This window comes from Myotis myotis, unplaced genomic scaffold (genome assembly GCF_014108235.1).
Source record: "Myotis myotis isolate mMyoMyo1 unplaced genomic scaffold, mMyoMyo1.p scaffold_m19_p_5, whole genome shotgun sequence".
NCBI lineage: Eukaryota > Metazoa > Chordata > Mammalia > Chiroptera > Vespertilionidae > Myotis > Myotis myotis.
In genome coordinates, this window is record NW_023416357.1 from 74213745 (window position 1) to 74490601 (window position 276857).

General features: G+C 43.1%; 3 protein-coding genes across 7 annotated transcripts; 2 read left to right on the forward strand and 1 right to left on the reverse strand.

Moving 5' to 3' along the window:
* The first annotated feature begins 20313 nt into the window (after positions 1-20313).
* On the forward strand, positions 20314-153317 carry SNX24 (sorting nexin 24). 4 transcript variants are annotated; one of them, XM_036309112.1, is made up of 8 exons: positions 20381-20511; positions 24267-24411; positions 88984-89067; positions 102547-102651; positions 145608-145702; positions 147019-147051; positions 147585-147649; positions 151787-153317. In XM_036309112.1, the coding sequence occupies exons 2-8, from the start codon at positions 24373-24375 to the stop codon at positions 151852-151854; spliced, it is 489 nt and encodes a 162-aa protein (XP_036165005.1). In that variant the 5' UTR covers positions 20381-20511; positions 24267-24372; the 3' UTR covers positions 151855-153317. The 4 variants fall into 4 exon arrangements, with proteins under 4 accessions (XP_036165002.1, XP_036165006.1, XP_036165005.1 ...); XM_036309110.1 differs by lacking the exon at positions 24267-24411 and adding an exon at positions 86356-86503 and having other exon boundaries at positions 20387-20511; XM_036309109.1 differs by lacking the exon at positions 24267-24411 and having other exon boundaries at positions 20314-20511.
* Positions 153318-159713: 6396 nt separating this feature from the next.
* PPIC (peptidylprolyl isomerase C) lies at positions 159714-172070 on the reverse strand. 2 transcript variants are annotated; one of them, XM_036310381.1, is made up of 5 exons: positions 171852-172068; positions 166684-166797; positions 166117-166210; positions 163590-163774; positions 159714-160365 (listed from the first exon to the last, which is right to left on the reverse strand). In XM_036310381.1, exons 1-5 carry the CDS (start codon positions 171975-171977, stop codon positions 160237-160239), a joined length of 648 nt encoding a protein of 215 aa, XP_036166274.1. In that variant the 5' UTR covers positions 171978-172068; the 3' UTR covers positions 159714-160236. The 2 variants fall into 2 exon arrangements, with proteins under 2 accessions (XP_036166274.1, XP_036166275.1); XM_036310382.1 differs by lacking the exon at positions 166684-166797 and having other exon boundaries at positions 171852-172070.
* Positions 172071-212367: 40297 nt separating this feature from the next.
* Positions 212368-222890, forward strand: LOC118656525 (putative histone-lysine N-methyltransferase PRDM6). The gene is made up of 3 exons (XM_036309986.1): positions 212368-212947; positions 221924-222231; positions 222828-222890. Exons 1-3 carry the CDS (start codon positions 212368-212370, stop codon positions 222888-222890), a joined length of 951 nt encoding a protein of 316 aa, XP_036165879.1.
* Positions 222891-276857: the final 53967 nt, after the last annotated feature.

Genomic DNA, 276857 nt, shown 5'->3' on the forward strand with positions numbered 1-276857 from the left:
CCAGCCTGGGTGAGGGGCTGAGGGCCGTTTGCAGGCTGGCCACGCCCCCCAGCGGGGACCCTCACCCCATGAGGGTGTGGCCATCCTGGGTGAGGGGCTGATAGCTGTTTGCAGGCTGGCCACAGCCCCTTCAGGGTAGGGGTCCCCGCTGGGGTGCCTGGCTAGCCTGGCTGAGGGGCTGATGGCTGTTTGCCAGCTGGCCAACCCCCGCAGCAAGGACCCTCACCCTATGAGGGTGTGGCCATCCTTAGTGAGGGGCTGATGGCTGTTTGCAGGTTGGCCACATCCCCCAGCCACCCAAGCTCCCAGTGAAGGCTGGCTGGAAGCAGGTATCTGGGATTTATTTAGCTTTTATAATTGAAACTTTGTTGCCTTTTGCGGACGCCACAGCCGGCCAGAGCAGGCGGGAAGCCTGGTTTCCTCCATCGCTGGGGCAACCAAGCCTCCTGCTTGCTCCAGGTCCGTGGCTGCCGGCCGCCATCTTGGTTAGGTTAATATAGTCGCTCTGATTGGCTGGTGGGCGTGGCTTGGGTGTCGCAAAGTTATGGTCAATTAGCATCTTTGTCTTTTATTAGTGTAAATATATATATATATATATATATATATATATATACACATAAATATATTAATTGAGAGAGCTGAACGCTTTTATTAAATGAGTAAATGAAGCTTAAGTTTTCTTATGAAGTTATAACATTTATCTTTTGATTCAACTCTAGGAAATGGTCTTGTCTTGAGTAAAGGAGAGAATACTTGTCTTTGCTTATTTCTATCCATCCCTTTTATAAGTGCTCAATTTTAGAATTAAGAAGAAACGTGTTTATATATGCTTCTGATACAAGCCTATGGATTTTGCTCATCTGCTGTTATCTTCAAAATCCAAGACTGCATATATTTAATTTATTCCCTTGCCTTTCTTTGTTTTTGTTGTAAACTGAAAGTCGATCTTCTATGGTCATAATTGACAAAGAATGGTACCATGCTAAAATACCCCATGATTTGATTACTAACCAAGGATGGTACAGAGCAAATTTGAAGTAAAATGAAATTAGTCTTTGGCAACTTTCTCACCTATTCTGAATCTTGTTTAGATGGCTATTATCTAATCGTTAATACTGGCAAAAGTTTAACTTATGACTGATATTAGACTTATTTTCATTTTTTAAAAAGTATTCTAAAGGATGTCTCACTTCTCAAGCTCAACAACTAAATCTCTCCCAGAGGAGTAAGACAGTCTTTGTCTAACTGAGTCCTCTTTAGCAGCTTCCTAGGTACAATTAGTATGTTAGAGTACAGTATCCTCAGGATATGTTTGCTTTCACCACTTATTTTAGTTGAAATTTTAAGCATACTATAGGTATTAGTCATATTTATATTCTTTGAATCCAGAAGAGTACCTGACACATAATAGATTACTAATAAAGACTTGAACAGGAAAAAATAATCCCGGAAGATGCAAAATAAGGTTTGCTCTTTTAAGAAGAAGAAACTAAAGGAGAAAGAGTACAACCCTCTATTATTACTCCTATTGGAGATAACTTAGAAACTTTTGAGAAATAAGTAATTCGTGGTAATAGATATCAGATGCTATCTTGTTTACCCATTAATAGTGACCAAAATATAGGCTTACAGGGAATAGTTTCACTGCAATGATGTCCTAGCATGATATCCATAGTTATATTAACTTCCAAAAATATAGTTTAAATATAGGGTAATATATGTAGTTATTTACGTCAAAACCTTCCATTCTACAGTGGTATGTTCATTAAAACACTTAGTACCTTCAAATAAAATATTTTCAGTTTTGATCAAGCTGAAGAGAATAACAGACCCCCCCCCCCCCCCATTCCAGACTTCATTCCCCTTAACAGTCTTTGCTAAAAGGTAAGGAATCTGTTGGAAATTTCTAGTAAATTATATGAGCCTCTGATACCTACCACCATTTTAACAGGATTTATTTTCTGCTTGATGAGTGGGATCTGCCCATTCCCATCCATCCAGCTTCACATCTATTCATATTACTAAAAACACTTCCATTTCAAATAAATGGAACAACAAAGCATTATTAGTCCCGATAACATAATTTTCCAGTTGTATAGTTTTGAATTTGAATATTTCTTTTTTCCTTTAACCAGATGAAAGTTAAAGAAGGACTAAGGAAGCATAATACAGTGGAACAAGCTGAACTTGGGGTCAACATACATGTGTTCAGTTTTGCTTCCATCACTTAGGTATGTGACCTTGGGAATATCACTTAAAGCTCATCTACAAAACAAGAGTATAATACTCTGATTTCTAAAGTGCCTTCTACTTTAAAGTATTTTGTTTAAAATACCAAACTTCAATATAAACTATTAAAAAATCAAATTCTAATCAAAACAACCTTCCTATCTAATAAAAGAGAAACATGGTAATTAGGCGTACGTCCGCTACCCTTCCCATTGGCTAATCAGGGCGATATGCAAATTAACTGCCAGCCAAGATGGCGGCCGGCAGCCAGGCAGCTTGAAGCTAACCTGAGGCTTGCTTGCTTCAGTGACAGAGGAAATCAATGTTCCCCGCCTGCATTGCTGGCCTCTGAGCTTGCAGTTTGAAACACTGTTACAAATATAGAAGCTAAACAAAACCCCAGAAACCTGCTTTCAGCCAGCCGGGATCTCAGAGCTGGAGTTGATACAGTGTTTCGATTATAGAACCCAAACAAACAAGATACCTGCTTTCAGCAGCAGAGGCCTCAGAGCTGGAGCCAGAGCTAAAGCTGGCCCAGAATTTTAAAAAAAAGAAAAAAAGGAGCGGTTGGGAGCTTCAGTCACCCGCCAGCCTGAAAACAGCCCTCAGCCCCTCACCCAGACTGGCCAGGCACCCCAGTGGGGACCCCCACCCTGAAGGGTGTGTGACCAGCTGCAAACAGCCATCATCCCCTCACCCAGGTTGGCCAGGCACCCCAGTGGGGACCCCCACCCTGATCCAGGACACCCTTCAGGGCAAACCAGCCCGCCCCCAACCGTGCAGCAGGCCTCTCTATCCTATATAGTAAAAGGGTAATATGCCTCCCAGCACCGGGATTAGCGGAGCTGCGAGGCCTCCCGGCACCGGCACTGGGATCAGTGTGACAGGGGGCAGCGCTCAAACCCCCTGATCGCCCTGCGGCTCTGTGTGTGACGGGGCGGGGCCACAACCTCCCTATCCACCCTGCTCTGTTCGTGACGGGAAGGCGCCCCAACCCCCTGATCAGCCCTGTGGCTCTGTGTGTGACAGGGTGTGGCGCCCCAACCCCCTGATTGGCCCTGCTCTGTGTGTGACAGGGTGCGGTGCCCCAACCCCCCCCCCCCCCCTAATGGGCCCTGCTCTGTATGTGACGCGGTAGAGCCATAACCTCCCCATCGGCCCTGCCCTGAGTGTGAGAGTGGCGGCGCCCCAACCCCCTGATCGGCCCTGCTCTGTGGATGATAGAGGGCAGCGCCCCAACTCTCCTGTCGGCCCTACTCTGTGAGTGACAGGGGGGAGCTCCCCAACCCCCTGATGGGCCCTACTCTGTGAGTGACAGGGGGCAGCGCCCCAACCCCGATTGGCCCTGCTCTGTGCGTGACGGGGTAGCGCTGCAACCTCCCCATCGACCCTGCCTTGAGTGTGACAGGGGGCGGTGCCCCAACCCCCCAATTGGCCCTACCCTGAGCGTGACTGAGGGTGGCATCGCAACCTCCCGATCCGCCCTCCTTTGTGCATGACGGGGCAGCGCCCCAACTCCCCAATCGGCCCTGCTCTGAGCCCGACCAGGGGCTGCACCTAGGGATTGGGCCTGCCCTCTGCCACCCGGGAGCAGGCCTAAGCCAGCAGGTTGTTATCTCCCGAGGGGTCCCAGACTGCGAGAGGGCACAGGCTGGGCTGAGGGACCCCCCCCCTCCTCCCGAGTGCACAGATTTTTGTGCACTGGGCCTCTAGTTTATTAATAAAACAAGGCTGGAGCAAAATAAATATTTGATAGTATGATTTCTAAAACATGAAAGTAAGTTTCCGTGACTATATTTTTAATGAGCTATTTTCAACTATTTAGTTTGTTTTATACATATATATAGTTACACTAGCCTCAAAATACCCTTGTTTCATTGTTGCTGTTCTTTAAACTTACTGGTTTTATTATCAAGATCTAGTAAAATTTTACAAATCCCTTGTACAAATTGTTTCATAAGTGGTTTTTAAATATAAAATGAATAGCCCTCTTAAATCAGGTTTCTTTAAAGGAAGAAAATCAGTTGAGTAGAGAATAAAGATTATATTCCTTTAAAAAGTGCTTCTTGGGGTCGAAGACTTCCATTTTTCTGCCTTAAATAAAGAATGTGACTAGTTATAAAGCTAAATGGCTACTTCACTTTTTTTTGTGGCCCCTGCATGGGCAGTTGTGCAATTAAAATGAGTCAAGGAGACAGCAGAAATTCGGTAACAGTAACTACTGATAGGATAGGCAAACACTTTTGTCCTGCTGTAACAGAAGGGAGGTCACTGTAGTGAGGAGGAAAGATGAACCTGGGCAAAGGAAGTCCAGCCTCACTGGCTTGGAAATTGGGGAATTCGGGGGAAGGGCATTTCTAGATCTTATTCACCAGTCGGGAAATGTGTACGTTATGCTATCTCTCTGTGTGATGTTCTCTGTTTCAAGGTATTGAAAAAAAAAGACTTCCAGTCGAATTACGGTCCTTTTCCTTATCCAAACTCCACAATCATTCATTATCCTCACAGTAAAGGATATGGTTTCAAGTAATAAGGAATGTAGATGGTTGGCCAGACACAGAAATACTAACAAGAGAAGAATTAAGGAGCGGTATGAATAATTGCTAATTACTCTTTGTAATAAAGTCCAAGGTAATCTGTGGATAAGGTCCTTAGAGTTTAGACTCAGGGGTGGGCAAACTTTTTGACTCGAGGGCCACAATGGGTTCTTAAACTGGACCGGAGGGCCGGAACAAAAGCATGGATGGAGTGTTTGTGTGAACTAATATAAATTCAAAGTAAACATCATTACATAAAAGGGTACGGTCTTTTTTGTTTTTAGTTTTATTCATTTCAAACGGGCCAGATCCGGCCTGTGGGCTGTAGTTTGCCCACGGCTGGACCAGTAGAATATGTGAGCAACATGTAATTTTCTAGCGCCAAGTTTTATTTTTTTATTGAATTTAATGGGGTGACATTGGTTAACAAAATTATATAGGTTTCAGGTGTACAATTCTATAATACATCATTTGTATATTGTATTGTGTGCACCACCCCAAGTCAAGTCTCCTTACATCACCATTTGTCTCATCTTTACTCTCTTCTACTTCCCCCCACTCTAGCCAAATTTTAAAGAGTAAAAGAAATCAGTAAAATTGATTTTACTATTTAGCCTAGTAGCTCTAAAATATTTTAACATGTAATCCCATATTAAAAATTATTGCAATATTTTACATTCTGCTTTTCCTGTTGTCTTTGATATCCAGTGTGTATTTTACACTTTCATCACATCTCCACTCAAGAGTAGCCATCTTTTTTTTTATTGATTTCAGAGAGGAAGGGAGATAGAGAAAGAAATAGAAACATCAATGATGAGAGAGAATCATTGATGGGCTGCCTCCTGCACACCCCCCACTGGGGATTAAGCCCGCAACCTAGGCATTTACCCTTGACGGAATTAAACCCAGGACTTTTCACTCCACAGGCCAACACTCTATCCACTGAGCCAAACCAGCTAGGGCAAGTAGCCACCTTTTAAGTGATCAGTTGTAATACCTGGCCAGTGCCTGTGATACTGGGCAGCACAGGTGTAGGCAATGCCTGTGGAAATGGAAATGAAGAGTATTAGTTATTTACTATCTCAGATTCAGCAAAGATTTAGAAACTAAATAAAAAGGACTATTTGGTGTTGCTCTCAAGGGCAGGTACAATTTATTTGCAAGACTTCGTAGCATATTGCTTTGCAAGTAATGGGTGTTAGGTCGAAGAGAGCCCAGGATCAGATGCATGCAGACGTGTGATGAGATAATGGACTCTCCCTGGAATTTCAAACAGATCAGCGTGCCAGACACAGATACTGGCTTCTCCCTGGAATCCACACGACCCCCACACAGATACTGACTCCTTCCTGAATACCCTGCTGACCCCCTGTGGCAGAAACTTCCTCAGCTCATGTCCCCGTCCCTCACCCAACCGCAGTATAAAACAAAGCCCCCCCTCCCTGTGGGCGCGAATTCAGGGGTCTTGTCTTTGGGGTTCGTGGGTCGCCTGGGGACGCAGAATAAAACCTTTCCTTTTCTGATTCACCCGACTCTCTTTATTTCCTACGCCGCCTCCTGAGCCACCTAACCTAACAATGGTACTCGGTATCTACTAACAAAACTTTCCATAGTCAAGTCTCGCATTATCTTGATTTTAACTTATATTTTCTTTTAAATAATTTTTATTTATTAAAGTATTACAAAGAGTATTACATATGTCTCCTTTTTTCCCACCTTTGACATTCCCCCGGCCTCCCCTCCCCCCCTCCCCCAGTGTTTTGTGTCCATTGGTTATTCTTATATGCATGCATATAAGTCCTTCGGTTGATCTCTTAACCCCCCCCCCCCCACGCCCCACAAACCCTTCCCAGGCTTCCCACTGTAGTTTGACAGTCTGTTCAATGCTGCTCTGCCTCTGCATCTATTTTTGTTCATCAGTTTATATTGGTCTTTATTATCTTTCAACCTCACCGGGGCCGTCCCAACCTCACCAGGGCCGTTTTGACCTCACCAGGGCCGTCTCGATCTAACCAGAGCCATTGCAACCTCACCGGGGCTGTCCCGACCTCACCGGGGCTGTCCCGATCTAACCAGGGCCAGTGCAACCTCACCGGGGCCGTCCCGATCTAACCAGGGCCATTGCAACCTCACCGGGGCTGTCCCAACCTCTCCGGGCCCGTTTTGGCCTCACCAGGGCCGTCTCGACCTCACCGGGGCCGTCCTGACCTCACCAGTGCCATCTCGACCTCACGGGGGCCATTCCGACCTCACCGGGGCCGTCTCAACCTCACCGGGGCTGTCCCAACCTCACCGGGGCTGTTTCAACCTCACCGGGGCCATCCCGACCTCACCGGGGAGGTCCCAAACCTCCCCCGGGCCATCCCGCTCTAACCAGGGCCATTTCAATCTCACCGGGGCCGTCCCGACCTCTCCGGGGCAGTTTTGGCCTCACCGGGGCCATCCCGACCTCACCTCTGTCTTTTGTTGGGCGGCTCCTTGCTGGACAAAATCTCCAGGCATTCTTAGTGGCTGAATATCTGGTATGCTTGCTTGGATTTCGTTTTCTACTAAGTGCACAGACTGCTTGTCTGCTGTCTCCCAGCGTCCCATGTGAGACTGGAACTAGTGGACATGCTTGTGCATTTGCTGGTACAGCGATTCCATGTCGCCAGCCCATCCTGGTCCAGCTCCGGCTTCCTCCGAACCTGGTTCTGCTTCTTGAGTGTGTCTCTTTTGGATGCGAGGAGTTGAAATCTGCAGTTTGTTGGGTTGGGCTCTGTACTTGGTGCCTCTGCACATCCTACTCAGTCTCAATGCTCTTCTTTCTTTCCTTCTAGTTGTAGAGCTTCCACTGAGCCAGCTTTCCCATGGTTCCAAATGATAGCTTTTTGTCCTATAGTTGGTAGTTTCGATGTTGTTGTGGGAGGCAGCATGCACAGGTCTGTAACTTACGCCACCATCTTGGTTCTCCTGGGTCTGCTTCTTGAGTGTGTCTCTTATGGGTGCGAGGAGTTGAAGTCTGCAATTTGTTGGGTTATGCTTCAAAAGCACAGGTGGGTCTTTTTGTGCCACTGTCAAGGCTTGGATGGGGATGTAAATTGAGTAGGGTGGGGTCTCAGGGAGTCACCGGGGCGGAGCAAATAGCAATGGCTTTTCCGGGGCTCCTCGCCTCTCTGGGACTCCGGGACTTCGCGTCCCCTAGTGCCAGTGAGCAGCTGCATGACAGAGCCTCCCTCACTTTCCAACCGCTGCAAGACCGTGCCGCCTCTCCCCGTAGGGTCTGGGGCCTCAGAGACCCGACCGGACAAACCCAGTGAATTCAACAGTTTGTAACCCCTTCCGATTGAAAAAAACCACGCATCCAGTTGCAGCCCGCCTGGCGCGCGATTCTGTACCTCTGTTCTTGGCGCCTCTGTAGCTCCTACTCAGTCTCACTGCGCTTCTTTCTTTCCTTCCAGTTGTAGAACTTCCACTGTGCCAACTTCCCCATGGTTCTGAATGGTGGTTGTTTCTCTTATAGTTGGTAGTTTCAATGATGTTGTAGGAGGCAGCACGCACAGGTCTACACCCTACACTGCCATCTTGGTCTCCTTAACTTATATTTTCATTCCTAGATCTTTATTTCAAATGTTCTTACTATATATTTGTATATGTGTGGTGTATGTGTACATAAATGTGTGCACATGCATGACAGTAAGCCTGTCAACCAAAGTTAGTTTCTAAATTTCAGTGAAAAATGTTACTCAGGCTCTAGTCACTGAGACATACTTACATTTTCAGTTACATTGCTTAGGTATAATTATTTTGCCAAGACCAACTTGAGTTGATTCTGTTTCTGGAATCTATTCCCTTCGCATATCTACAGTTTCTCTCTCAGGGTCAAGAACTTGTGACCATGTTTCAGAACTATCTTAAGTCTCCTATGAAATAAATACACATTCTTTCAGACTCCCTACGCTGCCAGTCCTACAACCTGCTACTGAAATGATCTTCCCAAAGAAGTTGTATTACAATGCTGTGCACACAAATCTTAAGTAGATCCCTAGCCGAAACCGGTTTGGCTCAGTGGATAGAGTGTCGGCCTGCGGACTGGAAGGTCCCAGGTTTGATTCCGGTCAAGGGCATGTACCTGGGTTGCGGGCACATCCCCGGTGGGGGATGTGCAGGAGGCGGCTGATCGATGTTTCTCTCTCATCGATGTTTCTGACTCTATCTCTCTCCCTTCCTCTCTGTAAAAAATCAATAAAATATATATTAAAAAAAAAAAAAGTAGATCCCTAGAGACTACAAATAAAGTCCAAATTATCCAGAATCTTGTCTCAAACTACAGTTCCTAACTTGCTCTTACGTCCACATCCCGGCCCACCGCCTTCCAGCTCCCACCCGGCCCACCACCTTCCAGCTCCCGAGCTCTAGTTTGGTCTTACTGCCTTGACTAGTCTGCATGCTTCTTGGGGAATGACTATGTCCTTGTTATTTCTTGTAGAGCCTGGTGTGGTACAGCCAAGAGAATGTAATGGAATGATTAAGAATAGTTAGGCATTTAGACTTCCAGTTTGAACGCTGGCTCAAGAATCTACATTATTGACTTGGAGCATGTTATTTTTCTCTAAAATTTAGTTTTCTGTAAAATGGGAAGTAATAAGTAATAGTACCTGTTCAGGTGCTCTTTAAGGGGCTTAAGATAATTGATGTGGATTTCTCAGCAACAGCAAGTGCTTGATAAATACTAGCTATTATGCATTCAGTGTTTACCTGTATTTTTATTATTTCCCAGGCCTTAGGGCTTCTTCAAAACAATGGGTGTGTTCTTGACTAGGGTCTCAATGGGCTTACCAGAAGGGTTTCCTCTCAGAACAGATTGCCCTGAGATCTGCTCTTGGAGCCCTTGAGGTTTGAGGATCAGAGGTGGAGGGGAGGAATGCTTGTAGTCAAAATCCCCAACAATAGTTTAGAACTTACCCCACTATAAAGATACTCTAGTTAAATTAGTCTTGTCAAGAAATGAGCTATAGACCTGGGGAGAGAGGAAAGAAAGGTGAGATAGAAATGTGACAATTGCTTAGGGAAAGAAATTTATTTTCTTGAATATGCTGTAAACTAAGGGAAATGGTAATCAGTGAAGAAAAAACATGGAAAATGACAATGGCTGACGGAGTGGCATTCATCCAGCCAAGTGATGGTAAGGACCTGACTGCTGTGGAAGGAGAAAATCTAGGAAAATGGAAATAAAAATGGGTAAATGTTGCTCACTCATTCAGTAAATATTTGTTCAGTCCCTACTATGTGTCAGGCACTAAAGTAATGGATCAGGTATCAGGGAAGAATAAGAAAGATGTCTAGGATGATTTCTGGCTTTGGTGACTAAGGATACTGATGCTTTGATTAACTGACATAACATAGGAGGTACAGGTTTGGGGAAAGATGTTCTTTATGTTGTTTTTGAGGTACATTTGGACATCCAACATGAAAACAAGTCAGGACTAGGTGTTCTATCATCAACTTAGAAACATGAACTTATTCTGTTCCTTAAAACCATAATTGTTAATGAAGACATCCTCAGAGAACAAATGGAATGAGATCAACCTGTTGAGGACAAAACTCTGGGTAATGCTAATGGGTAAACTCTGGGTAAGGGGAGAATCGAGGTGAAGAAGTCAGGTAGATGTCTAAAGTCTCAGAAAGAAGTAGGGATGTTTTCTTGCTTTGAACAAAAGGAAAGGGAAGGATGAGTGCATTTGGAAATAAAGCCCGAATGCTGTTATTTTCTTGGTGAAATCGGAAATTAAGCCTTCATCAGGGAGGGATATCAGAAGGAAAGCAAAAGAAGATGGGAGGCCCAAGAACAATGGTGCATGGTAAGAAAGCAGTTGATGAGTAAGAGAACTGATCAGTACTGACTTTCAAATGAGTTTGAAAATCATGAATTTACAATAAGCCAACCAAAGAAAGTATTTTTTCAGCCATGAGAAAGCAGGACTAAAACAGATTGTTGGATTCATTTAAGATTAGGGATTGTTAGTGGGTGTGCGAGAAGGTCCGGGGGGGGGGAGAGGGATTTTGAAACAGTTAAAAAATCTAACGATGAAGACAAGAGAGGTGACAGGCGTACATTGGGGTATATAGGCATGTTTATGAGGGAATTGGAGGGAATAGAGAGTGGTCAAAGGAGGAAACCTGTTTCAGAAATGACATGAATTGTTAGTGTATTGGCACTTTTTAAAAATAACTTCAATATGGCAAACAGCTGTCTAGGGCTGTTCAGTACTGACACTACAGTTATTTCTTCGCATTCCTTAAATTTACTTTTTGATTTGCCAAAGTATCGAAAGCTTTGTCATATCAGTAAAATAAAGATTAACTTCAGTTTTCTGATTTTTAAATTAATATCTATTTCAGCAAATGAATACATACGCATACTTTGAAAACTAAACTAGCATTGGAAAGCTAAGTAACAAAATACAGTGGTTCTAGGCCTCACGTGTACCCAACTTCCCCAGTCCTTTTTCTCAAAGATAAACTCGTTACCCTTAGCTATTTTGCCATTTATAAACCTTCACATTTCTAAATATAAAAAAATGCATATATTGGCATTTTTTAAATCCATTTTAGACATCATCTACTTGTCTTTTTGTATGACGTTGAGCGTTGAGTTCTTTGCCATTTGTCTCTTTCACACACACACCCCTTCCAATGTAGTTGTTATAATTTTTAGTTAATTCAGTATTCAATATTTCCATTATCATACCTTTACAAATATCGTTCACCACTGAAAGTTGTGTTATTTAATCATGATTTTCTTCATTGTTTAAGAAAAATAAGCTTTATTTTTTAGAACTGTATGATGATCCTGACGCTTACCTTTGCTTCTCCCCTGAGTTGTGTCTCCTGTTCTCTCCATCCCATGTTTCCTTCTTTCTTGATCTATGCCCTCATTTTGGTGGATATACAGAGTCCTGAAAATGGTTACATGGAAACCATACTTTTGGGACTATTGTACCTTAGTCCTTGATAGGTAATTTAGCTGAGCATGTATTGAAAAACATTTTCTCTAGAATTTTGAAGACATTGCTCTATTGCCTTCTAGCTTCCAGTGTCACTGATGAGAATTCCAAAGCCATTCTGGTCTTTTTTATATGGCCTGTTCTTCCATCCTCACAGACTGTAGGAGCTTTTATCCGTGTTCTGAAGTCCCACAGAGATTTGCTGAAGGGTACACCTGCTTTCATCCTGGTGGGTGCTTCAGTCTAGAAACATGACATTCAGTTCTGGAAATCGAGTTAGTTCACTCATGATTTCCTCCCTCTGTATTCTCTGTCTTCTCTTTCTGGAAGTTCCCCCCTCCCCCGCCCCCCCCTTTTTTTTTAATTTGGATAGTGGATGTCCTGGACTGCTGCTCTTAGTTTTCTTTGCTGTTTTCCATCTCTGTCATTTGGTTCTATTTTCTGAGTGTACTTTGTTTTCTGATTGTTTCTATTTTTAAATAGCTTCTTATTTTATCTTTTTAAAAATTATATTCTTATTGATTTCAGAGAGGAAGGGAGGAGAGAGAGAAGAAACATCAATGATGAGAATCATTGATCACCTGCCACCTGTATGCCCCACACCGGGGATTGAGTCTGGAACCCAGGCATGTGCCCTGACCAGGAATCGAACTGTGACCTCCTGGTTCATAGATCAACTCTCAACCACTGAGCCACACTAGTCCGGCTTATTGTTTCTGTTTGTTTGTTTGTTTGTTTTAAATTCTCACCTGAGGATTTTTTTTCCATGGATTTTTAGGGAAAGTGGAGAGAGGGAGGGAAGAGGAGGAGAGAGATGTCAATATAAGAGAGACACATTGATTCTGTTGCCTCCTGCATGCGTCCTGACCGGGGCCATGGTTGGAACCTGCAATCCAGGTACATGCCCTTCACCAGGATATAGAACCGAGATCCTTCAGTGCCCGGGTCAACTCTCTAACCATTGAACAACACCAGCGAGGGCAGCGTCCTGTTGTTTTATAGATGCAGTGTCTTCCCCTCTCTCTCTCTGAGGATATTATTAATAGTTTACTTTTCAAAGTTTTTTCCTCCCTGTTTGTTTCCTCAAAAAATTTTTTCCACGTTGGTCTTTCTTCCATGTCAGATGCCTTCCTGAGATAGATGTTAATCTTTGGATGTGTCCTCATGATTAACAGTGGGAATTGAAAGCTGATTAGAAGCTCTGGGTGTAGACATGGGCCTGCCAGATTTGAGTGTCACTGAAGAGTGATCTCATTGGGCTGTTTGTAGGGAATTTCCAGGGTTGTTCTCTCTAGATTTTTCCTCTTGGGCTGGTCACATTTCCCAGAGAATACTTCTCCTGTTTCCTGCCTGGAAGGTACAGTTGTGGCTGCCAGCCTCTGCAAGGTTCCAGCATTGGTCATTGGATATGTATATGGTCACTTACCCCAGATTCCAACTATTTTCTGGTAAGTTTCCATGTCCTCGGCTGGGGCAGTTAACTTCCAATGCAAAGACTCTTTCCCCTTTCTCAGATATGTCCTCCAGAATTATACAGAGTGGGAGGAAGGGATTAAGGCAGGGGTGGGCAAACTTTTTGACTCAAGGGCCACAATGGGTTCTTAAACTGGACCAGAGGGCCGGAACAAAAGCATGGATGGAGTGTTTGTGTGAACTAATATAAATTCAAAGTAAACATCATTACATAAAAGGGTACGGTCTTTTTTTTCAATAGTTTTATTCATTTCAAACGGGCCGGATCCGGCCCGCGGGCCGTAGTTTGCCCACGGCTAGATTAAGGGATCTTCCTGATTCTTAGTTTTCACTGAGCCTTATTTTAGCTAACTACATCCCTTTCTAGAGGTACCTGCTGTTCCCTGTCTCTGAGTCTTCGGGGTGTTGAACTGTGTAAATCAGGTTGACGTTCAGCTTTCCACTGCTGGCTTAAATTTAGCTTTTTCTGGTTTGGTAAAAGTTACTTCTCATCCATCTGTTCTCTAGCTTACAAAAATATTGTTGCTGTTCTCTCCTGTTTTTCCTATGTCTATGGGTTAAAGAAAAAAAGGAAACGGGAAAAATTCCATATAGTTTTACTGGGGCTGGAAGAAGGAGTGAAATTAGTTATGTACGTTCAGTTTGCTATCTTAACACAGAAATCTTGTCAGGTTTTTAGACTGTAACCTGGTATTCATAGTACAGATACATCAACATATTTTTACTCATAATATAATTTGTTTCCAATTTTTTGTCATCATAAACAATGCAGTATACTTATACATACCTTTCCTGCCCTAAACATATGGAGCTACTTCTAGAAGTGAAATTTCTGGACTGAATGTGTGCCTGTGAAATTAATAGTTATTGTTAATTTGTCATTTAAAAAGGCTGCCCTAGTTTACCATCTTACCAGTAGTACTCATTTCCTCACTTCTTTGCCAACACTGGAATAATCTTTGAAATTCTTGCCTATCTAAAAGTTGAAAAAATGATACCTCATTATTTTAATTTGCATTTCTTTGACTACTGCTGGATTTAAGCAAATATCGCTGCTCGTGGTTATATGCTGGCTAGCCTCTGATGGTCCCAATTAATTATTGTCTCCTGAGTCTTAAGCCATTGTGTAATTCCCTCCCATATTGAATAGTGCTAACCTGTGTAACCAGAAATGATGAAGTATGTCTTCTGAGGGTAGGTGATAAAAAGTCTTACCACTTCTGCCCTGAGCTCTTTTGGATCTTGCTTTGGGGGAAGCCAGGCTTGATGTCTTCAGGACATTCTAGCTGCCCCATGGAGGGTCAAAGTGGCTAGGAATTAAGGCCTTCTGCTGACAATCAACATGAACTTGCCAGGCATGTGAGTGGACCACCTTGTGTGCATCCTGCAGCCCAGTAGAGTGTGGAGATGACTGCAGCCTTGGTGGGCATCTTCACTGTAACCTGAGATGCTCCCAGATTCCTGACCCACAGAAACTGTAAAGGATGATAAGTATTTATGCTGTAAGCAGCTAAGTTTGGGAGTAATGTGGTAATAGATAACTAATACATATTTTTTTGGTCCATTTAAATTCTTCTGTAAATTGTCTATTCACACTGTGTCCATTTCCTAGTGTGCCGTTAAATTTATGTAGTTCTTTCCAGATGAAATATACATTAATCCTTTGTTACACATATAGTAAATATTTTTCTTAGTTTATTGAAAGTTTTTAAACTTTGTGGTATTTGGTTGACAATAATTTTAAATTTTTATCTAGTCTAAAATATAATCTTTCCCTTAATGTCTTTGACATTTTGTATATTGTCTACCTTAGAGTTTTATAACTTTGGTTTTTTTTTTCATAGAGCTTTTTACTATATATGGAATTCATTTAAAAACCTATTTTATTTTCTCCCAATTGGGTAGTCAGTTATGCATACACTATTTAATATACCATTTATTTAAACTATTTTTAAGATTTATTTTTTTATTTTTTATTTATTTTTTTTTAAAATATTTTATTGATTTTTTACAGAGAGGAAGGGAGAGGGATAGAGCTCCTGCACACTCCCCACTGGGGATGTGCCCACAACCAAGGTACATGCCCTTGACCAGAATCGAACCTGGGACCCTTGAGTCCGCAGGCCGACGCTCTATCCGCTGAGCTAAGCCGGTCAGGGCTATTTTTAAGATTTATTAAAACTTTCCTATTTAAACATTTATTAAAACTATTTAAATACTATTTATTGAATAGCTTACCCCCCACTCCCCACCACAGGTTTGAAATATTATTGTTATTTCATACCATGTTTCCATATATCCAGAGATCTGGTTCTGGACTATTTGGTTCCCTTGATCATTGTTGAATTCTGCTCCAGGATCACACAAGGTTTAATTACTCTGGTTTTGTAGTATGTTTTGATGTCCTGTAGATTAACTTATTCTCTCATTCATTTTCTTTTTGTTCCAACTTGCCTTGGTTATTCATTTTTCAAATGAATATTAGAACCAGTTTGTCAGTTTTCTTAGCTTGTTAGAGCCTTGATTGTATTAACTTCGTAAGTCATTTTGATGAAAGCTTACATCTTTAAAGTATTGATTCTTCCCATTCAGAAACATGATATAACTACTTTCAGATCTTCTTTTATGTCCTTTAATAAAGTTTTCTTTAGTTTCTTTCATATTGTTCTTGCGCATTTACTGTTAAGTTTATTCTTAGACATTCTAAGTTTTTAATGCTGTTATTTATGAAATCTTTTGGTTTTCCATGTTATTTTTCTAATTGGTCAATGTTGGTGTGTAAGAAAGGTATTATATGTGAAATCTATTGATTATATATGTTGATTTTAATATCTGGGAACCTATGAAACTTATACTAATACATTTTGTGAAAGTTATTGACATTACGATGATGCTTCCTAGTATGATGTTAAATGGGATATTCTTTCAAATTTATCTTTATTGTTGAAAGTATTACAGATGTCCCTCTTTTTCTCCCATTGACCCGCTCCACCCTATACCCATCCCATATTTGCTGTGGTGTTACGGTAGTTAATCTTTATCAAATTAAAGAAGTGTCTTGCTAATTCTAGCCTATTAAGAATTAGTAAGAGGTTTATTGATTTATTAACTTTATAGTAACTGTTGGGATATTCATTTTATTTTCTAATTTTACAATATTGAGAAATACATCAACAGATTTCCTAATGTTTAACCTTCTTTATGTTGCCAGGATAAGTCTTATTTGGATATGATGTGTTGGTTTCATAATTGAATTTTGAGTATTACAATACATTCTAGGTAGATTATGGTCAAAATTTCTAACATAAGTTGATATTTAAAGCAGTTTATCATTAAATCAGCTGAAATATAATTCTACCCAATGTGAGGTAAATGTGGTATTTTTAGTGTAAGATTTGTATACCCAGATTCCAGCAGAATTTTATTATTTTGCTTATGTAAATTTTTTGCTTTTATTAACAAATACTAACTATTCAGTGTCTTAAATCTGTACTTGCCACATATTTTTATTAATGTGGTTGAACAGATAGACCCTCAAGAACACCCATGTATTGAGAGGGCTTGTATATATTTTCAGCAAGGCAAATTAATTAAATATAGCTATTAGAATATAGCAGATAGCTTTCATTTGGACCATCTGTCAGATCTTCATGGACCCACACATTTCTGCCTCTTTAACCCAGCTGGTCAGTAAGTAAACCACACCAGACAAAAACAGATGGGCCAGGCTACTAGCAGATTGCTTTGGAAGGATGGTGTAGAAAGCATCTTAAAAGATTGACCAGCAAGCTGTAGCCCAAGGATTTTATGATTACACTAGAGGCCCGGTGTACGAATTCATGCATGGGTGGAGTCCCTCAGGGTGGCCTGTGGAGATCGGGCCCCAGCTCATGCCCCCAGCCTCGCAGATCCAGCTTGTGCCCTCAGCCTTGCAGCCCCACAGCCCCACAGCCCCACCTGGCACCCTGCCTTGGTCTGGCACTGCCCCCTCACCTGCTCCACCATCCCTCCTACAGGGCAATCAATCAGGGCAGGGTCCCCCACCCAGCTCCCTCAGCACCAGCGGCTGAGCAGCAGCCCTGCCCCCCCACTGCCACCGCCGCTGGTCGCCATCTGCAGGGCAATCGGCAGGGTGATTGGCCCCGCTTGCACCTGCCTTGACCTGGCGCCACCTGCTCACCTGCTCCACCATCCCGCCGCGATCCCACTCTCATCGGGGCCCATTGGGACTGGCAGGGCCTCCACTGCCACCCGCTGCCAGCACCGCATCACCAATGCCTGCCATGATTAGTGCCGCCCCCTGGTGGTCAGTGCACATCATAGCAAGCAGTTGAACTCCTGATCAAAATCTCGGTCGAACTCCGACTGCCCGAGGGGACAGTTTGCATATTAGGCTTTTATTATCTACTAGAGGCTTGTTGCATGAAAAGATTCGTGCAATAGGCCTTCCCTTCCCCTAGCTGCTGGCACTGGTTTTCCTCCGGCACCCGGGACCCAGGCCTTCGCTCTGGCCGGAGGTGCCTTCAAGCCTCTCACAGCTCCGGCGGCCGGAGCTGCCTTCAGTCTTTGCTCCACCGCTTTGCGCCTATGTATGCAAATTAACCGCCATATTTGTTGGCGGTTAATTTGCATATCTCACTGATTAGCCAATGGGAGGTGTAGTGAAGGTATGGTCAATTTCAATCTTTGTCTATTATTAGATAGGACTAGAGGCCCCATGCACAAAATTCCTGCATGGGGGGGGGGGTTCCCCTCAGCCCGGCCTGCACCCCCTCACAATGCGGGACCCCTTGGGGGATGTCCAACTGCCTGCGGGATCGGGCCTAAACTGGCAGTTGGACATCCCGCTCACAATCCAGGACTGCTGGCTCCTAATCGCTCACCTGCCTGCCTGCCTCATCACCCCTAACCACTCCCCTACCTGCCTGATCACCCCTAACCACTCTGCCTGCCTGCCTGATCACCCCTAACCGCCTCTGCTCGGCCCCTGCTGTGGCAGCTTTATCCGGAAGGATGTCTGGAATGACGTCCGGAAGATCGTTTGGCTGTCCAGTCTAATTAGCATAGACCGGACATCCTTCTGGCTCTATAATAATAAAAGCGTAATATGTTAGTTAGACCAGATGTCCTTCCGGATGACCTTCAGGATGAAGCAGTGACAGTGGCAGCAGGAGCCAGGGTCCGAGGCAGCTGTGGTGGGGCAGTGGGGGACTGAGCTGAGCCCCTTGCATGAATTTCGTGCCTCGGGCCTCTAGTATAGGATAATAGTGGGTTACATTACTCACTGAGACTTTAATAATCTGTTTCAACCAATCTTGAAATTCTTTTTGGGCCTTCTGCCATCAGGAACCATTATTTTTAAAAATAAAAAAACAGAAACACTACTTCTTAGTCCTTATAAATCTTATTGCACATAACACTTCCTTGTGGAGTTGTCAGGAGTTTTCAATGAGACATGGTATGCAATGGCATAGTAAAATACCTGCTGCATTCCATTGGTTTTGTAGAGATGAGTATTTAAATTTATAATAATATAAGTGTAATGTGCTAATTAGACCAGACGTCCTTCCAGATGAAGCCGGGGCTGGGAGGGAAGGCCGGGTCCCGGGTGCCCGAGGGAAGCCAGTGTTGGCAGCTGGGGGAAGGAAGGCCTACAAATGAACAAATTTCGTGTATTGGGCCTCAGATGTTTATATAAAGCTTTCAAGAAAAATGTACCAGGCCCTAACCAGTTTGGCTCAGTGGATAGAGCATCGGCCTGTGGACTGAAGGGTCCCAGGTTCGATTCTGGTCAAGGGCATGTACCTTGATTGTGGGCACATCCCTAGTGGGGCAAGGGGTTGTGTGCAGGAGGCAGCTGATGGATGTTTCTCTCTCATCGATGTTTCTAACTCTATCCCTCTCCCTTCTTCTCTGTAAAAAATCAATAAAATATATTTTTTTAAAAAGAAGAATGTGCCAGGCAATATGGCAAGCAGGGAATAACGTGGTGTGTGTGTGTGTGTGTGTTTTAAGGGTACTTTCCCCAAAACTCAGTGGGTGAGGGAGATAAATAAATCACACAATACAGTGGGATAGTCACCAGAGGATAAGGGACCCTACAATCTGGGCTCCAGACTCAGACAGCATGGAGTCCATGGAGCTATTTGGTTGCAAGTGGGCCAGTAGAAGAAAAGAGGAGAGGAGGTCTGGTCCAGGGCACAGCTTTGCTGAGGCATGGAGTTCTGAGAGGCAGACACAAATTGCAAGCGAGTGGGTGAGTAGGTGGGTCTTCAGATGAAGCTAACGTAGAAGGCTTTGCAGGGTCCACGTCATGCAGGCTCTTAAATCAAAGGGCCCGACTGTTCTCTTTTCCAGGGCTTAGGGTCTCATCACAAACTTCAGAGCTTTCCTCGTTGAAAGTCCCCCTGGCTTCAAGCACAGAGTTAGGTGCAGCTGTTTGCCTGCAACACAAGAAGCTCCGCAGATGAGGTCACTTCTCTGACCCCCGAGTCACCTCCAAGTTTCTATTCTCTGTGCTCTAAGCTAAGGAAGAAACTCGGAGTTTACAAAGGTAACTGGTCACTTCATCTTTTAGATACTTTCAGGTTATTAGGTGAGGCAGCATTTTAGAATCGGAGCAAGAAGCCCAAGCGTTTTTTCTCGGTGACCAGAAGACCTTCGGGCTAACTCAGAACGAGAATCGTAGGGCAACAGACAAGTTTGGGTAAAAGTTGGAGGGTTCGCTGCTATTGCCAGCCGAGAGTTAAAATGAAAATTCAACCAACCAGCACAAAATGAAGAAGCTCCATGCTTTTCTATTCCTCGCGGTCTTGCAATCTGGTCAGGATGATGTTTCCCAAATGGCAAATCCAGCTCCCGCCGAAGGGCAGGGAGCGCCCGCGGCCCAACCCCCGCGCCCGCGCGGAGGTGCGCACACCCTGCTCTGCAGGCTCGCAGGTTTCAGGCCCCGCCTCCTCCGGGCCCAGCCGGTCTCCGCAGACCTTAGGCCTGGAACCCGGGCGCCCGCAGCCCCGCGCCCCCGCCCCGCCGCTCCCCGTCCCCCGGTGCGGCGCCAGCCCGGCCGGAGCGCGCGGGCGGCGGGATCGCGGCGGACCTGGGTCCACGCCGCGCAGCCTCGGGTCCGGCGGGCGCAGGGGAGAGAGGCGGGGCGGCGGGCCGGGGCGGAGCGGCGGCCGGGAGCCGGGAGCCGTCCCTGCTGTGTCCGCCGGCCGCCAGGCGCAGCCATGGAGGTCTACATCCCGTCCTTTCGCTACGAGGAGAGTGACCTGGAGCGGGCATACACGGTAGGCGCGGGCCCCGGGGTGCGGGCCGAGGCCGCTGAGTCCGGGAGGTGCCCCTCGGGCCGCCGCCGTCCCCGCGCGGGGGTCCCTGCGCTCTCTCCCCTCCCCCGGCCCAGAGGAAGGGCTGCGCCCTGGGGCGGTTGTCAAGGAAACGGGCGCCTCCTGCCCGCCGTCCCGGTGCCGCGGTTCCGTCCCTCGTACCTCCCTGCCCCGCTCCGGGTCTGGGAGCCAGAAGCCAGGGAGTGGGGTCCCCGGACACGGCGCTGCCATGCGCGCGCCGCCCGGCCTCGGGAGCCCGCTGGGCTGCGTCCCTCTGCGACCCACTGCTCCCTCTGCCCAGACACTGCTGGCTTCGCGGCGGGTGGATGTGGGCTTCCAAGTTCTGTAGGTTTCATTCGGATGGATATGCTAATTTTAAAAAACAACCATTTGTGGTTATTAGCCTAAGTGAACACATGCGATGCTTTTAGATGGTTTCCAAAGTTTTTTTCCCCCTCGTTCCTTGCCATGAAATGGCTAAATCGGATACTTAATGAGCACCTGTTCCATACCTCGGACTGGGAGCTTTAAGAAATGAGAACCAGGGCCCCTGCTCTCCGAAGGGGAGGAGTGGGCGGGAGGGCGGAGACCAGGGCCTGGGACCTTTGGTAACAAGTTTAGTAAGTAAAGCGTAGGTGGTTGGTTTCCCAATGAATTCAGACATCTTTTTCCAGACAGTCCTTGCTAGAGGGAGAAGTGCCTCTGGCCGGGTAGACCTGGAAGAATTTATTTCCAGTTGTTAAAGAACTGGAGGGCTTTGGAGGAGGTTTCAGAGGGCAGCCTGAAAGTTCAGATTGTTATGTTACTCACTACGAATTCACTCACTTGCTAAACACCTGTTAACACTGATTTAGCAGCCAAGTATTTTGACCTCTCCTCTTTCCACAAGTTACCGGTTTTGGTGACAGCCTATTGGGTACCTTGTATTTTCATAGGAAGAATTAAAATCATTCTCTCAAAGGGATTTTTAGAATTAGGAGTCCTGTAGTGATTGAAAAAAAAAAAAGTCCAGGGAGCATGTGAGTTTTTAGAATTAAGTAGACCATTGGTCCAAGTGTCCCAAAACAAGTTGGGCTCCATGGTGGTCATTATTTTTATAGATAATACTTTCCCATGAATTAACCTGTGGTTAAACATTCTGTAGCTTCCTTTAAAAGGGGTGGGAGTTGAACTTAAATTTGAACTGTTGGAAGCTTTTTCCTTAGGCCTGAAACCTTGTCTGTCTTTCATTTTTCCAGCTCTCTCACCTCTCCCACCAGCATCAGCAGTCAGGAGGGCCCCACTGCCTTTGGGGCATTCTTTAAGGATCTGAAGATAAGGCTGCTTTGGGGGCACGTTGGTCTTCAGATGAAGGTGGTCTCAGTAGTCTGAGCTACAAGTTAATCACCTCCCCAAATAAGCACTTCTGAGTAGATTAAAATTAAGGTTCATTGGTCACTATTGATTTTCTTCTGTTCGAGCATCTGTGTTTTCCTCCCAAATCTTCAAATACCTTTTTATTTCCTGAATTATTGCCAGGAACGTGCCGGACTCCAGGTTGCAAATTAAACTGATTTCAAAGGAGCCCCCCCCCTTTTTTTTTTTTGATAAACTTGTTAGTTTGAAGATTGCTTATGTGATGAGAGTTTGTGTGCTTTAAAAACAAAATCCTAACTTATTTAGCTTGGTAACCATATTGTTAAGTTACCACCTGCAAGTGATATTGTCCTTAGTGAGTTTGCGAAGCAGCTTTTAGATACTTTGTTCCCTGTGAGCAACTATTTTATACTTGTACAACAGCTTATTCATTCAGCAGATGTTAACTGAGGAGCTGCTAGCATGTCTCTTGTAGGTGCTGGGAATAGCCATGAGTAACAGTTCATCTTTTAAAAAACAGCAACCTAGAGTTTAAAAAGATTTCCATTTCCTAAACCAGAAGTTGGTGAAATAACATATCTGTTAGTGTACAAATAACTTTTTACATTCGTGATTATGTTTGTGTATTAATTTAAAGAAGTATACCGCGTTCTTACAAATTCAGCGATAGGAAGTTTAAAGGAGAAAAGGGTGGCTCTTCTCTCCTGCCTTCAGTTCTGTGCCTCCGAGGTAATAAGCAGGAGAGCTTTCTTAGTGAGTTTCTCCTTATGCTGTGACATGTGCTTCTTCTGCCTTTGGATGAATGGCAGGATTTTACTATGACTCCTCCTCCACCTTGTGGATCTCTCTCGGTGTCAGTAGGGATAGGTCTGTCTCCTCCTAAGTAGGCGCACAGGGACCCTCCGCAGATGGAATGCACCGTAGTGTGCTTATCCAGATCTCTGTGGATGGCGTTGCTGTTTGTTTCTGATTTTTGGCAGCTATGTCAGATGTTGAAATAAGACATCCTGTGCATGCTTTTTATGCCTCCTGCTAGGAATTCTGTAGAACATTAACTGCAAATGCTGCTGCTGGGCCTGTCTTTTCATAAATATTGCTCCATTGTTATTCAGAAACTTTATACAAAGTTATGCTCGATGTACAACATAATTTACATTTAAAGAGTGAATCTTTTACCCTTTTAACATTTAAACATTTACTGTGAGCCTGCACTGTGCCAGGTGGGGAATTGAAAGATTGGAGTATGTTGTTTCTGCCCTCAGGGCTTCCCAGCCCATTGGATGGGGAAGGTAGGGAAGGGTTAGGTAGGGAAGGTTTAGGTAGGAAGGGTTAAGGTTAGGTAAGGAAGGGTTAGATAGGGAAAGGTTAGGGTTAGGTAAGGAAGGGTTAGGTTTAGGTTGGGAAGGGTTAGGTAAGGAAGGGTTAGGGTTAGGTAAGGAAGGGTTAGGTAAGGAAGGGTTAGGTAGGGAAAGATTAGGGTTAGGTAGGGAAGGGTTAGGTAGGGAAGGGTTAGGTAGGGAAAGGTTAGGGTTAGGTAGGGAAGGGTTAGGTAGGGAAAGGTTAGGGTTAGGTAGGGAAGGGTTAGGTAGGGAAAGGTTAGGGTTAGGTAGGGAAGGGTTAGGTAGGGAAAGGTTAGGGTTAGGTAGGGAAGGGTTAGGTAGGGAAAGGTTAGGGTTAGGTAGGGAAGGGTTAGGTAGGGAAAGGTGAGGGTTAGGTAAGGAAGGGTTAGGTAGGGAAAGGTTAGGGTTAGGTAGGGAAGGGTTAGGTAGGGAAAGGTTAGGGTTAGGTAGGGAAGGGTTAGGTAGGGAAAGGTGAGGATTAGGTAAGGAAGGGTTAGGTAGGGAAAGGTTAGGGTTAGGTAGGGAAGGGTTAGGTAGGAAAGGTTAGGGTTAGGTAGGGAAGGGTTAGGTAGGGAAAGGTTAGGGTTAGGTAGGGAAGGGTTAGGTAGGGAAAGGTTAGGGTTAGGTAGGGAAGGGTTAGAGAGAAGGGTGGGGAAGGGAAGAGTTAGGGAGGAAGAGGGCAAATAGACTCTGCTTCATGGTATTGTGCTGAAGGGTGGGGATAGAGGTCGCTGAGGAATGCTGACTTGAAATCTGATTAGGTTTTTGCTGGGATTGTGAATTCTACAAAGAGGAAGTGCAGGGCAGATGCTCATCTCAGCAGAAAGGCATTTCAAACTCCCAGATTCTCCAAAAACAAAGGCAACTTCTAAATCATTTTAGTTTACAAAGAAACAAGAGAGGATATTGTAACAAAATACCGATGAAGTCAAATATTACTTCATGGGAAGGTTATTCTCTCCACACCAAGCTCCCCATCCCCCCACCCCCAGTTTATTTCTTTAATATCTGTTTCCCTGCTAGGCTCTGCGCGCCTCGAAACTAGGACAGTGTCTGTCCCCACTGCTGTGCCCCAGTGCAGGGCCCACCACACAGCAAGAATGACACCTGCCTGCGGAATAAATAGTGAATGATCGAGTCTTTGATAGAAGAACATCAGCAGAGCAGGGTAATCCCTGACAGAGGGGCGGGGAGGGACCAGCTCACTGGCCTTGAGGGCTACAGAGGAGGATGAACTTCACCCTCAGACAGTGGGAAGTTTCGGGAGAGTTTTAAGGAAGGAAGTAACATGATGAGCTTTGCATTTAGAAAGATGACCCTAAAGCATTAATCATTTAAGAGAAGTTGGCAAAACTTCAGAAAGAAGAGGATGAGGGCCTGAACTAAGGCAACTTGGGAAGGAAAGGGGGTGACTACAAGCATCCCCAGGGTCTGGTGACCCAATGTGAGACAGCAGGGTGACTCCCATGGGTGTGTGTGTAGGCGAGGGGAGGGGGGCCATATTTCATCTGGGACCTGCTGAGTTTTTCATGGTGGGTGAGGCCATTTGATTTTAGAGTTCAGGATGTGTAAGATCTGGGCTGGAAACAGGGCGCTAGGGGGTCACTCAGCATAAAAGATTAAAAAGCGAACAAGTGGATGTTCCCAGGAAGAGCAGGTGGAGTGAGGAAAGAGGGAGGACTGCAGGTAAAAACTGGAACTTGCATGAGCAAGGAATTATTCGTAGAGCATCTAGAGCAGCGGTTCTCAACATGTGGGTCGCGACCCCTTTGGGGGTCGAACGACCCTTTCACAGGGGTCGCCTAAATACATCCTGCATATCAGATATTTACATTACGATTCATAACAGTAGCAACATTACAGTTATGAAGTAGCAACGAAAATAATTTTATGGTTGGGGGTCACCACAACATGAGGAACTGTATTAAAGGGTCGCGGCATTAGGAAGGTTGAGGACCACTGATCTAGAGGGAGAAGTGTGAGGCAGGAAGAGAAGAAATGGCAGACACTTTACAAGAAGGAAGGAGCGCGATGTGGCTGAGCGGTCAGGGGAGGATGGAGGATAGAGAACTGCCCGTTGGATGTGAGGGTAAGCAGTCCTGGGCGCCGGAACAGGCTAGTGTTTTCCATTTTCAGACACTGTTAAAAACAACAAAACTGGAATTACTGCTTCGGTAACAACACAAAAGTTTGAATATATTAGATATTATTTTCCATAGCGGTAAAAATTAAGGCATTGAATTAAGTAGTTTTTCAGGTTTGTTTTAACTGTGTTGTGCTTAAGCGAATGTATCTTTCTTGGGATTGGACTCTTACTGATTACTTGATGTATCATGCTTTTTAATACATAAGGCAGTTTCAGGGATGCATGATATACACAGGGATCATTGTTTTCATATTTTATGGATTAAAATACAAAAATAGAACAATATTGTGAGCCCCCATTTACTCATTTCTCACCTTCAGTATTTCACAATTTTTATATTATTCACCACTCCTCATTTTTCCATTTTTAAAAAAATTCTGGAATATTTTAAAGCAAATCCAAAGTATAATTTCTCCTGTGACTATTTCACTATGGCTATCTGACAGGTGAAGGTTTCTTAAACATAACCAAAATGAAAATTTACCACAAAATTAGCAGTGCCTTTATCTTGCCACTGGTCCAAAGTCTGTGTGCCGGACACATCGAAAGGCTAAAACTCAAAATGTCAGAGTTGGAGTAAGGAAAAGTTTATTGATCAAGAAGACTCAAACCAAGAAGGGAGGAGACCTAATCCTAAGATCCAGTTTAAGAAGGTACAGACTTCAAGCTTCTTTTATGTCAAGGGAAGGGAAAGTGGGAGGGATTGTTTGTATAAAAACTCAAGCCCCAAGCAGAAGTCTTCTCATGATGAGCATGTCTAACCCAGGAGCTATTACCCGTAGGTCATGGGAACATTGCAGGCTTACACAAGAGGGAGTCACAGAGACCTTGCACTTCCCTGTTGCAATATAATCACAGTGCTAGCTGTTTTTGCTATTCTTAACATTACCACAATGCAGATATTGCCTTGGCATGAACAATGACCTGCAAGAAGTATTATTATTGCCATTTCCCATTTGTGAGAATGAGACTGGGAGGTTGAGGTAGGGGCCTGGCTACCTGAGAGTGGCCCTCCTCTCTCTGTTTGCTTTCATCCTCAGAGTAGCTTCCACCAGGTGAAAAAAAATGGTAACAAGCTGCAGATTAAAAGACAATTTTTTAAAAATATTATAACATCTAGAGGAAGAGAGGAAGGACATTTTCCCCCCAGAAGCTCTGAACAAATGCATCTCTCTTCCTCTCTCATGATCCCAGGTGGGTTTCTTAACTGACCTGCCGCCAGGGGAATCCTGGGTGCTGATTGGCTGAGGCTAGGGCTGACTGAACCAATCACCATGGCAAGGATAGGTTAACCAGAGAGTTAAAATAGTTAGAGGGCATCTGGAGCTGGGAAGGAGGTCAGTCATTCCTGCCACTGAACTCTATAGACACCACAGTGGGAGAAGGTCAGAAGGGCAGTGAGGGCACAATGTCCACACAGCACCTTTCAATCACCCATTGTAAGCGTCTGCGATGAAGGAGCCCTTTGTGTAGCAAACACAAAGCTGGCACACTGCCTCACCCATGGTAAGCACACAGCATAAGTGAACATTAAATACTTAATACATGCGGAGTGATTAAATCTAACATTTGTAAGCTATGTTGCTTAAGGACAACAAATACAGTTTGAAAATATTCTTGAACATTAACACACAGAATACTCCATTCCCTTAAAAATCGAAATAGGTACAAGGGGATTGGATTTTGTGCAAATATGGTGCTTAGAAATTTGGGGACAGAAGTAAATTTGTTTTCATTGAGCTAGAAATACATTTTAATCTTTTTTTCCCCAGTAGTTTTTACTTTGTGATTGATCCATTCTTTTAATATAAACTTTTAATATTGAAATAATTTTAGATTTGCAGAACAACTGCATGGCTGGTCATGAGAGTTCCTATATACCCTTCTCCCAGTTTCCCCATTGTTAACATGAAGCATTACCGTTGTAATGTCACAACAAGGAAACGAGCATGGTACATTACTATTCCCTGAGCTCCAGACTGTATTTGAATTTAACCAGTTTTTCCACTAATGCCCTTTTTCTGTCCCCGGATCTGATCCAGGATACCACATGGCATTGTTTCCTCTGCTTTGATGTGAGTTAGTAGTCCAAATCATAGCACACTGTCTCAAAAATGGGGCAAGCCAAATAAAATAGTGTTTACCTCAGATGCTTCCTGGGTAAGATTTGCCAGTTGGCAAAAGCCTATTTATGTGATTCCACCAGTTTATGACAGAAGCTGACACAGCCTCCAGGTGAAGGGCACAGGCTATGAACTCATGCTGTCTGCATTCAAATCTGGCTTTGAACATTTAGCCCAAAGTCTGACTTTGGGCAAGCTCCTTAATCTCCTATGTCTTATTTTCCTCGGCTGTAAAAGGGGAGAGAATACTAGTACCTACCTTATTGGGTGGTTTGAGGATTAAATGTGATTATTTTTGCAAAGCACAAGGAATGGTATCTGTGGCTATGTTCTGAGTCTTATTATTTTGAGTAGGGGCTGCCTTGAAGTTTAATTTTCTTAGAGCTCTTTAATGTGAATTAATAATGTAAACAGAAGTCCAGAATTACTTATTTTATGCTATTTAAAATAAACTCTTCCCAAATACTTTGAAGTACTTCAGAAGTAGCAGTCACCTATAACCAACTGATCTTATTACAACTTTCAAATTGTGTGTATCAACCTGTGTATTTGGGGTCAGTTTTTTTAAGCCTATTTACTACATTTTTTTCTTCAAAATCATAAAGGCTAATGCACATACGTACATGATTAGGAAATAGTATTATAGACGGCATAGAGATACATATTTCACCTCCTCTACTCTCTTCCATTCCCCACTGCATCCCTCTAAAGCAAAGGACCCCTCAGGCTCACACCTTGCATTTTTATTTGTTTTTTTTTATCTTTATTGTTGAAAGTATTACATATATCCCTTCCACCAACCCCCCTCATTGCCTCCCCCAACTAGGCCTTCACCGCCCTATTGGCTATGTCCATGGGCTATGCATATCCTATGTAATAAAAGCCTAATATGCTAAGTGTCCGACCGTTCGACCGTTCGACCAGTCACTATGATGTGCACTGGCCTGTGCACTCTCGCAATCCTGGATCCCTCGGGGGATGTCGGAGAGCCAGTTTTGGCCCCATCTCTGCAGGCCAGGCCAAGCCAAGGGATCCCATTCATGCACAAATTCGTGCACCAGACCTCCAGTATACATATAAGCACCTTGAAATTTTATGCTGGTTTTCCAGGTACTCATTCAGATTTCCATGGAACTTCCTGTTATTTTGCTTTCTATATGTCTTTTCTGTTTTAATTTTCAATTGTTGCCTTGTTCCTCCTCCCTTTTAAAAATAACTGTTTAGTATGGAAAAAATTCAATATATTTAGCAGTGGAGAGAATAATGACCCCTTTACTCAGCTTTAAAAATGATCCACTCAGATCAGTTTTGTTTCTTACTTTTTCCCGCCATTCCTTGCCCGTCCTTCCCCATTTCATTTTGAAGCAAATCTCAGACTTGTCTGAATATTTTCAGTTTGTATGTTCAGGTTCTCCTTTTAAAGTGCAATTACAATATCATTATCAGACATTTCAAAATAAGCAGTATTTCATAAATATCAATCCATTTTTACATTTCCTTCATTTTCCCATGCATGCTCCTTTTTAAATATGCAGTTTGTTTGAGTTGGGATTGAAACAAGGTTCATGAAATGAGATTATTTAATATGTCTCCTTAGTCTTTTTTAATTGATAGGTTCTTTTTCCATCTCTCTATTTTTTCTTTTATAAATATTTTGTTGTATAGATTGTGACATTTGTCCCCGTAGACTTTCCCACACTGGATTTTGCTGACTACTTCCTTATGTCATTATTAACACACTAGAGGCCCAGTGCCTGGATTCATGCACCGGTGGGGTCCCTCGGCCTGACCTGCACCCTCTTGCAATCAGGAACCCCTTGGGGGATGTCAGAGAACCGGTTTTCGGCCTGATCCCCACAGGCTAGTCCGAGGGACCCCACCAGTGCACGAATCCATGCACTGGGCCGGTTTTGGCCCAATCCCCGCAGGCCAGGCTGAGGGACCCCGCAGGTGCATGAATCTGTGCACCAAGCCTCTAGTATGCATATAAGATCTTTGGTTAATCTCTTCCCTCCCTTTCCCCTCCCCCTTCCCTCTGAGATTCATCAGTCTGTTCTGTGTTTCCATGCCTGTGCATTGAGCGTTTACCCCCTGGTGGTCAGTGCACGTCATAGCTACTGGTCAAACAGTTGGCCAGTCGCTTAGGCTTTTATATATATAGATTCTTCTGTTCCTTATATTGTGAAGAAGTAGAGGCTTGATCATTTTTCGATTTGATTTGTGATGCTAGGAGCCAGCCATCGAAGGATATTGCCAAGATCTATTAACTCATTAGTGGATGTTCAGTATTGAACATCCTATATGTTCATCCTATGTGTTCCTATATGTATTTTGTCCCAGCTCTGCCTGTTTTCAGGTGTGGCTTTGTTAAGTCGGGTGCTGTGTTCTTGACACAATATTAGTTGTGTCAACTTACTTGCTTTCTACTATAACAAGGTCTTCTCCATGCATCTTTTACCTTTCCTGCTCCAGATCTGGAATTTGCTTTTTCTCTAAAGATCCCTGGTTGCTTTTGGTGGAAAATGATATTTAGAGCTCATGATCTAGTCATAAGGTATATAATACACATTGACACTGGGCTTGTGGAGGTTCCTAGATCTTTTCAATGGTCCAAGCTAGGGATTTTTAACAGGTAAAATATGTAGTAAATTCAGGACAACAAGATTTTTTTCCTAGTCTCTTTTATCTTCAACTTGTCTTCTTTCTATGGTACTGAAAAATCTCAGTACTTTAGAGGCTGAGCTTGATAGGATTAAAACATCATATGATTAATTACTTCATCTCACATTATACACACCAGTGTGACCTAATTGTAATATCAGTACTACCATCAAGAACATGATTACTGAATACAGCTTAAAACATACTTTAAAAAGTTTTTTTGTTCTTTGACCTATCCCACGAGGAGTGTGCAGATGACTGTGTTTTAAAATTACTTGGATTGGTTCTTCTCTTGTAACACTAACTAGCTACCAGCTTTGTTTTATTTTGTATTCTTAGGAATTATTTTAAAAATTAATTTTGGTCTGTGTGGTTCAGTTGGTTGGGCGTCATCCATTCCCAGTTCCATTCCCAGTCAGGGCACATGCCGGGTTGCTGGCTCGACCCCAGGTAAGGGGCGGGCAGTAGGCAGCCAATTAGTATTATTCTCTCATATCAATGTTTCTCTCTTCTCCCTTCCTCTCTCTCCCCCTCTTTAAAAAAAGAAGAAGAAGAAGAAATCAATAAACTAGTCTTTAAAATTTTTAATTTTGTTTTATACTTGTGTAAAGTATATTCTATAACAGGTTTGTTTGCAGAAATCTACCTTCTGTTCATGTCCTTTTCACCCTATTTTCTTCCTTTTCCATTGAAGACCATTAAAAAAGTTATGGTTGCTTTTGGGTTGGAGGGGGCTTAGGTGCAGCCTTCTTTGATCATCTCAAACCTGGGTTCCTTTGATACCAGCTGCCTGCACTGTGCTGCTGAAGTTCATTCCCAGCGAGATCAAAGTCGTTTACCTGAGGTGTACTGGCGGGGAAGTCAGTGCCCTATCTGCCCCGGTCCCCTGGGTCTGTCTCCAAAAAAGATTGGTGATGACATCTCCAAAGCAACCAGTGTTTGGCGGGTCTGAGGATTACAGTGAAACTGACCCTTCAGAACATAGAGACCCAGAATGAGGCAGTGCCTTCTGCTTCTGCCGATCATCAAAGCCCTCAAAGAGCCGCCAAGAGACAGAAAGAAGCAAAAAATCATACAACAGGAAATGCTCTAACTCCTTCCCCATAAGAGGAGGTAAAGCCCTTGAATCATGTTGCTCTTCTCCTTGATATCATGTAACTTAAGAACTATGGTATAAAGTTAATACATCTTATGTTGCATGACAAAGAGAAAAGAGAGGGAAGAAAATGCATATAGTTGCCTTATATAGGTGAATAAGTATATGGATATATATACATACAAATATAAGAAAATAAGGGGGGAATACTCATGACAATTACAGCCTACATTTCTGTAACTGGTCATGTGGTTATAGTTGGTATTTATATGAATATTTCCTTTGCTTTCAGCAAGCACCTCAACTGGTTGTGGTTCTTTACTGGTGGGTGATCCAAACCTTCATTCCTGAAGGGTTTAAGATGTTAGTAGTTCTGCCTGAATTGGATTGTTTTAATTTTCCATTGACTTTAATCACTAGGAGATGTCCAAAGGAATCTCCTATATTTAGACACACTCTTCCTTACCTCCATTGTGCAGTCGTGTCCAACTCCCCCTTCGCAGTCAGGATCAGTCACCCTCCTCAGCCCAGGAACTCCCTTCTGTTAATTCAGAGCTGAAGCGGTCAGGTGGCAGTCTTAACTTCCAGTTCCAGGGAATCCTTATTGTATCTCCTGTTGGAACTAAGACTTCTAGGCCTGCAGAGTATAAAGTCATAGGGACAGGAAGGAAAAATTTTGCCAGCAGGTCCTAGAAGTAATAGTGTGTGGTGTCACTTCCATTTCCACCCCTTGATTCCCGGGAATCTGGCTGTCGGAGAAACAGCACCATACAGTGGACGCTGACTCAGAGCATATGCAGCCTCCCAGAGAACCTTGTCTCAGCCCTGCAAGGTGTCTCCACATAGCTGGCCCTGTACCCGAGTCTGCAAGAGGCCACTCCACTGTTCTGCCAAACCCACTGCTGCAGGATGGTGGGGAACATGGTAAGACCTGTGAATTCCCTGATCATGGGTGGACTCATTGCATCACTTCATTTGCTGTGAAGTGAGTTCCTTAATCAGAAGCAAAGCGGTGTGGAGTGCCACCGTGGTGGATAAGGTGTTCCGTAAGTCCATGGTAGTGTGGCAAAAGCATTGCGTGACCAAGCACAGCGAACCACCAGGTGCGCTGCTCAGAGATTCCCCACAGGGAGGACTGGCCTGCCCCGCTGTCCTTCACGAATGTCTCTGAAGGGGCAGACGTGCTGTAGCTGTCCACTTCTGGGGGGTGCCTGCGTCTGGTGTAGACCCATCTGTAAACCAGGCCCGAGTCTTTTTCCACCAACTGATAAAAGGGGATGATGCCCCATGAGGCCAGAGGTGCGGGCTGGCAGAGCGAAGGTGGTCAGCAGGCGTGGGAACTGTGGGCATCTGGGCCACTGCTTTAAGGAACTGACTTGTGCCCTCAGGGCCTGCTGAGGTCCAGTCTCTAGGAACCACTCGCATTTGATGATGGAGTGCTGCTGGGCACATCCGACTTTATAGTTTGATGAGTCCACTAACACCCAGTTCCTGATGGCCAGCTCAGGTCCAATGGTAACTTGGTGGCTCCTGGGTAAGCTTTAGGTCTCTATGAAGGCCCAATGGCAGGCCAAGAGCTGCTTCTCTGAGGAGAGTAGCCATCCACAGAGGATGGCAGGGCTTTGCTCTGGAATCCTAAGGACCTGCTGTGTGATTCACCGATAGGGCCTGCCAAAGGCTCCAAACAGCACCCTGTCTGCACTGCCTCTTCCAGCACCATCGATTGATCTGCTGGTCCCCGTGCCAGAGCAGCTTGCGCAGCAGCCTGGACCTGTTGCAGAGCCGTCTCTCGTTAGGGGCCCAGCGCAAAAGAAACGAGCAGCTTTTCTAGTCACTGGGTAAAGGGGCTGGAGTAACACACCCAGACTATGTTGCCTCCAAAATCCCAAGAGGGACACCCCATTATGGAGGGCAGTTTGCTGTACTTGGTCTGAAGTAAATACCTCACCGAAAAAATGCCTCATAGAAACACCCAGGAGGCTTCATCAAATATTCGTCTACTCCATGGTAATATTAACCATCACACATCCTTCTAAAAGTGAAATATACATTCTATCCATAAATAAACATTGTAGTGTTTTTCTCCTTTTTGTTTTAGTTCAGATGAACATAACATATAAAACAAGCTTTTGTATTTTATTTGATATTTACTTTAGACTGTGTTTGGTTCTTTCTGAAGTTGGAAGGTTTTTACTTTTGGCTGCACACCTATGGAAAAATTTGTGTCTCCATTAAAAACAATTATTGATTGATTGAATTTATTTTTTAAATTTATCTTTGTTGTTGAAAGCATTACAAATGTCCCCTTTTTTCCCATTGACTCCCCCCCAGGCCTTCACCACACTATTATTTGTTAGAAGAAGGAAAGGAGGGAGAGAGGAAGGGAGGGATGGAGGGAAGAAGAGAGGGGGAGAGAGAGAGAGAGAGAGAGAGAGAGAGAGAGAGAGAGAGAGAGAGAGAGAGAGAGAGAGAGAGAGAGAGAGAGAGAAAACGAACGAGAGAGTACCCATGAGAGAGATTCGTTGTTCCATTTATTGATACATTCATTGGCTGATTCTTGTTGTGCCCTGACCAGGGATCGCACCCACAACCTTGGCATATCGGGACAACATTCTAACAACTGAACTACCCAGCCTGGGTGATGTGTCTCCATTTTCAAAAAGTGATCATAGTTCAGGGAATAAAAGTTGATAGAAAAGTCTGTTTTCCTTGTTTATTATTAGTGAACAATTAGATCTCATTGTCAGTAAAAATGGATGGCTGCAGCTTCCAAACTATTGAGCCTGTGCTAATAAATGCAACAGTTGTTCATAATTTGGTGGTAAATGACCTTTAAGTGTAGATGTTTACAGAAGCTGTCCTTGGGGAACAATTTAACTTCCAAATGACACCCCTGAGTACTTGTTATCATTTAAATATGCTTCCTTTTGTCAATAATAGAATAACAAATACTGGTTAGATTTCTAATGTTGATTCAGATACCAGGAAACCTGCTGTATAAATTAGTGTACACTTGATTTATATTGACCAAAATTTTTTACATTGCTGTGTTACAGGTCAAGGTGACATGCATTTAAATGCATTCTAGACCAGAGGTCAGACTTGACTGACATGAATGCTTACGCTGGTTTTAATTAACTTTTAAATATTATCCTAAAATTCCTTCTCAAGCACCAGTTATTAGGAAGAGGATTGAAATGAATTTAGGACATTAGTGGAGACCTTATTTTAAAAATCGATACTCTTGATCTTTCCCATAAAAATTATTGGAGTAAATTATTGCTACACTTTATCTTATAATTTGTATGGAAATCAGATCTGTTTTATCCATGATAGACTCTGAATTCATATTCTGTGGGCTTTCCATTGATGGTTTTGCAGAAATAATCTGAGATAGCATTGAGAAAAGCAAAGTAACGCACAAAGTCTTACCTAGTACAGAAAATACTTTATCAAGCAAGTGCATTTTCTCAGTACTATGAACTTTTCCACTGATGATGCATGTGGAGGGAGGGTGGTTTGCAGGGTGAGGATGTGGATTAGATTTGCCGGCCATTCATTAGTAGCCCAGAGTGGTAGATGTTTTAGGGAAGCATTAGTCAACATCTGCTTTGCCTTTTGAGAGACTATCTTCCAAATGAATGCTGCTTCTTTTACATATTAATATTGTTGGATAAAAATCATTTGCTTTCAGTGTAGACATTTTCTCATTTGTGCCCCATGTAAGAAGGTCAAATTTGAAAGTTTAGAACTGAAATATACAAAGGTTTTGATTTTTCTCAACCATGAAGATCTTCATTGTCAATCAAAAAGTGTGCTTTGCCGGGGAAGGCTATAAGAGGGCAATGGGAATAAAACGGAACATATGTCATACTTTCAGCAATAAAGGTGTGTTGTTGTTTTTTTAAAGTGTGCCTTGGATTCCATATGAACTGTTATCCATGTAAACAAAGCTACCTTCCAGAGCGAAAAAGACACCACCTTGACCATCTTCCAACAGCAGATACCTAGGAAGTCCGTTTAGTTTCAGCCACACTGTGCTTCCTTAGCCTGTAGCTTTGTGCCTACGTTTCACGCACCCAAAATAGCATCGACCCCTTATTGCCCATGAGGGCAAAAGAAGTGGCAGTGTTGAAAATGCTAATAAGAGAAGGGGAAGTGGAGATGATAAAAATTGAAAGTGATGAGAGAATGACAAATGTTGCTTGTGTGTGTGAGATGAATCATTCAATAGTGGGAATGGAGCTGAAGGACAGAGGGGAGAGTCGTGCAGCCTTTCCTGTAAGTGGACATGGCACTTAAGAGGTGACTGACAAAAGGAAGATTTTGGGGTGTCAGCACCAACTTCGGGTGTCCGGTGCTAAGGGAGAATGGGAAAAAGACTAATTGTTGATGTGATGGTACTGCTGGTGGATGGAACACTGTCCAAACGAAGGGTTGGGCTTCCAGTGCAAACGACTAGCTGCTAAAGCTGTGGTGCTTGGACATGGCTGCATCCGGGAATCACCCAGAGATCTTTACAATCCACGATGCCTGAGTCCTGCCCTTAGAGAGCCTGGCGGTGCCAGGGTATGAATTGAGCATCAGAATTGTTAACAGCTCCCTGGGTGATTCTATTAAACAGTCCAAGTTGAGACCTGAACTAAAGATGTCCCCAACAAGCTCGTGGAGATCATTTGCCCCAACACATCTGTGGTTCTTGGGAGCGATAAAAAAATACCGATTTTCAGGCTCTATCCCCAGAGGTTCTGATGTAATTAGGGCTCAGGCTGTGGTATGGTTTAACAACTCTCCAGGTGATTTTGATTTGTACCTAATCCCCAAAACTGAGGGATGGGTGGCTTACCCTGTTTTGAAAAAGATGCCCTGCACAGTGGACATGTAGCATGAAGGTAGAAGCATCGGCTTTGATTTAAAGCTTTAGAGCAGCGGTGGGGAACGCCTGGCCCAAGAAATCCTTTGGTCTGGCCCTGCCAAGGCATTGGGGGTGAGTTAATTAAATGTTTGACCAAATGGAGCAGGCTAATTTTTAAGGTGGTAATTTTGTATGGCCCTCGGATGATGTTATAAATATCCAAATGGTCCTTGGCAGAAAAAAGGTTCCCCACCCTGCTTTAAAGGATCGGTGCACATTCTGATTCAGCAAAAGTGCACCTAAGACTGAGCGCCGAAACCATACTTGCGTCTATAGATCCACAAACATATGAACTTAAAAAAGGCTTTCTGCCCGCAGCCACTCTGAGGAACTTCTCAAAGTGTCGTAACCAAGCTTCGGAGCGAGGTGCGTGGTTCCACATTCTTGCAAGTCACTAGTTTCCTTGAACCTCATGTCCCTAAAGTGCCTACTTCCGCTTCTCACAAGGATCCAATGCAGGTCCCGAGCCCGTAGGAAGAACTCCCTCCGCGGGAAAGCTGTTGCTATTTTGAATACTTCTCATTAAGTTTTGCCAGTAGGGATTAATATGCTCTATATTTCACCTTCCTTTCATCCAGAATGAAAATTTTTCTTTTTTTCTCATCTTTGAACACTTCAGCATTTACTTCACTGCTTTAACTGAATTCTCTTTCCAAGCAGTGCTTTCCTTGCAGTGTTTTCCAATTAGAGAATGAAATCTAAATGCAAGAACACATGAGGAACGTTGGTTATGTGGTTAACTCAGCCGTCGTTGAGAACCGCGTTTTACTGGTCAGAGGGCTTGGATGAAATTCCCCTTGTTTGTTGTGCTTTGGATTCCCAGCTGTTGGCAGGCAGAACCATGACTTCGTTTCCTGCTTTCTGCAGATAAGAGAAGGTGTTCTGAGAAGCGGCCGGAAGAGTAACCTGCATTTGTAAATGTTTTAGTGTATGGCTCTGGCCTGGCACTGGGATGGGGCCAGTTCCCACGCAGACCTATTTTGGTGTGTTTTGCTGTGGGCAGAAGTAGGACTTTGCCTCCTGACTCATCGGAGCTCAGGGTTACCCAGGTTCAGAGGAGGCCAGCGTTAACAAACGTCAGTTTAACCCGGAGCGTTGTTTTTGAAGCTGCTGCCATGACCCTGGCATCTTCCTTTCAGTGAGTTCTGGGCCTAGAGGGTTCTTTGGAGCTCATCTTTCTGGGGCTCATCATCTAAGCCGCTGGCTGGGGAGGCTGGCAGGCTTTTTAATTGGAAGTTTAGCTCAGAATTTATGTGGGCGGGAGGGGCATGTTCTCATACTGAGTGCTCTGTGGGGCCTGATGAGGGGGCTGGCGGGGTGAACCAGGCAGGGGATGTGCGGTGTGAGGCACAGCTTTATCAGCTTCAGTATTTACTTACATTCATTGATTCAAGCAGTAGCTCTTGGTGACCTGCGGTGTACCAGGCACGTCCTGGGCCCTGGGGATGCATCACTTTCAGCAGTTTTCTTTCCAAGACCCTCAAGACATTCCAGATTTCTCTCTCATAGGGATTCTTCCTGTTTATGAACACAGCATACACCAGAGTCAGCTAGTTCTGTATGGCTTTGTGGAGAGCTAAACATATAAATACGGTTATGTTAGCAAGCTTTAATGTGAGTAAACGGTTAACCTCAGTTTCCTTATCTTTAAAATGGGCTGTCTGTCGTAGCTAACCCATAAGGCCATTGCCCGGATTAAGTGATATAATGCATGTGAAATGCACTGCCTTGGAAAAAGGTGACCAGAGCCCAGAGAGCCCACATGGTAAGACTTCATTTTTATGGGGGAAACGTGCCTAAGTCTTATGGCTTGCCCAGGCAAGAAAATAGGCACTTCTAAAGAAGTCTTCTTTTGATACTTTGCCATCGTTTGCTTGAGGCGTGTGCAGTCAGAGTGCACAGAGCAGAAGGCACCTGGCTGGAAGGTGCTCCAGACCTGGGCTCTCACCTGCACAGGCCTCCTCACGCCTCGGTCCCCTCCTTTGTAAGACGGGAGAATGCTAGCACCGAGAGTTGTGAGGCTGAAGACGGAATTGGAGATCATCAATGAAAAGCATCTCGTACTGCTTGGGGAATGTACTGAAAACACAGTTGCTGTTGTTTTCCGGGATCTGAAAAGCAGGAGGTTCATGGCAGGTTCTCTTGATAGCAAGCTGGGCATGAAAGCACTCCTTTCGCTTCTTCTTGTGTCATCTCTGCCTCCGACCTGGGCAGCCAGCTCTCCTGCTCAGAGCCACCTGCCCAGGGCCCGGAGCCTCCTGGGTGGACCCAGCAGGAGGTAGGGGCACGCGGTTCTGCTGCGGAGGGTGGGAGGGAGCCTGCTGTGGTTCTAGTGCTGTGAGAGGCCTTTTTGCTGTGCAGTTATTCTCCACTGGACAGACGCCAGCTGCCCCGGGGCCAGGGTCTCACCCATTGGGTCCCGAGGCCTCTGGCCTCGGTTCTGCCCGAGTGGTTTGGGGCGGGAGGGGCTCATGCTCGTGCCCAATGGGGATGTTCCTGGGTGTGCAAGGGATTGGAAAGGAACGTTTGAAACATGTACCCAGTTCGTTGGGGGTTAATTTAGGCAACCAAAGAGTCGTCCAGGATTGTTACTAATAGTGGAGAGGAACTTGAAACAGAAACTCGGCACAAAAGATGGTCCGTGTACAATGAGTTTTGGTAATTCAAGGAAGTGTTTTGTAATGTGTTAAGTCAAAATATAGGAAACACCTTTCGCCATAAAGAAATGGATATGGAAGTGCCCGAAACTGGCTTATTAAATAATACTGGTTAGACATGATTTAAAACTTTGTGCATGTGTTTTACTCTCAGATTATGTGACAGTTGGATTTCGTCACTCCTGTTTGACCTGTCCAGTGTTTGCTTCTGTTGGCGGCCCCAGGTCTGTGCAGGAGCCTTCGCTGTAGGAAGCACTGTGAGCTACGAACTGTCCTCCAGAATGTCTGTGGACCGTTTTGTACCTAAGCCTTTATAAACAGTTCTACTGATTTTCCTCAAGGGCTATACAGACTGGGCCCGCAGGAAGCCTATCCCGCTCCCCTTCTCATAGCTAGTTAGCTGTGTTTTCCTTTCCCAAACCAGTTCTAGTTTCACTTCCTCCCAGTAGCCAGCGATGAGATTTTCACTTTTGCCCAAGAGTTTTCTTCTTACTCCCTCATCTTCAAACCTGTAAGCCAGTGAGTGATGGTTCCCCGTGGCAGTGCTGGCTTCCACGTGGAAAGCTGGCTCCCACATGTGGCTGGAGGTCACCCTGTTCAGATGATGCTTGAGACTCAAGCTGATTCTGGCTTTTCCTGGACAGGAACGTCGGGGAGAAGGGACCATACAACAGAATGATGGCTGACCAGGGAGGATCATGAACAGCCAGCTGCACTGAGCCACATCTGCCTTGAGCAAAAGAATTCCTAGATAATAAGAGAACATCCATCCTCCTTAGGATCCGGGTGGGAAAATGGGGTGGGGTTGGTGCTGCTTCCCATAATTCCATTTCTTCTCCCTAGAACCTGGTTGGTGGTCAGTTCCATTGAAGCATGTGGGTAGGCAAGGCACTGGGTGGTTAGGGGGCCCACGGAGTTCTGGAGAAGGCAGAGGGGGGCGGAACACGGTGGAGAAAGAGCCTGTGGAGATGAGAACCTTTGAGGAGCCGGTTGGGGTTGGGGAGGGAATGGAAGTCAGACTGCAGTGAATTAGGGAGCTGGACAGAGTGAGGAAAATGAGCGTGGGCCCAGCCAGATGCCTTGGCTGGAAGAAGGGAGAGATCAGAGCGCAGCAGGGAGAGGGTCAGGAAAGGCTTTTCCTAAGTCAGAGCACGGTCAGTGTTTCAGGGTCCGGGAAAGGAGGCGGTGGTGTGAGCTGGGGGTCGTGCAGGGAGGGAGTGGAAGAGGACGAAGCCTCCAGGGAGGCCAGCTGCTGTTGTGGGCGTTGCTTTTCAGCCCCAGAGAGTCTGGGATTAGGGAGGAGCTTCAAGCAGCGTTGTCCCCTAGAAATAGGATGATGCAAGCCACATAGGGACCTAAACTTCTCTAGCAGCCATGTTTTAAAAAGTAAAAGAAACAGATGAAACGAATTATAACATATTAGCCCAACAAATCCAAAATACTATTTCACATGTCATCAATGTAAAAGCTATGAAGATATTTTATATTCTTTCCCATTGTAATTCTTTGGAATGTGGTGTGTTTTTTACACTCACAGGACGCCACCACTCGGACTAGCCGCATTTCAAACGCCCAACAGCACCATGTGGCCAGTGCTGCTGTCCTGGGCAAGGCAGACTAAGAGAGACGGAGGGTCCCACTGACAGCCAGCGCTGTGGTGGGGAAGGAATAGAGGTATCCATTTGGGCCCTAACCGGTTTGGCTCAGTGGATAGAGCATCGGCCTGCATACTGAAGGGTCCCAGGTTCGATTCCGGTCAAGGGCATGTACCTTGGTTGTGGGCACATCCCCAGTGCGGGGTGTGCAGGAGGCAGCTGATCGATATTTCTCTCTCATCGATGTTTCTAACTCTCTATCCTTCTCCCTTCCTCTCTGTAAAAAACCAATAAAACATATATATATATATTTAAAAAGTATCCATTTGGGGAGCTGAAATCTCAAGTTTTAGCTTCTGTGGCTACTGTTGAGAATGTAATCTCACTATTATTTGCCTGCACTGCCCACACGAATACTCTCATGTGCTTGGTGTGGGCTCAGAGGAAGGGTATTGTGCGTGGGGTCAGCCTGGCCTCGAGTGGAGCTGTGGAGCTAGGGAGCAGTATTCAAGGGCGCGAGTCACTCTCTGGCCTCAGTTTCGAGCTCTACCACTTGCCAGCTGTGAGCCACTGAGCAGGTTACTTTACCTGCCTGTGCCTCCGTTTACTGATCTCTAAAATGGGGGTAGTAACCACACTTGAGACTATAAATTTTAAAAGATATTGGAGTTCATGTTAAACATCATTATAGATTCTTCTAAAACCTTTCTAGGGACTAGCATTGTATGAAATGTTATTGGAAGTTGGAGTTTAAACAAAAAAATGGTCTCCTTCAATTCTGTGTTTTCCTGTGGGAAAATATGAAAACATAAAGTTTCACATTTACCAAATTAACGAACGTGGAGCAGTAATTAATGTATTAGTCTTAGGAGGTCCTCACCTTAGGGTAGGTGATGTACTCTTTAAAATATTTCACAAATGGGGAGCAAACCTGAATTTTGAAGCTCTGGTGATTCTGGGACGTGTGCCATAAGACAGCTTGCTTCTAATTACATCCCAAGTTAGAACAAATTTTTTATTAAGAATATCTGAATGGCCCTGGCCCTGTTTTGCTCAGTGGGTAGAGTGTTGACTTGCAGACTGAAGGATCCTGGGTTCAATTCCGGTCAAGGGTACATGCCCGGATTGCAGGCTCAACCCTCAGTGGAGGGCATGCAGGAGGTGGCTGATTAATGAGTCTTTCTCCTCATTGACTATTCTATCTCCCTCTCCCTCTCCCTCTCCCTCTCCCTCTCCCTCTCCCTCTCCCTCTCCCTCTCCCTCTCCCTCTCCCTCTCCCTCTCCCTCTCCCTCTCCCTCTCCCTCTCCCTCTCCCTCTCCCTCTCCCTCTCCCTCTCCCTCTCCCTCTCCCTCTCCCTCTCCCTCTCCCTCTCCCTCTCCCTCTGAAATCAATAAAAATATGTTTTTTTAAGAAAGGATATCTGAATGAAGAGGCCTTTAGGATGCAGCTGGGAACAGGGGGAGGGGAAACCAGGGCAGTAGAAACCTTGTAAAAGCTACTGCGCATGTGCCCTTTGTCTGTCAGTCAATGTCCCGTTTTTCAAATGAGCTTTTACAATAACTAGATGGCTGGGGCCCCTCCCTCAGTGAGGATGCAGGAACCTGCCTGCCTGCTTATGTCCAGCTCAGCCCTTCTGACTGAGCCCAAAGCCGGCTTTTGCCTACAAAAGTGGAAAATGTGCCTGATAAAAATGTTGAGTCTGCAGGGCCTCCTTTTATTTATCATATCAGAAAAGAACAATGTTTTGTTGTGTTGTGGTCAAAATAGAAGCCGACCTTGCTTGTTCACAAAAGCTCAAACCCTGGAGATAAGGGGGGCAAAATAATAGAGTACAATGGAAAGAGTAGAGTGTAATTATTTGTAGCTTGTCAAGTGAAGCCCTCTCAAGCCCCGAGTGATTCAAATCTGGGAACTCTGCACAATTCTATAAACGAACCACAACCAGCATCAGCGAGATCTCCGCTGGCCCGCAGACAGCGCTGAAATTGCATCAGTTTGTCATGCACTGAGCGCGCCGGCCTCACACAATATCATTTGGTTGCAAATGGGCCTGCCCCCGAAGCCCTGCGACACACTCCGTGGTATCTGACTCTTGGCCTGCGATTTGTCATGTCCCTGCAGCGATCAGTGCACAGTAATTTTAATAGATTCTGATGGTTTCCTTGTAGAAACACAGGATGCATCTGGTTTGGGCACAGGACACCGGGGAGGCGCCTCTGGCGAAGGCAACGGGAGTATGTGCAGAAAAACCGGAGATTCATCTTATTTCATTAAAAATGGGTTTTAGGTGCTAGCATTGTGTTTTCTGAATTAAAGAAAGAATAATTCCCTGCACAGTTTAATAGCCGTAAAACACATTGCTTGTTTTTTCTTTAAAGTGGTTACCTCTCTAGAAATGTATCGCTGGCAGCAGTCTCTTAGAAGTCACAGCTGTAATGTATGGAATCAGTCGAAGGTCATTGTTTAGTTTGCCCCTTGCACCTCAAAATGTGGGCCCTGGATGGGTAGCGGTGGTGGGAGCTTGTTAGAAAGTGAGATTCTCAGAGGCCCCCACTCGGTCCCCTCCCCGCCCCCCCTCCGCCCAAGCAGTCTGCGTTCTCACAAAACCCCCGAGGATGTACAGGGGCATTACAGCTGGAGAAGCTGAGAACCGAAGGCTTAGAGCACAGGCCCCAGAGCCAAAGGCATCTGTGTTTAAACTCCTTCTCTCTGACTCAGTAAGTTTGGCTCTGGGCAGTTCGGTCCATGTGCTAAACTTCAGATTCCTCCTCTATTGAGTGGGGATTATATAGCTACATCATAGGGCTATTTTGAGGTTTAAATACAATTATAGGTACATAGAGACACAAATATCTCTACCTAGACCTCTCTATGTACAGTGCCTGACATAGAGAAAGCACACAGTACTAGTAAATGAAGGGTGTATAGCGGTACCTTCATGGACTTTGCCGTAAGAGTCTTAAGACTTGTCTAATCCTGGAAGAATCACTGAAATAATTTCCACGGTGCAGGGACTGTGGGTTCTGTAGATGGACTGCAGCTGCCTGTGGCTGCCTTAGTGCCCCCCCCCCCCCCCACACACACACTGGTATCTTGTTAACCTTTGTCCCACAGCATTGTTCTTTCACAACTTAGAATACATGGCGGAGCCATGGACAGTGCTGGCTGCCCAAAGAGGGGTACAAAACGGACCCTCTGACTCCCGAAGGTTGGGCTGGCTGCCATCTCAGTGTGGACCAGACTCTGGTCCCAGCGCCCTGCCCTGGCGCCTGGCCTCCTGGCCCTGGCTCACCAGGGAAGAAGCTCCTGTCTTCGTCGCTAGATCCTGCTGGGGGTGCTCAGGGCTCTCCGTGTCCCCAAATCCTCCTGATCGTCACAGGCAGGGGACAGGCACTTTCCCCTAGTATGGACCTGGGGAAAAATACAGAGACAACAATGAACAGCCAGCTATAAAACAACTTACGTTTTTCTAGAAAACAGTATTATTCCCTCTCTTTCCCTCCCCCCCGCCCCCTACCATTAATCTCTCACTCTCTCTCTGTAAATGTGAAGTTTTCAGTTCATTGGCTTTTACAATTATGAATAAGAACACAAAACTTTAGTTAAGTCACCCAAATATGCAGTTTATTTCCGTATCTGGATCAGGTAAAGCAGTAGAGGTGGGAGGGTGTACAGGGAGAAGTGGGAGTGGGAGAGGAAGTGGGTGAGGCTGGGCGGAGTGTAGGACTGGATGGGGCAGCTGAGGCGGAGGAACGCAGGGAAAGGAGCAGGGAGTGGGAGACCTTCGAAGAGGAATCAACTTGGCTACTGAAATTTGTTCAGTGCCAGCTAACTAGCTCGTCAGTGTTCCAGAAATTAGGAGGTAACTGTCTTTCAGCATGGGTTCCCAGTCTTGAAGTTGCATGTAAAATCCTGCATGTATGTGTTTGTTTCCACAGAGGCCTTAAGGTTTGCAAATCTGTGACCCCAAGAAGAGTTGAGAATCCCTCTAAATCACATCTCCAAATGCCCTCCTGCCGAAGCTGAAACTGTTCAGTTGTATTTCTGTATATTTAAGGTTTTCCCTTTTCTTTAAGTTGCAAATGTTAGCATCTTTCTGTGTTTGTTATATATGGCTAGGATCTAGTTAAATCTCTGATGGGTCTTGAAATGAACAAATGGCCTATCTTTCTGAATATTGCCATTTTTTTTCTTTTCAAATTTCAAACTAATTTGATTAATTGGTTGCTTTAGTGATGGTTAGCTTCTGCCATAACTCTGTGGATTTCTATTAATGTTTGAGTATTACATTAAAGTGTTAATATATCCAATAAGCTTTCAAAACTGTCAGAAATGTATTACTCAAGATTGTCACATCATTGATTCCTACAGAACTTTGCCTGGCTGGATTGATATATATTTTCTGTGGTAATCTCACTGGGTCTGTAGAGGAAGCAGATTTAGTGTTAGAGTATTAATGAACACTATTTGATTTATTCAACTGAATATGCAAGTACCCATTTTAACTTAGGAAATTAGAATTTGAAAGTCTTGTATATGAACATTTTCTAACTTTCTTTGGGTTCCTATAGGAATAAGTTGGTCTGACATGAATTCTAAATTTTTTTCTACATATTGTTCTATTGAATTAGCTTTAGTTGTTTCTTTATCTGACAAAACATTATTTGGCTCAATAAAGTCTGTACTCAATAATTACAGCCCAACCTAAGATGACTCACCTTAAACTTCAGTAACAGAGAATGAGAAATAGGGAGTGTAAGGGGTGACAGGTGAAGGTTAAGAGAAAGTCTGGCTGGAAGAGTGAGGATGGGAGATTGAATGACAGGTACCAGGGAGTAGGGGGAGCTGTGTGGTTACCAAAGGTGAGGAGCATCGTTCTGCTGAGGGCTCTGTGTTCTAGTGGGAGGTGCTCGCCTCTCTGGATGGGTAGCCGAAGATGTCTACCTGGCTCCTTCGAAAAATGCATCCACGTCAGAAAGAAAAGTGCATTTGTACCAACAGTGCCTCTGACAGTTGTACACATATATTCTTAAGAATCCATTGGCCATCTCAGAGGCATGTTTTTGTGGGAAAAGACTTACATTTGAAATGAGATGGGCATAGGCAGTTTAGAAGTTAACAGGTCGAACGGTTGTTTTTAAAAAGCACCAGTGAAGGGCTGGCCTTGAGTAGGGGAGCGGCACCCTTCCTTTGTGAGGATCAACAGAAGAAGGGAGGTGGATTTGTAGGGCTGGATGGGGGCACGTCAGCAACCAGCCCTCTGTGCTGGAGGGCTCCCCCATTTTCTTGGGTGTTGCTTTCTTCCCACTTGTCTCCCGCCTCTTCTCCTCAAACTTATTCTCTGTGTTCCATCTGGAACAGACCCGCTTGCTCACAGCCTGGCCCCGGCCCTCCTGTGTCTGGGCCTTTCACCTCTGGGCTTGGTATGCCCCCCCCCCCCCCCCCCCCCCCCCCTTGTATCATCCTCTTTAGTGCATGCTTGGAGATTTGTGGTTTTCTCTTCAGTCCTTTATAATAATGCCTGGTTATCTGCGACAGTTTTTGGTCTACTAATGGTGCCCTTCCTGTTTTCTAATGTGGACATAGATTTGTTATTTCAAAATATACCTCCAATGTCATTTCTAGGAACTTAGGGCGGGAGGAAAAGGCTACAGCCGAAGCTCATCCCTCAACTTCACCCAGCATCCAGCACCCGGGGCCCTGACTTTCATGGATGAGTAGGAAGCTAAGGAATCGGTAGATTTTGCATGTAGACCGAGGTTTGGAGGATCTGGGTTTGTGAGAAGGAAGAGCAAACGCGCTGAAATGGAACTGGGTGTAGTGTGTGCTTGAGGACCGGGAGGACCAAGTGGTTGGTCTCAGGAGGGTCAGGAGTACAGATGGTCATAGGTTAGGGAGAGACCAAGGAGACCTACAGCTTCATGGTGATAGCTCAGACGTGCTTTTTTTGGAAAAGTCTTGCTACCCTTGCATCCTCTGCACATTTCTAAAGGTAACCTTTTATTGGGTGCAGGTTTATACTTCTTGAGTTTCTCTTTTGTATGTACACACACTCAGTTATCCCTGATATATCACCATCTCTTATTATATCCATTTCTTATTGTTCCTTTCATAAGAAGTAATATACTATTAATAATCTTCCATTCTTGATTATTTTTCCAGTCTATATATCCTGGAGAATATTCCTTATGAGTTCATAAGCATCCTCCTCATTTGTAACGGCTGCAAGGTACTTCTGTATCATTTTATCCAACTAGTCTCCAATGCTTGAGCATTTGGGTAGTTTTAGGTATTTTGCTCTTACAAAGAATGCTTCTGCAGGAAATTTTTAATGAACAACTGCTCTGGACAAGACATTGTCTTAGACTACTTGGTGATATGGTGAAGAATAAGGTGTATTTTCTGCCCTTCAAATGCTTAGAGCAGGGGGTCCTCAAACTACGGCCCGCGGGCCACATGCGGCCCGCCGAAAACATTTATCCGGCCTGCTGGGTGTTTTTGCTGCCGCTGCCTGTCCTGCTTAGCAGACGACTCGTCCCGGCCCGCAGTGCGCATGTGTGGAATGTCTGAGGGACAGTGAACTGGCCCCCTGTTTAAAAAGTTTGAGGACCTCTGGCTTAGAGTCTAGTGGAGGGAAATTTCCAGAAGTGGGCTCGAAGGGAAGTGGCCCATACCTAGTAGTTTAATTTAATCTAGATGTTTTCAGGAATTTTGAGTATCTAAATGCACATTCTCATAAAAGCAGGATGAGACAAGAAACCTTTTAGGTGAAGGTAAATGCTCTTCAATAAATCAATGTCTAGTATATTGAGCTACAAGTGCTAGGTTTCAAGAAATCACTTTAGTTTAACAGCACTTTTTTTAATTTTTTATTTTTTTAAATGCAAAACTTTTATTATTTTTTATTTTAATTATTATTTTTTTAATTAAATCTTTATTATTCAGATTATTACATTTGTTCCTCTTTTTTCCCCCCATAACTCCCCTCCTCCCAGTTCCCGCCCCACCCTCCGCCCTCACTCCCCACCCACTGTCCTCATTCATAGGTGCACGATTTTTGTCCAGTCTCTTCCCGCATCTCCCACACCCCTTTCCCCCCCAAGAATAGTCAGTCCATTCCCTTTCTATGTCCCTGATTCTATTATAATCACCAGTTCATTCTGTTCATCAGATTATTTATTCACTTGATTCTTAGATTCACTTGTTGATAGATGCATATTTGTTGTTCATAATTTGTATCTTTACCTTTTTCTTCCTCTTCCTCTTCTTAAAGGATACCTTTCAGCATTTCATATAATCCTGGTTTGGTGGTGATGAACTCCTTTAGCTTTTCCTTATCTGTGAAGCTCTTTATCTGACCTTCAATTCTGAATGATAGCTTTGCTGGATAAAGTAATCTTGGTTGTAGGTTCTTGGTATTCATCACTTTGACTATTTCTTGCCACTCCCTTCTGGCCTGCAAAGTTTCTGTTGAGAAAGCAGCTGACAGTCGTATGGGTATTCCCTTGTAGGTAACTGAGTTTCTTTCCCTTGCTGCTTTTAAGATTCTCTCTTTATCTTTTGCTCTTGGCATTTTAATTATGATGTGTCTTGGTGTGGTCCTCTTTGGATTCCTTTTGTTTGGGGTTCTACGAGCTTCTTGGACCTGTAAGTCCATTTCTTTCACCAGGTGGGGGAAGTTTTCTGTCATTATTTCTTCAAATAGGTTTTCAATATCTTGCTCTCTCTCATCTTCTGGCAGCCCTATAATTCTGATGTTGGTACGCTTGAAGCTGTCCCAGAGGCTCCTTACACTATCCTCGCATTTTTGGATTCTTTTTTCATTTTGCTTTTCCGGTTGGGTGTTTTTTGCTTCCTCGCATTTCAAATCATTGACTTGATTCTTGGGCTCCTCTGGTCTGCTGTCGGGAGTCTATGAAATTCGTTATTTCAGTCCGTGTATGCTTAATTTCTAGTTGGTTCCCCATCATAACATCGAGGGTCTCATTAGTTTTCTTGTAGATCTCATTAAGTTTATCGGCGGCTTCTAAACAGTTCTTGAGAGACCTTAAAAGTGTGGTTCTGAACTCTATATCTTCCATTGACAATTTTGTCCTGTTTCTTTGTCTCCGCATTTTGTTATGCTTTCTTGGTGCACCCCCTAGTGGTCTTTGTGCACAGTCTTGTAGTTAAGCCTTGATTGTTGTAGCTAATACCAGGGAGGGTTTGACCTCCAGGCCTAGTGGCTGTGAGAATCAGCTGTGTCTGCAGTGAGAGAACTTCTGTCCTCTAGGGAGGTGCTAATCTAGCCTTTGCCTGAGGCTATCCGGCAAATGCCTCTGTGCAGGGCTTGGGCGGGGCGGGTCGCACAGGATCAACAGGGTGGGCCGGAGAGAGCAGTTATGGCGGCTCTCAGTCCTGTCCCCAGGGGCTCTGCCTCTCTGAGTCCCAGCACCCGCTGCAAACCTCGGAGAGAAAGCTGCACTCGCTCTGACCGAAGCCAGACAGTCCCGCTTCTCCCGTTTGAGTCTGGGTCCCTAAAGACTCCTCCGTATCTGGAGCTCAGAGTCTGCGACTCCCTCCCGATTGAAAACGCCAACCGCGCCCTCCGCCGCCAGCCCGCTCCGCACACTCCGCACCTCAGAATTTGACTTCAGCACTGCGCCTCCTCTGAGTGTCCGCATGCGTTTCTCTTTCCTCCTAGTTGTAGGACTTCCACTCAGCCAGCGTTCCTGTGGTTCTGGGTGATGTCCGTTCCGTCTTTTAGTTTCACTTTTGAAGTAGTTGTTCAAGGCAGCAAACTCCAGCGTTAACCTATGCCGCCATCTTGGTTCTCTCAGTTTAACAGCACTTTTAAAAGGTAAAATATAGTTAGGGAGGTTTTTTTTTTTGGTTTTTTTTCTTACTAGTACTCTTCAGCCAAAATAGTGTGGTTTATTTATTTTATCTTTCTTTAACTTTATATCTAATTTTCATTCCTACATAAAAAAACTCACACAAATATGGTTTTGTTTTGGGGAACTGGTTACTTTGGTTTTTAGAGAATTTATTTGATTTTGAAATACTGTTTGTAGAGTCACATATTTAATGTGTAATACATCAAATTCCTTTTTAGTTCTATTTATTTACTGCATGGCATGACAGAATATTTAATGTAGAAGCCTATTCTGTGTATGTTGGCATTCATTGCAATTATGTGTATGTGTATCCATACGTGATGATTACTGTTTTGATTTTAGGTTGTGGTTACACCTAGACTGTATATATATTGACTCAGGGAATTTAGAAATTGAGCACATGAACTCTTTGGTTACAGTTTTCCAGCTGACTGTGAGCAGTATTTGGCCTCTCTCTTCTGAAGTCTCCTTCCTCATTATATAGGTTTGTCCTGCCCTTGTAACTGCCCCATTGCCTAGTCCCACTTGTCATTCATTCTGCAGGGGTCACCCCCCCCCCCCAAATACTATAGGTTTTAAATTTCAGAGAAAGTTTCAAATAAATACTATCTGAATGACAGTTTTGTAAATCTTGTTTAACTTGTTTCAAGGATAGCTTACATTTTATTTTAATTAGGCCAAAAGAAGAAACTTATGGAAAACTTAGAGATGATACAGTTCTTACTAATTGTGTAAGAAATGGTGATCTTTTGTTTCATCATGTTCCCCCCTAATTGCTTTCTCATAATTATTTTCATATTAGTATCTTGTTCTTATGGTGCTTAATTCTCTTTTTTTAAATATATATTTTATTGATTTTTTACAGAGAGGAAGGGAGAGGGATAGAGAGTTAGAAACATCGACGAGAGAGAAACATTGATCAGCTGCCTCCTGCACACTCCCCACTGGGGATGTGCCCGCAACCAAGGTACATGTCCTTGACCGGAATCAAACTCGGGACCCTTCAGTCCGCAGGCCGACGCTCTATCCACTGAGCCAAACCGGTCAGGCAATGGTGCTTAATTCTTAATGGTTTGTGTAATTGTGAATAACCCTTGCATGCTACTTTGATTTCCATACATACCATTTCAAAATAACATAAACCCTGTTTATTTTTCAGCTTTTAGAATCAATTTATGAGCAAGGAGTGAAAACTTCCTGGTGGTGTCAAAAAACAATATAAATATTAGGGACTTTCAACAATATAGAAGTGAAGGAGTAGCTGATGGATGGTAGAAGGTGAGAAAGGTTCGGGAGAAGTTTAAAAGTACAAAGCATTATTTCAAGTTACAAAAGTAACCAGTGGAAGAACTTAAAGTAAAATAACTCTCATAATCGGGGAAGGGTAAGCAGAGTGGGGAGTAAGAAGATCAGCGAAGTCCTCACCTTTCATGTGGGGATCATTAGATATTTTTTAAGGTTGACAAATCAAGACGTGGAAGAATATGCATATTAATCCAGTTCTGGAAGTAATGACCATAAGACCTGAGAGTAGAAACCTATGTAAGGGCTTGCATCTGGGTTGGAGCAGGAAAGTATTGCTTAGCTTATAATGACTTGGCTATGCATTCGATATGTTACTGGGTACACAAATTACTTAAAAGTTATAAGTATGTATTTGTAATAGAAAAGTTGTAAGACAGAAAAGTACAGAGGGAAAAAACCAGCCCAGGGAATAGGTTTAGCCATGAATTTACTCATAATTAACTTACCTGATTTTTATTAATTTCAGGCAAAGCACATCTAGTAAATTTTAACACGATGTCATCTCTAATGGAATATATTACAGCCAGGTTTAAAGGTCAAGTAATTTACTGGTGGTGAGTCCATTGCTGGTCAGATTGAGGAGCCAGCTGCCCTGAGATAATTCCCTCCATCTCTTACCCCACACCTTGAGCCAAGGATGTTGGCACCTTTGAATCCTGGTGACTTGACCCAGAGCCCCACTGGGGCTGTGTTGTTTGTGTTAAAGGCCCTCAGCTGGGGAAGACCACCTGTCACCCCTGTCAGAGGAGACCTCTGCAAAGTGTGTCCCAGCAGCACCACCAGCCCCTCCCTGGCCAGGGCCGTGTGCCCTGCTTCCGCGATTGTCCCTGGCACCCTCACCATGTCTCTCCAGCTAGCCGAAGAAAATCTCCCCTTCTTAGAGCCAGGATAGGACTGTTTTCAAAATCAACTTCCCTCGAAACAAAGGGCAAAACCAAACACAGGAGAAAATTAGGCTAGAAATAGGTGAGGTTATGAGGCAGAGTTGTTTCTCTGCCTTTTAACCTTAGGCTGGGGAGGGTGCAGGTCTTCAGCACATTTTCCTCCTCCTTACCCATGGCAGGCATGGCTAGTTGATCCCAGCACTCTCTTCTGTTGACTCAGCCTGGGAAAGCTCAGCAGCACATGGAGCCATCCTAGCCAAGCCCACTGGGCATGCGAGATGCATACCCTCCTCTTGACATAACTGCATTCTGTCAACAAGTTGACCTCACAGACAGAACTTCCCACACACCTGTTTGCAGCCTTCTGTCGGTTCCGCCTCACTGGGGCGATTTGGTTGCTGTTGGCTAAGGCTGGGTCTGCTCTCATACCGCGGTGGCCTCCAGGGCAGCCACCATTCCTGTCATCTCAGAAACCTCCCCTCCTGTCCCCAACCCTTCTGTTGCTCTTTTAAAGTTAGACCGCCTATAGTTTACCAGACTTCTCACTGATACTCCACTCGCTTGCCCATCTTCTTTCCACCTGCTTCATCTAGAGTTAATTTCTCGTCCCATGGCCAAATTCAACAACAGCATATATAGTAAGAAAGAAAAAAAAGTCTCACAAGTCTTGCCGTGTTTCTGTGACAGACTACAGCTTGTTTATAATAGGCCACAGCTTGTTTATAAAAGCAGCTAACTCCTCCCAGCTGCTATTTTCTTGGTTTTTATCATTAAAAAATATTATCACGTTATGTGACTGCCCTCAACCAAACATATTGACTTTAGCGAGATCTGAGGTTTAACTTCAACCACCAAAAATAAATGCTTATGGTTTTTGAAAACTGTGAAGTGAACGCGTAAGTACAGACTTCGGGGTTCTGTGTGTGTTGGCCTCACGGTGCTCAGTAACTTAAAATGGAAAAACAGGTACGTGGGCTTTCCCCTGGCGTATTTCTGTCATTAGATCAATATCGCATTGTAGAATATTGCACTTCACTGTCATTTAACGTGAGATGCACAGAGGGTTGTATTTCAGGGGCCTCTGCCTATGTTTGAATATCCCAGTCTTGTCTTCATTGCCTCATCAGTATGCCAGTAGGTGTCACTGTGTACATTAAATGGAAATCAAATATGTCACTAAGTGCATTTCCAAAATTAAGTAGCATTACAGGTGTTTGGTTTTTTTTTAAAGAGATCTCCCCAAAGTAAGCAAGAATATTTTTACTCCTTCCTTTTTGTATTTAAAAATACTATCTTCGTAGGCGGTTTTAAGAAAACATGACCGTATGTCACTCTCCTGTCAGAACTTTATTGCTAGAAACTCTCTTCTGCAGGAAAGGGTGAGGATTTCTTCCTTCCAAATAGTCAGCCGTGACGACCTGAGAGTGTATGTAAAAATCTCCTAACAAGATGCATGCGTAAGTCTGTGTGTGTGCAAGCACATACATATTTGCCACTAAAGCGTTTCCTTCAGTAAGTAATGTTATCTCCATATTCATTAAGCTACTCTTGAGGTTTCTAAATTTTTCTGTGACAGAAAAAAACTGTTGTTCACTGATCATGTTTCCAGTAATATTAGTGGGCCTTAATTGTTTAACTATCTGATCCTTTCTTTATGGGTTGACGCTTTTGCTCACCCCTTTTTAAAAAATGCAAGTATTTGGCTTTTTGTCTTCTATTATTTTGGGGGGCGGTGGGGTCGAGATGGTCACTTATTCAATTACAAGGAGCTGAGATGTTAAGGTTAGCAGTGTGCTAGAATGCTTTCTTCAGTTTAGTAATACAAATCCAAATTGTACAAATGTTCTGGAAAGCTGTGTGTGTGTGTGTGTGTGTGTGTGTGTGTGTGTGTGTGTGTGTGTGTGAAGATTCTGTTCTGTTATCTGAAATATTTGTGTGATTTTTCGGTTCAGAAGAAAGTTGATGTTACTCTCAGGCGGAGTGGCTTAGAGTAGCTCCATGGGGACACAGTGTACCTGTGCGCCCTACAGAGTCCGTGCTAAATCATCTTTGGCCTCACTTTTCCTGATTTACATGATAAAGTGGAGGTGTCTTCTATGTGATGGCAAGGGGGAAATTGGCTGCAGGATATAATGTGCAGTTAAAAACAGTGGCGCTTACTCGAATTTCCTTTCCATTTATAAGTTTTTAAATGAGTAATTAAAACCCCTGCAGGCAGTGTTGCAGTGCAGTGAGCCACGTGCCTGCATCTGAGGAACAGAGCCCTGGCCAGCTCACCAGGCTCCCAGCGTGTTTATGGGCCGAGCTCAGACTTTTAGTTCCCTGGCTTGGGAAAAGGGAGACAGTGTTGTTGTGAAGGTTAAATATGGGTTTAGCTGAATCAATCACATTTCGCTTCTTAAAAGAAAAAGTGAAATCAAAGTCAATATGGAAAAATGTAAACATCTCTTAAATCTTGATGATGGGTAGATGTGTCTGTTTATACTGTTTCCTACCCAGAGACTCTGATCTAGTTGGTCTGGTCAGAGGCCTGGACACTGATATTTTTAAACTGTTCTGCAGGTCACAAATGTGCACCCAGCATTGAGAACCATGGGTCTACAGGGCTTCTTGGAATTAAACAGGAAGCCAAATGTGATTGATGGGGCAGTTCTCGAATCAGAGTCCAAGAACTGGAGTCAGAGGGCCTTGTAAGGGTTCCCCATCCGTTGGTGAGTGTGGGACAGTGGCTAGAGGCTCACAATGTGTGACTATCAGTGGTGGGCTGTCCTGGCCATTTTTCAGAGCTGTTTTTAGGTGCCATTTCCCTTTGATTTGAAAACCCTTTGCTATTCATTCCCATCGCCATTTCACCACCTGCTGGCAGCCTCCAGGGTGAGACCCTGCCTTGCCTGAAAGAGGCCGCAGGCTCTGCTCTTGCACTGCTGTGGGTTTCCGCATCCCCTGGCTGGGCGTCCTGGTGACCTTGGAGCTGGAGTAGTAAACCCCTTGCTGGCAGGGTTCTGGTAACAGCTGTTCTAAGGGAGGCTTGCTGTGGGCCGTAGCAACAGTAGCCTGAATGAACTTACTTCTCTTGCTATCGTGAGGTCAATGGAAATTCAGTCTACGAACTAGAAACTATGTATAAATTTCAGTTCTGTACAACCATGTGGGAATGGGCATCCTGTGGTATTAGAAAGTGTAACTGGAGAAAGATAAAATCTTACCTGTCAAAGACCCAAGAGCCATCATTTTATCCCTTTACTCATGTAAGTATTGCTCCTTTTTGAGAGGAGAAGTGGCCTGCATATTTTAAAAGGACAAACTTTGCTAGTCTAAAGAGGTAGGTAATTCATATGACCTAGGTTTTGGATTCCTTGAAGTATAACTTGTTTTCTTCACATCTAGCAAGTATTTATTATGTTCCTGCTTTATGCCTTATACTAGGGGTGGTACTAAGGAGAATTTTAACCAAAAATTATAAAATGCAGTTTCTTTCCCATAGGAATTTTTAGGCTATTTGAAGAAATTGCAGTTCTGACAGTGAGAACTGCCATATGGTTGGAAACAAAATAAAGAGATAATAAGTGGTCTTAGCATTTGGGGAAGACCAGTCTGATCCAGAGGGGCTGTCATGCCGTAGATATTTAGGCATCCCAGCCCCACTACTGCCCCAGTCCCGGGCTTGTCGCTGCTTTGCTGTCTTTGTCCCACACTCTACTCCAGTGTGAGGTCTGGCCTCTCACCCTTTTGGCTTTGTCTCCTGCCATTGCCCACTGGACTTCACAGATATGTCTTCCAAGATCTGACCTTCCCTTCTCTCCCTGGGAGTGTCTTGTACACTTGTTCCTGTTGTACCTGACCTTGGCCTCTGGAGGTAACACAGTGCCCAGTTACCGCCTGCTCCCAGGACCCTCCGCCACATGTGTGGCTCGTTCGGAACCACTGCCTCGTCTTGCTTCTTACTGGGGGTGTCTGCATCCAGATCTCATAGGTACCTCAGTTTCAGATGTATCTTTGAATTCGGGCAACACCATCTACCCAGGTTCCCAATCTACACTAATAATAGACAATTATGTAAATTGACTTACCTTCATGACACCCCACAGCCAATCAGGAGTGAGTATGCAAATTAACCTGACAAAGATGGCGGGCCTGTTGGCAGTGCGCACATGTGCAAGTGCCGAGTGCCTGGGTCCCAGGGATGCCACTGGAGTGTCCAGTCCTGTTAGCCCGGCCTGGGGGTGGCTGAAGTTCTCAGTACTTTTTGTTTCTGCAGCCCTTGGACTGGAAGCGGAAGCCCAGAGCATGGGGAGCACTGGGAATGCTGGGAATCATAGTTCTGGTGACAGATGCGTTGCAGGATCTCCTAGACCAGTGATGGCGAACCTTTTGAGCTCGGCGTGCCAGCATTTTGAAAAACCCTAACTTAACTCTGGTGCTGTGTCACACATAGAAATTTTTTGATATTTGCAACCATAGTAAAACAAAGATTTATATTTTTGATATTTATTTTATATATTTAAATGCCATTTAACAAAGAAAAATCAACCAAAAAAATGAGTTCACGTGTCACCTCTGACACGCGTGTCATAGGTTCGCCATCACTGTCCTAGACACTAGAACAGCGGTTCTCAACCTGTGGGTTGTGACCCCTTTGGTGGTCGAACGACCCTTTCACAGGGGTCGCCTAAGACCATCCTGCATATCAGATATTTACATTACAATTCATAACAGTAGCAACATTACAGTTATGAAGTAGCAACGAAAATAATTTTATGGTTGGGTCACAACATGAGGAACTGTATTTAAAGGGCCAGAAGGTTGAGAACCACTGCATTGGAGCAAAGTGAGCCTGGAGCAAGTTACTGTTGAGGGTGGGGGATGGAGGGAGAGCAAAGGTGAGAGACATAAGTAAAGTCAGAGTGTTGAGGAAAAATTAAAGGGAAGATATCCTGCAACTTCTAGGAAATCTCCACCAATGGAGCAAAGAAAAAAACACAGACCTCTACTATTCTGTGAGCACAAAACCAAACTGGGTTGGGGGTCTCAGACAATTCGCTCATATGATTGCAAAGACAGACAGAAACTCCCGGGTTGGAGAGGGTCCCCTGAGGGCTCCCAGATTGGAGAGGGTGCAGGTCGGGCTGAGGGATCCCCGCCCCCCCACCCCCGTGCATGAATCTTCGTGCACCCGGCCCCTAGTATAAAACATAAGGATAATCATTGTCGCCTCCTCATCTGGGCATTTGACTATTTAGCAGAAACATCTGTTGTCCATGCCCCACTCTCCTCCACGTTCCCAGGTACTCATGGTGGCAGTGCCACCTCACTCTTCTGCAGTAGGATCTCCTTTTCTTCTGAGTATTTCTGCTGCCTCTTAGCAGACTATAGTCCGAAGGTCAGACTTGTAGGCATGGTTAAGAAAAGCCCTGTCTGCCTCTCTGACCTCCTCTCAACCCCTCCCCCCTCCCTTTATCTCCCCTTCCCCAGGACTCAGCTGAGTTTCAACACATATCAGTTCGTTAATGTTGCACTTTGCACTTACTGTCCCTTAGTCCTGGAGCAGGCTCACCCTCTGGGACCATGTCTGCCCTATAAACAGAGAACCCAGTACCAGCTCAGAAACTTGCTTCTCTGTGAATCATTGCCTACCTGCCCCAGATGGAGTTGCACTCACGTCTGTATCTTTCCTGTACTCTATACAGCATGCTTAAAGCCTATTTATGTCTCTTATGCCAACTTTGCATTGTGTTATAATGATCAGTGAGTGAGTCTGTCTCCCCAACTGGTCTGTGAGCTCCGACCTGCAGATGATGCTTTGTGCATCAGTTATCCTGTGTGTGAGGGACCTGCACAGCATCAGTTCATCTTTGTTGGATGAAAGAAAGGCCATGTTGAATGGAGTTTTAAAACCTGGGAGCTTTTGGCCATGTTTATAATGTTGAGTTTTGTTTCTTACTTATCCTTAAATTTTGGTTTACCATAGTGTATCTGCCCCATGCACCTTCAATTTAAAGCATAATTACTCGGAGAAGAGTGTGTTTCTTAATTTTTACACTTTAAAAAAAATGTTTTATTGATTTTAGAGAGAGAGGAAAGAAGAGGGAGAGAGAAGGAGAGAAACATTGATGTGAGAGGGAAATACTGATCAGCTGCCTCCTGCGTGCAGCCCGACAGGAGCCTGAACCAGCAACCCGGTTATGTGCTACAACCAGGAATCGAACTGGCAGCCCCTCAGTGCATGGGACCACGCTCCAAACAACTGAGCCACACAGGCCAGGACTACATTTTTACATTTTTGATAGCCTCCTGCTTCGCCTCATTTATGATGACGCTCCCTGTGTCGGACTACTGTTTCTAATTAAAACTCTCCATTCACTATGCAGAGATATTCCGGTTCTCTTCCTTTCCTAGGTATACAGTATGTCCCAGTAAGTACATTAAAAGATATATTTGTAGGATGCATATTACAGTTCAAAGCATAAGTGTATGAGTGTTGTGTGTAGTTGGTCCTACCAAGAGTGAATGGCACGGTAGGGAAAGGAGACCTTAGGTTTGTGTTTTGCAGCTCGTATGAATTCTTGGGTTATGTGGGTTAAGTTTAACATAGCTTCTCTTGCTATGTTAAATGAGAATGATAGGTTGTTGAAATAAAGGAATGCCTATGCTTTTTCTTAAAAAAAGAATAATATTTAGTTAATTTTTTTAAATATATATTTTTATTGATTTCAGAGAGGAAGGTAGAGGGAGAAAGAGATAGAAACATCAATGATGAGAGAGAATCATTGATTGGCTGCCTCCTGCACACCCGCTACTGGGGATCACTGACAACCTAAGCCTGTGCTCTGACTGGGAATCAAACCTGGGACCCTTCAGTCCACAGGCCGATGCTCTATCCACTGAGCCAAACCAGATATGGCAAATTTTTTTGAGGTAAATGTCCAAGTACCTCTTTTTTTTTTTTTTTAACAAATTTAGAATTATATGGTCCTAGGTTTTAAAAAATCATCGCATAGTTACAGCTTCTGTCCACATTTTTTAGTCTTTAGGCTATTAGCAGTTGACATCATCACAGATAAGTTGGCTTTATGTGTTTAATCCTGTTCAACATGTTGTTTAAAGTGATCTCTGTGACCCAACACAGCTAAGAAAGTCAAATGGCTCTCATTGCAATACATCTGAGAGTAATTTCTCTTTTGACTTTGACTTAACCTCCATGGAGTCTGCTTGGGGAAAAAAATGCCACTGCTTTAGGTCCAAGGCCCAAGTGGACGATGACAGCCTGTTGTTGTGGTCATGTTTGGAGTGGCCCGCAGGCTTTGACTCACACACACGTCACAGTCAGCTTGTGGGGGCCCTGCCGGGGTGCTGGCTCCAGCAGTCTTGTTAAGTAAGTGCGTAAGAATGTGGGTGTTTTAGAAAAGTTCTTCTAAGTCCTCAATGTCCTCAGTGGAAGTGTATGCTAGAGCATATTGTGTATTTATAATCCACAGTCCTCTGTGTAGATGCAAAACAGGGCTAACAGGCGTATCAGGGGTTGTTTTGTTATTGTTATTAGACAAGGATCCTGATTTCCTCCTAAGGCTGTCAGCAAGGGGTGGGGAGTGGAGAGTGGTGGGTGTGGGAGGGTTAGTTCCTAGTAGATGGTTTGTTCTGTCTGTACACACGAGAGGTGCCACCCCCATGAGAAGTGGCTATGTCTCTAGAGCAGTGGTTCTCAACCTTCCTAATGCCGCGACCCTTTAATACAGTTCCTTGTTTTGTGGTGACCCCCAATTTCATTGTTAACATAATTAAAATTGAACATAATTAAATCATAGTGATTAATCACAAAAACAATATGTAATTATATATGTGTTTTCCAATGGTCTTAGGCGACCCCTGTGAAAGGGTCATTCGACCCCCAAAGGGGTCGCGACCCACAGGTTGAGAACCGCTGCTCTAGAGCTTTACTGTGTGAATGAGGGGTGGCCTGTACAGGCCATTCATCAGGAGGGACTCCTGGTCTCTGCATCCTCCATAACAAGTGTCACAGCTTACCCCTGGGGACACCTGCTTGGAGATCTGCCTGAATTTCCTGCGCACCAGTTTAGCTACTAGTTTAACTTTCCAACTCAGGTATTACTCCATATGTGAGTTACATTTGTAATTTTGCTTTTTAGATTTAGGGACATTACTTAAGAAGTCAAGTTTTAAATGAGTTTTACCTGACCCTTTACTGCCTCCTTCTGAAACTCAGCCCCCTCAGTTGTATTCTAGTCCTTAGAGTTGTAGATATCTCAGAAGTAATCATTCAATCACAGTGTAATACCTACTCTTAAAGTGTAGCAAGGTCTCCATTAAGCACTGGAGACAGAATAACAGCTGTGTCAGGTGGAAGATAGGTATATAAAAACAAATACACGTAAAACCGTGAATCACAAGCAAAGAGAAAGAGCTCTAGGCCACGGAACCTGCATGGGGTGGGGGTGGGCTGCCTCTGCATTCTTAGGGGGACCACAAAACTTATTCAACCTGACATAGTTTTGAAAGTAAAGGTGGCGGCACTGATCCCTGCTCTGGGATAATGGGGACACCTGGGCTGTCTGGGCGCAGCGAGGGTGCATGGTCACTGTCTCCACTCGTCGCCTCGCACCGGCCACTTGGCTCGCTCTGGGTTCCATCAAACGTCCCTGTCTCTTGTCTGTCATTGTGCACCTTACAAGGTTAGAGTTAACAGCGTCACTGGAACCCCAGTGTTTTTCCTTGAACCTACCTGCCTGCGCGCACTGGCCCAAAGGAATGCATGAGCAGGAGTTTGTAGTTTAGGAAGAAAAAAGAAGTTTAATATTGAATCAGCCAATTCAGAGACTGAGAGATTATGCTTTAAAAAAAAACACACCCAACACCCCGATGGCCTGTAGGTTACAGGTTATGTAAGGCAAAATCACATGGGGTGGGGGGTCAGGGTAGTGCCGGGAGCTGATTGGTGGAGGTGAGGTAAGGTGATGAATTGAATCATTTCTTCAGATCTTGAGGACAGCTCTTATGTCTTCTCCAGCGTTCCTCTGCCTGGTTTCGTGGGAAAGTAGCCAGGGGTGGGTCCACCTTAGGGTTCAGGAACTGAAACATAACTTAGGTCAAGATGTTACCTTTCGCCTGCCAGAGGTCTGGACCTTGTGACCATTAGTTAGTCAAGCCCAGGTTACTGTCTTCTGCTGCCTCGGGGCTTGCTGGTTATTGGGGGAAAGGCTAGTTCTCTGAGGGGTATGTATATATAGAGAGATGATTTGTAGAGAGAGGTAGGATTGGAAACGAAATTTAATCCCAACTCTAAGGACCCTCGGTTTCAACAGTTGCTGTGTGCCTTATTAATTGTGAGTACAGCAGCCTGGGTCTGATTTGAGCCCATTTGGGCATGGGGCACCAGGTGTGTGAAACAAAAAGTATTTGGAAAATAACATGTGGCCTGTGGTTTAGAAGCACTGAGTTTACAAGTGCCCTGAGGCGTACGTTTTGGTCTGGGGAATTGAAAAAGATTTTATCCCAGTGATCTCAAGATGCAAAAAAAGAAGCTGAAGCATTTTGTATGGTGTGATTTGTGAAATGGCGAAACAGTATTTCTTGAAAAATCTAACATGTTTGAAGTAAGCACGCTTAACACCGTTCTGCTTTTCTGTTACTTGTTTTCATTATGCGCACTGGTGCTATAAGTCCATCAGAAACTACCCCAGGAAAGCCTTGTTCAACCTGCGTCACCACCCCAGGAGGCCTGCCCAGTGCTGGCGCATGCTTCGTCCTGTCCTTGGGGAGGCCAGGGATCAGGGTGCACTGTCACTGAGCCGGTGCTTGCAGGGCGGGGCTGGGGCCCTGGGGGAAGACTTGGCCTCTGTCTTCAGATCTGAGAGGAGGCCCACCTGTAGAGCAGGGAGCTGTGCTTGCTTGCACAGTGTTCCTGGGCCCAGGGGAGAGCAGTGATCTTTGCCTGAAGGAAAGAAACGGGACCTGCGAGAGGTGGGAAAGGAAGGCTTTGGCTAAGCGGGTCTGAAAACCCTCTTCTTGCTCAGACTCCATGTTTTCCTTGTTCACATGATGGGTTTTTCTTTCCCTTTTTCTACATTTTCTTTTTACAAATACACTCTCTGCCTCGAGTTTCTGCTGCCCACTAGCCTTTTAATATTTTAAACGGAAGGTCTACATAAGGTGATGGGAGATGTGAACACTGACCACGTTTATGAGCCATTTTCTTGGAGTTGGAGAGTATGCTTAGCACTTCCCATGCATGTGTGTTCTCATCTGCTCCCCAGAGCAGTTCTCCAAGGTCTGTGTGCTGCTAGTACCCCCGTCGCAGATGAAAGTGAAGTGCGCAGATGGTAAGTAACTTGGGGCCACACAGAGAGAGGAAGGGGCGGGATTCAAGCCCGGCGGCCAGCCTGTGCCCTGCTCAGGTACTGTGTTTGGATACAGGCCACCGATGCTGCAGGAGATGGTCTCGGTGCCTCCCCCTTAAATAACACGGATCCCCACGTGAGAGTCATTCCCCGCACTGACCTTCAATCATACACCACGTCCCCCGCTCCCCAAAAATCCTCCCAAAGCCTGAACTTGGCTTTACTCTTCTGATCTCTCTTTCTAAAGAAAATAGCTGGCTTAAGAGCCTTCAGCAAGAAACATAATTTTATTCTTTACTTTTATTTTTAGTTTTTGTTGTTGACACTATTACAGATGTGCCCCCCTCTACCCAGTCCCCACTACCCACCCACCTCCCCATCCCCGGCCTTCACCACATAATTTTAAACTTTTATGTCTTTATTTTAGTCAAGTAAAAAGGCTATTTAAAGAAAAATACAAAGTCTGGATAGGATGCAGATGTGGTCAGGTTGTGAACTGGTTTGGGAAAGAGCACTTCTGCCTCAAGAGAGGAATTAGGGGGGGAAAGTCAGACAACCCCCAGGGTGAAGTTTTAGCCCCCCCCCCCGCCCCCCCCCCCACACAAGGAGTCAGGGAGGGTAGCTCTCCCCCCCCCCCACACACACACAAGGAGTCAGGGAGGGTAGCTCTCCCCGCCCTCCCCCCCCCCCCCCCCACACACACACAAGGAGTCAGGGAGGGCTGGTAATACCATCCAGTTTGCTGCCTTTTTCTTTTCTTGTTTGTGGCAAAATATTAGGGGCCTGTCTGGCTTAATGATCCTGTAGCAGACATGTGCTGAAGTGTAACTTCACAGTCCTCTATCTGCATGGGCAGTGAAGATGGGAAGTGGTTAAAGTTGTTCTTTAAAAACCGAAGGGAACACTTTGTGTGCAGAGGGCCTTCATCTGGTATTTTAGTTCCTCAAATGAACTAAATTCTCCCGTTTATAAGTACATTTTGAGTGTATCTCAAGTTATAATTTTTAAAATTTCCTGACCATGTCACCAGAATCAAAGACGTGCCCACGTAAACTTCTTTACATAGTGTTACAGAAGTTTCCACTGAGCACTTATGGCTCAGTAAGTGGTCATTCTCTTTTTCTAAAGGACAGCACAATTAGATTTTAGTTAAGATTGAGATCTCAGTGTCTCCTGGTGTATTTGTCAGGACAGATTTGCCCGTAGTTTGCAAGTGTTCATGACCGAATCGGGTTAGTGATACATTGATACCAGCAGAAGTAGATTGTCCTCATCACCACATAGACAAAACAGCCAGGAGACGGGCCTGGTGCTGTGAGCGCGAGTGGCTTGATCTAATGAAGTTGTATTCCATTAAGCGCTGTGTACGGGGAGCAGAATGTCATCGCCCGAAGGTGGCTGCATTTCTGTGATACAACCTCATCTGTTCCGTCAACTAGTTTTGCTCTGATCAATAAGCAGTTTTCTGTGGCCTTTCACTGCTGTCAGATGTCATCGAGTGATGTAAATGCACATCAGAAACTAGAAACTTGACAGCTCACCCAGAGCGGGAAGGGAGAGGGGAGAGGGAAATCGCTGCGAGAGACCCCGCTGACAGCTGACATCTCCTCGGGGTACTGATTGGATGCTGGAGCAGCCAGCACCTTCGTATAAACAGGAGGGAAAATGATCCTGGTTTGTAGGCAATACAGAACAGATGCGTTAAAGTAATGTTAAGGGGAAAATTATTATTATTACAAACTACAGCATAGTGATTGTGTAGAATGCTTATGTAAAACATACCCCCAAATAATTAGTTGCTGTTAGTTTGTGACGAAGAAAAATTAAGGCAAATGAAAATAGGACATTTCTACCCATTTTCTCCATCACCCACTGCTAAAACTATGATTAGTTTGTGTCAGCCCAGAAAGAGATGTAGCCAAAAAGGCATTTGTAATAACAGTTTCCGTGCCATAGAATATTATGTAGCAATAGAAGGAGGACCAGGACAATAAGCACGAGGTAGAACAGTGTGTAACCCTCTGCCTTTTGTGGAGAAGGGGAGGGCATACCACTGTTCACATGTGCACAGAGCAAGGCCAGGAGGGTCTGTTAACAGTGAGCCCCCAACGAGGGTGTACGGGGTGTGACCTGTCACAGTGTTTTGGGTTTTGAGGAAGACTTCACTGTTTATCTTTTTGTAGCTTTTTTTTTTTTTTTTTTTACCATATGAATATATTACCTACTTGAAATACTGAATTATAAAAAGACATTTATTTCACATATGAAAGTGTCTTAAATACTCCCAAAGAGAGTAGCTACCGTATCAATAAAGGACACGCATTCTAAGAGCACTCTGATTCTTCATTCCCAAAGCCAGAAAACGGCATTCAGACAAGTGAGCATGACCAGTCATTAAACACATTAACATCAGGGTATGCCTAGGACATGAAAATAATCACACCTAGTATTTGTTGAGTGTTTACTGTATACTAGATACCATACTTGGTGCTTTATGTATATTAACTTAAATCTTCACACAGAGAGTATCACTATCTCTAAAAAATCCATTGCCCAGTGACTTGAAATAACTTACTGTAGGACACACAGACAGTAAATGGTAAAGCTGGAATTCGAACCCGGGCTTTTAGTCTCCAAAGATCAGTTCAGAGTCCGAGTCTCAGAGTGGAGAGAGCTGCGGCAGCACGGGCATGCAGACCTCGGGAACAGTTGCCCTGGCCTGTCCAGGCCCCAGGAGCGGAGTGCAGTGTTAAATCTCCAGGGTGTCTTTCGTTGTCCGGACCAAGCCAGGTGTCCCCGATAAGGGGACTTCAGCACCATCTACATTTCCTTTCCGGTCCTGTTTCAGGCTTAACCATGTGCTTGCAATTGGTTAATCTTTGTCTCTTCCCTGAGTCCCACGGGGAAGAAACCATGTCTCTTTTGCTGCCCACCGTGTGCCAGCTCAGAGCCCAGCCCACGAAGGAATTCAGTGAATGCGCTCGGAAGGAATGACTGACAGCGAGGGGCAGGCCCTGTAGTGAGGACAGGATTGCCGCACACTGGTGTGGTTATCTCTTGCAAGCTACCTAATGGACTGGTTCTTGCGGCTGCACGCTTTCCTCTAGTGAGGAATGCAGCACTGAGGCGAGAGTGCAGTGAGAGCTGTAAATTCGAGGCAGAAGGTAGCAGTTTATCCTATAAATAGTGAACCATCACTGTATTACTAGGAGTAGCAGGTGTAAAGGGAGAAGATTAGGGAGTTAAGAAAATCACCAGAGGTAAAGTTTACTTTGAGAAGGAGGAACTTAATTGAAAAAAGTCCAGTAGAACACAGTTGCGTTAGAATTTGAATCCTACCATTGTGATGTTCAGGGATCGAGGTGGCCTTCGCCTTATGCCTGGATGTCTTGAGACCTCTGCTCTCCTAGGCCAGTGGTTGGCAAACTGCGGCTCCTGACTTCTGCACATGGCCGCAAAGTTTCAATCGCACTGTACGTGCGCGCCTGCACATGGTATTTTGTGGAAGAGCCACATTCAAGGGGCCAAAGAGCCGCATGTGGCTCGCAAGCCACAGTTTGCCGACCACTGTCCTAGTCTAATGCTCTGGCTACAGCCCAGGCTGTTCCTCTGTTCATGACCCCCTTCATCCCCCCTCTCTACTCTTTTAAAAAAAATATATATGTTTATTGATTTTTAGAGAGAGAGAGGAAGGGAGAGAGATAGATATAAATATCTGAGAGAGAAACATCATCAATCACTGCCTCCTGCACGCCCCCTACTGGGGATTGAGTCCACAACCCAAGCATGTGCCCTGACCAGGAATCGAACCAGTGACCTCTTGGCTCATGGGTCGAAGCTCAACAACTGGGTCGCACCAGCCGGACTTTACTCTTTACATTTACTTTTGAAGTTCTTTTCCTCTTTTATTTCAGGCCCAAGGTGATGAGACTATGGCGAGGGATTCAGAATTAAGGACCATCCTCACTGTCCTCCAAGGTTTTGCTGGATGAGTGAATGAGTAGAAGGAATGTGGGGTGGGGGGTGGGGGGTGGCCCAATGGAGTCAGTGGTTCCATCTCGCCCTTGGATCAGATGGAAGTGGGGGCGGGAGAGAATGCTGCTGGTGGGAAACTGCGCCTTTTCCTGAGACTGGCTCCAGCGTCTTTCCTGTCCTCAGCACTTCCTACGACACGTGAATAAGCTACAGGTACTTACGCTCCTGCGCACCCTGTCACCTTCTCCCAGGCACAGGCCTTGGTTGGTATTTTCTTCTTCTGCCTCAGAATCATACATCCAGACTAATCATGACATGGTTTTGACTACAACCCAAACGGGGCCATTGCAACATTGTAATCCCAGTCATAAATCGATCACGGTCCACCCCCCGGTGGAGCCCTGTCCTCAGGTCCCTGGCGGTAGAGTTAGCCTAGGGACCTTAGACTTCTCCACCACAGTGTCCGTTATAGCACCACTCACAGTTCTGTTTCTCTTTCCAAGCTGTTTCCTCGGTGGTACCCCCTCAGCGGTGATGGCCCTGGATGCGTTACTTGTTCTCTTTTCCATTTGACTTACGTGGGCAGCTGGCTTCAGCCGTGGTCCGGCACTGATGGAGCCCGTGGATGCCTTCTGATTTTGCCTTTCTCCTTAGGCCAGCCTTTATGCTAGGCCCCTGCCTCTCCCCTCCATGCTCCCACACCCCTGCCCTACGCCTCAATTTGTTTTGTTTCCTCTGGGAACGCCTGCAGACTGCTGAGTTGCACTGCCTTCATTGCCCTACAGGGGGCTGCGCAGACAGTGGGTGAGATGGAGGGCCACTGGCCACTCTCTCTCCTCCCCTACACCAGTGCCCACACACCTGTCATAGTTTTCTGTGTCATCCCAACCAGCAGAGCAGCCTTCTGTTGGTCTTGGAAAGGAAAATATCCTTTCATGAGAGAGTTCTTAAAAGGTTCCTGGTAAGTTCATTTTTAAAATGCCAACTATCTACGCCCTAGGCCAGCCGTGGGCAAACTACGGCCCGTGGGCCGGATCCAGTCCGTTTGAAATGAATAAAACTAAAAAAAAAAAGACCATACCCTTTTATGTAATGATGTTTACTTTGAATTTATATTAGTTCACACAAACACTCCATCCATGCTTTTGTTCCGGCCCTCCGGTCCAGTTTAAGAACCCATTGTGGCCCTCGAGTCAAAAAGTTTGCCCACCCCTGCCCTAGGCAGTTTGGCTCAGTGGATAGAGCATCGCCCTGCAGACTGAAGGGTCCCAGGTTCGATTCCAGTCAAAGGCATATATGCCCAGGTTGCGGGCTCAGTCCCCGGTAGGGGCTTGCAGGAGGCAACTGATCAATGATCCTCTCTCATCATTGATGTTTCTATCTCCCTCTCTGAAATTATTTTAAAAATATATGTTAAAAAGCATCATTAAAAAAAATAAAATAAAATGCTATTTTCTTTTTAAACTTTTAAAGTCCTGGCTCTCTAATTGTTATATAACTGAGTTCATTTTTTAGTTGATATTTTATAGTTATATCAGTGAAACATTAGAAACAGAATTTTTGATGTGGAATAGAACTTTGCAGGAGACTTTAATAACTTCCTATCCTGTCTTCCCCATCTACTCTGAGCTCTTGAGAATCCATTATTTTGCTGCCAGAAAGATATTTCTGATCATCTGATCAGGTCGGCTCCTGCGTCCAGTCTTTGAGTGGCTTCTCACTGCTCACTGGGTAAAGGCAAGCCAATGCTTGGGGTGTCTTACGAGGCCCGAGTGTCTGGCCCCTGCTATTCTGGATCCTTCCCCCCCCTGAGCGCCGGGCTCAGTTCCTCAAGTGAATCTACTTCTTTTGTTAAGCGAACCTTCTCTGTTGGCCTAGGTCCCCGCCATCCCCCACTCCCCGTAGGCATCACCGCTCAGTGTCACCACCACCTCCTCAGCGACGTCCTATGTTGTGCTCTCTCAGGAGCCTTCCTTCTGAGCATGTATAAACCTGTCCATTGTGCTGTGAGTTCACCGTGTTCCCAGCCTCTAGCACATGTTTGCACATAGATGTGATCAGTACATTTTTTACTGAATAAACCCAGTAGCCTGAGCCAGAAATGAGAGTGAATGGTTTACCCCAGGTAACGTGGCTACTTAATATCTGAATTAAGACAAAACCCACCGCACTTTCCACTGTTTCTGGCTTTTGTTTCTTTGTCAGGGGCCTGTGTCCACACGTGTGACTTGTTCCTTCTGATTGCAGGAGCAAAAGGTGCTCCTGACTGTTTCCAGGGAGACCTGGGGCCCTGCCTTTCGTTCCCGGGTGTTCCGTGGAGTCGGTTCCTTCCGGTGCAGGCCCAGTGCCCCTCTTCAGGTTCTTCCCCGGGGCCTCTCTGTTCTCTTGGCGTTTTAGAGCGAGGAGTTGAATGTTCCCCCCACTTTTCTTAACTCTTTAGAGCGACTGTTTCAGATTTGTTTTTTAATTATTTGTGCTTATGCATTTTAGAAGCTTTTATTCTCAGTCTGTCTCGGTGCTTCCTGACAGAATGCTTTCTTTATCTTTGAATGGTAAACCTGGGGCTTTTATCTTTAACATTTTGCCTGTCATATGATTTGCTAGTTATTTCTATGGCTTAATGACAGCCCCACCCTTACGGACTCAGGTTCAAGAAAGAGGCTGTGTACTTAGCAGTGGCATGCAGTCTGTTTTCCCAACGTGTACTCTCTGACCAGAAACTGGCTGAAGTGTAGTCCTTCCTCGCAGGAGCTGCCTGGGAACTGTCAGCTCGGCCTTATCTGGTGGGAGGTTTGAGACGAGGGGCTCCTTATACTTGGACAGCAAACAGGATCCTTTTTCTCAGCTCTGGACTGCTCGGGAGATGTGTTCGATGGCCTTAATTTTGTTATTGGGATCCACAAAACGTCACTGGGACCCCTTCTTCCATTTTCTCTCAGAGTCTGCTCCCCTGGGGATAACATCTCTCCTAGCTCCTCGAATGCCCTAGGGAAAGGCCTCTGGTGGCTTTTGTAGCTTCTCCGTAGAAAAGACTCTTCTCATGTGACAGTGACCTGCCTGGGATGTGGCGTCCAGGCTGAGCACAGCGCACCTTTAGAAAGAAGGATGCGTCCGCGCACACCTAGTGTACAGATTTCAACCTCACCGTGGCATTAAGAAATCTCGTGCTGCTTGCTTGCTTGTTTCCATCCCCCCCCCCCCCCCCCCATTGGCTTCAGATTTTCACGAAGGAGATTTGAAGAAGCCTCCATAGTGTGGCGTTAACTTTAAGATGTTCACTGAGGTAACAGTGGTAGATGTTGCTCATTGTAAATCTTTAGGCCTTGATGTAAGGACACCGTCCAAAATCCATTAGCACAGAATTGATAAATTCAGAAGTTTTTCACATAGCCACTAAATTAGTATAAGATAGAAGGGATTGCTATAGCTCTATGGTGTCCAAGATAAATAATACATACTATTTTGAGAGGTGCTGACAAACCAACGAACAGCATTGAGAGCACTGAGGATTTTTCCGAAGAGTGAAAATGTCACAGGGACAAAAGCTCCTACGGCCTTGCTCAGTGATTAATTTTACAGAAAGTCGGCCTGCGGTCAGATCCTGGAGCACAGACCGCTTGCTGATTAGCTGTGAGGCTTTCGAAGTCCTTCACTTTTCTGACCCCCATCTTCTCATCTGTAAAGTGATGACAGTAAGCTGTTCCTGTCTCTCATGAATTATTAAATGATATCACAACACTGAGGTAACAGTGATTAGTGATGGTAGATGACTATTAAATGTTTCAGAAGCATTTTGGTTTGGGGATAAGGGCTCCATTCACAAATCTGTTGTTTGTCCAACACCCGTGTTAAGTGGCCACGTCATGAATGCTCCTCTGTTTGCCTGCAGATCGGAAGCCGAAGCATATAACTTGGATGCCTCCCAAAGAGGGTGCATCCCCCATTGACATGTACCGCTATTCCTTAGGACGTGTTGGAAAGATAATTAGGTTTTTTTCATTGAGATAGCGCTTTTGTATATTACTGTATATTAATTGTATTATTAATTAGGTTATTTATATCAATTATATTTTTTTTCTTTCCTACATTTTAATCCTTAAAAGCGTTGGATTAGAATTTGTATAATATCTTAATCTGTCTGTCCTGTGTGTGGGACTGAGCCTAGCAGAGATTAGGAATTTAATAAATATCTCAAAGCTTTTATGGAGCTGAAAAAGTACCATGTAGTTTCACATCCTCACATCTGTACAGATGGAGAGAAAAAGGAGACCCGGGGCAGTTACTGGTTTACCAAAGTCACGGAGTCCCGGAGACAGAGTAGAATGTGGCCTTTCTGCTCAGTTGTTTACAGCAGATAGCACTGCCTTTGAATAAAGTTTAAATGAGAGTTAAACTTTGAGTTTTAAGAGAGGATGCTTTATATATGTTTTAAATATGTCTCCCCATATACAGATTCAAGGGTGTGTGTGTCTAATCTGTAGAAAAAAAATGTATATAATACTCTTAGTGCAATCGCAACTTTTTGCCACTTATTAAGACTTCAGAGATACAAACCAGTAGCTCAGTAATTGCTTTCTTGAATCTGCCTTTAATAATTACATTTAGTAAAGCTGTATCGAAAATTAGAAAGGCAGAGACTAATGGAAAACTAGATTTTTCACTGAATTAGAAAGCAAGACAATCCATATATTGACAACACTTCAAGTTGAAACAGATCAGGAAAACTGTTTTGGACTGTTTGTGCAAAGAGGCAAACTTGGGCCTGATGGGCAGTGGCATCCGCATTTTATGGAAGCAGAGAAACTCTAAGAGATTTCATGTAAATCGGCATGTTGAGCCCAGAGAGTCCAGGTCTGATTTAGATACAAGTCATTTGAATCTCCGAAAGCCTGGAATTTCTCCATGGTGCTAACAAAGAAGTAAAGAACAAGGAATGGTGTTAATGAAGTGGGAATATCTTTGAATTTAAAAAAGTACAAAATCCATTGAGGGTCTTACCTTGCAACAGCAGCAAGGCTTCACTTAACTTGCTTCCGTGGTGTTTTGCGTAGTGTTTTGACTTCATGGCCAGAAAAATTAGTCATTTCGTTTTATTTTATTTCAGAAAGCATATTAAAGAGGTCCCAACACCAGATTAACTCAAGGTTGTTTAGATCTTAGGAAAATAATGAAAACAGATATAATGATGTTAGAAACAGAACAAAACAAAAAACTGCTCCCTCCTCTTTGCCTGTTAGGGGGATATGCATTTTTGCACAATAGCCAAGAGATGGGCCAAGGAGCCCCTCTGGCACCAGCTCCCCTCCTGGTGCCAGACTGAGCTACCCAGGTCACATGCATCAGCAAACCCTTCCCACATGATGTAGGCACAGGGTTATAACAACTTCAGAAAAGTGTGGGCCTGACTTTGTGTGTCACACTATCACAGATATCCTAGCTGAACCCTCTTAACAGTGTGAGGTCGGTCACACCCATCCTGCCTGAGAATGAGGGCAAGTGTTCGCCCAGCCTCTGGCAGTGGGGTGTTGTGTGTCCCTCCACAATAAGAGGACAAGGTAAATCATCACACACAGCCTGTTGCATTCCCTTTCAGGCCTAGGAAGCTTGAGAGGTTGAGCATATTGGAGAATAAAAGGAGCTGGTGGGATGCGAAGCCGTGAGAAGTGAGCAGGACAGTGTGTGGTCGGGTCTTTTTTGTAAACCACTGTCCGGCTCAGATTCACCCAGATAGAGCCTCTGATTTCCCAGCCAGAAACTGCACACAAGGTAGGAGAGGAGGGGACAGTAGGTAGGGCAGAGGGAGGATGGTCTGTATTGAGAGCAGAGTGTGCTGTTTGGTGAGAGAGAGCTAAGTGTGAGACAACTAACTGAACAGACTCAGATCCTGAAGACAATGATTCGGAACAGGAAGGTAAGCTTGGGTGGTTAGTGGTGACTGAATTCACATTTGTTTGCCCTGCTCGGTGTGTAAAGGGTGGCACAAAATATGTGCATGTGGCACAGCCTCCATCTTAGAGCAGAGTAGGAGAGAAATGTATGTGACAAAGCAATACGTAGTTACACAGAAGTAAAGTACTCAGGGTTAGAGAGCAACTGGTCAGCCCCCTCATGCTACACAATATGAACAGGCCTAGGGTTGATGAGTGACTTTTCTGTCTGTCTGTCTGCAATGAGGGCAAGTGTTCGCCCTAAGAGAGGGAACTAGAACCTAAATATCTCATTTGCAGCTTATCTTTTCTCATCATAGCATGTTTTCACTCAAAATTTTAGCAAATGACATGAGATACACATCTGTAATGCAGAAAAATTGGGGTGGGGGGCTGAAAAGTTAAAGGAACAGAGGTTATCCATAATTCCTCCAAAACATTTTGATGGGTTTTCTTTCTCCCAGTTTTTTTTTTTTTTGTATATATGTATATACACTGTTATGAACATACTAGTGGCCTGGTGTGCAGATTCGTGCACTGAAAGGAATTTAGAAGAAATATTTTAATATCGCTATTCGCCCTTTCTCTATAATAGAAATATCAACCAAATTCATGATCGACAATGACAGATCGAAACACACACGTGTGATTGGTGCCAGCTAGAGTTTTATATGTATTGTGCATGCACAAGTCAACTTAGTCTTTTATAGCCATAGAATAAACTTGCTTAATTAGACCTGCTTTCTGGTGTAGCTAAACTTTTTCCAGCCCAGTGAAGCGCCCCAATTTCTCGTTCAGGTAATTGTCAGCAACACAGCAGTAAATATCAACATGAAGCAGATTATTTTTGTAGATCATGCAGGGAGAACAAAGGGTAAAATATTTAACTGCATCAGTTTTTGACTATATTCTGTGCAGTGAGAAAACCTGAAGTCATTTTCAAGGTCCACCATTTCTTACTTCTTTTCAGTCAGGTCAAGTTTCTAAGCTTTCTAAATCCCAGTTTTCTGGCTAATGAAAAGAAAATAGGATTCCTATCGAGTCTCCTGTCTACCTACTCCAGGACTTCTGTGAGGATCCAATGAGATGGGGCACGGGAAAACGCTTCACACCTTTGGTTAAAGTGTAAAAAGGTTTCTACCTGGCTATAAAGCAAGTCGTGTTCCTGGGCTGAAGAAACTGCAAGGCTAGTCACTAGGGAGAGGAAGCCGGGCGTTGCTGCATGATGTCGTTACCCAGTGCCCACACGGACCATTTCCGGGTTGGGCTGGGCTGTGGGCCGCATTTTGCACCATGGGGTCTCGGCAGCGTTGACTGTGATTTGGTGGGGTATCGCTCCAGGGTGGTGGTTGGGCCTGTGTCCCACTTGGGGGAAGACGAGTGTTGCTTTGTGGGTACCCGGTCCATGGTGCCATTTCTCTGTAAATGGCCAGTGTACGTCACAGCAGCTCCTGCATTGAGCATCTGCCCTCTGGTGGTCAGTGCATGTCATAGTTACTGGTTGGACAGACACTTGCATATTAGCCTTTTATATATATAGACTAGGGGCCCGGTGCACGAAATTCGTGCACTGGGTGTGTGTGTGGGGGGGGATTGTCCCTCAGCCCAGCCTGCCCCCTCTCACATACTGGGAGCCCTCAGGCGTTGACCCCCATCACCCTCCAATCGCAGGATCGGCCCCTTGCCCAGGCCTGACACCTCTGCCAGAGGTGTCAGGTCTGGGCAGGGGACCTTCATTTCCCCCCATCACTGGTTCTGCCCCCAGCCCAGGCCTGATGCCTCTGGCCCAGGATTCAGGCCTGGGCAGGGACCCCCCTCTCCACCCCATCACCGGCTCCACCCTTGCCCAGGCCTGATGCCTCGGCCAGAGGCATCGACCCCCATCACTCTCCGATCGCCTGATCGGCCCCTTGCCCAGGCCTGATGCCTCCGCCAGAGGTGTCAGGCTTGGACAGGGGACCCCCATCTCCCCCCATCACTGGTTCTGACCCCCGCCCAGGCCTGATGCCTCTGGCCCAGGAATCATGCTTGGGCAGGGGACCCCCATCTCCCTCTGATCGCTTGCTCCACCTCCCCGCCCAAGCCTGACGCCTCTGACCCAGGCTTCAGGCCTGGGCAAGGGGACCATCATATTCCCCCAATCCCCGGCTCCACCCCCCACCCAGGCCTGATGCCTCTGGCCCAGGCATCAGGCCTGGGCAGGGGACCTCCAGCCCCCTCCGATTGCTGGCTCCGCCCCCCGCCAGGCCTGATGCCTCGGCCAGAGGAGTTGACCCTCATCACCCTCCGATCGCCGATCACCGGATCGGCCCCTTGCCCAGGCCTGAGGCCTCTGGCAGAGGTTTCAGGCCTGGGCAGGGGACCCCCAGCTCCCCGCGGTTGCAGGCTCTGCCCCTGCCCAGGCCTAACGCCTCTGGCTGAGGCATCCGGCCCGGGCAGCAGGGACCCGCAGCGGCAGCGGTGCCACGATCTCCCGCTCCGCCCCTGCCCAGGCCTAAGGCCTCTGGCCAAGGCATTAGGCCTGGGCAGGGGACCCCCAGCTCCTCGCGGTTGCAGGCTCCGCCCCTGCCCAGGCCTAACGCCTCTGGCCTAGGCGTCCGGCCCGGGCAGCGCGGACCCGCAGCGGCAGCGGCCCCGAGATTATGGGCTCCGCTTTAGGCCCAGGCAAGGGACCCCTAGCTCCCAGGACTGCCAGCTTCCACCGTGCCCAGCTCCCATCGCTGGCTCCACCCCTACTTCCTGCTATCACTGGCCAGGGCGGCAAAGGTGCCCGATTCTCTGTTCATGGCTGGGGGGCAGGGCAAAGGTGGCACCCAGGGCCGCCTTTGCCCTGCTCCCAGGTTCTGAGCCCCCCCTGGGTTTCCGATCACTGTCAGTGGCAGGGGGCTTCTTCCTGCTTTCCCTTTCGCCTCCCTGCATTGTGCCTACATATGCAAATTAACCGCCATCTTAGTTGGCAGTTAATTTGCATATCGCCCTGATTAGCCAATGAAAAGGGTAGCGGTCGTACGCCAATTACCGTGTTTCTCTTTCATTAGTGTAGATATTCATACAACATGAAACAGTATACTCTTTGTATAGTCTGCTCTTATTTTATAAAAATATTGACAAGATCAATATCAATCTATATTAATAAATCTTCTGAAATATGATATGAATAGGCTATCCTTTATTAACCATTCTACTATTAGATTGTTTACAATTTTTATGATTATAAATATACTTTTTCATTTATAAAATTCATATTTCAATTTTGAGTTGATGCCACAGTGTTGAACAAATAATTCATATCAGTATCTGTCCATACATTAATTGATAAATAAGCATACTCATATATTTTTGTCTTATTTCTTTCTTCATATATGTTTAGGTTAATTTATTTTTGTGGCCTGTCCTATGAAAAGCTACATAATAAAACTAATATGACTCTTCTTTCCTACTCTCAGCTATATTTAAATAGGACATAGTATTTTCTCTGAGGGCCAAGCAGCTCACATCTGGAAACGTTTTCATGTGTCCATATCAGGCTGTGATAGTGAATTTTAGTTTGTAAAAGGACAGCCTTGGCAAAGCCATGGTGAGAAGTAGAGTGGTTGGACACTTAGCAAATGCTTGGAAAAGGACTGAATTTATTGTGGTAGGAGGTATTCATTTCCTATCTTGTTAACCATATTTTTCCCAGAAAGTACTTCATCAAAAAGATTCCTTAATGTAATAACTTAATCAATAAAAAAATTAAAAAGAAAAAAAAAAGGATATATATGCCCTAACCGGTTTGGTTCAGTGGATAGAGTGTCAGCCTGTAGACTAAAGGTCCCAGGTTTGATTCTGGTCAAGGACATGTACCTTGGTTGTGGGCACATCCTCAGTAGGGGGTGTGCAGGAGGCAGCTGATCGATGTTTCTCTCTCATTGATGTTTCTAACTCTCTATCCCTCTCTCTTCCTCTCTGTAAAAAATCAATAAAAATATATTTTTAAAAAAGAATATACAGTTAAAAAAAAAAAAAGATTCCTTAAAATCTGTGTGGCCCCCTGTGAGAAGATGCCTGGCAGGAGGTTCACAGTGGCACCAGCTCTGTCCATGCAGAAACACTGGGGAGGGAGGGAAACGAGTGTTCACATCAGGTGCTGTCGGTGATTTAACTGTGAGTGTCTGACGCAGTGAACCTAGAGGTAAGGGGTGTAGCGGAGGCTTACCCTTCCCACCCTGGGGAGGTGCAGAGCGTTTTCAGGTGTGGGCTGCTTTACAGTTAGCTCAGGCTAATGGGAACGGCCTGAGCTAGAGTTTTACATTTTCAGTTTCTCTATAGGGACCACATATGTCATATTACTGAGGGGAAATAACCCGTACAAACAACAAAAAAACTTGCAAAATGATTATATTTTTGCTATTCAACACCTTTTCTTGAATCCATTGTTCTTTCTTTAAAGGAGTCAGACAAATTAAGTGATTATGATATAGGATAGAACTAGGAGAATCTCTTTGTTTCGGGTAAAAGAAATCAATATGAGGAGCTCTTGGAATTTCTTTCTTTTCCTCTTTAGCAGCTCCTTATATATGGGTTTAGAAATGCTGATTCTACATGAAGAAGGACAGTGATACATGCTAAGGCCTGGCCTCATTAGGCTCCGCACTTCTCTCTGAGAGTCTTTGCCACTGGTGTGTGTTACATAGATTTAGAAAAGGTGGTTAAATACAGAAATTTAAGAGTTCTGTATTTAAATATTTTTCTGTATTTAATTTGTAATGAATGTAAAATTTTTATTAGATAAACTTAGTTTTAAAAAGGTGGTGTATCAGTGTTTTTTTAAAAAAATAGATTAGCTATAACCAGTTTGGCTCAATGGATAGAGCATCAGCCTGCGGACTCCAGGGTCCCAGGTTCGATTCCAGTCAAGGGCATGTACCTTGGTTATGGGCACATCCCTAGGGGGGGATGTATGTGCAGGAAGCAGCTGATCGATGTTTCTCTCTCATCGATGTTTCTAACTCTCTATCCCTCTCCCTTCCTCTCTGTAAAAAATCAATAAAAATATATTAAAAAAATAAAAAATAGATTAGCTTTTAAGATAAACAATAAATAAAAAACTAATACTAACTTAGAATCTGTGATAACAACTTCATAGTCTTCAGTTGCCATTTTCTCAAGGCTGCGCACTCTGACAACTGTATTTAAAATTGAACTTCTCCCGCAGTAGTATTCCTAATCCCTTTATCTGGCTCTACCCTCCCCTCTCCCCCCAATACCAACTAATCACGTTCTAAAACATACTGTGTAACTTACTTATTTTTTGGTATTGATTATTATCTGTCTCCCCTGCTAGAATGTCAATTTCATGAGGGTGGAGCTCTTTGTCACTTTATTCCACTGATAGCCTTCAGACACTGAGCAGGGCTGAGCATATGGTAAGAGCTTAAGAAATCTTTGGATACAGAAGTATTATGTTCGTTTCAGGCGTACAGCATAGTGATGAGACATTTGTATAACTTACACAGTGATCATCCCCATGTGGCTAGTGCCCGTCTGTCACAATGTAACAGTTTTTAAAACAAACGTATCTTGGGAGAGTAAAATACTTGACAAATATTTTTCTCAGGAAGAATTAAAATTCTGAGTTTTGAAAAAAGGCTGAGAATTCTACTTTCTTCATGAGGAGGACCCTTGACTGTAGGGTTTACAAAGTGGTCTGCATTCTTTCATGGGCACAGAGCTTGTCCCTCTCCACCTGCTCCCTGCCCATCTGTCCCAGCGGAGCAGCAGAGCTTTGAAGGCGGCAGTGGTACTGCAGACTGTCTGTGACCAAGCATCCTTCCCTTTCTGGGTCCAGTGAAGACCATGAGTTTGGCCTTGGGAGAGCATAGGAGGCTCTTGATCTCATCTTCTTGATGCTGATAGAAAGGAGCCAAACTCATCACAAATGTAACCCGTAATGCTCAGCTCCCCAAGCTTACTCTTTGCATTTCTTAATCTATCTATATCTATTTGTGTGTGTGTGTGTGTGTGTGTATTTATATATCTCCAATATAATAAAAGAGAAACATGTAAATTGACCATCCCTCCGCTACGCTCACCAGCCAATCAGGAGTGAGTATACACATTAACCCGACAAAGATAGCAGGTTAATTTGCATACACAGGCGCCAGGCAGAGAGCAGAGCAGGAGAGCTGGCGGAGAGTGGAGTGGCTTGGGGAAATTGGCTCCCCAAGCCACCAGACGGAGAGCAGAGAGGGAGAGCTGGCAGCTTGGAGGACTTGGCAGAGTGGGAGGCCATGGGACGAAGACAGAGCAAGAAGGAAAAACCAAGATCGTGGGGAGCACCAGGAATTCTGGGAATAGTAGTTTTGGTGGCAGCCCCAGGACCGGAAGCAGAAGCCCAGAGCGTGGGGAGCACCAGGAATGCTGGGAATCATAATTCTGGTGGCAGACGGATCTCCTAGAGTACACTATTGCAGTGGTTCTCAACCTTCCTAATGCCGCGACCCTTTAATACAGTTCCTCATGTTGTGGTGATCCCCAACCATAAAATTATTTTCGTTGCTACTTCATAACTGTAATTTTGGTACTGTTATGAATCGTAATGTAAATATCTGATATGCAGGATGTATTTTCATTGTTACAAATTAAAAATAATTAAAGCATAGTGATTAATCACAAAAACAATATGTAATTATATATGTGTTTTCCGATGGTCTTAGGAGATCCCTGTGAAAGGGTTGTTCGACCCCCAAAGGGGTCACGACCCACAGGTTGAGAACCCCCTGCACTAGAGCAAAATGAGCCTGGAGCAAGTTACTGTTGCAGTGGGAGATGGAGGGAAAGCAAAGGTGAGAGACATAAGTAAAATCAGAGTGTCTAGGAAAAATTAAAGGGAAGATATCCTAAAACTTCCAGAAAGTCTCCACCAATGAAGCAAAGGAAAAAAAAAAAGCCTCTATTATTCTGTGAGCAACAAACCAAACTGAGTTGTGGTCTGACAATTTGCTCATATGATTGCAAAGACAGACAGAAAATCCCGGATTGGAGAGGGTCCCCCGTGGGCTCCCAGATTGGAGAGGGTGCAGGTCGGGCTGAGGGACCCCCACACTCCCCAGTGCATGAATGTCATGCACTGGGCCTCTAATATATATATATATATATATATATATTTGTATATATATTTGTATACATGTATATGTGTATGTGTGTGTTTATATATACATACACATACATACATATACATATATATGGGGGGAGGGCAGGAGGGAGAGGATGAGTACCTTAAAGTTTTTGATCTTTCGAATTGAATAGGTTTTTAGCAAAAATACAGTTTTTAAAAAATTAAGTATAGTGCATCATAGTACTTCCTGGTGTGTTAGAGAAGTAAAGACTATTAATAACCTCAGATTCCATTTAGATTTGTGAGAAACCCAGTGATGTTCTGGTAGATACTAGAATGTATTTTATACGAAGCGTGTGCCAGGCTGGTGCTGAGTTCTTTATAGACCTTGTCTTACTTATTTACGCCATCCCCAGCCCTCAGAAATACATGTTACCACCATCATATTGCATGTGAGGAAACTGAGGCTCCGAGTGGGCAAGCAGGGTCCGTGAGGAGGCATAGCTAGTAATGGTGTGTCTGACCGTTTCTCTTTATTTATTTTTTAAATTTTATTTGCTAGTTTCTTTTTAATAAAAGGGCTCTATTATAAAGTTATTCTTGTAGTTTCCAGGCCCTCATGAACAATATTCTTTTGACCAACTACAGCAAATTTTTTTTACAGGAAACATCTTATTTCCTAAAAAAACAAAAACAAAGACAAAACCATTTCAAAAATTCCAGTTTATTTGATGCACAAAACATATCGATATTAAATAGTAGTACATTTGCTGAAAATTAGAGAGTGTGACTGCACTTTAAATATGATTGTGCCGTTTAGATGATCTGTTTAAAGGGAGGGATGGGAGACAGTGACGCCTGACAGACTCGAAGGCTCTGGAATGGAGGTGGTAGGGTAGCACCCCTCGGCTTAGAGAGGCTCACCTGCCAGTAGAAGCACTGTGGGCGGTGACTGGGCTCTGTGCGGTGGGTGCCTCATGTGGGGAGGATTTAAGAAGGACTGAGCTGTGATTGGCTCCTCCAGGAGAGCCGTGGATTGGTGGGTTGGGCAGATTCTGGAGGAATTGGGGCGCAGGTAAAAGAGTTGCTGAAGCCATGAGCATGTGATGAGGAGATGCAATCAATCTATAGCTAAGCAGTTTTAGAGAAGAATGATGGATTTTTTGTTGTTGTTCCTCCATAAAACAAGTTCTTTCAACCACAAATCCCTCCCTTACACCGCCTGTGAGGAAGGCTGTCCCCAGATGCCCATGAAGACCATTCTGCGCTTCCTGCTGGAGCCTTTGTCTCCCTCTTCATGGTTAGTAGTGATTCGTTCCATTTCAAGGCAGCACGCACAGCACCAGGACATTTATTTTCCAACAAACTGGCACATGGACATCATTTTGTCATTCTGATTTTGGTAATGGCTCCAAGTTATTTAGATTTGCCCAAATTAGTAAGTAGTGCAGATAACATTTATTTATTTATTTTTATTCTTTCAAAGCAGGTCGTGAAGGAGAATAATAAAGCTTATTTGGTACTTTCCAGAATTCTTAATTGTTTGACACAGTATGTGATTTATTGCCACAGCAACTCAAGTAATCAAAGAAGGAACAGTATTCACATTTACAGAAAATCTAAGTCAAATATATGTGATATTGCCCTGACCTGTTTGGCTCAGTGGATAGAGCATCAGCCTGCAGACTGAGGGGTCCTGGGTTCGATTCCGGTCAAGGGCATGTACCTTGGTTGCGGGCACATCCCCGGTGGGGGGTGTGCAGGAGGCAGCTGATCAATGTTCCTCTCTCATCGATGTTTCTAACTCTCTATCCTTCTCCCTTCCTTTCTGTAAAAAATCAATAAAATATATTTTTAAAAAAACATGTGATATTTGAAACGAATAATAATTTTTAAAAAACTATGTTAGCCAACCAACAGATATGACCTGATGTATTTGAGATCATTTTCCCCCTCATCCTCAATTGATTGATTGGTTTGGAATCATATAGATACAGTTTAAGAGGAAAAGAAAAAATGGAGACTTTCATAATCACATAATGAGTTAAGAAGCTGCAGCTGAAATCAGTCAGTACTAGGGTTTGAAAACCTGCAATCCTATAAATACCAATAAGTTTGTCTTTATCATCAGAGAGATTTAAAATTAAAACAGGCTGCCGAAACCGGTTTGGCTCAGTGGATAGAGCGTCGGCCTGCGGACTGAAAGGTCCCGGGTTCGATTCCGGTCAAGGGCATGTACCTTGGTTGCGGGCACATCCCCAGTGGGGAGTGTGCAGGAGGCAGCTGGTCGATGTTTCTCTCTCATCGATGTTTCTGACTCTCTATCTCTCTCCTTTCCTCTCTGTAAAAACTCAATAAAATATATTTAAAAAATAAAAAAAATAAAAAATAAAATAAAATTAAAACAGGTAGCAGGAATCATGTCATTGTCAGGATGTCCATATTACGTCAGGAAAATTCCAATACTGCATACACATACATAAAAAAAAAATCTAGTAGCGTTCAGATCCAGAGCTTAGTTGATAAATTTCTGTTTTAAGTACCATAATTATATTAGTAAATAACACACCTGTATTCTCTGTTTCTTGATGTCTGAGTCTCAGAAAATTTCTGTTGTTCCCCTTCTTGGAAATAGGAATGTAGTTCATTGCACCCCTGTATTCCCTCCTCTCCACACACTTTTTGTTGTGTATATGATTTTCATTTCATTGTTAAAAAATTAACATTATAACTTTTCTGTTTTTTAACTTGGTAACTTTAACCCCTTTCTTCATCCACCAGTTTTCACCAGTACCCTTTGACTACCAGTTATGTAAAATGAAAAAATTTGTACCCCATACACTTCCTTTCACCCAGCTTCTCCCCCATTCATCGCCTATTTTCTGACAGTTATGCCATGATTCTTTAAACTGACAAGGTTTTAAATATTTACAGTCTCTTCTGTAAAAATAATGATCTTCAATGCTGTATAGACTGATTCTGAAAACTGGGCATGATAATGTTCCCAATATTATAATTATATGTGAGTACATTTATTTATATTTTCACTAGAGGCGTGGTGCATGAATTCATGCATGGGTGGGGTCCCTCGGGGTGGCCTGTGGGGATCGGGCCGAAACCTGAAGTCCAACACTGCCTGCAGTTCCTACCTGCTGTTCCCACTTATCCGGCCCCACTGTGCCTGCTGCGGGCTTGCGCCCAATCAGTCCTGATGGGGAGAGGCTCATGCCACCTCAGCAGTGCTTGCCAGCCATAATCCCTGCATGGGGCCAAAACCGGCTCTCCGACATCTCCCGAGGGATCCCAGATTGCGAGAGTGTGCAGGCCAGGCCGAGGGACCCCACCGGTGCATGATCAGGGCTGGAGAGGGACTGCGGGAGGGCTCCAGGGCGTGTCTGGCCCATCTTGCTCAGTCCCGATGGGCCGGACCCCAGCAGCAAGCTAACCTACCAGAGCGTCTGCCCCCTGGTGGTCAGTACACATCATAGCAACTGGTCGACCGGTTGACTGTCTGCTCCCTGGTGGTCAGTGCATGTCATAGTGAGTGGTCGAGCAGCCTTAGCATATCATTAGCATATTATGCTTTGAATGACTGAACAGTCAACTGGTCACCAGACGATGGGACACTTAGCATATTAGGCTTTTATTATATCGGGTTATATAAGCAAGTGTTGGGAACAGTACAGATTTAGTAATTTATATTTAAAAAGTCCCCTGCTCTAGAGAGGTGTGTGCTTTTTGTATAGATCAGTGTTCTGGTTTGACTGAGAGAAACACAGGCTCCATATGTTGGGGGTAAAGGCTTCATGCCATGCCCTCACCCCCACCCCCACCCCCACCCCTGCCAGTGCCCTATGATCCTTCAAACTTCCCCCCAGAGGACAGAACCTGGAGGAAAATAGATGGAATGATTTGTCATCACTCTAAAATGTTTCAGCGTTTCTCCTATTTTGAAGTATTCAGTTTTTCCAACAAATAGGATTATACATAAGGAGTCCTTTCATGGGAAGTCAGTCATGTGCAGATTCAGGACCCAAATCACTGGGTTCGAAGTGCAGTTTTCCTATGGGCACATTACTTAATCCATGCCTCAGTTTCCTGACATGTAAAATGGAGGTAATAGTACCTATCTCATGTGGGATTGTTGGATTATTGTGAGAATTAAATGAATGAGCATTATGAGTAAAAAGCTTAGATCAGTGCCTGTACTTAACAAGTCTATAAAACTCCTTGTTGTTGTTTGTGTTACTATTATTGCTATCATTTGACTGAGAAGAATTACCAAAATACTTTTAAAATAATTATTAAAGATTTAACTAGCTTTTACTTGCACATTTTATTTTATACATAATACTTCACATAGAGCATATTTTATTAAGTTAAAACATAACTAAAGTATATATGCATTGAATCACTCTTATAAAGCTTGGTTATTTTTAGAGATATTTGATAAATTTGTCATTACACATGTCTTTCTTCTTTTTCTATGTAATGTCTCTTTTTCTCTGAATGCTTACCAGATTTTATTTCTTATTAATTTTAGACAATTTGATTATGATGTACCTTGGTTTTTATTTTGGGGTGTTTCCCTTTCATGTTTCTTGTGCTTGGTTTTCTTGGATCTGTTGGTTTTTAGTATCCACCAAATTGGAGAAAATTTTTTATTTCTGCAAATATATTTGTCTTTCTTCCCAACCCCTTACTGTTTAAAGTTGTCCCATGCTGTATTTATCTTGTTTTTTTTCCTTTTGTTTCATTTTAGTTTCTATTGTTAGATTTTCAACTTCACTAATCTTTTCTTCTGCAGGGTCTAATCTGCTATCAATTTCATCCAGTGTATTTTTAAAGTCACAGACATTGTTGATTTTGTCAATAGGACCCAGACCTGTTGTCTGAATCTTTTTTTTAAAAAATACCTTTCATGCTTCCATGTAACATGGTCAACCTTTCCTTTGGATTCTTGAACATGAGAACTTCCCTTGTAGTAATGATCTTAATGCTATTGTTTAATAATTTTATCATCTGTGTCATTTGAGGATCTGTTTCAAAGGATTGGTTTTTCTTCTCATTATGAGTCATATTTTTCTACTTTTTTCATTGGATTCCAGACTCTGTGACTTTGATCTTGTTGGGTGCAGGATATTTTTATATTCCTAAAAATATGCTTGAGCTTTGTTCTGGTGTGTGGTTAAATTACTCAGGAACAGTTTGCTCTCGTCAGGTCTTATGTTTAAGCTTTTTTACACTGGACTAAAAGAGCTTTTAGCCTGCAGTTAATTTGCTTACTACATAGCCAGGTCTCTTCTGATAACTAATGCCTCATAAATTATGAGGTTTTCCGCCCTGGCTTTTGGGAACAGGCACACCATCCTTGGGTAATTTCCCCAATCCCATGTGCTGCTGAGGATTCACCTGAATACTGCAGAGAAAATTATCCTGGCTTCCCCTCACTCCAGATGCCATCTCCCTAACTCAGGGGACCTTCAGCCCCTGCCTGGGGTAAACACAGGGCTCACCTGATTTGTTTCCCATCTCTCACTGTCTTCATTTCTTTGTGTCTAATGTCTTGAGAGCCCCTTTTTCCATGTATTTTATCCAGTTTTTAATTTTTTAAGGCAGGGTTATGTGTCCGCAACGAGCAGAAACCGGAGTAACCGCTTGAGCTAAAGCTGACCCCAGTTTTTAATTTTTTAAATATGTGTATTGAATTTATTGGGATTACATTAATTAATAAAATTATGTAGGTTTCAAGTGTACAACTCTATAAGACATCATCTGTATATTATATTGTGTGTTTACCACCCCAGGTCAAGTCTCCTATCACCATTTATTCCCCCTTTAGTTTCTTCTACCTCTCCCACCCCCTTTTCCCTGTGGTAATTACCATACTGTTGTCTGTGTATATGAGTTTTGGTTGATTTTTTTTTTTTTTTTTTTTGCTTAATCCAGCGATTCTCAACCTGTGAGTTGCGACCCTTTTGGGGGTCGAACGACCCTTTCACAGGGGTCGCCTAAGACCATTGGAAAACACATATATAATTACATATTGTTTTTGTGATTAATCACTATGCTTTAATTATGTTCAATTTGTAACAATGAAATTGGGGTTGACCACAACATGAGGAACTGTATTAAAGGGTCACAGCATTAGGAAGGTTGAGAACCACTGGCGTAATCCCTTCACCTGTTTCACCCAGATCCTCTGTCCCCCCTACCCTCTGACAGTGGTCAGTCTGTTTTCAGTATCTATGAGACTGTTTCTGTTTTTTTACTTTTTTTATTTTGTTCATTAGATTCCACATATAAGTGAAATTACATGGTATTTCGTCTTTCTCTGGCTGGCGTATTTAATTTAGTGTAATACCCTCTAGTTTCATTTATGCTGTCACAAAGGTAAGATTTCCTTATTTTATAGCTGTGTAGTATTCCATTGTATAAATGTATCACAGCTTTTTATCTGCTCATCTACTGGTGGGTACTTGACCTGCTTCCAAATCTTGTCTATTGTAAATAGTGCTACAATGAACATAGGGCTGCATATCTTTTTTCAAATCAATGTTTCTGGTTTCTTTGGATATATTTCCAGAACTGGGATCACTGGGTCAAAAGGCAGTTCCATTTTTAATTTTTTGAGGAAACTCCATACTCTCTTCCACAGTGGCTGCACCTGTTTGCTTTCCCACCAAGAGTACATGAGGCTTCTCTTTCCTCCACATCCTCGCCAGCACTTGTTTGTTGATTTATTGATGATAGCCATTCTGACAGGTGTGAGATGATATCTCATTGTGGTTTTCATTTGTATTTCTCTACTGATTAGTGGTGTTACACATACTGTCATATGTTTCTTCGCCATTTGTATGTCCACTTTGGAGAAGTGTCTGTTCAGGTCCTTTACCCATTTTTTATTTGGATTGTTTGTTTTTTTGGTATTGAGTTGTATAAGTTCTTTATAGATTTTGGACATTAACTCCTTATCAGATGTATTATTGGTGAATATGTTCTTCCATTCAGTGGATTGTCTTTTAATTTTGTTCATGGTTTCTTTTGTCATGGGAAAACTTTTTAATTTGTTGTATCCCCATTGGTTTATTTCTTGGAGCAATATTTTTTTCTGCTATAGCTCCTTGGGCAAGGGAAACAAAAGAAAAAAATATTGTTTTTTAATTGTTTCAAGTGGGAGGTTAAATCTGTTCTCAGTTACTCCATCTTGGCCAGAAGTGGAAATCACCTTGCCCTCATCTTAACTTAAAAAAAAAAAAAATTTTTTTAAATAGGAATGAAAACAAATAGTCCTTGTCTACACACTCCCAGTACGAAATTCCAGAGGCAGCCACATTCAACTCCCGTACACTTTCATTCCCTTCAGATTTTGTACCTGCCCCTGCCTCTCTGTTTAGGGAGGCCTCTCTGACACCCTGTCTTTAAGGGCACCTTTGTCCAGCTCTGTCCCGTTACCCTGCGTTGTTCTTCACAGCTCTTCTCATTTCTTGACATCACCAGGTCTGCTCAGACTTTCACAGTCGGCCTCCCTCACTAATAGGACACTCCCACCTGCTGTGTTCACTGCTGACTACCCAGAGCCAAGAGCAACGCCCTGCACATGGTAGGCTCTCAGGAAGTAGCTGTTAAAGACAAGGATGAATGCCAGGTACTGTGCCTGGAGCTTTCCACACATCGGCTGTGCTGCCCCCACTTAGAGCAGAGGACAACTCAGGGTTTTCCAGGAGAGCAGAGCAGGAGAAGGGTTTCCAGGCAGCAGAGACAACATGGGTCAGAGCTCTTAAAAAACAAAAACACACACACGCAAAAACTAGCTGGTTAGAGCATCGGCCTGCAAACTGAAGGGTCCTGAGTTTGATTCCAGTCAAGGGCACATGCCTGGGTTGCGGGCTCGATCCCCAGTAGGAGGCATGCAGGAGGCAGCCGATCAATGATTCTCTGTCATCATTATATTTCTATCTCTCTCTCCCTCTCCCTTCCTCTCTGAAATCATTATCTATCTATCTATCTAGCCATATATATATACACACATATATATATGTATTTATTTTAAAGTCTGGTATGGAATTCAGGGAAATGAGATTTATTAAATTGACTCTATTTCTTGCTTCACATTGTCATGGAAATTCTTATTAACCTGCCTCCTTTCTAAGATGTTCTCCCAGAATTAAAAAAAAATGGAGGGGGGGGGGAACAGTATCAAATTATTACGCATTTTTGAAATAGCAACATAATTAAAATATTAGAATTAAAATTTCTCAACTCCTGTGTACACCCACCCCCACCTCCACCGCGTGAATTTAGTGATTGTGAAAAGTAACTGTGGAACTTGGTAATGGAACCATCTGGTCGATAGAAGGATGACATTCTATGAGGCAGCCGCTGTGTCATGCGTCTTATCTGGCCTCCAAGAGGGGGCACCTGGAGGGGTGACCCAGTGGGTTGAACCTTCCCAAGTCACCCACTTTCTCCTTCTCTGGGTTCTGCAGCAAACCTGCCAATTAAGGTGGTGGTGTTTGTGTTGAAACTTCAAGTCACTGGACTCGGAACATAACTTCATTTATCTCATGCAGCTCCGCAGATGGAAACGACTCTCATTGCTCCCACATTGTCCTGATTTAAATCTGGGACCTGACGCTAGAGAGGAGGCTCTGCACCCTGTTACCCAGGCCCCGCGTTGAAGCTGCGCTTCTTTTGTTTGTGTTTCTCAGGGAGTTTTCTTTATTCTATTCCTGGCAGGGTCTTCGAAGAAGGACAGTTTTCTCTAGTGAATTAGTAAACAGTTATTTTTGAAAAATAATGTAGGGATATCTGAGCGTTTGAAGCATATGTGTATGTTTTTAGAAGAAAGTATTTTCACAAATTCACCAAAGGAAAGTACTTTTAGGGGGATTACTTAGAAAAACACAAATGTTAGACTAAAATATTGATTAAGTAGTAAAAATGTACCTCATTTAAGTAGGTGTTGTTTTTTAACTGAGTCATGCAACTCAAGATCTTGTTTCTGATTTGAAGAAGCACAAAAACACAAACACATTTTGTCTGATGAAATCATTTTTGGCTTTCCATAAAAAAGTCGTATTTACACATAAGGCAGAAATATAGAGCCAAACGGGTCTGGGTTAATAATGACAGTATGTTGAACTTGTATGTCTAATTATTTTTAAGGATAAGGTAAGCTTGCTTTTACCACTATTCTCTTTCATGTGACCTCAACTTTCATTTTTTTCCAGAAGGGCAATTGGAACAGGAAATTAGGCTTACTAAGTAATTGAACAATATTCCCCCATCCCCGTGTTGACAAACACTGGCTCACAAAACAGGAGCCAATGACAAAGTCTTGAAATAGCAGAGCACCTTCTCTGCACTTCCTGCCCAGCATCCTCCCCCCACCTCAGCATTGTGTTTTCATGAGCATTTCACACCACTGCTCATCCCTTGTTCCAGTCTTGACCCACTGACCTGAGAATCAAGAAAATGTCATGTTGGTGCCTACTAATTAGTGCGCACAGAGAGCCTTTGCATCTGGCCTTTCAACCTTCCCGAGGTGGGAGCACAAGCTGTCACCCGTGTCACGCAGGGAAAATGAACCTTTACCACGAGCTCTCTCTGCTTCGCAAACAGCAGAATAACTCCAGCTGAGACTAGAGATGAATATGCCGGTTAGGAAGAAATTAACCTAAAATGCACTACCGTTTGCATGATTGCCTTATCCGTGACACAGCACCGCCAGTGAAACACCCAGGATAGCACGTTGCGGGTCTGCGATTCTTACCAGACTCTCGCCGTGGCATCACACTTTTATTTCAATACCATCATCTGCATTTGGTGAAATAATTTTAGGGAAGGAACATCCTCTGGTTAAAATGTTCAGGTGCATTTTAAGGCATTTAAGTTTCCGTTGTTTCTGGACACGTTGGTGGGGATACTGCAGTTTGTTAGTGAGCATTTGGCTCGAGGGCTCATTAATCAGGGCTGTTGGGCCAAGGGTCTCCTGGGCCTTCTGGGTTTTGGGGGATCAGCTACTGTAATTAAAGGGATGAAATATATCATGGTCACAAACTTACCACATCAGACAATTGAGGGTTTCAAACTGGTAGAATTAATCTTTTTTTTTTTTCTCCTTAGGTGTTTAAGATAGAAGTGCTAATGAACGGAAGAAAACATTTTGTTGAGAAAAGGTACAGCGAATTTCATGCCTTGCACAAAAAGGTAATTCCGCGCCCCCCGCCCCCCTTTTCTCTGTGTGGCAGATGGTATAACGTTAGGACTGCTTTTGGGGTTCCTAAGAGCATTAAGAGTTCTTGGAACAGTATGATATCCTTTATCATGAAGTAAATTTCATTTGAAAATACATGACTTAGTCCTTTCAGGTGTGCTTTCCGAGTGGGTGGGTTTTCTGCTAAGATCTTGTACATGAGCAGATGTGAGACGGCAAGCTGTTCGCAGTGTGCTGTGCCAGGGATGGTAGGTTCAGAAAGAATAAAATCCAGACCCTGTTTTAGCCATGAAATATACTTAATGGTCCTTACAAAAGGGAAAGAAGAAAAGCAAAAGACTATTTTATTTTATAGGGAGAAATTTATTAAAATCAACTTATACTTGCATATACCCAGAAAAGACACCTGCCACATGTGTGTAAGGACTGTTTGGGCAACTTGTGAAAGAGGCTCGCTGCCTTTTGTTGAATTGGAAAGGCCACAGAATAGGACTGGCGTTTCATTAAAAGTCTGAGATAAAAGAGACAAAAATGTAAAAGGAATAGCTGAGTTTTGGGAGAAATGATCAGTAAAGAGTGGAAGAGTGAATACTTTCTTATTTTATACCAAAATGTAATGTTTTGCAGATTATAGATTATCATTGGGGTGCTGAAATTACTTTATTAGTAGAAATACCTCATGAAATTGACCAGAAAATCACTGTATATGAGTTATTGCAATTATTCTATTTTTCTTTCATGCATGCATATTCACATGCATGTATACATGAATATATATAAACACACATATGCACACATACGTAAAATGTATGGCATAATTTAATTTCCTCACTTTTGTCACTTAGGTAAGAAGTTAGGTGGGAAGATTTTAAGAAAGAGTCTATTCCTTTAATTTCATTAAACACATCTTAAATTCTCTGGGATATGGCAGAGCATAAATGATGTGATAATGTGCTTACTCTGTTTTAAAAGTTCTTTAGCATTTTTTATAATTAAATTTTCCCACTTTTTTTTTAAAAGGAGAATACCAGGTAGAGTCTTTTTTTTTTTTTTTTTTTTTTTTTTTTGAGACTAGGGTCTTGAGTGGAAATTTTAATAGGATATTCTGGAGAAATGAGTGAAACAAACTGTTTCCTTTAACCAGTTAACTGCCACGATATTTTGAATTTAATTAAAAAAGGTCCTCCGCTTACGTCTATAGAAGCTTACGGTGTACAAATAGTTAAAGAGGAGCTCTCAGTTACCTGTACACTCTTCTATTAGGATTCAATCACATTTAATTCCCCAATTAAAATTGTGTTACATCCAAGTTTACTTCCAAAAGCAACAGCACAGGTGAGCACAGGTTCAGGCCTGGTGTTGCCAGCTGACTTCACAAAAGCTTCAACCCAGAGGCAAGAGAAACAAACTTGGAGTGTGGGTTTCACGTCCTTCTCAAGAAATTCCGTTTTGTTTACTGTTTTTCGAGGACACAGATTCTAGAGAGATTTCCACTGGGTAAATCCTGCATTAAGTCCTTACAGTGAGATGAAAAGCAGAGCTCCGTCCCCAGCCCAGCTCTGATGACCAGGCAGCCTGTCACTGTGAGCCTCCTTCCTAACCTCCCAGGTCAGTGCCCAGGTGCCAGGCCCGACACAGCCCCGCTGTCCCCAGAAGATACTCGGGGACCAGCTCCACTCGAGGCACAGCCGGGTGGCTGCCGGCGAGGCCCGCCCGAGCAGAGGCTGCCACACTTCCTAGAGCGGAGGGTCGCTCACCCTCTTCTCTTCTCTAATACAGTTTATTTTCTTCTGCAGAAGAGGACCCTCTCCCAGGGATTGTAGGCAGTTCTTAGATACGCACAGACAGGAAAAAAACACCCAGATTTTCTAGGACTTCTCTCAATTTCTACAATCCTGTTAATAATTTTAGCTATTCTTATATCAGCAGGCCTAGTACAGTTAAGAGAATAGGAATTCTCAGATCTCTCAAGTTTGCATGTTTCTAGCAGCTTTGTTAAAACATCCTCACAGGACACAGAGGGAAAAAATAGCTTTTTGGAACAGAATTTTAGTTGGGAGACTCTCTAATCATATTTACTACAGAGCAGAAAGCAGCCGCTGGAAGGCTCCTTTACTTGCTCCATTGTATTTGTAGGAGATTTGGCAAAAGGGTAACTATGAAAGTACAGATAATGGTAGGGTGTAAAAACAAGTCTGTAATCTTGACTGTAAAATTGTGTTAAGAAGGATTGAAATGGGCAAAAAATTAGAATATATAAGCTTTACTGATATTGCTGCCAGATTACGTAACTTTATCCTTTTGTTAGAATTTCGGTGCCCCAGTTTCCGTATTTGAATTTTGTGATGTGCTTTTAATGTTATGTTTTTACATTAAGTGTTTTCCCTTTAAATGTAGTTAAATTTATTGTCATTTAAATTTTTTTAAAAAAATATTCAACTATTTCTGCAGTGGATGCAATTTGCTCTCTTGCCAGTGTCCTGATTTTTCTTACACTTTACGGTGTATCTATCACATGTTAAAAAAAGTGTTTAGCCAATGACTCCAAGTTAATTCTAAAGCAATATGGGAGCTATTAACAAGTGCTGTGCATTTGTATAATAATAGATGCATGGCTCTTCTCCATGTACCACAAACACACAAAAATGCCTCCTGGCTTATTGTCAGGCTAATTTTGATGCAGAAAGTCATTGCCCATTTGACAGTTCATCTGGTTGGCTGAAGAAAGTTCTGAATGATCATTATTTCTTCCAAACGTTTGTAATTGTCAATATTAAAATATGAAAATATCCTAATCATTTATACTTTTCTTAGGATTTCTTTTGAACTTTTTTGAAAAATTCAGGAGGTTTTAGTTTTTGTTTTCCTATGTGCATAATTTTCTTCCTCTCAAGTAATTAGGTTTACAAAGCTAGATCTTGCAGAAAATATGGGGGTTGGAGAAATAAACCAGTTACCCACACATATTTCTACTATCCCAATAGGATTCTTATTTTCCTTCTTTTCTTGCGTTTTTTAGTAAAACAAACACTGCTGTGCTCACCATGTCCCACGTGGTGGTAACACTGGTGTAGAAATGCAGTGTGCTGGCTCCGGAAGCAGTTGTTCCCCAGCCGGCCTTTACCTCCCTCCCCTCACTCATCAAGTCCTTGGAACAAGTCACATGATCATTCAGTGCCTCAGGTTCCCCATTTTTAGTATGGGACTAATTAGAGTACTAACTTCATTGACTTGTTTTACAGACTAAATGATATCATGCATATTGCACGGTAAACTTCCAATAATTGATAGCCTTCATTGCATATAATCCCCCCCCCCCCCCATATTCAAGAGTGTGTCCCTGAGCTAAATTACTAAGGAAGCATTTTCTGTCAAAGAGTATGGATATGTTTGCAGCTGCTGATATATATTGCCAAATTACTTTCTTCCAAAATGGTCTAGCGGATTTATAATACAAGCAGCAAGTGAGAAGGTAGCACAGCATCTAATCAGCTTTGAATATTACCTCCCCAAATGATATTTGTTTATTTAGCAAGCAATCTTTGTTGCCCTGTTGCTGTTGTAATTGGTATTTCTTAAGTTTGTTTATGATTCTAGGCCTTCTTTTTGGAATTCTGTTTACTTGCTTTCCCATTTATCTGCAGGGGTCTCAGTTGTTTTTGCTCGTTAGTTTGTGTGGCCTGTTAATAAAATATTAGCCATTTGCTGAAAGTATTTTCCACCAGGGACCTTTTTATTTTGGCTGTGATATTTATTTTAATTTACAAGTGGTTTAAATTTTTATGTTGTCTAATATGTCAATTTTTACCCCTTCAGATTTTAAGTAAGATTCGTTGTTTCTTCCAGAGCGATGATGAGTATTTGACTTCATTTCCTTTTAGTTTTTCTTGATTGGTGTTTTTCACAGTGTGAACTTTGGATCACCTGAATCAGAGCAGTGTTTACTGAAGGGCCGATCCCTGGGTATCGCCCAGACTCGCTGAATCAGCCTTTGTGATGGAGCCCAGTAATCTGCATGTTAAACCAGCCTTCCAGATAATCTTCATGCCTATCAACGTTTGAGAATTCCTCTGGAGTGGTTATATTTTTAGAGGTTTCTCTTAGACACAACCCTTGCACCCTCCCTCCATCACAGCACTGAAGCCACAAAGTTTGAAACCTTGGAGGTCTTTCGTACCTTTCTCTTACTTTCCATACCCAGAGTGTCATTAAGTCCTATTGGTTCGTTCTTCCAAATTTCCATTATATGCACCATTTCATTTTTCACTTATACACTTACCATCCTAAAACAGAGTCTTACTACTTACTTTATGCGAGTATTTCTTTAACTGTTTTTGATCCTGTCTTCTTATTCATTCTTTGCTGCAAATCAGTTTTTCTAAAACACTGTCTTCATCTTCATTCTTTGGTTCAAATATATTGAAGTGGGTCTGTGTTGTCTCCCAAATCATGGACAACAAGTCTTGAGGCCAATAATCTTTAACCCTGTGTTAGTACCCTGTTACTGCTGTAAGAAATCATCACAGACTTTGCTTTAAAACATACATTTATTATCTTACTCTAAGGGTGTCAGCAGGGCTACATTCCTTCCGGAAGCTCTAGGGGAGAATCAGTGTCCTTGCCTTCCCAGCATCTAGAGCAGTGGTTCTTAACCTTCTGGCCTTTTAAATACAGTTCCTCATGTTGTGACCCCAACCATAAAATTTTCGTTGCTACTTCATAACTGTAATGTTGCTACTGTTATGAATCGTAATGTAAATATCTGATATGCAGGATGGTCTTAGGTGACCCCTGTGAAAGGGTCGTTCGACCGCCAAAGGGGTCGCGACCCACAGGTTGAGAACCACTGGTCTAGAGGCTGCCCGCATTCCTTGGCTCCTGGCCACTTCTCCATCTTCAAAGCCAGCACTATCATCAATCCAACGTCTGCTTCCATCATCACATCTCCTGTCTCTTACTTGAGACTTCTGCCTCCCATTGAGATGACCTTGGACCCACCTGGGTATCCAGACTAATATTCCCATGCGAAATGCTTGCTGTACTCACATCTACGGAGCGCCTTTTGCCCGGAAGGTAATGCACCCACAGGTTCCAAGTATTCGGACATAGACATCTTTAGGGGGAACTGTTCCTTTATTTACCACAAGCCCCTTGGCCAGCCTTACTTCTCTCTGCTTCGCCTATGAAAACATCAACAGCAGTCCCCTTCCCCCTGTATGTGAACATCACCGTTTCCTGTCTTTGCCGTGCCGGACGTCCTTCCCTTTGTGTTCGCATGTATTCACACCAAACTAAAACTTCTCAGCTTCTCCTTCTTCCCTGTGAGTTTCTTCTATTCCCTGGTCTCTTTGTCCGTAGACTCCTTTCCATTTAGAATAAAGATTTCTACTTAAATTAAAAATATATCAGAGATGATTAAAACTTTGTTGTCCCCAAGTTTTTCTAGTTAGAAGATACATTTTTTTAAAGGTAGGGCTCACCCTGATTGGTTAGACACAGTTGGTTTGAGCATCATCCTGTGCACCAAAAGGTTGTGGGTTTAATTCCTGGTCAGGGCGCATACCAAGTTGCGGGTTCCATCCCTGGTTGGGGGAGTATGGAAGGCAACTGATTGATGTTTCTGTCTCATATCGAGGGTTTTTTTTTCTCTCTCTCTCCCTCTCTTTTTCTCCCCCCTCCCTTCCTCTCTCTAAGATCAAGGAAAATAAATAAATAATAAAATAAAATTATTTTAAATAAACAAATAAAATGAAAGTAGGACCCATGTCTTATCTTTTGTATCTTCCTCACCTCCTATTAGTGTTGGGCACATGTTAGGCATTAAATAAGTATTTGGCAAATGGGATATTGGAGAACATCACCGCACATATTTAGACTTACGGGAGGAATGTTTTATTGACAAGAACAGTTTTTATTGTGGGAGTTTAGTTCACTGCAACTTGAATTCCAGGGTACACTTGTGCTTCCTCTGTAGCTCTGCTAGTTAAGATGGGAAGACACCACCACCACACTGAAACCAAAAAAAACCCCTACCCTAGTCTTCTCGTTCATGTTTAGCATAATATTCTTTAAAAATAAAAGTTATAGGGTGCTGTCCCTATAGCCCAGCCCCGGCTGCGAGGGCAGCATGAGCCGTAACCTTGTAGGTGCTTTTTCCATGTCCCACAACTTCCGCTCAGGCCCCACCACCACAGCCAAGTGCCTCCCCACGTCCCCGGTGGGCCTTGAAGACAGCGTCTCCTCCCTAGGTCCATAGCCCGGGTGTAGAGCGAAAACCCTTTGCAGGCTCTGAGGAGATTTCACATGCCTTTCAGCGGTTTCCTGTCATTTGCAGCCACCTTTTATTCACAGGGGCTTCGGGGAAACACGGTGCTGGTTCGCTCCTGGATTAACTCTCCTCATTCCTGTTATTGTCTGCCTTTGGCTCGAGTAAAATATTGCATCCTCATATTTCATTTAATGGAGGACATATTTCAGAAGAACCAAAAAACTGCCATCTGGGGTTAAACCAGAACGCAGCCTGGTGTGTAGTATCTCTAAAAGGAACCCTGAGGCTCTAGGGGTGACAAGATGGAGTAAAAGATTGAATTTGACCCCAAATGTCCCTCATTCTTTCCTTAACTTTATTTTTCTTTCCCCATTCTCCTTTGTGTGCTTGGGGAAGCTATTTCTGCTCCTTCTGTGGAAAATGGGTACTGCAGTCAGTGCGTATGCGGCGGGTCTGTGCAGAGCAAGTTCTGTGGAAACTTCTAACACTGCAGGCGGGAAAGGGGTGGTCACGCAGGCGAAGGGGGCTGTGCTTGTGGTATCGGGGAATCTGCTGGCTCTCTGCGGGGATCAGGAAGGCCGTCCGTGGGCCGCAGCGTGGCCCGGACAGTTCATCATCGCCAGGAGTGGCAGGGGGTTATTTATCTTGTAAGCAGCTGAGCCCTCCTGGAAGCAGATCGTCTCAGGTTTGTCTCTCCTCATCTAGAGCAATTCATTACTCAACAGCAAATGCTGTCACAGCCCCCAGCAGCCGAGATGATCGGCTTTCTCAGTACCCCTGACATAAAGAAAAAGAAAAAAATGCTTTCAGTGCTCTATCTTCTCGATTAAAAAAAAAAAAAAAAAGGAGACAGATAATGGAGTTGATTTTCTCTTCTGCAATACAAGAAATACTGTGCTTCCTGAGTTAAAGGGACTTTATGTTTACATTGAAACCTACTAAGCTGATTTCCACAGAATAACAGCATTTTTCTTCTCTTGTTTTTGTTTGAGAAATACCTCAAATAGTGTAGAGACGTGGTATGCATTCTCTGACAAGCAAAAATTCCTTTCCTCCTCCTCTCTTTCTCTCTCCTCAATACTGGAGCAGTCTCCATCGGTACATAGCATGTATCTGCCATTCAACAAAATAAAACTTGCCTTTGACCCCATGTGTCCCTCCCTTGTTCGCCCCCTTGCTCTCCTTCTCTCTTAGTATCACTTTTTGAAAGAGGGGCCTACCCTCTGGCTTCCTACCCTTTTTACCCAGAGTCTTTTACTTTCCAGCATCAACCGCACAGTCTGATCATGCCCCTTCCAGGAGCGTTATCCTGACTCAGCGTACTGTTCCCCCCACTCCCTCCTCACCACTTGCCCTGCTCCTCTCCCCTGCCCCTCAGAGCTGGATGTCTCCTGCTCACGTGGGATTCGATTTGGCTCCAAGTGACTCTAGAGACAAAATAATGATGACGTTAGCAGACACACCTTTATTTTTCTCTCACATAAAGCCTGGGGCTAGTGGGGCAGTTTCATGATCATCAGGGACCCAGGCTCTGTGGCTTTGCCATTCTCAATAGGAGGCGTCCACCTCATGGTTGACTGTGACTGCTCCAGGTCTAGCCATTACATGGGCAGTTCAGCCAATAAGAAGGAGCGGGAAAGAAGGAGAGTCCTTCCCTTTAAGACCACTTTCTGAAGGCTACACATACATGTCTATGTACCTGCCTTTGACCAGAATCCAGTCAGAGGGCCACACCTAGCTTCAAGGGAGATTGGGAAATGTGTTTTTTATTCTGCGTGGTCATCTACCCAGCTGAAAATTTTGAGCTCTGTTCTGTAGAAGAGAGGGACAGTGGATTGGGGGAGAGAACTAGTGTTCTGTGCCACTTATCCAAACCTGACATCCTGCCACCAACAGGCAGGTCACCCAAAAATGACTGCCAAGTGAGGTCAAAAACCTTAAAACAGTGAAGGTCTTGGAGCCATTCTGATCACCTCTGCTTTCCACATACTCCTGCAGCCTTCCCCTTCTCCCACCCAGAGCCAGGACATAGTTCAGCTCACCATCATCTCTCGCCTGGACTTCTGCAGGGGCTTCTGACGGGTCTCCTTGCTTTGACTCCAGCCCCCTCACAGTCCATCTTGCTGGTAGAATCTCACATGGTCTCTTAAAGTAAAAATTGCAGCCGGTCATTCCCTTCCTCAAGAAATTCCATTTGCTTCCCATTTAAAATAATAGGCAAATTCCCGCCTTGGCCTCCAAGGCCCTACAGGGTCTGAGGCTGCCCCTCTCTGAACCTGTCTTCTCCTTTCTGTGTGTTGAACACCAGGCTTGGTCCTCCCTTCCCATTGCTCTGTCTTTGCCATAACATTCCTTCTCCAGCTCCTTACCCAGCTCCCTCGCAGCATGAATCAGGCCACAGACAGTCCCACCTCACACAGGCCTTCTCCTGCTGCCCCCAACACACACACCCTGCTGTTACTCACGGCCCTCACCCTGTGTTAGTAACTTGTTTATTTCTTATTGTCTGTTTCCTGGTATGTAAGCCCCAAGAAGGCAGGACTGTCTCTAGCACTGGAATCACACCTGAAAGTGGAGTGTCTTCTGTTGCATGACCTTCAGGGAATCTTTGCTTTCCCTGGGAATTATTATTATTTTTAAATGTTTTTAATATATATTTTTATTTATTTAGAGAGGAAGGAAGTGGGAGAGAGAGATAGAAACATCAATGATGAGGATCATTGATTGGCTGTCTCCTGCACGCCCCCTACTGGGGATCATGCCCACAACTCAGGTATATCCCCTTGACCAGAATCGAACCCGGGACCCTGCAGTCCGCTGGCTGACGCTCTATCCACTGAACCAACGCAGCTAGGGCTATTTTTAAATGTTTTTATTGATTTTTAGAGAGAGAAGAAGGGAGAGGGACAGAGAAATAGAAACATTGATGAGAGAGGAACATCATTGATCAGCTGCCTCCTGTATGCCTCCTACTGGAGATTGAGCCCACAACCCGGGCATGTGCCCGGACCAGGAATTGAACCTATGACCTCATGGTTCCTTGGTCAGTGTTCAACCCCTGAGCCACACCAACCAGGAATTATTTTTTTTAGTAGACAAAAGAATAATGTATTTTATCCTAAAATTTATCCATTCTGTCCATACTATCTACTGCATGAAATCAACCGTTTTCCGGGAGGCTCCTCTCTCCAAGCCCTCTGACCCTTTGCCCCAACATAGACTGGTGGTTCTCTAGGCCGCTGTGCTCAGCTGTCCTTGGAGTTCCCTTCCCCACACTGATGGGGCAGAGCTCTAAGGCCAAATCCTATTTTTCCTCTTTCTTGCGTTTATCCTCAGTTTTCTAGAATTACATGCTCAACTTTATGTAAAAGGAGACATGGAAGGTACATTTTTTGAGTCCTTGAAGGTCTCTCACACCTGATTAATGGTGCAGCTGGTTCCAGAAATCCATTTTCAAATTAGATCTCTGAAGCATTCATTGTCTAGCATTCACTGCTACTGATATAAGTCAGTTGCCAATGCTATTCTACTTTCTTTGTTTACCACCTGATCTTTTTCTGTTTTCTGTATGTCCTTGATGTTCGGAAATTTCAACAGATAAATGTTAGTAATTGTGGGTCTGTTTTTATGTATTATGCTTGCACTCAATGGATTCTTAATCTGAAGGCATACATAAGTCATAAAAATTTTATTCTTTGAGGAGTTTTTCTTATTCTTTATGGGAGGCTTATTAATTTTATATTAAGTCTCCTGGATTAATTCTATGTGTTTTATCTTTTCACCTGCCTTTTCTCTCATTTTGTTTATGCTATAGTACTTTGAGAGACTTTTATATTCTACCTCTTTTAATTTTTTTTATTTCTCTACTAGAGGCCCAGTGCATGAATTCATGCATGGGTGGGGTCCAGCCCACCCACCCCAATGTGGGCCTGAGGGGCAGTTGGCTAGCCGGTCCTGCCCCCAATCGGGGTGTTGGGGGCCAGTCGGGGGCCCGGCCAACTGTGGGGAGGGCCCGATCAGGGCCCGGATCAGGCTGGTTGGCTGCTGCAGTGCGTGTCATAGCCACTGGTCATTCTGGTCATTTTGCCGTTCCAGTCACTGGACTTTTATATATATAGATCATGGTTTTTAATTCCCAATGCCTGTTTCTTATTCTCTGAATCATTCTTTTTCATAGCAGCCTGTTCTTGTTTCATAGAAGCAATATTTTCTTATATCCCTGAAAATACTAGTCAAAATTTTAAAGATCTCTTCTGCTATTTGATTTATATAGTTTCCTTGGGGATTAGTTGTCCCATTTGTTTTTCTTGTCTTTTCGCTTTTATAGTGCTGCTTTGTGATGAAAATGATCCCAGAGTACCCATCCAATGAGACTATTTGTCTGGTCCTTCTGTAGGGTATGTCTGCTAAAGGGAATGAGGGGAGAGAGCCAGCTATTAGGCTGGGGACCCCATGAAAGCCATTATGTCTAGAATGGCTAAACCCTCATTCAACCCAAACACTTCTTTCATTTTCCTTAGGGACATTGACCCTTTTTTAATGGGGTGTAGTGTGTGTGCCAGGGATAAAACCAGGCTGCTAGTCACTCTGCTGTGGTGGGGGTAGAGTGCCTTTACAGGCTATGGCATGGTCTAATCCAGGGGTGGGCAAACTTTTTGACTCGAGGGCCACAGTGGGTTCTTAAACTGGACCGGAGGGCCGGAACAAAAGCATGGATGGAATGTTTGTGTGAACTAATATAAATTCAAAGTAAACATCATTACATAAAAGGGTACAGTCTTTTTTTTTTTTTTTAAATATTGATTTTTTTACAGAGAGGAAGGGAGAGAGATAGAGAGTTAGAAACATCGATCAGCTGCCTCCTGCACATCTCCTACTGGGGATGTGCCCGCAAACCCAGGTACATGCCCTTGACCGGAATCGAACCTGGGACCTTTCAGTCCGCAAGCCGACGCTCTATCCACTGAGCCAAACCGGTTTCGGCGGGTACGGTCTTTTTTTTTTCCAATAGTTTTATTTATTTCAAACGGGCTGGCTAGTCCCTCTTCTTATGCCAGTCTTGAGCACAGAGCCTCTCAGGGCTGCTAAGAAGATTGGAGTCCATACCCATTGTCATCCCCTTCCTGAGGGGGTCTGGGCTGGGCCTTCCTCTGCTCTGTTTTCTTCCTTGGCATGCTCCTGCTTTCTGTCTTTTAGAAAACCATTAATCTCTCACAAGGTGATGACCTCTTTCTCCCTGCCCTATTCTATTCATTGTTCTGTGCCCTATTCCCTTTGGCTTTCTTCCTTTTCTTTTTTTAATGTCTACCAGGATTAAATCCAAGTACATAAAACAAAAAGCCCAAATACCAGTAACCTTACAAAGAAGGTGGGAAGGGGTTCATTTTTTCCTTTTAACAAAAAACAAGTTTGGAGGTGGCCGGTGGGGGCTGTGTGGCAGCTCCAGGAGGCTGCCAGGCGCATGGCTCCTTCTTTCTTTCTGCTCAATCATCTGGAACATCTGGCTTCCACCTTCAGAGTTGCCTCATGGTGGCAGATGGTCGTGACAGCTCCAGCCATCACGGTCACATTTTATTAGGCAGGAAGCAGGTGAAAGGGGGTTAGGATAGAAAGTGCAAGCCAGCTGATGTTGCTTCATGTTTGAAGGGTTTTTATGGAAAGCCCTCCTCAGTGACTTCTGATTACCTTTGGCTTCCACTCTCTGCAAGGAAACTTGGAAAATTTAGCTTCTTAGCTAAATTTAGAAGACTACATTATTATTCCCAATAATATAGTTCTGTTGGTGAGGAGGATAAGAAGAACAGATTTTGGGTTCCAGCCCGCACTTTCACACTGTCATTGTAATAGCACTTCAGGTGTGGAGGGAGGAGGTACACAGGCTCAGCACTAGACAGACTGATCTTCGCATTTCCCAAGGCCCCTTCTTTTGCATCACGTGCAACAAAGTTTAGCCCAGAATGGTTAATGGTGAATATATGCTAATATATGGGAAGAATTTTGTATTACAGTATTAGCTTCTGGGATTTAACTGTGCATTTTTTAAGAGATTATTATGCTGTTTCTTTGCGTGTGTAGTAAAGGAGCAATCTCAGTAGGTTTTCCAAGTTCTTGATTAGAATATTCAAATTCATTCCATTTGGGGAGCAGAGTATTAGTTTCCTATTGCTGCTGTAACATGTTAACACAACTTTAGTGGCTTAAGCAACACAGATTTGTAGCCTTATACTTCTCGAGGTCAGAAGTCCAAAATGAGTTTCACTGAGCTAAAACCAAGGTGTCATAGGCTCTAAGAGAGAACCCATTCCTTTCCCCTTCCCAGCTTCTAGAGGTTGCCTGGGCTCATGACCCTCCCTCCATCATCAAAGCACGCCACTTCCAATCTCTCTGTCACTGTGACCCTCCTTGAGCCCAACTGGATAGTTACACTGAGCCCAACTGGATGATCTAGCATTTCTCATTGTGAATTCCTAATTTAATCAAATATTCAAAGTACCTTGATATGTAAGGTAATATTCACAGGTTTAGAATGTGAATATGGTAGGATACACCTGACACAGGTTTCTAACTCAACTTCCAATATAATTATTTTTCATTTATATGTTTCCTTAAAACTGCTGCCCTGAAAGGCTTAGCTGAGAACCATCATTCAGTTGTTATGAACAGAATTTGGACCTAATACTTAGGAATGTTTGAAGGAACAGCTTCTGTTTTTTTAGTTCATTCTATTATAAAACTCTCCAAATGATTGACCTAGCTCAGATGCATTTTAGGGTATGATGATCATAAACAATGGCATTTTGTTTTGCTTTTTTATATGAAAAATATGTAGAAAGACTTTCCATCAGAAAAGCACTTCATGAAACCAAAATTTCATTGTACTAATTGATTTTGGAAATTATAAACTTTTTTACTTTCTTTATAATTAGTGGACTGAACTTTTAATTTTTTAGAAAACAATAATTATAGTTTAAAATACAGACGATGTACAACAATAGCAACAACTACCAAAAACACAAAATTTTTATCCTGAAATCTAAACATTTAGGACCGCTAAGAATTTTTTGACTGATTTCCAGTGTTATCATATTTTACTCTTTCTTTTTATTGGAGATAACAGTTCACTTTTCTTATTGGCTCCCCCCTAATAATGTCTTCATAATTAAGATACATTTCCTGTACTTTTTGTTTGTTTCTGTCTTTATAGCTTAAGAAATGTATTAAAACTCCAGAAATCCCTTCAAAACACGTGAGGAACTGGGTCCCAAAAGTGTTGGAACAACGACGACAAGGCTTGGAAATGTATTTACAGGTAAGATGTGTTTAGATGCTCAATGACTATAGCATAGTTTAAATAGCCATTTATCTCAGTATTTTTTTCTCAGAACTTATGGGTGAGATGCAAAATACATGAAGCAACCAAACCATCTAGATTAAAATAAAGTTTAAAATTATAGCTGTGTTGTTGGTTGGTTCTTTTAGCTTAAATTGGGTTCTATTTAAAATTGGTTATCTGGATCAGGGAAGTGAAAATTTAGTAGAAAGGTAAAAACTGATGTTGAAAGGGTCTGTTTGTTTTTATAATTCAGCTCTACGAATAACTTTGTTTTCCTTTTTTTTTTGTTTTCCTCTCCAAGTTGTATTGCTTTCTTGTAGCCTGTCTTGCCTTGAGGTTTAGGGTGTTTGGGAGATGGTAAGAGGAGCTGAATTTCATGTTCGGGCTGGCAAGTCCATCTATGGGATCAAATTGAGAATGAGTGTATAAAATTTGCCTCTGATGAAGTGCCAGCATCTTTGAAAATTAGCATTTATGTTTTAAAAAGAATACAGTAGGATGCTCTTTCCTGCAGCTGGGTTACAAAGAGAACTACCTAAATTAGATGAACAAAAGTACTCCCTTTCTGCCAAGTGACAGAAAACGCAAAAGGAAAGTGTCCGCTTTTCCAGGATCTAAAATGATAAAGACTGGAGGGCTCAGGTGAATGTTCAGTGCAGTTATCACTGTCCAAAGAACTCTGCACAGGGCACGTGCTGAGATGAGGTTGGGGGAAGGGGCAGCGTGTGGAAGCCTTGTGGTCAGGCAGGTCACCTGAGTCCACTTTAGAGGCTGACACATGAGAATGACTGAGATGGTGTGAGATGGGGGGTCGGGCGTCTCAGCTCTCAAAAAGAAAAAGTTGGACTTCACCTAAGTTATGAATTTGCCATGATGATCTATCTATCCATCTCTAGGAGATGTTACAGTAAAGAAATCGGCAGCCCTGCCTGAATTTTCCATTGATATCTTCCTAACCCCATTACATGGATCTTGGTGTGGATTCTGTGTACGAGGGCAGCTATAGGCTGTGTTAAGCCAACATACTATTTTTTCTACATAACTTTTCTTTTAAAATATATATATATATTTTATTGATTTCAGAGAAGAAGGGCGAGGGAGAGAGAGATAGAAACATCAATGATGAGAGAGAATCATTGATTGGCTGCATCCTGCACACCCTCTACTGGGGATCCAGCCGCAACTCGGGCATTTGCCCGGGAATCGAACCGTCACCTCCTGGTTCATAGTGGTTCGATGCCCAACCACTGAGCAACACTGGCCAGTCTCTCAGAACTTTTCTGAGTGGTTTTGCCTGGACAACTGGTGATTGGAAGCTGAGGAGAGGCTGTCACTAAAGGCTTGGTGATAAATTCAGGGGCCTCTCTCCCTGCAGGAAGATGCTGAGCCCTTTCCTGGCCTCCTGCCGTCTTCCTGGTCTTTACAATGCCCAGAGGAAAGCTGGCAGCTGGCAGCCCTGAGAACATCTGAGGGGGCCTCTCTTTACTGTTTTTGCTCTTTTGCTTTTGAACATGGTGGTGAGTCCCTTGGCTGCCTCTCCCTGGGAGTGGGAGATGAAAGGAAATGGGGACCACAAATGACAGGAAAGTGTGTGGCCATGTGCTTTGAGAGTCTGTATATGGAGCTGAAAGTCGTTCAGAGCTTTGGGCAACACTGTAGAGCAAAACCAAACCAAAACAAAACAAAAAACTTAAAAAATGAGATGTTAGACATTGTATGCAAAGGGTGAAATGCATGTTCTGTATAATTAGATGGTATGGGTAAACATTGCATTCTTATTTGTAAGGCAGATTTTCCACAGATACTGTATATCTTCAAGCTTTAGTTCTGAAGAAAGCTTTACTCTATTCCCTCCCATTGTATTTGACACATGACTTCCATTACTACTCAGTGTAAACATTTTAAGTTGTTTGTACTTGGAATATAAATATGCGGGTAAAATCATCTGGCACAGAGAGGAGTTTACAGTGACACTCAAATTGAGCTTAGAACTTTCTAGTGTCAGAACGAGGCTGGAAAGATGTGGTTGAAGGACGGAGAGGCCTTGTTTCCTGTTGTGCACTTAATATTCAGTTTGTTGTGTGTGAAGTCCCTGGGGAGTTCAAGGGCGCTTCCTCTCCCTTTTGCACCTGACTCTGTTTGCAGGCATTGGGAGCTGGATGGAAGGTGGAAGGATGAGTGGGAGTGCTTACCAATCCCAAGTGAACTAAAAACCCTGGCTTAGGTGTCTTTTCACCGTAACTTTTGGTATTTAAGTCTAAATAAATAAATAGTATTCAAAACTAGAAAAAAGAAGACTTGTTACTGCTCGCCTGTATAACTCCAGTAGAATCCCACTCACCTTGGCAGGCGCCGTCCTGCAGCCAACCCACCTGGGCATGAACTGGCTAGGAAGGCCCTCTTCTGGTCCATAAACCTGAGAAAGCATTAACTCCAATGCCACACCATTTCCATTTCCCAGGAAACACAGGCATTATCTAATCCAGCTTGCCTTCTGCCCTTTGGTTATGGTCATGATAATCTCTCTGGCTTCAGTTTCCCACCCATAAAACGGGCAGATTAACTCTTGAGAGAGCCAGAGAAAACGGTTCTTGCTCCTCTTGTCCAAGGAACAGTTTGGTCCATGGGTGAGCACAAGACACACATTTCCGAAGGTGGAGCGCATTTCCAAAGGTGCTCTTTTATTTTAGAGATGGAGAAACTAAGGTCAGTGGTGTAAAGAAACTTGCTTCACTTCCTGGAGTATATTAGAGATGGGACTGGAATTCTAGTTTCTTAGCTCCTAGTGTAGGCTCTTTGCATTATACATTGCGGATTTTCCAAGTCTGAGAAGATTTTTCAGCCTTGACATATAATTTTACTTAGGGAAATAATAATAATAATAATAATAATAATAATAATAATAATAATAATAAATAATGGAAAAGACCTTCTAACCATCAACTGTCACAATGTAATTGACTAATATATGCCCCAGCTCCCTTGATAGATCAATAGATTAGTGATTCTTTCAATCTATAACTTGAATATTTAGAATCCTGTGAGAAATATGAGTATGTGTCTGTTTGCTGTGTTAAATCATTTGCATAGAAGTAAAAATCTTAAGAATAATTTAATTGGGGTTTCCCAAACTGATTTGACCATCAAACATGTTTTATATAATAGTTTTATCTCCTCATTTGAGATGACTTCCCATCTTTCCTGAGAGCCAACTAAAATAAAAGTATAAAAACTGCCGAAACCGGTTTGGCTCAGTGGATAGAGCGTCGGCCTGCGGACTGAAAGGTCCCGGGTTCGATTCCGGTCAAGGGCATGTACCTGGGTTGTGGGCACTTCCCCAGTGGGGGATGTGCAGGAGGCAGCTGACCGATGTTTCTCTCTCATCGATGTTTCTAGCTCTCTATCTCTCTCTCTCTTCCTCTCTGTAAAAAATCAATAAAATATATTAAAAAAAAAAAAAAAGTATAAAAACTTAAGAAGGAATAAATCCCGACAGTTAAGTAGTAGATGGGCAGGGGAAAGAGAAGATAATCAAAGGAAGAAAAATTTTTAACAACTTTCTGTAAGATGGAAATTCCTAGACGTGTGTGAATGGATGCAACAGAACGCAGAAAGCAACGGTCTAAACTCAGTTGTGGGAACATGTGCTAGAGGTGGGAGGCAGCCTGCCCATGGCTGTGGTGAAGAGCTGCTTAGAATCAGCAGGTAAAGGAGAGGCCAAGGTGAGCAGTGAAACTGAAAACAACTGGTTCATTCAGGGTATTTCTGGGACAGGTGCCCAGGCTACTTACACGGTGTAGACTATAGGCAGCCTGATGTTTATGACCAGGCAAAAAAAATTGTATGACTTTTCCCCTAAAAACAAAAAAATATAACAAAATATTAAGCAGAATGGCTGAGGAGAGCTAAAGTTTCTCACGTGGATATTGGGGCGCCCAAGTTGACAACCCCCAAGGAAAAGTCTGCCCGACTGCGTGCTGCACCCACACCGCCTTTCCACATGGCAGGAGGCGTGCGGCGAGCGCCGCTGCTAACACACCAGCAGAGGAAACCCACCCAAGCCACCCAGGCCGCTTCCTCCAGTGAGATCGATAACCAGGATCGCCAGGCACTTGCCGAAAACGAGTAGCATGAACAAAAAGACCAACATGAACCAAAGCGCTGGCTCCTCCTCAAAGAGCATTCAGGACACAAAATATACCTTAAAGATTGATTTAACAAATAGAGAGTTTCACAAAGGTATTACATCTAAACAATGACATAGGGTATGGTGTCAAAGGAAAAATCAAGAACACACACGAGTTCTTAGAATTAGTTGTGTTATCCAACTGAAAACACTCAGTAGCTGCTCTCGCTAGTTGGGATGCTGTTCCGTTAAGTACAGACACAAAAACTCTCCAATACAAGGGCATAGAGGACTGGTCTAATTTCTCCTTTCTAGAGTTCCAGAAGAAGAAGAAGAAGAAGAAAAACAAGAGGGGAAAATACAAAAGTAGGGAAGGGAATAATCAAAGGAACAGTAGTTGAAAATTCCCTTAAGCTGGAGGATATGAGCCGTTAGATAGAAAAGGCGATTCAAGGGCAGGGCACAAAGAAGGACAGAAATGCTCTAATGCCCAGACACCACGGCAAGATTTCATTACATCGGAGATGAAGATTCATAATCTTTCTGAAAAGAAAAAAATAAATGGAGGGTGAGCTTGAGGTTTAGTCATGGCTCCATTTGTTTATTTGAGCTGATTTAATGGGCAGGTCCCCTCTCTGTTCTGTAGTAGCAGATTACAAGCTGGCATGATTTTTTTAGTCAAAGATTTTTGACGGGAATTTTGCATACATCAGTTCCGTTTGTTGCAGTTACATGAACTTTCTCTTTCTGAGAAAGGTACGCATGTCTATGTCTCTACCTTGAGAACAAGCTGTTTATATTTCCACCTTTTTCTTGAGGAGTGAGCGATAATTAAACGTACATGGAGCGTGGGGAACTACACAGAAGCAGTTCACAGAAACCACAACAAAGGATCATCTAAGCTATTATAAATCCTTAAAAAATTGTTTGAAGAAAACAATTCCACAGCTGGGCTGAGGCCGGTTTGTTATACAGTAGATGCAAGGTGCTGTCTTCAGAAGAGCCTGTTATCTGACTAGCCTCCCCTCACTCAATCCTCAAATTATACAAAATGTTCCACTGGGTCAGTAATCTGCACTGGATCAAAGAGTATTATGTTTTTAACTTTTCCAGCAGCACATTGAAGCATTTATTAAAATTGGCTATGTGTGCTTCAAAATGTATATACTGTAAGTGCAGTGTGCTGTATACAACCACATCAAGTTTGTTAAGCATGCTATTCAAATCTCCTGTATTTTAGCCACTTGATCTATAAAAAAAAAGGTGTGTTAAAATTTCCCACTTACATTTTCATGATTACTCATATAATTAGGCTTAGTTCAACATCTGAGCTTCCTATTAATCCCTCTATTTCTGAGGTTTTGTTTCTTGCCCACTTTTGAATTGGTGGCACATCCCCCCCTGCCCTCCTCATTTTTGTCTTTCCATTTCTTCTTTTTTGTTAATTTATATTGTTGTTTTAAGGCCCTGCTCTTCCCCCCCCCCCCCCCCGGACTGTTTTCTCTCCATTGGTCAGATTGAGTAATTTCTGTTGTTTTGTCTTTCAGTTCACTGATTCTTTCCTCTGTTTCTTCCATTCTGCGGTTATTTTGGTATGGTATTTTCAGTTCTAAAATTCCTGTTTAATTCTTCTTTATAGCTTTTATGTCTTTGCTGATACTTTACATTTCATTCCTTTGTTGAGATTTTTCTTTTGTTTCAAATCTTTTCATATTTACTCCTGGGGACATTTTTATCATGGCTGCGTTAAAACCATTGTCAGATTATTCTAACATCCTTGTCATCTCGGCGTTGGCATCTATTGGTTGTCTTTTTCATTCAGTTCGATATCTTCTTAGAATTAGTGTACTGAATGATTCTGATTGAATCCTAGACATTTGTGCATTATGTTATGAGACTCTGGATCTTATTTAAACCTTGTGTTTTAGCTGTTTTCTCTGATACTGTTCAGTCTGGAGAAGGTAGGGGATGGGGGACTCCACCTCATTTCTGCCAGGTGAAGGTAGAAGATCAGATTCTCCACGTGGCCTTCCCTGGCGCTTGGGGGAGAAAGGGGCTCCCATTACTGCTGAGGTGGAGGGAGTTGTAGTCTCCACGGACTGCAAGGGAGGGGCACATTATGACTCCTTACTTGGCCTCCTCTGATACCACCCTGGCACCGGGGGCCTCATACACCCTCGTGAGTGTTTCCACTCTAGGTCTAGGCTTTCTGCCTGACCTTTGTTAGCATGACTGGAGGTGGCCACAGTTTCTTCTGTGGTGTTTGGCAGAAGTAGAGTGGTCAGTAGTTTTGTGTTTTGCTAGGCTCTCTCTTATATGATCCTTTTCCTAAAGGAAACAGGCTTTTATTGGGACTTTGCTACATCTGTTGGCATTTCCTGGTTGCCAGCTTTTTCTGCTCCAAGTTCAGATACATGAGGCAGAACTAAAATCCAGGAAAGATAAAGCTCACCACTATGTCATTCCTCAGGCCTTCTTTCTTCCGTTAGCCTTTTATAATCTCATGTCTGCTTCATATATAAGGTCCAGGGGTTTTAGTTGTATTTAGCAGGAGGAATAAGAAAAAGTACATCTAACCCATCTTATTGGAAGTGGAAATTTATCCATTGACTTTTAAATTTTAATATTATGCTTTCTTGTTTCTAAGAATTCTATTTGATTTTTTTTTCTTATCTGTCTACATGTTCTTTGGTCATATTTTCAAGCCTCTGTTTTATCTCTTTAAACACATTGACTCTCATTTTCCCAGAAAAAAAAAAAAAGGTAACCCATTAACCATCTGAATCCAGTGAACCATTTTTAGTTTCCTGTCATTTTAAGATTTTTAATTAATAATTTATAGAAATTCAAACAAAGAGAGTGAAAGGCACTTTTATTAGAATTTTGATTAGAATTTCAATATAGCAAAGTCAAAATCTTAGTCCACATTTTCCTGGTTTTTAAATGGGCAACATCCTTTGAACAGTGTACCTTACTGATCATCATCTGCCATGCATTAACCTAAAACTTAAACCATCTTATAAGGACTGATTACAGATATTAAATACACTTCTCATGAGTTCTAGCTTATTATTGCTTGTGGTTCTTTTTTTTGGACATGCATTGATAAAATCCAATACTTTGGGAAGCCTGATGGTTAATAGTTTTTTTGAAGAAACGGTGACTAATATCTTTGCTGCATAATTGCAAAATGTTTTCATTTTTAGATTGGCAAACCCCAAACAGAATGACTAAATCAGTGAGTTTTTTTAAATGTATACATTATCTGTTTCTTTCCGGTCACCTTTCTATTTGCTTTTGTCAAGTAAAGCAAAGCATTTATCGAATAAATTTTGGTGCACAAACATCATAAAAAGTAAAAGAGTACTGTTCCATGTTCTTTTAGCAAAATAAAATGGTCCAACTTCTTGATGCAAACTAACATATGGTAAAATTCTTCCTGTTCTGTCGTAAGTGTTCCCCTCCACATCCTGCGTGGTTCAGGGTTCGGGTCTGGAAGAGGAGCCGCACAACAAATGAAAAAGAAAAGACACGAGATAATTTGGGAATATTGGGGGACCAGGGGAGAGAATCCAACTCAAGAGGAAGGACTTCCACTGTGCTCAGGCCTCACCAAGCTTTTTATAGTGAGCAGTAAACAAGGTAGTGGTTACCAAAGTTACACTTTTCTTGTGAGTTTCACTTGTTTACACCATGGTTATACTTCCTGCACTTCCTCAGCCCATTAGCTTCCCAGATAAGATCTAGGGAGTGTTATAAGGTCAAGCCTAATTATGCTAAGAGGACTGTGCCCTCTAAGCTAGGACTTGTTTGTGACTTTGCCAGCAGGTCAGTCCGAGGCTTAACCCTATATCAGTTTCCCACACTGTTCAATGAGCAGCTCCAAGAGAATAAATACCACATTTCCCTTTTCCGCTTTGAGAAAATTCATGTATGATATCATCTGAATTCTCATGATAGGTTTTACTTATGCAACCAGCCTTGCTGTATGTACATTATGGAAGCCACTAGTCACATGTGGCTAATGAACATTTGAAATGTAGTTAGTCTGAATCAACATGTTCTAATAATGTAAAAATTACACAGTTTTCAAAACCATAGAACAAAAAAGAATGGACAATATCTCAATAATTTTTATAATGATTATATGTGAAATAATATTTTATATATATTGAGTTAAAATACATGTTGATTCTTTTTACTTTTTTAATGTGGCTACTGAAACATTTAAATGTTAAATTTACATTAAACATTAATGACAAAATACTGTGTATACATGAGACTACCCAAAAGGCATTAATATAGGTTACAACCTGTGAAGGTGTTTCTCATTCTCCCTTCCCCAGGGGATATATCCTTCAGTGGCTTTATTCGGAGCTCACCTCTTAGGGTTCACAGCTTACCCATGGGACAGAGCCAGCTTTGGTTCTTGCTTATCTATCAGGATTTCTGTTGATATTCCATTTAAGGCTGCTTTAGATTCCTTATTTCTTACCACCTCAGTGATGCATTTTAAAAATTACATATATAGGGTGTCCCAAAAAACGTAGACACACACTTGGAGTAATTATAAAGCCAGTGTTTATTGAAATACATTTCATTTTCAAAATGGAGCTGTCACCTGTTAAAGTGTGTATATACATTACAGGGGACACCCTGTACCTGACATTTTCAGGACCCCAAGGATTCTTTTCAAAGAAAAGCTTAGCCCTAGTGAGTGCTCAAGTGCTAAGTCACTTTTCTCAGTTGTCCAGCTTTCACCAGCATCTGCAATGGGGGCATCTCTGAGCAATGACATACATGCTTTCCTAGAATACATTATTCAAACATGGCGAGTTTTGGAAAACAAGTTTAATTATTTTACTGACCATGAGATTTTATTTGACAATGGATTTCATATCCTGTTCATTCAGGGGTGGGAATGAGGTTATGCAGAGTCCTCTGTTAGGGTCCATCTATGGCAGCAGTGACTGGTCAGACTTAGAGTACATTTCAACTTAGGCCAACTGGAGCATAAACCTTTATAAAATGCAGTCTGTTGTACTTGTACACATGTGTACACCTGTGTTATAAAGTAGACCTGCAATATGCCCATAAAATAGTCCCAAAAAAGGTTGCAGCATGACCATTTTAAGTAACTTTTTATTATTATGTATTACACAGCCTGTATGTAGGCTTAATGTCATGGAGTTCACAACATAATAGTCTCTGTATCTTGCCTTTTACCCTTTCAACCCTGCCGCCCACCACCTTGCTTAACAAGACATTGCCTCCCGAAGTAGGCTGCCTTCCCACTCCACTGGGCATATTTTCCAGCCTGTTCTCTTTCTCTTCCACTAGCTTCTTTACTCTCCTAACAATTCTGCAGCAGCTTGGCCCCCTTCCCCATTATGCTACTGTTTACACAACAATGTTCTATGTAAAACACCTTTTCAGTTTTTAAAATTTGGGAATGGTATTTTATATAGAACATTGTTGGGTAAGCAGTTGCTCTGTTTACCTGAACAGTTGCCTCATCACCTGTTGCTACATGAAAATTCTTAGACAAGGCTCCAGTTACCTCCAGAATCGCATGGTCATGACATGTCAGGCAGGTGTCTGGTACCACCTAGTGTTTCCTCAGAAGTGTTCTCTTTGACTTGATAGGCAGTTTCTGTCCTAGTTGGAACATGCCCTTAAACCATTTTGTGAGCCACATTTTCTTACTTCCACACTGGAATGTTTATGATTGCAGAGCACTTGTAAATTTGACACTTTACCTGACGTTACCTAAAATACCTATTTTATGGCCAAGAGCCATTTTTAGGTATATATTTTTACTTTTCTTCACTTCATTAAAGAATACTATCAGTTAATACTCTTTTAGGGGGCCTTTTCTCCAAGTCCTATGCAGGATCCCAAAGTTTTTTCTTTTTCTTTTTGAATCATTTCATGACGATTGTAGGGTAGGCAAAATTGAGCTGAGAATAACAGATGAAACTGAACTGAGATCCAGGTTTGTAATGTTTTCAAGGTTCACTTACCAGAGAAGGGGCTCCCTCTTGCTTATCTCAGCAAAATTGCAAACCACTACTTCCCATCCGCTGCTGGGGTTGTGAGCCCTCAGTACTGCAAGGCTTACGTGTAGAACAGATTTCTATTTAAGATCTTAGAATTGTAATGATCCCTAAGTTAGTTCTACTTTTAAAATAAGTTTTATCATTATTATCACTCATATCATCATAGATATTTCTAAAGGTAAAACATTTGTTATGTAAAATATTTTACCCTTTCCTTTGCTCCACTTTCCATTTTCATGCTTTTAAATTGGACACACGTATCCTGGCCACCCAATTCTGGCTGAGGAGTATTTGACATTTTCTTTCTTAACCCACCACCCCTGACAACAAAGGCCTTGGTGAAGCTGAGTAAACTCAGCACATGGCCAAGAAACCCCCTGCTTTCCTGATGGCCACCTATTCCTTAGCTTAGGTGCTTAGAATTTTGAGTTTAATTCACAGATAAAGAAGTGATATAATAGCAGCTTCCCTTCTTACAAAGGACGTCCTTTTATTTTTTTTCCTTAATCCTCACCTGAAGATATTTTCTCATTGATTTTTAGAGAGAGTGGAAGGGAGGAGGAGAGATGCAGAGAAACATTGATATGAGAGAGACACATCGATTGGTTGCCTCCCACACAGCCCCCACCAGGGCCAGGGATCGAGCCTGCAACCCAGGCACGTGCCCTTGACCAGAATGGAACCCGGGACCCTTCAGTCCATGGGCTGATGCTCAGTCCACTGAGCCAAACCAGCTAAGGCACAAAGGATTCTTTTAAACTGCAACTGAAATAAAGAACAGGCCCTAATGTATAGGGGAGGGCTGTATTGGTGAAAAAGATGTGCAGTTTGGGCTTCAAAAAAGCACTGCAGAAGCCTATAGAAGTAACAGTATTGGTGAAGGTCCTGCTTATAACATGAGACAAAACTGTTCTTTGTTCTCGTTAAAGATTGTGAACAGTGTGTTAAATAATATTAATGGCTGGGATTGTCAGTATTTAACAGTACTTTCCTTGTACAAGTGATTTTATTGATCGATATGGACTCAATGTAACAGGGGCAGATTATTTTTACTGATTTTATCAAAACCTTAACCAAGTTTGTTAGTGCACCACGTATCTTTAAATAGATCTAGATGATGATATAGATTAAGAAAAGCAAACCACCATCCATCTCTTTTTGATCTGTTAATAACTTAGATCCATCATTGCTGGCGAGTGTTTCCAGACTCTGCTGTGCATACATGTTTCTGTGGAGCCTGGTGAGAAATCCTGTAACCTTGTTTCAGTGGCTGGTTTTCACACAGAAAAACCCTAGCCACTTACCAGAATTTGGCAGACATGTTTGTCATCGTAATTGGTGAAATAATTAACAACATAAGAATTAAAAAAAAATCATTTTAAAAGTCTCTGTTTTCTATTTTTAGTTTTCATAGACAGGGACCTACAGATTCTTAGGTTTCATGGAAGTTCAAGAAGACTTTTCTGTGCTAAGTTAAAAATTCTTTATGAAGGCTACAAACAGTCACCTAGTTCTATGTATGATATTTCTTCTCATTATATATTTTAAAGGTTTGCTTTTTAATTACATAGAATTATGCTGCTTAATTTCAAATGCTTTTTGTTTCTCAGTGACTTGTGGGCTTACGTTGGTCTCAAAATGACTTACTAGTATACTTCATTTACAATGATTCTCAGTGCAGAATAAATTTTCTTAAACTTCGGAAACCAGTCACACATATGATCTCTTTAGAGAAAACAATACACTTTCCTTTAAATGATATAAATTGAACCAGTATTTTAAAGACTCAGACGATGCATTCTTGCTCACCTGGTGGGTGAGCCTGGTGGGAGGAAGCCTGCCCCTCAGAGCTGTGGATAGTGAGCCCTTAGAAGTAATATAGGTCCGTGGAAGTGACATCAGCAATGGCAATTTAAGAAGCTTTAGGAACTCCAAAATATTTATGATTTTATGGAGAGGAGTCTTTGGAAGGAAGGGAATGGAATATGCACTGAGAGGTCACCAGTTTAATTCCTGGTCAGGGCACAAGCCCATCAATGTTTCTCTCTCATTGATGTCTCTCTCTCTAAAATAAATAAAAACATATATATTTTTTTTTTTTTTTAAAAAAGAAGGGAATGGAATAGAGATATGCATTCCAGTATACCAAAGGTGGCTGCAAAGCTTTAATCAGGCTTAAAATATAAAATCTTGGGAGTTTTAAACCTATGAATCATCAAATATTGATTCCCTGGTTTGGCATCTGAACTGATTTAAAAAAAAAGTGTCTACTCTCAGTAGACACTAGGAAAGGTTCAGTGACCTAAACTAGAGCCCCTGGTTAATAAAATGAATGTTTGGGGTTAAATTCTCCTCCACCAGCTGGCTGTGCTGTGGGCGGGACTCCCGGCTGAGTACTGTTTCTAGAAAGAGGCTTGGTGGAATGCGTGGTGCGAACACCCAGGCCTGCACGCGTTTCTAGAAAGCCAGCTCCAAGCCCCTTCCAGAGAACGGTGTCAGTGATGACACTTCATGTGTGTGGCTGGACCACATGCTGCTTTTCTTTAAAAGTGGATGGTTATATCTGATAAAAACAAACTTAACATCTTGAGCCAGCATTGTATTTGTGAATATTAGCTCCTTTAAGGCGGCTAGAGTGCGCTTGAGTCTTTCTTTAGTACTAGAGTTTTCCATTCAGCAAAGATTTTAGGAAGCCTGACATTTTTCTTGAGATACTTTTGATTTTGTATTTTATCACACTTGTGGGTGTTGGATTCAATGGGTTGTAAAAGAACTGGCTTTTGTAGTGAGGTTCACTTTTAGCTTGATGACTCTAGTTTAATCAAAGCAAGTTCACTGTGTTCTATACTCATTTCTTTTTTTACATAAGTCATCTTTTTCTTCACAGACTTCAAGATTTCCCTCCTTGTAGGCCCTTATATTTTTAGTATAATAGCATTTTTGTTATTGTTTTGATTTCTCCATGTGTGCATATTCAACAGTTTTGAAAACTCCAAAGAATAAAAATAATTTTCTGTAATTCTTCCACTTAGACCACTGGTTCTGAACCTGGGCATTTTACCCCACAGGGGACATTTGGCGATGCACAGAGGCATTTTCGGTCATCACCGCTGAGGACGGGGATGGTATTAGCATTGAGTGGGTAGAGTCAGCTATGCTGCTGAACATCCTACAATGCATAGAGCAGCCCTCAACAAACAGTCATTTGGCCCAAAATGTTAATCATGGTGAGACTGAGAACTCTGACTTTGACATCTCAAAAGTGTGGTGTGCTTCCTTTGTCTAGTCACTGTACATATTTTAATCATATATCTTAACAGATTTGTTTTGTCATCTTTAGTGCTTTATAAACTCTTCTTTTAATTTAAAAACATCACAGACATTTACTATATATTAAATATTTCTATAAGGCAAGTTTTTTTTTTAATATCTTAACTTTTGTATTGACAGTTTTCAACATGTGAAAAAGTAGAACCATATAATAAAATCCTAGATACCCATCATTCAACTTCAGCAATTACTGACTCAGGGGCAGTCTTATTTACTAGTATATTCCCATACTTACCCCACCATCCCATATTATTTTTGAAAAAACTCCCAGATATTATATTTTTACCTATTAATATTTTAGTATGTTATCTCTAATAGATAAAGATCCTTTTTTAAAAAAAATATATTTTATTGATTTTTTACAGAGAGGAAGGGAGAGAGATAGAGAGTCAGAAACATCGATGAGAGAGAAACATCGATCAGCCGCCTCCTGCACATCCCCCACTGGGGATGTGCCCGCAACCCAGGTACATGCCCTTGACCGGAATCGAACCTGGGACCCTTCAGTCCGCAGGCCGACGCTCTATCCACTGAGCCAAACCGGTTTTGGCAAAGATCCCTTTTAAAAACAATTTTTAATAAGGCCCCATAATATTCTTTGCTAAGGATGCATTATAAATTACTAACCTGAGAGCCTGCTGTTAAGTTTTGGGGTGGTTTCTATTTTGTTTGTTTTTCCTAGAGTTTTGTTTTTGTTTTCATCTTTCTATGGCAGATTCTCCTTGTTCTACAGGTGAAGTAGCAAGTGTGCAAACTAAGCAAGGCAAGAATGAGCACAAGGCCCTTAATTTCATTAAACACTGTGTAACTGGTAAAGATTAATGTACATATCTCTTGCTAATTCTTTCCAATTACTTAGTTCATATAAATTCCCAAGCCTGGTTAATTATGCTGAAGTCAGGGAGTAATTTTGAATGGTGTTCCGACAACAAGGGAATTTTCCTGGTGTAACCTTGCCCTCTCACACAGACTCTCAGCACATTAGGCCCTCAGCCTGCAGTCCATTCATTTTCTGCTCAGGCCTAATTGCTGCCGACTGGCTGCCACAGGTACCTGGATAGCCTGCGTTTAAGGAGGCAGGGACTTCTGAGAACAAATAAGGAAAGATTAATTGTTTGTTTTGCTCCCTCCCAAGAGAAATGTGGGTGCTTAATCAAGAAAAATAATTTCTTCTGTTGATTTGGCTTATTTGAAGAAAAGATAATTGTGTAACGGTGGAAGCAAAACGATGCCTTTTATAAGAGGTATTGCCACTTACCTACACAAGAGACAAGGATACAGGGAAATAAATGTAAGACACTGATGAAATGGATGAGGATGGCTCGCATTTCTCATAGTAAGTAATCTGGCTGTTGGGGCTTTTATTTGTACCAATAGTGGTAGCTAGTATTGTCATTTGTTTTGTCTGGATGTTCGGAAATCTAATCAAGGAGACAATAGTGTGGAAAAAATCAACAACACTTTTCCAAATTGTTCTTAATTGCTAGAGTACAAAGTGAGCTGAATGCTGTGATGTTTCCAATTAAAGAACCTGTTTCAAGCAAGCACTATTAAATCTATCTTTCCCAGTCTGATAAATAAGCGATCAAAGAGTGGAGCAGATTAATTGAGAGCAGTTAGTTCCAGATTCCTTAAAATAGGTAAAGTGAACTAACCTTATTAATGATTTTGGCAATTTTTGGCATGATAGCTGTATCACTTGTACCTTCTGGCCAATCAAAAAAGGAAACTGACTAAATGTTACCACATTGCTTATGATTTTTAGTCCCAAAAACCATTTGCTTCCCAAATCTCAAGTTATAGAAGAACATTTGATGTGTTCTAAATTAAAGTCGACCTTTGAATTTGGAAAGGAGAAAGTGAAGGAATTAAAAGAATGTGTAATGTCCCTCTGACAGGAAGGGATAGAGTTATAAATGCAAGAGTGTCTACACCAGGTGAGTCAGCAAAACTCTGCTGGAGATGACCAGCTCTCTAAGTATTTTAGGTTATGCGGCCTTGTGGGCTACTCAACTCTTGTAGTGTGAAAGCTGCCATAGATGATACATAAACAAAGGAGAGGTATTCCAATAAAACTTTATTGGCAAAACTAGGCAGTAGGCTAGATTTGGCCCTCTGGCTATAGCTGACCCCTAGACCTAGAGGTCGGTGGCAGATTTGGGGTGGATGGACAATAGCAGAGGGCTGGAAGGGAAGAATGTGGCCTGGCATCAGGTGGGTGTGGGCTCAAAGTCCTGAATCTCCATTCACTGCCGCCTAAGCTAGGGTAGTTGATTAACCTCTCTGAGCACTACTCATTTTCTGGGAAGGGGGATAAGAAGGTATACCTCACAGAGTTGTTAATGAGGAGGGCATGAGCTAATATACACGATGCATTACCCAGTTCCCGAAATATAGAATAGGCATACATCATTCTGTCTTCAGATATGGGCCATATTTGGCATGTACATTTTGTCCTCATTTTCCCTAAACCCTAAAATATTCCAAGGACTCCAAGGAGCCACAGGGATTAATACCAAAATATTAATTATTTAGCCAGGAAAATTCACTTAGAAAATATTCTTTTAGGAATCATCTCACCAAATTAGCTAAGCCCATGGCTAATTTAAAATGCCTGTGGGAGCCGTACCTAGCAGAAATTTTCAAAACAGTGCAGAGTGTTGTCACTAGGAAGTTCTGATGGAATGTTTTACCCATTCATTCACTCACTCATTCATTAATAAAATAAACATCTTTACAGACCTGTTCTGGGCTAGATACTCTGCGTGATGTTTTATTTCGGTTTATAGTTTCACAGTTCTCGCAGCTTCATCCTTGCTCAACAGCATCATCTGGTCTCTGAAGTCCGCCTGCCTAAGTAGGGATCATATTGTATAGGAAGATGTGTGTAAGCCTACCTGCAAAGTGCCTCCGATTTCCTCGTAGACAAAATAGTAGCAATCAGCCGGCAAATCACTTTTAACCTTTCAGAGCCTGCTGGTCGAAGGAGCGGATTTAAAGAGTGCCGGTGCAGGACTCTCATTAGCTCTGGCTACTCTAGGTCACCCTAAGGTGGCTATTCCTTCTCAGTTTCATCTCTGATCATACCCACCCACCTAAAAATTATTTTATGGCACCTTGTCAGCTACCAAATTGTGATATTCCTAGGCCAGGTGTTCAGAACTCCAGCCTTATTGTACATGTGCCTTATGTGCCAGTCACACTAATTTCCTGCCTGTCTTTGTCTTGGCCCTGGGTTTATTATACCGCTATCTGGTATATCCCTTTCCCTCATCCCTGTTTACCATCCTGCAGGCTCATTTTAGTACCCCTTCTTTTGTGGGACCTTTCTTGACTCTCCACGTCCAGATATGATATTCTCAAACCCTAATGCACCTTAGTTGACCTGTCACATTTTACCTTCTGTGCTAGCTCTTCCAGGACGGATCCTTTCCACACCAGGTTATGCGTCCTGCATTTCACCCTCTGGGCTCCCCTCAGCAGCCTCTAACTTAGCTCAGTCCACCCTGACTACTGGCTGTCTGATAATTTAGTCTTAATGGTATTTCATATTATCCTAACCCTTGCTTTTGTTATATGTTTTATCTCTTTGATAGTTTGGGACATAATCTTAGACTCAGATGTAAGTAATGCCTGCTTTCATCATGCATTATTTCATTGTGTCATATTCTCTGAGTTGCTCACGGTTTTTTCTGTATTTTTTGACATGTGCAACATTTAAAGTTTGGCTGCATAAAAATTTTAAAATTCTATAAAGCAAAATAGTCACCACAAATTCATATCATAAGATAGGTAGACTAAAAAAATATGCTCAACACATTGACAAAGATCTAATTCCCACGATGTGCAAAGAGCTTTCAAATTTTAAAGATTTAGGAAAATGGGAAGAATTCTTTCATTAAAAATAATTATAAATGGCCAGTTAACAAGAGAAAAAGTTATTTCACTATTAATTAGAGAATGGTCAATTAAAGTGAGATAATATATTTTCTTATAAATCTGCAGAAATTAAAACAAAACATTTGTACTCATCATTGGTAAGAAATAAACATTCCCATAGGCGTATAAGGGCCTGCCAGTTGTGGCAACATTTTGGAAAAGCAATTTGGCAATTCCTGATCTCGGAATTTATTCTACCTTTATTTTTGCATGCTTAGACAATGCTGGATGTAAGATATTTATTTCATTGCAATATAATTATAAAAATTGCCCAATGGGGGGGGGGATTGGTTTAAAGTATATTGGAATATTTATATAGTGGAAAGCTATACAAAATACTCCATAGCAGTTCAAAAGAATGCTATAAATATAGATACTGATAGGGAGAGATGTCCAAGACTATTAATTGATGCAGAAAGAAGGGAAGTTGTCCAGATACATTTTTAAAAGTAATGCTTTATGTTTTGATCAGTAACATTCTCAATTTAGAGCTCTGTGAAGACCAAAATATGGGAAAATCTGGCAATCAATCAAAGTTAGAGAAAACAAGCAAATAGAAAATCTTTTTATAGTTGAAGTTTTTAAAAGCCTTATTTAAGTATAAGAAATCTATATCATTTATTCCCATAACCACAACTTTCTATTGTCCTCTTCTTGGGAAGACAAATCACATGAGTTTAGTAATCCTGCTGGATGTTCACCAGCCTAAGAAATTTGCTGTAGAACCAGAGGGATGACACTCACTCTTCTAGATGGATGCTGTTCATGTTCCATTGGCACAAAAGGTTGCTAAGCATCCCCTGGTCAGCTTCTGCCAGCCCTTTACGCCGGTAATTGCATTGTTCCACGTCTTTATCAAGGAATCCCTTGCCGGCGAGTTTTGGGGAGGGACAAGTGTCAAGGATGAGAAGCCACAGTGAAGTGGCTGTGACTGAGCAAAGATTGCACTGCTCAGGTCATTCTACAAAACTTGTCAGTTTGCTTCCCAAATAAATGCCTCGAGTGCGTAAAACACGGAGCCCAGTGACCCCAGGAAGAAAAATCAATTGCAGTTCATATTTCATATGCCTGTAATTGCTTGTGGAAGCATGGCAGCCGTTTGTGTGCAAGCAGCTTTTCCTCTCCTCTTGTGTCCTTTCTTTTCTCATTTCTGCTGATCATGTCTTTCACATGCTCTGCCTTATAGTGAAGCGAAACCTTGGGCTTGTTTTCCTTGTCTACATTACCATTCTTAGTACGGGCGCCCCGGACTGGATTTGACCAGCGCATTGAACTGTAGATAGGCATAGACCATGCACTAGAAATGGCTGTTTTGCTTTGAGATTCTTGAAGGATTTGGGTGTTTGGTTATTTGTATATTTGTTTTGTTTTGAGGCGGTGGGGTTCTGGAAAGAATCAGAATAGTTCTTTTATTAGGGTTTTAAACATCAAAATTGAGCGAGTTATTTTGGTGTGTGGTTGTGATCTTAAATGTTTTCTTATCCTGACAGGGGATTCATAATACCTGCTCATTTTGAAAACCACCCAGTCTGTCTATCCCATCAACCCCTCTTGCTCCGAGCAACCACCCCCCCCACCCCCCCCGCCCCACCTCTTTCTCATGTGAAGCTACTTTTGGATCCGTAGCCCTTCTGTGGACTGAGATGTCATAGGGCTGGAGAAAATGCTGCTTACTTTATGGATTACTGTTAGGTCAACAAAACTTTGGCAGCATTGATTAACTTGACAGTGAGTACAGCAGTACATTTATCACTTATGGCTGTGCTGTAGAAAATCTAATAAGAGGCAAACAATTCCCTTTAGAGCAGTAACAGGTTCACTGTGGCTAACGGTGCATGCACTGGAAATTTCTGCCTTTAAATTACACCCTTGCCGCTGTTGGGTCATCGACTCAGAGCTACTGCACTCCTATAGTCATGGTGTTGTTATTAATTTCCTCACAGTTATTTGACTAAAATAAAAATTTAAATTGTTACATATATAGTGTGTGGTTTAAAATCTGAGTAGTCAAGTTAGATACACTTCTAGAACGATGGTCTTAAGATAAAAGCCAGAAATAGAGAGTTCTTTGTATGAAGCTAGAAAGATGGCAAGGAAATCACTTCCCACAATCAGTGCTGTATAATTTAGTTTGTTTCATAATGGAGAACTTTGGGAAATGTTAGTCTCAACTAAATACTTTGCAAGGAAAAGTATTTGCAGTCGTCTTTGATGTGAAGTGAATAGAAACGTGGTGATAGAAATTGAATGGGATTTTTTATTGTTTTTTTTCTTCATACTAACGATATCTCATTAAGACTTTTAATGCTTATCTATTTTCCTTTCTTCTACAGAGTAAACAGCATCACACATTTTCCCCATATATCATTTAGATCTTTAGGAATGAGGACAAAATATGTTTACTGGATAACACATTATATGTAATGATCAGAGAGGCAAGTGTAAGTGTGATGAATCTAGTAGATCAGTGTAAGGAAGAAAAAGGTTAGTTAGGTTTTTAACCCGTGTTCTAATCCTTTTCTGGAAAACTAAACAGTATTTGATGAATAGGTAACTCTTGTCATTTTTATAGTCTACAGAATGTCTGAAGCCACCTTCTCAGGGGCAATTCTTATTTCACAGGCAATGATTGTCTTTCTATTAAACTGCTTTTTAGATTTTCCAGAAGTAGACCTAATTTATCTTATTTTTTTTTTTATTCTTATGCTGTGCTGAAATTCATAATTCAGCTAGATAGATCTAGTTAAAATGTGTGTGGGGGATACAGGTTTTTTAGTGCTTTGTATTTTGATAGGAAATAGTCTTGAATTGAGGGCTTTGATTCAGTAGCATCTGCAAGATGATATAGTTTTCTTTGTTGGGGGAAAAGTACTCTGCCTGCATCGATTGTCAAGAGGTTTAATATAATAAGGCAGCTTGTGGTCTGACTGAAAGAAACACTGTGTACAAGAAATCCCCACAGCAGTTTGTTTTTAGAAGAAAAACTGAGTTCACGTGAAGCATGAATACATTGAAAACCAAGCCTGAATAAGAGAACTTAGAGCCAAAAGGGTTGCTGTCCAAAGGTTCATGTCAATGATCTCATCCAATATTTGTCTTTAAGATTCTAAAAAACATAGAAACCAAAATGACTTTTTCTTGAGCTTTGAGAAGTACTGGCTTGAATCAGTAACATTCAGGCCTGTTGATGTTAGTATTTTGATGTAATTCAATGAGAATGTTCTCCTATGTCATTTATAGAGTAAACGTAATATACTTCCTTCTAAAAGGAAGTCTTTTCTGAAAAAAGAGCCACGTCTACCACCGTGGATTTCACAGGTTACAAGCAGAGTACCCCCACCAATTGCCCTCCTGAACAGAGGCCGGGTATTGATTAACTATCACGCTGGCATCAGAACTACTCTTAGGATTCAATTTTTTTGTTGTTTTGCATATTTTATTGATCAAAGTGGTAAATGAGCATCAAGCGTGCAAGAAGACGATGAATTGTTTACTTGCATAAAATAACCTTTCAATAAGGGAAGATGCATGGCTTCCACTTTGGTTCTGTTCTGCGGCCCGAAGCAGATGGCATTCAGCTGCTATTGATTTGCTTCCATAGTTAAGGAGCAGCCTGCAACCCTGCATGCCCACTGCATTGTGAAAAGGGGTTTAGATTTGGGGACCAGGATGGGAGCCAAGAGGGACTGATATCCTTCCCTAAAATCCTAAGGAAAAGAAATCTTATTTGGAAACCATGAATACCTGCTTAAGGGGCAACCTGAATTAATGTAATCATCAGATTTGTGTTGGTGCTTTTGAAGTGGTACTCACTTATGCAGATGTCTCCAGTGAATAACAAAGACAGTAGTGATCACGGAATACTAATTTGAAGCATGTTCTATTTTTTAAAAACCTAGATAAAATCTTTCCTCCTGCCTTTAGGAATTAGGTAATCTTCAGATATCAGGTAATGTCCACCGCTGAGCCATCTGGCCTTCAACTTAAATGCACACGTAAGTCGTGCGGACAGCCCCTTCTTATTTACCAGTTGTGCCTTCTCCATTTATGCAACAGTCCGCCCACACCCTCTGTCAGCGATCACATTTGGTTTCAAAATGTCTTTCCATAATAGGTAGTTACAGATATTGAACTTACATTTTCCTTGAATCTGTGTCCAACAATGACTTTACATCTCAAAAACTAAAGGATTGGCTGACCTACCAATGGTGGCTTTCTTTCCCTTCCAGACTCATTAAATGCTGAAAACTACTTGTCAAAAACAATGGGAACAAATAGCAAATATATCCACATAATACACATGTATTTATCATTCAGTGATATACATATTAGTGAAGCTTAGTTAAATAACTTAATATTTTTGCATTTGTAATTTTAAACATAAGTAAAATAACACAAATATATAATGAAGCTGTTTGCTCATAATAACAGAACTTATTAGGTTCTATCTCATAAACTGTTATTACAATGACTGTTCCAAAAGCATTCACACAAATGTTATTCTTTATAATAGAAACATTTCATTATAAGGTGATTTCCTTATTTGTGGGGGAGAAGGGCAAGTTCACTGCCCTTGATCCCAGGGGAGTCCTGAGTGCATGTTAGTTCTGCCTCTTCCCTTTCTGTACCCCTACTGCCCTGGCGATAAAGGTTTTGGGAGGTGAAGATGAATTTAATTTATTTGCTTCTGTAATAGAAGAGGTTGCCCTTCAGATTTTGCCCCCTCTTCTGCTAAGTATCAGAAAACCCAACAGATTTCTCAAACCTTTCACACAAGAGACAGACTTGGAGAACAGAGGGGTTTAAGGAGAAAGGGGCCGACCTGAAAAGCTGGGGTGTTGAGTGGGAGTGTCCTTATGGGCTATCGCCATATTTTACTCACCCAGTGTCCCTTCCACTACCTAGTGTGGTGAAGGGAATATTTACGCAGTGCTTTTCCTATGAAATACGAGCGCTCATTTCCAAGGTAGAAAGAGAAGGCTCGTTGGCATCAGGTCTGTCAAACTCAAAAGAATCTTAGAAGAAAATGAAGCTCTTCTCTTCCCTACTCTGTGTGGGTGGGTGAGCAGAACAAGTCCGGGAAAGGCGAGTCCTGGCAGGGGCAGGGCCCCTGGTATCGGCAATGCTCATGGCTTGTTTCAGACAAGAGCTGTGTCCATGAAGCCAAGAGGTAACCTGCAAACTGAAAGTGCAGATGATATTGTAGGAGAGACCTTAGAATGCTTCAGATCAAAACCAAGCTACCAGCGCTCCATCCGCACACCAATGTGTTGATTGTGGAAAAAATAGAAGCAGATTATTAAGGTTGGGATTGATTGGCTCATTAGATAGAGGTTGTTATTGAAATCTACTGAAAATTCCTCATTTTGGACTTGTCCTAATTCAGGTAAAACATTTAATTTGGGCCCATTTAGTATTTCTTACTATTTACCATTTACTATTTTTACCTGACATACAATTATGTATACAAAAAGTGGCATGTTTAATTCATCTTTTATTAGGAAAAAAATATTTCCCTCCATACTCTTGGCAACATCTGACACCAAGTATCAGCCGTATTTAAACAGTCTTTTTATTGATCCTAAGAAAAAGTTGGTCAGCATCTTACAGTATAGATTTAGCCAAATCACTTGACAATTAGACTCTTGAATTGTGGGAAAAGATACACATTTTTAATAGCTTTACTGGGGTATAATCTACATACCAGACAGCACAGATTATAAGTGTACAGTTCAATCATATTTAGTAAATTGATAGCGTTATGTGACCATGGGCACAATCCAGTTTTAGAACATTTTTATCGCTCTCCCAAATTTCCCTCATGCCCCCCAAATGTTCTTTTTTCCCTGCACAGTTTGAGCAACTTTTATTATAAATTTGAAAAATCAAATACATATTAACAATTGGTGCTGCCTCTCTTTTCTTATTCATTAGTCTTCGAATCTCTACTCACCAGTCTGCTTTACATTTGGAAGGTGACTTGCCCTTGAAATGTACACCACACTGAAAAGTTATGACTGTATCTTAACATGTGGCTGTTGGAGCCTGCACTTCCAGACAGTCAAGAGAATGATACAGAAGGAAGGAAGTGGGGGGAGATAAAGGCAGAAAGAAAGTAGTTGAACTCATTCTGCTCATGTGTGGTCATTTCCTTTGGAACACACATTTTCCAGGGAAGAGCAGATTATAGAAATTGCATCCCTGGCTCCTCAGTGGTAGTGACTTCCAAGGGGAGAGGAAAGGGAAGCTCACATTTGTTGAGCGCCTGCTGTGTGTCCAGGGACTCCCAGGGCTGCCTGCTGCGGTGGGATTGAACGGAAGGAGCGGCTGTGTCGTATCCCACTGCCACTTACTCACCTGGTGAAGATTGCAGGCCCCTTTGTTTTAGCACATGTTCGATCATATGTCATTTAGCATGTAAAATGTAGTATTTTGCAGCAAATTAAACTACTTTATGTATTACAAACATTTAGAATTACAGGCAACTTAATTATTTGTTCTACTGGGGGAAAAAGAAGACCTATGGGTCATCTAAAAATAGTAAGTGATAAGCATTTCTCATGGAATGCAATTTTGTAGTTATTAGAATATGTAACATCCTGTCAACAAATGGGAAAAGTTGCTAATGTCTAGTAGATATTTATTGAGCATCTACTATGGGAGCTGCCTGGCACAGGGCAAATTGCTGACACATAATCCGTGCCTTTGAGGAATTTGGCTTGGCCACTCAGATGTCTAAACAACTACAGTGTTAACGTGTGTATGAAATAAATGTGTATAGTAATGCACAAATACTAAAGGGAGATCAATTTGGCTTGTTACTTGGGTGGTTTAGAGAATTTACTTAGCTTTCAACAAAGCATTTTAGTAAAATAAACACTGGCATTAAATTTAAAAGTAAAAATAGTTAAGTCCATCCACAGGAGACCTTTTATTATCTGTAATGGATAATAAATGAAGTATTTGCCTAAGCATTAGATATTTCAATTTGGAAAAAATGTTAACTTTTTAAACGCTATGTCAATAATAATAGTAGTAGTAGTTATAATAATAATAAAAGGTATCACTAGTAATAGTTCTGCTTCTCCAAATAAAATTATAAATATTTACTTCCAAAGCTCATCTACCAGTTTTACTTAGAAATTGAGGAAATTAGACTAAAGGAAGGTTCTATTTTCAATAGATATTTTCGTCTCAATATTTAAAAGAATAATTATTAAATTAGTCCCAAAGACAGAAATAAATGAAATTCATATCTATTCCTAATAAGGAGCTCAAATGATATTGTTCACAGGTGCAATAATTTAGGTTTTATTTTGTTTATTCTTCCTTTTCCATTCCCTTATTTTTTCTTTTAAATACAGTATTATTTAAATTTTGCATCTCCTTCTGACTTTTGCATATCTAAAGGACATCTTAAAGCAATTTAAAAATGTGAATTTCAAGCATTTTTGAATGTTTGGTTCTATTGTATATCATATGCATAAAATAACTATTAACGATTCTGCTCACATCAAAGTCATATTCTTTTGAGTTACTGATCAAGGCAGACTTTCATGCCAAGACCAGGAGTTTAGCTTAGCATGTTAGCATGACTGCCTATTCAAGATCCTTCAAACACAAGCGGCAAAGTGACAGCTGTTATTTTAAAACTATGATTGTATTGCTTCTATTTTTATTTAGAGTGAAGATGATATAATTGAAAAGGTGTACTGTGAGGTTGGCTAAATATTCATATTAATTGTGTAGCCATTCATCATATTAATAACAGAAAACCACTGAACAATCCTGAGACCCTTTGATTTAGTATAGCATTAGCATCAGTGTTTTTCCCAGAATAATCTCTATTTGCATTCAAGTAAAGAAATGTCTATCCTATCAAAACTGGGTTTAGTGGTAGAGTTCAAACAGCACTCTTCTCTCTGCAGCCCGTTCCCCTTGCAGCGGTCTGTTGAAATGAAAGTCTTAACTTGGAAGGGAGATTTTTCCCTTTAGATTACTGCTCAGACTTGAAGTGGGCACCTGCTGTTTAATATAATCAGTTTCAAAGGGAATGTCAGATCAGTCCTCGGGAGTTTACTTGGACCCAAAAACCCTCATAAGGAAATATCAGTGAGACAAAACAAGAAAAGTTATCACAGTCGGGAAGCTTCTTTGCACTGCATTATTGGTTATCCAGGGCATGTTTTGAGAGTTCTAGTTGATGCCTGGTTCAGTTGTTTTCCGGTTGCAAAATTGTGCTCAAGACAAGATTGTTTTGGCAAATGCCTGTTTTCCTCTTCCCAAAATGAAGACATGGTGGGTTGTGTAAAAAAAAAAAAAAAAAAAAAGGTAGAAAACATTTGAAATGTTAACAAATGTTTTTAGCACTTACTATGATAAAAAGATTTAAAAATTAAAGACAAATTAAGCTTGTTGGTTTTCAACCTGCATTTCTTAAATTAATAAGTGTACTGAACAAGGCTGTTTCCAATGTCTCATCAATGAGCTGCAATAAAAGGGTTGAAAAGGCCCTCATTTGACTAGCAGGATACTTCTGACAACAAATGGCAGCACCACTGCTCTGTTGGTTTATTTTTCCTAAGACTCAGGTGAGCAGTCACTTATTTTGTTGGTAAGTCACCATAAGGCACATCATCTAGTCTCATGACCCTCTTTATCAGTTTCCCTCTGTCTTCCTCCTTGGTTGAGTGTTGCTTAAATATGCAGCCACAGCTTGGCTATAGAGCTCACAGAGGGGCTGTGGGCTCACCTCTAGCCGGAGGGTGAAGGGGGAGCAGCTAACCCTTGAAGGACCAAAAGGCTGTGAGAGAAGGAGTCACAAGAACCCTTCGGGGAGAGAGTATACCAGAACCGGGGTGTCCTGAGGACAGCAGAAGGAGGGGGGCTGATGTATCAGAGACATTTCAGGGAACTGATTATGATGGTGGATCATGGACTCTTAAGCTGGACAAGTTGTGCAGAAATGTCAGAAAGGGCTGATGGAAGTGAGAAAGTTCCAGATCAGTGGATCAGAGGTCTCACTGATAGGAGAGGGCAACATCATTGCACAGAAGGGCTCAATAGACCAGAGCTAGGTCAAGTCTGAGCTGACTGGCCCACAGAGATAGTGCTTTGAAGATATGACTGAATGAGTTCCGTACAAAAATCCAGTAGAACAAATACTTTGGCCTGTGTGTATGCAGTAGTGCATGCATTAAGAGGCCAGGAAGTTACAACATAGTTGGATTATATGCAAAGCACAAGCTTTTTTAAAAAAATTTTTCTTTTTATTGTTTAAAGTATTACAAATAGTAGTACATATGTCTCCTTTTTCCCCCCCATTGACCTTCCCCCAGCCACCCCTACCCCCCAGTGTCTCGTGTCCATTCGTTATGCTTATATGTATGCATACAAGTCCTTTGGTTGATCTCTTACCTCCCCCTCAACCCTCCAGCATTTCCGCTATAGTTTGACTGTCTGTTTGATGCTTCTCTGCCTCTGTATCATTAAGGGGCCAGGAAGTTACAACATAGTTGGATTATATGCAGAGCACAAGCTTTTTATCAGAAGTTAATGACAGAAGTAAAACCACATAATAAAATGTCTCTTTCATTAAGTGAGTTATTTATTCAGCTTCTATAATATGTTTTTTAAAATATATTGTTATTGATTTCAGATAGGAAGGGAGAGGGGGAGAGAGAGATAGAAACATCAGTGATGAGAGAGAATCATTGATCGGCTGCCTCCTGCACACCCCCTACTGGGGATCGTGCCCTTGACCAGAATCGAACCTGGGACCTTTCAGTCCGCAGGCCGATGCTCTATTCACTGAGGCAAACTGGCTAGGGCTATCATATGTTATTTTTGTTCATCTTACATTCCCACTACCACTAAGAAGAATAATAAATAGTATTTATTAGGTGCTTACAGTATACCAGGTACTTGTATCAGTTTCTTTATAGGCATGAGTCTTCTTTCATCATGACTACAATCTCTGGCATAGATACCATTATTGACCCTATTGGAGTATAAAGGACCTGAGAAACTTGCCTACGACTGTCTGCCAAACACAGCAGGCAGATTAATCTTAAGCAATTTAAGTAAATAAATGTTCCACAGTGCATACAGTTCTCTTAAACTGAAACCACCTCCCTCCGTGGCTCCTTTCTGGGGCACAGTTAGGCTGGGGTGGGGGTGGTTGAATAGACCACTGCCTGGGACGCTTGGGCTGGTGCATAGGGCGGTGAGTGTACGGCCTGACGAGGTGTACAGGTGGTTGCGCACTGGGCCCTCTGTTGTATTTGGCCATATCTTTGTGTTTTCCCTGCACCTCCACCCAGCATCAGTGATGTCTGGCTCCTCAGCAGCCTGTGCACCAAGGACAGCCATGAGCAGGGAGCAGAAATGACCCCAAGTATGTAATCTTCAGACACCAGAGGCACGGCTTACAGCTTTTTATTATTTATTTAATTTTTCAGTAAACAGTGTTTGTCCCTCAAACTCAGGTAAGATCTTTAGGCTGTAAAACTTCTGCTTGGAGATGTAGGTAGTCATTTTAACTTGCTAGAGTAAGAGCGTAAACCTTTGCTACTTCCCTTTAATTGCTCTTAATAGAAAACTGTTAAAAGATCATAAAATTTGTGATTAACAGTACCTGATAAACTAGAATTGTATTTTCTTCCAGCAGCCAATGCTAAATTATTCCCTCTGGTCCATTCTACAGTGGTTTGGACATCCTTTGTAAGATACACTTAATGAAACCCTTTCCATTTCCATAGGGATACTGGCTATGATTTGTTTAACAGGCCCAATTCGGTAGGATATTTTTCTGGATAATCAGCTTACATTTTTCTTTGTTTAGTCTCATCTCATTACCCATATGCTTCATTTCTTTACTGTTTCGTAGTACGTGTGACGTGCTTTTCACATATTGGCCCTTTTCTTGCTTTTTATAGACAGTGTAATGTGTGTGTGAACCTAATTGCTTTATCATTTTTCATGGGCTATTCTGTATGTTGTGCACTTTTTTTTTAAAAGCAGTACATTAAAAATAGACCATCAGGGTTGGTTGTTTTTTTCTCCCTCCCTTCCTTCCTTCTTTCCTTCCTTTCTTTTCCTTTCCTTTCCTTCCTTCCTTTCTTTCTTCCTTCCTTGTAATAGTATTCTACCCAGCACTAACGTAGTAAATTAAAAGAATAACAGAGTTGTTTTTTTCTTCTCTCCTTTTAAAAAAATATTCTTCCCAGTACTCTGCTCTGTGTGCTAAAAACAGGACTTCAGAGGCAAGAGGTAAAGGCCAAATACCAGCACTGAACTAAAACTTGGATTTATCTTTCTCAAGCTATTCTTTTCTCAAGCACTATCAGGGGTAGGTAATTGTGGGTTTGGGTTTATTGACTTCAGATTGTCAATGATTGGATGTCATGATCACATGATGGCAGCTGAGCTCGGAGATCATGCTCATATTCCGGGCAAGAAGAGGACGGAAAGGGGAGTGAGATGGGCAAAAAGAGGAGGGCTCCAGAGCCTGAGCATTCACTTTTAGGGAGCTTTTTGGATCTTTCTATCCAATGACTTCCTCTGACTTCTTAGTGGCCAGACCTGTATCACATGACAGGGGAGTCTGGGAAAGGTTGGGGAGGGGAGTTCCTTATTATCATTCCTTTTTGTTACTGTCATTCACTTTTTTTTTTTTTTTTTTAGCTTGGCAATTTACCACTCCCCCCCCCCCCCCCAGCAAAATCGGTGTTCCATTAATAAGAAAGAAGGGAAGAATGGCACTTTTGCAGACAACTGGCAGTCTGTATCATACATAGCCTCCAGTGGCAGAAGGCAGAGAGAGAGTTCAAGTGTGTCTGCCTGAGTGTGGAGTAGCTTTCCATGCAGTCATGTCTACCTCCCGGGCACACATGGGAGTCTATATGCAATCATGCCTGCCTCCTGGGCACACATGGGAGTCTACATGCAATCATGTCTACCTCCCAGGCACACATGGGAATCTACATGCAATCATGTCTACCTCCCGGGCACACATGGGAGTCTACATGCAATCATGTCTGCCTCCTGGGCACACATGGGAGTCTAACAGAAAAGGCTGATATAATCTGGAAAACCCCCAGGAAAGGGTCTATGACGTTCATTGTGGGATGTAATTCCCTGAATAAACATCTATAATTTAACTCCAAGATATGGGAGGATTTATTTCGATGTTAGATTTGGGAGAAGGGCTACAGGATATGTGTGTTTTTCCCATGGACCCAGAGAGCAGTGCCCTGCTAGGACTTACTGCCCATTGGTGAGCAGCCATGTACATTTAGGCTCCTTTCTCACCTTTCAAGCTGTTGTGTTCCCTCTCCCTTGGTCTAGTCCAGCCTTGGGCAAACTATGGCCCGCAGGCCGGATCTGGCCCGTTTGAAATGAATAAAACTAAAAACAAAAAAAGACCGTACCCTTTTATGTAATGATGTTTACTTTGAATTTATATTAGTTCACACAAACACTCCATCCATGCTTTTGTTCCGGCCCTCTGGTCCAGTTTAAGAACCCATTATGGCCCTCGAGTCAAAAAGTTTGCCCACCCCTGGTCTAGTCTCCAGGGCTCTTATCCACCCACCTGGTTTTATGTGAACAATGTCATTGACTGCATTTCTTGTTGCAGCCAGGAGGTCAAGGGTTCTTTCTTTGGTATTTCCTACGTCAATTTGTTTTTAACTTTAGATCTATGAGCTGTCTCTACTAAGGGCCACATTTCATTCTTTACATCATTTCACTGAGGAGTCCCTTCTGCATCTCAGGCCATTCCCCACTCAGTGTCCCCACTGAGTGCCATGCACTATGAGCTTTGCTCATCCAGAGTTTTTTAATTCCTGTAAAACATTAACTGCATAACCATAGCTTTTAAAGAGGAGACTCCATGATGTGGTGCTTATAAGTGAACAAATGTACAATGGTGTTGAAGGTCTTTATTAATATATATCCTATCTAATAAAAGAGAAACATGGTAATTAGCCGTACATCCGCTACCCTTCCCATTGGCTAATCAGGGCGATATGCAAATTAACTGCCAGCCAAGATGGCGGCCGGCAGCCAGGCAGCTTGAAACGAACATGAGGCTTGCTTGCTTCAGTGACGGAGGAAACCAACATTCCCTGCCTGCCTTGCCGGCCTCTGAGCTTGCAGTTTGAAACATTGTTACAAATATAGAAGCTAAAAAAAGCCCAGAAACCTGCTTTCAGCCAGCTGGGATCTCAGAGCTGGAGTTGATACAGTGTTTCGATTATAGAACCCAAACAAACCAGATACCTGCTTTAAGCAGCGGAGGCCTAAGAGCTGGAGCCAGAGCTAAAGCTGGCCCAGAATAAAAAAAGAAAAAAGAAAAAAAGGAGCAATTGGGAGCTTCAGTCACCCGCCAGCCTGAAAACAGCCCTCAGCCCCTCACCCAGACTGGCCAGGCACCCCAGTGGGGACCCCCACCCTGAAGGGTGTGTGACCAGCTGCAAATAGCCATCATCCCTCACGCAGGCTGGCCAGGCACCCCAGTGGGGACCCCCACCCTGATCCAGGACACCCTTCAGGGCAAACCAGGTGGGCCCCACCCATGCACCAGGCCTCCATCCTATATAGTAAAAGGGTAATATGCCTCCCAGCACCGGGATCAGCGGAGCCGAAAGGCCTCCCGGCACCGGGATCAGCATGACGGGGCAGCGCCCAAACCCACTGATCGCCCTGCGGTTCTGTGTGTGACTGGGCGGGGCCACAACCTCCCTATCTGCCCTGCTCTGTTCGTGACAGGGGACGGCGCCCCAACCCCTGATCAGCCCTGCTCTGTGCCTGATAGGGGAGAGCTCCCCAACCCCCTGATCGCCCTGCGGCTCTGTGTGTGACAGGGTGCGGCGCCCCAAACCCCGCCCCCCCCACGGGCCCTGCTCTGTGTGTGACAGGGTAGAGTCATAACCTCCCCATCGGCCCTGCCCTGAGTGTGAGAGTGGCGGCACCCCAACCCCCTGATCGGCCCTGCTCTGTGGGTGATAGAGGGTGGCGCCTCAACATCCCCCCCCCCCCCCCCACGGGCCCTGCTCTGTGTGTGATGGGGTAGAGCCATAACCTCCCCATTGGCCCTGCCCTGAGTGTGACAGGGTGCAGTGCCCCAACCCCCTGATCCGCCCTGCGCTGTGTGTGACAGGGGGCGGTGCCCCAACTCCCCTATCGGCCCTACTCTGTGTGTGACAGGGGGGAGCGCCCCAACCCCCGATGGGCCCTGCTCTGTGCGTGACAGGGAGGAGCTCCCCAAACCCCTGATCAACCCTGCTCTGTGTGTGACAGGGTATGGAGCCCCACCCCCCCGATGGGCCCTGCTCTGTGAGTGACAGGGGGCAACGCCCCAACCCCCTGATCGGCCCTGCTCTGTGCGTGATAGGGGGTGGCGCTGCAACCTCCCCATCGACCCTGCCTTGAGTGTGACAGGGGGCGGTGCCCCAACCCCCCAATCGGCCCTACCTTGAGCGTGACAGGGTGGCATTGCAACCTCCCGATCCGCCCTGCTCTGTGCATGACAGGGGGCGGCGCCCCAACTCCCCAATCAGCCCTGCTCTGAGCCTGACCAGGGGCTGCACCTAGGGATTGGGCCTGCCCTCTGCCACCCGGAAGCAGGCCTAAGCCAGCAGGTCGTTATCTCCCGAGGGGTCCCAGACTGTGAGAGGGCACAGGCCAGGCTGAGGGACCCCCCCCCCCCCGAGTGCACAAATTTTTGTGCACCGGGCCTCTAGTATGTGTGTGTATGTATATATATATATATATATATACACACACACACATATATATATATATATATGTATATGTATATATATATATACACACATATATATATATATGTATATGTATATATATATATATATATATATATATATATATATACATATACATATACATATATATATATTTCCCAGTACACTGTGTGTTACTATAGTGAGTAAGAATGGGTATGCCTAACCCTTACCAGTGTCCTCAGTGGTTAGAGCATTGGTCCATGCACTGAAGGGTCTCTGGTTCAATTCCCTGTCAAGGGCACATACCTGGGTCACGGGTTCGATCCCTGGCCCTGGTCAGGCACGTAGGGGAGGCAACCAATCAATATGTCTCTCTCACATAGATATTTCTCTCTCTCTCTTTCTCTCGCCCCTCTCCACCTCCTCTTTCTACTCTCTAAAAAATAAAAAATAAATCAATGGAAAAAATATCCTCAGGTAGGATTAACAAAAATTTTTTAAAAAGGAAAAAGAATGTGTACTTAGGAAGGCCTAATCAATCTAAACTATACCACATGAAACCCCGCTGTGCTGGAGTAAAGTGTACAGTATGTAAAGAAGGAGATGTCCTAGCTGGTTTGCTAGAGCATCAGTCTGCGGACTGAAGGGTCCCAGGTTTGATTCCAATCAAGGGGACATGCCTGGGTTGTAGGCTTGATCCCCAGTAGGGAATCTGCAGGAGGCAGTCAATCAATGATTCTCTCTCATTATTGATTGTTTCTATCTCTCTTTCCCTCTCCCTTCCTCTCTGAAATCAATAAAGGTATTTAAATAAATAAATAAATAAATAAATAAATAAATAAACAAACAAAACAAAGAGAATGCTAAATAATTCAGAGAAATAAGCTAGGTAGTTGGGGGAATGTATAAGGGACTTGAGAGAGCAGATTGTTTCCAAGCACTTTAAACACTTTAAAACATCAATTCATCAACATGCACAGGCCATGCTAATTGTAAATCTTTCATTAAAAACCAGTCTCTGGAGGCTCTCTCCAGGCAACTTCTTAGCAGCCTGGTTCTGATTACTGTTTCTTCTTTAAAGTAATAAGGAAGCACTTCCATAAGCATATTTTATAATTTATATTTAACATAGTGTTCACCCCATTATTTGAATTACTGTATCATTTTTGGTTTGCTTTGTAATACTGTTTCATTCAAATGTGCTGGTCCCTGGACTTCATTTTCACTTACTGGTAAGTAGCTAGTTTATAATTGCTTTTAGAATTTGTTTTGTTCCAATGGAACATCAACAAAGTAGATTCTGGTGCTACCTGTCATTTGAGTCACATTGTTACTCAACATACAGTTAGGTCAGAAGTGAAAGTATATAAAATGTGGCTTTAAAGTATTTTCCCCAGTCAAAAAAGAATTAAGTTGGTCAGAGATTGTCAGGTAGGTTTTGAAATGTTATGAGGCCAGATTGCTTTGGATTTTACTCCTGTTTTCATTTTTTCAAATATAGGACACAGATTAATGGAATTTGTTGCCTTTCTTCTTCTGGGAGTCTTTATATACTTATGAGAATTAGTTGAGATTTTAAGATACATTTAAAATCCAAGAAAAATCAGGAATGTATTTGAGGCAAGTCAATTTCAACAGTTCCCTTAAACTTACCTATGAGATAAATTAAATGTATAATTATTGTAGAAACATATATACAGGGAAAGAAAGGGGATTCCATGAGTGAGTGACTCTGTGACTCGATGCATCAGTTGATCGGTAGTTTTAGATCCAGTGAGACCTGGGCTCTGATATTGACTGTCCCCTTCCCCCTGAGAAAGCTCACGCCGGTGATAGCCATTATGAGCCCCAAACTCCTCAAATACAGACTTTGAATAATGACAGTGTCTCACAGTATTGTGCAAATTAATTAAGATAAAGAGTCTGACACAGAGTATGCATTAAGTATTATTGCTGTAAGCTATATGAAATTTGCCATCTTTGATAGGTTAAATTGGTGAAAGTTCATGTGACTCAATCTAGTATTCATCATATCACATAAAATTATTGTGTAATTTTACCAACAATAACAACAAAAAAAGCTAACTTAGCCCAACCTGAGGGTTTAGGGAAAGGTTCCTAAGAGAAGTAACCCTTGAGCTGAGACTTGAAAGATAGACAGGAGTTGGCCACTTGAAAAGAGGTAAGAAGGGCATTTCCAATAAAGATTTACATCCTCAGAAAAAGGACAAACTAGGCTAAGGTGGGCTTTTTCAATAGTGCTGTTTGGATAGATTGGGCCTTTCTGGCTGTTACAAACTCTTTATTGCACTATAGTCAGAGGCATAGCCTGCTGGCCTAGGACTATATATCCTTATCAGAGAAAAAATGTGCATAACACCCCAATAGCTGCACATTTAATAAGAGGCTGTATGCATGTACTACTAAAAATCCATACATTAAAATTAGAAAAGGTAGATTTCTTTAGTTTTTAGTCTAAAATAAGTAGATGTGCTAATATTTGTATTCCTGAATCACAATTAACGGTCTTGCCTAATTCCCCACGTGTCTGTAACCTACTTTGGAGACCACTGGCATAAAGAAACATACACTGAGCACTGGCAAAAGTTTTCCTAGTGCTTCTCAACCATGTTTTGTGAGAGTTCGGGGGGTTTTATTTTCAGCATCCGTATGGTCTCAGAACCCCTAATCTAAAAACATAATGTAATCATTGGCTTAACGCTTCCTGTATCCCTGGGATCCCAGTCAAGGAGCTGATTCCTAGGCGAAGTAAAACCACTCCTGGGGGACATACCGTGGGCCTGGCCTGGCCTATCCCACAGATGCAGCCCTGCAAGTACTGAGCTTATGGATCAAAACTACAAAACAGAAGAAAATAAACAGCTGTGAGTGATTGTCAACAGACAGAGAATAGCAAGATTAAGTCCCAAGAACAAGTAAAAGGGCAACTTCATAGACACCCAACATGAAAATGTCTAAAATAATTAAAGGAATAAGAAAAGATCAATAGTCTAAGAAAAAAAGACCAGATTTGAAAAGGAACCAAAAATGAAAATGGAGTCATTAGCGTTAACTCAGTGGCTTGGTGAAGAAGCAGGTTAGAGCCAGCCCAGGGGCTGAATGCACGGTGCCTGGGTCTGAGAAGCACTCCTGCTGTTCCAGTGGCACCAAAATATAGGTCCGGCTGTGTTATGTGTACGTACATGCCCCACTTCCCCCCACCCAGGTGACACCCTCGATGGCCCCCAAATCCGAGGGGAAAGAGCAAAATCCTTCTCCTGACCCTGAAGCCCCCCCAGCCTGTCCAGCTCAGGTTCTCTGCGTTAGTGCTCACTTCATTGTTTCCTCAGGCCCTTCTGTTCTTCCAGGACCACGTTCGCCCTCCACAGGCCTTTGACCAGGCTGTGCTTTGTGTCAGAAATGCCCCACTCCTCTTCTCCTGTTGGCTCACTCATCCCCCGGCTGCAGGACCGCCTCCCCAGGGAAGCTTTCCTTCACCCCACAGGGTAATAAGGTGCTTTGTTACTAACTTTGTAGACAGCAGCCTACTTCCTGTGAGGTAGTTGTTTCAGCTTGTAAGCTCACATTCATTCATCGCTGTGATTATTTGAACACAGTCCATCTTCCCCACTAGACTGGGAGGCCTGGGAGGGCAGGGTCACGTTTGCTTTGCAGCCATCGAGCCAGTGGTTTTACCTAGCAGGTGGTAAATAAGCATTTTATAGGAATAAATATTCCAGAACATAAATTTTGATGTTAAAATACAGTGGGGCTTTGACTTACGAGTGTCCCGACTAACGAGATTTTCGAGATACGAGCCATCTCTCGGCCGATTTTTTGCTTTGAGTTGCGAGCTAATATTCGGGTTACGAGCCAGCTTCAGATACCCCACCACTAGTTGGCGCAGCGAACGTCACAGTGAACGCCACAACATCAGCCCAGCATCACATGTCTCACTCGTTCACTTTTTGATTTGACATACGAGTAATTTGAGTTACGAGCTCCGTCACGGAACTAATTAAACTTGTAAGTCAAGGCCCCACTGTAGCTCAAAAGACGGTTGGTTTTGACACTTTCTATTGTCTCATGTTTAGTTCTGCCTTTTTAGCCATCTGATTACAAATGCTTTCTTCTTTCCAATTGTTCTGAAGGGAAATGACATTATTTCTTTTCATAGAGTCTTGACCATTTCCAATAGGCCCTCGTCAGCATCCAGCTTTGAGTGCGGGTCCTCAGATTTCTCGCAGGACAGTCTATAAAGGCCTGTGAAACCATAACAGATGGCTGTTGGAATTCTATGAATAGTACAGTTTTTCCAGGCACGGAGCAGACATGTCCGGGGAACAGTCTCTCTTCCTAAGAGCGGGCGGTGCAGTGGGGTCCTCAGAAGCACATCTGATTTTTAGGTCTGAGGAGGTCACCAGCCTTGGTAGATCTGTGTACTGGCTGGCTTTTTGAAAGTGGTGCTTTGATCACCTTACCGTAGCTCATTTTGTGAAATTGTGAGCAAGTGCCGGGCGCGGGCAAGCGAAGACTGAGGACGCCAGAGCCTTGTGCGCGGGTAAGTTTCAGTCCCAGGGGACGCGGACACCGCAGCCCACTCACCGCAGTGAGGAGTATTGATTTTCTCCCTCCTTGTTCTTCGCTGCCCCTCCGAAGTAGGTGTGCGATGAGGCATCTTTCCTGGTGAGGCGAGGAAAGACCGTCATGAACTTTGTCACCCCAGCAATCGGCCATTTCAAATCACTCCAGATGGGCTAGGAAAAGGGCCTTCAAGACTCAGGGAAACCTCCCGCCTTGGTTCAGTTCCCTGTGACAGAGAGCTTCCCTGCTGTTTGTAACAAACCGTGATAGACAAGGGGAAGAAATGTGGGTTTGTTTGTGTTGTGTGTTTTTTTTAAAAATCTTTTGAAAGGAGAATAAAAGGATTAAATCCGTGAAGACAGCACATCTCTGCGCAGCGATCTTGGAAGGTTAGCCAAGTGGTCGTGTCCAAGTTTTCAATAAGATGTTCCGTTCCTGTTATAATTGGCTGCTGGGTAGGTTTGGACCTAACTAGAATGCCAGCGTTCGATTTCCCCGCGTCCTCGGTGGAGATGTGTCACCATGTACGCTCGCCGTAGTGACAATTTTCTAAAATGGAAACTCGTGGGAAATCATTACAGTGTTTATATGTCTCCCTTGTCGGACGGCTTTGTCCTGTGATATTTTCCCGGTGTTTTCCGCTGCATGATGGCACCTCACGAAGGTTAAGGCGGAACAAGTCCCTCTGTAATTTTGTGAGTGCATTTTACTTACCGAAGAAGAAAAGATAACTGACAATTAAGTATTTGGGATGTCACAGAAAGAGCATGTGCAACTAATCAATGGGATCCTTTGGGAACATGATTTTATAAAGCTGATAAGGTGGAAAAATTGGGATTTTGTGATTTGTGCTACATGATGATAATTGTACCTCGTCAATAAAACATTTCTCCTGGCGTAAACATTGAGCTTGCAAGGGATGCTGGCAGCAATGCTATTGTTTTTGCCCAATTCAGGCAATTTTTTGGTAATTTTTTTTGTAGAGCATGGAATTCCCCCCACCACCATATTTCTAGAGTGATATTCCTGAAGGAATATCTGTTTATTTTAAGGAGAGTGATGTATTCTTCTGAAAATGAGTAACATTGTGTGGATATATATATATTTGCTTCTTACCAGGTGCGTTTGGTTACCCAGTTTTAACCAGAGTTGGATATAGCAGAAGCAAAGTCTGTTACATAGTGTATCACACGCTTGTGACAGCTTTTTGTTTTAACCCGTTTCCTTTGTGCACCTTAATAATAATCTGGGTTTTAGTCTGCATACCTGCATACTTCCTAAGTGATACACTGGACAGGAATTTCGTTAGTGAGTTTTTCTGTTAATTGTCTAGCAGCTCCAGTCTGCAAGTGCCTGAAAGAGCAACTAACAGCATTCCGAGCACAGGATGCTTAGCAGCTGTTACGATGCCTGCTCTTCCCATGCATGTGCCTTTTTTGCTTGTTTTACTGAACATGTTCCAGTTAGAGATGACTTCTCCGCTGGTTTGGACAGTACTTTCTTCTTATTCCAGCAGCTTTGAAAACCATCACCCTCCTTAACAGAATGGTTAGTTAACATAAAGACCACATACCTCCTGGGCCTCCCCTGCCTCATTCCCTGCTCAGCACCCCTCTGGGTGACCGCGTCCTCTGGAAGAAGATCATGCTGCCTTCAGTGGAGGGTGGGGATCGCTCAGCTCCTTTCCCACTTGTACCGAAACAGCTCCTCAGTACTTACACCTGTAAATTTTAATTTGATGCGACATATTTTCAAGTTTTTCTTCAACTTGTCATGTTTGTTTTGAATGCTGATGTTTCATTGCATCCATTAGATGCCCAGCCATGCGCCCCAGCTTGCCTGCAATGTCAGAACTCTGCCATCAGTTATTAGCTAAACACTTATGCCCTGACAGTTTGCTCAGTGGTTAGAGTGTCAGCCCTCAGACTGAAGTGTCGTGAGTTGGGTTCTGGTCAAGGGCACTTATCTCAGTCGCAGGCTCAATCCCCGCCCTGATCAGGAAGTGTGCGGGAGGCAACCAATCAATGTGTTTCTCTCACATGGATGTTTCTCTCTTTCTCTCTGTCTCTACCCCTCCCTTCCACTCTCTAAAAAACAATGGAAAAAATATCCTCCAGTAAGGATTAACAAAAAATTAAATCCTATATAATAAAATCCTAATATGCTAAGTGCCCGGTCATCCAGTTGTCCATTCAACCAATCAAAGCGTAATAAGCTAATGATATGCTAAGGACGCTCAACTGCTCGCTATGGCGTGCACTGACCACCAGGGGGCAGTGGACTGGTCGACCAGTCGCTATGACATGCACTGACCACCAGGGGGCAGATGCTCCAACCAGTAGGTTAGCTTGCTGCTTGATCAGGACTGAAAGAATCCTTCACCAGGGTAGCCTCACCGGCGGACAAGTATTTTCCACCACAGCTCAGAGCTGAAAGCGCTAATGAGTTCTAATAGCAGGACACACACTCCAGTGGGGTTCTAATGGACAAAGGAGGAGGAAACTGAGCAAGAAGGCAGCCATCCTTGGGGCTCTGGCAGGCGCGTCCACCCAGCAGTGTTGCAGGTGCCAGATGCCGCTAGCCAGTGCTGCTAACGGCAGGTGTCCTGGGCTGGGCTGTCGGGCCTGGGAACCTCTGGCACTGTCAGCACAATTACATATGTATGTGTCCTTTTCAGCAAGCAAGATCCTCAGCTCTCATCCAGTTTTCAAAGGGATCCATGAATCATTGAGGGCCAAGAAGCCCTGTTTGCTACATGGACAATAATCCAAACTTTCAAACCCGATAAAATAGGTTGGTAGGAATTGAGACAACAAAAAGAGTCAAAGGAAACAAATTAGCATTTATTGAATGTTAATTGTGTGCCAGAGACTCTTGGAGATATCATCCAATCCTCCCAATAACCCTCTAAGGTAGAGGAAGTATTTGAACCCAGGTCTTGCTTTTAAGCTTCCTACTATGCAACACTGCCTCTCTAAAGAATGAACATGACTGGCCATTGAAGATAAATAACAAATAAAGAGAAGCAAGCTAAAACAATGGGGAAGTAAGGTTAGATATTCAACAATGTAATATATATATATTTTAATTAAGATAAGCTCTTAATTAAATATATATTTAATTAAAAAATATATATATATTCAATTAAGAGCTTAACTACTGAATAAAGTTGGGTGATTTAGCCCAGACTGTGGTCCCAAGCATGTGGGATGGCCCCGGGGTGCAGCTTCTAGAAGGAGTGGTTCTCCTTGAGCAAAAGCTTTTGAAGAAACTGAAGATATAAATGGACAGTGTGAGCCCCCACTTCACTGTTGGGTCTCTCGTGGGATGAGATCTTGTGTTTACGAACCAAAGGACTTTGTTGAGCCTCTTTTGCATCTCTCCACCAATTCATGACAGCCATTCACTTACATATATTGTATTAAATTAGGTACATTCTCCTATATTATACTCTCTCTCTGCTTGGACTTAAGGGTTAATTATTTTCTTACATACCTTCTTAGCAGAATTTAAGAAATACTCTCACCATGTAACTGAGTGCTTAACTAACTCCTCAATGCCACTTTGTTGATAACTGTAAATCCTGAAATCCATATTGGCAGTTGCTTTGTGGAAAATATCATGTGAGCATATCAAGTGAACATTCAGCAGAAATGTTCACAAATTTCTGGAGGTTTCTATATTCCCTTTTTTAAAAACCAGTATGTATTACCTAAAACAATGCCATCATCTGTTTGGAATCCTCTGTTTGGGGAGGCTGAGCAGGATTCATTCCCGTCCTGGTGTTGCAGTGTAAACAGCTTTTTGCCTGTCTTTTGTCATTAATGATCATGCTGGAGATGTAGCCAGTGCATTGTAAGCCAATCTGTCAAGGCAAATAAACAATTCACCTTGTTAAAATTCCCTAAATCTTGCATTAATAAAACCAAAGTAAACCCCTGAACACTCAAGAGATGTCTTCCTCCATACTGCGGTGATGGATGACATGTCTAAAGATCCTGGAAATTAAGTAGTTCAGGTCATTAAAAGTGTCCCACACTTGTTATCGATTTAATTTATTTTAAAAGGTGGGGGTGGAGATAAGAATGTTACAGCCCCCCCCCCCCCCGTTATTTTAATCTGAAAGCTACCACTTGTACACATAATTAAAACTATTGCTTGGGTTTTATTTGTTACAACATTAAGCTTTTTTATTCAAATACAGATGATGGTATTCTCTTAACCTGATAGCTAGAAACAAGTAGGTAATCACTGCAACTCATGTTATGTCAGAAATGCCTTGAAGCTTCATTTGCATGATGGTGCCTGGAACCTAGAGTTCTGGGCGCTGAAATGGCCTTTTGAATCCCCCAAATTTCCTCAGGTAGATGAAGTTCAGATGAAGGTCACATGATTTGAAGGAAATTAACTGAAATAGTAATGGAAGTATGCCCCTGGGTAGAGGAATATTTTTCTTTATTTTATGAATGTTTCATTTTTCTACTTTTTTTATAAAGAAAAGAGTAAACGTTTAGATAGATGGAAGGATGGGTGGGTGAATGGATGGACGGGTGGGTGGGCAGGTGGATGGGTGGATGGGAAAACATTTGGAGAGTGGCAGAGTTTTTCAATTCCATATCGCTGTATTCTAAGGAAGTTTAGGTTATGTGTGTTGTCTACTTGTTTGTCACCAATTTTCTCTACGAACCCATACTCTACTGGACCGTTGTACTCACTACCATATCCCAGTGCCTAATAGAATAGATGCTATTTGTTTATTTAATAAAGTGTAACCCCCAAGCACTTTTCTTTTTGCCTCTTGTTTATTCCTTAAACTTCAGTGGGCACAATGGGGTGTATAAGGACCTGTAACAGCCGCAGACAGGACTGGCTCTTGAGATGATCCCTTTCCAGGGACTGAACAGCAGGAGGGTTGAGCACTAGTGTGGTACAGAGGTCAGACCGCTAGGACGGGTGACCTGCGTAGTTGCTCACTCCATTCATGTGTCCTGAACTGGATAACAGTATTCCAGAACTGTACGAAATGGGGTAGCTCAGTGTGTAAAATATGGCAAAAAAACAATACATGGAATTATGCATATACAGGGCACACATAATTCGACCTTCCTTTTGTCATTTGTTATGTACCGTATGCACCACCCTGCAGAGCTGTTCCTGATCAGCTGTGTGAATGATATTTCACCATTATTCTCATTGTTCTTTAAACGACATTTGCTTGTTGGGGGAAAAACAGCCATGGTACATTGTCAAAATGACCCTTGAAAATAGTTATATTAATTACAGAGGTTAATTTCATTCATTGATGCTTTTTCCATGATCTTTGCAAAAAGGAGGGAGCGGCAAATGTGCAGTTAGTTGGCACGCTCTGGCCGACTCTTAAAAATAGATATGTGTGAAAATGTACTTAACAGCTGTCCACTAAATTTCTACTTGAAGTTGCATAATTTGGGTACCTGAGAACAGACATGGTTATGCCATTATGCCAGCTCTTTAGCAGAGCTCTATAAATGGAACAACTCTCGATTTTTCAGCATATACACTGATTTACACTTAGTGGTAAAGTTGTTACACTTTAAGTGGAGCTATCCAAATAGAAATAAATGTCAGTTGATCCTATTGCTGAAACAGGTGATAGCTGTTAAAAAAAAAAAAAAAAAAGCCATGTCTAGTATTTCTTAAATAGTGGTCTCTAGCAAGTGCACAGGTGAGCACGTGCACGCGCACGCGCACACACACCCCAGACCACCTTATCACTCAGGAAGGAAAGCCTGATGTACGTATTGCGGCAGTATTGTTATGTTCCTACGTTTTTGAAATGCTCACTCTGGATTAGAATCCCCTCGAAGGCAGGAACTGTGTCTCCCCGGTGTCCCACTGTGTTGGCCTCTTAGCATCTGAATAGTAGATGCTCTGTAAATCCTGTTTGGGTGAACGAATAGGTAAAAAGGAGCATGTGCTGACACTGAATAGCACGTGTGTGGGTCTGAATTCATGTCAGGTGAAATTCTTGGGGGACCACACCTCCTATTGATGGTGAGGAGTGATGCTGGTAAGAACTTTGATGGATGGTTATGACTTTTTGAAATAGTTTATTTGATTGATTGCTTAGCAAACTTTACTTTCTAAATCTGTGTTCTGCTTCCACAGGCTGTCATTTTAGAAAATGAAGAACTTCCCAAACTGTTTCTTGATTTCCTAAACATACGGCACTTGCCATCTCTACCAAAGGCGGAGAGTTGTGGGTAAGCATTGCTGTTTACTTATTGGACATGTATTTTATGTTAGTCGTCCATCACTTATTGGCCTAACAAATATCCCACAAAGGTGCCAGAAGGGGCAGCCTGGGACAGCACTCTCGCTCGCCCCCTGCTTGTAGTCAAAGGAATTTCTCCTGAGCCTTCTTCCCCAGAGTGTGGCCAATGACCAGTGCGCAGTAACTCAGGTTTAGATTTAAGGAACTGACTTTTTAAATTATGCTACTACATGGAGCGGTGGTACATGATGGAAATTGTGAATCTAGATATCCTATTTAGGGACTAATATGTTTATTTGTGCACACTTGAGCAAAGTCTATATCCTCTTGGCACATATATTATTTCAAAGTTATAAATGACCTTAAAGATCAATTTACACAACTCCCTGTATTTTAGAGTTGAGCAAATTGAAACCTGGGGACTAAGTGGCTTCCTGAGATCTCTCTCCCGAAAGCTGACAGAGCCTGGGCCTTGCAGCTGTCTTTCCCCACTCTCCTGCCTCTCCCTCGGGAACTTCCAAGTGGGGCTGTAGACCCTGGCCCCATCTACCAAGGAACCAGGCATTTGATATCATCAGCCACTGGGAAGAGTTCTTCTGAAGAATTAACTTGAAATTAAGCTACTCGCCCAGCTCTGGGAGCCTAACTTGATGGGCACCTGTGTTGAGCTGGTCACCGAAGGTTGTCAGCAACATCCCTGATGTATTAAGCCCATTTACAAAGAAACACATCACCTCAGACTCTGAAACTCCAAGAGGAAAGATGGCTTTATCCATTTTCTCGCTGCCTCCAGACCTGCCTGAAGGACCCACACTACCTACAAGACATTCCTGCTAACCACACCCTAAGTCCTAGTAAGCCAGATACCCATCCAAGCTCCCTTGCCGGCAGTGTTTACTCAGGGCCACTTTCCACTCAGGTGTCCCCCGCTCACCAAACAGGAGGCCTTGTCAGCGTACCCTGCTCCAACTTGCACGCGCTTACACGGGTTTGGGATTCGTATGTGGCTGTGTATTTTTAAGAGGAGATGTTGGGAATGAGTGAAATCTTTTCTCCATTATATAAATCCAGAAGTAGAACCCTAGGATTGTTAAGTGATCTTCAGGAAAATTGAATATTGCAGTCTTAAGATTCCTTAGAATGACGTTATCAGTCATGAGGGGACTTCATGAAAACACCTGACTCTTTTCTCAAAATGCCTCCTGACTTAGCTTTAGGAATACTGACTATTTTTTTTTCCCTTTGTTGGCATCAACACTGACCTGACTTATATGGTCTTCTTCTTTTCTTTAAAAAAATGTTTAGGTCTTTTGAGGAGACAGAATCTGAAGAGTCAAGGTAAGAACTAATAATAGTCAGTTAGGCGTTCCATAGTATAAATCCAGAAAAGGACTGTGGTTTTGTTAAATGTCTAGTTACCATGGTATAAGTGTTTCAAGTCATAATTTTCTTGAAAACCTTTGTTCGGAAATTGATTTTGAGATGATAAATATTTGATAGGAAGGTCCAGAAGTGACCAGTTCCATCTAGGAGCGACAGAATCAGAGCCCTACGTTGTTTCATGCAAATAATAAGAATGCTATTCTTATCAATAATCATATGTACAAGATTTAAAAAAAAACATGCTTCTCAGCAATGATTTATTGTCTAGGTTGTCTGTCTACTTCAAATTCCACAAAAGATGTTGGGAAGAAGCGCGCCGCACGGGGCTGCTCCCTCTACCTCCGCCGGCTGTTACTCGCCCGCACTGTTAGATACATAAACCCTGAGACGCCCCGGCACAGCAGTTTGATCCCCTCAAAGCTAGTTTGTAGTGTTTTCTGTTTACCGTCGTCCCCTGATGCTGACATGCCTGTTCTTGACCTTTCCAGCAAACTGTCCCACCAGCCGGTGCTGCTGTTCCTCCGGGATCCATACGTCTTGCCTGCAGCCAGCGGTAATCAAACCTGTCATCTGCTAACAGCTCTTTACTGATCTGACCCTGCACCACATAAACCACGTTTTTAATACAGGTCTAAGGGAGTGACATTGGTCCGGGGCTTAATAATCTGCCAATAAACCAGAGCTCTTGGTGTAAGAGACATTGAGAATTTTAATTGGGGCAAGCCTTTCAGGAGGAAATATAATTTGTCTTTCTCTCTTACCAGGCCATTTTGAATTAGAGGAATAAGGGAGAAAGGTATCTGCTGCCTTTAATGGCTGAATATATATTTTTTAAAGCTGTATATTTAAATATAATGAATAATTTAAGTATAATGTAACCAATATTTTAGCCTGAGCCCTTTCTTTGTGCCAAGAAATTTACATTTCCCGGTCCCTCTCAAAGCGTTTTGTTGTGCATCTCTTCATGAGTACATCCTCACATGTTATTTCATTTCCTGAACAACCTTATGGAAAAGGCAGGCAGGTGTCATCATTGGCTAATGAGGCAATCAGGGCTCAGGGAGGCACCACCTTGCCTAGTCTCACATGGCTGATGGGTGAACCCCTTGTTGCCTAATTTCTCCCTCTGTGTTCTTTGCATATAGTAAGTTTTCAGCCTTTGTTTCTGAGAGTAACTAAACAGCAATAGATAAATTATCTATTGAAACCATTCCTACGTTATGACAGGAAAATCATATCCCAGGCAAGAGAGAGGGGATTGTTCTGTGTAGCAGGGGAGCTTGTACTCAGACCGCCCACTTAGCTGTCGTTTAAAGAACGCTGGCCAGGACGCAGCCCTGCTGTGTCAAGGGACCATTCCTAGCACCCTGACAAGAGAGAGCCGCCTTTGCTGTGGACAAATATGGACTCATAGCAGTAATTGCCTTTCTTTAGCATTTGCTTTCCATGTTTAACAAATACCATATCATAGTAGTTGAAGTATATTAACAAAATGTTATATTTAACAAATATTCATAATGTAACCTTGTCTAGATTCAAATGGGCAATGTTTTATTAAGCACTAGAGGCCCCGTGCACAGATTTGTGCACCGGTGGGGTCCCTCGGCCTGACCTGTGGCTCTCTGACACCCCCAAGGGGTCCCGGATTGCAAAAGGGCACAGGCCAGGCCGAGGGACCCCACCAGTGCATGATCAGGACCTAGGAAGGGACTGCTGGAGGGCTCCAGGGTGTGTCTGGCCAGTCTCGCCCAGTCCAGATCGGCTGGACCTCAGCAGCAAGTTAACCTACCCGTCAGAGCGCCTGCCCTCTGGTGGTCAGTGTGCATCATAGCTACCAGTCGAATGGTTGAATGGTCACTTAGGATATATATATATATTTTTTTTCTTATTATCTTTTGAAAATGGTTCCACAAGTACTTTTTGCAGGTATTGTTTATACTCAGATATTTTATGCATTTGATTGGAATTCCTGTGGAAGTGTAGAGAGTGGACTAGAATAGCCAGGATGTTTTATGGAAGAGGGTAGATATTTTATAACCCCTAAATCCAGTTCACTAGCTTATTAAACACCATGCACTATGCACCTGGCTTAACAATAAAGAATGGGAGGAACTTTCTGGGAAAGGACATCAGGGGGCAAATGTCTGGAGTTAGAAAGAGTAAGAAGTATGTGTCATTGCTAGAATGTTGGTGGGGCTGAATGACTTGCACAGAAAGGGGATTCTTGTCTGAGAATAAGTAGAGTCCACAGGTTTGGTGGGCAGAATGGGACGGGTCTGGAGTAAAAAGTGAGATGGTAAGGGTTGCTGGCCACTATGCTCTTGTTTTCCTGCCCCAGTCTGGCAATTTTTTGGTAAATGCGTTCAGTGAGTGAGACCTATTTTCATGGAATGTTGGCCAATCCAATTTCATAAACCAGATTCCTGTTCTCCTAAAAATATTATACTAATGATCATCTTGCCAATCTTTAGCATTTCATTTAAAGATAAATTGTGCTTGCATCACATTCATGTTAAGGTTACTCTTCCAGAGAATGTAGATACGAGTGTGGACATCCCTTAACAGATATACCGACCCTCACAAAGTTAGAGGAGGGTCTGTCCTTAAGTTCTAACAATTTAACATTATCCTCTTACAAAATGTTAATAATCAAATGTTATTCTTGTAGCATATGTTTTCAGCCTTTGTTTCTGTTTTTCTGGGAAATTTAAAACAATTCTTGCCAAGGTTCCCAGTGACTGCAGTGTGGCTAAGCTCTCTGGACATTTTCTCTTCTTTTTTAAAAAAATATATTTTTATTGATTTGAGAGAGGAAGAGAGAGATAGAAACATCAATGATGAGAGAATCATTGATCGGTTGCCTCCTGCACGCCCAACACTGGGATCGAGCCCACAACCTGGGCATATGCCCTGACCAGGAATCCAACCATGACCTCCTGGTTCATAGGTCGACACTCAACCACTGAGCCACCCCAACTGGGACCTCTGGACATTATTCAGTCTCCTCTTGACCTCTTGTCAGCTTTAGCCCTTTCTCCTCCTTCAAACATCACCTTCCCTGGGCTTTCCCAAGTTTCACCTGAAGGCTGTCATAGACCCTTCCCTCATCTCATGACACATTCTTTTAAATAAATCTCCTTGCTTGTGGCCTTGATTACCTTGTGTAGACAGCTGAGTCACCCTATTTATTTCCACCCCAACCCTCTCCATGAGCTCCACACTCTCACCGTGGTTACAGGGCCCTCTGTGGTCTGGCTCTGGCTCACGTTCCCCTCACACCCTCTGCTCCACCACACTGGACGTCTTGAGGAGTTAGCCTCAACTGTGCCACTCCTTCCCCTAAGGGATTCCATGGACATGGGCACAGACTGCTGTTTACTTATATCCAAGTAATTAGCCAGTGCTCGGTACATTGTAGTGAAACTGGTACTGACTGTGTGCCAAGCTCAGGTCCCAGCACCTCGTTTCACTCATCAGTTTTTCCAGCAACCTACCAGGTAGGTCCTATAGTGAAATCCCTCACCAGCCCTATTGAATCCATCTCCACTTTGAACTTGCTCCAAGGCGGTCTCTGAGTGGCAGCCAGAGTCATCTTTTCAAGACACGATTCAGTTGTGTCTCACTCTGCTTAAAGTCCTTGGATAGCTTCTCACTGCTTTTCAGATAAAGCCTGAATTCCAGCCTATTCTTGAATTGCCTCCCCAGCCCCGCCCTCGGGTCCTCAGGCCTCCTCACCGCTCCCCCTGCCGCCCTGCGCTTCCCTAGGCCTTTGTCCCTTCCGCGCAGACTTTCCACCTGCTTGGCTCCCTCTTCCTAGCCCTCTCCTCCAGGAGCCTCGCTGCCCTCCCCAGGAGGTCTGACCTCCTAAGTGGTCTCACGTTGGATTCATACATGAAGGCATTATTTTGTTTGTCTTCAAGTATTGGACCACTTAATTCCCTTGTAACTGTACTTATTTCAAGTGGTGGGCTTTAGCATAAATCCCAGGTACACTGCTGTGCAGACTGAAGTTCAGAAAACAGACTCTGAGCTGTGTGATAGATTGGTTCCCCTGTTCAAGTGATGCGCTCATATGTTACCCACCCTGATAACTGCAGCCTGGTACAGCGCACCGTTCAGCTCTGGGTTTCCTGTGTATCTCCTATGGAAATGCAGCCAATTTTTCAAGTTTGACAGGATGGCTTTTGTTGGAAATTTGCCCTTAAATTTGGACAACAGGCCCCCCTCTTCCTGCTCTCTAAAAGCTAGCACACAGAGCAAGCATACTGAAGACTGCTTGAACTAGCTAGCCGCTGTAAACCACGGTGGAAAAACTGCAGCGAAGTATTCCCAGTAGAAATCTTGGAATTCCTTCAAGTATATTGAGATTTTGTTAGAAATTGAATTGCCAGTGTAATCCATCTTCCTGGGGAGAAAACATTCAGATAAAGAGCTGGGGCCCAGCAGCATTAACCGTTAGAACATCCCTTAAATCAATAAGCTACAAATCTGGCCGCGCATCCCTGCAGCGCCGGGTGCTACACTGAAGCGGCGCCAGGCCGAAGCCGCGTGACGGATAGCGCGTTGGAAACCAAACTGCACGGCGCTGTAGATCCCCAAGTCACGGTGGGCCTTCCCTGGTTAACTTCTGCAAAATGCGGCGATGCTTTACAGGCACACATAAGAAAAGCAGTTTCCTTCTGTTTTGCAGATTTCCCTAATGTGGTTATTGAAGGCGTTCTCCACGGGATCTTCTACCCTCACCTGCAGCCCAGGTAGAAAGCCTGCGGGGCCAGAAGAAGCTGAAGCCCGTTTCAACGTTGTAGTCAAGGAAATCGATCACCTACCAAATTAACCTAAACTCTATGACACAGCAGCTCTAGCTAGTGGTGAAATTCACAGGCCCAGCTTCACTCAGGGCAGGGACATTTCCATTAGAATGGTGCTTTTAAAAATAGAAACTGAACCAGGGCTGTGCTGAGGTCGAGGACAAATGTTCAAGGCTAGAACGTAGCTGCCAATTTGGAAACCCGTGAGCACGAAGCTCGGGAAGATCCCCGGGAGCACTCAGTGCGGCAAAGCCTAGTGACTCTCCGCCTCACTCGGACCACCTGCTGATTGAAAATCTTATCCTGAATCACACTGAGGCTGACCAACTCCGGTTCTTTCTGGTTCAGATTTGGTGACACACTAATGTTTTCATCCTGAGGTTTCCTCGGCCAGGGATAGATCCATTCATAGTGCGGGCACCAGGAGGGTATCACAGAAACGCACACTGCTGACTGTGAGGAAGGCGCCAAACTGGAAATTAAATGCTGCTGACAGTATTCGGGCACGTTTTAAATCATGGCGTTTTTAATTGACATGACAGTGGAGTTGAGTCATATCCAGGGGTTAGCATCTAATGTCAGTACATGAGAAAAAAATGGAGTATCAAGCATATCCTTGAAAGCCCTCTGGGCAGGCATCATGTTGGAAATCTGTTCACATCTACAATGACCATTTTTTCCTCCAGTGTTGGGAGAAGGGACTGTTTCTTCCACGGAAGACCAATTGAAATGGTTGGAGTTTGTTTGGGGGCTGCACATACCTTTAAACACTAGCGTCACACTTACCCCTGCAAGATGCTTGTCCCCTGAGACAGCATGGGCACTGACCCTGGCTGAGGGGACACTCTGCATTGGCAGCACTCACCTTGGTTTACTCAAGGGCGTCCATTCATTGAATAGGTGGCATTGCCATGGGATTTACTGTTATTTTTCTTACTGTTTCCTTTTCACTGACCTCATATCTTGAATTAATGTAAGTTAAATGTGTTCATGATAGGATTCCACTGTATACCTTACGGACATTCATAATTTGAGTAGTAAAGGATATAAGCATATGTGCAACCTGTATGTATGTGCTGTTATTTGGGCGTTTCATTGAAAACTAATTAATAGCTAAATTATTTACAATTATTAATTTTAATAAGCTTCTGTATGGGAGAGAAGAATATTTAGATTCAAAACTAATTACTGAATTATGTTATTTGATTAAGATTTAAATATATAAGTTTTAATCCTGATGCAAACTTTTTAGAGATATGTTTATGTTAGATACGGTCCCACATATTAGGAACAAGCAAGAACTACTCAATGTCATCAACCAAAAATAACTGAATAGTCAAGTGTTGGAGATATTTTTTTAACGTTTTTGTTATTAGCTATTTTGAGTTAAATAAAAACAAAGAACAAGAAATATTTGAAGTTGTCTTCTGCTCCTAAGGTTTTGTTGGAAATACAAATTGTGTCTTGTCTCTACATACACACTCAACTTCTCATGGATTCACATCGATATTTATGTCTAAAATGACAAGGTAAGGGTTAATTACCTCATCCATTAAGCCAAAAGGTACTCATTAAGTAGTTATGATTTACCAAGATAGTGATAATTTAAGAAAAATAAATACTGAGCATCTTTGGTGGCACGCTACTCGAGAAATATTTTTTGAGAATTAATATTTTATTATTTTAAATTTATCTTTATTGTTGAAAGTATTGCAGATATCCCTCCCCCCCAATGACTCCCCTTCACCCTGCTCCTGCCCCCTCCCCAGGCCTTCACTGCACTAATGTCCGTGTTCTTTTTCTTAGTGATGACTTTCATGTTTTATTTTATGTAAATGTTTGATATGTAATTTAATATTCCACTTCAATTCCATTGCAGGAAATAGAAACCACAGTAGGTATTTTAAACGGAATGAAATAATAAGAAACTGAATACTTATAGAATCTTTGAAAGAATGAGGATGGTGAACTGCTGGGTCTCCAGCAACAAATTCCAGAACATTCCAGCAAGCTCCAGTACCCACATGCTAGGGGAGCTACAACTTTTGCCTTAAGCAGGAGTTCAGGGAGGCAGGAGGCTGCTACTGGAGCCATTGAGGTAAAAACCACTGTAGCTTTGATCCAAGCATCAGCATGTCAGGTCAGGAAGTCACTGTTAGAGCCATAACTGCCTCATAGCGGTGCCCTGGGAGCTGGTGACTGGGCACTGCAACAAGGGGTCCAGCTGCCACCACCTACTCCACAATGGCCTCAACACTCATGGCCTCGCTTCCAGCAGCCACAGCCCCAGCAGCAGGAAGATGGTGTTCACCCACTTCTCTCTTCCACTCCACATCCCACAGAAGTCCATCCAATGAACCTTATTCTTGATCCCCAGCGTCAAGGGAGTCTGAGAAGGAGTTGGAACTTTCTGGTCTCTGCAGCAACTCAAGAGGCCCAGGAAGCAAACTTGTCTTTAAAGCCCCAGTTGGAGGAAAAAGATTCAAGATTTCAAATGGAGACATCCATCCAAAGGAGAGGACATAATATTTACCCGCTAGGCTCGGATGGTGACCCTCACCTTGTTTTTAAAGGCCTGGTGTGCTTCAGGGAGAAAGCCCTTCACACCCTCTGAAAAACTGAATGGGTGTGAAAATTTCTATGACTCCTAATAAAACTTCAGAAGTAGGCAGCAGGAGGGATATGGGCATGTTGAGCCCTCTCCAAACTCTCCAAATTTGTGACTCTGAGCATTCTGACAGAACTAGGGATGAAAATAAAACTCCATTTGTGGGTTTTATGATGCATTTTGTTGGGATTCTTAATATTTGTCAGATAGCCTTTCCCCCACCCCTTCCCCCCCACCCCCAGACAGAACTCCTGTGACTAATCACTAATTCTGCATTAATGCCATTGTCTAGATCAGTGGTTCCCAACCATTTTTGGGCCATACCCCACCTAAGCATCTCTAAAATCCTATTATTCAAAAAACGAACTCCTATTCACGTGGAGGAAGCCTAAAAGGCCATAACCAAGCTTCCAAAGAACATGGCATCCACGAAAGAGAAAAAGAACGAAAGGACAGTTGAAGTACTGAGGAAGAAATCACTAAGAAATTGTTAAAAAATAATATAATATGAAAAAATAGCAAAGTTTCGAAACAATAGAGAACTGAAATGCATAAGTATGTCTCAATATATATTTATATACTGTATATGAGGACCCTAGAACCATAAGAAATGCAAAAAATTCACTTAACTCATTCTCCAATTGCCCCCCTTAAAAATCAAATTGCCCTCCTGTGGGGCGTGTGTTTCTCGTTGGGAACCACGGCTCTAAGATGATCAGGAACACAAGCCGATCTCCAAGTAGGTTATGTTATATCGCACCTAAGATTTAATACTTGGCCAAAATCTGAAATTCACAAGATGAATTATAACTAAGTAGAAGCCATTATGTCCTTAACAGCAACAAAGTTTTCCATTAAAAATACTGTTTTTACTCTCTCTTAATTTAAAAAAAAAAAAAAAAAAGTGCCTTGAGGGGACTTTGACTTTCTGAGCCTTTCAGATCAAAGATTTCCTCAGCTGTCTGAATTATAGGAATGTTGGAAAACAAAAACAAATTCTTTTCCTGCTATACACCCCTTGCTGTTTTTGTCTTTATGTAACTCAAAACCGCTGAACTAACAAATGAGGTTGGTGAGTTCTGCTCAGAACCTAAGAATTCATCAGAAACCGAGTGGGCAATAATTTTGAAAGTGTCCTAGCTAATCCAACCCCAGAATAAATCTTACTAAGTCCTTATTCAATGATCCAGAAAATTGCTAATTAACATGTAGAATAAAACAGCTCATGGCTAAGGATACCAAGATGTTTTAAATTGTTTATGAAAATGATTCAAGACTAAAGTGCCGTCATTTGGTGTGGCGGTGGCCAGTGCACTCTCCCTCTGGCTCCATACAGGTTCTCGGCTCCTACATGTGTCCTTCTCACAGCCCGCCTGGCACAGAGTGCCCTGCTTGCTTCAAAAGCTTTTGCGGAAAGCATCGATACTTTGGTAAACGAATAGTTTGTAGTCTTCAGTTTGCTGATTGGTGTAAGGCCTGCCCTTCAGGGTACAAGAAATAAACTGCTTCTAGCAGGGGGTGTGTCCTGAGCTTATTGGTCCTCTGGTATAACAGACAGCCAGAGAGTTTGCTCTACCTAGTGGACTCCGAATTTCAGCACTTTGAAAATGAACCACTTTCTGTTTTGTAGCTAGAGAGCTGTCATTAGGCTCATACCAATGAAAACACTAGATGGCAAGTATGGTATCCAGTACATGCCCCTATGCCTGGTGGGCAGCAGAGGCCTGCTTATGTGATCTCTGACCTTTGAGATCCAAGACACTTTATATATCTAAGAGGTCATTTGTTTCCAGTTGGTTACCTTAAAAAAAAAAGCTTAATGTTTCCTTTTGATAATTATTCAAAAGAAATGCACTCTAGAGAAAAATTGGAAGACTGAAAAAAGTAAAAAATATAAATGTAAGAGTTATTTTTAAATCCCACCATTCAGATTTGATTTCTGTCAATTTACATGTTGTTGCATTTGCATTATGAGTATACACTGAGTGGCCAGATTATTATGACCACCTGACGTTTGTAGGCAAATTAGCCGTACACTGCATAATATGGGATATGGAAGCCAAAGGCCTGTTCGAATACCTTTGCTGTCTGCAGTTACCAAGATAAAATGTCTCCAATTCGCACAGAAACACAAGGATTGGACAGTCGAGCATTGGAAAAAAGTCATGTGGTCCGATGAGTCACGTTTCCAGTTGCATCATGCAGATGGCAGAGTGAGGATTTGGCGGAAACAGCATGAAAGCATGCACCCCACAAGCATGAGTACAACCCTTCAAGCTGGAGGCGGCAGTGTTATGGTTTGGGGCACGTTTTCCTGGCATGGTTTGGGCCCTTTAATTCATGTGGAACAATGTCTTAATAGCACAACATACCTAAGTATCATTGCTGATCAAGTTCATCCTATCATGCTGATGGCGTATCCCAATGGAGATGGCTTCTTCCAACAAGACAATGCGCCATGCCATGGTGCTCATATTGTGCAGGAGTGGTTTCAAGAACATGAGGGAGACTTTACCTTGCTTAGGTGGCCCCCACAATCACCAGATCTCAATCCAAATGAGCATTTGTGGGACAAAGTTAAAAGAGCCATCAGGCAGCTGGTTCCACAACCATCAAATCTCACAGAACTTGACAGTGCTATTCATCAGGCATGGTGTCAGATTCCTCGCATCACCTTTCAACATCTCCTGGAGTCAATGCCAAGAAGAATCGCCGCAGTATTGAAGGCAAAAGGTGGCCCAATGAAGTACTGATGGGGTGGTCATAATAATCTGGCCACTCATGTTCAAATATATCCCACGTTCAAAGGCTGTTAAATGGCGTTGTTTACCCATATCTCCAGAAAAAAATCACTTTACTGTTGTGGTAAACAACCTGCTTCCCTATTTATAATGGTCTGGCCCTCTAGCAACTTCAGCGCGAAATTATAGCTAATTTGCCTACAAACATCAGGTGGTCATATTATTATGACCACTCAGTGTATATTTACATAAGTGAGATCATGCTGCATACAGAATTTCTACTTTTTTCCAGAAAACATCCATTTTCTCATGTTACTCCTAAGTTCTTTAGCGTTGGTCTTAATGAATGCATAGTATTCTATTATGGGATGTATGTTTTATAACCATTTTGGGACATTCAGGTTGCTTCCAGTATTTTGCTACCATAAATAATTCTGCAATTCACATCTTTATACATAAAACTTTTCAATATTGCTGTATTGGACAAAGACTTGAGGTTGCAAATCACAAAAAATAATTCACCCTGGCTTAAGCCAAAAAGGAAATGTATTGGCCTGCATGGCTAATAAATTAGGGTGGAGATTGGCTTCAGGCTGCTGGACTCAGTTGTGTCTTCAGGCATCCATCTTTCTGTCCCCTGGTCCAGCTTCCCTCGCTGCTGATTTTATTCTCAGACCTGCTCCTTTACATCCTCACAGAAGAGACAGCAGCCCTTTCCTGGAATTTCCAGCAGAAGTCTCACAATTGAGGCTCACTAGCACCCCTGGGGTCAGACACCTATCCTTGAGCCAGTCGCCAGGTCAGGGTTGAGGCAATGTTCTGCTTGGCCAACAGGACAACCCTACTCCCTCTGCCACCTCACTTCCCATCACCCTGGCACTCTACCCATGGACTTTTTGCTGTTCCTTAAACCCGCCAGTCTGCCCTTCACCCAGAGCCACCGCTCTTGGTCCCCTCTGCCCCCCATGTCCTCACAGCTTACTACCCACTCACATCCTTCAGCCCACACTTAGGGACTTTCGGGATCACCTCTCCACTCTCCACCTTCCTGCCTGCTCCATTTCTCTTCATAGATGTATTACTACCTGATGCTCTGCTATATATTCATGTGGCATACATGTGAATTACTTGTCTCCTTCCCTGGGAACCATGAGGGCCAACACTGCATCTCTATTCAGCCTTCAGTATATATGTATCAAGAGGTAATGAATGAGTTGGCCAGGCCAGGTACATACTTATCCATAGGATCAGCCTAGGCCAGTGGTCGGCAAACTGCGGCCCCTTGAGTGTGGCTCTTCCACAAAATACCACGTGCGGGCGCGCACGTACAGTGCGATTGAAACTTCGTGGCCACACTCAAAGGACCAAAGAGCCGCGGTTTGCCGACCACGGGCCTACACCAACGACAAGAAATGCTTGAGGGAATGATGTGATCCCCCAAATAGAATGGGGGGCCATCCCTGGAACACAGGGGACAGGATGACACCCAACACAACTTCAGATCACTTTCTAAATCAAATTCCCAGGACTGGGACTTCAAAGGTTAGGAGTGTTTTGTTTCTTGATACATACTTCAGCTCCCTGTAAAAATAATCTTTCTCCAATGCAGACCACATCATGCCCTTCCCCAGCTTAAACTGGTAACTCCCCATTACACTGTGACTACCCTGGCCCTGAGGCCCGACATGACCCAGTCTCAGCCTGACTCCTCTGACCTCTCAGGATGCAACATGCTGGCTTTGGCTTCTGCCCTGGAAGGAGCCCACTCCCTCAAACCTTGGGATCCTCACCCTTCCCCTTCCCTCTCTGCCTAGCAGGCCTGAATGCAGGTCTGGCCTGCCCACCACCTACTCTTCCTTCCTCAGCCCTCAGCTCGAATGTGCCCACCTGCAGGAGGCCCTCCTTGGCCACTGGAACAGCACTGCCCTCCTGGCTTCTCCAGAGAGCTGTGGGGATTAACCCATCAGCAGTTAGAATGCTCATTTCCTCTCATCTCTCATTGAGCCATTTTCTTAGAATGCAGCTCAAGAGATGGAATTTTTTTGGACCTTCACTGCATGGGACCCAGAGAAGAAGCAATAGGCTATTTTCTAACAGATAGCATTCCCATGTGAACAAGAGCAGGCACAGGCCATTACAGCCAGGAGTGTCACAATAAGGCCCCAACAGGATTTTCCTTTCTCAGCTCATTTAAGTAAAAAAGATTCCTTTTTGTTGCTACTGGACTCAAGGGACCTTTCTGAAAATGTTGCAGTTAGTAAAAATTAGGGACTAATCAGTTCAAGTATTTGGAATGTGTATGGGAATCATTTCTGTGCATTCTCACCCCAAATTATTCCATTATTTTAATACTCTGATTTACAGAACCCTCTCCAATCCGTTCATTAACATTAGAGTGTGTATATTTTTGTACATTAATTTTTAAAGAATTTTTAATTTAATAAAGTCTTGCAAAAAGAGTTGATCTATATAAAAAGTATTTAATACAGAGAACATCAAAGCACCCTGCATCAGGTAAAGATTCCTATGACATATATCAGATTATACTAATCAAATCTCCCTTTACCTAAAATGAATTCTGTTTAAATACAAAACAATACACTTCGCGTCCCCATCTTTTCCTGATAAATCTTCAGTATCACCTAACTTGGGGATCACAGTTAATTCAGCAAAATAATGATTGTGTTCTTCCAAAGAAAATAGCAAATACCAAGTTTTCTAGTTTAAAAATAGCACCATTGAAGGAAGGGAAATATGTCTTTTAAGTACAAAGTTCCTAAACAAGTGATTTAACAAAATTCGTGCAAAATAAACTTTGGTTGATTTTTATAACTCTCCTGTGATCTGGAGTGGAAAACAGAAGAGAGTAGAAAGACAAAGCAAAACAGTAACTTTAAAGAATCAAAAGACACGCGCGCACGCACGCACGTACACACGCACGCACACCCTGATAGAGTATGTTCCTTGTTTCCTGCCAGCTGCATCACCAGTCGGGGACCTCAACCACAAAGGGTGTTTTCACGTCTATCTTGCCGCTGTTGACGATGGAGCAGTCGGTGAGTGGGCGGTCGTGCCCATCAGTTGCCTGAAGTTCTATTGAGTGGACCACTGTCTGGTGAGAGAAAAGCGGACACGAGGTTCACTTCTGACCAGCAAGAGTGGCAATCAGAAGTGAAATCAACACCGAGTCTAAAAGCCCAAGAGGGAAGTAAGTTTTTTTTTTCTATGATAACAAAACTATACAAGCTAACTATGGAAAACGTAGACTATTCAGGAAATTTATATATTAAAGAATAAAATTGACCCACTACCGTACTGATTAGAGAGCACATTTATTTATTTCCTCATTTCTTTTTATTAGCATTTTATTTTCTGAAAAACAAAAAATTAGATATTTTTGTAAACACCTACCTCTAATTAAAGATATTCCCACTCACTTGTTATAACCCTAAGTAACAGTAAACATGGAGTTTGAGTCCATTTCAACTCCACCTGTCATAGGTCCAGGCATCATCAAATGGGCCAGATTTAGAAGGGGAGCTTGTTTTGGGTTTGCCCATTTACAAAATGACCCAAATTGCCTGGCTGGTGTAGCTCAGTGGTTGAGCATCAACCCATTAATCAGGAGGGCAGATTCCATTTCTGGTCAGGGCACATGTCCATGTTGCAGATTGTGGGCTCTATACCCAGTAGGGGGTGAGCAGGAGGCAGCCAATCAATGATTCTCTTATCATTGATGTTTTTCTCTCTCTCTCCCTATCTGAAATCAATAAAAATATATTTTTTTTAAAAACACCTGACCCAAGCCTTTAATCCGTACATAGTTGAGTCTAACACTAATGTAACCCCAACCCCACAGTGATGCACAGGCCTCTTTCTCTGCCCTAGAGATTTCACAGGCCCACATACCACCTCGTGTCACACTAAAGGCCTGGCCAAGGACGGGGAGTCAGCTTCTGGTGTTTCCCAAACACGGCTGAGACACAAGTAGCAACAGAGTGTCTGAGTGCCTTGGACATTCCAACCTCTGGCTGACTTAGATCGCTTTAAGATAAAAGGCCAGCATTCTTCTAATAATATGTATTTCTAAATAGACCGTGTGTGCGCACACATGTGTACCTAACACAGTGACTACACATCCAAATAACCTGTAGTACTTTTTTAAAAATGCTTATTTAATGGTTAAAATGGAAAATCCCCTGTTATGTATATTTTACCACAATTTAAAAATGCTTATTTGTGGGCCCACCTCTGGAGGTTCTGCCATAGCTCTGAGGTGAGGTCTAGAGATCATCTGGGTCACTTTGTTAACACAACCCAGATGATCTTTGGGAATCAAAGGATGGAATTCAGGAGATTCCCTCAATTTCCTGAAACTATGAAACGTACACACACTTTTTTTTTCCTGGAGAGAAAGTCTATAGTTCTCATTAGTTTTTTAAAAAGTTTATAACCCATAAAACGTTAAGGAATTTTCCTCTAAGACCAGGCAGCAGGTCTCCTAGGAGGCATATCAACTGATAGAAGGAAACTGTTGCTTCAATTAGAGCAATAAGACATAAGATCTAGAAGGCTGGAAGAAAAACCATGACCAGAAGAAGACCACCCAAAACTTGTACTCTTCAGTTTTCTTACAGCTTAGCATGTTGTTGCATTAAAAAACATTCATTGAATGGATGAGTAAATCAGTTTATATTTAAACTATTTAGAACTTGGTTAGGCCCAGTAGTCAAACAGCCAAACTCATTTAACACATGCATGCCCATGTTTAGCTCATTCAAAGCAAAGTTCAATCAGAGACTTGAAGAGTGATGACATTCATTATCATTTAAGACTGGATTCTGGCCTGTGTGGCTGAGCATTGTCCCATGTACCAAAAGGTCACTGTTTCGATTCGTGTAAGGGCACATGCCTGGGTTTCAGGCTCAATTCCTAGTAGGGGGCATGCAGGAGGCAGCTGATGGATGTCTCTCTCTCACATCCATGTTTCTCTCCGTCTCTCCTTCTTCCTTTCTCTTTCTCTAAAAATTCAATAAAAAACATATTTAAAAAAGAAAAGACTATATTATTTTCAGGGCAATTATGGCTCATGAGAACATAGGCATGCCCTTTATTGTGATGGGATGTGAAGTGACATATTAAGTGATATGTATTTGCCCTATCCCCTCTCATCCCACTTGCTAATGAGAATTCTATCTTTGACAGCTCAGGTTGGGCACTTCCTTTCCTTGTAAAGGAGCTTCTGAGTCGGCCAGCTCACTTCCTGGCTTTCTGTTGGGTAGAATCAGAATAGCAGGCGGGAGTTGTGGAAGAGTTGCAGTGAGTGAGATTGGTTTATTTAGGTTTGGATGAGGGAGGCAGAACTCACAGGAAAACAAAACAAAATGAAATATGGAAGAAGACAAGGAAGGTCCAGGGTTGGGTTGGGCAGACCTTCCAATAGCCAGCAGTTGAGAGAGCTACTTTGGGCAGTTGTTAAGGAGAAGAAATATTGAAAGTGGAAAAGAATGAGGACTTTAAGAAGTCTTCCTATGGATTATGAATTGGACGCCTTTGGTATTTTTTGAGTCAGCAGCATAAATTTGAATTCTCTTTAGTAATATTGAATGCTATACTGTGTGTCTCTAAAGGTGACTTATGTCTGGACTGAATCACATGGGGCACTAGGGTTTGTTTTTTTATTGTGGTAAGAAACACATAATGTAATATTTACCATCCTATCCATTCCTAAGAGTAAAGTTCGACATTGTTAAATATATTCACATTGTAGTGCAACTAATCTCCAGAACTTTTTCGTCTGCAAAACTGAAACTGTATACCCATTGAACATTAACTCCCCATTTCCTCCTCCCCATCACCCCTGGCAACCACTATTCTACTTTATGTTCCTATGTGTTTGACTTCTTTAGATACCACCCCATATAAGTAGATTCATACAGTCTCTTTATGACTGGCTTATTTCACTTAACATTCTCAAGTTTCATCCATGTTGTAGCATGAGACAGGATTTCCTTCCTTTTTACGGCTGAACAATATTCCGTTGTATGCACACACAGGGCCCTAGTTTTATTTGGTTACCTTAAGTAGAGTTTCCATTTATAGCAAGTAGTGAGTTATATTAACTTAAGTACTCAACTTCTCCATGTCAAGTCCTCAGCTTCTGCCCCAATGCTCCTAACAATTAAAATGCCATACCATTTGTAATTTATTCACCTCTGAAAAGGCCAGTCAGCCTCTTACAATGATGGATCTCTAACAAGCACCATTAAAATACTCATTGAAAATACTCATTATAAATATAAAGCTTTGAGTGAGAAAAATAATATATCAAGTTACCATGCCATCGATGACTTTTCCAAATACCACATGTTTGCCGTCCAACCAGGAGGGCTTGGTCAAGGTGATGAAGAACTGAGAGCCATTGGTATCAGGCCCGGCATTGGCCATGCTGACCCACCCAATGCCATAATGCTTCAGTTTGAAGTTCTCATCTGGAAATGTCTCACCGTAAATGCTTATACCTGGTGAGACAGAACAAGAAAGAGGAGATTCAACAGATGTTATATGAAAGTCAGTTCTTCAAAGGGAAACATAAGGTTTTAGCAGAATTGGTAAATAGGACCCAATAAGAGTGGGAAATGGGGAAAAGATGGTAAAAGATAAGGAGAAATGAAAGGGAGCATAAAGTAACTCCTTAAGGAAGCAGGGCACTGGGGACTGAAACCAACATACACAAAAGCCTTAAATTTGACACAGGATGGCAGCATACCCTCTGGCCTCAACCCAAGGGCCAAACCCTGACCAACTAGTTCAGTGATTTCACTGTCACATGAGAAGTAATTGAAGGGCAAGATGTAATAGTAAAGCCAGACTGAAAGGTGGATGAGCCATTTCATGGCTCAATCTCTGTCCTGAGGTCCAGGGTACCTCTCCGGGTCACTCCTACCTCAGCATCCAACCAGGGTACACTAAGCACTCAATACTCTTAGCTAATTCTCAAAACAACCTATAGAATAGGTATTCTCAATCCTGGTTTGCAATGAGAAACCCAGGCTACAAAACTTGAAAACAGCAGAACAGAACTTGAGCACCTGGCTTTCTGATTCTAAAGCAGGTGCTCTTTGCTGCCTCCACACTAAGAGCAAGAGCAGCCAGCCTGGAAGTCATTAGGCACAATGACGTCAGGCTCGTCAAAATACAGAGGGTGATGGTGATAGGGAACACCCAGTGACCCAACCTGAACAGAAAGACCAAAAGCAGGCAGATGGGCTGGAGTTCTAGCAAAGCAGCAGGTAGAGCAGAACACATTTTCCCCATAAAACAAAGGCATAGACCATGAGAAATATATGCTCCCTCCTCCAACACCGTGAGTGCCTGTCATGCTCACCCTCTCCCCTTCTGCAGGGCTCCCTATCCATCCACTGCCAGCCCTAAAATCCTGGCTTAGTTAGGACGAGAAGTGGATATCAAAGGCAAGCTGGTTGGTCAGTGACATATGAGGTGACCTGGCAGGAAAGCTCTGCCCACAGAGGAGTTTAGGCTGAATTAAGTGATCCACAAGGTCCTATCTCCAAAACTCAGAGAATTTTAACTCAACTCATGTATGCACACACTTGCACCTGCGCGCGCGCGCGCACACACACACACACACACACACACACACACACGGACAGCGAGAAAGAAAAATGTAGAAAAGGAGACACAGTAAAGCTCAGTCACCATTGCTGCTGTGCCCAACGGGAGGATAGTGGGATGTCAGTCCAGGAGGGGATGGTGTGGGGAGGGGAAGGGGGTTGTTGATCCTTGAGCTGCAGGCTTTTCCAGTGAGAACCAGCTCCACAGCAGCTGGGATCCCTTCCCTGCGCATCCTCACCAACCCCATTTACCCAAGTTACCTGCTCCATGCTATTTCCCTGCAGCCTGCAGCATTTTTGCAAGGGCTAATGATAATCTTCCTGAAGTGCCTGGCAAATCCAAACGTGTAATGGTAGGCATTTTGTTATAAATAAACCATTGCAATAAACATACAATTAGCAAATAGTGCTGGAAAATGGCCTAGGTTTCTTGAAAAAGTTAGCAATTTAATATCGACCAAAACTGGCATTTGATCATTAAAAGTCTTAAATAAATTTAAATTCTGTATGGTTACATGTACCACATGTATTCAGGAAGGGAACTCACTACATTTCTGAAGGAAAATAGTCCAGGGAGCTGGGTAGCTGGAATCCTCCATCAGAAACCATGGTCAGGGAGATTTGAAAGTCTATACATTTAATTAGTTGTATTTTATAGAACTCTAACTTTATTTATAAAAATTAATTTATATTATAATTTTGACAACTCATCTATTAATTTTTTTATTATTAAAAAAGCTGACAATGAAATGAAAGAATTTTGAGAGAAGGGGATAAATTCACCTGTAATCCTGCCGTCTAAATGCCAATCTCGTCCTTCTAAAATGATGCCCCCAGTCTTCCTCCACCAACATCCAATTTGTAGCGAGCTGCTACCCCCATAAGCACAGTGGTATATTCTGCCTTCCCTTCCTGTGGCAGACAGCTTTCTGTACTGCTACAGACCAGTAGCATTTTAATAACTGCTAAATAGTCTACTAATGAACATATTTCCGCTATGGGGAGATAATGAACACCAAAGTAATACTATTTAAAATTAGAAGGCCTTGCTCATTCATATCTACCAACATTTGGCCCCAAAAACTTTATCCTTCCTAAAGAATTCATTTGGTGGTCTTTATGACTTTGTTCCTTAAATCTTAGAACTCAATATACTGGGTGAATATACTGGCTTAATTTTAGGTTTCAGTTTGTTAAGTGGAAAAGGAAAAATACAAAAGACAGTTTACCGCCAGTGCCATCCCCATTGGTGAAGTCTCCTCCTTGAATCATGAAATCTTTGATGACACGATGAAATTTGCTTCCTTTATATCCATATCCTTTCTAAAGAGATTATGTCAATTGAATATATAAGTAGATATAACCCATACTGAAAGATAAACCCCAGTGTTTTCTGAAAATAACAAAACGAGAAAATTATACAAAATCCCTACAGAACTTGATTAGCCCTCTGCAATAATTCACTGTTAGAAATTATCATTAACTGATCAAATTAATAAATATAAGTAAACAAGCAAACCATGGAAGTAAAGTACTAATGTGAATTACTAAAAAAAGAGCAATCTGCATTTTCACTTGATGACTGTTTCCCCTCAATTTCTAGAAGCCTCAGTGTTTTAAGGACACCGAGGGCCTGAAGAATACAGGTTTTATACAAAAATGAAGTAAAATATTGCAAGATGTCTCAGGTCCACCTGACCTACGAATTAAATACTTTTTTCCCAGAAGACATCTTTATCTTGACTTAAGAGAAGGAAGATCCAATTTGTGCACAAAAGAAATAAGCTGAGACATACCTCCCCTGTGGCCAAAGCGACAAAATTGTCCACCGTCTTGGGCACAACTTTCCCAAAGAGGCCAATCACTATCCTGCCAACATGTTTGTCTCCGATCCTCACATCCAAGAAAACCTGTGTGTGGTTGAAAGGCAGAGCAGGAGGTTACGTGGAAACGCCACGTATACAAGGTAAGTGAAAATGAAAATCTGTGAATTGATCCACATACGAAAGCCGTGCCCACCAGTATTTTACAGAGGGGTCATGAAGGAGCATGACATACGTTAAAAGAACTCTATTCCCATGTTTTGAGTGCACTTTGCTCGTACATATTCATTCAACAACCATTTATTGAGCACCACCTAAGGGCCAGACACTGTGGTAGGTACTGGGTTTCACGTTTGACTCAATACTGTCAGAGTCGGCCAGTAAAGTCTTCAAGAATTCCACTTCCCCACACACCCAGAGAAGCACTGCTGCTACTTCCTGTTTCCCAGTTTGTGGGTGAAGGTTAGAGTGGAAACTTTCTCTTCTGAAAGGTAACGCTCTCTCATCTTGGCAGAAGAAGAAAAATTGGTGAGGAGATGAATAGGCTAGCCATCCAGATTTAGTTTTTGGAACTTCAAACACTGCTACTTTCCCAGTGAGTTCTCCATAGACATCTGCAGCCAAGGGGACTGCAAAAGATGATCAAATCGCATGCAGTCCTCCCAAAGGCCTGCCACTCACTCCCTAACCCTAACCCTAACCCTAACCCTAACCCTAACCCTAACCCTACCCCAAGCTCAGTAAGGCACCAGGTCCCCAGCCTCACCCAAAGTACAGCAAAAGTTACACTCAGGTCCTGACGAAACCTTTCCCAAGCATATCAAACTCGCGGCCGGCGGGCCGCATGCCTCGTTTAGTGGCCCACCGGCCACAAGATTGACATACCTCGTCATGTTACACAAGTAACGTGTTCTTTTACTGTCCCAACGTTTTAGGACAGAAAAAAACACATATCCAGAGGTAAGTGTGAGTCGCTCTTTTTGCAGATAAACTTTAAAGGTTCTCTTGGACTTTAAAAAGAACCTTGTCATCTGAAATGAAATTATATCTATTTTGCTTCACAAATCACTGTGTGAAGATGATTCTGAGACAGAACACTTGAAAAGGCCATGGAGTCGAAGGGCATTCTATTAGCGAGTTTAGATTATATGAACCAATTTAATGTTTGAATGGATGTGGAAAAAAGACATTCAAGAGATGGCTTTAAAAAATATAAGAAGGGTTGTCAAAGAAAAAGGGTGTCTTACAGTTGAGAAAAATCATGAAGTAAAGACTGTCCACCTTCAGTTCAAGATAAGAGCTTCTGCCAATACATCAGCTCGTCTGCTGGGAGTGATGTGATATTTAGTGTTCCATGTGGTGTTTTACAATTTTCACATGGCAAAGCAGTAAACAGTGTTAGTATTTATCCAGTATAACTGTAAGAATACATGGAAGACCTTGAGCGGAGGCAATGATGTAGAGGAGAGCAATGCAATGAGGCTGCGCTAACCCACACATGAGCCTGGTCCTGTAGAGCTTGTCTCTACAAAGGGATTTCCAAGCCAAGGAGTAGATTCTTTAAGGGGCTATAACAAAGTAGCACCGGGAAAAGAATCAGGGACATAATTTTAAAGAAGTACTGTATAAGATACTAGAAAAGCCTGCCAGACTTTTAAAATAAAGCGGAGCAAATAAAGCCCATGAATGTTTAGAAAGTAAAGAAAACAACATCTGGGGAGCCTGAGAAGTGCTTTTCATCCAGCCTAACTCAGTAAAAATCTTATTGTCTTGCACTCAGCCTTACTGTCTTACACTCTAATGGAAATGGAGCTTCCAGTCCCACAGAACAGAAAGCGCATATACCAGTAGCTTTAGTATAATGGGAAATCGAGTTTTATCAGAAGACGAGTACAGATAAAATAGGGTTACAGGTGCTGATTATCCGAGGGGACCAGGGCAGGCTTCCTGGAGTTGGTACTTGGATCCCATGTTGCACTTTAGGGGTGGGCATTTCAGTCACTTCTTGTTTTCCCTCGAAGCTGCCCTTGAAAGTGATTTGAAAATTATGGGGCACTGGAGGTGGAGCGAGGTGAGGGAAGAGTGAATAGGCACTTAGGTAGCCTGACCCAAACCCCTGTAGGGTTCATCCTCTTCCATCTCCACAGCAAAGTGAGCTGTGATGTCAACAAAACCCAGCTCCACCACTAACTGGCTGTGAGCTCGTGGTCCTCATCTGTAACACAGACGATTCTTCAGGCCTGCATTGCTGCAGGGGGGTTAATAACACCAGCAACTCTAACAACTGAGCTCTTGGATCAGGAGCACACACCAGGGCTAATCACTGTACCTGCTCTGTCACATCCAGGATGCAAAACTTTCATGAGCAGATATTATCTCCATCTCCATTTTACAGAGGAGGAGCCAGAGCCTGAGACATCAGAGAACCCGCCCAAGATCAAGATCACCCAGCCTTAGTCTCACGGCCACGCCACAAGGTAGAAAGCGCCAGCACGCTGTGAAGAGTACAGCTGCAAAGGGGGCGGCATGACTTTCTACACTCTGGGTGCCTGGCTATACAGAAGCCTTGGCTCTGCTGGAAAATGCAGGGGCCACTTCAGTCGATTTTGAGGCCAATGAGCTAGAGCCCCCACCTGAGCCTCTTTGGCTGGGCAGGAAACTGAGGCAGTGGCCTGACAGCAGGATTCAGGGACAAGGTGAGGGCCAGTAAAGGGCCCTGCAGGCGGACAGCACCACACACCTCATTTGCAGATTCCTGTTTTTAGAAATCAGAGGAAAAGCAAAAGATTGCCAGGGAAAAGAAAACAGTGGAGCAGTGGCCAATTAATCTCCTTTCCCCACTCAGAGAAATCATTTTTAATGTCTCCATTTTCCAGGAGATCTTGTTGCTTTAAAAAGTTCACTGAAAGTGTAATGAATTCAACAGAGTGGAACCTGAAGAAGACTGGCCTACGCAATCCTAGAATAGAACACCTGGACACTTCCTCAGTGACAGCACCTTAAACAGGGGCTGAGATGCTCCAAGCTCCCCTCCTGCAGCCACAGCTTCCTCCTCTCCTCTATCCCTCCCTCCTCTCGAGTTTCCCAACCCAGGCACCCCCAGAGGTGGTGACTGACTTACTCTGGGATAGGCTCTGCATTGGTAGGTTTCCAACTTCCCAGGGGAAGCTTGCTCCCAAATATTGCAGGTGACACCCTCACACCAAGAAATTCCTGTTTATCTGAAATTCACATCTAACTGGGCCTCTTGTATTTTATCTGGCAATCCTAATCCCTTCCCCTTCCCCCCCTATCTAAACTGTCAGCAAGTCTTGTGATACCTCCAGAATCTATATCAAGTCCCTCCTTGCTCCCCATTTCTCCCATTTCCGCCCTAATCCCAGCCACCACCATCTGGACTCTGGCATGGAGCCCAGCATGCCCTCCCAGCTCACTCTCCGGAGACTGAGCCACCACAGTAATGGTTTAAAAGCACATATGAGACCCTGTCAAACCTGTGCTTAAAACCCTTCGGCAGCTCTATCTGCACTTAGAATAAGACCTCAAATTATAAGACGAATTGCCTCAAAACCCACACTCCTAACTGTGACCTCTGAGGCCCTGCAGGATCTTGCTGCTGCTTAGCCCCAACCTCACCTGGAGCCACGCCCCTCTCAGCCCTGCCCTGAAGCCACACTTCCCAGGCAATCCAGCCTCTTGATGGGAGGGTGGCTTTCCTGTCAGGAGGCCTTTGCACAGGCACTAAGTTTGCCTCCCTATCTTTCTTTGCCAGGCTGGGTTTCTTATCCTTCAGGTATTTTTAAATGTCACCCAATCTATACTGGGGTTTATTTCCTTCATCATTTCATAACTTCATGAGTTTTATGTTTATCACTGTATCCTAATAGGCCCAAATATATTTGCAGACTGAAAGAGCCGCCATCCCCTGCTTCAGCTCTGTGGCCTGCACAAGCCACTTCCCAAAACTAGATAAGCCCAAAAGATCAAGGGGCTGGGGGGAGAATTTGCGCAGAAAACAATCAGGCTAAGTTTATCTCAGACAGCCCCCACCCCCAAGGCCTATTGGTTCACTCAGGGTACATCAAATGCGGGGCTGAACTTCCCCCTTCCAGCCCCTTTGGTACCCCCTCGCCCCCTCTCAGGTGGGGTCTGCGGTAGATTTAAGGGTTCTACGAGTTCCACAGTACCATGTCCACGGTGGAACACAGGGCTGGTTGTTAAAACTTTGTGAGCGGCCCCTTCCTCCAGATTCCAAGAGACTACCGCCCCGTTTTTCTAGCAGTAGTTTTTCTAGCAGTAGTAATTAACAGCCCAAGCATCCCCTCCCCACCCCTCGGCCTGTCTCTCCCTGCGCCCTGCACCCTGCCATTATCTTCTAACCTTGGGTAACTGCTGGAAAAAAACTGAAGCCACGAGGGCAGTCTATGGCAGATTTGGCAGATCCCGCCCCCCCTGCAATCAAGACAAAAAGGCCGGCCTCACTGACACCGGTGCTGCCTATGCCGCCAGCACCACCCCAGCCGCTGAAGTCTACGGGCGCACCTCTCTCTCCCAGGGGAGGACCAAGCTCCCATATGGAGGAGGCAGGCTCCCTCGAGCACGGGTGGTAACTCCTGCCCGCACACCACCCACACCCGCGCAGGGGCTGTGCTGGGCTCTCCCTGCTGGGTGACATCGCCGGCGGGCGCCCCAGGCTACCGCTGAGCTCGGAGCACGTCTCCCCCTCCCGTCCCCCCCGCACTCCTCCCGCTTCAGTTCCCAAGTCCCCGCCACGCCGAAGGAAGTGCCTGGGCCGTCCCCTTCCTGGAGAGAGGGCCCACCGGTTCCGGAAGTTTCTCCTAACCCCTGAGCTGGCCACCTCGGACCCCCGACCTGGGAGGTCAAGTTCAAACAAACGGCGGCGGGGGCGGGCTAGGGCTCGGGCCTTCGCCCCCCAAGAAGTCATCCGGGAAAGTGCCCCCCCCCCCCCACGAGCACTTCCACCACCGCGGCGCGGGCGATCCCCTCGCACCAGCCTGGCGCAGCCGCCCATCCTCTGTCCACCGCCCCCACCCCCCGCTACCCGACACAGGGATCCCGGTCCCCAAAGCTCCCCATCCCTCTGCCCGACAGGCGGGGACGTGCGTCCTCCACTCGGTCACCTTGGCCGTCACCGTGGGGCCTCGCTTGCGGACGCCCGAGGACCCCGAGGCCCCCGCAGAAAGCACAAGCACGCAAAGCCACAGGCAGAGCCCCAGAGGCGGCAGCAGCCGGGGACCTGAACCCATGGCGAACGGCGGCGGCGGCGGCGGCGGCGGCAGCTCGGGCGCTTCTGCAGGCTCGGGACCGGCGGCGGCGGGACTCCCGGCCGGCTGCGCTTGCGCGATCCCGGATGGGGGGCGGGGGGCGGGGGGTGGAGGCGGCGGGGAGAGAAGGATAGGGATGGGGCGGTCCGGACAGCACCGGAATCCCGGGCGCGCTCCTCCCAAGTTTGGCCCACGGCTGAACTAGAGACTCGCGCGGGCTCCCTGCAGAGGGTGCGGCGGGAGCGCAGGTCCGTGGGCCGGGAGCGAGCCCGGGCGGCTGTGCTGGGCGCGGGGCCCCGGAGAGGGAGCGCCAGGCGCGGCTGGAGTTCAAGAGCCGAGGGGTGCGCTGCGGCATCTCCAGGAACTTACCGCGTAGGCGCACGTTAAACCCAAAGGAAAGGCGAGGACGCTCCTGGCTAGGGTCCGCGCGGCAATTTGCGCGCCGCAGAGGGGCGGGGGGTGGGAGGGTGGGGAGGTGAGGGGATGGGAAGGGGAGGGGGGCGGGGGGAGGACTCTGCAAACTAGTCCGGGTCTGTGACCTCGGCTGCCTTGGGAGTAGACCCCGCCTCGCTGCCAGGTTCCGATGTGGTCTCAGAGCCTTTAGCCAAGTTTGGGACGCTCTCCGAACTTGGGGACCCCTAGGTGGTTAACTCGATTACACATGCTGAATGACCTCTCCTTGAGGTGATTCAACTGGGGGATGCAACTTTTACTAATTTAAGAATAATATTTAGGAGGATTATGTAATGACATGGGAAATGCAAAAATCGCAAAGAAATTCTGATCTCAACTCTGAAAATAAAGGAATTTTTTTAAATGGAAAGAAATGCACCAAAACATTTACTGTAGCTATGGTGATAGAGTTGTGGATTTTTGTTTTCCTTATAATTTTCTGGTTTCCCAGATTAAGTATTTTGTAATCAAGTAAGTATTTTTAAATTTTATTGATTGATTGATTTGAGAGAGGGAGAGAGAGACATCGACTTGTTGCACTTATTTATGCATTCATAGATTGCTTCTTGTATGTGCCCTGACCAGGGGTCGAACATTTATCTTGGTGTATGAGGAGAATGCTATAATCAACTGAGCTAACCAGCCAGGGCTCAAGTAAGAATTTTATAATCAAGAAAACGTTATTTTAAAACAATGCTTTTTTGCCCTGGCCAGGTGGCTCATTTGGTTGGAACATCCTCCCTCCCATATACCAAAAGGTTGCTGGTTAAATTCCCTGTCGGCTGCCTAGGAGAGACAGCCAATGGACGTTTCTCTCTCCCTCCCTTCCGGTATCTCTAAAAATCAATGAAAATATATCCTTTGGATGAGGATTAAAAACCCCCAATGCATTTTGAATTAGGACTTCAAAAGAATTTTTTATTTTTTTAGAATAATAGCTCCAAAATTAACTACAAATTAGTAATAGTATTCTCTTGGCTTTCTTAGGAGCTGGTGTCATGACTCTCAAGCCAAGATTTTCCTAAGGTAAGCAGATAGGATTCCTATGTGTAACTAAGAGTCGATCTAAAATTACATTGGAACTATTCTATACAAAAGGAGTAACCTCAACGTTTGAGGGGTAGATAGAACACTTCTGAATTATTTTGATAATTCAATCTAGTGAAGGATCTAAGGTCTATCTTCATCACCTCAAACCCCAACAAAGGAAGGGCCCCCCCCCTTTTGTAGCAAAGGTGTCTGAGCACTTATCCCTCTGAGCGACTATATGTATTTACCTTTTTCATTATTGTAATTGGTTTTGTCTGTCTCCTATGAGAGTTCAATAATAGCTCCAAGAGCAGGGAGCACACCTGTGTTTATTCCTCTTGATGGCTGAGATTTAGTAAAATGCCTGATGTATAGTGATTTCTAGATAAGTGTTTGTTGAATGAATGTAAATGTCTAACTAACTTAATGTGTTTTAATTGGGAAGATTAATAAAAAAAATAAATGAAAATGCACAAAATATAAATGTACATACCAGTGAGTTATCACAAATACAAAGTAGAACCCCACTTAAGAAATGAAATATTTGTCAGCTCTTTAGAAACTTCTCTTGTACCCCCTCCCAATTACTAACACTTTCTTCTCCCAAAATTAACCACAATCGTGACTTACTACACTATGGTTTAGTTTTAACTTTATATGAATGGAATCGTTTGCTCAAATTTATGTTTGTGAAATTCAGTTTAGTGTGTGTTATTTGTGTGTGTGTGTGTGTGTGTGTGTGTTGTTGTTTTTTTTGATAACTCTTTTGGTGCATCAATTTTCCCCCATATGAATATCCAGTTGTCCCAGCACAAGCTTCTTTCCTCACTGCTCTGTAATGCTACTTCTTTTGTGGAACAAGTGTCCATACATGTGTGGGTCTGTGGGCCCTCTATTTTGTATCACTGACTCAGTTGTCTATCTGTGCCAATACCACATTGTCTTAATGAAATAGCTTTATAATAACTCTTTATATTTATTTATTTTTTTAAGTATATTTTTATTTATTTCAGAGAGGAAGGGAGAGGGAGAGAGAGATAGAAACATCAATGATGAGAGAGAACCACTGATTGGCTGCTCTTGAACACCTCCTACTGGGGATTGAGCCCACAATCCTGGCAGTTGCCCTTGACCAAAACTAACCCAGGACCTTTCAGTCTGCAGGCTGACGCTCTAACTGAGCCAGGGCATATAATAACTCTTTATATTTAATGACACAGGTCCTCTCACTTTGTTCAACAGGTTCTTGGCTGTTCTTGACTTCCTGTACAAACTTAAGAATCAGCTTGTTACTTTCCATAAACTGAGATTTTGATTTTGAGTGCATTATATCTATAGGTTATTTTTTGAAAGATAGTGTATTTGTGATATTGATTGAGTCTTCCAATTTATGAACATGAAATATTCCTCCATTTACTTGGGTCTTCTTTAATTTCTCAAAAATTTTATAGTTGCCTGCCTAGAGGTCTTGCACATATTTCATTAGATTGATTTCAAGGTGTTTGTTTTTTATGCTTTTATAAATTATTCTTTTTTTAAACATTTATTTTACTGTCTGTTGCTATTATAGTAAAATTAATTTTATATTTAATCTTGAATAGATAAACTTTGTTAAAATCTTATTCTAAGGATTTATCTGTTCATTATTTAGGATGTTCTGCATAGCCAACTATATCTTCCATGAATAACGAGTTCTATTTCTTCCTTTCTAATCTTTATACCTTTTATTTCTTTTGCTTGTCTTATTGCATTGGTTAGGACCTTTAGTACAAAAGGAAGTGACAATAGTGGGAGTCGTTGTTTTGTGGATTAAATTTTGTCCCCCCCCCAAAATATATTGAAGTCCTAAACCTCAAGATCTGTGAATGTGGCCCTATTTGGTAGGAAGTGTACAAGAAAAATGTTGAAGCTACATACAGTAACATTTGTTGCATCTAAATCAATGGCCTGAGAGTATGGCATGGGAGACTCAGCTTGCTGAGAAAGATTCCAGAAGGGAAATCTAACCTTGAGTTCCTACAAGGGACATAGTACCTTGCATACAATATTCTCTTTACACCCGTGTGGTAGGTATTGTTAGAAACAGGTAAAACTGAGGAGTGAAAATTCATCTGAAATTTTAACATACATGCTTCTATGAAATTCAAGTACGATGGAAATTTTACAGTTAACAAAATGAGTGGTCAAAATAGTTAATTTAGGGGATGTGGAAGCATAGGTAGGTTTGAGTATGATAATTGGGAAGTGATGAGAAATGGCAAGTAAGTGAATGATTCTTGTACAGTGAAATAGGAGATTGCTTAAACATTGATTATACTCCAAAAATTAGGGAAAATCTATTTATGCAAGGGAGACTGGCTCTACAAGCCCCTGATGCTTCCTACTTCACACTGCATCAATCTGAGTGTGGATGTGTCTACCTTAACAGGTCAGGCAACTTTAAAAAAAAAATTCTTTGGAGACAATATGTTATTAAATTTATCTGTATTTTCATGTTCTCTCCTTGTCACTGTTATTTACTATTCACCAACACTGCCAAGTTTTAAACAGTCTTGGTGTAAATGTTTGTTTCTAAGCCTTTGCTGATAGATGTGTGTTATCTAACAGTTATGGACTCCATCGGCATGCAGCACTAAAACACAAAAAGAAACTAAAGAGATTTATCAGCATATGAAATGCCCTCACCAGAGACAGTTGGAATAATAAATCCAAAGTCAAACATGTGTGAAGTTACTAGGAGCATGTTTATCTACTTCAAATCATGTTTTGTGGGACTGAATCATGCCATATATTATACTTAATTTAAAGGGTGAAATGCAAATTGATTCTCACTTATTGGTAAGGACTTCTCATTGTGTTTAAGGAAACCCTACTCCTGTAGAAGAGAAACATTCCACTTTAAATACTTCTCTGACATTTGCATTCTTGGTTACAGAAATTGCCTGAAAGATTTTTTTTTTTTTAAAAATTGGAAATTTGGGAAATTTCAAATTGTTAGTATTTTTAAGTGACATTAAAAGACTTCCAGCATTACTGTTTTTACAAAAACATCCAATTCTGAGTCCAGTTGCTGGTAGTCTAGAGGGCAATTTTTTCTTGGCTGCAACTTGAGATATAATTAGCATCCTCACAAATAAACACACACACACACACACACACACACCCGCAAAAAAAAAAAAAAAAGTTGGCCAAGTCGACTGGTGGCATCTATCTCCTCATTAAAACATCAGCTTGACAAAGTCCATGTGTGACTCTGTTTCAGAAAGTTCCGGGTCTTTTAAACATTGGCATTCTTATCATTTTGTGCGCTGGGTGCTGGCCACGGGCTAACAGGGTCTGTGTGGATTTCTCCTTGAATATCTTTTCTCCATCAGCTGATAAGCCAGTCGCTCCTAGGAATTCTGGTCACAGCACTGCTTAGGAAAGAAAGCCGATAGCACATATGTGAAATTGTTACAGAAAACATTCCTTCTTTTCTTGTGTTTTTTTGTTTGTTTGCTCGTATTTGGTTGTTCGCTTGCTTGCTTGCTTGTTTTTCCTCTTTAAAGCTAAGTCTAAAGGCCACTGAGCTTTCAGGTTGAGATTGTTGGGGCACTAGAGTGGCAGATTAACATAGAGAGAAAAGACACTGCTATTATAAATATAACCTGCATTCACTGTCATGGGGCTATAAAATTAAAGTCAAATGTAAGGTAAACTGCAAGCCACTGCTTTCATGTCAACCTGTACAAACAAGCTATTGCATTATTTTAGGAGGGAAAACCAAATTCTTAATTGTTTCTTAAACATGTAGTTCTAAGTATGGGCCTATTATGACAAATAGTTTTTAGCAAATTAATTTTTCCTGTATGTATTTATTTTAGTAAAAAGGTTAAAATTCAGGAAAATAAGGGGGAAAAAATTTCAAAGTCCTCATTCCCTACAGTAAATGCCGCTAATATTTTGGTGTTTTTCCTTTCAGCCGTTTGGTTATTCTGCTCATCTAACTTTGTATTTTATTTTTTTCATTGAATTCAATTAACAGAATGCTCTTTTATGATGATATGTAAGTTATGAATTTAAGACATATTTTTGGAAGATGTAAGATGAGTTATAGAAATGAAAAAGCATTAAACTTGTCTCTCATGTAGCAACAACAAAATTGTTCAAAAGAAAAGATTTTCAAAACTTGTAAATCCCAAACAGTAGTTTTCAAATGTAACAACCAAACACTGAATTTGCAAAGGTAGCGGGTAGAAGGAAAAGAATCCCAGCCAGGCGGGGCGGGGCCTGGAGACTCACTGGGGTCTCAGGCTGCACTCTGAGTCCCTGGCCTGTTTTCAGGGCCACACCAGCGCCTTGCTCACCTGGGCACACCTCCTCTGTGCTGCTACTGCCAGGCCCCAGGAATGTGGCAGAGGGCTGGGCAGAAATGCCTGGCCCATCGCCCCTGCCTCTAGAATCTGTTGATATCAGCATAGCAAGGGCTTTAATCCAGCCTCTCACTAACAGATAAGAATGTTGAGACCTAGAGAAGTGAAATAACTCCACAGATTGGGGGTGGGGGGGGTGGGGGAGTGCAGCGGCGGAGGGGGGGGGGCGCTGGCTATGTCACCAGCAGCAATCCCTCCCCCAGCATCACAGCTGGTCCGTGCCCCAGGCTGCCAGCAAAGGACTGCCCAGCAGTGCTGGCCACACTTGGCCCGTTTTCAAGCATAAGCCCAGATGGAAGTTTTTAAATAGGGGAGAAGGGGGATTTTTCCCCTCTCTTTCTACCAAGGACACATCATATGATGATTTGAATGATTCTGAAAAGCCTCTAAGCCTAAGGTTTCCACTCAATGAGGAGCATGCCAGAGAAACTTGAAAACTATGTTTTCAATAACAGGACCCAGTAAAAGTCCTATAAGGCTTGATGTGAATCTTGGAATTCTAGACTCTTGTGGTTTGAAGGGGCTTTGTAAAGGTGATATTTTGTCATAAGTGGATAACTTTTAAGCTACCGTTGAAAAAATACCAAGAAGGTTATTAATTCCATCAAGAGGTTACTAAAATGACTGCCTTAAGCCGTAGTTATTGCAAAAATACTTTTTCTGAACTAAAAAAAAACACAACAGTGGGAAATTATTAGTCATTATGATGGTTGTGTTTGCCTTGTTAAGAAGATGGGTATTGAGTGTGTATTTTCTATATAATCTCTGAATGCTTAATTATATCAGTCCTGCATTTACCTGTGTATGATAAATTGTTTCATGACCACAACCCCCTCCCTCCATCCCAGTGTGCACTCTCTTTTGTAAAGTGACTTTGCCCTTCATTTTATCCAGAGGTGGTGCTCATTTCTTCACCGTTTGAATTTGGGCTGGCCTTGGCTGCTTTGACAACAGACTGTGGTGGAACTGAGGTGGTTTGAGTTCCTAAACCTTGGGCTCAACTGGCTCCTAGCACTGCCTTTACCTGTCAGAGCTCCGAGAGAGAGGCCACATAGGGGTCTAGCCTACAGGAGACTGAGAGGCCACGTGGGCCAGAATCAGGCACCACAGCCTGCGTGTGAGTGAGGACAGCTTAGACCTCCGGCCCAGCCAGCCAGCCAGCTTCTTACAGCAGTCAGTGGGTGAAGGCAAGGCCAGCAGTTGCTGTTTGAAGAGCCTAAGCTTTTGGGGTGATCCGTAATGCAGCAATAGATACCTGATCCATCCTGTCACATTCTTTTAGTTTGTAATAATGATATAGGAGCTTATTTCCTTAAGGGAATCCTTTGCAATTCCTCTGCAATGTTCCATTGTTCCTCGTGCGGGGAGAGACTCCTGTAATGAAAGCTGTTCTCTTTCTTAAGGATAGAATAGTCCAGTCTCCCAAAGTGGGTAGTAGAGAGAACATCTCAGATAGGAAGGGCTGCTTCTCCCTCTTTTACCACTATCACCACCCTGGCATGGATCAAAAGACCATACACACACACACACACACACACACACACACACACACACCCCAAACTCAAAACCACACAGCTAAGCAGGTGGAACTAAGATTCAAGCCCAGTGTATTGGCTCCAGAGTCTGCCCTGTTCATAAGTACACTCCTCAGAGTCATGCCTGGTGCCTCCTAGATGTGGCTATGAGGAGCCCTCAGTAGCAACCCATTCCAGTGGATTTCCTGCTGCATTAGCTCCTTATCTAACTCCCACCCTGCCTCCCTGGCCAGACACTGTTTTCCCTCCACCATCTAGAAACACCCTCCTGTCTAGACTCCTAGAGCCTAAGCCCAACGGTGGGAACTTCTTCACCCCAGCCGAGTGATGTGGGGAATTCCCAGTCCCTTCCGGGTATGGAAAATATTGTCAAATGCCTCACTGAACATCCTTTCTAACTCGCCTCGACTTTTCTTTCTTGTAGTTCTAGAAACTGGTATTTTAGAACTACATTCCCCAAGACTCTTTTGTACTAGTCTCTGCATGTGACCTCGCTTTCACCAAGAATACATGCTGCTTGAGATCAGGGGCCAGAGAAGACAAATGTGAGCAGCGTCTCTCAGAGACAGCTCAGACCTGCCGCGTGCAATGCGTGAGGCACCTGGATTTCCTGCTGCAGCTCAGCTGGGAACTTTGGAGTCTGTCCCTGGTGTCCAGGGTGTGGCAGATGGCAGATGGCAGGGACGTTTCACTGCAACAGTCCAATGGAGTGGTTGCCATTTCTCCTGGCTGCTTTGAAATTGGCCGAGTAACAACCAAGACCAATCCTAACCTTTTCAGAAGTTCTATAAAGTACCTACTATCTTTTAATAAACACCCCTCTTGCTTAAACTAGCTGACATGGATTCCCCTGTCTGCAAGCAAAAAACCTGATCAATACCAGGCGATACCGCACCCCCAACCACAGGAGTGGCTCCTACAAACAAAGCACATTGGAACATAGTAGCCTCACTTCCCTATGAGTAGCTGTACGGGCATTTCCCTTTGATTCCAGTGTCCACCTGCCAGCATCATTGTAAGAGTGGAAATTCAGAGGTCACACTGGGGAGAATAGGAATGAGGCCATAGAACACCTGCTTCATCAGGGGTAGGCTGAGCCAGCAACAACGTTAACCCGCAGAGACCTCAGGTCTTAGCAAAATGAGCATGAGAACTCACATCTGAAGAGCAAGATCAAGTTTGTTGGAGAAGGAAAGCCAGGATCTCAGGTCCAAATCGAGTTTCATGACAGCATTTGACCGAGTGAGGGAGACTTTGGGCAGAACCCTAGCCCCTAGCACAGGCTTGCATGCACTAGCCTTAGTGGCACAAATACGGGACGTGTCTTAAAATGTAATCGGTAACCTTTCCCCCGTGGCACGAGGAAATGGCATCTCCTACCCAGGCACCAGAGGGATTTTTAAGAGATTCTTCTTTGGATCTCTCACCTTAAGAATGAAATACCTTTCACACTGAATAAGCTACTGCCAGATCATGAATATATTTTGGTTAGAGATGTAAAATGAATCAGAAGTGATTTGTCACCGTCAGTCAATGTATCTCAATAAGGTTTTCATTTCAACTGTTACATTAGTTATCTTTGTTAGCAAGATAAAGTGGAGCCAATAGGAAGAAACAAAAGCAAACCCAAGTTGTTATTGCGTCTGATGAGGCAAACCCTGTCCAGCACTGACAAGGATCAGGCCTTTCTTTGATTGATGGGTGGGTGGGGGTTCTTGGAGGGTAGTAAGCCTCAGGGGGGAGAGAGGGTACTGTTGCAAAACAGCTGGCTTGTCTAGGTGGTGCATTGAGCCAAACTCAATCCCCATGGCATCCACCTTGGGACAAGCCCAGGCAGTTGGCCATGAGAGAGGGATCACTTTGCATCATGCCTGGCACCAGCTGCCCCTCCATGAAGGGAGAATGCCCAAGCTTTGAGCATTCCTCAGGGCTTCCCCTTTATCCTCTTGGCCCATACAATACAATGAATATACTTTTATTTAAAGGGATTAAGAACAATCTATTGGACATAAGATTTTTCACAAACTCTTTCCTCTTACCCAAATTCTTCTAGCTAATTCTGAAATGCCATTTGCCATGCCCTGTGGCCTTAGTTCTGATACTGATTCTTTAGCAGGTTTTTTTTTGAAACTTAGAGGAGAGAAAGATCCAAGAGGAAATGCACTTTCAACATTTTAATTCCTACTTCTTCAATAAGCAGGCACGGAGAAAGCCATTGCTTTGAATGACTATCTTCCATTTGTCCACATGAGAAGACATGTGTGCTCACTGCATGACTATTGCAGTAGATTCCAGCTGTCTACAGAAATCTACAGATTAGCATGCATCTAAAATATTACAGACTTGATTATTTTACATAAAATACATAACAATCAGGATTTGTTCATATCAAATGCTCAATAAAGTATTAGTAATTGATTGTTTTCAACTTTTATTGCTACACATATAATGTTAGTTTCTTTATGGATTTTTTTCTCCCCTTCTTGCTTAGTTACCATGTAAGAAAGATTTAGTCAATGCTTACCTTTTTTTTGGTAGTTATTTCTGTTTTCTCTGTTTGAAGTTAAAACTTACAACATCATGCACATGAATGAAATTTTTTTTCTCTCCCCTCCTTTTTTCAACCACTTTTTCCTTTTGCAATTCAGAAGCTCTGCTCATTTCCTCATGGTTTTACCTGATAGGTTACTTTAGCTGATTAAGGTGGATTTTTATATAAGTACTAGAGGTCCAGTGCACAAATTTTTGTGCACTGGAGTGGGGGGTCCCTCAGCCTGGTCTATGACCTCTTGCAGTCTGGGATCCCTCGGATGATGTCCACCTGCTGGCTTAGGCCCGCTCCCTAGGGGATCGGGCCCAAGCTGGCAGTCAGACATCCCTCTGGCAGCCCGGCAGCCCTCGGGGGATGTCCACTTGCCAGCGGGGAGCAGGCCTAAGCTGCAGTCGGACATCCTTAGTGCTGCTGAGGAGGCAGGAGAGGCTCCCACCACCACCGCTGTACTGGTAGCCGTCATCCTGCCTTGTAGCTGAGCAGAGCTCCCCCTGTGGGAGCACACTGACCACCAGGGGGCAGCTCCTGCATTGAGCATCTGCCCCCTGGTGTTCAGTGTGTGTCATAGTGACCAGTAATTCCCAGTCGTTCTGCTGTTAGGGTCAGTTTGCATATTACCCTTTTATTATATAGGATAGAGGCCTGGTGCATAGGTGGGGGCCGGCTGGTTTGCCCTGAAGGGTGTCTGGGATCAGGGTGGGGGTCCTGCTGGGGTGCCTGGCCAGCCTGGGTGAGGGGCTGATGGCTGTTTTCAGGCTGGCCACACCCCCTTTAGGGTGGGGGGGTCCCCACTGGGGTGCCTAGCCAGTCTGGGTGAGGGGTTGAGGGCTGTTTTCTGGCTGGCCAAGCCTCGCCGGCGACGGTAGCTCCTTTTTTTCTTTTTTTTATTCTGGGATTTATTTACCTTCTATAATTGAAACTTTGTAGCCTTGTGAGGAGCTCAGAGCCAGCCAGGGCGGGTGGGAGGGAAGCTTGGCTTCCTCCATCGCCAGGGGCAACCCAGTCCTGCTTGTTCCAGCTCTGTGGGTACGGCTGGCTGAAAGTAGATATCTGGGGTTTATTTACCTTCTATAATTGAAACTTTGTTGCTTTGAGTAGAGCTCAGAGCTGCCGCAGCAGGCGGGAAGCTTGGCTTCCTCCATCATTTGGGCAACCAAGCCTCCTGCTTGCTCCAGCTCCGTGGCTGCCAGCCGCCATTTTGATTGGGTTAATTTGCATATAGTTGCTCTGATTGGCTGGTGGGCATGGCTTATGGCATAGTGAAGGTACAGTCAATTTGCATGTTTGTCTTTTATTAGTGTAGATCATAGTTGTATTTCACTACATACTCCCCACAATTAGCACAAATATTTATAATGGAGTAGAAAAAACACAATAGAGCTGCTTATTTGATATGACGGATTGAATGCATTTGTCTCATTTTGCTCCCTCCTGAAAACCTGTGAAAACTACACTAAAGAGATTTAAAAGATAAATTCACCGAGAGGTGAGTACAACAGGAGATACAAACAACAATATCTTGTAAACTGGAAAGCAGGTGAACAGGGGGCGTCTTAGCAGGTGCGGGAAACCACATGCTAAACCTGGAGAGGGGAAAGCTGAGAACACCCTGAGTTCCAAAAGGCTATGAACTGGCAGCAGCAAGGACCCCTGGAACTGACAGAGGTTAGGGTGACAAGCAAATGAGGAGGCGTAATGAAAGCTGTTGTGGAGTCGAGTAGACAGACCTCACAGCTGGCTGCCCCTCCACCCAGGAACCTGCTGCCCTCCCAGCCCAGGGGATACTTGAGGGTATCCCCAGCAGAGGTAAACTGGGAGACCCCAGGCAAGGCTAAAGGTGGGGTTCAAAAAATATGTGCGCCCCTATGTTCATTGCAGCATTATTTACAATTATTTGCAATAGCAAAGATTTGGAGGAAGCCCAAGTGTCCCTCAATAAATGAGTGGTTTAAAAAGTTGTGGTACATTCACACTATGGAATATTACTCAGCTGTAAAAAAAAATACAATGAAAAATAACAAAGAAGGAAATCTTACTTTTTATGGCAGCATGGATGGACTTGGAGAGTATTATACTAAGAGAAATAAATCAGAGAGAAAGAAAAGTACCATATGATTTCACTAATATGTGAAATCTAATGAACAAAATAAACTAACGAAGTGGAGACAGACTCCTGGATACAGAGAAGAGACTGACAGCTGTCAGAGGGGAGGGGTTTGGGGGCTGGGTGAGAAGGGTAAAGGGATTAAGTAAAGAAATAGAAGAGACACATTAGCACAGCAGTGTGGTGATTGCCAGAGGGGAGGGGGTGGGGGGAGGTAGAAGAAGGTAAAGGGGGAGATAAATGGTGATGGAAGGAGACTTGACTTGTACACAATACAATGTACAAATGATGTATTGTAGAACTGTATGCCTGAAACCAATGTCACCCCAATAAATTCATTTTTTAAAGAAACTTAAGCCCATATTAGTGCAATGAATGATGAGTCCTCTCAGGTTTTCTTCTATTTAACTTTCAGAATACAGGAAGCCAGCCTCTTTTTGCGCAGAAGAGAGAGGAAGTATTCCAGCTGGAAACTGACCAGCCCTGGAGGAAAGACCTAAAGCTACTGATATCAAAAGTTCCGCAGCAAACAACCCAGCCAGATCCCTCTACAGTGGAGCTCAACATGGATAAACTCACCAACCATCTCAAAACTTCCCATCAGCTTTCTGGTTCCCCATAAGTAGACAGCCAGCAGTTATCTGAGGGATATTGCTAACCATGGAGACAGAAGCTAAAATGAACCCACAGGGGGAAAGGCAATGTGGGGAAATCAAAGAAGAAAATAAAATAACAAAATAAAACACCAAAAAGATCACAACATCTTAGGAGAATTAAGAGAAGATACTGCAGTTTAAGAAAAAAATGCTATTGGTCAAAAAAGGCCAAATAAACCAAAGAGCAATAAAACCGAAGAACTTTCAAAGGAATAAAAACAACTTTTTAAAATTAAAAGCATAATAGCAGACATGGTATTTGGATTAGAATTAGAAATACTGAAAAAGAAAGTTAAATAACTTTTCCAGAAAATAGAGGAAAAGGACAAAGAAATGGAAACTAGGAGATTAAAGATCACAAAATTAGATAACTAGTACAGAAGTTCTAATAATGAGTTTTTTGTTTGTTTTTTTAAAGAGAGAACATAGGAAAAGGAAGGGAACAAAGCATCACAATTTTTTTTCAAAAAAGTTTTCCAGATCTGAAGAACACGAATCTCCACTGAATGGGTGTCCAGCATCATGGATCAAAAGTGATCCACACCAAAATATGTCACCTTAAGATTTCAAAATAGGAGGAAAGTTCTACAAGTTTCAAAAACAGAGAAACAAATCACTTACAAAGGATCAGGAATCAGAATTATTTCAGACTTCTCCACCGCATCACTGGGAGTTAAAAGACAATGGAGCAAAGTTATTTCCCATCTCAAATACATTGTCAGCACAAATGTCAATCAAGTGTAGAACAGACATTTTCAGACATGAGAGTTCTAAAAAAGTTTACCTCTGTGCCCCCTGTCTGAGGAAGCTCCTGGGAACTGTGCCCACCAAAGCAAGGGAGTAAATAAACCAAGAAAGAGGAAGACCCAGTATATGGAGTACCCAGAGCTGGATTCAGCAGCATGGTGGCAGGAGCCCCAGGATAAGTGGGAACAGGATGCCAGGTGACAGCTGTGTGCCAGGTGAGGAGGGAAACCATTCTTCACTGAAGCACTGTGACCCACGAGCTAGATGTGGTCCTTTGTGCTGCCTTTTTGTCCTCATGAATCTATTAAAGGCTTTGTCCCACCAGAGTAAGGGAGTACACCAAGCATGGGGAATCTAAACTTAGCCATGGTTCAAGGATGACAGCCAACAGTTCACTGGGAGGATGTCTTTAAAAAAACTGTGTGTGTGTGTGTGTGTGTGTGTGTGTGTGTGTGTTGACAGATTGTCTGATAAAATTGTTCTGTGAATGAAATGTTATGAAAGGTTTTTGGAAGTTGTAGGAAGAATTAATATGAAACTAAGCAAATGAAAAACCAAGGCAATTATTAATTTCAGGAAAAACAAAGGGTATACAACACTGAATATATTTAACCCGGAATTGTACTATAATGATACTGGGAGGATGGGAGATGTGAAACAGATAGATGGAGGGGCAAGAAAATGAAATCCTCAACTCGTGGAACAGAAAGTCACATGATAGTGTCTAAAAGAGGAAGCAAACACAGCGTCATTTTATATTTAGTACTAGGGCAGTGATGGCGAACCTATGACGCGTGTCAGAGGTGACACGCGTGTCAGAGGTGACACGCGAACTCATTTTTTTGGTTGATTTTTCTTTGTTAAATGGCATTTAAATATATAAAATAAATATCAAAAATATAAGTCTTTGTTTTATTATGGTTGCAAATATCAAAAATTTCTATATGTGACACGGCACCAGAGTTAAGTTAGGGTTTTTCAAAATGCTGACATGCCGAGCTCAAAAGGTTCGCCATCAAATGTACTAGGGGCCCAGTGCACGAATTTGTGCACATTGAAAGGAACTGTGGACCATGAGGCTGTGGTGGGCACAGGGAGAGGTCTCAGCCCATCCTCTGCACCCCCACCCATTTAGGAATGAAATGCCATCATGTTTGCAATTTACTTTTTTTTAATTTAAATTTTTTATTGTTTAAAGTATTACATAAGTCTCCTTTTCCCCCCATTGACCTCTCTCCAACTGCCCCCACCCCCAGCACTTTTTAAAGAAAAGATGTGTATATAATTATAATATGTACATGCTGCTTGAAATTTTTATGATAAAATTTGTGGACTAAACCTTATGATCTAGAAAAATGAAGAAGTGTAAATACTGAAGCAACTGCTCAAAATGGTACCCTCTGAAGACAGAGACCAGAGGTGTGTGAGGGCTGGGGCAGGGACTGGTATGTTTTGTGAGAAGCCTTTTAGTTGTTACTTTTTGATTTCTACACTGTGAGCATGCCTCCCTGAGATAAAAACAAAAATTTAATTAGAAATTCGAAGGAATAAAAAAAAGGACTCGTGGTCCAATTACTTTCTACCACTACTAGTTACATGACCGGGGGCAAGTTCCTAACCATGGAATACCACAGGGTTCTGAACTAGGAAGAAGGTTCAACGAAACCCTCTATTTCAAGTAAAAATCACTGATTCTCTCATGAGCCACAGGCTTATTTTAACTTTCTCTTTCTTCGTTAAAGGTCCAAGACCGTTTCTAGCTTATCAAATTGCATTGAAGAGAAAAGCAATTCTTTTTTTTTTTTTTAATATATTTTATTGATTTTTTTACAGAGAGGAAGGGAGAGAGATAGAGAGAGTTAGAAACATCGATGAGAGAGAAACATTGATCAGCTGCCTCCTGCACATCTCCTACTGGGGATGTGCCCGCAACCCAGGTACATGCCCTTGACCAGAATCGAACCTGGGACCTTTCAGTCCGCAGGCCGACGCTCTATCCACTGAGCCAAACCGGTTTCGGCAGAAAAAAAAGCAATTCTTAAGGAGGATGCATTTAGCTATTTTATCATAAAAAATTTGCACTTGTATTCAGGTTTATCCTCTTCACAGGCAACATTAGCAAACCTGGCCTTCCCAGATTCCTAGTCTCTAACATGGAAAAAAATATGGAGCATGTGGAACAAAATAGCTCAAATGTAGAATCACTTGGGGAGTAATTTGGGCTTACATAGTTAAATGAAAAATCTCCAAAGTCATATTCGCCAGAATTACATCCAAGAACAACGTTTTATTTAGCAACTAACTGAGATGAATAGCAGCTTCAGTAGCTCTAAGCAAAGGCTCTATTCATCAAATTTAAGGACACAGGCAAAGGAAATTGATTCATTTCTGGACCTGATTGAGTTTCCACGGTTAGATGCATCGGAGGGAGACACGGTCTGAATGCCCCGATTCTGTGGTCATTGCCGGCATGCAATCTGGTCTGGAACACCCGCCCCTGTGTCCTCGAATCCAGCCAGGCTCCCCACATGGAAGAGACTCTTATCTTCATTCCACCGTTAGAATAATCAGTGAGATCTCTAGTAAATACCTGCGATCTTTCGATGGAAGCACAGCTTTCTCCTCGGAGATGCCTGTATGTATGAAACTGGAGATATTAGAAGACCTCATAAAAAGAAAGGTCCAGCTTGGTGCCTTGCACTTGGTTGGTCAATGGTTGTGAAATCAATCAAAGTTCTCATGTTACATTTATTAGATTGACACAGTTTTAAGATGCATTTCCACCTCCTCTCCATCATCCTGAGAGTCTGCTTGGGAGCCAGAGGCCCTTCTCCTCTGGCTTGTTATCACTGCCGTTCCCATAGCTCTTTCGAGTTGCAGTGGCTCAGTGTCTTCACTCACTTCTAGAGTGTAAACTCTCTGAAGGGGGGGACCATGTCTGTCTCTCACCCCTCACGATGCACGGCACATAGCAGGTCCTTAGAAAATACTTGTTGTAGGAACAGGTTTGGTTCTGGTTTTCTCTTCTCAGTATCTAGGAGGCTTGTTTGATATCAGGATGCCAGGTTCCTTAGTAACTCATTAACTTGGGTGTGTAATCCTTGTCCCTGGAGTGAAAAAATCCTGGGTGTGAGCCTAAATTTGACCTATTAGCTGTGGGACCTCAGACAATTTGCTTTATCTCTCTGGAAAGGAGGTGAAAGCAACACCTCAAGATTTTGGTGAGAGGTGAACGAGACTGTGTGTGTGTGTGTGTGTGTGTGTGTGTGTGTGTGTGTGTATGTGTGTCTAATATATATATATATACTAGAGGCCCGGTGCACAAAAATTTGTGCACTGGGGGGGGGGGGGGGGTTCCCTCAGCCCGGCCTGTGCCCTCTCGCAATCTGGGACCCCTTGGGAGATAACGCCCTGCTGGCTTAGGCCTGCTCCCAGGTGGCAGAGGGCAGGCCCAATCCCTAGGTGCAGCCCCTGGTCGGGCTCAGAGCAGGGCCGATTGGGGAGTTGGAGCACCGCCCCCTGTCATGCACAGAGCAGGGCGGATTGGGAGGTTGCGATGTCACCCTCAGTCACGCTCAGGGTAGGGCCGACTGGGGGGTTGGGGCGCCGCCGCTGTCACACTCAGGGCAGGGCCGATGCGGAGGTTATGGCTCTACCCCGTCACACACAGAGCAGGGCCCGTGGGGTGGGGGGTTTGGGGCGCTGCACCCTGTCACACACAGAGCAGGGCCGATCAGGGGGTTGGGGCGCTGCCCCCTGTCACACACAGAGCTGCAAGGCGATCAGGGGGTTTGGGCGCTGCCCCCTGTCACGCTTATCCGGTGCCGGGAGGCCTCTCAGCTCCGCTGATCCTGGTGCTGGGAGGCATATTACCCTTTTACTATATAGAATAGAGGCCTGGTGCATGTGTGGGGGCTGGCTGGTTTGCCCTGAAGGGTGTCCTGGATCAGGGTGGGGGTCCCCACTGGGGTTCCTGGCCACCCTGGATGAGGGGATGATGGCTGTTTGCAGCTGGTCACACACCCTTCAGGGTGGGGGTCCCCACTGGGGTGCCTGGCCAGTCTGGGTTAGGGGCTGAGGGCTGTTTTCAGGCCCACTGAAGCTCCCAACTGCTCCTTTTTTTCTTTTTTTTATTTATTCTGGGCCAGCTTTAGCTCTGAGGCTTGGCTCCAGCTCTGAGGCCTCAGCTGCTGAAAGGAGGTATCTGGTTTGTTTAGGTTCTATAATCGAAACTCTGTATCAACTCCAGCTCTGAGATCCCAGCCCACTGAAAGCTGGTTTCTGGGGTTTTGTTTAGCTTCTATATTTGTTACAATGTTTCTTAAACTGCAAGCTCAGAGGCCGGCAAGGCAGGCGGGGAACGTTGCAGTCCTCCGTCACTGAAGCAAGCAAACCTCATGTTCAGTTTAAGCTGCCTGACTGCCGGCCGCCATCTTGGCTGGCAGTTAATTTGCACATTGCCCTGATTAGCCAATGGGAAGGGTAGCGGTTGTACGCCAATTACCATGTTTCTCTTTTATTAGATAGGATTAGACGCCTGATGCACAAAATTTGTGCAAGAGTAGGACTTCTTTCCCCCCCGCCCCCCCCACCGGCTTCCCTCTGGCACCTGGGACCCAGGCTTCCCTCACAGCCCTGGCTTTGTCCAGAAGGTCGACAAGAAGGACATCTGATCTAATTAGCATATTATGCTTTTATTATTATAGATGATAGACTCCAGTACATTATAAGTACTCAGTACTATTAGATCTTTTCTGTTTACAGCTCAAGTTACTGATGTGTAGAACTTGAAAGTAGTAATAGGGGTTGCAAATTTTTTTTAAAATCCTGACCTGAAGATATGTTTTTATTGATTTGAGAGAGAGAGAGAGAGAGAAGCCTTGATTGTTTGCCTCCCATATGCACCCTGATCAGGAATTGAACCTGCAACTGGGAATCAAACCCACAACCTTTTGGTGTATAGGACAATGCTCCAACCAACAGTCACCTATCCAGAGCTGCAAACTAGTTTTAATAGTTCCAAGAGACTAATATAAGTGTTATATTTACTTATAATATTAACCAAAATGCTAAGCTCTTTTGGGAAATGTATCAACTTACTCTATCATGCTAGTCAGCAATCTTTCTTGGTTCATACATGCCTTAGATTTATTAAAAATGAGAAAGTGAACTATTCATATATGTAACTTAATATGTAGAAACTCAAAATGTGGAGTTCATTAAGTGTTACTTGGGACTACAATGGACCCCTGGTTATTCAGAACCACCTACTTTGGGCCTGGATCACAATTCCAGAATTATTATGTGCTTACAGAATTTTGGAGGACTAAAGTGTTTGCTGTTAGACACATTGAGTTTATTTAGTAATAAAACTAAACCAGTTTCACATATTCTAGCTAGATGGAACTATTATACTTTTGCTTAAACTCATAACTGCATAAATCTATTTTATGTTAGAGGATTTTATTATAAGTTACTAAATAGTGGATAATGAATAATTTTATTACAGGCTTTTATTATTAGAGGGCCAGTCACATGAAATGACTACGACATTCTAAAGAAAAATAGTTATATTTAAATAGTCCAGATTATTTGTGAAATCCTATAAAGCCTTCAACTGTCTTGTATTTTACTCTTTAAAATGTTTTTAAGAAATTTCAGCTAGCATATGTTGGGGAGTTAGTATAGAGAAATAAAACCAGAGAAGAGTAACAATTTACCAGCCTCATAAATATGCTATATAAATCCTAATGATTTCATCTGACTTGTTTATGACCAAATTGCTATGGGCCTGCTTATGGTAAGAAAAAGAGAGAGAGAGAGAGAGAGAGAGAGAGAGAGAGAGAGAGAGAGGGAGAGAGAGAGAGAGATCTTTTGATAGTATTTCTTAACTTCTTTAATATGTGGGTGATTTTTATGTTATTTTGTATTTTTAGTGAAACACCTCATTATCCTGATTTGAACTAGACTGAAGCCAGACTGAAAATTGGGAGAGGACATTTTTTACTAATAGGGCAACTAAGCATTAAGTCATGGCAACCACCAGATAACCCCCGTTTATGTTTTCTTAAACTAAAGATGTCTTTACTCCCCCTCCCATATTTGTATCATTACTCTGTTGAAAATATTACGAAAACCTGCTCCAAGGAAGACTGATAAGCCACAGGCAGCCATGCCCTTTGTGCCTGGGATGCGTAGGAAACGAGTCACACTTGCATCACCTGTCTGCACAGAATTTGTGATGTGTTTCATGTTCCTAGCCTGGGGCCGGCTCTGTGATGCGACCTGATATGGTAGAGTAAATTCTTAAGATGTTGCCTGCTGATTTGGATAAGAATTGTCTGTTTTCACCCTTTGCTTGCAACATATAAATTAATTAAAAATAGAATGTTGTGAGTACGTTTACCGCAACTTGGATCTTATCAAAGTATGACAGGAAGCTTTGGATTTTCTTACTGCATATAAGTTTTAAGGACTATTACCTCAGAGCAATAACATCTAGCATTTTATATCACTGGTAGATGATACAAAAATGTCATAAACAACATCTCATTTTGTTCCTACAATAACTCTTTCAAGTAGGTGGCACAAATATTGTTAGACTCACGTTACCGATGAGGAAACTGAGGCTCAGAGAAGTTTGTTACTTGCTCATACTGAAATGGCTCATAAGTATTAAAATCAGGACGCCATCTTGGGTGTTCTTACGTCTAGTTCTGTATTTCTTTTTCCTTTTTAAAAAATGACATCAAATTCACATAATATGAAAATTAACAATTTTGATTTTTGTTTGTTTATTTATATCCCCATGACATTTATTTTATAATGGGACATTTGTGCCTTTTGACCCCCTTTACTCAGTTAGTACGTGTTGGCCCTTGTGCCCCCACCTCTGGCAACCACCAGTCTGTTCTCAGTGTCTATGAGCTTAATCGTTGTTGTTTTTGGATTCCAAATATAAGTGAGATCAACAGTATTTGTCTTTCTCTATTTGACTTGCTTTACTCAGTATAATGTCCTCAAGGTCCATCCATGTTGTCACAAATGATAGGATCTTCTGCTTCTTTATGGCCAAATAATATGCCATGTGTCTATCTATACACAATGGAATACTTACATATACCACAAAATTAGCAAGTGTAAAGTGTACAATTCAGAAGCATGTAGTGCATTCATAATATTGTGCAATCATCACCTCTATCTAGTTTCTAAACATTTTCATCACCCCCAGAAGAAAACTCCATCCCCGTGAATCAGTCACTCCCAAAATGCTTTCTGTCCATCTGGGTTTGCCTAGCCCGGGTATTGCATATAAATGAAGCCATACAATATGTGGCCTTTTGGGTCTGGCTTCTTTCACTTAGCATAATGTTTTCGAGGTTCATCCACATTGTAGCATGCATCAGTACTTTATTCCTTTCCATGGACGAGTAACACTGCCTTTTACGAATATACTACAATTTCTTTTTCCATTGATGGGTATTTGGATCATTTCCACTTTTTGGTTTTTGTCAGCAGTGCTGCTAAGAACATTTGGACATTTGTTCAAATAATGCTAATTATTGCTAATGGATTTGTGGATTGTTTTCATTTTGGGGCCGTTATGAACAATGCTGCTATGAACATTCATGTACAGATTTTTGTGTGGGCATATGTTTTCAATTCTCTTGTGTATATATCTAGGAGTGGAAATGCTGGGTCATATAATAATTCCATGATTAACTTTTTGAGGAACTGCCAAACTGTATTCCACAGCGGCTGTCCCATTTCACGTTCCCATCAGAAATGCATGAGGGCTCTAATTTGTCCATATCCTCACTGACAGTTGTTATTTTTTCTCTGTGTGTGTTTTTTTAATTATGGCTAGCCTCATGGGTGTGGAGTGGTATCTTATTGTAGTTTTGATTTGTATTCCCGTTATGACTAATAATGTTGGGTATCTTTTCATGTGCTTGTTGGCCATTTGTATACCTTCCTTGGAGAAATGTCTGAGTCCTTTGCCCATTTTTAAAAATTGGTTTGCTTTTGTATTTCTCTTTTTAAAATCTAAATTATGGTTGGTCTCTCCCCCAGAATTCTACAATTGCTCCTTAGGAAAATTTACCTTCCTGCTCCCTAAGTGTGTAATTATGTGGGGAAAATATAATTACACATTTTTTAGATATTTTTTATATTATAGAACTCTGTGTAGCTATGTAATGGGAGAGGGGTCATCCTTACCTATGAATAGGTGGTGAGATCATTTATTTGTCAATCACTGTGGTGCAGTGCTCAGTCTGAGGGTGCCCCTCAAATGAGGAACCAGGGCTGAGGGGTGGGGTGGATGGCAGATTTGGGAACTGGGACTTCTATTTAACTTAGGCTAGCAAGAAGAGGCCTTGCCTGGTTTGCTGCACTCTGTCAGAGAATAGTGTGGCCTCTGCTTGGGAGTGGAAGGTTCGGATTGGGGTAGAGTGTGGGGGGAGTGGAGGGGGGGGTAGAGGAGAGGCCAGACATCTTCTTAGCTGGCTGCCGCAGTCTCCTTGGCCAGAGGGCATTGTCTCTGGTCAGACAGTTGCCTGAAGGAGGCATGATCTTGTGTGCTCTTTGTATTTTACAGCTATTTCCTTTTTGTCCGTCTTAGTACTAAGTACAGCTCTTTATGAACGTGCCCACCTGTCTCAGGTGTGCTAAGGGAGACAGGAACAAAGGTTCTGTGAAGATTTGGCCCACTATTTGGGTGCTCCCAGAGCCAAGGGAGGTGGGGGTTGCAGTGGAAACAGGGCGAGAAGACATCAGAAGGAGTGAGGCAGGGAGCCAGGCTTCAGGCGGGCCCTCTGGGACCCTCCCTGACACGCCTCTGTGCTTACCCCTCAGGAGGGTCTATGTTCTTTTGCAAAGATGACTGGAGAATACTTTGAGATGTTAACTTGCAGACTTTTCTCCTCCTATTTCCCCCTTCCACCTCCCTCCTTTTAATCAGATGGTTGGCTCTGGTCCACAGTCTCAGGCAAAGGAGGCGACTGGCCGCAAAGCAGAAGCACACAAGAAATTACTTGCTTTTGTGCTTCCAAAGCCCAGATATGTAAGGGAGCTTAGCAGATTCTGGGTTTGAATAAAATGTTTGGATGAGGGAGGGGCTTTCCTTTTACGTTCAAACTTGAAAAACAGAGTCTCCTGGGCTGGGGTGGGGATGCGGAGAGCTAAGTGAACACAAGAGGACGGTTGTCCCAGGGGAGAGAGGACTGTACCTTCCAGAAGAGCCTGGGAGGCCCCAGGGAGGGACCAATTGTGTAGGGTGTGCTAGTCTGAATAATGCATCCCCCAAATTTCAGAATCCAATCCTGGAGTCTGTGAATATGTTACCGTACATCGCACAAAGGTCTTCGCGGATAGGATTAAGTTAAAGGTCTTGAGATGGGGGAAAGTCTCTAGGAATACCCAGGTGAATACAATGTAACCATAAGATCCTTACAAGAGGGAAGCAGGTGAGCAGAATCTTTGCTGATCTTCCACTTGCTGGCTTTGAAGATGGAGGGCATGGCCACGAGTCAGACTGCAGGAGCTTAGAGGTGGCAAAAGCGAGTCCGGGTTCTCTCCTAAAGCTTCCAGGAGGAGCCAGCCCTGCAGACACCTTGGTTGTAGTTGGACCTCTGACCTCTAGAACTTTAAGATAACGCATTTGTGTTGTTTTAAGCCTCTGAGTTTGTGGTGATTTGTAGCAACAGCCCCTGGGAACTAAGACAGCGGAAGAGGCAGGGGCGGTGAGTCTGTGCGGCACAGTCCTGCAGCCCGCCTGGCCCAGCAGCAGCAGGAGGAGAGCTTAAGGAACCACATTCAGGGACAAGGAAGCCCCACTCTGACTGGTGACTGAGCATCCAGTGGGCTCCCACACCCAGTGCCCTGCATGGCAGGAGCCCCTGGAATGCCCTGTCGCAGTCCTAGGCAAGGCCAGAAGTCCCTCTAAGTGACACGAAATTCCTGTCACTCAGTGTAAATGGCACTTAAAATGTAAATAGAGGAAATGGTTATTCTTGCACACTGAGCTTGGGGGCTGACATTTCTACTCTGCACATAATGTTTTTATTTCAAGTGGAGGGGACGGAGCCCCACTGTGAGCCACATGCTTTACATATGGATGTTCTAGTTACTTTTCTCAGCCCAGTGAGGTCAGTAACCCTCACTGTCAATTTAGTTTGCTCCTGAAAGTGTGCCAGATAGAGAGCGAATGAGACTATATTCCATTATTTTAAATATAAAATAATTATAATGAGTTCCAGGCTTATTCAGAAATTGCAATCAATTTACTTTAAATATCACCAAACATCTTAAACATCTATATAAAATCTAGCGAGGCTTTCTGCACCATATAAAGCATTAAGAACACCACTTATCTAATTATCAAACACATCTGTGGGTATTCTGAGTTTGATATACAATCCTATATAATAAAGGTAATATGCAAATTGACTATCATGCCCTCGCACAAGATGGCTGCCCCCATGTGGTCACAGGATGGCCACCAGAAGATGGCAGACAGGGGAGGGCAGTTGTGAGTGATCAGGCCAGCAGGGAAGGGCAGTTGGGGGCAACTGGGCTGGCAGGGAGGGCAGTTGGGGGCAATTGGGTGCAGGGGAGCAGTTAGGCATCGATCAGGCTGGCAGGGGAGTGGTTAAGGGCAATCAGGCAGGCAGGCAGGTGAGCAGTTGGGAGCCAGCAGTCCCAGATTGTGAGAGGGATCGGGCCTAAACCGGCAGTCGGACATCCCCCAAGGGGTCCCAGATTGGAGAGGGTGCAGTCTGGGCTGAGGGACAACCCTCCCCACAAGTGCATGAATTTCATGCACCGGGCCTCTATATATATAAAAATGTCTATATATAAAATACTCAAAGTGTCCCTGCGGGAGTTTGACCGGGAAAGTGGGAGTTCTATTGCTCACTATAATGTGTGCTGACCACCAGGGTGCGGCACAGAATGAAGGAACGCTCCAGTTGGCAGCTGGCAGCTGGGGAAGGGAGGCCCTGGCCAGCAGCCAGGAGGCCTCGATCAGCCCTGATTGCCAGCCAGGCCTAGGGACCCTACCCATGCATGAATTTTGTATAGCGGGCCTCTAGTCTTATCTAATAAAAGAGAAACATGCAAATTGATCGTACCTTCACTACACTCACAAGCCACACCTACCAGCCAATCAGAGCCACCTTATGCAAATTAACCCAACCAAGATGGCGACCGGTAGCCATGGAGTTGGAGTAAGCATGAGGCTTGGTTGCCCTGGCGATAGAGGAAGCCAAGCTTCCCTCCTGCCGTGGCCGGCTGTCGGCTCTGCTCAAGGCAACAAAGTTTCAATTATAGAAGATAAATAAACCCAAGATACCTGCTTCCAGTCAACCTCCACTAGGAGCTTGGGTGGCTGGGGGCCCTGGCCAGCCTGAAAACAGCCATCAGCCCCTCACCCAGGTGGCCACACCCTCATGGGGTGAGGGTCCCCGCTGGGGGGCTTGGTCAGCCGGCAAACAGCCATCAGCCACTCATCCAGGCCTGCCAGGCACCCCAGCAGGACCCCCCTTCCTGAAGGGGGTGTGGCCAATCTGAAAACGGCCCTCAGCCCCTCACCCAGACTGGCCAGGCACTCCAGCGGGGACCCCCAACCTGAAGGGGGTGTGGCAAGTCTGAAAATGGCCCTCAGCCCCTCACCCAGGCTGGCCAGGCACCCCAGCAGGACCCCCACCCTGATCCCAGACACCCTTCAGGGCAAACTAGCTGGCCCCCACCCATGCACCAGGCCTCTATTCTATATAATAAAAGGGTAATATGCAAACTGACCCTAACAGCAGAATGACTAGGAATGACTGGTCACTATGACACACACTGACCACCAGGGGACAGATGTTCAATGCAGGAACTGCCCCCTGGTGATCAGTGCGCTCCCACAGGGGGAGCTCTGCTCAGCCACAAGCCAGTCTGACAGCGGCCAGTACAGTGTTGGTGGTGGGAGCCTCTCCCGCCTCCTCAGCAGCACTAAAGATGTCCAGCTGCAGCTTAGGCCTGCTCCCTGCTGGTAAGTGGACATCCCCCGAGGGCTCCCAAGCTGCTAGAGGGGTGTCTGACTACCATCTTAGGCCCAATCCCCCAGGGAGCAGGCCTAAGCAAACAGGTGGACATCCCCTGAGGGGTCCCAGACTGCGAGAGGGCACAGGCCGGGCTGAGGGACCCCCTCCGAGTGCACAAATTTTTGTGCACTGGGCCTCTAGTACTATATAATATTACATACATTCTGTATTGTCCTTCTCCACTGAAATGAACTGTAATGAAAACAAACAATATGTAAATATGTTAAAGATACACAATGAATTCAAATAACAGAAAATGCCATCCTCTAGGGCAGTGGTTCTCAATCTTCCTAATGCCGTGACCCTTTAATACAGTTCCTCATGTTGTGGTGACCCCCAATTTCATTGTTACAAATTGAACATAATTAAAGCATAGTGATTAATCACAAAACAATATTTAATTATATATGTGTTTCCCAATGGTCTTAGGCGACCCCTGTGAAAGGGTCGTTTGATCCCCAAAGGGGCCGCGACCCATAGGTTGAGAACCGCTGCTCTAGGGTGATAGCTGAGCTCCAGCTGTGGTGCACTCTGCATCCACAAGCCCAGGCTCAGGTGTGCAACACAACTTTTCTCTTCTGTGTGCACGGGAACTCCTCAAAACTCACATGACCATATAATTCATGGTCAGGTTGGGACAGTTTTGGTGAGTAAAAGGGAGGCTGTTAATAATCCCTTTGGGATAATAGCAGAGACTAGAGCAGTGGTCGGCAAACTCATTAGTCAGCAGAGCCAAATATCAACAGTACTTCTTCAAAATAGACTCGCCCAGTCCGGAAACCGACTTCTACGCATGGGCCAGGAAGTTTCAATCACACTGTACGTGCGCACCCGCACGTGGTATTTTGTGGAAGAGCCACACTCAAGGGGCCAAAGAGCCGCATGTGGCTCGTGAGCCGCAGTTTGCCGACCACTGGACTAGAACTATTGCTGGAACAGAATGAGACACGTGGGGATTCTCCTTAGAGTAGCTCTATAATTTGGAGAATGAATGTTGCAGACTTTATGGTGAATATTTGGATTGTAAGAGTTCAGTGCTTTTTTATTCCTGGTTTTCAGACAAGAGAAACCAGGATGCAAAGAGAGTAAGTGCTCATTTCTGCAGAGGGAATTCAAGCCCTGGTTTGGAGACTTCATGAGGGGCTTTTGTCTTTCAAAGACTTTAGACTTGGACCTCTTTTCTGAGACTCTAGAGAACTGGTTCTAGCCCCACAGCAGGAGAGGCCAAGGGCAACTCTGTCCAGTCCCCTAACTCCCAACCTCCAGTGCTGATTTCAAGGGGCCGATTTGAATGGTCCTTCATCTTGAGGGCCTGGGTCTATCTCATGGGCTTCACCGCAGCAGGAGAGGTGGGGCACAATCATTCCACCCATCATTCATTCATTCATTTATTCATTCAAACTGTTGTTTTCTGCTTTTTTGCTTATAACCATGATGCTTCTCATGGATTAGTTTATCATATATTAGTTTCCTCAGGTACTGTATGAAACAAAGTACCACTAACTGGGTGGCTTAAAATGACAGAAATGTATTCTCTCACAGTCAGAGGTCAGAAATGTGGAATCAAGGTGTCAGCAGGATTATGCTGCCCTCAGAGTTCTTAGGGAGAATGCTTCCTTGCCTTCTCCAGCTCCTGGTGGCTCCTGGTGTTCCTTGACTTCTAGTAGCATCACTGCAGTCTCTGCTTCCATCTTCCTATGGCCTTCTTCCCTGAGTGTGTGTCTCCACATGGCCTTCTTATAAGCACACCTGTCATTGGCTTTAGGACCCACCGTAACCCAATATGTTCTTAACTTAAATACTAACGTCTTTAAACACCCTACTTCCAAATAAGATCACATTCTGAGATTTCAAATTGACATGAATTTGGGGGGAACACTAGTCACCTTTGCACAACTCCCGTTTACTGCTCCTAAGTTCACCACTTCTGTGCTCTTGCTAAGGCATGATCAAGAGTTAAACACCACCAGAATATCTATACAGGATACATATTTGCTCACTTTCCCCTCAGAAATCTGGAAATCGGGTGTAGATGATAACTAAAAGTGCTCCTCATTATTCTAGGAGCTGACATCTCTCTATTCCGTGTAGAATTCACAAAAGCCATATAGTTCCAAATTAGACTGCTCTTGCAGATTCTTTGAGGCTTTGCTAGAGCTGGCCAAGTTCCCAATTCTTTCCTCTGTGTCGATTAGGTCACATAATGTTTTATATTTAGGTTTCTCCACACCGTTATTACACTCACTGGACCTCATTTAGAATGTCGCAGCATGGCTCCTGTGTGAGATATGTTGTGTGTTCTGCCAATCCACAGACGTGTGCTGGTATTTCCCATTTAAAAGGAAATGGACTGCACGTGTCTTGCTTGTGCTTATCAGGTCTTAACTGGGAGTTATGAGACCAGAGGGAAGATTTGTAAGAGATAATGGTAATGTGATCATTTCATCGGTCATTCCATTCGAAGGGAGGAATCCCTTAATTTTCCTTCCTTCATTGGAAGAACTGTTTATAAAGATGTAGTTCAACAAGTCCAGAGGGCTGTGTGAGGGCCACGTGGGGCTGTCAGCGGCAAATACCCTCTTCTTCAGGGAGGATTTAGGAAGATAAACAGATATAATGGGGAAATAATTCAGTTTGTAGCTATTTATGGCTGGCATTATGAATGAGAGTGAACTCTGTATACTTAGGGCACAAGAAAGCACTCTCTGGAGACAGAGAGGGGAGCTGGCATCTCTCTAACACACACATACTCTCTCTCTCCTCTTCCCTCCCCCCCAACTTCCCTCCCTCCCTCCCCCTCCCTCCTACATCTGCCAGCCCCATCTTTGACCCCTACCATGGCCTCTGTGTACCATGAGCAACTTGCTGGCTTTGACCCTTCTAGTTTTGTCTCTGATAAGCCTTCATATGGTAGGGCTTATCAGAGAACAGTGCATTCATTTGTATGTTTATTTATGTGTACCCTCAGTCATTCATTTATTCACACACTAAGGCACTCATTCACTCATTTGACAATGATCCAGCAAGTATTTGATGACAACCTCTATGTGCCTTGTGGTGTGTCACATAACGAGTAGTATATAAAATTAAAGTTAAATCATAATTCCTATTCTCCAAAAATATTTTATTTGAGAGACAAAATAACATACATTTTAGAGTTTAGTACAATACATGGTAGTTCACAAAGTCATTGCCAAAAAAGTGACCCAGATAGTAAGAGCTATAAGAGCTTCCAGAAAGGTGAGTGTGAGCAGTAGAAGCTACCTGGAGAAAGTAAGACATGAGCAGGTCTCTAAAATATGGGGCCTTGGGAGGTATGGAGTAGGGAGAAGAAATCTCCAAGCATAAACGAAATAAGCACAGGCAGAAGGTCATGAATTACAGAGTTGCTTATGGGGGAGAGTGGAGAGACCATTCTGGCAAGAAAAAAGTGGGAGTTATATCTGAAGTTATGGGAGCTGAATGTCAAATTAGATCACGGCCAGACTGATAAAGGAATTTGAAAGGAACAGTGATTTTTTTACTTTATTTGATATAGGTTGAGAACCACTGGCACTCTGGAATAGAAATGTGACGCTGCTGGAACCAGCTTAAGATAGTTAAGGATTCCATCATGACCCAATAGTCAGGTGGCTTGCCTGGGAGTATGGGAGTCGGGGGAGGTGAATCGTGATAATAGGGAGGAGGAGGAAGAAAGGGGAAAGGGAGCAAAGAGGAGTGATGTCTAATTTTCTTAACTGTGTGAAATACTGGAGGACTTCCTGACACAAGTTTACATGAGTAAGCTTGAGTCAGACAGGGAACCGGTGAGAGCAAGCCTGTGTGCAGTGCCTCGTGTAGAAAGGAGCACATAGCTAAACTGTAGGAAGGGTTAAGGATGTAGCTCAGGGTAAGAGGGAATTTTACATAAAATTGAAGACAATTACTTGTTCTCTAATGTTCAAATAAATCACATATTCAACAAATTCCCATATCTTTATTAAACATGTAGCACCACTTACATATAAAGGTCTCATAGACAATTTCAAATAAGAAGAAACATACTATATATAGATATAATAATTTTATATACTTAAAATTATATATAATTATATTTATGATATAATAAAATCATAATAACTAACACTTATATAGCACTTACTATATGCTAGGCACTGTTGTAAGAACTTTCAATATATTATTCATATAATCCTGTCTACTGTTGATGGGATTTTAAACTGGTGTGGCCACTATGGTAAACAGTGTGGAGATTACTCAAAAAATTAAAAATTGAGCTACTATATGACCCAGCAGTTCTACTGCTGAAAATAAAAACACAAATTTGTAAAGATATATGCACCCTTATATTCATTGCAGCATTACTTACAATAGCCAAGATATGGAAGGAACCTAGGTGTCAATTGATAAATGAATGGATAAAGAAGATGTGGTGTGTATATACAATGGAATATTACTCAGCAATAAAAAAGAATGAGATCTTGCTGTTTATGACAACATGGATGGACCTACAGGGCATTATGTTAAGTAAAGTAAGTCAGACAAAGGAACACATACCGACTGAGTTCACTTAGATGTGGAATAAAAAAAGAAGAAGAAAAATAAACAAACAAAGCAAAACAGAACCATCTATATGGAGAACACGGTGATAATTGCCAAAAGGGAGGAGGTGGGGGATGGGTAAAAAAGTATAGAGATGAAAATAAGAACGAATTTAGCATGTCAGATATTTTTTTCAGTGATTCAGTTGCTAAATTACATTTTCTTTCATGAGTTTTTGCTTCTCAGGATAAATAGAAAATAATAAATATAAATTTTAAAATCTTAAGATATATATGAGCAACTCATATCCCAAACAAGGACTAATCTTAAAATATCAGTAATTTTACAAATAATAATTTAAAAAATCCTCACAATCTAAAGGGGTAAATAAACAAAGGATTAGGTTTAAAACAAAGTGAATACAGAAAAAATAAAGTAAGTTCATTTTCAATAATAAGTGACATAAATACTGAGAAACCAAATTCACTTGTCAAATTGGCTAAGATCAGTAATTTTGGTAACACTGTGTTGGTAAGAATTCAGTAATAGACTGTTAGTAGGAAGTTGTGAAGGGCAATTTGGTCATATATATCAAGATTACAAATGCACACACCCTTTGATACAGTACTTCCACTACTAGAAGCCATAAATACTTAACAACCAACTAGCCCCTCAAAATAAGGGTGTGGGGTATTTTATTTGTAGATTTTGTCAATTTTAATGGTGTGAATACTTCTACCATGGTCAATTTCAAGCTATTCTCCTAATACCAACCAGCACTGAGGAGCCTGAAATTTTAACAAATGGTTCTTAAAAGCCCATATGAGCCTGGCCCAGCACATCACTGAATATCAGAATGTAAGAAAGGCTATATATGTACCAAATTGAACCATTATGTGTAAAAACAAAATATTTGAAACAATTTAAAACTGAGAATTGGCCATCAGTAGAGAACTGCTTAAATGAATGATTAGGTCCTAAAGTTATAAAACAGATTGAGAAAGCTCTTTATTTACAGATAGGGAACAATCTCTAAGCTATATTTATAAGTTACAAAACCTAAGGTTCAGAACACTGTGTATCATAACATTTGAAGAAGGGGGAAATATATGAATAGCAGATCTCTGGGGAAATGTGTAAGAAACTAGAATCCCTGGTTTCCTCAGAGGAAGAGAAACAGGCAAGTCACAGGCATAGCCTGATCAGCATTCTGCTGAACATTCCTGGGGCTTTGTGCAAATCTCTGGGGTTCCTCTATGCAGCTCTCTCCTGAATCCCCTGTTCTGCTAACTCTAGCTGCCTTGGACTCCTCAGGATCATGGCTCTGTCTTCTCAGCTCAGGGAGTCTGCTGGTCTCCACCTCCTGGCCATGTCCTGGAGGCTGTCTCAAAACAGTGGTACCCTGGGGATGCTGTAAAACTCATCTCATTTGCTTTCTACCTCTCAGGGATCATTGTCTGGGGTTCAGTGTTTTGACAACCATCGCTTTATATATTTTGTCCAATTTCTTAGTTGTTTTGGACAGGACAGTCAGTTCAGTCTCTGTTATTCCATCTTGGCTGAAAATGCAAGTCCAATAATATTTTCACACAAAAAAATAGATTGGAGAATATATTCATTTCCTCAGGATAGAGAAAGATTTCTCATTGAAGCACTGAACATTGATCATACAAAATTGATTAACATCTTATATTGAAATTAAGACCCTATGAAAAGAGTGAAAATATAGTCTCAGAAGGGGAGAAGATACCTACATTGCATATCATTGACAAATGATTTACAAAGAGATTAGAAGAGATTTAAAAACCTCCACTTTAGATCAAGTTCTAAAAAACAGACAACCCAAGATAAAAATCATGCAAAAAATTTTAATGGGCACCACACAAAAGAGAAACTCTAAATAGCCAATGACCATATGAAGTGCTGTTCAACTTATTAATAATCAGGGAAATGCAAAGTACTGTAATGTCAAAATGTCAGCATTTGCCACCAGATTAAAAAATATTTCAAAAGCTAATAATTTCAAGTGTTAACAAATTAAGGTATAGCAATAATACTTCCATTGCTTGTGGGAGTACAAATTAATGTAACTATTTTGGAAAACAGTTTGGCACTTCTAGTAAAGTTTAAGATATGCAAACCTCATGCTCCAGCAGCTGCACTCATGAGTCTATACCTTACAGAACTTCGTGTATACATGAAACAGGATGCAGGTGTATGAATGCCTACAGGAGAATTTTTCATAATAACCAAGTAATGAAAGCAATTAAAATGTCTATCTGCAGTAAAATGAGTAAATGTTGGTATATTCTTACAGTAGGTAACTGAGCTGAGTCACACAAGCAATGTGGATAAACCTTATAAATATAATCTTGAGAAAATAAAGCAAGATTCTAAAGAAAGCACTCAGTATTATTCCATTCATGAAGTTCAAAAACAGATTAAATTAAGTGTATTATTTAGAGATACACTCTTAGGTAGTAAAACTATAAAGAAAAAGACCTAAGTGTTACCCTGAAAAGGTAACTCATATCAAAGGGAATATTACATGAAAAGCTCTTAACCCATGACTTGCCATACAGTCTATGCTTAAATTGTAGCTCAAAGTTCTTATCTTTATTCTGAAACTCAGTCCTTTTCCTGGAAAATAGCATATACTTGGATTGGGGTTGAGGGGGTATTCATTTAACCAGTTAACTCCAAGATGAGTATCCTCATGATCAAGACAGTGACCTGCTACTTAGCTGGCAAATTAAATACTGGTCCATCCAAACATATGCTTTAACTGAAAGTGTTTGCCAATGTAACAGACAAGAAGAAAACATGGTCAAATTTAATCTATATATATATAAAAGCTTAAGCGACTGTTGCAACCCAAACAACTGAACAGATGACCCAACAGGCTGCATGGGGAGACCAGGCCAGCAGGGGGTTAGTGAGGGCCAACCAAACCACTGAGCAGCAGGCTGCGTGGGGCGACCAGGCTGGAGGGGACGGGCAGTGAGGGGTAACCAAACAACTGAACAGCAGGCTGCATGGGGCAACCAGGCTGGCAGGGGGGCAGTTGGGGGTGACCAGGCCAGCAGGGGGGTTAGTTAGGGGCGATCAGGCAGGCAAGCAGGTGAGCAGTTAGAAGCCAGTGGTCCTGGATTGTGAGAGGGTGTGAAGGCTGGGCTGAGAGGACCCCCCCTCCCTGCACGAATTTCATGCACCAGGCCTCTAGTATTTTATAAAGGCAAATTTTTAATTATTGAATTTTCAAAACATTAATTTTTCAGTAGATGTCCCAGTGTCACTTGTCAATTGCTGTCATCCTTTGACTCCCTAACTCAGGGTAAGGGCAGGCACCAATCCTGCCAGGACAGTGTAGGCTGAGGAGCCAGACAGGCTTCTCAAAGTCCCACAGGTGTTTGTGAGAACCCCTAATAGGAGCTTATGGGTCCTGTTTCCTGAGGCTGGCCTAGGGAGGAAGACGTCAGGGCCTCCTCATTTATGGGGGCTAACTGGAAGCCGTCCTGCTTCTAGAGGCTGGTGCCAGGCAGTTAGGGGAATCCTCCATGCACTAGGAACCACCAACCCTCAGAATGTGAATCAACCATAGCATATGTTCCTGATTTCAAACAGATGCACTACAATATGCTTGCCTCATCCTGATTATAACTCAAGGCCTACAGGCTTCAGCTAATTTAGGCAACAATCTGGTAACCAAAGGAAGACTGTGAGAACCAGATAGCACTTGCCGGAAGAGCTTCGAAGATGATTGTCCCAAAGATCCCTACCTTGTAGGTGCACATTAGAGATTATGTATAACTATCCAGTTGTAGGTAACTTCGATGGGGCTTATCTGTTCTTACAGATTCTGGGGGGGAAAGGGAGAGTAAGTTCCTGGGGAAAAGGGTGGATGGACAGGAGACAGTGAAGGGAATACATGAGTTTCTGAGGGGACAGTTCTCCTTATCTAATTATTTCTCTTTTCCTTTACTTGTCAAGACAGAGAAAAAAAGAGCAGCTGCTTTTCACTCGATGGCTATTCATAATATCTTTTTGGGACTGAACTGCCCTGATCCGTTATAAACTCACAAGGCTTTTGCAAATAATAACAGTTGATTTCCCTAGAAACGGAAAGGATATATTTAGAGGCTTTCTTGGGAGAATGAACTGGCCCCCGGGGATGGTAATGGACTGCAGAGCCTTTCACCTCGAGGTCAGTAGGTCAAATCCAAATCAGGCCTGGGGTGGCTGAGAGGCATTGTTTGAGTGACAGCTGCTGGGTGACCAGGGTGAAAGGGGCTGGAGGGCTGGGCTGCATTTCAAGTGAAGTGAACAGGTGCTGTCTGCAGTGATCCTGGTGGAGGATGAAAGAGAGTGGCCAGAAAGAGGCCCAGCTTGGTCTCTCGGCCCCAGAGGTTGCCTGTGACCTTGCCTTCCGGGTACTGTTGTGACAGGAGACAAGCTGAGGAGACCATGTGTGCAAACTGCCAAGACCTCAGGAGAATAGTGAGGCTCCTGCTGCTTCCTGGGAGGAAAGAACTGAAGGTGCATGCTAAGCTTTCCTTCTCATGCTTCCTAGCCTCACACCCTTTCTCTCCCTTAGTAGCTGGCCCTGTGGTTTTCTGTCACTAAGGACGGATGTGTGAAGATGCAAAGGGATCAAAGGGAAGATCTTGGCAATGATTAAAGTAAATGGTGTGGGTTTTCTTGTTTTCGGTTTCTCAGTACATTTTACACACTGTCCACCTCAGCGTCCGGGCATCCTGCAGTGCAGTATAAAGTGGGTGGTAGAGAGGGAGGTTGGAATTTGGTAGCTGCTTCATAAAAAAGCTTAAAATAGGAAGGCATCTTTTCATGTGCCTGTTGAAGACACAGGCCCAGTTCGGGGCAGGCCACTGTGGAAGGTTCTAAGTCACCAGCAACAGAGGCGACATGGCTTCAGCGGATGTAAACAGCGAATGGATGTATTTGAAAGGACACTGAGAAGCTTTTACAGCATCTTGTGGGAACCAGATGGGAGCAGGTAAGAGCAAAGGGAACCAAGTGTGGCCAGGGCCTGACCTGACTGACCAGGCAGAATCCTTTCCCAGGACCTTGGGGGATTTTGAGAAGAGACCTTTTCTATTGTGTTCACTCCTGGGCCATAGGATAGAGCAGAGAATGCCCCACTCAAGGCACAAAAGGGCCATCCTCTTTTCCTAAAAAAAATTATCTTGATTGAAAATATTACAGGAACATCACATTCCTCTCCCTCACCATTGAACTCCTCCACCCCACTCCTGCCTCTGCCCCCAGGCCTTCACAGCTCTATTGTCTGCCCATGGGTTATACATATATGCAGTAAGTTCTTCCTCTGGCTTTAAGTCTCTATTCAAATGTCACCTAATAAGAGAAGCCTTCCTTGACCTCTATATTTAAACCTTCTACCTACTTACTGTCCTCTTTCCCTCTTAGCCTTTTTTTGTTGCTCTCCATAGTACTTATTACCATCCGACAATGACTTGTTTATTGTTTCCACCCGCTACAAAGTAAAGTCCATGCGGGCGTGGACCTTTGGGGCTTGTTTTGATGCCCCCATAGTCCCTGTCTGAGGGGCTACAGTGTCCACCAGCCGCTGCCGGTGCCCTTAGGAGCTGAGCTTCCTTCAGGTTCCAGGTCTGGAGAGTTGCAAAGCTCCTCCTTCGGGAACTCAGGGGGCGGGGCAGCGTAGTCTCTTTCCAGGGATTTCCCCCTTTGCCTGCATTCCAAGGTCCTCAGTTCCACGGTTCTACCGGACCCTAAAGCATGGAAGAACAGAGCTTTGCGAATTAGTGAAAATGAACAAATGTAGACGTAGGAAAAAAGACGTAGGAAAAAAGACGACTGGAAGCCAGGGTCCCTGAGCAGTTTGGATGCTACATTTTCCCACCAAGTTTTTGACGGCAGGCTAGAGGCACCTGTCCACTCGTGGGGAAGCAAAGATTGCTCCCAGCTGTATCCAGACTCTTCATTTTCTTTCTACTCCTTCCCTCCTTTCACCTGCAGCCCAGCACACACACACCCCAACCACCCCAACCCCCATCCGCTTTCCAGGAAAATAAATCTCTGGGAGGAGGCTGGGAGAGTGGATCTCGGGAAAACCCTTCTGAATAAATGTCTATATTAATGAATTATTAACTCAGCCACCCATGACCTTAAACCTAGAAGCCAGAGAGGAGCGCTGTTGAATCCTTTATTGGAGTCCTGTCAAAGGCAACCGACCATTTGTTCCCCTCCTCCAGCAGGAAGGAAAATATAATTAATATGAAAGGCAAACGTGAAGATTGTGTGTCAAACGAAATCAGATAGAGGGTCTCCCGGACAGAACCCTCTTCTAGCTCGCCTGCTCCTTCCGGTCCCTCCCTCCCAGCTCTGACCTCCAGCTCCCGCCTTCCCTCCCCGCTGAGGGTACCATGGGCTTCCTAAGGATAATTTTCGGGGGGAGTGGGGGGAAGGAATTGCTCGAGAAAATGATGAATTTAGGTAGTTAATTTATCGATCCCGGCGCCTCTTCCCACTTGTTTTATTTTAGAGGTCATTAATCAATGAAGAAAAACACCACCGTGTCCCCCCGTTTGCATTTAATACACTCACGCTCCTTACTTATTCCTCTGGAACAAATTCCCAGCAAATATTCACTCATCGATTGGGGAGCGATGGGTTTTTATAAAGGTTTGATCGCTTCCTGAGTGGTCGAAGTGATTTGTTTCCGCGGTCTCACTCTAAGGAATGAAGAGGCGAGCAGATTTGAGGGGTGCATGTCCTGATGGTCCGTGGGCTCACTTCCTAAGAACTCCTGGGACTGCCAGGGCGGCGGTGACCAAGCCAGCCCGGGATCGGCGGGGTGAGTGGGCTGCGTCCTGGGCAGATCGCTGCCGTGCGGGGCGGGGTGGGGGAAGAGAGCGCAGAACCCCGTCCCCGCCAAACCCCGCTGCCTCTTGGAGTCACAGTGGGAGCAGCGGCTACTGGAAAGGCGCCGAGGATGCTCGGATCCCCGCTACACCCCCTCCACAGCTTCCTTGTTCGTGCGCCCCGGATTCCGGCCTTCTGAGCGCCCAGTAGAACTTTGGCCCACCTCCTGCACACGGGCTCCCTAAGGCCTCCGGTCTCCGCGAGACCCGCTTCTGCCAGGGGCCACGGGGGTCCTGGACCTGGCGGTTCTGGAACACCACACACAGGCATAGTGGGCAAAGGAGGCCCCGCTACAGCCTCTTCTCCAGCCAAAAGGGGAGCCAAAGCTCCCCCAAGGTGCCTCCAGACCCCTCTGGCGTCTGTCCGGACGGCGAGGGTGGAGGCTTGGCGAGGGTGAGCAGGAAAACGTACTTGGCGCCTCCCTGACCGGGGTTTGAGTCCGCCTCCATCGCTCATTAGTGGGGTGACTGAGGGAAGCTCCCTAACCTTTCTGAGCCTCGGTGCCCCCCGCTGCCGTGTTGGGGTGAATGATAGCGCCTCCTCCCCGTGGCTGGGCAGATACACGCACTTGAAGCGCCTACCCGCGCCCAGCACGTGGGAAGCGCTCACGAACCGAACCGCTAAATTTATTCCGAAGGACCCCGGGGCTTCCCACAGCGTGGGCGGCATGAGGCCTCGGAAGCAGTTGCTGTCACTAGTTTCTCAAAGTCCCGAGCTTTTCAAGTGTGTTTGGGGGTGGACAGTCCTGGGGGCCGAGCGCTTGTACACAGCCGGCTTGGGCAGAAACAATTAGGCGGCGGGGCTGCCCGAGAGTCTAAGCCCATCTCGGTGCTCCCGTCTGTCCCGGAGAACAGAAGAGTGTCTTCGTTTCTCAGCAGTGAACCCGGAGAGTGCGAGAAAGAGGGCTTGCCCCTGCTCTCGTGGCCCAACAGCCACTGCGCGGCAGTTCTGCGAGCAGATCCATTGAAACGGGCCTGGACCTTCATCCTCTCCTTCCGATGAAGCTGTTCACAGCCCGTGGAGCCCGCCTGGTGCGCCTCTGTGTCCACAGCACCGTGGGTTTTCCCTCGCGGGGCCTGCCTTACACTTGGGAACCATCACTCTATCCAGGGATGACTGATGACCTTGTCACTACGACGCCAGTCAAAACATTTTCGGTCCCACCCTGTTCCAACCAGCATCGAGGCATCTTGCGTGAGACCCGGACAAAGTCTAAACAACGCGTTTCCCAGGCTCAGACGACGCGAGTGTAGGCAGACAAAAAGAGACAAGCAGAAGGCAGGAAAGTGTGACTAGTAATTGCTTAGAGTGGCGGGTGTTAGACAAGTTGGTGTGTTTGGACAAAGACAAATGTCATTTCTCTGAGGTGTGTACAGAGCTCCAGCGACGGGAAAGCGCACGAGCGGGCCACTTTCACACACCCTGCCCTCGCCCACCGAGTGCTGCGACTGCCTGGAAGAGCTGGGCGCGCGCGCGTGCGTATATGTGTGTGTGTGTGTGTGTGTGTGTCTGCACAGGGATGGGCGGGCGTGGCCCAAGGCGCTGGGTGGGCAGGGCGGCGGGTTGGGGCTGTGCTTCCACGCTGCCCCTCCGCCCGCTAGGTTTTGGGACTAGAGACCTATACCTGACCCCCCAGCCTCCACCCCCGCCATCCGTGGCACCCAGAGGAGGACAAGCCTCGCCTGTCCGGGAGCAGTTGTAATAGACACAGCTCTGGATACTTGCCTCAGATCCAGCAAGGAGATGGAGCGAGACCCCCAGGAAGACAGCTCGAGAGCGTGAGTGGGCTGAGCGCTGGGCACGTGGGGCTCCATCCATTCAGCCGCCTTCTAGGCCAGCGGCCAGCCCTGCAGGACCAGCCGCCCTTTAGAGACCCACGATCTCTCGTATCCCAGCTCTACAAAGCCTGCCTCCGCCGCTGGGGACTGAGGCTCATTCCGGCGCGCGACCCGCCCCGCCCCCAACTCCCCCTCCTGCCCCCACCCCCCACCCTCCGGGTTTGTGTGAGAAGTCGCGCAGCGGGCTGGTCGAGGCTGTACTCCTCTGCAAACGGGGCCCGGCAAAAGCTCAAACCCCGTCCCGGGAACTGGTTCACTTGCCCGGCCGGACCCGCCTCCCGGACGTGGACTCCCGCGCGTGTGCGGAGGTGCATTCCGGTCTCCGCATGCCCACTGTTTTCTCCATCAGGGCAGAGAGCCGGTACCTAGAAAAGATCTATCATGGGCAGAAAGAGACAACAGGCGCGCGGGAGACGTCACGCAAAAAAAAAAAAAAAAAAAAAAAAAGTCGGGGGTGGGACAGCAGAGGAGGTATTAGTGCGGGAAAGGCGCACGGGCAATTTGTGGATCCAGCCGAGTTAGAACTTCCTTCTTCCCTCCCCTTCGTTCTTCTGGCCTGCCTCCCGCCTCTTCCCCCCCATCCCACCCCTCCCCCCTGCCACCCCATCTCTCCCTCTCTTCTCTCTCCCTCTCTCTCTCTCTCTCTCTCTCACACACACACACACACACACACACACACACACACACACACACACGCTTGTATTTTGTGCTGTCGTAAAACCCACGTGTCCAGCCAGGAGGCTGCCAGAGCGCGGAGCCAAGGAGCCCGGACGCAGCGGCCGAGCGCAACAACCCACCGCGACTCTGCCCAACGCCCGGGTCCGCTCGCGCTCCCGCGCCCTCCGCGGGCCTCCGTAGCCCGTGCTCGCGGCCGGATCTCAGGTCTCTCCTCCCGCGCTGCCGAGGGCATGTAGCGCCCCCGGGGTGCACACGCTCTCGCACGGTCCCGAGACACACGCGCCCACGCACCCGCCGCCGGCGGCTCCGAGTTTTCAGGTAAGACGAGGCTCCTCTGGGGCTGAGTGTCTGGGGCCCCCGGGATAGGAGGCTGGAGGTCCCGGGGGGGGGGGGGGGGGGCGGAGGGCGCGGCTGACCCGCCTCCTAGCGCCGGGGCCCCAAGCGGCTCGGGCGCTGCGCCACTCCGGCCGGGGTCGGCCGAGGGTGGGGGCTGCGTCCTGCAGCCGAGTTCCGCGGGGAAGCGCCTGCGCTCCGGGCTTCGACAGCGCAGGGTGGGAGCTCGGCGCCTCTGGCTGCGAGGCCAGGCAGCGTGGACACAGCTCCCACCGCGCGGCGCGGCAGCTTCAGAGTAAACTTTGCGCCCCAGCGGAGTTGGGAGGAAGGAGCCGCCGAAGCGCGCTGCTCCTGGCCAAGCCAAGGGCTGCGGCTCCCGCTCCAGGGTCTCGGCGGCTGTCCCGCCCGCCCCTCTCGCGCCAGGCCCGGGGCCCGGCTCACACGCACCCTCCTCTCTGCCCTCTGCCCCCAGCGTGAGGCGTCGGACATGCTGAAGCCCGGAGACCCCGGCGGCTCGGCCTTCCTCAAAGTGGACCCAGCCTATCTGCAGCACTGGCAGCAACTGTTCCCGCACGGCGGCGGCGGGGGCCCGCTCAAGGGCGGCGGGGCCGCGGGGCCCCTGGGCGCGCCGCAGCCTCTCCAGCCGCCGCCGCCGCCCCCTGAGCGCGCGGAGCCTCCGCCGGACAGCCTGCGCCCGCGGCCCGCCTCGCTCTCCTCCGCTGCCTCCACCCCGGCTTCCTCCTCCACCTCGGCCTCCTCCGCCTCCTCCTGCGCCGCCGCCGCCGCCGCCGCCGCCGCCGCGCTGGCGGGTCTCTCGGCCCTGCCCGTGGCGCAGCTGCCCGTGTTCGCCCCCCTGGCCGCCGCCGTCGCCGCGGAGCCGCTGCCCCCCAAGGACCTGTGCCTGGGCGCCGCCTCGGGCCCGGGGCCCTCCAAGTGCGGCGGCGGCGGGGACGGCCGGGGCGCCCCGCGCTTCCGCTGCAGCGCGGAGGAGCTGGACTATTACCTGTACGGCCAGCAGCGCATGGAGATCATCCCGCTCAACCAGCACACCAGCGACCCCAACAACCGTACGTAGCCGCAGCCCGCGCGCTCTCTCCTGTGGCGCTGGCGCCGTCCAGGGAGGGCGCCCGTCGGGGAGGCGGGTCGACCCGGACGAGAGGGACCCCGGGTGGTGGACTGGTCCCGGCAGCGGGCCCGCACCTCCCAGAGCACAGTGGCAAAGGTTTTCTGGCATTAGAGAAGGAAGGAGAACGCGTGGGGCTCCCGGCTGGCACCTCGGGGTTACCTCTTCCCCTCCGCTCATCCTCTGCTCCGCAGCCCCAAGGCTGTAGGACTCGAGTCGCCTGCCGGCCCGGGCTTTCAGATCTCCGCCCTCCCGCGGGACGGGGCCCGGGACGGCCGGCTCCAGGCAGCGCGCGACGGGGAGTCCCGAGAACCGGCTGGCCTGGCCCTGGGGATGGGTGGGGAGGGGGACAAGATAGGGACGCAGAGTTCCTGGGGAGCGTGGATTCCAGGGCTTGCTTCTCCTCTCTACCCTACTTCTGGGCTTAACTGTCCGTTCGTTCCGGGCTGCAGGGTTGTCCAGGACTCTAGGGGAACGGCCGGGCGCTGCTGGCTGGCCTGGCCTCGCGGGACCAGGAGTTTTGGATAATTCTGGGTCAGTTTCTCCAGCAGGCAGGCATTATTCTTAGGTCTACCATTTATTTAGAAAAGTAAATGCCAGCTGCTTCGTGAGAAATTTTCCGTCTTCAGGATAGAGTTGTTCCCTGCGGATCCCACATTCTCCTTGCATCCTTGACCCCTTCAAACGTTCGCAGTCCGTAGCCACGTTTGATGGCTTGGCTATTTGTAAAAATGGGGCGACAGTAATTTAGTTTAAGAAGCTTACTCTCCTTGTCCCCCAAGTATATAGTAAATACTTAGTTAAACTTCAGGTCTCGTCCAGCTTCGGTTCCTATGTTCATAATTTCCAACGCTCGTCACAAGTGTGGTTCCATTTTGAGGTTTTGAAGCAAGACTCCCAGTGAAGACCACGAATGTGTATTGCTTTGTCTCTGATCCTTTTTGGTAACTTCGAAAGTTGTGCTATGTTTACACCTAACGCGTTAAGTACTAAATACACCTCCAGAGACCTCTGGAGAGAACATTAAATCAGGTTCAGAGTCAGGTTGAAAGCAATACAGGATTTGAAAGATCAGCACTTACCGTTTTCTTCCTTTCGCTCCTTCATCTAGCTTCTGTGTGAGGATCATAAACATTTGTTGTTATTCTGTTTTTAATAAGTCCCTTCTTGCAGAATGGCTACCATCCCGTGACCTTTTTCATTCGTTGTAAAACAAAATACCTCCAGGTTATAATTATTTGAAGGGCTCCCAGAGTCATTACTTTGATGAAAAAGCATGAGGCATGAGCCTAGTGGTTAAGTTGTATTAATCTTTTCATAATGGTGGGAGGTAGTTGTTCTAATGGAGATAATTATTACTAACAAAGAGAGCAGTACTTACTTTTTTTCCGTTGTAGAATCTGAAGGTAAAGTGCTGGTTTAAAAGGACGGTTTCCACTCGGATTTGTTCTGCAGTTAAGAAGATGCTTGCATTTCAGAGTTGCAGAAAATATGTAAAAATTGTATTGTCTTAATGGGTTTTTAAAAACACTTCTCTCCTACTGGATTTGCATGTGTTGTTTACAAAGCATTTTTTAAAATGTGAAATAAAAAGATTATTCTTTGGGAAAGGCATTCCTTACTGCTAAGTGTAAGTGTAGTCACTGTGGACTGATAGTGCTTCATCCTGCCTGCAGTTTCTCTTCTGAATGAAAACAGTGCCGGAAAAGACGCCAGCAGCGTGCCCCACCGCCCTGGCTGTGTGTTGAGCTTCCTATACTGTTTACAAGGCCATCTTGAGATTCACTATATTCTCACCAGAGAAAGAATTGGGTTAGATTCCTAATTAATATATGGTTCTTTGAATCACTTTATTGCCTAGGCAACTTTTTCCCTCTGGTTGGAGGAAAGGAAGTATGACTTATTTAAATTATTTCTATTGTGTTAGTCTTTGGGTATATCCTTTTGAGTCTAATGGATTGCTTTAATATGCAAAGTGCATAAGAAAGACGAAGGGGAAAGGAAGTCAGATCGTCCTATTAGAGTTACACTTCATGTTGCTCCCTAATTAAAGGGCAGTTGAGAAAGAAAATAGCGGAGGTAGCTCTGTGTAATGAGGCAAGCGGAGGCATTCATTTTAAACCAGAGGATGTGTTTTACAAAGGGGAAGTGGGAAGTGATTGAGTTTAATCTAACTAGGGGCTCAAAAATCAGAAATGCAAAGGATGGGGAACTTTCCCTGGGCAGGGGAAGTCGGTGTATTTGTTACTTGAAAGAGGGTTGAAAACCAGAGCTCTCACCCTTCCCAGGTTGTATTTGGGTGGGTGCGGGGGTGGGGGAAGTGAGAGGCAGGCCAACGGGAAACACCTATTAATTTATGACGTAGAGAGATCCCCAGTTTTCCTTTCCGTCTTTTGCTGTTTTCTAAAAGAACTCTGTGAAGAGACCACTCAGCAGTGCTTCATTTTGTAACTTTGCATTGAGTAATTTTTCTCTTTTTCTTACAAGGCAAAGAAAGGGACCCCCTCACTTCTCTATTCCCTACAGAAGAGTAACTTTTTTGCCTGGGATCCGCAACCCAGTAAAGCCTGTGAATCAGTAACAGTAGTCTCACCTTGAAACTTGATTGGCATCTATAGCAAATGCCAGAGCGAAAGGTCTTCTAGCTCTCTTTCCCACAAAAAAAGATTAAAAAACAGCAGAAACCATGCAAGCTAGGCGAGTGAGCTGTTCCATTATGTTGCTGATATCCAACTCCATGTATTCCATTTATTCTATGGTTGAAGTACACTTTCCACGGAAGCTCTGAATGCCTAGCTGCCTCTTCTTTCATCTCGTTAAAGTCCGGTGGGGCAATGTGTGATATAATTGGGGGGTGGGACCCTTTCTTCCTCTTCTTGTATTACTGCCCTCATTGCTGCTGGGTTGCCGGAAGCCATTGATTCCGTCAGGCTCCGTGTCAGTGGCCTCTTCTCAGGTTCTGGTGCCTCACTTGAAACCCTGTCACTACTCTTGGAAGGTAGTAAGAGCCCCGGGGCTGGGCCTGGAATTTGTGTTTGTATGGAAAGGTCTGGGCCAATTTACCTTGCATACCTTTTTTTGGAAGTTGCTCCTCCCCTGAACCTGACAGGGAGACTAGAGCTAAGGACCCCACCCAGTTTCTTGCATCAGGACCTTCTATCCCCTCCTGGGGTGGGTGAGCCCTGCTACGCAGGGAACAGCACCCGGAACAGCAAAAGGCCCAAGGCTTTCCAGTTGGTAGTGCCACCCTTTCCAAGAGTTTGAGGAGAGTGTGCAGGGGAGAGAAAGAAATCTGCACCCAACACTGTTTTGTCTGTTTGGGAGTCAGGGTAAGAGGTAAAGGAGAGTGAGTATTTTCTGACATTCCCCGATCTCTTCCCACCCAGTTGGAAAACACAGGTCCTGTTTAGGAAGCGTCCGGGCCCAGTCACCCACCAGCAAGCTTTCCTGCCATGAGGCACACTGTGCACACCTGAGTCCCAGCTGTCCATGGCCAGCTAGTGGCTGAGACTTCAGACCTGGTCCCTGGTAGGCGGGAGGCTGTGTGTCAGTGTGTGGGTTTGTGTGTTTTATATTTTCCTTTTCTCTCTTCTCTCTTTTTGTGTGCAGGTCCAATCCCATCCCCATAACACACATGATTTAGTTATTTTACATCATTCGTTATCTCGCGCCCTGAAACTGAACATAGAGCCATATATTAGATTGAGGTTAGAAGAGGTGGCGACTGTTTATTTAAGGTGATAAAATGGTCCATCAGCAGTAATCTCCATCGATATGTGCCACCAGGAGATGAAGGATGAGGGGACAAGCCACAATTAATTGCCCTATAGTTTTGTAGGAGCGAGTGGAGCCAGCCCAGACCCGCTTCGATCTCTTCCCGCGCCTCCTATTCATCATCTCCGCCTTGTGTATGGCGGCTTCGCAGGGGCAGGGCTGCACGGTTTATCTCCATGCAATATTCTCTCACCGCACACATGGGCACTCCCATTTAATTTATAAATACAGGTGTGGGGACACTAATAAAATCCACATTTCCTCTTTCCCTCTTTCTTTTCCTCCCCATTTTGTCTCTCCCTCTTGGCCCCAGGTCCAGCTGGCCGGCCCAGTCTCAGCCAGGCTGAGCTTGGAAAACCCAAGCCTCCGAGCTTGACCAGGCACTTTAAACTCGCCTCCGGAGAGCCCTCCAGTAGGTTCTGTGGCAGCTGGGCTTCCCCTGGGGCCCAGCCACAGTCGGCTCCCTTTCCCCGTGGCTGGGCTAACTCACGGCCTCCGGATCTGCTGAGGAGCCTGGGAGACCCCTGCCGGGTGGAAGGAGAGGAGGGCCTAGTAAGGGTCTCCAGATTTCCTCGGCCTTGCAAGAAAGCCCCATGCTAGTAGGAAGGGGGTGAGGCCTTCAAAATGCCCACTAGGTTAGGGGGCTCCAGCTTGCAGCCTCACTGCTCACTGCATACTTTGCCCATAACCAGTTGCTGCTGGAGGGCTGGGGGAGAGTGCTGTCTGGACGTGAACTCTGGTGCGGGAGGTTACCAGCTACTCAGCTCCGCCAGCCCTCTGTCCCTACGGCCAGCCTCCCGAAAATGCAGCGACCCTTCCCTCCATCGCCACGCCCAGAGCGCATGAGAGGCTTGCCAGCAGGCGGCACTCCTGGGCAGAGTCATCCAGCAAGGATCAATGGGTGCTGGCCCCACTGGACTGGGCTTGCAAGACTGAGGGCAGCAACCTCAGTGGTGGTTGGGGAGGATTCATAGTCCTGCAGTTACCTCTGCCTAGGCGGGCAGACTTTTCAGCTGTCTCCTTGGTTCCCTTTCCAGAGGATCAGCGAGGGCAGGGGGAGGCTGCCTGTGCCTGGTGCTTCTCAGGGGTCCTAGCTCCGCCTGCACCCACACATGCCTTTGGCCTCTCCAGACACGGGGGAAAAAAAAGCCCGAAACATTTTATATTTTACCTTTCCTAGAACAACAAATGAAAATACCTGAAACAAACAAACACCCCCATGGCCTGTTTTGCCCCCTTACCTTAAAATAGATTTATTTTCAATTACAAAAGTAATACATGCACTTGTACAAACATCCAAACAATACAAAGGCTATGAAATGAAGAGTGAAAGTCTGCTCCTCACTCCCCTTGGCCTGGCCTGCTGAAGCCAGGAGGTGAGGGAGTCTGTAACCTAGTAACACCTCATTCCCTTACTCAGAAACCCATCACAGGGGCCTTCACAGACCTATTCAAGATAGAAAAGCGAGCACGATTTCTTATATTTCTGATACTAAAATGGCATTTCAGAGTATCTTGCTTGAGGATATTATAATATCTCTCACAGTTATAGAAAACCCGTTATGAATAATAACTATGAACTTGTAGAAAGCTGACCCTGACTTTAGGAGAAAGTAAGAACCTTTATTTGCCTCCTCTTTATGAATACAAATAGGCTTATGTTATGGATTGCTTGGCATGGAATGCTGTGTAATATATGTGTGTGCGTGCGTGTGCGTGCGTGTGGTTTGGGCATCTAGCTCACTTCTCCCTCAAACCTTTTCATGTAGATGTTCATGGCTTGCTGTCTAGAAAACACTCTGCTAGAATGTTTGTCTACTTGTGCCACATTTGTCAACCCCTAGTAGTCAGTTACTTGTTTTAAACATCCTTAAGCTGCTTTGGGACTCCAAGACATAAGTCAGAAGCCAAATGTTTTCAATGACAGAGCTTGTATATTTAAAAAAAAAAAAACACCCCAAAACCCCAGTAACATTAGGATATAACAGTATTTTGCTGCAATTGGTCAACTTTTCTGACAGAATATTTTGCTAAAGCACAAAGTGGTTTATAAATTCAAAAGACTCGTGTTGGGTGGACTAGTTACAGTGGACTGGCCTTGCCTGCTCTGCCGTGGACCCAGCATGCATGTCGCCTTCTGAATATTGGGAGAGCCTCAGCTTTCACTCTGCAAAATGCTACTAAGTTTTTCAACCTCCCCTGGAGACAATGAAACTTAAGTTGAAGAGAGCTTTAGAGGATTTCTTAGAGAAAGGACTAGTGTATCATGTATAACAAATATTAAGAGTGTGCTTGTTGTCTGGCGGGGGGTGGTGGGGTGGTGGTGGTGGCGGGTTGTGGCTGAAGTTAGTACTTTAGCTCCTTATTTTATTACTGATATAGTTGGTGTGACGTTCCATGTTGTGGAGCTATTGGAACTTGACAGAATCTCTACTATGTATTGTTAGGGGAGTGAATACTAAACACTTTTGCTTCTCACCCTTTGTTTCATTGAGTCAATCAGAAAGGGACAGCCAGTTAATAAAAAACCTGGGGTGATTTATTTTATGGACATATTGCCTTTGTTTAGTCATTTGTTTTAAGCTATCTTTGCTAAGGTGCTGAAAGTCCATCTCTGAAGTTAGATACTAAAATTCAAAATTATGGGCATTATCTATTCACTTTCCAATTTATTCTCTTACTTTATCCCCAAACTCAAGAGTGTGGGAAAGAGGGAGAGAAATGTCTGTAATTTAATTAGCGATTTTGTGGCCCCCAAAGAGTGATTTCCATGAAATAATTCTATTGATTGAGTTACGAGTTTGGATATAAAATTCTCCCGGCTCTCATTAGTCTTCCTAAATCTCTACTAGTCTAGTTTTGGAGGCTTTGGAGTCAGGCAGACCTGATTGTGAATCTTTCTCTGCCAGTTTCTAGTTTCTGATCCGTAGTCAAGTTACATTGCTCAATTGCTTCATCTGCAAAATGGGAATCATGACAGTTGGATAATATGGCGATCCTTTGGGTTAAAATAGGTAGGTGCCTGGAACATAGCTGGCACTTGGTAATTATGAACTTTTGTTTTTATTCCCCCTTTATTTCGAAGTTTTTATTTTCACAGTCAGAATCTTGAGAGGGTGTGTGAAGTGCATGTGTTCTGGAAAGGTTGACATGTGGAGAAGGAGAATGCCTCCTGTCTAGGCCCTAAGGCAGCGGTTCTCGAACGACCCTTTCACAGGGGTCGCCTGAGACCATCGGAAAACACATATATAATTACATATTGTTTTTGTGATTAATCACTATGCTTTAATTATGTTCAATTTGTAACAATGAAATTGGGGGTCACCACAACATGAGGAACTGTATTAAAGGGTCACAGCATTAGGAAGGTTGAGAACCACTGCCCTAAGGTCAAAAGCAGAGCTGGACACCGTCGTTTTACATTAGTCTATGTTGCTGGAAGAGGGGGCCTTTGTGTGATGGAGGTCCAGTGGTATGGACACATCATACCTGCAGAAACAGGTTGTTGTTTTTCACTTGAGAGGCCCGGGGACACCTCCAAGAAGCTGCACTCAGAGGTCCCCTTATTCCCTGGGCTCTCTGGGGAGGAGTGGAGTAGCTGAACAAGGAGAAGCAGAGCTGACTGGAACCTTTCGCTGAGAGAGGATGCTCACATAGTCAACAGGTCAACCCTCGGCTAGCTGTGAAGCCAGTGGCAAAACCAGGGTTCACTCCATGCTGGGGTTGATGAGGTTCCTTCATTGAAGACTCTTCAGTGACTCACTTTGCCACAAGTTCCTTGAGCGTTTTTGTCTGTTTCAGCATGAAGAGGGCACACCCTGTGTGATCCATCAGGACTGGCTGCGACCAAGGCCCAGCACAGAGAAGCCCCAAGGGCCACCTCCCCCCCAGAAGCGTTCCCCTGTGGGCACTGGCTCAACATCAGGCCCAGTGCCACAGGCTCCAGGGCTGGGGGCGCCTCTGCTCCCCAGGGAGGCTGGGCCAGGGAGGGCGGGCTTCACCAGCGGGCGCCTAGGCTGTCTCCCCGAGGCAGGTCTGCTGGGCTAGGGCGCAGACACGGCGGCTCCGCCAGGCCCATTAATAACCCCGAGGGCGCTGCGATCCGACAGCGCGGTTGCCGCAGGCCCTGCTCCCCGCGGCCGCCCGGCCTCTTCCCTCGAGTTTGAGTGGAAGCACACTGGGTGTCTATAGCCCGGCCCCCAGGGTGGGGGTCCCTTTGCGCTTTGGCTGCTTTGGGGAACATCGGAGAGAGACAGCTTCACAACAACTCCAGTTTGTAAGGCAGGATGATAGCCTTTAGCCTGAGGCCTCCGCCGTCTGGGCAGGAGTTGGGGCCCTCTCCATGGAACCTGTATTCTGATCATTAAAGACCCATTGCCCCGATCGTTAAATTTGCTATTTGTTTCTTCTTGGCTTCTGGGAAGAGCTGGCACGCACGCATGGACTCCCCTAACCCGCCGGAACAGCCTTCCTCTCCCCATCGGTGCACGCCCGCGTGGCTGCAGCGCGGAGAGTGGGCACTGCCGGGCGCTGAGGGATCCCGCGCTCCCCGGTGTCTGGGGCTCGGGCTGTGCCCTCTGGGGCGCTGGAGTGGGGGCGTGGGGCCAGAGGAGTGGGAATGGCCTGCCCACCCGCCCTGGTGATTTTTAAAGTGTCTTCTCTAATTGTAAAAAGAGGCGACCCATGTAGAATCTCTCCTAGATACCAAATTGGCCAGAGACGGGCGTTCTGTCTTGGGCTTTCTTCCTGATACAGTAAACACCTGATGGAGAGAGAACTCGCGGGAACCGGGAGGGTCGGAGGGAACTGGAGCAGAGGGGAGAGGGAGAGCTAGAAGCCGCGAGGAGAAGCTGCGAACCGTCGGTTCAGCGGACACCACGCCACCCACACCCAGCTCGGAAGGCATTTGGGGGCGCCCGGGGTTCTGACCCGGTACCAGGCGGATTTGGGTTCAGCGAATTCCAAGGGAGAGATTTGGGTTCACCTCTCCCGCGACTCCCAGTAGCCTCAGCGCCCTCCCGCCTTCACCTCCCTGCAGGTGGCTCCCGGGGGTGGGGATGCATTTGTCTCGGGAAGTTACCGGAGGGTGGGCCACTGAGCTGCCGAGTTAACCTCTGCCTTCCCTCCCTCCCGGTATCCCCGGCAGGTTGCGACATGTGCGCGGACAACCGCCACGGAGAGTGCCCCATGCACGGGCCGCTGCACTCGCTGCGCCGGCTGGTGAGCACGGGCAGCGCCGCGGCTGCCGCGCCCCCGCCGGAGATGCCCGAGTGGCTGCGGGACCTGCCGCGCGAGGTGTGCCTGTGCACCAGCACCGTGCCCGGCCTGGCCTACGGCATCTGCGCGGCGCAGAGGATCCAGCAGGGCACCTGGATCGGGCCCTTCCAGGGCGTACTCCTGCCCCCAGAGAAGGTGCAGGCCGGCGCCGTGAGAAACACGCAGCATCTCTGGGAGGTAAGTCGCCCGCCGCCTCGCGGAGCCAGAGTTTTGGGCCGCCGAGAGCCTGGCCCTTGGAGGGTGGCAACTTCGGGGAGAGCTTCCCTTGTTTCCTAGAGAGTAATAGTGGAGAACAGATTTCTGTGGTCATGCAAATGCCTGGTGTCTGCACCATCTGCTGTAAAGACCTGACACAAAGGCAACCGAGCCAGGGACACAGGGCCTGCAGGTTTCCGACGGTGGAATCCCTTAAGGAGCCTCTGTTGCAGCTGAGATGGATTTGGTCTTTGATATCCTGGCTTCTTGAGAGAAAGAGAAACCACCTGAGGAGATGGAGCAGAGAGCTCCGGCCTTGGGGGTGTGAGCTGGGTGAACTTTTTGTCCCATTCTAAGCTCTTCCAGTATGTTTTTGTGGACTGGGCGAAAAGGAACATAGCATAAATAGGAGGAAAGAGTCAAGCCCATTTTGTCAGATAAAAACAATTTTGTAAACACCGAATCTGAGAGACTGCAACATGTTTCATTCATAACTTTCAAAGTTCCCGCAGTAAGCAAATTATAGCGCCCTGAATCAGAAATCACAAGTTCTGGTTCTTCTCTGTTGTCCTTTGCAGTATGGCAATAACAGTCTTCGAGAAAATCAAAAATCAAAACACGGGCACACTTTGCGACAATAACCCAGTTGAAGACAATGTTTCAATAGCACAATCTTATCTGACACTATTACTTAAAAATAAACCACCTCTTTGAAAAATGTTAACCAGAGCTTTCTCCCAGAGCTTCATGGTTGACGATTGAGATCCACTCCCGCAGAGACAGACCCTTAGCCTGTAGGTAATGCCCCCACTAGCTAGCCACCTCCCACCCTTGGAGTTATTTATGAAATACAAGATGCTAGAAGTCTTACTCTTAAGGGTAAGACTTCTAGCATCTTGCCTGACCGAGGCCAGGCAATATAATGGAGTGGGAATAGCCGGAAAAGAAAGTTTCTGAAATGTCAGCAGCCAAGTTGGCATGGACATTGGGGCTCCATTAATGGGTCATTTCTACAGCAGCTTGCCCCTCACATTTGGCTCAGTGGCCAGTCAAGATGATTATTTGCACTGTGAGCTGCCTCATATTCACTAACTAAAACTCATGGGACTCAGTAACCCAGTCATATTTTTGGCGAGCACTCATTCTGCCCAGCATTGTGTTACGCCCTGGAGATACAGTGTTGTGCAAAGCAGACCCAGCCTCCAGAACCCTTACATGACTGCTGGCAATGGGATGTTGAGGCCTGTGTCCCAAAGCTCCCTTTGATGAGGGAGGAGCTAAGAGTATGAGCTCACAGCCCAACACCCCAAGATGATCAAATAGGGAATATGGTTACATACTCTATAGGGCAAGCATGTCAAACTCGCGGGCTGCAGGCCCCATTTATTTAAACAAGGCCTGCGAGCCGCGAGTTTGACATGCTTGCATAGGGTATGAGCTAAGTTTCCTACAGTTATCTGCTGATGCCCTGAGCCTGGCTTCCAGGTTTCATTTCACTCCTAAAGTGAAATTTAGTCCTTCTGCATAAGATTCTTGAATGAGGAAAAAAAAAAAAAAAAGTTGGGCATATTTATTTTACCAAATAGTGCTTTTTCTCTTTTTAACAGAAATTTTTATAGGAAAAGAAGGCAGGCGAAAATGGCTTGGTATGGTACAGAGAGGCAGGTTAGAAGTTAGAGCTTTTGGATAGAAAAAAAATGACAAGTGGGAAATAATCAAAGCGTCTAGTTTCAAAATATTTCCCAGTTGTTTTTTGTTTCTGACTAATTAATTGTAACCTCCAATGTGGTTTAAAGTTTATAAAACACTTGTAGTCAGTTTTCATGTTCCAGTGGTGTTATTAGGAACTCTAACGCCATACAGTTAAAGATCTGCCAATACTTTTCTGAGGAAATTATGAAGCAGTTGTTCAGTGGTACAGATTTGCTCTATCTGAAACTGTTAAAAGTGAACATTATTGCTCTTTGATGACTTGGGATTAAAGTGCCAGGGGACAAATCCATAAACATGAAAAAAGAAATCCTATAGTTTTAAGTTGTGTTTTTTTTTCCTAAATGGCTGTGGATGATTGGGATGTTGTCAGGAGACCACTATGCATATAGAACATGGTTGATATATAATAAACTAAAAACATGGAGCCTTTCTTTTATTGCCTTTACTTGTTCTTGATGAAGTTTAAATTCTGTTTTAGTAAAGAGAATGGGAAATTTAATTAGGTTTTGTTGTTGTTGATACTTCAATAGACATAAAGTGAGTTTTACCTGTTGTTTGTGTGAGTTGAGTGTGTTGGAGGTAGTGGTGCATAGAAGTGGTTCTGTGTTATAAAAATGAGTTGCTTGGTGTATGCATTAATGATCTACAAGTCCCTTCTCCCAATTCAGGACAGTCTATCTGTTTTTATCATCTGTAGGAACAGTTAGAATAACACATGTTTAGGAGATTGAAGGGATATTAAATGCAGCCATGAAAATGTATCAGTCTCCTGAGGGATCATGTAAAATATAACTGACTGGGGCCAGGGAACTTAGAGTCGATGGCTATTGGTAAGAAAAAGCACTGTAATAGGTTTCAGATTTTTATTAGTATCATTTATTTTTAAGCATTATGATTTATTATTTTTATGAAATGTGACTATTTGAATTAAGTTATATTTATAACAGAAGATTCTAAATGTTGGATTGTTCCTTAAATTTTATTCTTTCCTTTCAAACCTTAATTCAATTGTGAAAATTTTTAATCATTTTATTATTTATATTTAGAAAGAATCGGTAATTGGAATACACTGTAGGTCTATAGGAAATTTTGGCAATAATTATTTAGTGACTCATGTAAAAATTATCCATTTTAAAAACACACTCTTTTAGATATCTTCCAGAATATCGCATTGACATAAAGCAGATCTTTAAAAAAATTAAAAGCAGTTGAATCATGACTATTATATTTTAAAAGTCAACTGGAATCGTTTTTCTTTCTCACATTTTTTTTCAAGTCACTTGCTGATGAAGAAATGTCTTTATATTTAGAGTTCAATACTCAGGTCCTGATGGATCTTACCAGGGTTACTTATCTTTATTTCAGTACAATAAATGGATTGCTAATCTTTTCCCGTCACTGTTTCCAAGTAGATGATGGATTTTTGTTTCAGTTTACAGTTCATTGTTTTTAGTATGGTTGTACTTTATTATACACATGAAGGCTTATTAGAGAAAACATCAGATTCACCTTAGTTATTCCTTTTGTTTAATAATTAAAAGCTATATTTTCTTTGTAGAAAAATGACTTTTTAATATTTAACATACATCAGCTATGGAGAGCTTGTTTGATGGGTTTGTAAGTGTGCTATCATCTTTGTATATAATCCTGGTTCTTAAGAATATAGCACTTTAAAGAAAGTTCAATATCATTCTATTACCTTAAATATGTTTTGACTCTTTTGAGTGTTTATAGGAAGTTCTAAGAGTTTTTCTTTTCTTTTCTTTTTTTTAGCAATAAATGATAGTAATTTTTTGTAATTTAAGGAGATTAATAAGCTAAAAGCCAAAGTATTAATCTCTTTTTGGCCAATTTCTTTTAAAATCAGAATTTTAATATGCACTACAAGAAATAATAAATTCAGATTGTTTAAAACAAAAACACTACAGGATGGATTAAATAATCACTTGCCTTGCTTACATACATTTATTCCAACAAGACTTGAAAGCATGATATATTTCTAGCCCTTTGGATGTAATGGGAAAAATCTTTCTGAATGTTTTGCAAAGAAAACATAGTCTTTCTCAGCAATTAGGTCTTATTGATGAGAGTGAGATAATTTTATCCTAATGTGTTTTCTAATAAAGAAGTGAAAAGGCACATTTGATTCCAACATTTATGAAAACATTATCTCAATTATTAATGTGCTCTTTTCCCTTGAGATAAATTAATCTAGTTGCACATGGTTTCCCCTTTCTGTTTAACATCAGAATTTAATATGGCTGGACCTGAGGAATGTACACAGTGTATACTTAAAATTCTACTGGAATAAAATACAGAAGTTTAAAATAGTTACAGTTTAAGATAGGCCAGAATTACTCAGGCCTTTCAATTCAAAGTCTTATTTGACAAGAAATTTTAGCAATGATGACAAAATAAATTGTACCTAAAAAAATTATTCTGGTAATTGAAATAATGTAGTGACTTGTTAGGATTAAAGTCAAGGTACTAGAAAGGGATTTAATTTTACAGAACCTGTTTTCCCTTTGCCTGAGTAAATTTGAGTGTCTCATTTTCACTTTACTATGTGGACATTTTCATTATTTTTCTTCAGAAAATCAAAAGGGATAACATAATGTGGTTCTCTTTGTGGTTTGATGTTGTGCCATAATATTTTAGATTTAATAAGAGTTTTGCTTTTAAGCAAATGGTCTATTTTTCATCATTAACATTTAAGTTAGGTCAAAAGACTTTAATGAAAACCAATATTAAAAATATATTACACATTGCTGCATGTTTATATTTCAAAACCATCATAGGTAATTGGTACTAAAAGGAAATGAATTGATTTTATATTTTAAATGTATTTTATGTTTCTATAAATGACCCAATTCCATTTATAGTACTGTACCCATTTGTATGGATTTAGATGTTGAAAATTAATAATTTAAAATTAATTATTTTAAGTTAAAATAATTTTAAAATCAAGTTAAAATCATTTAAAAATTGTTCCAGTGATAGTACTGTAATTATATACTCCATATTTTGCTTTATAGATTTGGCTCAATTTGGCTTGACTCATCAAAACACCAGGGGATAGAATTATGTGGCTGTCACAGTTATATTGAAGTAAAAATTGTGTTTCTCAGTAATTTATCATTTAATACACTAGACTGCTTGTCAGCTTGGTTTTGAATGTGTCAGTTTTATGAAATCCAAATAATTTCTCTTTAAAAATAAACCATAGTAATGTTACTACTATGTTTTAAATTATGCAGGGTAACAGCTGGTATATCTCTTTGGTTTTGCCTCATTTGATTTGAAGATGTCTTTTACAGTGGTGCCCATTTGATAGAGTGTGAGCATTTTGTAGTTTTACATAAACTGTAAAACCATCTGCCGCCTGTTGGAATCATTTCCAGCATTGTGTTAAAAATCAAAACTTAGTACTTAAAATTGGCTTTGAAAAGATCCATGTAAAGTCTCGTTCCTTTTAACTTATGCATCCCCCTGGACAGTGCCACCTTGGTTTTCTAAGTCCCAAAACGACCCTGCTTAAAAAAAAAAAAAAATTATAACAGCCATTTGGAAATTCTCATGCTAGTGAGGTTTCATCCAGATATGCACGTGACGCTACAGTGCATTAGTTGCAAATGCTTTATAAAGAGTAATATGTTCTGTATCTCATTAGTCAGTTCACTTTATCTATTGTTTACAGATTTCTTCTTTTATTGATAGCATTTATCCACGTAAAGAAAATAATTCAAAAGTATTTCTTGACTGCATATTTTCTTACAGCATATAATTAAAAACAAATTTTTTTTTCACACTGACTTAAAAGTGGGGTAGAGAAATTCAAATCAGAATCTCAGACGTTCCTGGATCCCCCGCCCCCCGTGACTGCATGGCAGCAAGCGATCTGGTGAAAATGTGATTATGGCAACACTGGGTCTGAGAAGCCTGCAGGGGAGCCTGTATATTTCAGTGCCAATTAAGGCAGTTTTAATTATTGGAGTAAATTTATTGTTATCCAGAAATCGCTTATAGTTGGAGTATAATACTATGGGTTTTAAAAAATGAATAGGAAAACTGCCTCGTAGCTAGCTGAGGAATCATGTCCACAGTATCCACATTCTCTCTTCTCAGAGGGTGGATGTGATACGTTGATAGTGTGGGGAAAATGTCCTGCCGTTTTTAAGAATGCATGCACAGAACCGCTTTTAGACTGCCTTGCTCTGTCTTTTTCTTTCTTTCTTTTTAAGAATCGTATATACTCCAAGATTTCATGAGTTCAGGCATTCCTTGTGTATTTACACAAGAAATACAGACTCTGGTATAACTACTTAGCATAAAAGCCAGAGAAGCCAGAGCAGAATATACTTTTCCTTGTAAGCATTTGCCACCTCACTCAGATAAGTTACAGAATTCCATTATCCAAATTGTTACACATGTGTGACAGAGGTTGACCTTTCGTCATGTCAATCCTTTTTGTGTAGGCCCCAGGCTCCAGCCTAATGGCTCAAACCCTGATTTACTCACTGTAATAAGGGCAGGAGGTCGAGCAATTGTCAGGCTGCCTGTTCGTACTCTTCTTGGAGCCTGGTTGAAGGCTGTTAACACAAAGCTTTTCAAAGTGAATTTACAACCAGCACCACTGACAGAGGCCAATCAGTGCACCATAAATGTCAGGTTAGTGAGATTGAGCAGTAAGTAAAGTACTGACAGCACACTATTGGCTGGAATCAATTGGCCAGGGTTTAACTGAAAAGAGCAATCTACGTGTGGCGGGCTTAGGGCGAGAGCTAAGCGTGCAGCCTCGGTTTCCATGGACCATCCGTAGATTTACCTGCGAGCAGGAGCGCAAGGGTGGAACGGCACCCATTTGCTTGGGTGCATCCGGAATCTTCCGTGTTGATGTGCTTCAGGATTTGGAAGTTGATAGTGGCCGAACCTGCTGATGCTGAGGTCGGTGGTAAAAAAAACAAAACAAAAAACAGCCCAGGAAAAAAGAATCAACTTTGACAATATGGGGCTGTCAGAACTGGGGACACAACCAGTTCATTACAGTTCGGGGAAAGGCAATTTGTTCAAATTCTGAAACGAAAGCAGGGATTTACAGGAGCGCGCAGACACGAGCCGGCTCTTTACTCTTCCTAAGGCTCAGCAGTGTGAAACTTTCATGGAAGTCACTAATGAGTGATTATGGGTTGAGAGTCTGAATATCCATGAGATGTGGTTTCCCCACCAGACGGAATGTTTTTATCATTTCGTGTAATGACAGCCTGGACAACAATTCATTTAGCTCTGAAGGCATCAGCATTAAAATGGAGGAATCCATTAAGATGCTGTATGCAAGGATTTATAAATTAGGCAATTTCCTTGATTATTGCAATCATTTACAAAATTGATTGTTCCCGTGTGGTATAGACAGATTTCAGCAACGATCATTGACAACAAGCACATTCTCTGATATCTATAGCTACTGGTCACTAAAGCAGGTCACTATTCCTCATCCTCCCTGCTGTTCTTGGTCTCAAGGTCAGACAGACTTTCAAAGAAGCTTAAAAATAATGAGTTTTCACTTGTTTTCAGAGGAGACCCACCCAGGCTGGGAAGGTAGATGCAAGTTGTGCTAAATGATGCAGCATTGTTTTTATATTTCAATCTTAATTTTGGAGGAGGGTGTTGATGATCCTGATATGCTTCAGATCAGTAGCACAGATTTTGAGATGGTGCCAAACTAAAAGGAAATTATTTTCGCAAATTGCAGCTGTAAATATTTGTTTGATTGAAGAACTAAAAGTCAATAATGTGTTTTATTTGTTGGTCCTTAGAGTTCTAATTATCCAATAGATATATCTTGGAGTCCCTGGATTTTAGGTCAATTAATTCTGGAAGGCATAATAAAGACATTGTTACAAGTGGGAAACGTTCAAAATGTTGCAGTTTTTCCTATACAAGAACACGCACAAGTTCACTTGGTACTTAATCACTAACCACAAACCACAAAGTTGCCTTTATTTCTGAAGTATCAGAGATGGGCATGCCAAATGTGTATACAGATTTCTGTCCATTGAAAGCTAGCAGTTTATGCTTCGTACAAAATAACTGACTTTAGGCATTTACTTTTAATCATCTTTTTGTTTTTAATCATAATTTTCCATTCTTGGATCTCAGACTGGGGCTTGAAAATAACATTTTAGAAAATTGCCTAACACTGTTGGGAAGGCCAAAATTTTTTAGTTTGTCCTGATTTTTATATATACACTAATTTGATTTCAAGGTATTCCTTTGGTTAAAAGGAGAAATGCTATGTTTGGTGGCACCCTGCATTTTTATTTGACTATGGTTGCTTAATATGTTTGCTCTGAAGTTCGTTTTCATTTTTACTTAATTGTAAAATTCACTGCTTAAAAATTCAACGAAAAGGCATTATTTTCACTTGTCTTGATATTATCTCCTCATTTTTATTAATTTTTGGGGGGGCAGTATTTCTGGTTTCCGTTAAGACTTAAAAGCCATGTGACTAGATTTGTTTTGTGTGAACTGAATGAAGCACTCAGTTTTATAGATGTTTTTGCCAGCACCCTTGTACATTTATTTAATAAACCAAAATCTACTGCATGCAATTGTGAAATGATATGGGATTAAGCCCATTTTATTAAAATGAACAGTGTTTTTCACTCTCTGTGATCATTTTAAATTAAAGCTGCCTCAGATAATGAGGTGTTTTCTATAGAAACTTTCAGTGTAATCTAATTCAGTAGAAACTTCTTAAGTGCTTTTTAATTGGAATCAAATGAAATGTAATCAAGTCATGTTTTCAGTGTCTTGTAAAGCACTAAGATTTTTAGCACACTTGGGAATATTAAGGTTTATCACAAAAGTAACAGAATTAAAATTCTCAGATATTCATGTAAACTCCAGAATGGTAGATAACCCATAATAAATTCTAGGTTAGAGTACAGTGCTTTCAGAATCTGTTGTGTTTGTCCCAAACTAATATTAAACCTCATTTATGATAAAAAAAAATGCACAAATACTACCTGCGGGAAAGAGTTCCGGAAAATATTGTGCTACTGAGGAAAGCACTTAATTTCAATTTATTGCAATTTAAAATTTTACCTGCATAATCTATGAGGTGGAAAATCTAATTATTAAGCTTTAAAATGGTAGAAATGAACTTTTATATTAAAAATAATTAAAGCTCATTGGCCCTGGCCTGGTGGCTCAGTTGGTTAGCAGTGGTCGGCAAACTGCAGCTTGCGAGCCACATGCGGCTCTTTGGCCCTTTGAGTGTGGCTCTTCCTAAGCCTTAGGAGTACCCTAATAAAGTTAATATCAATGTACCTACCTATATAGTTTAAGTTTAAAAAATTTGGCTCTCAAAAGAAATTTCAATCATTTTACTGTTGATATTTGGCTCTGTTGACTAATGAGTTTGCCGACCACTGGGTTAGAGCATTTTCCCAATACACCAAGGTTGTGGGTTCAGTTCACAGACAGGGTACATATAAGAATCAACTAATCAATAAATGGAACAGCAAATCCCTCCCTCCCTCCCTCCCTTCCTCCCTTCCTCCCTCCCCTCTATCTAAAAGCAATAAAAAAGAATGCTCATCATAAGAATTCAAACTATATGAAAATATAAACCACTGGTAACCATTGTTGAAGACTTTTATAATGTTCTTTAAAGAAATGACTAATATAATACATATTTATTTCATATTTGCACTATCTCCTTGATACTGCAAAACACATTTTTTAAAGCAGCAACCAATGGGACAGTCTTCATAGGATCTCCTGAAAATGTTTAAATTTGGCTCACGCATGATTAGATTTTAATTTTGTGTCCAGTCCTGTTCTCCCCTCTCTGTATTTTTCCTGGTGGGAAATTTCATTAACAGTCTGCAGAGCCTACTGACATTATAGCAACACTTCTACCGATATTGTTTGCATGTTTTATAGTACGTCTTTAATAAAATCAGAGCCTTTCTGGAGTCTTTAGGGAGATTTTAATGGCCCTCAGAGAGGAAGGAGGAAATATTTGTTTTCCTTTTTTGCACATGAAGTTGTTAGCAAAAAGATCAGATCTTTTTGAAGTGCTTTTCTAAGTAGGAAGACATTAATTTATCTAGTTGTGAGGCTTCAGTGAAACTTCTTATTTTCTTTGTGCCTCTATTTCTCCATGTGTAAAAAGGAGTTGTACTGGACTATTATGAAAATTAGAGAGACACTGTTTATGAATTTTTTGTAACCAGAGAGACTTTACTTTTTCAATTGGAATTTTAATAGTAATTTTTAAGTCTCTAGAGGACTGTGCAGATAGTCATAAATAACCGCATTACTTGTCTGTTAAAACCAAATATTATACTCGGTAGACCATGACACCCAGTTTGGATTTAGTTACCACAAAATCAGGCTTAGCTAATATTTAAATGCACATTTATTTAGCACTGCTTATAAGTAAGACAAAATTATGTATTAGAGGAATACCACACAACATGGATGTAAAAAGAGTCATTGGTTGGCTTTAATTTCTTTTTTTAAATTTAAATTCTTTATTGTTTAAACTATGGCTTTAATTTCTAAAACTACATTTTTAATGGAGGCCAAGAAGGGCACATGAACATTTCCTAGAGGTACAAGATTTCAGAAAGTGAAATCACTCTTAATCCTCACAACAGAGAACTGACTTTCAAAGTGAAATGGAAGGGGAATGACTTAGTCACACCAAGAAAAATCATGAGGAAGCCCTAAGCCAGAAGGTCTTTTGATCATAGACCCCAGATCAGGAGCAGTTCATCAGGTGGGTATGGCACTAGATGTTGAATTCTGAATAGAAAAACATCTCAATGCCTAGCATAGTGTGGCTTGTGAATAAATGTTAAATGACAACAAATCGACATAATGGCACGTTTGCCACTGTCCATAAAAAGGGGTTGTGCAGCTGTGTGTGTGCCAGTGAACACGGATGTAACCGTACGTCATACACATTCTGACTGTGTGTCCGTGTTGACCCCGTGACAATCAAGAATGCCAAGTGATAGTCTGCATTTAGAAATCTTCAATGAAAAAATAAACACAAATTCCAAAACATGTCATAAAGAAGAAAAATGTAGACTAAAATGAATATTTTTTTTCCTAACACATACTTATTTCATATTGTAATCATTTCTGTTATGGTTTCTGGAGTTTTTACTTAGATAATAACCTAAGAAGGTGTGATATTCAAAATATTTTATGAACCAGATTATACCCTGCCCCACAAACCTGGTTGCTGCATTCATATCTGCACTCCACAGATAACAAATCAGCCCCAAATCTAGGATAGCTAGTTGGGTATTAGCAAAGGTATTAAACAAATAAACAGTAAGAATAATGGGCATATTAATAGGTAATAATGGGTATAAAGTTTCATTTTTGTCAGATAAAAGAGTGCTGGAGATAGGTCACACAATAATGTGAATATGCTTAACACTATTAAACTATACATAAAATGGTAAATTTTATGTGTATTTTATGACAATTAAAAAAAAGAGTAATTTATTTTTTCCAGTGATTTTTTCCTCTAGCTCAGTAATTCTTAAACTCTAACATACAGGCATAAGGAGGTCAGCAAAATTCAATCTGGGAACCTGCTCCTAAAGGATTCTGATTCAGTAGAACTGCGTTGGAGCTCAGCACTCTGTTTTCTTAGCAAATGTCTTGTGTGGTCCTGGGACTACACTTCAAGAAGCAAATGCCAGGCTCCACCTTGTTTTACCTTACTCCTGTGGCTCCCTTCCCTTCTCTTGGCTGCTCTTGAGCTCACCTGGCCTCACTTCTGCTTCAGCTCCATACCGAGTCTTGCTTGTGTATTAATTCTAGTCTCAACTTTGCTTTCATTCTGCTACACCTTGGCTAATCTCTGGACATTTCCATTTTTTCCCCTTACTACCCCTTATCCCCCAGATAGATGGATGGAAGGATAGGTAGATGATTGATTGATTGATAGATAGATAGATAGATAGATATAAAGATAGGTTAAATGTTAAGTAACTACTAACAGACAGCAAAATTGACTCCTATGACTTTCATCTTTCCTATATTTCAGAAGTTTACCTGGTCACGTGGAAGGAAACAGCCAAAAAGGCAGAAACTTTTATGCTGCATGTAAACTGTGGCATATAATGAGCTCCTCAGTAATCCAAGTGTGCTTCAGGAGGAGGTGGCCTATTAGGAAGCGTTTGGTAGTGTTCTCAGGGCCTGAGTGCCAGCTCTCACTGGGACTGAGCCATGTGACCATGAGCAGCCACCTTAACCCCCTCAGCTCTTCCCAGCACTCATCTGACTGCACAGCCCTCTCCGTCTCCGCCAGCCCCTCTGTTCAGTCCTGTAGCATATAGAGAGGCCCTGTATACTCCTTCATGTTGATTGCGATTTGTAGTCTATGTTTTTCCTATGCCAACTTTACCTACAAATTTGCTGATCTTTTTCTGTCTTCCCCTTTCTTAGTAACATCAAGCCTGTTTTCTGATCTTACCTTCTCACACTCAGACGGCTCACTTGTTCCTACTGTTTCACTGACTCCTTATGCGGAGTGGCTCGCAGACTACATTTGCTGCATGATCTCTCCTACATCCTTCATCCTTGGTCGTCTGAGGGACATCTCCATTTCGATATCCTGACATCGTTTCAAGTTGAGTTCACTAACTGCCCCCATTGCACATCTCCTCAACTAGATGTCACTTTATCCTTAACCCATGGTGCTCTCATAGTCCTTTTTGGCCAGTGAGCCCAACATTTTGGAGTTACTGTAACGGCTTTTAAGTATGTTTGTATCTTAGCAACTAACAGAATGTCTGGCACGTAAAAGGCATTTAATAAACACCATTGATCTGATAGTAATGAGAACTACCACCGTTAAGCTGAGACCATGTGCCCAGCACCCCGCTAAGAGCTTTACAGAGGTTATCTTAATTCATCTTCTGATCCAAGGAGGTAGTCATTTTTCAGATGAAGACACTTTTCAGATGAAGGCACAGAGAAGGTAAGTATCTTGCCCACGGTTGTATGCAGTAAGGGTAGGATTTCCACTGAGGTGTTGTGGGCTACAGAGTCCTCAGTCTGAGGCTATGCTGCCTGCCCCACTATCAGACCTGAACTCCGTGCAGCTGACCTGGCCCCTGCACCTGGTGAGAGCCCCTTCCTTGGTGGGTACTGCTTTGGTTTCTCAGGCACAGCCCAGCCAGAGCTTCACAGAAGCCCGTAGCTCGGGCCCTTGACATGATAAGTCCACCTTGGTTCTAGGCCTGTGGGCTTTGTATTTATTACCCCAGAAAATGCAAACTCCCCGGCACTCGGGGACACACATGTATTGAGAAATTACCGTGAATGAGGCGCCCTGCAGATCACAGAGATGGGCAGGACCAACTCTGCCCTCAAAGACCTAGAGAAGCAGGCCAGGGAGTCATTCCAGTTAAAAACAGCACGCAAAACATGGCTTTTCCTGGTGCCCAGGAGAAAGAGGTGACTTCCTGCAGGAAGGAATTGAACCTGGGGACCGAAATGGTGAGTACCCAGGAGTCAGGGACTGGGAGGAAAGATGCTCCGGAAAGATCAGCCCCTCCTCAGTGGAGCCCCACAGCCCTGCCCCGCCCAGCTTCACACCTGTCTGCTCCTTCACCCTAAGGGAACTGGTTCCTTCTCCTTACCGACATCTTGCTAAGTCCACTGTCTCGCTCCTGTCCACTGCGGGGATGTAGCCTGACCTGCTGCTTTTTGGGGGTGTGTGTGACCTGCTCTTGACCAGGAAGGCTCGCCCTTCTTATTGTGGTCACCCTTTATCTTTTGCCTTTTTAGAGTCACATCACCCAATAATTTACTTTGGGCTAATCCCAGTTTTCACTACGCTGTCCACATTTCCTTTAACCAACCCCCTGACAGCTGTGAAACTTCTGCTTTATCACTTGATATTGCAGCCTCAGTTGGTAAGCTCATACTTGGGACATACTTAGACTAAAAACTCTGTATTAGTTATATGTCATTTAACCTTGAGTGGGCATCCTATATTTTTATTGGCCAAATTGGGCGATTTTATTAAGGTGAAAATTGAGGAGAGACCTGATGGGAGAAGGAATGAGCCTTGTGACTGTCAGGGAGGCCAGCATCCAGAAGCCCAGGGTTCAGAGGAGTGTGCGGGGGAGATAAGCTCAGATAAGTTAGACTGTGGGAGAGACTTAGCATTTATTCTGAGTGAAGTAGATCTAATTGATCACTCTGGGTGCTGTGTGGAGGACAGTCTGTGGTGGGGCAAGGATGGACGCTCTTCGGAGGAGCTCAAAGGACAGGTGGTGGCTGGAGAAGTCAGGAGCTGTGAACCTGTAGCTGTTAGTTACGTCTATGGGACCACTTGAGGCCAGCTGGGGAGTGTGGGTAGGCCGAGCTTTGGCTAGAGGAGGGCTATTATGTCTCCAGTTCCATAAATTTCTGTGGATTGGACCTGCAGGTTGAACGTGGATTAAGAGTCATGTACAGGGTGGGGCAAATGTAGGTTTAACAGTTGTTCATATGAAAATAATACTGTAATTAATAAGTAATTATACAGGAATAAACTCTGTGTCTTGTGTATTCACAACTGCAGACCTACTTTTGCCCCACCCCTGTAGTTGGAATGGTTTGGCTGGCTCATCTCATTTCCCTCCTCTGCTAGTATCGGCACAGTCCTCACTTGTCTGCATGGTTAACGTGACAGTGAGGCAGTAGGATAGTGGCTTCGGAATGATGTCACCACTCCTAAATGTGTTGGGATCTCTTAATCATGAGGTCATTATATGTTCCAGTTGTGGCCCTATCCTGGAATCCTTCCCCAAAGAGAGGGATGCTTAATCTGACTCACCCAAATCTTCTATCAAAAACCTCATTCACCTCCTCTACCCAGAGTGGGGCATCTCCCTTATTCTCTTGCATTTTTCACAGCACTTTTTTTTTTAAAATATATTTTATTGATTTTTTTACAGAGAGGAAGGGAGAGAGATAGAGAGAGTTAGAAACATCGATGAGAGAGAAACATCGATCAGCCGCCTCCTGCACATCCCCCACCGGGGATGTGCCCGCAACCCAGGTACATGCCCCTGACTGGAATCGAACCCGGGACCCTTCAGTCCGCAGGCCAACGCTCTATCCACTGAGCCAAACCGGTTTCGGCGACAGCACTTCTTGTGAAGTCTTTATTTTATTTTTTTTTTATGATGACAAGGGACAAAGATAATTATGAAAGGGAGTTTGGAAAACGCAGAAAAATATTTTAAAAGGAAAAGCGAATGAGCTATATAATTAATTTGGTGTCATTCTTATTGCAGTTAGATTTTCTTTTAATATATAGATGAAAACATGCTGTTTGCCTCATAAAATTATAAATACTGTCCCCATACAGAAAATTCTTGGAGGATATAGCCAATAAAATTATTAGCTATATGCTATAAAAACATATTAGCTATATACGCTTAATATGGTTGAATTCAATTTTTGAACATTTGTGTTGACCCTCCCTTTTTCCCTCTCTCCTTACTTTGGACATATTACTAACCATTTGATACCCTCAGCATCTTGGGTCATGCTTGCCAAAATACCTGCAGGAAGAATTATGCACAGAGAAACTCACTTTATACTAACGACCATAATACTAAGAGCAACAGCAAACCTTTGTCCATCGCTTTCTAATTTATAAGAGATTTCACAACCCGCGCACTGATTCTGTAGCTGCAGCCTCTGAAATGCAGGAGCGCTCTGTCCGGTCTGGTCTGGTGTGAGTGAGACGGGGAAGCTGGGGCCAGGAGGCTGCCTGCCCTTCCTCAGAAGGCCCGGGACTGCCTCTTTTGACCCGTGTGCTCCAGGGGAGTTTTCCATCTGTCCAAATGTTAGCCTGGAACCAAACGCCTCCACACAGTGATGAAATCCCTAACAAATGTAGCGACAACACTGAACATAAGGCCTTAATTTTTCCCCAATTGCTTGCATTTACAGTTAATTCGATTTGAATTATAACTCACCTCCATGTGCATGACTCATGTGCTCATTATTATGAGCTTTGTTTGCTGAAATGTACAAAACAGAGAGGAGTTGGTCTGCAAGCACTGCATAGCCAAGGTAATATTGAACTGGGTTCCAACTGAGAGAGTTGTTTCATATCTTTGCACACCTTGTATTTGAGTTCTGGAATTCTCCAAGAAAACGAAAACATCTTTTCTTAAAAATATGTTTTTATTGATTGTTAGAGAGGGATAGAGAGGAATATCAATGGGAGAGAAACATAGATCAGATGCCCCCTGCACGCCCCTTCCAGGGGTTGAGCCTGCAACTCAGGCATGTGCCCTGACTGGGAAGGGAATCGAACCAGTGACCTCCTGGCTCATGGGTTGATGCTCAACCACTGAGCCACACCAGCTGGGCGGAAACATCTTTTAAAAGCACATTTGGACCACTGTCCACAGTGGCTATTGGAGGGCATAAATATGCAAATCAAACTTAATTATGTAGCAAAGTGAAGGAAACATTTTTTTCCTATCCCAGGACATTTTGCTTCAGGCCAGCTGAAACCCTTTTCCAAGTGCAGATCTTTGTGGATCCAGAAGGGTGATAAACTAGGTCTTGCAGTTGTGATGAAAGGGAGGAAATGGTTTCAAAAGCAAATCACTTTCACACTTTATAAAAGACTGGAGAGCAACAGTAAGGAAATGTCCAGAAAACAAGCATATAAATAGATAATTGCTGAAATATTTGGATAATTTTGAGAATAAATGCAGGCTAACATTTTTGGACAGTGAAATCAGCTTTTCATAATAACTCCGTCTCCCAGCCAGTAATTTCCTTGTTCTCCCTAATTTATTTCACTTCTGTGGAGCTGGCAAATTCCTATGTTCCGTACCTCAAACAAACTAGTTTTCCCACTACCGCGTTCTGTTGTGAGACTCTTGTCTTGCCCCTGGCTTTAAAAAAAAAAATTGATTTCAGAGAGGAAGGGAGAGGGAGAGAGAGATAGAAACATCAATGATGAGAGAGAATCATTGATCGGCTACCTCCTGCACGCCCCACCCTGGGAATTGAGCCCGTAACCCGGGCATGTGCCCTGACTGAGAATCGAACAGTGACCTCCTGGTTCATAGGTCAATGCTCAACCACTGAGCCACGCCAGTCGGGTTTGCCCCTGGCTTTCATGAACAAAAGAGGAGCTCAGGATCCCCAAAAGGGCTTTGGGCTTTCTGATGACTTTCCCCCTAGGGCTCCTGGGATGTCCAATATTGCAACAGTCCATTTAATTTGGGAGCCATGTCCAAAGTCACTCTAAAGTTATGCAACCTTTAATAGTCTTAGGGTTCCTGGTAAGGTGGGTGGGACTGGAAGAGAGCAGTAAACATACCCAGTCAATCTCTGCTAGGCACTATGGCTAACGTCGGCAAAGCCAAGGTTGGAGGCTGTCCTAGAAGGCAGTGGGTCATTTGAGGTGTGTGTGTGTGTGTGTGTTGTTGTTGTTGTTGTTCTGTTTTTGGTCATTTTTTTCCTGGCTAAGAGAAAAGTGGCAGCGACTTCTACTTCTGAAAACTCTGTTCAGGGGCCTGGCACAGTGGAAAATTTCATGCTCTTGACTGTGGATGGCAGCAAGTTTGTGTCTGGAAAGTTTAAAATGGACGCTTTAGGGACCCATTAGAAAGGAATAGATAACTAGTAGGAAGTAAGGTGGGTTGCCTTCTGGTGTGCTGTCACCTTTCCTCTTGGCTGGAGTCAGGGATGGATTTTTCTCAGGGTCCCCCTGCTGACATAAGATCTCTAACGATAGAAGTGCTATTTAAATCTTGCTGAAGTTGCCAGAGCGAGGAATTTTATTAAAAGTAACTGTGGAGCGTGTTGCGTGGGGATGAATGTGAAGTCCCAGAAACATTGCTTTGCTTGCACGGTGACTGTCCAACTGAGAACTGGACCCGAAGTTGTGGAGATGCGTAAAGCGTCGATGGAGGCAGTCCCAGTTCTGGAGGTGTTTGCCCTGGGACTAAGGAGAGCCATTCATCCGCTCATTCAGTGTTGATTTGATAAGCTTCTCTTACATGCCAGGTGCTACATGCAGGGTTGTTGAAGGATAGTGTTGGGTCAGAAAGACACAGTCTGTGCCTGGGAGAAGCTTATAGTCTACATATAAGGAAGACATCAACTATCAGAGAAAGAGATTGAGATGAAGCATATCAGGCAAGATGAGTATGTATGTTAGACACCTGACTGAGACAATCCAGAGGGATAACTGAAGCGTGAAGGAAGCAGCAGCAGGCAGGAGCGTCACCTGAGGTCACTCCAGGCAGGTTTGTACTCAATTTTTCAAGGATGAGAGTACGTGGAATAGTAACCAGGAGGAGAGCTGGAATTTAAGGTGGGAAGAATAGCCATGCAAAGGCCCAGAGGAGGAGCAAGAAAGTCGTTTTTGTTTATAAAAGGCTGGCTTGGTTTGGGGGTCCCTCTCAGTGGGGTGATAGTAAGAAAGGAGGCTGAAAAACCAGGAAGGCACGTTGATAAACTTCTTGAAAACTGATTGGAGAGCTGAGAGTTGAAGTGCAAAGAGGAAACTATGACATAATTGCTAGGAGGATGAGTTGAGGAGGGCTGGTGGCAGATGAAGGGGACGTGGGTTTGATTCAGCAGATGATATGTCAGCTGGTATAACTAGAGGTAATGGAAGTTTCACTGCCGCCTGAGATCGGCCTTCATTCAGGCTGGTAAAGATTCTGATAAAGCTGGAGGCATCCCGGCTCCAGAGAATGTCAGTGACTAAAGCACAGCTCGTCTTCCACGTGAGCTGTCATTGGGGGTGCACAGCACTGGGAGAGCACTCCAATGTTGTAAGGTCTTAGATTTGGTCTGTAACTCCAAGTACCATCTAATTAGATGGACAAAGGAGGAGGAGGGGACAGGTGGGAACAGAATAATGCTCGAAAGGGGAATGGCAACCTCTCTAAAGTGGATAACACTTCTCTGTGTTAGAAACTTTTTTTTCTTTTCTGATGGTGACTGTGGTAGGGCCACACACAGTTGTATGATCTTCTGGTGGAACAAAGAGGAGTATCTTAGGCTTTGTGATAGATGATTGCGTTCTGTTAAGAGTTGGGGCTCTAATTGTCTCTGCCCTTATGTAGTCTTTCAACAAACAATACAGAGCTGTGCAAGTACAACAGAAAAAAACAAACAGAAATCTAGAAATCCCAGTTATATAGGAGCGCAGAATTGAAAGATGGAGTGAGGGTGTCTATATGTCACTGCCAGAAAAATTTGGGTAGCATACTGAGTGGCTAACATGTCGTGGGTAGCATTAACTGCTATCTCCTACACATTAAGACATGGGAGAGGGAAAATAACCTAAAACCTAAACGAACCTTCCAACTAACAAGAACACTAAGGAATGCAAATTTTAAAGTGAGCCCAGATTAGCGTAGAGAAGAACAAGATGAGAGATTTAAAAAAAAAAAAAAAAAAAAAAGGAATGAGAACAAAGTGGATGATAAAGGCTGGAAGTGGAGACCTGGACAAAAGGATGAGTGTGTATATGAGGAGAGGGAGAGAGAGCTACGAGGGGAGAGGCACTGAGAGCAGCTGGGGCAGCTGGAGCTCCGGTGCACTGAGAACGTGCCGGTTCCAGGCCTGCCACCCTCAGGGCCACCGGCTGCTTCCTCAGCTGCAACATCACTCCTCCTGCTGCAGTGACCACAGTTTCTGGGGTGATGCCTGGCCCTGCCCCCTCTTGGAATTGGAGGAATGCATCTGTTCCTGGGCTGCAGATTAGAGCTTCGGGCTGGGGGACTCCAAGGAAAGCTGGAGTCCTTGGGTGGCCTCCCAAGACATGCTTCAGACCCTCAGCTGATATTTCTAAACTTCCTTCTCTGACAATCTATAGTTTCTGTTTTTAGAACTACATTGTCAGCGGTGTCAGACCCTGCCCTGATGATTCATCCATTTAAGACCAGCATTACTATCTCTTGTTTGGAAATTAAGCAACAGAAAGGAATTCAAGGGAGCAAGTTAAGTAAAGACATTTAAATTAATGTATATCTATAAGGTTACACTACCAAGTTAAATCAGCTCAGTTTTATCCCAGAGCTCTATACAGGGTTTAAAAATTTTATTTCATATATCAAAATTTATTTAATTTGAAAATTTTAAGTTGAGTTAAACAATTTTAAAGGTTTTCTCCCTCACTATTTCTTCTGCAATACTAGTACACATTAGATATCTTATAAAGAGTTATTGGTGAGTTTTGAGTATCTTTCATTTTAAAAAGGGGTTGGTTTATTTATTTTCAGATCACCTTGCTCTAAAAAGAGATTTAAAGTGGCTCTTAGAAAGTCTTTGAGGTGGATAAATGTTTTGAGAAGATGAAAATGGAAAATTCTAAATAGAAACAAATGTGCATTATTTAAAACTATTCTAGGTACTGTTTTGATGCTGGAATGTGTTATGTCTGAGAAGTGTTGTCTTGACATGGGTGCCCGATGTTCTGTGCTTGTTTGTGGAATGGATGTGATGTGACCATGATGTGCTATTGCTCCATGATCTGGAGGCAGTGTCATACATGGACAGAGTCAGGAGGCCACAGTCTCGGTCTGGGGGAGTAGCTGACTAGCTGTGCAATGCTGGGTTTCTCTGTTAAATTGTGTGTGTTTTTTCCGTAGTAAATAGGTAATTGGTGTTTATTACCAAAACTTCAGAAAATACAGAACAAAATTTAAAAATTTCATAGCCCACTACCTGGAGACAAACTCTAAAGTTTTAAACGTATTTTTTCTAAAAAAAATTATATATGTATATTTGTGTGTATTATGCTGAAAATTTTTTTTTACTTAAAATTGTTACTTAAACATGTCCTAATATCATTAATATTTTTGTAATCATTCTATTCAATATATTGTCTACCAAATGAATGAGTCATAATTTGCTTAACTGTTTGTTTCCTTATTGTTAGACTAAATTTAGCATCTATGATATTTATAGTTTTTCCATTATAATTTTGACTTCTATATATTGGAAATTATTTCTCTCCTATGGGGTTATGGTAATGGGTAAGGTAATATATGATAAATAGTATTTATATTCAATAGTATTTATTGAATATGGGTCCCCCCCCCCTTTTTTAAACTTTTGGGCTTAACAGGGCTGTTTTAAGGATCTGTGAGTTGCTGTTTATAAACAGTAACTCACTAATGTTTTGAAAATGATAATTCTAAAAATGAAAAATTCCTTACTTTATATAGGAGAGAGGGTCCTGAAAACTTACTTTTCTGTTCCAGTTTTACAAACCAAATATCTTTAAACCACTGGGATACTTTTTCCTCCTCTAACATTTTATAGAATTTAAAATATAAGCAGTAGAGTAAAACAAGTAGAGAGATATAGTATATTAAATCCTCTTGTATCCAGCATGTATCTTGAATAATTTTTCTTTTCATTCTGTTCCTCTGTTCTTTCCTGCCTTTTTTTTTTTTGGCTTTGTTTTTATTTCATTTTGTATATATTTTTTTTTGTTGGACTATTTTAAGTAATTCCCTGATACTATAACATTTAATCTGCAGAAACTTTAGATTAAAAGATACAGGTAAGCCTGGTCAGTGTGGCTCAGTGATTGAGTGTGGACCCAAGAATCAAGAAATCACTGGTTGGATTCCCAGTCAAGTCACATGCCCCAGTCTCAGGCTTGATCCCCAGTAGGGGGTATGCAGGAGGCAGCCAATGGATGTTTCTCTCTCATCAATGTTTCCATCTCTCTATCTCTCTCCTTCCTCTCTTTCTAAAAAATCGATAAAAACATTAAAAAAAGATACAGATAAAAAATAGCACATAACCACAATACTGTCATCATATCCAGTAGTATTAACAATAATAGTATCATCTCCTTTCATAGCTCCTTACCTTCCCTCCTCACCTATCTTTAAAGAATTGATTTGTTTGAATAACAGTTGAAACAAGATTTTTACATTGCATTTTGTTGAAATATCTCTTAGGTCTTTTTTAATCTATAAGAGTTCAATAGTTAGGGAGGATTTTTTTAAAAATGAGAATTCTTGAGTCTCCCCTCTAACCTACCGAATCAGTATCATCAGGAATGTAGTCTCATGGTCTGCATTTAATAAAAGCGCTATTGCTGATTCTGATGGACAGACAGCTTTGAGACCCCCTGTACAAAAGAGAATACTTAAGACACATTTGGAATGAGGTTTTTAGCAGAGAAGTAAGCTGTTCTCTAGTTTATTTTACAAATGTGAACCCTTTATTTATTGGATTTCCTCAAAATGGGACTCAGTTCTTGTATGGATGATGATTGAGATGATTTATGACTTTTCCTACAATCACTCATTTTCATCCCAGTGGTTATTCCTTGTTAGGGGTGTTTTCACTGCTTTCTATTGAGAACTTTATATTAAAACTACTCTATTTGTATCATATCTGTAGTTATCTTTTCTTGGCAGAAAAAAATGTGTTTAAACTGAGAACATGGCCCTAGCTGATTTGGCTCAGTGGATAGAGCTTCAGCCTGTGGACTGAAGGGTCCCAGGTTCGATTCTGGTCAGTGGCCCATGCCCGGGTTGTGGGCTCAATCCCCAGTAGGGGGTGTGCAGGAGGCAGCCAATCAATAATTCTCTCTCATCATTGATGTTTCTATCTTTCTCCCCCTCTCCCTTCCTCTCTAAAAGCAATAAAAATATATTTAAAAAACCCCCACTAATACAGAATATGTAGAGAAGTAGGAAGAAATCATCTATGATCTCTCTGCTTAGAAGTATTTACTGTTAGTATTTTCATTGTACTTCATTCTAGTCTTTTCATATGGTAGTAAACTTTTTAATGGACAAACTCTAAAATCCTATGAACATTTTTGTAATGACTAAATATTCTTTACTATAAGTTTAGTGACTGCCTAGTATTTCAGCATATGGGTATGCTCTAATTTTGGTATTTATCTTGTTTAAATTGTCCCCCAATTTAATGTGGGTAGCTCAGTTGGTTAGAGCATCATCCTGATATCCCAAGGTTGTCGGGTTGACCCCCCGGTTAGGGTACATATAAGAATTAACCAATGAATGCATAAATAAGTGGAACAGCAAGTCAGTGTTTTTCTCTCTTTCCCTTTCTAAAAATCATACAATAAAAAAAAAATTGTTTCCTGGTATGGATAATACTCTATTAGAATCCCTATAGCTTTTTTTGTACATCTATTACTGTTTTCCTGGTTTAATTTTTGTATTTCTGAGTTGAAATGTTTATATGGCTTTCATTTTGCCTAATTTGCCTTTAGAAGAGTTGTGTCAGTTTACATGACTCTGAGTGGTTGAGAGCTTCCCTGATCCCTTATCTATGCTGTGGACTTTTCTATTATAAACCATTTATTGTCCCTCCCTTTTTTGTATTAGTGGCTTTTAATATAGAATCTCAGTTATGCATTCTGAGGCACATTACACCTAATGATTCATGATTTGGGCCTTTTGACTCAATTTTAGGAAAACATGCTTTGGAGGTCTGGGAAGCCACCTGTGTGGTCAGTTCAGAAGCTCTCAGCCCCCATTACAGGGAACAAGGGTGATGGGAACATGTAGCTGGTACTGAATTTTTTTTTTTCCATCTAATTTGAGCATTTTGGATATTGTATTTTTAGCAGAGATAATGAAATGTCCAGGTTCTATAGGTGGTTGTATTTCATGGGTAAGCAAAATGAATCCAAAATAAATACACTTTGCCAATTATTTTTAAGATCCTTGGGGTCCAACTTTGCAGGAAAAATATTTTACAATTGGGTATATTATTTTCATCTTTATTGTGCTTCATTCTCTTCCCATATTTATACTGATGCTGCAGTAGGCATGCGTTCACTTTCTCCTCCCATGCAAGCTTTATTACCACTCTAGTAAAGCTTGAAACTTTAGGCCCATTTGATGCAGACCCTAAGATATGCCCCTTGATTTCTTATCTGGCTTTCTGGCTGCCTTTAGTCTAGTTTCTTGTCTCAGATGAGTTCTTGTTACAGGGTAACTGAAAAGGAATAACATGGAGAAGAAAGGGAGAGACAGCTGAGGTTTGGGTGGGGAAAGGGAGAGCTAGGATATTTGAATATTTTGAAAAAACTGGAGAAATCCATGGTTTGGAGTGGATTATAGCCATTAAGCAAAACTCACTAGAGTGGAATGAGCAAGGTCAGGGAAGAAGGGATCCCTGGCAAAGTTTGACCTGGCCTGGGCGGGCCTGCCTTGGATGACCCGCCTGATTGGGCAGCTGCTCCTTTTATGTTGAAGGCCTGTTGGGTTGTGCATCTCTGTTTCACGCTGCAGTGATCCTACGCAAACACACCAAAATTCTTTGCGTTTGTGACTGTTTATGCAGCACAACAGGAAGAGCTGATCTTGTTATTTCAGTGTAGATGGTCAGCAGGATAATTCCGATTGAAATGGAAAGAAATGATTTTTATCTTAAATGGTCCACTTTAGCCATTCACATTATTAGAATGAATGTTGCCAAATTTCAGTTTACTTTTGTGCTGTTTAGACACACTTCATATGGTGCTTTGTTTCAAAAGACCTCCAAGTATTTTTATGGAAGTATTTACAGGAAGTTTGCTTCTCAAGGGCTAAGGCAAAAATGTTATTACTCCTTTGGTAGATGCATGTATCCAAATCTGCTTTTGAAGACAAAAGCCCAACTTAGAGCTGGCATTCAATGCAGTGATTTGGGTCTTTCACAGATACAGTGTCTAATTCAGAGACTTTGCTGTTTTTGGCAATCGCACTGCCCTGATTTAGGTGGGACAGAGATCAGGGATTGAAACGGCTCTACTCAGGAGGAAAGTGGACAAGCTTGACAGCAGTAAAAACCAAGACATTGCTGCATCCGGAAAATTTATGGTTAAGACCAGGGAAGTCTGGAGAGTTAGACAACTCTGCCATTTATTAATTTCCTGGCCTATGCAACGTGTTTTACTTTTGAAGACTGAGCCATGACCTCTGAAAGGATATGTCTTTACTAGTAAGCTCTGTATTTTTTCTTCATATAAAATAAAGATATTCTACCTACAGTTTTCTAAAAGCGAAAAGTAAAACAAAGGGGGGGAAAAGATCAATGCTTTTCGATCCAGATCTATGAAAATTTTTTATTTTTTCTTCATTCCTATTTTGTCTATCCCAATGGTTTGATGCCAGAACCTCATCATTTACAAGTATTTCTCCGGAGACTGAGTGTGAGCAACTTATAAAACATTTCTTTAAAACTTTGCATTGCATTTTTTTCTGAAAACTCTCCCAGTACCTTACTCAGTCCTTATAAACACACACACACACACACACACACACACACACACACACACACACACACACACACACACGGACTCGTCAGCTGTGGGTGTCTTGCACTGCTAACCCAGCTGGGCTTGTAGTGTATTTTAGGTCTTAGTGAGTCACAGTCTATTTGTTTTGGTGCCTCATTTAAATTGTGGTATCATAAATCACTCCATTTTTTAATCATTTGAGTAGCAAACACCCCAAAGCATTAAAGTTAAACAATGTTAATGGGGATTTATTTTGGATGCCATTGTTTTAATATGACAAATGGCCATGCATCAAGCTGCGTAGCACAGTTTATTTATGCAGACATAATTAGGCCTTTGAAATGAAATACACAGTGAGCCATTTGCCAGAAATTCAAAGCCTATTTGACATGGTCCCTCCTCCAATCTTACTCCATGTATGTGCTTAATAGATTTAAAGCAGAATGTAAGCTAGATGGATACTCTTGGTTGGGAGAAATTGCATTTTGGCTTAGGAAATAAGTTACCTGATATTCAGAATGTTCACTTCCTCCTCCATTTCTTTGGCTTTTTAAATGATTACCAGTAGGAAAGACTTGAAAGTTAGAAGAAAGATATTTTTGGTTTCAGACATCTGAAAAAGAGATAGTTTCCCAAATTGGTCTCACAGAAGAGAGAGGGGGTTTCCTGCTCTGAAGGACAGCGAGACCCAAGGTGCAGGGGCCAGAGAGAAATTGTGAATGTCCTTTCTCAGAGGTCTTGGAGAACAGCATGCATATGCTCATTTTCAGGATGATGCCAGCAATATAGCATCCTATCTCTGTATGTTCATTCTGTTCTTATGTGTGTATTGGGGGAGGGGGAAAGGAGATATAATAGTTCATTTACAGCTGACCAGATATTATTTTAAGGTCCTAAATACTTACATTTCAGTAGTTAGGAAGTAGGGACTAAGTGGGATAGCAGACAAGTTTTGAAAATAAGGAACCAACCTGCAAAGAAATCTTACAAATTCATTTCAGCTTTTCACTCTTATTTCTGCATAACTAGGCCCAGTCATCTTCATTAATCTGAGAGGGGGTCAGGGAGTATCAATAAAGGCAGAAAGAGAGACCAGTATTCCTTGAGTTACATCACATTTGTGGCAATCACTGTATCGCTTGCTTGGCGTGTAATGTCAGAGGAGGTAGGTGACTGCTTAAAAGTCTGAAAGGAGAGAGTTGTTGACCCGCATCATCGACCGTGATTTTTCTGTTGAAGTTTCAATGTAGCGTCTCTGTAGTAATGAAGGGCCAAAAAGCCTGGCAGTGACCAGTGGACCATTACTATTTGGATGAGCATTTTCTCTGGGCTTAGCCAATTAGTTATGGAAATGGTCTTATGTCAGCCACCACCATCCCTGGGTTTGGACACAGCCCAGTTCTTTTAAGACATTACCAGTTCTTGAATTTCATTTTAACCAAGTTTTGTCTGTTTAAGGAAGATACACCTCCTGGATAACAGGTGATACATATTCCTAATTTTTTCTTAGAATGTAGGAAATAAGATCAATTTTAAGGAGACTATTTCTAGCCAATAACAGGAATTTCTAAAGGTTTCCTACCTGTTCCTATCTTGGTTGCCAAGAATGAAACCTTTTAGCTACTCACTTGATCCTAGCCTCCCAAGCGTTATTGTATTGATCATAATCATTAATAAGCTTTTTATGTTGTATGTGACAGACACAAAATAGTTTCTTCGATTGGTATAAGGAAAGTTGGCAAATGTTTATTGTTTCTGTTGTTTTGGTACAAAAAACTTAGCAAATTTAACTGAAAACTCAGACTTGCAAAATTTATATAAAAGACCTCACCCTACTTTCAAAACTCACTTTCTTTTACTGCTTTTCACCAGACACACTGGGAAGCTCTGACAGTTGAGGTGGAAGGAAAAAAAAATCAAGAGGTTGAGAAAAAGTTCTCATGTTGAATTCTTAGAACTGTAAGCTGGAGGGCAAAAGATCTGGAAAGTGGAGAAGCGACCACTTATTTGGGGTTACAAAAATGAAAACATTGTTAGTTGTGAGACTTAATACTTCTCAAGGTTTGTTAACTTTTAAATCTATGCCTGGAAAGATGATGGATGAAAGTAAAGCAAAGGATTTTGATCCTAAATCAGAACTTTTAGAGAAATGATATTCTAAGCGTTTCCTCAGGAAATATGTTACTATGGAGCAGTGTAGGATCATATCAAACCCAGGACGTGGCATACAGATTATCATTGATAAAGTGCAGTAAGAGCCTCCTGAGGTAGGCCTTAGAGCTGTAGGTCTATCCCAAAGTCACTGACTCTAGGTGTCTAGAAAGCACCTTGTATTACAAGCAAGCACAACAGCACTTGAAGACATGAAATGAAGCTGATTGTGTGACCTTCCCAAGCATCTTTCTTCCTTTTAGGGCTGTGCTAGGAATGAGCCATCATGTGCTAAGGAAGGACCTGCGTGGTGATAACATCATGAATAAGGCCTTAGCAACCATGCAGGTCATTCAAAGCCTCACTGTGCTTTGTGTGACTTTGGACAAATCACTTTTAATTTTCCTTAGCTTCCTTTTTCTCCTTTGTAAAGAGAGGAATACAAATCTTACCTAGCTAACTTTGATTCGTTATCTAAATTTCATAGCATGTTGGTTGTCACATAGTAGGTTCTCTGTAAATGTATTCTTCCCTTTATTGCATTAAACAATTTTAGAGTATGAAGTTCTGTTTCACTTAGGATCTAAGCCAGAAAGAATCAGAAAATCCAGCATTTCAAACCTAAGCAATTCTAGTTTATAAAAATAGCATCTGAACTGGCTGCAGCCTACCCGCTCACCCTCCCTCCCTCCTGTCCTCCTTTTTCCCCTCCTCCTCTCTTTATCTCTTTCTCACCAGCACTTAGCTCTGAAACACATCTTGAAGAATCAGGAGACTCTCAAGCATGGGGAATAACTAATTTCTTAATACACGGCAGTGCACGAATGTTTTTGGATTACAACCAGGCACAGGGGGTCTCTTTTTGTAATGGCTTTACTTAAATGCTCTCATTTATTTAAGGATATTGTTTAAACGATAAAGTCTATGTGTTCCATTAAAGTGTTTATAGTATTAAGAGATTAAAAATTGCACTTGAGCCAAATGATAGTCAATAAGCCGTTAGTAATTTTCCCAAGAGATCGTCTGAGAAGCTTTACGGCTGTAAAGTTGCACGTGTATTTTTTCATTCTTAGTAACATACAGTATTTGCAGCTACTATACTCTGTTTATTATGTTAAAAGAGCCTCATTCTTAATATTAACAGCATTTGCTGTGTGCCAGGCATTGTTCTGTATACTTTGCTCACATTATCCATCTAAATCCTCGAATCATCCCTTTGAGGGTAGTTTAATTAGTTCCATTTTATACATCAAAAACTGAGGCCCCGAGAGGCTAAATCTATTAAACATCATGATGTATTGTAGTCATAAATTTTAATATCTGTCTTTCTCAGACTGAATAAAAGCAGCGTGGGATCAAAGGTCATGTCTGACTCAAATGTACATCCTCAAGTTTTGATAAATATTTGATGAATGAACAATGATGATAGGAATTATTTTTTGATATTGAAGAGTTGTTATGGTGCCTTGTACAATGTCAAATGTTTTGCATAGAGGATGACTTAGGTTTGCATCTCAGCTTTGTTCCCTAATATAAGTGTGTTGAGTGAGTTGCTTAGACTTTCTGTGTCTCAGATGCCTGAAAGGCAAAATGGACATAACGATACTATATTTTTTGAGGTTTAAATGAGTTAATACTTATAAAGCACTCAGGACAGTGCCTAGTACAGGACAAGCAGTCTATAAGTAAATATTAGCTATCATTATTATTTCCAACTTGGGCATGTCTCATTCCAAAGTATGCACTCTTCTTATAGCACCCCTATCTTTCTTTTTAAGATGTATTTGCATATTTAAAAATAAAAATTGTGTATTTTACATGTACAGCATAATTTTATATATGTTATATAAAGTGAAATTATTACAATAGCCAAACTAAACTGCATACCTTCTCCTCACCATTTTTTGGCATGGAGTGAGCGGACCTGAAACCTACTAGCATATGTCCGTGTTCGACACTGTAAAAGTATAGTCACGATGTGTGCACATTAGCTTTCTGGATGTCCTACTTTATTTTTAAAAAATCCATTTATTCTTTGCTGAAGTATTTAGACATCATGTATACAGCTAAGTACTTCAGTATACAGCTCCACACACACACAAAAGCCCATTGCACCTAATTGTACCTAACAAAATTAGTAATAATCCCTCCATCTAATATTCAGTCCATTTTCAGTTTCCCTTTTTACAATAGTAAAAAATGTCCTTCTACAGTGACTTAGATTCAGGATCAACTTTTTGGCAAGAATACTTCATAGAAGGGACCATGTCCTTCACATTGCATGACCTGGTGGGGTTCATCATAGCTAGCTGTCCCACTGCTAGCATCAACAAGGTGTAGCTGTGTGGTACAGGTGACAGCCTGGTTGTTCCAGTATAAAGTTTTTCTTTTCTCCTTATAACCAACAAGTAGTCAGTCGTTGGCACCCTGCAGATGTCTAGTTCTCATGCACCTTTCTTCTGGAGTCTTAGCATCAGTTGATGACCATAGCTGGACTCAATTATTTCATTAGGGATTGCAAAATAGATGTTTTTGGATTCTGTCATTTCTTCTACACTCACTTAGCTGGAAGGGGTCTGACATCAGTTGGATACTTTGAAATATCATTTGTGTAGGAAAGGCACAATAACTGTCTCCTCCTTCCCCTTTAATTACCATTAGAGAAAGAGAGAGTTTATGCACATGCTATTTCCAATGGATGCAAATTATTTTCTAAGGGTTTTCTCTCTCTTTCTTAAAAAAAAATATTTTTCTTTATTGTTCAAAATATTACATATATCTCCCTTGTTCTCCCCTTTGACCCTCTCCAACCCGCACCTGCCCTCCCTCCCCTAGGCCTACTGCGCTATTGTCTGTGTCCGTGGGTTATGCATATATGCACATAAGTTCTTTGGTTTATCTCTTCCTGTCTTCCCCCTCCCCTTCCCTCTGAGATTCGTCAGTCTGTTGCATGCTTCCATGTCTCTGGATCATCTTGAAAACGTTCATGTAGAGAGATCCAAATTTCCTTTGTTTATTACCGGAGCTAACTTCCTACATTGTGATCTTTTCAGCACTGAAAATGCCGTTCATTAACACATGGAGTGCATAAATGTGGAGAAACACCTCGGGCCCTCAGAATTAGAATTATTTCTGGCTCAGCCTTCACATAAGGCTAAACAAATTCCTCTGTCCAAGTAACAATGAGTTATGTGGGTTTTTTTGTTTGTTTCCTCTTTCTAACTTGTATCAAAGAGAAGTTTCTAAATCTTGGATGTTCTGTAAGTACCTTCTAATGGGTTTCCTTGTTTAGTTTTTCACAAGAGTAGGTATATCATCCCATATCTCTGGTTGAGCACTCTCAAAGTGTGTTGACATTTCAGGAAGCTTTGAATGTTTCTAAATGCATCAGAGTTTTGGGCTGAGTGGTTGGCCCAGACTCAGAAATATGCTACTCAAGACAGTTTCCAAGGATGATTTCTAATGATAAAATTGTGGCTGTCTATGTACACACACACACACACACACACACACACACACACACACACGTCTGTGCAGGTCAGTTATCTCTTACAAACCCTTGCCATTGTCTTATTATTGTAGAGGTTTTAATTGTTTATTAAAACATTTTGCTCCCAGATGTAGTATTCACTTTTTGTTATTTTTTTCTGTTTTGCTAAGATATAGATATTATATCTTTACAGTTGTTGAAGTTTGATAAACTTTATATGTTATCTTTCACAAACATTATCTAGAAGACCATTTCCTGATGAACAGAACCTTTTGTCCATCCAATTCTCCTTGCTCATGAAGTGTACAGGGTACCTATATAATTATCTCCCTAATAAAGGGCCTTGTGAGGAAAGAGGGCACATTAATATTGATACACATTTTATGTTTTGAAAAGAAGATACAAAGCCAGCGACACCTAGTGTGGGATGGCTGTGAATGTGGAATCAAAACGAAAATTACTTGATTGTAGAAATAGTGTTCTCCTTTGTCGTCACCTCCTTTTCCATTTAAAATAAGGTATTCTTATTATTATAGGCTACGAATTTTGCCAAACTTAGGAGAGAGTAGTAGGAATCTCATATACATTTTTTCTATACAAACGTGTGTTTCTCCTCTGAGAGAAATAACCACTTTTGCTAGTACATGTCATCTCCTGTTGAGATGGAATCAGGGTCAAAACTTCTGCCATAGAAAAGGGGAAAAAATAATTCTGGTAGTTTACTCACATCCTTGAGGGGGGAAAAAAAAAGACAAAAGGACAAAACACAACCAAAATATCCTTTTTCATTAAAAGTCAGAATTAGCATTGCAAATACAATTCAAATTTCAGAGCTGTCACTTAGGGCAAACCTTTTGATAAATTGGATCTTGATATTTACAAAATCTATTAAAATACAACCAATGGTGTGTTTGTTTACATGTTGACAAGATGATATACACCCTGAAGGTCAGGGGTGATGTGAACTGTTTATGGTGTTCTTGTCAAAGTAGTTAAAAAAAAAAGGAAGGGGCGGCTGTTTAAAGAGTTTTGATGGAATAATGGCTTCACCACAAGTGTGACAGCAAATGAGAGGATCATCTTGAAAAAGTTCAATTGGACTGAAACAAAAATCTGTTGATGTTTATCAATCAAAAGAAAAAAAAAAGAGGGAAAGTTTTTCTTTTTTCCATAGCATGCTAAAAAAAACTGGCAGCTCAAATGGAAAAATAAATAGTGAAATTAAACAGAAAACTATTGATTTAACTTCTTGGGTGGTTTATCACATGCCACAGTGAACTTTTCATTCTGTCTTGCCATTTATTAATTACCCTCTTTTAATCAAACCAGTTAAGGATCACTTTACAAACTTTTGGGATACTTCTGTATAAAGAGTTCCAACAACTCAAAGTCACTTTGTCCTATTACCAAATATCTTTCTCATATTGTCAGTCAAGCTTTAGCTCTTTCCCCTTGTAAAAACTCAAAAATGTATCTGAAAATTAAATGTGGGGTTTATGTAATATTTTTTCTAGTTTGAATTTACCACTGCATTTTGATTCCCCCCCCCCCCCCATACTGGGTTTAATTATTGGAGATTTTAGCTCTAAAAGAATGTGGATGCATTCAAAGTCAGTTAAGTTTTTCAGTCGAGGTGTTTATTTTAGTACTTCAAATTAGCATCTAGAAGAAATGGAATAAAAATTGTAATTTCAAGAGAATAGATTAAGCTTACTTTAATGAAGAGGGTTGGTACAGTCAGTGAACAAAAATATGCATTGGTATAAGTAGATGGATTTAGATGTTATATCCCTGCAATCTGCTTAGAAAGCATTTTAATTTATATATATTTGAAATTACAGTAGGAAACACAGAAAGCTAATTTATGGGCATGTTTGAATTTATTTTTGAAAGGAACTGAAATTTTTCATGTGTTTGTTATAAAATAGATTAATTAAATGAAATTAAGTCTGAATAACTGTGAACACATAAAAATTATTAATTTCATATTTTCACCAATAATTTCTAGTATAAGACTGCTGCCAAATAGTATGTGGTTTAGATCCCAGGAATTAATTCTTTGAGTATATTGCAATTAATTGATTCATCTCCAGTTACTATTCAGTGTGCATAGTTGTGTGATAGAATGTTATAGAAGACAGTGTTGTTATTTTTTTTCCTTTGTTAATCCTAACCCTAGGATATTTTTTTTTCATTGATTTTTGAAGGAGAGAGTGGAAGGGAGAGAAACATCGAATGTGAAAGAGACACATTGATTGGTTGCCTCCCGCACGCCCTTGACCTTGACCAGGAATTGAACCATGACCCTTGGGTGCACAGGGCTGATGCTCGAACCATTTAGCATACTGGCTAGGGCAAAGACAGGGTTTTAAGAAGATGATCACATTGCAGGGACATTTAACCTGCAGTGATTGACACATTCAGCCTCCACAGGCAATAAGGACAGCCAGATCTTTCAAAATAAACGCATAAAAGGGGCAAAAAAAAAATTCTTTAAGAAAAAACTCCTAAATCCCTGTTCTCCTTAAGTAATTCAGCTTTGGCTAAAAACAAATTTCTGTGGTTGTCTTGATGTGAAGATCGTGGTCACCCCAGAATTAGCCGTTGTTAAATAATTTGCATAGACTGGAAACCATAGTGAAATAAAATATATGAAAGTATTTTGAAAACATAAAGTCCTACACAAATGCAAAGTGTTATATGAACACGAATGAAGCCACCTTGGCCTATGTGCTTGTAAACCGTTTTTCTCATCCTATTTAATGAAGGCTTAGAAATCATTAACTCAGATACCAGTGTTAGTGGAAAGTCTTTAAGGCAGTATTGGGTTGTGAAACTCGCCATCCTGAAACAGCTAAGGCTGTTCCCCCAAACAAAACCAAAACAAAGCAGGCATCCCTGGCTACCAGAGTGAATGCAGGGGTTTCTTCCTGAGGTGGCTCCACTCCGTGCACATGGCCAGGGTTGCAGCTCAGCTTTATATTTAAGGCCTGTGCATTCAAGAACACTTCAGGGTGTGTCCATTAGTGGTTGCTATAGATGGGATGTTGGAAATGCAGCATTACCCCAAGCTACTTTTAACTTCCTAGTCCAGAGCCCCAGGAACTATTTCTAAGCCACTAAACTATTACTAATGCTGATTAATCACCCCTGACGGCTTTGAAATAAAACAAATGCTTTAAGAATTAAAGTCTCTGTGTCTCATTATCAAACTTATTAAGTCATCGCGAACTGCTGCATTTTGGATGAGATTTTAAATTCCTAGGACTCTATTCATGAACATTCACACCCCCCAACACATACATATTTATCTGGGTTACACAAATATTAAAATAACCAGAGCAATCTATTTGGACAGCCGAGGTCAACATAATTATTTTAGGGGTTCATTTGTTTGTTTTGTTAACTGTCACACTGCCTTGGAATGTTTTTTTTTAATTTTTATTTTCATTCTCCTTAAGTAAAGAAAATTCAAGTATTAAAATTATATTTCAGATGGTCTAAGGCTGTGGTCGGCAAACTGTGGCTTGTGAGCCACATGCGGCTCTTCCTAAGCCTTAGGAGTACCCTAATTAAGTTAATAACAATGTACCTACCTATATAGTATAAGTTTAAAAATTTGGCTCTCAAAAGAAATTTCAGCCGAAACCGGTTTGGCTCAGTGGATAGAGCGTCGGCCTGCGGACTGAAGGGTCCTGGGTTCGATTCCGGTCAAGGGCATTTACCTGGGTTGCGAGCACATCCCCAGTGGGAGATGTACAGGAGGCGGCTGATCGATGTTTCTCTCTCATCAATGTTTCTAACTCTCTATCTCTCTCCCTTCCTCTCTGTAAAAAATCAATAAAATATATTTAAAAAAAAATTTCAATCATTGTACTGTTGATATTTGGCTCTGTTGCCTAATGAGTTTGCCGACCACTGTCTTAGGTCTTACAATAAAAATGAAACTTTCGTGTTTGACTAAGTCTCACTGTTCTGCTAGACATGCATGGTGTTTGCAGAGGTCCCTGAAGTGGCCTTGACTAGGTTTCCAGTGAGACTTTCAGGGAAGACTTCAATATAAAGCTGTATTTCCAGCCTCATCCCACTTTGAATTCAGACTTTTATCTCCTTTGGGGAATCGTTGCATTTACAAATTTTAAGTCTATGATCATAAGACTAATACAACATTGAATGTATTTTTTGGCTTGTTATAACATGAACTGCAGAGGCCTAAAGTGAATCACACCACTTCTATTTTATTTCTGCCCTGTTTTAATGTGAGTATAGGATTCACATTGGCCAAGAATGGCAGTAGAAATATGACATTATTCACCCAATCCAGTGGACTGTTTTACCATGTAGATACCTAGGAGACCAGTCAACGTGTTTCTAATGGTTATTATTTGTTTTGTAGAAAGAATGAAAATGTAAAAACAAACAAACAAACAAACAAACAAGCAACACCAACTAGCTAGAAACTAATTAACTAGTAAATATAATAGATTACAAATATATTTTAGTACATTTGACTCTATTTGGGAACATTTTGGCTACAGTTTTTCTTTTTAATTTTAATTTTTTTTTTTTGTGGGGAAGAGTCTGGGTATGTAATGTTATTTTGATTTTTTTCCAGTTGCTTATAGTGCTATTAAAAGTAGCACTGAATATTGCTGATCATATTTATGCTAAACTTAAAGCAAGAGAATCCATATTGCAGGGTATTCTGTTTCCTTATAATTTTCTAGCTGCCATTCTTTTTGATACTATTTTTTGATGTTCTCTCTCTGTCTGCCCCCTCTGCTCTTCTCACATGCTCAGAGTTCTGCCAGCAAAGTGTGCATGGGAACCTAAGCAGCTGAGGGGCACCCCAAATTCATAGCATGTTGCTGTGATAAAAGCCCACATGTTGCAGCCAGGCTTCTGGGGCTCCAATTTGAGCTCCATCACTTTCTAAATAACCCTATAATCTTGTGCAAGTTACTTCTCTTCATGCTTCAGTTTCCCATCTGTGAAATAGGTGTATGGATGGCTGTGAGGAGGAAGGGGTATGATATATGGTGCACCTTTGGAACCATCCCTGGCAAAATTAATCACTAGATAGGCATTTGCTGTCATTTCCCAGTATGCTCATTTCCCCGTCACGTGAACGTTCGTGTGCACAGTAGGATGAGGATAAAGGGGCCTAAATTGGGAGTCCAGAACCCTGAGGTCTGGACCTGGTTCTGCTCTGATTTAGTGTGTAAGGTGACTGTACAAATCACTCTAGGAATCCTGGGATCATCAAATATTTTTAATTTAAAAGAGACTTTTAACATGACCCCGACATTTTACTAATGGATATACAAACCAGGAGATCCACAGAGCTTGAAATTACTTGCATCTAGTACATCAAACCCATAATTTTATAAGTATTATTGCTTATGATGAGGCTAACATGAAAAATTGATTTAAGGAAGAATATTCAATACATAATGGTACGGATAGTGTAAAGAGAAAGCAAAAATAATTTATGTCAATGCTGAGGTAAGGGAAATCCTGCCTACTCCAAGTTTCAAATATGGAGAGAGAACTGGATGATGGCCTACATGGTTTTCTATAATTAAAGATTTTTTTTTTCGTTCATGATTATATGGCCAAAGATTTTAAAAACTTTGTAGGCCCAAGTTTTTCCTAGTCTAGTAACTTTTTAAAAAATCAGAGCACAGTGAATATTGGTTCAGCATCTGACAGACTCTGGAATCCTAAGTGCAAAAAGAAGCAGTAGTTGTTGGCGATTGCACCAAGTTGAGGGAAGTGTGAAATGCACTTTAGAAGGAAAAGGCAGATATGAAAACCCAAATGTCAGGAATGGCTCTGATAGTGGCGGGTTATCTTATCAAACGCCTATGAACATTTACTCATTCACTTTCAGCCCAGATGGTTAAGCGCCTGTATCATCTCCTCTCCTTATCTGTGTGTACACACAGGTAAACCCGGTTGCACACAGTAGCGCGTGTTTGAAATGTTATAGATATTCTGAATCTGTTTTATTCGAGTCATGCTTTAGGGCTCTGGGGAAGCTGGATGCTTTAAGGAGAACTGTCAAAAAGTTTTCTTAAAGCAAAGCCGACATCATCAGAATGTTCAGGATTTGGGCGTATTAGACATCACGTGTTTGGTTTGCCCCTCCTCCTGCTTTTTAAAGTGTACTGGGTCATTTTTTTAAGTGAATAAAAATGCTAATAATAAATTTACACCTCTTTGACAAATAAGTAAAAGAACAGCTTGTTGTTCTCTCCAACAAGGGACCCAGCCTGGCCCAAATCAGCTTTAAAGTATAGTATGGAATCGGTAGGTTCTGAAAGCCACTTTTTTTTTTTTAGGTGATCTATAAACTGATCTCCTCCTGGGGACAATCCAGGAGGAGTACTGCTTGAAGTTACAGATAAAAGTGACTGAAAGCTAGGTCTTGCCATTGTGTTCTTAAATTAGCATCCATCCTCCCCCCCCCCCCATAATTTTTGGGTTTTTTTTTGCATGGTGAGCTTGAAAGAGAGGAGAGTGTGGGCCCTAGGGCCTTTGATATTCTTGAACGGGTCTTCGGAGAATTGTTTCTTGATTGACGCATGCTGAACCCATCTTTGGTGAAATAGGCGTCACTCAGTGTGTGCAGGCTGCGCGGACCCGGTGACTTAATTTTATAAAGTCACTGCATCTCCTATTTTGAATGTAATGACTGATCCAACTGGTCCTTAAAATGTGGGGACTTCAGGACTTTGGGTTGTTATAGGCACAGAGTTGACTTGAAAGATGACAGAGATTTGGAACCAACATGAGTTGAACTGAATAGGAAAGAAAGGAGCATGAGGGTTGGGCAGGGTGATGGGGAGGATGACCTGGAAGGAGGAAGGGTTAGGGTAAGGGTTAGGCAAAAAGGAGCTTCAGGAATAGTCTGTATTTGAGATAAAGTACTCAAAACTGGGTTATAAAACCAAGGAAATAAAACCATGAGAAGCACCATAGAATTTGTACTTTAACTCAATAGCAATATTAGTTTCTATAATTGCCCTTGTAACAACAACCAGAGTTAACCCTAAAAAATAATTGACTTCATTTTTACAATTTGTTTGTGAAAAGATGCTGACATAATTGTAGCTCTTACTGCAAACTGCAGTAAACCCTGCATGTAATTTTTTTAAAAAAGGAACTGTGCAATTGGTAGTCATAGCTGATATCAAACCATTCAAAAATATTCTAAGCACTGTTGCAAGCTCATAGACCTCCTAAGTGACATAACTTCAGATCATAATTATTTAATAATTACTGTGGCTTGTGACAAAAATTAGTTAAGTTCTAAGATATAGTAACATCTGTAACTTGACATTGTCTATGCTTGGCCAAATCGACTTGCCTGTATTTTCTTTCACAAAACATTTGGTCTCAATTGTAGTTTTCTTTCTTTAAAAAAAAAAAGTTCAGAAAAAGTTCAAAATGACATGATGAAATATATATTTGTTTGGAAAAATGATCTGGTTATTACTCTGGCAGCTATCTTAAATTTTTAGGGTTATGTGATATAGTTTTTATATTAATACCATCTTTGAAATTTATTTACGTGATGTAACAGCTCTAGTGGTTGCATTACATCCTTGAAAGCAAAAATGTACAAACTAGCCAAGATTTATGCAATGTCTAAGCGAGACAAAGTTATTTAAGTAAAAAGATATTGGGTTTTAATTATGCCATTTAGAATTTGACATGTATTTAATTTATGGAAAAAGAAATTCAAAGATGGTTTATAGAACAAAAATACTCTTACCTAATAAAAAGGTGGCAGATATCTTCATAAGGCTACATCATTTTGCTTTCTAAAGAGAGCAAAGTTCTGAGAAATGGGTTTATGAATGAGACAATCTTTGTATGCAGTCCTCCCTATGGTGCATGGAAACGTTATTTCATTTACTCTTGCTCAGACTTTGGTTTGTAAGTGGTTTACTAATCAAGAGAAGGCAAGGCGTTAGTTCTTAAACACATTACCATTACAGGCACGGTTGTTTCCGACGTTATTTATTGGCCTAATCTTTCATCAGACATGTCCCTTCTTTCAAATTGAACCTCAGATTCCAGGTTAAACATTTTTGTAAAAATAAAGTCAATTATTTTTTAGGGCTACTTCTGCTAGTTACTCTATTGAGAGAGAAAAGTATAAATCCTGTGAAGCTTCTCATGATTTTACTTTCTTGCTTTTATGACCCAGTTTTGAGTAATTATATCCCAAACTTAGAATTGTTTTGTAAAATAATTTTAAAAATCCACATACATACACATATATACAGGGTGTCCCAAAAATAAGAATGTATATACACTTTGAATAATGATCAATTCCAATGGGTTAAACATCTGAAAAGAAAGAAACTTTGGAATTATTATTCAAAGCATGTATACATTTTTGGGGGGATAGATATAGAAATTCTGATTGTTTTGAGGATGTAAAACTATATTATTTTCCCCCTTTAAACTATTATTTTTAACTTAAAATGAAATCCAGTGTGAGCCAATGAAGTAAAACTGAGATGACTTAGAAATTTATTTTCAAGTTTGAATGTACCTCGAATCATATTTCAAACATTATCGGATACCTTGGCATTTCTATTTTTATTTCAAAACAATTGTATAGAGTTTTTTAGAATTTGTTATTATTTGACACTTTTAGTATTTTATAATACAGGATCACTGAAACTACAGAAAAAATAATTTTTATTTTCTAAAATTTCTAGGAATTCTCTTGTAGCTGTGTCTTAGTCACTATTCTTCACTCTTTATATGCCTTATTTCTGTAAATCCTTGCGCAGCCTCTGAGATGATTATTCTCTTTTTACACATCAGACAACGAACTGGAGATATTAAGTAACATGCTTAACGTCACGCAGCTGAGATTTGATTCCTGCTCTGTCCAATCCCACTTAACACACACAGCCAAGGAATGAAAATCCTCTTGTCATTTTCTTTTGTACTTCGTTTTTCAGAAATATTGAAACCCACAGTAAAAAGCAGTAATAATGGTGTTATTTATTGAGCACTTACTATGTGTCAGACACATGCATTATTTCATTTCATCCTCACAAAAGCCCTTTGAAGTTGCATTAACATCTTTCTCATCTTACAAATGAGATAAGTGTTTTGCCCAGGATGACACAGCTCCTAATTGCTGAATCCAAGATTCAGACCCAGGCTGCCTGATTCTGCTCCAATACCCTGTCTCCATTTCTCTGAAATCCAAGTGTATACATTCCACATTGGTATAATTGAGTTCACTTACAATTATGTGGAATTTTAAAACTATAATTGCTTAAGAGTTTTTTTCTTTTTAAAAAAAGTATGTTTCTATTGATTTGAGAGAGAAAGAGAGAAGGAGAGGGAAACATTGCTGTGAAAAAGAAACATCTATCAGCTGTCTCCTGCATACCCCCTACTGGGATCAAGCCTGCAGCCCAGGCATGCGCCCTGACCAGGAATCAAATTGGTGACCTTTTGGTTCATGGGACGATGCTCAATCAACTAAGCCACACTGGCCAGGGCAAGAGTTTATTCTTGAGTTTATTATAGTGTAGAGTTATACACTATAGGTTGGCAGACATAAATTATAATTAAATTTGCACAGTTCTAATGAAAAAGTATGTGACCTACAGTTATGTTATTCTGCCCCCCATCCCCCCCTTATTGGGCATTGCAATATTATTATTTATATTCTCAAAATGGTTGTGTTATGGCTTTTATTCATCTGGGTTCCAGCAGCTACATACTTACTATTTATTTATTTTTGTTAAACCTCACCAGAGAATATTGTTTTTCATTGATTTTTAGAGGGGGGAGGGAAGAAGGGGGGGGGGAACAGAGCAAGAGAGAAAAAGAAACATCGATGTGAGAGAGAGATGTGATTGGTTACCTCTAGCACGTGTCCTGACTGGGCCGGGATCGAACCTGCAACCCAGGTACATGCCCTTGACTGGGAATCGAACCCTCTACCCTTCAGTGCTCTGGATGGCACCCTAGTCATTGAGCACACCAGCCAGGGCTCCACATACTTACCTTTAAGACATATTCACATAGTCATCAATTCATAGGATCATAGATGGTGGGCTGAAGGATCTCAGAGATCATCTTCTTAATATCCATACTTCACATCCGAGGACATGCAGAGTCAGATAAAGTGGCTTACCTACATCACAAAGTTAGCATTGCCCAAGTCAGAATTACAACCCAGGATTCCTTATTTGTAGCTCATCTACCAATAACTAATATAAAGGTATGAACCCGAGAAAGGTAAATAATACTTTAAATATATAAAACCTTTATAGCTTAAAAAGCAAATGATTCCGTTGGATGGACTGATTTAATGTGATTATATACTTTCTTTTTAGTAGGAAAAAATGAATGGTGCCATCAAGGTTTTGATTAAAGCTAAATGGGGATGCTTTGGAGTATTAATAACCATTGACTCACTAAATCCAGAATAGGCAGTGGTTAATGTCCACAAAGCTGAAGAACTGAGCTGCCCGATGGGATCTGGCCCACTCACAGGATGTCTAACCTAAAAATATCAGCCTTATGAAATAAATCACCAAAGAACTCCATTCCAGTGGTCCTGGAAATATGGTCAGAGATTTAGGCGTAACCAATACATCAAAACAGTTGCAATCAAATACAAAGTGAAAATGTGGTAAAAGGAGCATAGGAAGCTCAGGGTAAAAATGAGACCAATTCAGAGACCAAAGAAACTTGCCAGTTTTTGAAGAGCACCTCCTGAAACGTACATAAAACACCCCCAAGAATTCTAGTTCTTCCACACATGCCCTTATCTCCTTTTTACTTCATCCAGCACTGCCCTTCTCTGCGAATGTATGGAATTTTGCAGTTGTGTGTGTGCACACACATGCATGTGTGAACACACCCCCTTTGAGAATCTACTGAAATCTATGGGCTTAGATGTAAATACATCATTTTCTTGAAATTTTAGGGTGTTCGTGGCCCTGTCTGAAACCTCTCTGTGGACCCTAGTGTAAGAGGTCTCTTTCTGTTCTTTCTTTGGAAATAAATGCTTCCTGTGGAAAGAAGTGAATTCTAAGTCTTGTCTAAAAATGAGGAAGTGTACAGGTTATAACAATGTGGTAATTAGGTGGTTGCCTTTCTTGGTGTTGACATTAGTCTTTCCTTTGCTAACCAGAGGATTTGCAGACCTCATACCCCAGACATTCAGGTTTGTTGGGTCTCTTGCTTGGATTTCTGAGGAATCTTGCCTCATGGACTTGACTGCCTGTCCAGGAACACAGGACCGTCTCTTGGTGAGACAGCGCCGTGTGCCAGTGCCAGCTGCGTGAAGGGAGCTTTATCAGCAAGCCCAAACCAGGGCTGAGGAGATGCCTGGGCCACTTCCGCTTTTTGAGGCCCTTGATATATGGAAAAATGGAAAAGAATACCCAAACAGCGTTACAAAAACAGGGATATACTTTAAATGTTTACCTTTAACAACTTACTGCTTTCAATACCAGAAAGATATGATTGTGCTATTCATAAGTTAATTACAGGATTTATAAAAATGTTAATTTATGGCTCACTTCAGGCAGTGTGGTCCAGTCAAAGGACCCACGGTTGGAGTGTGTAAAGAAGGCCTCCTATTAATCCTGTCAATCTGTCTGTGATTGTATGTATAACCTCATTTGAAAATCACTTCAAAGGCCCACACTGAGGCTCTTCCTGGACTGGCCCTGCTGGCATCCCCTGGAGAAGATTCGCAGAAAGCTCTTCTGCAGGAGGCGCTGGGGTGGCCCTGTCACCAGAATCCCCACCTCCTCCCCTGAGCCCACCTCCTGAGGAGGCTTGTCCTCTTGTCCTGAACTGCAGGGACGCAGTCAGAGCCTCAGCCTGGCGCTGTCCGAGGACCCAAACGGTCCACGTGTGCCACAGAAAGTCCCAGGATGGTCATTTGTCCTCCCAGGATGACTTCAGCACTTGTCATGGTTCTTTGAATTTCTTTCAAAGGGCATTATGCCCCCATTCAAGCCTCACTTGAAGGTAAAGCTCAAAATGCAAATAATCTTTTTGGGAGTAGCACCTTGACCTAGGTTCCTGGCTATGAGTAAATCTCAGCTACTGGGATCCTGGTGCAAGTGAGCACTGGACCCTGTGGAGAGGGACTGAAGCAGGGTGGAGGGTAGAAAGAGAGTCACCTACAGGGAAGGCTAGGAGGAGCAACAGTAACTCTCAGCAGGGGGCAATTTGGGGAGTTGGGATGGGAGGAGGGACCAACATTGGCAGAGAGGCAGGTATGTGCCAGGCTCTGAGTAGCCTCTGGCCTTGCCATTATCTGAAGTCTTCATCCAACTGTTTTGCAGTGGACTCAACTCTTCAGAGACTGTTGGGAATTTTTAAAGAAACTTAAGTGTTCTAAAAGATAAATATGTGAAGGTGATGGATATATTAATTAATAATATGTGGGGGTGATCCTTTTACAATGTATAACATAGCAAATAACCATGATGTACACTTCAAATATCTTACAATTCTATTTGTTAATTATACCTCAATAAAACTGGGGAAAAAGCCCAAAGAACTGGAAAAGATAAGTGTTAATTTTAGCCAGTGAGGCAAAGAACACTTCTTCAAGTAATGTTGCATCCCTTAAAATTCTCCCAGTTGGATTTCCAACTCTGCTTGCTGTGTTGGCCTGCCCAGAGAGCAGACAGACATGGTCCAGCCCTTAAGGCTTGGGTATCCTTTCATTTGTATCCTTGTGACTATCCATCCTTTCATCTACCTATCCATCCACCTACCCATCCATCAGTCCGTCCATCCATCCATCCATCCATCCATCCAACCAACCAACCAACAATCAAACAAACCAACCATCCAACCAACCAACACACATTTATTGAACACCAGGTACCTATAGTAAGCTAAGGTCTGTGTTAATTGCTAGGGATACTGTGTGGCAAATAAGACAGATTTTATCTTTGCCCTCATTGAGGTTATAGTCTGGCAGATTTTAATCAAGTGTTTATTTAATGCTGCCTTCACAGTCCAGAATTTGTTTAAATAACTAGTTTTAACTCGTTACGTTCTGTTGTTCTTTTTATAAAATTATAATGGATTACCCTTCCCATACCTAGTAATCTAATTCTAGACATCAAATGTCCAAAATTTGAGTGGGGGAAAATCTACAGATTGTGGTGCTAGAATAAATGTCTTCTGATTTATGTGTGTATCTCTCCTACTGAACTATAAATTATTTGAGGGTAGGGACTGGGTCTTAAGTTTTTAATGCCCTGCATTAAGCAGAGTGGCTGGCACATAGGAGCTGCTTACAAAATGTTTGTTGAAAGAGTGTTGCCTGGAAGGGCAGCAGTGTACCTTCCAGGCTCACCATTACTGCCGTCACATTCTATCCTTGGTACTTCACCTTCTGTATTTTGATAGGGAAGAGACCTATGGCAAACGAGTGTGTTTGTTCAGTCCTCTGTACAACTGTGCAACCCTTCCTTCAAAAAAAATGCTTCAGAGAAGCCCAAATCCACCTCTGTCCCATGTCTCTTGTTCCAGGACAAACTCAGCATTTCATTCGGTTTTTCCTGTAAACAGTTATGCTGGGAGGAGAGCAGCTTCGGGGCTCTCCCTCGGGACCATGCCTGGCCTGGGCCAGTTGTCACCCGCAGATGCTCACTTTCTGGCGCACTGTGAAACTGAGGGTTCATAGTGTCTCTGCCATTGTCCTGGGATCCTGGGCAGGAAGGTGTAAATCGGGAAATGAGTGTCTCGACTTGACGTAAGGAATGTCTCCTAAATTTAAGACCTGAAAATATGTTTTGTGCCCTGGACAGATGGTCACTTTCCCTCTAATAAAGTGTGTCTGACAATCACACTTTATTGGTGTGGTTAGGAAAAGAATGTCGTAGACTTAGGAAAACATAATAATTTAAAGAGTGACACATTTCAGTGAAGAAATAAAGCTGTAGACTGCTCTGAAAAGAGAGTAAAACCATAGGAAACCATTACTTCATTGGGACAAATATTTTGTGTCTTCAGAAAGTTCTTACTAAAAAAAAACCACGGGTGAGTTCTAGGGCATGGTGTGTGTGTCTGCACATACATGGAAGTTGCCTCTGTCTGATTTTTCAGGGATATTCCCTACTCACTACCATGTAAGCATTTAATATGATTGCTGTCTACATAGCAGTTTGCACCTAGGCTCTGGTCCAAGCTGTTTCTTGGACATCGTGTTCCTCATTAGCTCCCACGTTGAAGTGTAAAACCAGTAACAGTTTTCACCAAGGTCTCTATGGTCTTACCTAGAATTTATAAACCGGAAGTTTCCACTACAGTGAGGGTTAAACAGTACTCCATAGATGCATTGTATGAACCACTGAGAATTCGAGTGTGTGCCACAGTGTGTGAACTAACTTCAGTGTGTTATTTTATAGTTCTCCGGTGCAGAGCTGTTTGGTATACTATTTTGAATAATGTGCAGATCCCATCAGCTCACACTGGTAATATTTCTAGAATGATTTTAACAAAATGTTCCCCTTTCCTGTTTGATGGAAAAGTAAGGTTTTGTTTTTCCGAATGGAGGAGCGTGTTCGCTCGGATTTCCCTGTGGTTTATTTTCCAAAATTGATCCTTTCTCGCATACAACATGTTTTTGCTGTTTACTTTTTTCACAACTCACATTTACCGACGTGAGAAAGGATGGTGCATTTCTGCTAGTCAGTGGGACACCAGCCTCCAGGCAGGATGCTCTGACGCGGAATGCTGAGGTCTAGTGCCACCGATCCCTTTCCAGCTCAGCAAAAGTGAAAATGAGAGAGAAGAGGCCAGAATAGGGGGTTGGGGGGCGGCGCTCATTGGGAACTGGGTGTTTTACTCATTCATCTCAGTGTATGGAGAAAAACGTGGTAACAACGTGAGCTGTCTTTGTCACACACACAGTTCATGGCAGCAATCTTTATAAGCCCCCCCCCCCACCCGCCCGGCACTTAATAAATATGAGAAGATACAGGCTTCCTTGATAACTTAGATCTCAATATTCAGACTTCCGTGAGAGTTTTTCTTCATTTACACAGATTTCTCTCTGCTGAACAAACGTCCATTTTTAAACGTGGACTAGTACATATGAAATAAGTCTGCACAAGCTCCAAATTCATGTCATTTGTAAATATATTTAATAGAAGTCAGGACTTCTTGTTGGTAACCTTAAAAACTGGATTTTTAGTAAACCGAATGGAAGCAATTTTTAAATGGGTGAGTTCTGTCGAAGAATTTTGGAGTTTGTGAAAGACATTGATGAGGATACTGAAAAGAAATGAAAGGAAGGAATGGCCACATGAAAGTATTTCTGAGGCTGTTCTTAGCCATGCAGGGTTAGCAGCATTTTCCTTTTTCGTGTTGATGTTGTGTGGACATGGAGACAGTTGTGCACTGTGGATATTATTGCTGCCACGGAGGAGAGGGAAAACGAGGTCTGCAGCCGAGCCTGTGAATGGCACCAAGCCAGTGCCCTGAAAAATGGCAGACATGTCACAGCTAACAGCTGGATGCAGAAATATTTCTCTTTAATTTGGACGGATAAAATTTTTTTCCCAGCAGGGCGCTCTCGGAAGAGTGCAACATCAAAGAGGGCGGGTCTCACCAGTCAGACATCAGCTGGCTCCGGGATGGAGCAAAATGAATGAACTGTCAGGACTTTTCCAGCATCGAGGCTTCTGCCAAGTGAAAAGTTAAAGGTTCAGTGGCTTGTTCAGATCGCAGACAAAATCCTGATAATGGAAGCCTAATTCTCCCAGGTCTTCCTCTGATCAGCAGGCAGAGGATGTCTGAAGAGGACCCCAGGTTGATGGATGGCAGGCTTCGTATTGATGGCTGCTGGCGTCCCGGAGATAAGTGTGACTCACCCATTGTTCAGCAGCTCTCGGGAGCGCCCAGATCTCTGGGCTGGAATCCCGAGTCGCCCAGCCTCTCCTGCTAGCCTGACACGTACCAGTCTCCGACCCACAGTGTGACCAAAATACCCGTTTCCATTTCTTCACGAGGCCGGCGCTCTGTGGCAGGCTTCGCAAACCCCGCCAGGGGTGTTTTACAGTTTATTGACACTTTTCAACTGTTTTTCTGATGACCATATTTCAGTCTTGACTTATATGTTAGTATTATCTGCAAGCTCAACATAAACCTCTAATGATTTTCTAATATTTCTGGGACTTGATGAATGTGAATTGACAAAGTACAGTATATAGCTTTCTATCAGCATTACTGAAAATACCGCGACGGTGTATATAACCATTACTCATTTATTTTATGGGGCGTTTATTACTTGCCCTTTGAAGCCTCGTTTCAAAATCTTGCCATTCTGAGCATTCCAAAACAGTCCAAACCAAGTAAGAGGAAAGAGTTTTCTTATGAGAAGTAACAACAAAAAGACATTAATTCTAATGGAGGGAGGAAAAAGAAATGATTGAAAGGAAGAAAAACACCTATAGTATTATATATTGGAGAAAAAGTTGGAAATCTGAACACAAATAAATAGGGCCACAGTAGCTAGTATTTGCTTTAATGAAGAAGCTTTTCTTGTAAAATATGCATCTTCATCTACAAACTTTTGCCTCACCTGGTTTTTGATGTTCCCGGCCATTATGGCCCATTGCCAGCAGAAGGAGAGTGGTTTAATACGGTGTTGGGGACTTGTATCTTTATCCATGGCATGGTTGCTTTGTATAAATTTTACTGACAGATTAAGTAATTCTCACTAAATTGACATTTACTCTGAAAATAGGCTTGCTTTATAAATGCCATTATTAATCATTATGAACATTTTTATGGCCCTCCTTTGGAGAATTTCAGATGCTTTTAGAGGAAAAGCTGTACTATTTCTCTCTGATACGACAACTGGGATGTGATGAAAATAGCAATAATATGACAACCTGTGATTCAGGAGGGTTTCATCCTTGTCACTCATGAATTGTCTGACTGTGGGCAAGTCATTTAACCTTATAGCCCAAGGTTTCTTACCTGTAAAACAGAATAATGTCCCAGCCTGCTTCGAGGTCAGTTAGGAGGCTCAAATAAGCCTGTGGAAGTATTTCATAAACTAAAATCCTACATAAATGTGTATGACCTGATGTCCTCCCTCCCTCCCTCCCTCCCTGCTTCCTTTCCTTCCCCCTTACCTGAGCATATTTTTAAAAAATTGATTTGAGAGAGAGAAAGAAACATCGATGTGAGAGAGAAACATTGTTGTCTCCAGTATGCGCCCCAACCGGGGATGGAACCTGTAACCTAGGTATGTGCCTTGTCCAGGAATCGAGCCCACAACCTTTTGGTGTACAGGACGATGCTACAATCGAGTCCCCCGGCCAGGGCTTGCTTTCTTTGTGTTAAGGTGGGGACAAATGGTTTCACTCATTTTTAAAGCGTTGTTTTGGGGTCTGTCTTCTCAAGCCTTGATTTGCTTGATTGGAAAGGTTAAAAGTAAAGCGGTTAGGAGACCATCGTGGTGTTCTTGCTATCTCCCTCTCTAGCTTGGGAGGAAGTGCCCGGAACCCCTGGCTAACAGGGGTCTCTGTGGATCTGATGCTCCGGCTGCCATCCACAGTGTGCCCCACTCCTCGTCCAGGTACAGCGGATCACACACACAGCTCACCTACCTTGACATGTCCCTGGCTCAGGTAGGAATGAGGCACTGCAAGTTGGACCTCCTCTGGCCAGACATGCCAGTGGTCTCAGAGGTCAGGCAACCCTGCATGATCGGTGGCATTCAGCGAGAGGTCTTTGGGGTCCTTAAGCCGTAATTAATTAGAACACTTGTAATAACTACCTGTTAGTTCCGGGGATGCTCCCGGAATGCTCTTAAAAGGTGCGGTGGGAGCTTGTGTCTTGTGGATGACATTTTTATAACGCTGTGTTAACTGAAGACCGATTGAAATTTAGGTAATGGAAAATGTAGGACTGAAGAAATGCTTCTTTACTATTTTCTAGGTAGGATTCACATTCATCCAGTATTTTAAATGTTTTGTCTTATATTTTGATAGACTCATTTGGGAAATAAAAACATAAACTTAGAATGACTGGTTTTCTCCTACACCTCCCTGATGTCATCCCCAATTTTTTTCTCCTCTCCCTCTCAACAGAAGTTGATTTCCTGGTATATACAAAGCCTGTGTAAGGTAGCTGTGGATAAATTTAAAAAATATTCGAAATGCATTTCTGCTTTCATTGAGCTTACAAACTGGTAATTTTAGCAACAGGGAGTTTGCCTATGCCAGGGGTCCTCAAACTTTTTAAACAGGGGGCCAGTTCACTGTCCCTCAGACCGTTGGAGGGCCTGACTATAGTTTAAAAAAAAACTATGAACAAATTCCTATGCACACTGCACATATCTTATTTTGAAGTAAAAAAACAAAACGGGAACAAATACAATATCTGTATTTGCATGTGGCCCGTGGGCCGTAGTTTGAGGACCCCTGCCTATGCTGTGCATATTATCCTGTGGTCAGTGTCCTCGAGCAGGTCATAGATGATGCTGGGCTGACGTTTTCAGTATGGTTACAGTGATGGCCTAAAGAACAGCTAATGCTCTTTGGGCGCTTACTCTGTGCCCAGTGCCCATCGAGTCCTTCATATGTACTAGCTCATGCCTATCAGTCCTCTGACCGCCATTAGCCCCACTCTTTTTCCAAGACTGTCTAGCTTCCTCAAGAAATTACGTACCTGCCCAAACTCACACGGCCACCTGAGGTGCAGCCACGATTGTAACTCACAGGTAGAGGAGCTGACACCCACATGCGTCCTCTTAACCTCTGTGCTCTATCCTCTCCGTTCACTTCCCTCACGTGTTTTCACGGGTGGTGCTTAAGAAGTCGTCACTAACAACCACACTATTAAAAGTAAAATCTTTTTATTTAGCAACAGAGGTATTCCGGTTTTAACCTTTCACAGTCAAACCAGTGCTGTGACTCACTGCTGTCCACAGGCCACAACGCATTGCACCTCCTGACACAGAGAAACCTCACAGGAAAACATTGTTATCCATTGTGGCAAACAGGATATTTTCCCATTGAGTTTCTCAGATTACTAATACACTCGATTATTGAAACCCTAATTTTCTGAATTTTACAGAAAGGCGGGGCCCTATAAAGGCATGGGGTGGAGAATAGGGGGAAGAAGTCTGAGAAACCGTCTTTGTATCTGTTCCTCCCCAGATCCTCCATGTGCAGGGAGAGGACCCCAAACAGCGCTGGGTCCTCAGGTCTAAACCGGAAAACCCCCCAAGTCCTCCCTCTCCTCAGCCAGTTTCTGTGGTAATTGTTTAGGACATTTTAATCCTCTTATGAAATTCACCCTTGCATTTCATAGAATTGTAAGAAGTTAGATTCAAGGAGGATGGCATATTCTCCTAAAAAAAGCCCTGGTTGTGAGCTCTTACTAGTAGAATGAAGTTTTAATTGCCTTTAGTGGTGATTTCTTCGCAAGCTTGGAATAAAATCTGAGCTGTCTCAGAAGCTGAAGGATTATTGTGGAGATTCAGTTCACTTCAGCATGCTTTGAGTTCCTCTTACATGCTGGGCCCTGTGTTAGATGTTTGGGCATAAAATATGCTCCCTCATGTTAGCTGCTCAGCAGAAGCTGAAGGAGGCTGGCATTTTAGCATAAGACCCAATGCTGGTGTCTGGGGCCTTAGCACAGGGGCATGCAATGCGTGGAACCATCAGAGAGGGACCCTGGGACGCCTTCCTGCTCATCTGGGAAATAAAAACATAAATTAGAATGACTGGTTTTCTCCTACACCTCCCTGATGTCATCCCCAATTTTTCTCTCCTCTCCCTCTCAACAGAAGTTGACTAATTATTTTCATATAAAACCTTTTTTTTTCTCATGCCAAAATTCAGGCACCCAGGTTCTGGGAGGAACAGATTACTGTTTTAGTTACAATTCAAGTTCCTTTCATTAGGAGCAGTGACTCTCTTCTGGGTGTTTGCAGGGTTGCATGAGCTGAGGACGGCCTCAGCGCTCTTCCGATGGGAAGGCAGAGGTGATGAAGGGTGTGAGGACGCCTGGAGACTGGACCCCATTCAGCCACTGACTGGTAGTACTCTTGCTCTGTCTCAGTCACCAACTTTTTGGAGACCCCATTTCCTTATGTGTAAGCCAAGGAGGTTGGAACAGATGGTCTGCGAAGTCCTTTCCAAATCTGATTTTCCGAGGCTCTAATTGTGGCCAAGGCACTCAGTGTTCTAGCGGAAGAACTGGTGACTGACCTCTTCATGGAGGTCTACCTGCTGGAGGAAGTGTGCTGCCTGTGGTTTTCAAACAGGGTCCCTCAGTTCACTGCAGGCCCCTGGTGAGGCCCCAGGAGCCGCCTCAGAGAGCAAGGGTGAGGTTCGTTCGCCGAGCTGGCGGTGTGCTCCGGTGGACTTGCTTTTTACCCATTTTTATAGTGGACCAGGAAACTTTCTGTTTTTATAGCGGGCCAGGGCAACTTTTCATGTTTTTCGAGTGGAATTGCATTTTAGACTTCTTTGCATTAAAAAGGATCCCTTGCTTAAAAAGATCATTGAAAGCCTGTGCTGGTAAAAATGAAAGAAATGCATGCTTTTCTCTGCCCTCCCGCTCCCTGGAAAACAAGCACAGAAAGCCGGCTCTCAGTCAGAGGATGGCTTCAGGCAGCACATGAGTGATGAATGTTCGCAGTGTTTCCAAGCTGTCAGTTCAAACGGTTTCCCTGGAAAGTGGCCCTGCTGTACCAGACTCATTCAGGGGAGCAGTAATCCCTTTACAGCTGGGATTACACACTTAGATACTGAAAGAGGCCAAGCAGGTAAGTGAATTACTGAGGAAGCATGTAAGACTATAGGGAGTGGTAGGGACTGTGGAAAACTAGAAAAGCACATGGCCAATCTAAAGGGACCACTTTTGCCCCAGCCAATGTTCTCAGTGGTTAGAGCTTTAGCCCACACACCAAAGGGTCTCAGGTTCGAGTCCTGGTCAAGGACATGTATCAGGGTTGCAGATTCCATCCCTGGCCCTGGTTGGGAGGCAGCCAATCAATGTGCTTCTTTCACCTCTCTCTCTCTCTCTCTCTCTCTCTCTCTCTCTCTCTCTCTCTCTCTCTCTCCCCCCCTCTCCCTCTCCCTCCCTCTCCCTCTCCCTCTCCCTCTCCCTCTCCCTCTCCCTCTCCCTTCCTCCTTTCCACTCTGTCTAAAAATCACTAGGAAAAAATATCCTTGGGTGAGGATTAACAACAACAACAAAAAACTAAAGAGTCCACTTACTTTTTCTCAGCGTCAGTGGATGATTACCAGACAATGGGCAGGTGCCCATATTTTGATTTTTTTTCTCTCAAGAAAATAGGTAAAATTTTCAAAAATGTTAAATATTTATGTATTTTTATTGACAGTATTACAGATGTCAACAATACATTTTCCCCTTCTTTAGTCTCCTCTGCCCAGCCCCTCCTTGCCCCCCTCCCCCCATCTTCACCACCCTATTGCCCGTGTCCAGGGGCTATGCATGTAAGTGGAGGAAAAGCAGTGTTGGTCAATTGCCCAAATTCAGCCTGGGAGCCACTAGTCTGCAGATCTGACTTTAGAGAAACAGATTGCTCAGAGGCACCAACATACACGAATTCTTATCATTCAAAAGATGGTTTTCTTGCTATTATATTAAAATAGGCCCAAGTCGGTCTCTGGCTCACACTGTCTCTATGATTATTATTATTGTTAATGTAAGTTGGCAGCATTTATAAATGACAGAGCCATGGACAGGCCACTCGTAACCAGGGTTTATAAGATACAATGTTGGTGCATTTTTTGCTCATGCTGTTCTCATTTAAAGTAGATTCTTGTTCTAGGAAAATAAGATTGTGGGAAAGAGTGGTGCTTCCTAATATCCAGGATTGCAATAAAACACGTCTTTTGCCTGGTGGTTTTCAGTTAATGCCACACATGGTTTGTAATGAGGGAGAATTTGTGATTGTTATTTCAACCCCATATGTTACATCCCAATAAGTATGATTGAATTGAGAACTTTAAAAACCCCCTTAACTTGGTAAAAATTAGCTCTTTTCCCTTTGTTTCTGCTCCCATTGATACAAGATAAAAGAGAAAGTACAGACCCAAAACAGTGGCTTTCTATTATCAACAGCAACAATCACAAAAGAAACCAGTGATTAATAATGTAGTGATATGTATTACAACTGTTTTTCCCAGGAGCATAATACAGGTATAGTTTTTAATCTTGAGTAAAATAGTCAGCTTCTTTATTTTAACAACACATGCAAAAACTAATCTGCAAAGAAAGAAATGGCTAGGTTTTCTTTTTATTTATTTTTCTCTCCTTGATTTTTTTTGGGGAAGAACACACACTAAAAAGCAGGAAGTATAATATAGAAAGCCAGTATACAGGCCACCAAAAAAGTAAGTGTTAATACTTGTCCAAATTTGCTCAGGAATTTTTTATTTTTATTTTTTAGGAAAAATGAAGCATTGCAGAGAAAGTGTTACTTCCCTTTACTACACTCTCTTCTTTCCAATAAGCCAGTACTATGAGGACGTTATCAGGAATCTTTCCAGTGTGCCTTTTCAGAATTTTACAATAAGTATGTAGATAGATATAGATAGATAAATAGATAGATAGATAGATACATGGCCATATGTATATCACAATAAACACTATTATAAGGTAGGCTATTAATAATGTTATTTTGTACATTTTGAAATGTTAACAAATGGTATTATATGCAACCTGATTTTCTCAGTCAAGGTATATTTTTTGGTATTTATCTATATGAACTGGATCTTAATATATACAGATCTAGTTCAGCCATTTTAAGTTCTTTATACTATTGCGTTGAATAAGTAAGCCACTATTTATTCTTCTGATGATACTCATCATTCACTATTATGAACAGTGCAACAGAGAATGCCCTTGAACTTGTCCCCTCAAGCACACGTATCAGAGTTTTATTGGAGTAACTTTCTAGATCTGAAATTGTTGAGTCATTTTCAACTCAACATTTTGGTTGTTTATGTTCATTCAGGATAAAATCCAGTTTTCATCAAAACTGCTGAAGTCAAGCATTCTTTCAGAACAGACCTTTCCCTAATCTAAATCTAACTCTTTGCCTTCATTCTCACTATTTGAATGAATAAAATTTCTCACCTTTCACACATACATAGGTCCTAAGGGGATTGTCTAAACACTTTGTATATGGCTTCTAATATTTTTCTGCTTATTTAAAATCTTCTGAAAGGTAATAAATACAAAATAACTCTTGGTTTTGGCATTAATTTGTCTCCTTAAAATCCTTACATTTTTACACCTATTCAGTATTGAACTTCAAATTTTCCTTTAGTGTCACACAAATGTAGATGTTAATGCAACCTCGAAGAGCTTCCTGAACTTGAAATTGTTGCTGGTACTCTAGACTGAAACCGGTTGGAACATTTCCCCTTTCACATAGGAGGCAGAACATCAGCCCCTTTCTGGTACAGTAGATGGGTAAGGCACAGTGTCCTTGTATGCTTGAGTTACATGCAGGATTTTACCCCCTTCTTCTTCTTCTTTTTTTTTTTAAACTGAGCTCTTCGATGGAAACAAAGTTGAGCTGGTGATGGAGAATAATGATAGGGCCCAAATTAGTACCTAGAGCCTTTTTGAGACGTCGTCCTTAATTCCCATTTAGCACTCACATTTGGGTGTTTTCCCAATGTTATTCTCCTTTAACTAGAGGAATGAACAGAAATAGGCATCAGTGCCTTCTGGTCCATTGTTTCTCTTTTAAGAAACACTGAGTTTAAATGTTAACTCTTAACAGATATGGGGCCCAATGCAGAAGCACACGTTTGGCCTCCCTGCGTAACTGATAGGAGGCGCTGGCCACAAGAGCAGGATGAACTCCCACCTACTGTGGATAAACTTTGTTATGACTTGAGGTTTTATGACATTTATGAA

Coding starts and splice junctions, on each gene's coding strand:
- SNX24 (XM_036309109.1), top strand. CDS start 20,452: ATGGAGGTCTACATCCCGTCCTTTCGCTACGAGGAGAGTGACCTGGAG. Junction 145,703..147,018: donor CCAAAGGCGGAGAGTTGTGG/GTAAGCATTGCT, acceptor AAAAATGTTTAG/GTCTTTTGAGGAGACAGAAT. Junction 147,052..147,584: donor ACAGAATCTGAAGAGTCAAG/GTAAGAACTAAT, acceptor TGACCTTTCCAG/CAAACTGTCCCACCAGCCGG.
- PPIC (XM_036310381.1), bottom strand. CDS start 171,977: ATGGGTTCAGGTCCCCGGCTGCTGCCGCCTCTGGGGCTCTGCCTGTGG. Junction 166,211..166,683: donor TCGCTTTGGCCACAGGGGAG/GTATGTCTCAGC, acceptor TAATCTCTTTAG/AAAGGATATGGATATAAAGG. Junction 163,775..166,116: donor CAATGGGGATGGCACTGGCG/GTAAACTGTCTT, acceptor CTGTCTCACCAG/GTATAAGCATTTACGGTGAG.
- LOC118656525 (XM_036309986.1), top strand. CDS start 212,368: ATGCTGAAGCCCGGAGACCCCGGCGGCTCGGCCTTCCTCAAAGTGGAC. Junction 212,948..221,923: donor CACCAGCGACCCCAACAACC/GTACGTAGCCGC, acceptor TATCCCCGGCAG/GTTGCGACATGTGCGCGGAC. Junction 222,232..222,827: donor ACACGCAGCATCTCTGGGAG/GTAAGTCGCCCG, acceptor TGTCCTTTGCAG/TATGGCAATAACAGTCTTCG.